Source organism: Onychomys torridus, chromosome X (genome assembly GCF_903995425.1).
Source record: "Onychomys torridus chromosome X, mOncTor1.1, whole genome shotgun sequence".
NCBI classification, from domain to species: Eukaryota; Metazoa; Chordata; class Mammalia; order Rodentia; family Cricetidae; genus Onychomys; species Onychomys torridus.
This window is the reverse complement of record NC_050466.1, coordinates 62,700,949-62,989,306: the sequence shown is the minus strand read 5'-3', so window position 1 is coordinate 62,989,306 and position 288,358 is coordinate 62,700,949. Positions and strand designations below refer to the sequence as shown.

General features: G+C 39.7%; 3 protein-coding genes, 1 long non-coding RNA gene and 1 other non-coding gene across 6 annotated transcripts; 3 read left to right on the top strand and 2 right to left on the bottom strand.

Moving 5' to 3' along the window:
* Window positions 1-50,541: 50,541 nt before the first annotated feature.
* Window positions 50,542-50,614, top strand: Trnav-uac. The gene has a single exon. It is a non-coding gene; the product is annotated as a tRNA-Val (tRNA).
* Window positions 50,615-64,657: 14,043 nt separating this feature from the next.
* On the top strand, window positions 64,658-77,466 carry Rs1 (retinoschisin 1; the record flags this gene model as incomplete). Its single annotated transcript, XM_036173943.1, has 5 exons — window positions 64,658-64,705; window positions 66,924-67,029; window positions 74,174-74,315; window positions 74,771-74,966; window positions 77,314-77,466. Coding segments are annotated over 5 exons (645 nt in total), but the record flags the coding sequence as incomplete, so codon positions are not given.
* A 13,057-nt stretch (window positions 77,467-90,523) lies between these two features.
* Cdkl5 (cyclin dependent kinase like 5) lies at window positions 90,524-265,463 on the bottom strand. Of its 2 annotated transcripts, XM_036173941.1 has the most exons (18): window positions 265,362-265,463; window positions 200,728-200,939; window positions 198,782-198,816; window positions 156,081-156,126; window positions 145,291-145,427; window positions 140,079-140,199; window positions 136,967-137,026; window positions 134,511-134,601; window positions 130,531-130,720; window positions 124,220-124,300; window positions 120,596-120,747; window positions 113,877-114,843; window positions 110,412-110,513; window positions 110,066-110,171; window positions 106,015-106,138; window positions 99,586-99,685; window positions 93,916-94,035; window positions 90,524-90,926 (listed from the first exon to the last, which is right to left on the bottom strand). In XM_036173941.1, the coding sequence occupies exons 2-18, from the start codon at window positions 200,789-200,791 to the stop codon at window positions 90,540-90,542; spliced, it is 2,883 nt and encodes a 960-aa protein (XP_036029834.1). In that variant the 5' UTR covers window positions 200,792-200,939; window positions 265,362-265,463; the 3' UTR covers window positions 90,524-90,539. The 2 variants fall into 2 exon arrangements, with proteins under 2 accessions (XP_036029834.1, XP_036029833.1); XM_036173940.1 differs by lacking the exons at window positions 198,782-198,816; window positions 200,728-200,939; window positions 265,362-265,463 and adding exons at window positions 95,246-95,368; window positions 185,567-185,622.
* On the bottom strand, window positions 180,960-185,625 carry LOC118573656 (gap junction alpha-6 protein-like). The gene is made up of 2 exons (XM_036173942.1): window positions 185,567-185,625; window positions 180,960-182,580 (listed from the first exon to the last, which is right to left on the bottom strand). Exon 2 carries the CDS (start codon window positions 182,518-182,520, stop codon window positions 181,666-181,668), a length of 855 nt encoding a protein of 284 aa, XP_036029835.1. The 5' UTR covers window positions 182,521-182,580; window positions 185,567-185,625; the 3' UTR covers window positions 180,960-181,665.
* Window positions 265,464-266,349: 886 nt separating the features above from the next.
* Window positions 266,350-270,896, top strand: LOC118573582. The gene is made up of 3 exons (XR_004943665.1): window positions 266,350-267,114; window positions 268,558-268,721; window positions 270,873-270,896. It is a non-coding gene; the product is annotated as an uncharacterized LOC118573582 (long non-coding RNA).
* The last annotated feature ends 17,462 nt before the right edge of the window (window positions 270,897-288,358 follow it).

Below are 288,358 nucleotides of genomic sequence, written 5' to 3'. Positions count from 1 at the left end.
CCCAGAGGTACAGGCACCACTTCCACCAATTGAAGGAAGAATCAATACCTGTACCTATAACTACCTCAAACCAGATGGGTAGATGGCAATGTAAGAATATATTCAACAACATAAATAGCAATATGGCATCACCAGAACCTAGTGCCCCTCCAACAGCAAGACCTGAACATACCAGATGAAGCAAAAGAAAATGACCTTAAAATTACTTTATGAAGAATTGTGTTGGTAATTTGATGGGGATTGTGTTGAATCTGTAGATTGCTTTTGGTAAGATCGCCATTTTTACTATGTTAATCCTGCCTATCCATGAGCATGGGAGATCTTTCCATTTTCTGACATCTTCTTCAATTTCTTTTTTCAGGGACTTAAAGTTCTTGTCATATAGGTCCTTCACATGCTTAGTTAGAGTAACCCCAAGGTATTTTATATCATTTGTGGCTATTGTAAAGGCTGATGTATCTCTGATTTCTTTCTCAGCCTGGATGCTGTGGATATCGCTCTGTGTAAATAAAATTCTGATTGGCCAGTGGCCAGGCAGGAAGTATAGGTGGGACAAGAGAGAAGAGAATTCTGGGAATAGGAAGGCTGAGGGGACAGACAACGCCAGCAGCCGCCATGAGAAGCAACATGTAAAGACACTGGTAAGCCACAAGCCATGTAGCAAAGTATAGACTAACAGAAATGGGTTAATTTAGGATAGAAGAAGTAGATAACAAGAAGCCTGCCACAGCCATACAGTTTGTAAGCAATATAAGTTTCTGTGTGTTTACTTGCTTGGTTCTGAGCATCTATGGGCCTGGCGGGTGAGAAAGATTTGTCCTGACTGTGGGCCAGGAAGGAAAACTCTAGCTGCAAATGGCGCCCAACTTGGGTCAAGAGTTTCCACCTAAAACCTGAGAAAAAAGATTCTAAAACAGAGCTAAAAACAGTTTCTTAGTTGTCTCTCTCAAGTTAGTGGCAGCCTGCCAGTTTGAGCTACTATGGCGGATTCCTGAAGTGTACGTCTGACCTGCAGTGTGGCAGGAGTGAGGAGTTTACAAGTGGCACTTTACTCTGCTGCGTGGTAGATTTAGCCTTTGCTAGTTAAAAAAAAAGTTTCTGGGCTATGAACTGCTTTGATAGAACTGCTTCTGATAGTTGATGGTACACATGGCTCCAGACCCAGAGCTGGCAGTAAACTGTACCACTACCATGTTGCGAAGCTGAGGTGGGCGAAGCCAGCAGCCACAGTGGCATTTCAGTCTTACAAAGATGGATATTACACAGAGAATCTGGTTTATGTTGTCTTTGGGATTTTTAACTGCAGAAAAAGATTTGATCATAAAAGCTGTTGAGTTAAACAAATATGTAAATTTTAAAGGTACCTTGACTTCAAAATTTGGATATAAGGATATGTTGCTTTGGAAAAGAGTCTCTGCTTTTGTTTCCACAGAAAGCCAGAGGCTGTGGATTTGTTCCAGATTAAGATACGTCAGGTTTGATCAGCCAAGACCACCTGAAAGGTCTCCAATGACACCATGGCCCAGATGATCCAACATCCAGAATGGTTTCAAGGCAACTGGCTCAGGGGTTTACCCTCACAGACTACTCCATAATCCTAAAATTTTCTTTGTGTCCCCATAAGATACAGCGCCCCCTCCAGCAGGAAGTAGTAAGAGAAACTACACCCAATTTCCCAAAATTATCAAGCTGGCTTTGGAGATGGAATTAGCTCACTCCTTCTCTAAACCAAGACATATTGCTTAAAAAAAAAAAAAAAAGGTTAAGAGATTCTTGTGTCCCAAATCGGAAGAGCCCTCTGGTGTGGGACAGAGAAAAACCAATATTTTTATTTAAAGCAGGTTGATTATAAATGCAACCGCTTTCTAAAAAAGAAAAGGGGATATGATATAGATATAATAGGATGAAAGGGTAGATTAAGGAACTTACTTCTAAAGAGCAACAACTTGTTTAAAATGTTTTACATTGGCATAGATTTTAGTCTATTGATACAAACTTAAAGTTAATTTTGTTATACTGTGTGTATATTTCTACTCGTGTTTAGGTATTATGTTTGTATAGCTCATTTAAAATTGTAATGGATAATTAAAAATAGATTAATAATTAATCATCTATGATAATCATACTCATAGCCATGTTAGTTAAGTCTTCTAGGTATACATACAGATATTTCAGATAAGTAATCTTCAAATACTTCAAAGAATGGCATTTAAAATATTTTTAAAATTTAGACTTTCTGGACAGTGAGACATGTCTGCTCCTGGCAAAACCGATTTACTTCAGAGAGGAGGATGGGCATTAAAGACACTTCATATGGAGCTTATCTTCACCTTGACAAAAAGAGCCATTTGGGCAAGAAACTGTTCTTGCCTGGACTGCTTGATCAACTGGACATGCAGGACCCATAGAAAGGTGACCACTAAACTTTGCTTGACAAAATGGTCCTTCAGGTTTCTGCTTCACAGAGGAAACTGCCAGACATTCTACAGGACACTGAGAGAAGTGACCAAGAGACTCTAGCCCTGTGGGCTGAAGACAAATGCCCCAACTTTACAAAGGAACATTAGGTGACTGTCCAGGCTGCCAGCTGTCTCTGTCTACTCTTGCAAGACTCCCGAAAAATGCTTACATCCTTCTCCCAGTTCTCAGATAATATTATATCCTTCTGAGGCCTTTGATATGGTCAAAGACTAGATAGTTATAATTTCCTCAGTTATGATAAAAGATAAGTTAGATATAAAACCTTATACTCACAAATATAAGATAGATAGGATATCTTCTTTAATATTGTAGCTGTAATTCTTGCTTGATGATTGTTTTATTATCTAAAATTTTACTATATAAAAGTTAAAACCTTGCTTTTTAAAAAAAAAAGAAAAGGGGAAGTGCTGTGGGATGTTCTGTATGTCAAATGTGTTGCTCTGATTGATTAAAATAAATAAAGTTCTGATTGGCCAGTAGCCAGGCAGGAAGGATAGGGTTGGCGGGACAAGGAAGAGGAGAAGGCTGGGAACAGGAAGGCTGGGAGGAGACACTGCCAGCCACTGCCATGAGAAGCAACATGTAAAGACACTGGTAAGCCACAAGCCATGTGGCAAAGTATAGACTAACAGAAATGGGTTAATTTAAGATAGAAGAAGTAGATAACAAGAAGCCTGCCATGGCCATACAGTTTATAAGCAATATAAGTTTCTGTGTGCTTTCTTGGTTGGGTCTGAGTGACTGTGGGACTGGTGGGAAAGAGAGATTTGTCCTGACTGTGGGCCAGGCAGGAAAAATCTATCTACACCTGGACAACAGTGGGAGTAATGAAGGGCAAGGTTTGAGGGAAAGAAAGCTTGGGGGAGCAGGAGATTCCAGTTGGATCAAGAACAGAAAGGGAGAATAAGGAATAACAGACCATGATAAATGAAGACCACATGAGAACAGGAATAGGCAGAGTGCTGGAGAGGTCCCCAGAAATCCACAATGATATATCCTCTGTAGACTGCTGGCAGTGGTCGAGAGAAAGCCTGATCTGACTAGGGTCTGGTGATCAGATGGCCAAACACCCTAACAGTCTTGCTGGAACTCTCATCCAATAACTGATGGAAGTGGATACAGAGATCCTCAGCCAGGCCCCAGGTGGAGCTCCAGGTGTCCAATTGTCAAGAAAGAGGAGGGACTATGGGAGTGTGAATTGTTGAGACCAAGATTGGAAGAGCACAGGGACAAGTAGCCAAATGAATGGAAACACATGAATTATGAAACAAAAGCTGTGGAGCCCCCCTCTCCCCAAACTAGATCAGGCCCTCTGGATAAGTGAGACAATTGAAGAGCTTGATCTGTTTGGGAGGCACCCAGGCAGCGGACCAGGACCTGTCCTTGGTGCATGAGCTGGCTGTTTGGAACCTTGGGCTTACACAGGGACACTTTGCTCAGCCTGGAAGGAGGTGACAGGACCTGCCTGTACTGAATCCACCAGGTTTTAATGAATCTCCAGGGGAGTCTTGGCCCTGGGAGGAGATGGGAATGGAGGGGAGGGCATGGGGGGAAGGTGGGATTGGGGGCAGGATGGGGGAGGACAAGGGAACCCATGGCTGATGTGTAAAATTAAAACACAAATATAATAATAATAAAAATATATAAAAATGAGTTTATGAAGATGATAGAGGTCTTTAAAGAGGAAATGAAAAATTCCCTTAAAGAAATGGAGGAAAATGCAAGCAAAAAATTGGAAGAAATCAAAAATCCCTTCAAGAAAGCCAAGAAAAAACAATCAAATAGGTGAAGAAAGCAGCTCAAAACCTGAAAACTGAAATATAAGCAATAAAGAAAACACAAACTGAGGGAATTCTGGAATAGAAAATCTTGGTAAACAAACAGGAACTACAGAAGCAAGCATAACCAACAGAATACAAGAGATGGAAGAGAGAATCTCAGGCATTGAAGATACAATAGAGGAAATAGATTCATTGGTCAAAGAAAATGTTAAATCCAAAAACATCTTAACATAAAACATCCAGGAAATCTGAGATACCATGAAAAGACCAAACTTAAGAATAATAGGGATAGAAGAATTCCAGCTCAAAGGCACAGAAAATATATTCAACAAAATTAAAAAAAAAAAAAAAAAAAACCACAACCGACTTTCCCAATCTAAAGAAGGGCATGCCTATGAAGGTACAAGAAGCTTACAGAACACCAAACAGACTGGACCACAAAAAAGTCCCCACCCCACATAATAATCAAAACCCAAACATACAGAATAAAGAAATAATATTAAGAGAAGCAAGGGAAAAAAGCCAAGTAACATGTAAGGGCAGACCTATCAGAATCAAACCTGACTTCTCAATGAAACTCTGAAAGCCAGAAGGTCCTGGACAGACGTTTTGCAGATGCAGACACTAAGAGGCCACAGATACCAGCCCAGACTACTATACCCAGCAAAACTTTCAATCACCACAGATGGAGAAAACAAGATATTCCATGACAAAACCAGATTTAAACAATATGTATCCACAAAGCCCTACAGAAAGTACTGGAAGGAAAACTCCAACCCAAGGAAGTTAGCTGCAACCACCAAAACAGGGCAAGAGATAATCTCACACCATCAAATCCCAAGGAAGGGAAACACCACACACACACACACACACACACACACACACACACACCACCACCACCACCACCACCAACAACAACAACAACAACAACAACAAAACCAAAAAATAACAGGAATTAACAATCACTGGTCATTAATATTTCTTAATATTGATGGACTCAATTTGCCGATAAAAAGACACAGGCTAATAGAATGGGTACAAAAACAGGATCAATCCCTCTACTGCATAAAAGAAATACACCTCAACTTCAAAGACAGACATTACCTCAGAGTAAAGGGTTGGAAAAAGATTTTCCAATCAAATGGACCTAAGAAACAAGCTAGTATAGCTATCTTAATAACTAACAAAAAGACTTCAAACTAAAATTAATCAAAAGAGATGAAGAAGGACATTTCTTCACAGGTAAAATCCATCAAGTTGAAGTCTCAATTCTAAATATTTATGCCCCAAATACAGGGGCACCCACATTTATAAAAGAGACATTAATAAAGTTCAAATCAAACCCCACACACTAATAGCAGAAGACTTGAACACCCCAGTCTCACCAATGGACAGGTCTGCCAGACAGAAACTTAACAGGGAAATAAGGGAACTAACAGATGTTATGACTCAAATGGACATAACAGACATCTATAGAACATTTCACCCAAACACAAAAGAACCTCTCAGCACCTCATGGAACCTTTTTCTAAAGTAGACCACATACTCAGGCATAAAGCAAATCTCAACAGATACAAAAAATTGGAGTAATTCCCTGTATCTTATTGGATCACTATGGGTTAAAGTTAGAATTCAGCAACAATGCAAATTACAGAAATCCTACAAACACATAGAAACTGAAAAACACCCAACTGAATCTCCATTGGGTTAAGGAAGAAATAAAGAAATTAAAGACTGCCTAGAATTCAATGAAAATGAACACACAACATACCCAAACTTATAGGATACTATGAAAGCAGTGCTAAGAGTAAAGTTCATAGCACTAAGTGACCATATACAGAATTTGGAGAAATCTTACAGTAGCAACTTAATAGCACACTTCAAACCTCTAGAACAAAAAGAAGCAAACTCACCCAGGAGGAGTAGACAACAGGAAAAAAATTGAGGGCTGAAATCAATAAAATAGAAACAAAGAGAACAATACAAAGCATCAATGAAACAAAGAGTTGGTTCTTTGAGAAAATCAGCAAGATAGACAAACCCTTATCCAAACTAACCAAAAGGCAGAGAGAGCATCCAAATTAACAAAATCAGAAATGAAAATTGGGACAAAATAAGACATTGAGGAAATCCAGAGAATCATTAGGTCATTTCAAAAACCTGTACTCCACAAAATTGGACAATCTAAAAGAAATAGACAATTTTCTGGACAGGTATCACATACCAAAATTAAATCAAGACCAGATAAACAATTTAAATAGACCTATAATCCATAAGGAAATATAAGCAGTCATTAAAAGTTTCCCAACCAAAAAAATCTCAGGACCAGATGGTTTCAGCACAGAATTCAACCAGAATTTCAAAGAAAAGCTAATAACAATACTCCACACAATAGAAACAGAGGAACACTACCAAACACCTTTTATAAACCACAGTTACCCTGATACCTAAACCACACAAAGATGCAACAAAGAAAGAGGATTACAGACCAATCTCCCTCATGAACATTGATACAAACGTACTCAATAAAATACTGGCAAACTGAATCCAAGAACACATCAAAAAAAAAAAGCATCCACCATGACCAAGGAGCCTTCATCCCAGAGATGCAGGGATAGTTCAATATAAGAAAATATGTCAATGTAATACACCATATAAACAAACTGAAAGAAAAAACCCACATAATCATCTCATTGGATGCTGAAAAAGCCTTTGACAAAATCCAACACCCCTTCATGATAAAGGTCTTGGAAAGATCAGGAATACAAGGAACATACCTAAAGATAATAAAAGCAATACACAGCAAGCCAACGGCCAACATCAAACTAAATGGAGAGAAACTCAAAGCAATACCACTAAAATCAGGAACAAGACAAGGCTGTCCACTCTCTCCATATCTATTCAATATAGTACTCAAAGTTCTAGCTAGAACAACAAGAAAACAAAAGGAGATCAGGGGATATAAATTAGAAAGGAAGAAGTTAAACTTACACTATTTGCAGATAATATGATAGTATACATAAGTGACCCCAAAAATTCTACCAGGGAACTCCTACAACTGATAAACACCTTCAGTAATATGGTGGGAAACAAGATTAACAACAAAAAAAGTAGCCCTCTTATATACATATGACAAACAGGCTGAGAAAGAAATCAGAGAAATATCACCCTTTATAATAGCCACAAAACATAAAATATCTTTGGATAGCTCTAACCAAACAAGTGAAAAACCTGTATGACAAGAACTTTAAGTCTTTGAAGAAAGAAATTAAGAAGATATCAGAAAATGGAAAGATCTCCAACGCTCTTGGATAGGTAGGATCAACATAGTAAAAATGGCAATCTTACCAAAAGCAATCTACAGGTTCAATGCAATCCTCATCAAAATCCCAATACAATTCTTCACAGACCTCAAAAAAAATACTCAACTTCATATGGAAAAACAAACAACCTAGGATAGCCAAAGCAACCCTGTACAATAAAGCAACTTCTGGAGGCATCATGATCCCTGACCTCAAGCTCTACTATAGAGCTATGGTAATAAAAACAGTTTGGTATTGGCATAAAAACCAACAAATGCATCAGTGGAATCAAATTGAAGACTCTGACATTAGTACATATATCTATGAACACCTGATTTTTGACAAAGAAGCCAAACCTGTACAATGGAGAAAAGAAAGCATTTTCAGCAAATGGTGCTGGCATAACTGGATGTCCACATGTAGAAGAATGCAAATAGATCCATATCTGTCACTGTGCACAAAACTCAAACCAAGTAGGTCAAAGACCTCAACATAAATCCAGTTACACTGAACCTAAGTGCAAAGTAGCTTTGAATGCATTGGCACAGGAGACCACTTCCTAAATATAACACCAGTAGCACAGACACTGAGATCAACAATTAATAAATGGGACCTCCTAAAACTGAAAAGCTTCTGTAAGGCAAAGGACATGGTCAATAAGACAAAATGGCAGCCTATAGAAAGGGAAAAGATCTTCATCAAACCCACATCTGACAGAGGGCTTATCTCCAAAATATAAAAAGAACTCAAGAAACTAAGATATCAACAAACCAAATAATCCAATTAAAAATAGGGTATGAATCTAAACAGAGAATTCTCAACAGAAGAATCTCAAATGTCCAAAAGATATTTAAGGAACTGTTCAACATCCTTAGCCATCAGGGAAATGCAAATCAAAACAACTTAGAGATACCATCTTACACCTGTCAGAATGGCTAAGATCAAAACCACTGATAACAGCTTATGTTGGAGAGGATGCAGGGCAAGGGAAACCTTCCTTCATTGCTGATGGGAGTGCAAACTTGTACAGCCACTTTGGAAATCAATATGGCAGTTTATCAGAAAATTGGGACTCAATCTACCTTAACACCTAGCATATACCCAAAGGGTGTTTAATCATACCACAAGGATATTTGCTCAACTATGCTCATAGCAGCATTATTCATAATAGCCAGAACCTTGAAACAACCTAGTTGCCTATCAACCAATGAACTGATAAAGAAAATGAGATACATTTTCACAATGGAGTATTACTCAGTGTTTAAAAAAACACAAAAACAAAACAAAAAACAATGAAATCATGAAATTAGCAGGCAAATGGATAGAATTAGAAAAAAAATCATCCCAAATGAGGTAACCCAGACCCAGAAAGACAAACATGGCATGTACTTACTCATAAGTAGATATTAGATGCAAAGCAAAGGATAACCAGGTTACAATCTAGAACCCCAGAGAAATTAGGTAACAAGGAGAACCCTAAGAGAGACATGTATGAGTCACCCTGGGGGGATAGATAAGATCTCTTGGGTAAACTGGGAGGGGGAGGGGATGGGATGAGGGATGAGAACATGAGGGATTGAGATGGCTGAATTGGGGGAGGAACAGAGAGGGAGAGTAATGAAAGAGATACCTTGATAGAGGGAGCCATTGTAGAGCCTTCATCCAATGGAAGCAGAAGCAGAGATCCACAGCCAAGCATTGGACTAAGCACCTGGAGTCCAGTTGAAGAGATGAAGGAGCGATTGTATGAGCAGGGGTGGGGGTCAAGATCATAATGGGGAAACTAAGAGGGACAGATGACCTGAGTTAGTGGGAGTTCGTGGACTCTGGACTGATGGCTGGGTGACAGTTGTGTGGCTAGATCTGTTTGAGGGGCCCCTGGCAGTGGGACCAGGATTTATCCTAGTACATGAGCTGGCTTTTTAGAGCCCATTCCCTATGGTGGCACTCCTTGCTCAGCCTTGATGCAGGGGGGAGGGGCTTGGGCCTCCCTCAACTTGATGTGCCAACCTTTGCTGACTCCCCATGGGAGAGGCCTTACCCTCTCTAATGAGTTGGGAGTGTGTGGTGGGGAGGACAGAGGGGGGAAAGCAGGAGGGAAGAGAGGAGGAACTGTGGTTGGTATGTAAAATGAAAGAACTTTAAATAAAAAAGGAGATGCCTATAAAAGGTACAAAAAGTTTATAGAACACCAAATAGACTGCATCAGAAATGAAATTCTCCACAGCACATAATAATCAAAAGACTAAATGTACAGAAGAAAGAAAGAATATGAAAAGCTGCAAGTGTAAAAGACCAAGTAACATATAAAGGTGGACCTATTAGAATAACGAGAGAGAGAAAGAGAGAGAGAGAGAGAGAGAGAGAGAGAGAGAGAGAGAGAGAGAGAATGCAAAAGGAGGATCTGGGAAGAGTTGGGGGAGGGGAAACATGATCAAAATGTATTGCATGAAAAATTAATTAAAGTAAAATAATGTATTCTATCAAATCTTCAACCCATGGGTTTATGCTGCCCACATTCAAAGTGGGTCTTCTCCCATCAGTTAATCCATCTTGAAATGCCCTCAAAGATAAACCCAGAAGTATGCTCAATCTACTGAGTGATTCTAAATCCAGTCGGGTTGACAATGAAGACTGGACAATACAAGGAAATTTACCCTCTTGTTTCTGTTCAGTATTTAAACAAAGTATCTGTCTAGAATAATTAAGCAATAATGTAATATGAAAAGCATTGGAAGAAAGTAAAACTAACCCTATTTTCACATGAAAGGACATAAATAAAAATCCCTAAATAACTAGCTCTTCATGCTAATAACTCAAGTTAGAAAAACTTTGGGGGATACAAAATTTAGTTATTATTCAGGTGGTGGTGGCATACACCTTTAATCCCAGCACTCAGGAGGCAGAGACAGGCAGATCTCTGTAAGTTTGAGGCCAGCCTGGTCTATATAGCTAGTTCCAGGACAGCCATGGCCACACAGTGAAACCCTGTCTTGAAAAAGTAATCAGTTATTTTACACACGGTTGGCATGAATATTTTTATAAAGAAAATATTTTTTTTGTTTTGGTGACAGGGTTTCTCTGTGTAGTTTTGGTGCCTGTCCTGGATCTCGCTCTGTAGACTAGGCTGGCCTCGAACTCACAGAGCTCAGACTAGCTCTGCCTCCTGAGTGCTGGGATTAAAGGCGTGCACCATTGCTCTTATTTATAGTAGCACCCAAAACTAAATAAATGGGAAGACATACTATGTTCATAGAACTTTTGCTTCAGTTGTTATGCTGGCAATATTCCCCAGACACATTCAGTATAATCCCCCCAAAACATTTCATATAGATATTTAAAATATATTGACAAATTAACTATAAATTCCTTATAAAAATGTGAAAGTCCCAAAATACCTACAGTAAAAGAGAAAGTCTAAGCAACAGCTTTCATATAAAACAAGCTGGCCTCAAAAATGCAAGGTAGCCAAGGATGACCTTGATCCTCCAGTATCTTTCTCCTAAGTGCTGGGATTATGGGTGTGTGCTTTTTGACTGGCTTTATGGCGTATGCTATAAATAAAAACAAGACTTTGTGCATGTTACATAGGTACTCTACCAACTGAGCTACATCTGAAGTCCCATACTTTTTTTTATAGTGCTGAATACACAACCAGGACTTTCACACACACTAGGCAAACAGTCTACCACTGGAGCATGTATGCCCCAGTCCTCCAGTTAATTCATTTTATGAGAGTGTCAAGACAATTTTAAAAAGTAGTCTTTTCAACAAATGGTATTGGGAGAACCAGATATCCAAGGAATGTATTTATACCCATACCTCATATATGTGAAAATAACTCAAAATGGATCAAAAAATCTAAATGTAAGAACTAAAACTACAAAGACCTTATTGGTTAAACATGAGCATAAATCTTATATTTGGCAACAATTATTATTATAAGTGACATCAAAAGCAAAAGAAAATGAAAATTAGAAATAAGCTAGACTTTGTCAAAATTGAAAACTTTCTCACTGCAAAGAACACTATAAAGAAAGTTAAAAATCCCCTCTGCTTTCTCTCTGTGTGCTTGCTGCAGGCACGCATGCCTCTCCCCTAATAAAGGCCTTTCTTTAGCAGACTGCTGTGTTTGAGAATTCCCCCCATTGTTACCCATCAAGCTTGAGATTTTTCCTGCCTTTTAATTTCTTAATTGGCAGAGAAGATGAACTTGATCAAGACCCCTACATGGTAACAGAACTGACCTCAGGATTCAGATGTAGAGTGTCTGCAGCCCCAGCCCATCATATGCCCTATAGGATGAGGTGGGTTCACCAACCATCAAGTGTGAGGCTTTGGAAATTGAGCCTTTACTCTATCTTATTTCTTTAATTCATAACATTCATTTTGGAATTCATTTGGAATTACTTTCTGATATTGAACTTATATTGAAATCCAAAAGATTTCAAAGATTCCCTTCAGGAAGAAAATGGATTCTTTCTCTGTCTCTGTCTGTCTGTCTCTGTGTGTCTGTGTGTCTCTCTCTGTGTCTCTCTGTCTCTGTCTCTATCTCACACACAGACACACACACAGACACACACACACAGACAGACACACACACACACACACACACACACACACACACACACACACACACACCCCTACCTTCCCTCCAGGGAATATAAACCTGGGTCTCCAGGATGACACACTAAACTCACAAGGGAGACAGTTAAGTTAGATGGCAGCTAGAAACCATGTGCTACTCTTTGATGTTAATTTTTAACTGCACAGAAAAGAATTTAAAGAGGAAGAGTTCATGAGTTCCAGCCCTCCCTGAGATCTATAGGCAGTTAACAGTTGCAGAAGGAGAGATATTCTTCAGCAGTATAGCCACTGATAAGTGGTCCATGCTTCTGTAAATATCCCTCACCTGTGCTCCAGTAAGTAATCCTAATTAAGCATGTTGGTTCACAAACTAAATGAAGCAAAATACTGTTATTTCGCAATTCAAAAGACGAGGAGGAAGAGTAGGGGGAAGAGGAGAAGGGTGAGGAAGAGGAAGAAGTAGAAGCAGAAGAGGAGGAGGAGAAGGAAGAAGAAGAAAGAAATCGAAAAAGGTATCATGCTAGTAGGCAAGTGGAAAAAAATACAAGGCATAAAGATTAGTATTTCAAGACCAGCCTGGACCATGTCTTAAACCAGACATGGTGGTGCACACTTGGGAAGTAGAAGCAGGCAGATCAGGAGTTCAAGGTTATCCTCAGCTACATAGTGAGTTCAAGGCCAGCCTGAACTACAGGAGACCACCTCAAAAACAATAACAAAAAAATATTTGAAGACAAGTCATTGAGTGAGAAAAAATATTTACAAATTATATATTTGAGTGATAAGTGGGTAAACACTGATAAGCATAGCTGCTTTCCAAATTATATATTTGATAATAACTTTGTATATAGTATTCATAAATAACTATTACAATAAAATAGTATAAAAAATAAACATTCTTAAAGTGGGTGTTTGGACATGGCAGCACATGCTTATAATTCCAGTACTCAGGAGGCAGTAACAAAGGGCATCTATGTTCTATAGAAAGTTACAGCCCCATGGGCTCCCTAGTGACATCCTGTCTCAAAAAATTGGGAGTGTGAATGATCTTAATAGACACTTATCTAAAGGGACTGGTACAAATGATCAATAAACACATGAAAAGAAGCCCAAAATCATTAGTCATTAGGCAAGTACAAATAAAAATCACAATGAGATGCCCCCTGATACCCACTAATATGGTTATTTTTTTAAAAAAATACAATAAAAATGGAGCCAAGTATGTGGAAAAATTGTAGCACTAATATAGTGCTGGTAGGAACACAGAATGATGTAATCACTTGAGGAAATAGTTTGGAAGTTTCTCAAAATGTTAAGCATTTTGACCCAGCAATTTTACTCATTGGTATATGCCTAAGAAAACTGAAATCCTGTGTTTACACAATAACTTACACATGAATGTTCATAGAAGCATTGTTCATAATAGCAAAAAGGGGGAAAAGCACAAACAACTTATAACCTAGTATCTACTAATTAATAAATGGGGTAAACACAACATGGCCTATTCTCACAGTGAAGTATTAATCAACAATAAAAAGCAATGAAATACTGATAGATGCTACAAGAATGGAGCTAAACACAAAAGGCCACATAGTATATGGTTCCATTGCAAGAAAACATCTGGAACAGATAAATCCATAGAGACAGATCACAAATTGACTGTTGTTATACATTGGAAAGAGAGGGAAATAGACAAAAACTATTGGGGTTTTACCTTGGAGTCATGGAAACATTTTGGAATGAGACAAGAGTGGTGGTTATACAATATTATAAATGCACTAAATGCCACTGAGTTGTTTACTTTATGACGGTTAATTTCATGTTATATATAAATTTTTACCTCAATAAATTACTTAAAAGAAAATGCAATTCAAAACGTAAGCCAGTATTTCCATTTATAAGTAACATTTTAAAAGTTGAAAAGCAATTCAAAAAGCTAGAAGTTACTTAGGTCCCCCGGAACTGGAGTTACGGATGTCGAAGACACTATGTCGGTGCTGGGAAACAGGCCTGGATCCTCTGGAAGAGCAACAAGTGCTCTTAACCACTAAGCCATCTTTTCAGCCCTTAAATACATGATCTTTTTAAAAGATTTATTAATTTTTATTTTATGTATATAAATGTTTGCCTGCATGTATATATGTGCACCATGAGTGTATAGTGCCTGTGGAAGCCAGAAGAGACCATCATTTTCCCTGGAACTGGAGTTTCAGGTGATTGTGAGCCACAATATGGCTTCTGGGAACCAAATCCAGGTCCTCTGCTGGAGTAGCATTTCCTCTTAACCATTGAGCCCGCTCTCCAGCCTGAGCTTAGTGTTATAAAACCTAAGAAATCAAACAAAATGTGAAGGAGTGGACAGGAAAAGGTGATATGAAGGGGAATATGAGCAAAATACATATGAGTATGGCAAAGTACATGATGTACATAGAATGGTATCATAATAAAACTATTTTTTCACTCATTTTGTAAAAACAAATAAGGTAATAGTCTCCTCTGTTTGTGTTAATAAACTACTACCATGGAATTAGTTTGTGGTATACTAATACATCTGTCATATTCCTTCCTAATTTCAGAAATTAGCCTGCAAACCTAGCACAATTCAGCTGATGAGAACAACAATTGACTCCCCAAAGAAAATACCCTAGACTAACTAGTATAGAACACTCTGCATCCTAAACTCTCTACCATAAACCTGGGTAAACTTTGAACCAAGATACAGACTAAAAACCAATGAAAGAATCCATAACTTAGATAACAAAAGAATAGAACTTAATAGCAAAGTGTTCATATAATTGTCGAAGCTTGTTATTTTAGTTTGCTTGCAGAAGCTAGGTGTCTTAAACATGCAAATGAGTTTCAGCTGTATTCCAGTAGCTATAGAAAAGTATCTCTACACAAAATAAACAAAGGAAACATTTAAGTCTCTCACTACATAGAGGTAGAAGTGGGTATGTCATCTATGCAGAAGCAACACACTTCTTTTGGAAACAATTATCTGGCATTGTCACTAAAATATTTTTTAAAACATAAGGCAAATCTCATGAAGTTCTATGTTGAATGGATATTTTAAAAATGTGATCATTGAGCTATAAAATCCAATTAAATTCAATGTCAGCACTAAATGTCATATAGGTATAGTATGCCTATACATGAGTGTAGAAGAAGTAGATATATAAATTCCATTGTCTTTCTGGTTCCCTGTCACTGAGTTATAAATTGATACTTTATACTGGAACATTTTAACTGAAATGAAATCAAGCACATCTCTTAAATAATATTTTATGGTACATCATAATCTCAAAGCTTCATCTTTCTACAGATGGTTTCCCATGTTCCCCTAATATTTCACCTTCAGTCCACATAATGATGTTTTAGTTCAGAAACACATAGGGCAGCTTAAGAACCATGGGAATAGTAAACAAGACACAGGAAGGAGTGTGAGTCCAGCTTGATCTCTCTTTTTCATTCATAAAATCAGGCTTGTATCCAGCACTCACCTTTCTCAGGGTTGTTAATTTTTATTGAAGAACTGCCACAGCCCATGACTCTAAATCGTATTGTGCTTACAAATTCAACTTCTGGTTCCAAGATTGAGTGTGAAGTCCCTCCCTTTATGCTTCAAGAAGCCGCTCAACTGATTCCCATCGGTACATAGATGCTAATGAGGAAGACAGAGGAGGGAGGGAGAGAAAGACCAGTTAACAACATGGTAGCTAAGGGCCTGCTCAGCAGGATTCACTTTATGCTTCTGAATTGCTGTTCATCACTTGATGTGAAAAGAGATTACATATAATCTGATCCTTGTTTATTTTTCAAACCACAGGAACAGCCACAAAGTAGCTATAGACAGTTTTTGCTGCTACACCAAAATGATAGTTTCCCATGTTCAGGTCACTTCAAGCTTTGTATAAAATTGGGCACTAAAAATGAAAAGAAACACTGAAATGTAAGAGTGTATAATTTTCTAATTAAAATACAGGGGATAGAATATGGAGGAGCTAACATAATTCAGTTGTTTTGGCTTTAAAACTGAAAGTAATTAAATCTATCTAGGCTTTTACGTTCAAATTGGAGGCTATGAGACAAAAAACACATTTATGCCAAAAATCAGATCAAAGTGAGTTTTTGGCAATATTCCTTAGAATCAGTTAAGAAGGGCCTTCCTTACAAAACAGGAGGCTCAAGGCCTCCCCTAAAACTTATAAAGCATCATTTGAGTGTGTCCTTAAACAAGCTTCCAGATGTGGCAGAGGCAGCTCCAAAGCCTTGCCATCTCCCTTCATACTTACTACATCCTTCAGATAAAGCCACCCAATTAGTACTTTTGGAATCACCGATGAAGGCTTTCAACAGGGTTCCTCTGTACAGCATAGCATCTCCTCATCTCACCCCACTGTTTGCTGGGGGGTATTTCTTCTATTTTGTGATACCTTCAGATGGCCTATTTACATTTATTGATAAGAACCACAGAGAACAACTATATTTTTTCTTTTACTTCTACACTAAAAGCTTTAAAAATTTTTTTCAACTCAGCTAAAGAAAGGAAACATTAAAATGACCAAACTAGAAATATAGCTCAATGGTACAGCATGTTGGTGGCATTCTTGATGCTCTAAGTTCAAGTCCAGGCACCAAAATTAAATAAATAAAATTTAACTATAAAATTATTTGCAATCAATGATAACCTTAATAACCAGATTTTCTAATCAGAACTGATTTCATTATGTATTGAGTTAATCAACCCTTCTAAACATTGAGTTATTTCAAGTTGGATGGGAATTTCTTTTGTGGATTGTTTTGTTGTTGGTGATTTTGTTTCTGCATTTTGGGGATTGTCTTGTTTCATTTTGAGATTGAATATTATGTGGCCCAGAGTTGCCTCAAATTCCCTATGCAACCAAGGATGATCTTGACTCTGAATCCTCTTCCTCCCCTTCACAAGTACTAGGATAACAGATATGTACCACTCAGTTTGTGCAGTGCTGGAGGCTTCGTGCATGTTAGGGAAGAACTCTACCAATTTAGCTAACATAATTCAGTTGCTTTGGCTTTAAGCTGAAAGTAATTAAATCTATCTAGGCCTTTAACCACAAATTGGAGGCTGACTAAGAGACAAAAAACATTTAACTATGCCAAAAACCAAGTTAAAGTGAAATTTTTGGCCATTCCTTAGAGTCACTAAGGAGGAGACTCCTTACAAACAACAACAACAAAAAAAACCAAACAAAGAAACAACAACAAAAAAACAACCAAGACCCAAGACCTCCCCCAAATTTATTAATTATAATGTGAGCTCCTCAGATTCTCCTTTTTCATATTTTTTTCTGCATCATGGTGTTATATAACAGTTTCCTCCAAGACTGAAACATTCTATCCTGCAGGGAAGCTCTTTAAGCAGAAAGGTAAACAACTCAAACTAGCTTCAGGAAGTTCCTGAAACTGACTGGATTCACTAGGCTCCTCTTTGCTAGAGTAAGCAATAAAGACTACCAAGAGTCACTCTCCAAGAAGCTGCTCACTCTCAGAGGAGCCAAACAATAAAGAAAGCTTCCTGAAAGAATCAGAAATCAGCCAAGCTGCCTGAAAGAGGTTTAGACCGGCTGAGACACCTGGAAAGGACACCCTCCAACTTTGTTGAGCTGCCTGTAGACTATGCAGTACACTCCAGGTTCCCAACTTCTGTAAGTTGTTACCTATGCTGGGTTGGGCTTTGGTGATGCAGCTGTCTTTGAGTCATTTCCTGCTCTTTTAAGTAACCCCTCACCCATACTTGTAAGGAACCTCAGTTAAATTCATTGGTTCACCAAGCTGGACTTCAGTGGTATCCTTGCATTGGTCTGCCATGGGCTTGTATGTTGCCTCTCCCCAAGAAAAGTTTTGTCACACAACACATGGATAAAAATGTTAACAAGCTCAAGTTCAAAGACTGAAACAAGCCTTGTGACACTCCACATCATTCTTCAGCATCACCACAGATCCACTACATTCATAATCCATCAGCCTAAGCCTATTTGTTTAGGAGGTGTGGAGGAGGAAGAAGAGGAGATGAAGGAGGAGGTGGTCTAGCGAGGGAGGAAGAAAAACAGTCAGTTTGGAGAGATTTTAATAAAGGAATCACAGACATTTAAAGATGTGAAAGATCTTTACAATTAATATGAATACACAGTGCAAGAAAGTTAAGCAACTTGCTTAGTGTCATACAGACCTATAGTTGCCAAACTTGGTTAGCAATTAGAATTATTGAAGGAGCTTTTTAAAACTCCAAATCTCAGCCTGAACCATTAAATCAGAATCTCTAGGAGTTTAAAAATGACTGATGCCCAGGACCTACCAATTAAGATTCTCATATAACTGTTACTGGATGGTTATTGAGCATCAGATGAGGGGGTTAGGGAGATGGCTCAGTTGGTAATGTTCTTGCCGTGCAAGTATAAGAACCTGGAATTTCATCTCCAGTACCCTGGTTAAAAAACAAAACAACAACAAAACCAGGTATGGTAGTATACATTTGTAGAGCAAGCAATGAGGAAGCAAAAAATGAACAGACTCCTATGTCTCAGTGACCAGCCAGCCTAGCCTAACCAAGGATTTCTAGGCCCGTGAGAGACCCTGTCTCAAGAAAACAATGTGGACAGCTTCTGAGAAATAATACATAAAGTTGTCCTTTGGCCTCCACAGCACATACAGTATACCTACACATAGATGAACACACACACACACACACACACACACACACACACATACACACACACACACATAACTAGAATAAAAATGCTATTAAAGTTTTCCAAATACTTAATTTTGGAGAGGTATGGGTGAGGGGTTACTTACAAGAGCTGTTTCCAAATGCAACAAAATTTGACAGTCAGTCTCTACTAGAGGGTATGTGTTAGCAAACCTGTGATTCTACCTAGCAATCATTTTCCTAGAAGTGCTTTCAATCCATCTATTTGAAGCTGAATTTTGCAGTCATAATAATTACAAGCCTGTAGTTTGGGGCATCTATTCTTTTCTCACTTTTTAAATTAGTGTACCATTTCCACTCTCAGGAATTTGCCAAGGTCATTTGTGGTTACCTATGAGAAAGCAAGTTCTTTCATCCCCCTTTTAAGTTATTATTCCAGACCTAGCAGCTTTCTCCAAGTCAGTGCTTTCTAGTGAAGGAGGGGGTTTAAGATGCAGATTCCCAGGCCTTACCAATAAAGCTAGACATCTTTTTAAAACCTGGGGTTTGGAATCTGCCTTGAAACAGCCATGGGCTAGAGGTGTAGCTGAGTGGTAGAATTCTTTTGTAGCATGCCCAAGAACCTCAAGTTCAATCCCCAGAAGTATCAAAATAAACAATTAAAGTCTACCCTTCAGGGAACTTTGATGTTGACAGTCTACATATCTCAAGTCAAAACCCACTATCTTCCCATACTGTCCATATTTCCACTGGGTTTTGCTCTATCCTACTTCTTCTATCCCTTTTTATGAATGATCAGAGCAGGACTTTGAGGGGTTGGAGAGATGGCTTAATGGCTATTCCTCCAGTGTATTCCGGCTCTATTCTCAGCATCCATATGTCAGCTTACAATCATCTTTAACTCAAGTACCAGGATTCAATGCTCTCCTTCTGGCTTCCATGGGCACCAGGCATGCACATGGTATATGTCTATGGACATACATGCAGGCACAACACTCAGACACATAAAATAAAATAATTTTAAAAAAATTTTAAAGAGTTTAAAGAATTGGGCCCTGAGCAGGCAACAAACACTAATTGGATAACAGGAAGTGATATAGTTTAATCCTGGTGTTTTTCTTGGCCAGAAAAAAAGCAGTGCATCTCCAAAGATATTTGTATCGAGGCCCCCTCAAAATTAATTCATCACATAACAAAATTACACAAGATTCATTAGGAAGCTGGGCACAGTAACATGCCTATAATCTCAGCACTCAGGAGAGGGAAACAGAAGACTCCAGCGTTTGAGGCTCTGGAAAGAACTAAACCTGTCAGTACCCAGTCACAGGTGGAGGATGGACATGTGGGGCCCATTTCCTCACTGCTGAACCATTGGCTACTGAAGGATTCTGGATGAGGTCAATCATTATCTTCACCAGTAAACCCATCAGGCTTCATCAGATAGCTCCAGACCCAAGGATACACCAATGACCCTGGTTAACCTCAGTGGGTCACTAAACAAAATAAAAAGACATGAACATGGTAAAGGGACCAATAGGGAGAAAGGAGTTTGACCGGGGGGGGGGGGGGGGCAGTAAGAGACAGTGAAGGTGAGAGTAATCAGAATGGATTACTCACATGTCTGAAACTGTCAAAAAGGGCTGGCAAGATGGCACAGTGGGGAAAGGCACTTGCCACAAAGCCTGAGGACCTGAGTTCAATCCCTGGAACCCACACAGTGGGAGAAAAGAACTAATCTCACAATCTTGTCTTCTGACCTCCACATACATGTTGTAACAGGTACCACACATTCATACAAAATAAATATATGCAATAGAAAAATTGGAAAGAACTTGTGAAAGAAGAAATTTCATTAATTTGTAAAAAATAAGAGCTGGAGGCCATCCTAAGATACAGAGGAAGAGCTTGTCTCAAAAATAAAAACAAAGCAAACGAGTCACTAGGAACTTCAAAAGCATGAAACTTGAGTTCATTTCTGCACACTGTGAGCTCCATACTGATAACTTTCTTCCTGAATACCCTCTGTATCTCCAGCACCTGTATAGTGCATTCCCATAGAATGTGTTTGATAAACACTGAAAAGATAAGTAAAGAAATGAATATTTCTAAGCTAGAGTTCCTTAAAAATTAATTACTAAAATCATTATTATTGCATCATTACATACACAGATATGTGCTATTTTGATGGTATAAAAGCCTTTTATTAAAGTAGAAATGGGTAGTGCTTATCGAGCCTTTATTAAAGCATATTTTAAAGTCAGGATGGAAAGAAATGGTAATTGTTCTAGAATCATTTGGTTGTCTGTTAGAAACAGTAATTGACTGCTAGAATTGTATGTTATTAATTATTAAATAATTTAAAACCTATTATTCTCTCTCCATTAATGGACAGAGGGAAAAGGGAAGGGAGGAAGACAAAGAAACAGTTCTGTTTAGCTATCACCAAAACATGAGCCAGTTCAGGATTGGAAACGCTGTTTCAGGCTGCCCAACCTAGACTTTAAAGCAGAGGGGGAAACAATTTGTGAGCCGTGCCCATGTGCCTCTGAGGACACCTCCAACTATGTAGCTGATAAAGATGGTGGAGAGATTTCCCACTCCTCAGTGCAGCCTAAGCTGTTTCTAGCCCCACCCTCTGTCAGCATTAGCAGAGCACTTAACGCACTAACAAAGCCTGAGGAAGCAATTCCCTGAGGAGCTCTCAGGCTGTGGGGAGGGGGTGGGCAATGGGTTTCTCAGGGGTTCCTAAAGCCCTGCTCAAGTTGACACATTGTACCATGAAAATTTCTTTAAAACCATACCATGGATGGTTTTAAAAACAAACATGAAATAGTGAGTCATCGGCCACTGGCGGACAATCTGTACAAGGAAAGGGATCTATTAGAAGGCTTGTACAGTGTATTCAGAGGAGGTCTGGAGGGGGAATTGCTGGATGGTATTCATTCTTCTCACCTTTACCACTGTAATTGCAGAGCTGAAACTGTGCAAAGAACAAAAGATGGCCCCTGGAGGCAGCTTCACCTCCAGCTCTAGGAGCTTTCCAAGTGTCAGCCAGCCTCCTCAACTTGCTCTTATTCAGTATTAGCATTCTTTTTATTACAAAGTGCATCTCTATCCAACTCCCACACCGTGGCTCAGCCACCCTGACCAAAGTCCACTTCCAACAATGCCTTGGATGTCAGCTCTGCAGCTCCCCACATCAAAAGTTCAGCTTTTCCCAAGGTGTTGGTCTTGTGAAAATTTGCTACACAAGCTCTGGCCCTACAGAAGTAAAATCTGGAACCCGACTCTGTCATCTAGTCCTGCCTCACCAGCATAATGAGAATTCGGCAGGAAGGTGTAATTCATCCTCCATGAAATGAGTAGACATTCGCTGGGAAGAAAGAGGGACAGGTATCTCATCAGGCTGTGCATTTTTATTGACACTTGCTGCAGTGGCGGTTCTGAGCCTGCTGCCTATGGCCTAAATATACTTAACAGAGATAGGGTGGGTTAGGGGAATGGCTGTCAGGCCACTAAGTACGGCCTTTGCACAGCTTTCTTCTACCGAGAATGTTACACCATTTGCCTGTGTCCAGGACCTTAAATGAACAAGGAAAGACATGCAAGGCTGATGTGTAATTCTTCCTAGATCCCATCAGATGAAAGGATAGAAAAAAAAAAATAAAGAAACTCTATCAACTCCTGGAAAATGCCTGAAAGTACCTATCGGTGCATCTGAAATTATTATAGCCAGGCAGCAGCTTGTACTGGCAGCAGGTTTTCCAGAGTTTGACCATCTCTGTAGTTTATTATTTTAGAGATGCAAGTGAGGCAAAGGTCCACCATCTGAGAAGTTCAGGAAAGGGCAGTTTGAACAGGTTTCCTTACTATAGGACTTCTTACAACAATAGGCATTGTGAATCTCTAAGCAACCCACTGTTTTCCAAAGAGCTTAGCAAAGAAGTCTTGAGGGAAAGCATCTCACAAAACAAAAAAACAAAAGTTGTTCCTAACTGCTTAATGCTGGCCCAGGGAGCCTTGGTTTTAAAGTCTGATAAACTAGAATTTGAATTCAGCTTGTCCTTAAAACCCCTATAACTCAGATTGTACATAAGAAAACTGGGTAAGAGCACTTCACCTGATGGGACTTGTACTTGGTACTTAGTGAAGAGCTTCCGGAAGGAAAACAGAACCAGCTGGAAGGAAGAGCAGCCCTTCTTAGTGGGAGTAAAGTTAGGAGGGGCTGGGCGTGGCAGGTACCCAGTGTTTGCTCACCTCACTTCCTTTAGAGTGACTTGTTTGTGGCCTCTCAGAGACTAAACCCCCAGGAGTAGCTAGAGAATCTGGGATGACTGAAGATTCACAAAGAAATGGGCTCTCCTAGTCCCCACCAGGGTGCTAAGATCTGAAACAATGCTATTCTAACAGTAATGATAATAGCTAAAATCACTATTATTTACTCACCCAGTAGGTGCTTTATGGTTAGAATATTCTAGTGAATTTTCAGAGCACATCTTCAAGGTAGTATCATCATCATTCCATCTTATGAAGAAAATAAGGCTCAAAACTAAATACCATATTCCTTGGCACAGGTCATTTCTTAGCAGCAACACGAAAACCTCGTAGCAGTCGTTAAAGGGTGATGGTGGCCCATACCTATGATCCCGGCACTGGGAAGGTGGAGGCAGGAGGATCAGGAGTTTGAAAACAGCTCCAGTAACACAGAAAGTTTTAAGCCATGGCAAAGAGGCAGGCAGGGAGCATGGTGATGTGGGGAGAGTAGACCTAAACTGGACATGGTGGTTCACATTAGAATCCCTGAATTTCAGAGAATCACCTAAGTTCCAGGCTAGCCCAGGCTACAGTGGAATGTCCAGGCCAATCTGAGTTATAAAGTGAGACTATGTCTGGAAAACAAACTAAAAAATGAAAATATGTGCCAACTAAAGGTCTTGGTTTCAGGATCTGGTCTATCATTCGTTATAAAAACTAAATCAGTAAACAGAATTCTAGACTACTGCAAGGTACTAGTACCAATTCTTAACACACAGAAATGTGGTGGTCTACTAAAATTATATGAGGACAAAAGAGAGAAAAGGAAAATTCTACACATGAAATTGTATAGAGGAATGTGGAAAATACTCCATGAAGGACCTGCCTTGAAGGTTCTTTCCTCATTTATCTCTTCCCTCATTTCTTAGCCTTCACCCAAGGAAACCATAGAGTTTTTCCAAAAATCAAATTCATTTGGAATAGAACACAACTCCTCAGAGTGCAAAGTCATCTGCACATTCTTTTTAAATGATGCTACTTGCTTTACAAACAGCAATGCTGAAAAAAATCACTCTGAGAAATTACTAAAACATACTGTAGGGAGTACATATTCCCTCTTTCCATATGAGATATGTTTATAGTATATGATTTTGCTGACCCATAATGCCTAAATACAAAAAAAAATATTACCTGTATCTTCTTCTTGACCAGTGTAGAAGTTTTCCTCACTCCAGGTGTTTTGGGAGAAGCAAAGATGAGAAAAGCCTTGTGTGTGAAATGATTCAGAGGTCTGAAAAGAAAGAGGTACAGTTTCAGAACTCTATGGAGCGCCTCTCACACGTGTACACATAAAACCACACTTCACATCTTTGGAGGGAAAGTTCTTGCTTAAATAACCACATAAACACACACACACACACACACACACACACACACACACACACACACACACACAGAGAGAGAGAGAGAGAGAGAGAGAGAGAGAGAGAGAGAGAGAGAGAGCGAGCAATAGTTAGAGCAGGGCCAAACTACTGTGCCTTTTAGTGTGGAAGAAAAGGAAGAAAAGCCAGGATATACACACCCTGGGAAAGCTGATCAAGTCTCTAAGGCGTGGCTGTCTGCCACAACCCTGCTGTTACTGGCCTTGACATAATAGGGCGTGCCCAAGTAATGGTCTGCAATCTGCAGTCACAGGACTACTTCCAAGGGGACCATATTCCATCCAGGCAGGACCAGACTGCTGTTTGCAAAGGCAAGCCACATCAACATAAAAGAGAAAAAAGAACTTCAGTAAATAAGGGCAGAAAAATTGTTCTTTGTGTCCAATGAAGGTGAATTTTAGAAAGCATTGATATAATTTGTATATAATTAGGAGAAAGAAGTAGGAAAATATTCCTTAAGACAAGAAAGACATGAGTTTAAAGGAAATGTATTTGAGAACACTCAAACACTATATCATATGATGTTTATATTGCTTCAGCTGTTCAATTAACTCCTTTTTAGAGAAACTACCTATGAAAGAGACACAGTCTCCTTATTATCAAAAAGGAAACAAAAAAATGATCTGTAGTTCTGCAGGGTTTTAGAAGGAAGAGGAAGAAGGCACACATGAAAACTCAAGCAACAATATCATTAAGAGATGCCAATGGCAGCGGCTCATCTACCTTCTGGAACAATGCAAGACCCTTGTTCCCAGAGACTCTATTCTCAAGACTCATGCTGGCTTCAGGCTATTTCACTAGCAATTTTTCTCTCAAACTCTCATGAGGTGGTTACATCCATATATGTTTTCACACTTAACTGTCTTTAGGTTTGGCAACCAAGATTGACAGGACTCTAGATATAACCATTTCATAACCCTACCCAAACTGCTCTTTAGTCCAATATCTTTCTACAATTGAGAGCCACAGGAGAGCTAGCAAATAGTGACTAGTTTGCTATTTACTCTAATGGAGTCACTTCAAAAATAACTGGGAAGGCAGTTTGAAATTTCTGTATTTTATTAGCATATTTAATATTACAGAGAGTCTCATTATGAGGCACTACAACCATACAGGTTTTCATGGTAGGAATGCCAAAGCCGAGATCTGATGAGGCTGCCACACACATTGTAAATGATAGCATAATTACTCAGGCTCCCCCCCAAAATTGTGGACCATGTAGCTCCATGGGCAGCTTTCTAGCCAAATGCCTGTTGGATCCACAGAGATTAAATGATGGCTGTGTCTAGATGTAGTTGTTCAGATGTCACCTCCTCTGTGTGAAGCCTTCTCTGAATCACCAAAGGGGAATTAGTCATTCTGTCTCCTGTCTTGCAAAGCTATGGGCGTGTCCATCACAGAGCTTCCCAAAATGTGCTCTAATTTGTCCTTTTACAAATTAAACTCTAAAGAGAAAGAATTCATGCTAGTCCTCTTGGCATCCATAGCCTTGGATACACAAGAGGTGCTCAATAATTATTTGTTTAATCACAGAAAGAAGGAAAAGAACTAGGATGGTTATTTTAACAGCCAGCCTCTGCACCATGAATTAGATTAGTTATATCTTGAATATAATTTAAAAAAAGACATAGGGTGACTTCTAAGGTAGGATAGCAGATTGGAAGCTATCTCTATGGGACAAGTAAATAAGCACAATCAGTGTGACAGAGAATAGATATGAGAAATCACAAATAGGATAATTAGGGCAGCTGAAGAGTGCAGAAAAACAGAAAGGGAAAATGAGTGATCACTACATGGCTCCCAGAATAACTCTCAAGAGAGGGGAGGGGACAGAAACCTCATATAGAAGCAGTTTGCCTTCACCCCAAGTGGTCTTTTATGCACATATACATATATTTGTGTATACACACACATATGTAACAAAATAAAGAAAAAGAGGCAGTAGATTTGAGAGGAACAGAGGAGAGGGTTAGAGGGAGGAAATGGAAGGGAGAAAATTATGTAATTATATTTTGATTGGAAAGATTTTTAAAATAGAGTAGATTGCTAGCCAGGCCTGATAGCACAAACCAGTATTCCCAGCAGGTTTTGAAGGCTGAGTTAAGAAAATTGTCAAAGTCTGCCTGGCCTACAGAGTAAGCTAAAGGCTAACCTGGGCAACTTACTGAGGTACTCTGTCTCAAGACAGCTGAGGATACAGTTCAGAGGTAGAATGCTTACCTGGCATGCATGAGTATCTAGGTTGAATCTCACTACTGGGAGGGAAAAAAAGAAATTTCTAGGTTTCTCATTAGTACTATTTCCAAAACCAAAAACTGGATAAAGCACTCAAGCCAACATATGCACAAATCACAACACAGAAACACAATAAGAAAAAATATACAACCTGATACTTCCAAAAATCATTATTGAATCCAAAGAAATGGTTGACATATTGAACAAAACATTCAAAAGTCTGTTTTATATAATCAGTCAATGATGCTGAGTGTGGGAACATGCACTTTTTAGTCCCAGAGCTTTGGCAGCGGAGGCAGGAGGATCTTTGTGAGTTTGAGGCCACCCTGGTCTACATAATGAGTTCCAGGACAGCCAAAGTTATATGGTAAGACTCTGTTTAAAAAAAAATAGATCAATTATTTCAAAGAGGAAACTAGATGAACTAGGTAAAGAAGTCAGTTCAAGACATGGATAGGTAATTCCGCAATTGTGGTGGTTTGAATTAAAATGGCCCCCACAGACTCATAAGTTTGAAATATTGGTCTCTAGTAGGTGGAACAGCTTGGGAAGAAATAAGTGGATTTGTTGAGGAGGTATGACCCTTGGGGTGGACTCTGAGGTTTAAAAAGACTGGCACTGTTCCCAGTTTTCTCTTTCTGCTTCCTGTTTGTGGATGAAGATGTGAGCTTTCGGCTGTTCCTGCTGCCCTGCCTTTGCTCGGTCATCATGGGCACTAATCCTCTGAAATTATAAACCCAATTAAGTGTTTACTTTTATAAGTTTCCTTAGGTATGGTGAGACACAAGAAAAAGAAACTAGAAGTAACTAAAAGAAACATGGATGAAAATTTCATCAAGGAAAAATGAGATTGGAGGTAGGTAATATTGAAAATTGAAACTCAATTTATCAAGCAAAATTACAATGGGAAGCATCACCAATAGGCTAGATAAACATGTTAAAAAGAATATTAGAGATAGAAGACAGTGGCAAGGAAATATTACATTAACACACTGACAGAGAAAAATAAACAAATGTGACTACAATGGTCAAGAACTCTGGGACATGAGAAAGACCCAGACATAAGAATCCCTGACGTAGAAAAAGGAAGTAAGGCAAAAGCTAAAGAAACAGACAATTTATTCAATGAAATTGTCATATAAAATTTCCTAAGTATGTGGATATTTAAAACCCTAAATAGGCATGGCCAGAGAAGAATGTCTGTCTTAGTTAGGATTTCTATTGTTGTGATAAAACAGCATGACTAAAAGCAACTTGAAGAGGAAAGGATACACTTCCACTTACAGTTTGAGATTACAGTCCATCATTGAAGGAGGTCAGGACAGGAACTCAAACAGGGCAGGATCCTGGAGGCAACAGTGGATGCAGAGGCCATGGAGGGGTGTTGCTTATGGCTTGCTCAGTCTGCTGCTTTGTATAACTCAGTACCACTTTCTGGGGGTGGTACCACCCAAGGTGGGCTGGGCCCTCCAATATCAACCATCAATCTAGAAAATACACAAGCCAGTCTTATGGGGGCATTACTCAATTAAGATTCCCTCTCCCCAAATATTTATAGGGATATATCCAACCAGCACATTATCCATGATGCTAAAGTGACACAAGAAATAAACTGTTAAAAGCCACAAAAGAAAAGCACAAATTCATAAAAGCAGACCTATCAGAGAAACGTCTGGCCTTTCACCACAAACCCCCAAATCCAGAAAGCATGAAATGATGTCTTTCGAACTCTGAATTAAATAACTAGTAACAAAGATTATTCCATCAAGCAATGGTATTATTTTAACGTGATAGCAAGTCAGGCATGATGGTGCGTGCTCATAATCCCAGAGTTTGGAAGGCACAAGTAGGCAGATATCTGTGGTTTTGAGGCTAGCCTGTTCTAAATAGTGAGTCCCAAACTAGCCAAGGTTATAAGTGACATAAGTGAGAACTTGTCTCAAACAAGAACAAGTGATAGTCTCCAAGTAATCAGTGCTGGGGAGATTGAATATACATACGCACAAGAATCAGAGTGGATCTCTGTCTTATACTATACATAAAAAGACAACTCAAAGAGGATTGAAATCTCAAATGAAAGTCTTTTCATAGATGTGATGCCAAAAGCACAGGCAAGAAAAACATCCGAATGAGATGGAGAGCTGGACATGGTGGTACACACCATGTGTTTGGGAGGTGAAGGCAGGGAGTCGGGAGTTTAAGAGCATCCTGTATACATAGTCCCCAGGCAAGCCTAGACAACATGAGACTCCCTCTCAAAAGACAGACAGACATACAAACAGACACAGAGGGAGCTAGTTCACTCAATTATGCTAAAGTAAAGGACACAGATGGTAACTAAAATATAGTATTTGGTGGAGCAAACATATCAGTAGATGAGAAATGGCATAATTTTACAAACGAAAACCTTCCTTATTGTTTTATAAATTTCAGGTACCTCTAATAGTGAGGGGCACAAAAGCAATATTACATCAATAAATAAAGTGATATGGTAAGATAGAATACCTAATAGGACAAATACAGGACACTTCAGGGCCACAAAAAGCCCATAGAGGGGGATGTGAGAAGGCTTTCTAAAAGAAGGGACACATGACCTGAAGACTGAGAAGAACTTACAAGAAGTGAGAATAAGAGAGCCATCCCCGAAAATGTGACCATGGGAGAACTGTCCCTACTACCTATCTGGTGGTGGGGACATGGGCAGGGAGAAGTGCCCCCCACCCCCATCAACACCTGGGGCAGGTAGAAGAGCTGGCCTTCTGGTCATAAGTGCAAGAGAACTGTCCCTGACCCCCACCAGCTGCAACAGTTGGGAGAGCAGGCCCTGCACCTCACCAGGGCAACACAATAGTGTCAACCCTGTTAGTGCAGGTGTGAGTGAGCCAGCCCTGAAGTTGTGAGCATGGGAGAGCTGTCCCCATTTCCCATCTGGTGGACCAACCCTACAGCTGCCCAAGCCCAGACTTAGGGTTATGACTTGGCCTGCCCCAACATCCATGCCATCTATAATCTGCTGAAGCACATGACAGGACCTGACCCACAGACCCAAAGCTGCAGGATCTCCACAACACAGGGCGACAGTGGGATGTCTAGGAAGAGTCCTAGTGGGGGCCCAGCATCGACTGTGTAGTGGAGACCAGGGGCCTTGAACCAGACCAATGACTCTTTGCAATGAACACTTGCATGTAGAGATGTATGGACAAAGGGGTATGTAACGTGACTTGTTGGGTGACACTGCAGCTTCCATGATGAGATTTTTAATTCCTTCCTTTTTTTTGTATTTTTCTCATTTTATTTACCTCCTTTTTTCTCTTGAATTTTATCTGGGGGTGGGGCGGGGTGCAGGAATGGAGGGCACATACAAAAGGATGGGAATAAATGGGATCAATATACATGATATGAAAAACACATGGAATTTTTAAAAAGGTTGACTGTTCTCACAAACATGCACATTCTACAATATTTAGCAATGGGTTTCTCTGTGTAGCTTTAGAGCCTTTCCTAGAACTTAGTCTGTAGCCCAGGCTGGCCTCAAACTCACAGAAATCTACCTGTCTCTGCCTCCCAAGTGCTGGGATTAAAGGCGTGTGCCACCACCGCCCGGCATGAACTGCATTCTTAATAATAATAATAGAAAAATGTCATGTCCATCTCTACAGGAGGAACTGGCTCTTCACTGTCTCCCTCTTCTCACTTCCCCACTCCCCTACTGGCTTTGCTTTCATCTTACAAATAAACTTCTTAGACAGGCATAGTGGCTTGCACACACACAAAACTTTAACCCCAGAATTTGGGAGGCAAAGAAGCAGATCTCTGTGAGTTCACGGCCAGCCTGCTCTACACAGTGAGTTCTAGAACAGCCAGAGCTACATAGTGGGACTGCACCCTAAAAAAGCCCACAAAAAACAAATTTATTATCCTAAAATGTTGGTTTCAGGCTCTGCTACTGAGGGCCCCCAGGCTAGGATATTTGGTTAGTTGGATGGTAGTAACAAACTCCAAAAATACAGAAGGGCATAGAAAATGTTGGCTAACAGCAGAGGCAAGAGGGGGCATTGCAGGAAAAGCTCTCTTATTTCACATACTTCTTGGAACTGGCCACAGCTCCAATTTCTGCCAAGGCAAAGTACTTCTCATAGGTATCTGCCTTTATGAATCATGACACACCCTGAGGAATATGGTAGCATTTAGGCACAGCAGCAGGTTTGAGTAGACTGAGAAATAACAACATTCACATATCTGCTTGGCTGGGAATGTTGAAGGAGTCTATCTACTCATGGTCCCTGTTGCTTTCAAGTGCAATAGCACCAAAGTGATGAGAAATCAGGACAGGCTTCCCAACTCTAGTAACTAGGAATTATCCTTCTAATGCTGGGGCCACAGTAGTATGCAATCACATCCAATTAATACATCCTGATTCCTAGTAGTTTCCTAAATTGGGGTGCTTTTCCCAACAAATTCACAGAGATCTGCTGGTAGAAAACAAGGTATTAAAACATGTCTTTATCTGTTTTTCTCTATCACCAACTTTCTATTTCCATGTGCATTTAATCATGTATACAAAATATTGACTTTAGTAGTCTAGCTGTAAATAAACATAAATGTCTATATCATGGGTCCATCCTCAGAAAAAATTTACTGCAACAGTGTTAATTTATCCAAAAACACAAATAATTTTGATATAAAGGGCCTGCTCTTTTTTGAAGAGACTTAAAGGAATACCAAGTAATTGTATTTAAATAAATAAAATGGCTCAAGCATATCTCCAAGGATGAATTCTACGTATTGAAAAAATAAGGAGATTGCAAAAGATGAGAGGTCATATTTGATTAGTCACAGGAAGTAATTAAAAGAGTTCTTGCCACTTACAGGTAAGGGCCCTCCTGAGACCCAACCATTCACTTTACATTCCTGGTCTACTGAGCCACAACCCCACAGTAGGTAATGGCCCCTGGTACCAACAACTCAGCCCACACTACTCAGGCAACCCAGTTTCCAATGTCAACATGTAAGTGACCCCCAGACCCAAACCACTGGACTCAAACTTTCCCTATCTGCCCAGCTCCTGGTACTGACTTATAAGCAGTCCTCTACCTCAAACCAATTGTTCACACCTCTGCAGTTTCCCTAGTTACTAACACTGAAAGGTAATGGTTCCAAGCCCCACACTCCCATTCAACCAACTAACTCCAAATGTACAAATCTCAGTCCAAAACTAGAAACATGAAAATCCAAGAAAACATGTCTCCTCCAAAAATTATTAATCCCACAATATGGACCCAAATGAGAATGACTTCAAAGAACTCCCAGAGAAAGAATTCAAAAGAATGATTATAACTTTGTTCAAACATCTCAAAGAAGACAAAAGCAAAGTGCTGAATGAAATAAAGAAGTCAATACAAGATATTAAAATAGAATTCAATAAAGAGAATTACTAAGAAAAGTGAAACTGGAATGAAGCTAGAAATGAGAAACTCAATAATCCAAATAAAAACTTGAGTGGAAAGCTTTATCAATAGAATGGACCTTGAGGAAAAGAGAGTATCAAGGTTGGAAGACAAGGTAAAGGAATTGTATCAGTCAGTAAAAGACTGACAAATTTATAAAAATCTGTGAGCTGAACATGGGAGAGCTTTTGGACACCACAATAATCTATTACCATCAGATCATAGAAATAGAGAAGAATATTCCCATGCAGAAAGGTAGGGAATATATTTTCAGTAAAATCATAGAAGAAAAATTTCCATACCTAGAAAAAGAAATGCCAATCTAAGTATGAGAGGCCTAGAGAACTCCAAATGGCAGGGCCAGAAAAGAAATTCCTCATGTGTCTTCTTTATAGTGCTGTGAAGAAACATCATGGCCAAGGCAACTTGTAGAAGAGTTTACTGAGTCGCTGTGCACTTTCAGGCTGTTCCTCATCCAGTTCTGAAGCTTTGTCTTTTTTCTGGGAACATTGTCAAAAGCACTGATTTGCTACAAAAGTTCTCGAACCTTAGGGCTGACATTGGGTTTCTTTATTAATTCATTAATTTTCTGAATCCATGCCTGCTGCTTTGCGTCACTTTTGTGTGTCTTGGCTTCACAGTCTCTGCCTCCATACTTCTGACCTTCACTAATGCATTTCATGTGGCTTTTATAGTCATCACCCCAGCAATCTTTCCCACAGTCAATGCAGGAAAGACATTCATAGTTTCTGCAGACAGCTACGTGCTTTTCCACCTGTACTTTCTTCACTGATTCACCGCATGCATTGCATGTAAAAAAATGTAAAAATACCATTTTTGGTTAAATGGTTAAATATTCTTAGACAGGTTTGAACTCTTGCCCATCTCAGCAGACTTCGCCAACGGTCTTAACCAGCTGCTGGGAGCACATGGAGCGGCAGCAGCCCAGCACAGCGTTGCCACTGACTCTCCCAGCTCACTCGCGTAGAACTTTTTTTTTTTTTTAAGTTTTTTTAAATTTATTTACTTAGTATACAAAAGAGGGCTCCAGATCTCATTACAAATGGTTGTGAGCTACCATGTGGTTGCTAGGAATTGAACTCAGGACCTCTAGAAGAGCAGCCGGAGCTCTTAACCTCTGAGCTATCTCTCCAGCAGAGGCTTATTCTTAATTATAAATGCCTGGCTTTATTTTGGCTTGTTGCTTGCCAGCTTTTCTTAACTTAAATTAACTTAAATGTTCTCTTACTTCTGTAAATCTTACTCTTACTCTGTGGCTTGCTGTGTAGTTAGGTGGCTGGCCCCTGGAGTCCTCCTCCTCCTTTGGCTACTTCTTCCTCTTTCCCAGATTTCTCCTCCTAGTTATTCTCTCTGCCTGCTAGCTCTGTCTGTTTCTTTCTCCTGCTTCACTATTGGCTGTTCAGCTCTTTATTAGACCATCAGGTGTTTTAGACAGGCACAGTAACACAGCTTCACAGAGTTAAACAAATACAACATAAATGAAGATAACACACCTTAAAATAATATTCTACAACACTGGTGGGACCTGGACCACCACCCTAAATATGACCATCAGCACTGTCATTTAGGGAGCCCTGTCTTGACGGCCTAATAAAAACAAGATCTAGCTTTCTGTTGCCTCTAAGAAACACACTTTACCATCAATGACAGATACCAGTACCACCTTAGGGTGGGAGAAGGATGTAAAATCAAACAGGTCCTGAGAAACTTAATCTTGACAACTACTAAATGATCTTGAAAGTGAGTCCTTCCTCAATCAAGCCTTCAAATGACTGCAGCTCAGCCAACTCCTTGATTACAATAGCTCACTTTCTGAAGTAGAGGGCTGGATAAGCCGTGCCTGAGTGCTAACTCACAGAAATAGTGCAACCACCAATGTATGTTACTTTCACTCACTGTCTTAGTTAGGTCTCTACTGCTGTGATACCCTGACAAAAAGCAAATTGTGGGGCAAAAGGTTTATTGGTTGATCACCAGGGGAAGGTAAGGCAGAAACTCAAGCAGGAACCTGTAGGCAAAAACTGAAGCGGAGGCTGTTGGAGGAGTGCTGCTCATTGTCTTGATCCCCATGGCTTGCTCAGCCTGCTTTTCATACTACCCAGGACCATCAGCCCAAGATGACACCACCCATAGTGGGCCCACATCAACCACCAGTCAAAAAAGAGAAAATGTTCTACAGACATGCCTCCAGACCAATCTAATGGAGGCATTTTCTCAATTAAGATTCCCTCTTCCCAGATATGTGTAGTTTTGTGTTAAGTTGATAAAAGCTAACCAACAAGTTACCAAAATGTTAGTCTGTTACATAGAAAACTATACGGATTCCTCTGGAAATGAAGTAGTAAAAGGTAGATTAAGTCAACAGATCAGTTTGAAGTGCCTCTGAGTTTGCCTTGTTTTCTCTTTCAGTTCTTTCAGACTGGATTCAAGGTATCAAAACTTAAAATTTAGACCCCAATGAGATACACCATTCATCCATTAGTATGGTTCATTTTTTAAAAATACAAACAATGCCCAGAACTGACTTGAAATAACTGAAACTTTAGTACCTTGCTGGCAGAAAAGCAAAGTGGCATTACCCCTGTGAAAAGGAGTTGGGTAGTGTCCCTGTTAGCTTTTCTATTACTGTGATCAACACTATTACCAAAAGCAGCTTGAGGATTCTCATGGTGTGAATGCCAGGATGACAGTAGGTCAGTTACTAAAGCAGGTCAGAACTCGGAGGTGAAACTGAAACACAGACAATGAAGGAACACAGCTTTCCATGGCCTGCTCAGCCTGCTTGCTTAGATAACTCAGGACTACCTTCCCAGGAATAACACTGGTATCAGTGGACTGGGCCCTCCTACATCAATCATTAATCAAGAAAATGCCCCACAGATCTGCAATTTGCAGGCTAAACAATTTGCAGGGATTTTCTCAGTTGAGGTTCCCTGTTCTTTGACGACCTAAGCTTGCATCAAGTTGACAAAAAACCCAACGAGCACAGATAGTTATAAAGCTGAACATATACCTACCATATGACAACAGTTTTACTCCAGAGCAGTTCCTCTAGAGAAATAAAATGACTCACACAAAAACCTGTCTACAGGTTCAGATAGCAAATACTGAAAACAACCAAAGTAGGCAGCCAGAGTAACGCACAACAGTCATTCAAGCAATTAGAGAGTGTGGACAGCAAGACCAGGAGTTTAAGGCTAACCTCAACTATACAATGAATTTTAAAAAGTCAAAACAAAACAGGCTTGAGAGACAGCTCAATGGTTTAGAACACTGGCTGTTCAATTTCCAGCACCTACATAGTGACCCACAACTGCATGTAACTCCAGTTCCAGGGAATCCTATGCTTTCTTCTTACCTCCAAGGACACTAGGCATGTGTATGTGGTACACATACATACATGCAGGCAAAACACCCATACACATAAAACAAAATGAATAAATCTTTAAAAATTTCAAAGCAAAAGAAGAACAAAAGGAAAAACACAAGGGATGCAGCCCATCTTTTTCTTATCTAACAGATACTTACTGGATCTGTTCCAGCTATGAAACAGCAAAACAATGATGAATCAATTTATGGTACTCTCCATTACATATTCACAGCAGGATGAAGGGCATGGGCAGGCACACATTTTTTTTTAAATGAGCATAGAAATATGTCCACATACTACTGGAGTCCACAAAGAAATTAGTTTTGCCTGGGAAAGCCAGGAAATGTTCATGGAACATAAAAGGTAGGAAAGCCATCCCAAGGGTCATGAAAGCATCTAAATATTTAAATAATTCTTCTTAAAGAAGAAAAAGTGTATAGAAGGTGGGGACATTAACCTGAGGAGATAGGTTAGTGACAACTGTGAGCATTCTTATAAATCACAGCCAAAAAAAAATTAACCTACTGGTTGGGAAAGGTAATTTCAGGATGTTTAATGGGGCTGAAGTAGCTAACAGCCTGGGTAGAAACGACAGACGCTGCAGAGAATTTTTTATCTAAATAAGGCAGCTGCTACTTGCCAACAGCTCCATCTCAGGCTACCATCCAGAGATTTTGGCCTAGTCTTGCCTAATGCATTTTTTTTTTCAAGAAGAGCTAAGCATACTTCTATATGCATGATCTTCTATTTTTAAATGTCCACACAAGTATATTTCAGCACAATCAGGATGCCATAGATTACAGGGTACATCACTATTTTATGTACTAGTAAGAAAGAAAACTATCAGCAATCAAACTGTGACACTGTCAATTTAAAGGCATTCCCAAATCAGAGATGCTAAAATGTGAAAAAATATGCATCTTAGAATCAACAAAATATAGTAATTTTCATTTCCTCAAAACCATGAATAAACTGTTTGGATTCATTTTGAAGCTGCCAGATTGCACTCTGTTTAAGTCCAGGGGATCCTGAGGGTAATCTGATTAAATTCAAGCTTTAGGACAGTCACTCTGGGGGTCAGCTGGTGATGAACCAGGAAAAAGCTGGCAGCAAGAAGACCAATGAGGAGGCTCCTGCAATAATCCAGGAGGCTAAATTAAAACCCCAGTTGTGGGCATGAAGAGGAGGGAGGGCTCAAATGTAAGAGTTTTGTGTAATAAGTCCCACAAGTCTACAAGTGAGGATGGGAAGTGAGGAAGACAGAAACATTACGGAGGAGTTCAAGGTTCCTAGTTTAAAATATACAGATTCATTATTTGTCCAACAGTATTTACTAAGTGTCTACTATGTGCCAGGTGCTGTGGGTGTAATGGTGGGTGGACAAACATGTATGACTTACAGTCTAAGAGATAATAATTAGATTTGAGTGCTGGTGAGACTTCACTGTTCCATGTCCCATAAGCAGTAGAGGCCTAGGTTTCAAGGCCAAGAAATTAATTAGGTCTGAATAAGGAGCTCAATGGGTTATGGATAACAGCTGAAATACTTAGGGAAAATAAGATGACTATAAAGCACATGGATATAATAGGGCAAAAACAGAACACTAGGGAACCAAGACAAGAGAGAGAGAGAGAGAGAGAGAGAGAGAGAGAGAGAGAGAGAGAGGGGAAGAAGAAGAGAGAGGAAGAGGAAGAGGAGGAGGAAGGAGCAGACAGGGAGGTGAACAAAGAATAATCTGCAAATAGGCTGAGGCCAGTGGTATCTGTCAACCAAGGGAGACTCACAGCACCTTGTAAGTGACACCTACCTTTATCTACAATTCAGCAGAGAAGTCATTACTTGGTAACGTACAATTCCAATTTTCAGAGTCCATGGGTGTTTTGCCTGAACTCCAAGTAAGCTTATCAGAACTGCTTCTTATTTAAAGAGCTATGATATTTTAAGTATTGCTACAATCTGTTCCTTTATCCTGTAAGTGCTTACATTTTGCACGTATCTCAGTTTGACATCTAGAATATGAGTCAAGAGCAGAGTGATGGTAATTCCCTATTTCTTCTTATTTTCCTTCTGTGGGAGTTCAAACCTGCCATTCCAAGACAAAATAGAAGCAGAGCTTATGTGGGAATGCATGTCCCTTTCATGTGAACACAATAGGCAGAAGTGACTTAGGCATAGACATCAAGGTAGCATTGCAAGACCATCATGACAACATTATTGCACCTGAGATATGTGACAAGACTCTGGTCCTTCAGACTCGTTCAGGAAAGCCCTCAGACATCTCCAGTTCAGAAGAGGGAAGAAACAGGCCTAGAGCTCTGTGGGTAAAGGCATATGTTGCCAAACCTGATGACCTAAGTTCAATTACCAAGATCTAGATGGTAAAAGGAGACAGCCAACTCCCACAAATTGTCCTCTGACCCACATGCACTTGGGCTCATGCACAAGCATGCACACGCACACACACATGTAATTTAAAATATTAAAAAAGAAGCAGGCCTAGAGAAGTTACAGACTCCCCAAAGTCAAAGTCTTGTAATTTCGTAGCTAGTTGGTACTTTTTCCAACCCATCAAGATGATGCAATTTCTACCCTGTACGTATACATTAAAGCATATACTTAAAACATGAAGTTCACAAGAGTTGGGCCCCGTTAACCAGAGAGGAAGCAGATTAAAAGCTCAAATGGTCCCTTGCCTAGTCAGTGCTCACTCACTGCATCTGTCTACTAAGGGCTCTTACCATTCCCTCTGGGTTTTATGCTCCACATAGGTCCAAGGAAGCTAGACTCCTAGATCTTTATTTTAGTGGTGGCTGAATCGTTCAACCTGGAGGTTCAGGACACAATCCATCATCACGTTTACAGGTCTTACTTAGGTTTCCCCGGCCTTGTCTGGAATCTTTCAGAGAAGAATTCTAGAATGACTCTTTAATAGGTTGCCTTGGCAACCCCACAATGTAGGATAGAGATATGACAATATCTGCCAATGAAATGTGGGCAACATAACCCAGATGAGAGAACAACTTTTGGCTTACGAAAAGGTTCCTTAAGCTTTCTTTGGTCATCATTACCACCCTGTCAAGTGTGTGTGTGTGTGTGTGTGTGTGTGTGTGTTCATGAACATGGGAAAATAAAGAACAGTTTGTTTCTTAGGAAAATGTCAAAACCATTAGTTAAAACATGCCCTATGGAAGAGCCATAGCTTTGTTTTAAAAATTCTTTCTACTTCTTCAGATGACTAAGAGTTTATGACAAGGCCTTTAAGAAAGTTTTTAAAGCATTTTCCTTTAAAGCACTTATTCTTGTCTTGGTGTCATTTATATATTCATTCAACAAGTATTAGTTGCGCATTTTTTGTATGCTACATACTGTTGTACCCCCTAAGGTAGTTAATAAAAATTAACAAGGTCTCTTCCCTCTTAAAGTTTAAAGCCTTGTGGGGGGTAATATATATTAAATAATTAAAATTTGAAGTTGCAACAAAATAGAACAAACACATCAGGGATGCATATTGCAAGACTAAATTAAAAGCTAAGGGAAAGCTGTGCATAATGGCACACACCTTTAATCTCAACACTGGGGAGGCAGAGGCAGGCAAATCTTTGTGAGTTCAAGGACAGCCTGATCTACAGGGCAAGTTCCAGGACAGCCAAAATTACATAATGAGACCCTGTCTCAAAAATTAAAAGAAGAAGAGGAGGAGGAGGAGGAGGAGGAGGAGGAGGAGGAGGAGGAGGAGGAAAGAGGTAAGGGACTGCTCCTCTGAAGGATGAATAGGGTTTAATTAAGTGAAAGGGATGGGGTAGAATGCACACACTGTAGGGAAAGGGGGCCAGCTAAAGAAACCCACCCTGACTCTGGAGCCCAGACCAAGGAAAGAAACACACCCTGGATTTGGGACCTGATCCAGAGAAGGAAACACTTTATCCCTGAACCCAGAACCAAAGAAACATGCCCTGACTCTGAGACCAGTGCTAAAGAAACACACTTTGTCCTTAGAATCAGAGCTAGTGAAAGAAATATGCTCTGCCCTTCAAATTAGAGCCAAAAAGCTAAGAAAGGTCAGTGAAAGAAACACAGTTTGGCTCTGAGTTCAGAGCCATCTCTGCCTCTTACCAACGAAAGTAACCAATCTCTGAGCAGGAAAAACTAACCAATCCCTGAACAGAAAATCTCCTGCCCCCAAGAAATCCTATATAATCACCCTGCCCGTTCCGGGCTGTTCTTTCTCACCCTGGTCGAGGCAGCCACTCTCCTGGACTCCTCCTTCCCAAATAAATCTGCCTCAAAAGAGTCTTGGGTGTGAAGGTCTTCATTTGCTGGTGCAGAGAAGGAAAACCTTGCTAAGATGTCCCTTAGTGGACTGAGCAGGAAAAAAAAAAAAAAAAAAAAAACTTGTAGAGACCTTCCCTTAGCCAGGGCTGAGCAAGGCAGACCTGAACAAGAGAACCTTGCTGAGAGGTCCCTTAGGGGACTGAGTAAGGTGGAGCAAAAAAGTAACAACTTTTCTGAGCCGGAGGAGATAGCTACATTTCTGCAGGGGTTTCCCCTTTAGCAGAGTGAAGCAAAAGAAGCAACATCTTGGTCCAGAGAAGAAGCAGAGCTCTGCTGGGAAGCCCCCTCAAGGGGGGCTGAGCAAAGCTCAGCTATAGCGGCTCTCCAGGAGAGGAACAGGATTGCTATATCCTGCGGGGAGACCATCCCCCACCACACCCCAACTCCAGGTATAGCCTGACAGTCAGGATACCTTTCCCTCCAGAGCTGAGCTATACTAGCAGTTCAAGCTATTGCCTGATTCCCCTGAATAGTCATGATACCTTTCCCCCAGAGTTGCAACGCTCGCCTACACACACACACACACACACACACACACACACACACACACACACACACACACACACACAGGTAATGCTAGCTCTTATAACAGATTAACCCATTTATATTAATCTGTGTTCTATCACATGATGTTACCTCTCTTCCACCTTGCACCTCCTGTTTCCTCTCTGTGTTTCCTGGGGTCTCCTACTTCCTCTCTCTCTGCAGGGCAGTCCCACCTATACCTCCTGCCTAGCTATTGGCTGTTCAGCTCTTTATTAAACCAAATCACAGCAATATAGCTTCACAGAGTATACAAATATCCTACAACACAAAAGTCAAGGCCTCTAACCTGGAGGAGGTAAATGGAGTCTCTAATTTGAGGTCTTTCAAGGAGGATGTTTTCTAAGGCTGAGTTGTTTGTTTTCCAGTAGGGGAGGGTTGAACCTAGGACTTATAGGTGCTAGGTTAGCACTCTACCACTACCATGACTCCACCACCTCAACCACCACCAGTGCTTGCTTGCACTCTCCCCTCCCTGTGGATCTCTGAGACAGGATCTCAGTTGTTTTCAGAGTGTTGAACACTGAATGTTCCCTGAGTTCATTCAGGCCGTTCATTCTCAGACTTACTAAGTAGCACAGGCTTGCCTTGAACTCACAGTGATTCTCCTGTACCAGTCTCCCTAGCTGGGACTGCATTTCAGTAGTACACAACCATGTCCACCTTTTTCATGACTTTTGAAGTCAAAGTATATTACACAATTGTCTTGAGAAATGTTACATTGTATAGTTAAGAATATCACCAAAATCGGGTATTACTAATGTTGTGAAACTTCATTAATTTGTCCCAGTGAGATGGGCTGTCATTCTTATTCAGTGAAAAGCCCAATTTACAAAATAGTTCTAAGGAAATGGAATATAAAATAATCTGATGTCATTAACTGCTACAAAGTTCCTTATATTTAATGACCTGTTCCCCTTAACAGTTCCAGAAGGGCTACTGATAACTAGAACTTTCATTTTCTGAATGAAGCTCTGATTTTATGAAGCTAAAAAAAATGGCCCTTTAAATTGTTTTCTTTACTAAGGGTCTTGCTGTGTAGGCCTGGCTAGCCTGGAATACACAGTGTAGCCTGGAGCTGGCTGAGACTCATTGCAACCTTCCTGCTTCAGCCCATCTAGGATTAGAGTGTGATCCACAATGCCTGGCTCCCTCTAAACATTGTTACACTTATTTAGTGGGGCTGGGGAGGGGGAGACATGTGCCACAGCATGAGTGTGGCAGTCAGAAGACAACTTGCCAGAGTCTGTTCTCTCCTTCTACGATGTGGCCCCTTATAGTGAGGAGCCTTAACTTGCTGAGCCATCTCTTGGGTCCCTGACCTCCCTTGGAAATCTCTGTTGCTTACTACTGAACACAACTCCTGCTAATGCGCCATGTTCTTGCTAGTGTGGCAACATGAAAAGAACACTGTGAAATCAAATTGATAAGAGATTCAAGAGTTTTTTCTTAATTGTTTTTCTTTCTAAGAAGATCATGAAGTTAATAAAGGGCCTAGAACAAAATACTGTCATTTTTTTAAAATTAAGATGAAGTTCTTAGTACATGAACAAGTAGGAAGATTAAGAAAGAGAACTAGAGCCAGGTGGTGGCGGCGCACGCCTTTAATCCCAGCACTTGGGAGGCAGAGCCAGGCAGATGTCTGTGAGTTCGAGGCCAGCCTGGTCTACAAAGCAAGATCCAGGACAGACACCAAAACTACACAGAGAAACCCTGTCTCGCAAAAACAAACAAACAAAAATTGCCACTTGCAACCTTTAACAACTTATATAATCCTCCTCTGAGCCTCAGCTTCCTCATTTTAAAAATGAGCACTGGCTGTCCATGCAGAGGACCTGGGTTCTATTCCCAGCACCCACATGGCAGACAGTTCACAACCATCTGTAACTCCAGTTCTAGGGGGTGCAACACCATTGTCTGGCCTCTGAAGGCACTGCATGCACATGGTGCACAGACAGACATGCATAAAATAAAAATATATTTAAATGAAGATAATATTTAAAGAGAAAATTTTCAGTAGAAATTTGTTATAAATGACAAAGTGCTACATATGCCTCAGATATTTCTTGGCTTCATATCACATAGGATTAAAAAAACAACAACCCTTTGGTGTTTAACTTCTGCCATTTTATTATTTGAAGCCATATAATTCCTCTAACCAATATACTTGTACCTTGTTTATATTAGTCCATAAATACAATTATTGTTAAGACCAGCAAGTATTTCCTTGACCTCCTTGCACTAGAACCTCAATTTTCCTTTTTGAAGTCAACCTCCAGATTCTCAGGTGTGTGTTTTTGAATTAGATTAATACCACTCCACACTAACTGTGGGTTCTGATGACTTATGCCAATTAATATAGTCCATTTCCCAAGCAATGTCTATTTTTCAGGGCTGGGCATATATCTCAGACCTAAGGCAGTTAAGCACATCCTCTTCTCCTACTAGAAGATTTAGACAAAACACATAACTAGAGAGGGAACATAAGTGAATCTTAGGGCTTCTGAAAAGAGAATTGGGACCAAGATTCAATGTACTCACCAAACTATGGTGCTCTGAACAATGCTGTCACAATAAGGACAGTCTACTGAGAGGGTAAACTTGATACTTGGTGAAGGAAAAACAAGGTCAGAGAAATGGACTGGGTTCATAAATCCCTGCATCAAATCTTACCTTGGGAATTTCAAATCAGATTTGTTTGAAACTTGTTTTGCAAAGTCAGTTGGGATGGGATGTCCTTTTGTTTGGAATTACAGAAATTGCTGTACTTGTGTGTGTAAGATCATAAACATCAGGTGTCTTAATCATTTCTCCATCTTACTATTTTCTAAAATGTCTTCTTTAGTGTGTGTGTGTGTGTGTGTGTGTGTGTGTGTGTGTGTGTGTGTGTGTTGATTGTAAGTGTGTGTGGTGAGTGTGTGGGGGCTTCCATGTTCCTTCCATGTTGCATGTGTAGAGATCAGAGGACAACTGTGTGGAGTTATTCTCCTTCCACCTTTATATGGGTTCCGGGGTCAAACTCAAGTTGTCAAGCTTAGATGGCAAGTGTCTTTACCTGTTAAGCCATCTCACTAGCCCTCTGAGATCTTATCTTTGGAGAGTGTCTCTCTCTGTCTCATCAGCACTGAGATTACAAGTGCACACCACTACACTATTACAAGAAATCCACAGAGTCTGTTTAAAGGGTAAAGGAATTTATTAGGAAGGAAGACTCACAAGGCCAGGGTACAGTCCCATGCTGTTCTTCTGCCTGAGTCTGTTCCAGCATCCAAACCCACAAGATTGAGAAGAGAGCAGCATTCATGCATCTCAGGTCTTAAGGGTAGCCCTGAGGCCACACCCCAGGGGCAGGTACTTCAAGGTATAGGTAGGTAGGCCAGTTACCTGCTACATCTGTATCGGCAGTGCTTCAAGTGCTTCAAGGTTATAGCTAGAACAGATATGAGCTACACGATATCAGGCTGTTTACATACATGCTAGGAATCCAAACTCAGGTCCTCATACTTGCATAGCAGCACATACTTTACCAACTGAGCCATCTCTTTATCCTCAAAACCTATTATTTTAAACACATGGACTGCTTGTCTAAAAGGAAACTTAACTTCCTTAACTCTGATCGAGTGCATCTATTTAATGAAAGCTACAGTTGATCTCAATATAAATTTATGTCCAAATCACCTTTTCCAGGAGAAAAGTAAAAATCAGCAATGAAAATCCATAATCAATTTGCAATTGTATATATTCATTCAAATCTCTCTTTGAAAGGAGAGCGCCAGCCAGTTGAAAGTGTGGTTTTGTTTTTTGTAAACATGTCCAGGAGAACTCCATTAAGAATGGATGTGCATCTGGGTTTTAGAATGAACATTGGACCCAGAGGCAGCTACTGGAAACTAATGACGAATAGTAAAATAATATTCGCAGACAGTTGTCATGGCAGCTGGCTCATTTTGCACAAAATAGAACCCATTACATTTTCACAGGCTTTAGCAGAGGAAAACTGCTAGCCTGAAGACAGCCTTTAACTGAGGTTTGTGTGTGTGTGTGTGTGTGTGTGTGTGTGTGTGTGTGTGTGTGTTTTGTTTTTAATCCATTCATTGATCTTGGTTTTATTATTGCACATAGCCTTCAGACTATATTCTAATTGTATTTTTAAATCCCAAATATTTTAAATCACTAATAAAAATACACATATGATTCAGTTTAAGAACACCTGCACCACTCTTGAAATCTTTCCATCAGGCTGTGGAGATCAGCTTAAAAGTAGGTTTGACTGTGTGCACAGTTGAATTCATGTGGACACTTGAACAAGGCAGTAAGCGCTAAGGAAGTAGAGGGACCAGCATATTTCACTGGTTGCTTTCAGATGTTGCCCTTTAAGTCATGTACTATGGAAGTGGGGAGTAGCCAATTTTTCTTGTGTCTACTTACATGGTCCCAGGGAGTGACCTTAGGAATTAGAGGTAGCTCAAGACAAGTGAGAAAGGGGACGATGAAGTATTTGGAGATGATCTATTTCTAGAATGTCTGTTTATATATAATCTCATCTCATTGGATGGGATTGTAGATAATTTTAAAGATTATAAATAGCTAGTCTGGAGAGGAATATGATACAGAGTACTTCACTATTAAGACAGGCTCTTGCCTATCAATCACACTGTCTCCTATCCCATCTGCCTTTTTCTCTTTGCATTTCTTCTTTCAGATAAAGGACACATGGCCCTAATTATTATAAAATTCAATTTATCATCCTAAATTAGGAAACCCATACAAGCCATTGTCTTCCATTAACATCTTAAAACAAATTAGTCCTTTGAATTAACTAATGTTCTTTAAACTTCTTGAAATGGGCCATGTCCGAGGCTTTAAAAAAAAATCCTCCCATACCATCCAACACTGTGATCCAAGACATATTCCTCACATAATCAGGGACACAAAACAGTCCATCAGCACTTGATGAGCAGATTAAAGACAGGGTCAAAGTGATACAGGAAACAGCTACCAGTCGGAAATGTGGGACTCATCAATCAGTAGGGTTTGGCTTTTCCCTCATGTAACTGAAACTCCCACTGAACGGTGAAATTGCAAATTAGGGGGTTTTATTTTTCACCATATAACAAGGAGTCTGCTAGTAGGAAATGCAGCTGCTTTTCTTCTTTCATGTCCACACATGATCACAACGGACCATCCACTGCCAGCATGACATGCACATTCTAGTTCACAGCGGTTCTCATACAGCAAGGTCAATGTGCAGAACTAATGCAAAAATGGCACATGCCAATAGTTTACTTCCTTTTAAAGAAAATGTTTTGGATGCCCATAGTCCTCTGATTGGTCAGAATTATGTCATATCATCTCTCCCAGCTGTGAGGGACATAGGAAATCAATCTGTTTTAGTGAAACATTGCAAAATCAAAATTAAGCTGTGTAATGCTGAAATGAAACACAGCTTAGGGAATTTCAACATGGCCTGGTTTTCAAACCCTGCTCCTTTATTTACCAGCTGTGTGACTGAGTTGAGTTGCCCAGTTATTCTGTGCTTTAGAAATAATAGTTTTTTTTTCTGGGGCTGTTGTGAGAATTAAAGGAGTTAATTCATTCTCTGACCTCTGCTCCCTTCTCTCTCTCTCACTCTCTCTCTCTCTCTCACTCTCTCTCAATAAATTTTTTTAAATGAACACAATTTATCTACAGCAGGGTTTTTCAACTGTGACATTTCTGTCATTGAGGTCAGGTAACTCTTTCTAGTGAGGAAATCTTCTGGACTTTGGAGGATGTTGAACAGCATCCTTGCCCTTTATCCACTAGATGTTAACAGCATTCTTCTCCCAGTCATGACAAACAGAAGGATCCCAGGCATTATCAAAGAGGCCTCATAAGACATCCCCTTCCCCAGGGCATTTAAATTGTCACAATGAGGTGCTGAGGGTGGGTGCTGTAGACATTCAGTGAATAGAGGCCAGGGATGCTACAAAACACATTAATGCTTATTACACAGTTCAGTCCACAGGGCTGTGATGAGAAAACACTAAAGAAAGAAGTATATGAGACAGGGGCAGGTGGTCCTTGTAGTTCTCTTCATATTGCTTTCATTTTTTTTTCTCTCTCCAGATTTGAGGAGGAGATACAGGTGGCACAGGGAGAGGAGACTGAAACTGTCTTGTAGGGGAGTGTCTTAGTCACTGTTCTATTGCTGTGAAGAGACACCATGATCAAGGCAGCTCTTACAAAAGAAAGCATTTGATTGGGGACTTGCTTACAATTTTGGAGGGTTAGTCCATGATCATCATGGTGGGGAACAGACAGGCATGGCACTGGAGCAGTAGCTGAGAGCTTTACACCCTGATCCACAGGCAGAAGAGAGACAGACAGACAGACAGACAGACAGAGATAACAGACACAGACACAAACAAGGCCACACCTCCTAATCCTCCTCAAACAGGTCCACTAACTAAAGCCCAAGCATTCAAACATATGAGCCTATGGGGGCTGTTCTCATTCAAACCACCATAGGGAGGTAGAGAACAAATGCCAAAAGTAGCCACCATGCTGGACTACAGGGCTTACTTGAGGTATGTAGCAACGAGTTTAATATAAAACCACTCAGCCTGGAGTTATGTTTTTCTTGGGCCAGAGGCAGTGTATCGAGTTGAACTGAAGAGATTCTACTTTTGTCAACAGTTTAAGGAAGCTGCCCAGTGTACACACTTGTAATCTCAACATGCTGGAGGCAGAGGTAGGTATATCAAAGCAAGTTCAAGGCCAGCTGGTCTTCATGTTAAGTTCTAGGCCAGCCATAGCTTCACAGTGAGACCCTGTCTCAAAAAATAAATAAATAAATAAATAAATAAATAAAATAATAATAAACAGCCAGGCATGGTGGCACATGACTTTAATCCCAGCAAGCACTCAGTAGGCAGAGTCAGGTGGTCTCTGAGTTTGAGGCCAGCCTGGTCTACACAGCAAGTTTCAGGCTAGGCCATGTTTACATAGAGAGACCCAGTCTCAAAACACTAGTAAAATGAAAACACACACACACACACACACACACACACACACACACACACACACACACTGTATATATATGCATATATATCTGGAAGCAATGAAGCAGACAAGAAGTGATAAAAATGGCCAGAGAACCTAATCTGAATAAGAAGATAGATATAAAGGTCTGTGGGAAAAGGAGACCCAAAAGCAACAAGAGTGTGTTATAGAAGGTAGTTCCAAAGTGTTTTGAACATGGTGAGTTAGAAGAAGTAAGGTAAGCTCTGCTGTGCTGTAGCAGTGATTTGCTTTCCTGACTAAATTCTCAGTTCTCACTAAGGATGGAGTGAGACAGTCTGCAAAGGCAATCGGATAAACTAGGCTTCCTAACTGGGGCTAGGGTTTCTTAAATGAAATTGCTTCCCATCAATAAAGCCAAACACTAGGGAAGTAACACAAACCATCTGAAATCAGGGAACTCCAAACCTCTGAGATGACTTCTAGTCTTCATTATAATTTATTTACATATTTTTCCTATATTTGTTCAGATACTTGTAAGTATACATGGGGGTGTCAGGCCTCACATATTTAACTTACAAAACTGGAACTCCAGGCAAAACTATCACCATTGGAGACCTCACCAAGTTAAAAGTCGTCATCAATTGTTTTAGCATGCTCATAGTTCCTACTTCTGAGAATCTTGTTTAAAAATTGCAAAAGAATCAAATACGCATCTCCACTTCCCTACTTGCACACAGAGAAATATACAAGAGGTCAAACCCCTGTCAGGAGAGCATGTAGCCTTTATGGACTTGGTCCTTACACAGCCTCTTAAGCATCCACCAGCAGTGAGTACCAACCCAGTACCAACCCAGCCCTACTACTCACCAGCTGCAAGGTCGTGGACAAGGTGCTTCAACTCCTCCAACTTCAAAATGGAGATGATAATGCATGGCTACCTCACAGGGCCATCACCCAAGAAAAATGTGAGAGTACTTTGTAAGCTATCTTGTACTTGGCTAATAATAATCATTGTGACTATACTTTGAGAGGGACAGGGAGAGTCTTCCCTTCCAGTTAGAATGGAGAAAAGGGAGAGAAAACAGTTTCTGCAAAGGCACAAATCTCTGTTGCATGCATTAGTGGAGCTCCGGCTTCATTTGTTCACGAAGTATAAGTGTAGGGACTTGGCTAAAACTTGTACCTGGAAAATGACACTTATAGACAAGGGCAGAGTTGGAAATCTGGGGACAAAGCAAAGCATTCCCTAGAGATACAAACTAAAACACAACTGGTAGGTATAATTTTATGGCCAATCCTTGGCCATCTTATTTTGAATTAAGAGAGGGTTTGGAAATAGGTGGGTCATAGCCACTGAGGAGTAGGAAGAACGGCTTTTGTAAATTCATTCTTCAGCTGATGGCTGGCCACTCATGACTATTTCATAACTAACAACTAGGCATCAAGTACTCAAAAGGCCTCACAAAAATGTGTCAAAGAAAAGGCAGGCTGGAGTGGAGGACATAGCTCAGTTGGTACAGTGCTTGCCTAGTATACATAAAGACCTCATAAAACTGGCCATGGTGGCATGGGCCTATAATCATAGACCTTGGGAGGTAGAGGCAGGAGGATTTGAAATCATCTTTGGCTACACAGCCACTTTGAGGACAATCTAGACTACATGAGATCCAGCCTTAAAAAAAAACAACAAACTCAGAGAATATCACTAACTGTAAGCTTGCCCTTAACTAGGTCTGTAAAGAAGCAAAAGATAACGACTGTCTTCATTTTTCTGTCTGGAAAATGAAGCTGATAATTAGATCCACTGTGAAAGTAGAGATGTCTCGTCCAACCCTTGTATTTCACAAAGGAGATGAGAATTAGCATGTTGAACTGCCCATTGTGCGTGTACAGCTGGTGAATAGCAACAAGGGGACTAAAACTCCACTCATCTCCACATTTCTGTTCGTTCCACCCTCATCCCCACCCTACCTCGTTTTTCCCTCCTCAGCGTTATCAGAAAAACAAGGGTTGGTGGAAGATAATCCGTATCATACCTCCATTATCCTGCCAGCCTCAGAGGAAGATGCCGAGAGGAAAAACAACTGCCACCTCACACCAGGATGGTTAAAGACATCCTCAAATGGTTTGTAGTAGGTTTTCAAGTTTGAGGGTGGTGAGCAATCCTAGGAGGGTGACAAAGATCCACTCAGAATCCCTAAAGAAGGCAAAATGACACAAATAAGCAAACAACCCACCGGAGAGCCTTTGGTGATGGGGAGTCCCCAGATCTTAGATTCCTTGAAGCAGGGTCAGAGTGCTGAGTGTAAGGCTGTGTGGTCACCATTTGAATTCTTCATAACCTAACAAACAGAAACAGTCATTTTCATTTTGCACCAGGCCTCTCAAGTTATGTGATGTGGCTGGTGCTATTTTCCTCTGTGACAACCACAAAGAGCTGGCTTGCATACAACCACTGCTTTTAGCCCTAGACGAACGGGACTGAAGGAAAGCCCTGAGAATTTGATCCCCTCGGTGACTTAAGGAAGGGAATAATGTTGGGAAAGGTAAGGGGACTGCAGCCTTTGACCATTTCCAATCCTGGCAAGTCAGATGCTATCATAAACATGCCCCCAATCACACTCTGCAGTGCCTGATTCTTCAGCACTTGGGCAGCCGCGTTCTAGTCTCATGCCTAGAGCTAAGAGCCTAGACGCTGCTGCGAGCGGCGACTTTTAGACTTCTGACAGGGCAAGTCAGTCCGGTCGCTCTAAGTGGGAAAGGAAGGCACAGGTGAGGATAGGTAAAACCCCACCCTTCGGAGGACCTCGCCACCGCTGAGGGAAAGTTTAGAGTCTAGAAGTTAGAGGGACCCAGGTTTCAGGTAGCCGCGACGCTGGGGGCACAAGGTGGGCTATCTACTAGAACTCCTGAGCCTAAGGATCAAAATCTGGCTTTGAACTCCGCGCCTCTGAGGAGGGGCGGGGCCACGGCGGAGGGCAGGGTTTCCTGTGGAACCTCTGCGTTTGGCTGCACCCTCTGAAAAGGCTTGTAATCAAGGATACAGGAACGGAGGTTCCATAGTGTAGCGGTTATCACGTCTGCTTTACACGCAGAAGGTCCTGGGTTTGAGCCCCAGTGGAACCATGGTGTTGAGTTGAACGTTTTTCATAAGTACCGTTGTACAAATCAAAAAAATTGTATGAAATAAAACACCGGAGACTGTTTTTCTCTTTCTTCTCCCTAGATTATTCCTAACAGCTTTATATCGCAGAAGCGAAATGACAGACACCTCTACTCCACCAAGATCGCAGCCTCTATCGCCAGATCCGAGAAATAACCCCTAGTGGAGGTAGGGCAGCCTCAGCTGCTGTTTATCTCACCTCCGAGGTGTTCTGGGATACATCACCAGGAGCGCCCCGCAGCAGCCCTTCCTCCCGAGCCAGAACAAGTTGACCCCCAAAACTTCCCACGAAAATATGTCAACACAGCCACGCTTTGATTGCAGCTGACGTTTTTTAAAGGTTGATTATGATTAAGTATTTAATATCTTATTCAACTCTTTAATACTTTATTCAGCTCTAAAATACAGAGCAAGAACAATGTAGCTGGAGGGTTAGTGGAATGACTATTCCTCTTTTTAAATAAGAATTCATATACAGTTTAGAATAAGTGTCATGCTTTTAAGTTTATTAATTAAATGTAGTTTTGACAATTTCATGCATGTATATAATGCATCCTGATTACTCTCACTCCCCACCCATGTGTTGATTGATGATTAAATATTTCTCCAGTTCGTTCTGTTGCAGGGAGAGCTTCTTTCGAGGGGCTGAAGGAACATTTTTATTTTTGACAAAGTATGAGTGAAAGGTTTCTGGGGTCCTGGGGGTCAAGGGTGAGATGATGGCAGCAGAGAACTAAATGGGGAAAGAGAAACTTTTAGTTTTTTCGTTTGTTTGTTTTTGTTTTTTTCTTGGCTTCTCCTACCCCCAGTTTTGATTATACAATATATGAATTTACATCTTTTTCTAACTCAAAAAAAAGGTAATGTGATTTTCTGGTTAACAGTCAATTTACTCTTTTTAAAACCTCAACCATTAAAATGCACAGTTAGTTACTGTTAAGTATTCTGGTTGCTGTGAACTGATTTCCAGAAATTTTTCTTGCAAAACTGAATCTCTACATCATTCACCTTGTTCCTCCCATCAGCTTTATTTGTAATGGCCATGTAAAATGGTAGCTGAGTAAGCCAGACATTGCCCTAAGTGCTTTTGTGTGTGTGTGTGATGCTGACAATCAAATGCGTGCTCGTCCCCCATGTTCCAAACTAGGCTCTCCATCCTAAACTAAGATACACCTACAGCCTTACTACATGTTTTGTGACATCATCCCCTTTCAACCTCAACAGAATTCTGTGAAGTAGCTATTATCATCATCCTTTTACAGACAGAAAATTTGCCTCGAGGTCACAGCTTTACAAATGGGTGCTATGGGATTGCCTCTCGGCTCTACTTGGGAATCTGTGCACTTAGTCATCTTCCTAACCTTGGACATTCTGATGATTTCCATGTTATCATTCTCATAACTAACTCAACACTGCACATCCTTTTGTAGAACTGAGCCAGCACCACAAAAACAGTGTTTTCCTGACTGAGCAAGTGTCAACATAGCACCATGTTCTCTTGGCAGAAAACACTGTGAGACTTCCCTGTGAAACTGTTCAAGGTCACTCCCTAGAAAATGATGTTGGAGACAGAATTAGGGACCCAGGTCTGACTATTTCCTGCCATTACTCGCTTTACACTTAAAGGGACTAACACCAGTCTCTTCTTTGCTAAACCAACCTTCAGGCCAACAGCATCTTCTGAGACTTCCTGTTGAGGCAGGGAACTATGCGGGTTAACTAGAGGGGGGCTGAGTGGAATAAGATGCTTAGTGGGGCCAGTGGCTCAAGTTAATCGCCTGCTCTTAGGCCAGCTCCCCACTTCAGTTAGGCAGAGCTGTGAAGGACAAAGAGAAAATGCAACGCAAGATCGAAGGCTTCTTCTTATTACTTCTCTTTGGCTATGAAGGTATGTGCTATTCTGCCATTGACATTTATTAAATATTTAATAGTGTGATTTAATTAAGAAAGTAGTGGACAAATAGAAATCCAACCTGAATAATAAAAATTATTGGATAACAACATGTAATTAGCTAACAAGTCATTAATTTTAAAAGTCATTTTTGTGTGGCTCTGTTTGTCACTGTCTTGCTTTCCTGGTTCTGTGAGGAGCCTTCTAAAGTTCAAATGATTTTATAATCCAATAGAAAGAAAGAAAGAAAGGCCTCAAAATCTGTATATATAAAACAAGTGTAAATTGGGACAATTGATGAGAAATCATGTATTCTTGCAAAGTTTAGGAGGCAAAGTTAGAGCAATTGTAGAATTGAATATTCTAAACCTGTCTATTACTGAGGGTTAAGGATGAAGCTATTAATAGCTCTGCTGGGGCAAGGGTAAACGAGGACAAAGGGTCACCCTAGTTTAAATATGGATTAGCGTAAGGCCAAGTACCAATGGAGTCTAATAGAAGTCTAATAAAATAATCCAAAGAGAGTCAATAAAGTCTAAATACTCAATATACTCTGTCACTTTTAATTTCTAAATTAGGCCCTGGCAGCCATGGTATACTTAAATAAGAACAGATTAAAGCCAAATCTCTAACATGTCAATCAAATAAACTTTAAATTCTCTCTCAATCTTAGAAATAATACTCTTTCATGCCTCTCTCAATTCTCAAGCACCCATCAATTCAGAATTCTTTTTAAAGTTCATACTTTCAAATACTAAAAATTAGTTGAAGGAGATCAGTGGTACAGCCCTGCCCAGTCTTCATGAGTCCCTGGGTTCAATCCCCCAGAAATACTATAAAGCAATCAAACAAAAGCTCTATTTCATCCTTTTTCTGGGGTAGCTACACATACTTGCAAATCCTAGTACTGGGCAAACTAAAGCAGGAAGTTCATGAGTTCAATGCCAACCTCAGCGACTTAAGTTTGAGGCCAGCCTGGGTAACCAGAGACCCTGTCTCAAAACAGGGAGGGAATCTAGACTATATAGGAAGGTCCTGTCTAGGAGGGAGGGGGGAAGGAAGGGAGAAAGCAAGGAAGGAAGTTGGCTGAATTACTTTTTGTGGACATTGTGTGTTTATGAGTGTTAGAGGGAAGAGAAGACCTCACTCCCCGGCAAATGACTTGTCAGTCAGACAAGATGAATACACATAAGGGTCAGAATTTCTGGCTTATACCATTCTCCTCTGTTTTCTCCAAATATAAATACACAAATATATAATCTATAAATATATAACTATAATTATATATATATATATATATATATATATATATATATATATATATATATATATATATATATACAGAGAGAGAGAGAGAGAGAGAGAGAGAGAGAGTACCCATTTTCATGAACTATCAATCTTGTGACTTTCATTATCTAGTTGTATTTCTAGTTTTTGGAAAGACTTATGAAAACAAAATCTCAAGGTCACCCTGCAAACCCTAAGATATAGGGCTTTTTTTTTTTTCTTTAATTCTTGTTGTTGTTATTTGGGGGCAGGATCCCATACAGAAGCCCAAGTTAGCCTTCAACTCACTTTGTAGTCCAGGCTGGGTGTGATCAGCCTGCTTCTATCTCCTGAGTGCTGAGATTATAGGCATGAGCCACCACACCCAATTTCTAAGATATGTTTTTAAGGAGGGTTCATACAACCAGTTGTCAGAATTCCATCCTTGCCCTTTGCAATTAAGAGTCATAAATTTGTGCCTTTTATTTGTTTACTTATGTATTTATTCATGTATTTGGTTGGGCATGAAGATGGAGACCCGGGGTCCCGGGCATGCTAAACAATGCCTCTATCCTTGAAATATATAGCCCACTTTCCCCAATAACTTCCCAGGCTTTTTGATATTTTCTGTTTTTGTTGCTTCTCTTTTGTTCCTTGTCCTTTTCTCACACACAAAAAAAGCTCTAAGCAAAGTCTTTGATCCAGACACCCCTGTTTCTCAGACAGGAATTCACAGTGCTCACACTTAATTTCTCTTACAGACAGCTGGCTTTGAGATTCATTTGTTCACTACTTTGTTCTTTCAAGAGCCTTTTGTCTGGGATTGGAGAGACAGCTTAGTCTGTGAAGTGCTTACAGCTCATGCACCAAGGGTTCGAGCCCCAGAACCCTTGTTTTAAAAAAAATCCAGGCATGGGAACTAAAAAAATGGCTTAGCAGTTAAGAGCACTTGTTGGAGAGGACCTACGCTTGGTTCCCAGTGCTTTATAACTCTAGTTCCAGGGGCTCAGACAGCCTCTTCTAACCTAATCTGTCACCAGGCATGATGCATTTGTATGGAGGTGAAACACTAATACACACAAAATGAAAAATAAATAAGTAAAAAAAAACCCAAACCGAACATAATGATACATGCTTCTAATCCCAATGCCTGAGCCTTGCTGGCCTGCCAGCCTAGCAGCCTACTGGGTGAGCTCCAGGCCACCCTGGAGAGCCCCTGTCTCAAAAAATGGGGTGGAAAGTAAAAGATGGCCCCTGAGGAATGCCATCCACAATTGTCCTCTGGCCTCCACAGGTATAACACAAACCCATGTCTGAATATCTGTACCAGGGTAAACAGAACTTGGCACTCAGAATCAGAATAGGTCCCCTCCTCAAACAACGCTGCTCATTGGCACCCCCTGCCTATCTGTGTCACTTTTCTATTGCTGTGTTAATGCATCATGACCAAGGCAAATTATAGAAGAAACATGTTATTGGGGGCTTACAGTTATAGAGGGTGAGTCAATGACCACCATGGCAAGGACTTGGCTGCAGGCAGGCAGAGTAATGGAACAGTAGCTGAGAGCTTATATCTTGAGACAGTCACAAAGCTGAGAGACACCTAACTGGGCCTGGTGTAAGCTTTTGAAACCTCAAAGCCTGTGGCATACCTCTTCCAACAAGACCTCACCTCCTAATCCTTCCCAAACAGTTCCATCAACTGGGAACCAAGTATTCAAATATATAAGTCTGTGAGGGCATTCTCATTCAAATCAGTACACTGCCCCATGGGTAGAAGTCTTCTAAATGTTTACGTGTGTGTGTGTGTGTGTGTGTGTGTGTCCCAGTGGTCTGATCCTCCTGTGTATGTGTGAATCATAGTGAGCTGACCCTCCTGTGTGTGTGTGAGTCCCAGTGATCTGATCCTCCTGTGTGTGTGTGTGTGTGTGTGTGTGTGTGTGTGTGTGTGTGTGTCTCCCAGTGATCTGACCCTCCTAACTCCATTTATCCCTACAGCACTGGTGTTTCAGGCCCAGCTTTTTACATAGGTACAAGGATCCAAATTGCAGTCCTTATAGCTGCACAGCAAATGCTCTTAACCAGTAGCCATTTCTTTAGCCCCTAATGTGTCTTTTAAACCCTCTCTTGATCAGTAACAAAAGACAAACAGTTGAAAGCAAAAAAGGACAGGGCTTTGTCCTGTTCTACAATTTACTAATCCTGGTGCATGGCTGAGGAGCTCCAGATATGTCTGCAAAGACTATAGATAGCATCTGTCCAAGTAGAAGGGCTGAGTGGGAAATGTTGGGAAGTATACATTTTCTTGCCCACCTAACCCAGGCCCTCCACCCCTTACCCCACTTAGAAGAAAATAAGCCAGCCCCAAATGGACAGTGTGACCTGGTGACCTTCTGTGCACTCTACCCAGAGCCAACATGGATATTGTGGGAAACAGGGAAAATACAGAACACAATGACTGCACTTACTCAGTTTATAGTCCAGATGGAGACATAAGCCAACACACATGGGAAAGACATGTTCCATTGGACAGTGGGAACCCAAGCACAAAGGTTATTTGCTCATTTATTTTTTGCTGTTTCTATTCTTTGGTGACAACATCTTCTTATTATTGTGAAATAAGAAGTGGATGGGTTTCGTTTCTGCACTGGAAGAAGGTTCATTCGGGAACACACATGTGATTACATTAAGACAACCACTGATGTCATAGAATTAAGTTGGGGTCCTATTTATCTTCTACTGTCATTGTGGATCCTATGCTCTTTGTGATTATTAAAATATCCATCCTATTAAAAGGTGTTAGTCCATTCTTTGGTTATATTTATTGTACAAAGGCAGAGGGAGCTATCTAGCTCCATCTCACAGGTAACTGTCCCTTTTGCAGGTGTAACAGCCACCAGGCATTGCAGATCTTTGTAAAAAACAACTTTTTTAAAGACTTATTTTTAATTATGTGTATGGGGAGTAGTATGTGCATCTGCAGATGCCTGTGGAGGCCAGAGGCATCAGATCACCTGGAGCAGGAGTTACAGGCAGCTATGAGCCACCAGACATAGGTGCTAAGAATAGAGTGTGGTTCCTGCAAAAACAACCTCTTAACCTCTGAGTCATCTCTCCAGCCAAAAGCAACTTCTTTTTGAGATGTGGTTTATGTGCCATTTAATTCATCCATTTAAAGGGTACAACTCAATAGTTTTTAATATACTTACAGGTTTATGGCACATGAGATCTAATTTTAGAACCTTTTTATCATTACAGACATTAAATAAATACTCACTCCCTATTCTCCCCATCCTCCAGCCCCAGCCCCAGCCCCTGGCATCCACAAATTCCCTTTCTGTCTATAGATTTGCCTCTTCTAGACTTTACACTGAAATGGTATTGCACGGCATGTGGTCTTTTGTCTTTTTGCTTGCTGTGTGCCTGTGAGGTTCATCTGTGTTGAAGCATGAAAGGATAACAGATTTACCCATGAATATGCCTGTCGCCTAAAATAGCAACACTTTCACACCAGAAGCAATTTCCTTCTTTCTTCTTCCCAAGAGGGACATTATTGCAGCCTGCTGCTTTTCTCCTGTGTCTTTATTCGTGTTTCTAAAGTAGATTAAGGGGCTGGTTGCTTTTTTTTTTTTAATCATTCATAGTTTTATGCCTTTCTCCACTGCATTGTCTGTTTCTATGGGAGTGAATACTGTATTTGGTGATACCCAATCAAAAAGAGCAAAATGATTTCTCCGTGTCTCTAATGTACACCTTTTCTCTTAGGCTTGCACGGTCCAGAGGTGTGCAGAGAAATAAGCATGCCTTGATTTTCTTTTTTGTTGTTGTGGTGGTAACAAGGGTCTCCACTTTGGATAAAAAGGGCACACTAGCCCATATTGCACACATCTAGGATGAACAAGTGGCAGACATCACCTTTAATCATGCGCTGGGGGCATGAGAACAACCTGAGTGGGCTGAAAAAGAGGCAGCTACATGATGGAAATCGTTGATGCGTTTTCTTCTAAAGACTGCCTTCCTCCCTTTCTCTCTTTCCAAACAATGTTATATTCTGCTCTACAATGTAGGCAAAAAGAAAAAAAGCCTTGTGCTGTGACTCCCCAGTTGTTTTGGTGATTAAATCATTTTGGGGGAACTGCACAGCCACTTTCGTTCCTTGCTCCCTTGGTGACAGCGTTTTCTGTAAAATGCCTGCTGTTCCTTCTTTCTCTGCTCATTTTCATAGGAATCTGGCACCTTAGAATCCCAGGCTGCCTGCAGACAAACGCTTGCTAAGAAGGGGAGCCAGTGGGTGGAGGAACCTGCAAGGAATCAGCCCCAAATTCAATAAACCATGGGAATAAGCTCCAACACCATGCCTGCCTAGTGGCTAGGTCTCACCCCTACCCCTCCAGGAATAAGAAAGGATGCAGAAGTCCCTGAAGACCATTTGCTGAACCTCTTGTGAACTGTGGGTTGGCTCACCTGAAATTTAGTAGCTGTTCTTCAGTGACAGATTTGGGCTTTGATCCTCTCTTTTATCTCTCCACAAAAGTCTTGGCAAACTGACATTTGTGCAACCAGCAGGACTTCTGGAAAGCTGCCTTTTAGCTATCCCAGCTTCATTTGAGGGTGGGAGGTAGAGCACAGTGCCTCCTGGTTGACAACCCCTAAGTCAGACAGGTGCTAATCGCTCATTCTCTGGTGCTAGGGATATAGCTCAGTGGTCTCATATAGCTCAAGCTGGCTGCAGGCTGGTTTTGAATTCACTATGATGCAGGGATGGCCCTGAGCTTCTTGACCCTCCTACTTCCATCTTTCAAGTGCTGGGATTATAGGTAGGAGTGAGTACCACCATGTCCTGTTTATGTGGTGCTGGGGATCAAATCCAAGAGGTCTCTAGCTTTCTGGGATCTCTATTCAAGCACTCATTCCACTGATGAAGGCAGACAGCCTAACCACAGCCCCGGAGTGATGTGATCACCTCCCAAATCCTCCATCTCCTGATGCTATCACTTTGGTGAACAGATTTCAACATAGGAATTGAGCAGGGGGGAGGCAAATCCAAACAATTAGAATACAATGAGCACTATGGTAAACTCCTACAAAAATGGCCTTCACAACCTCAGCTGCATGTCTGTAATCTCAGCGCCCAGGAGGTAGATGCTGAGTAATTAAGACTTCAAGGCCAGCCTTGGTTACATAGTAAGTTTGATACTAGCCGGGGCTATATGAGATCCCACATCAAAAAACCCAACACAGAAACAGCAAAAAGAAGGGCATTCCTCCACCTCTACTGCTACCCTAGAGGGTCAATTCTGTCTGTACCAGGTGACTAACAGTGGAAGACTTGAAGACCTGGAAGGAGATACACCACAGGGTATGTGCTTTGATGCTGAGGTTGTAATGCAAGTCAAGGAAGCCTATGTCTTGAATCCAGTAAGATTCAGAGTCAGCAACTTCACTGGCAGCCACCACATCACTAGCTCTTCTAGGACCTTGTTCCACTGTAGCAAACTTAGGATGCTCCAATGCCAGGCCACAGTGAATGCACCAATATGGACATAGAACAAGAAACTCTATTTGTTAACTGGTACCTTTTATAATCATGATGAAAAAGATGAGTGTATACTTTTTTTTTTTTTCTTTTTTTTTTTTTTTTGCCAGAGCTGAGGACCTTGCGTTTGCTAGGCAAGCGCTCTACCACTGAGCTAAATCCCCAACCCCGAGTGTCTACTCTCAAGCTCTAAGTTTTCCATGGACATTAGATTCTCTTGTTAAATAGCAAAGAGATTAAAGAAGGGGCTTCTAGTGCCCATTGTCTACTCTCAGGGCTTTTTTTTTTTAATTTTACAGTAGGTATGTATTGTTTTCTAGTCAGAACAGAAATAAAGGGGTTTGTTTTGTTGAAAAGAAGTGGGGCTTTGGCACCAACGAGGAGAAAATGAACATATTTTACTTATTCTTTCTAAGGTTCATGACTGAGACTTCTTACGGCAGATGACAGATTAATAAAAGCATGCAAATTTAGTCTGATGAGAGAACTCAGCCAACAAAGTTCCTGATATGCAAGTATGAAGACCTCTGTTCAGTCCCCAGAAGTCAAATAAGAAATCTGGGCACAGTGTGGAAGAGGAGACAGGAGGCTCCATGGGGCTTACTGAACAGCTAACCTAGCCTATATGTCCATTTCCAGACCACCAAGGGAATGTGTCCTAAAAAATATAAAAAGTAGATGGCTTCTGAGGAACATCTGAAGCTGTCCTTACGTCCACAGGCACACATACAGTACATACAGAAACATACACAAGCATGCAAATTTACTTACTAAGTTGAGTGGAGGAAGAAGAACACTTATTCACTGTTGGTGGCTGTGTAAACTGATGTGGCTACTATAGAAATCAGTGTAGAGTTTCCCCCCCAACAAAAAACCCCTTAAACTAGAACTACAATATGATCCAGGTCTACCACTCCTTTTACCCAAAGGATTCTAAGTCAACCTGTGACAGAGAAACCATATACAAGTAGGTGGCACACACCTTTCATCCCAGCACTTTGGAGGCAGAGGCAGTTGGATCTCTGTGAGTGTGAGGCCAGCCTGGTCTACAGAGCAAGTTCCAGGACAGTCATGGCTATAGTAAGACCCTGTCTCAAAGTGAAACCATGACATTTACAAGAAAATGAATGGAACTGGAAATCATTATGTTAGCAAAGTAAGTCAGACTCAGAAAGACATGCATGTCTTCTTTCATAGGAAAGGCTGAGAATAAAAGGAGAGATATTGAATGAGGATAATGTAGAGGCCCACAAAGGTTTCCTAGTGAGAGCTGAGCTTGCCTTACCCACTAGAGCTGCATTATAGGATTGCTTGACTATGCGCATGGTTTCTAGGTGATTGGAAGGGTCTACACTTGGTTGAGCTAGGGGAGTTCTTTTGCTCCACCCCTTGGCATTCCTATAAATAGCCCTTTAGAAGAGACAGGAAAGGCTGGCGGATAAGGACCCAGACCCTCCCGAGGCTGTCCTGTGTTTCTATCTGCTTCTCTCCCCTCTGTCCTTCTATCTAAATCTCTTATCCCTTTCTCCTCAAGAGTACCCTGAGGTAAAATGTGGGAGCCAGTCTCCCAGCTGGGCTTCCACCAGATAACAGCAGGAAAGCAGAAGAGAAGTTAGTTATTGGAGAGTAGAAAGGGGAGCAGGGGGATGAGGGGAGCAGAAAGTATGGGAAGGGAGTGAAGGAGGAGGGCCAAAAAATGTATGGGGCTAGCTACTTCGGAGACAGAGATGGGAGAGCTCTGTGAGTTCAAGGGCAGCTTGATCTACACAGTGAGTTCCAAGATTGCCATGTTACATAGTGAGACCCTGTCTCAGAGAGGGTACTAGGGAGGGATGCTATGCTTACAGTTTACTTTAGCTCCCATAGCTGAAGGGCTCAAACCCGTTCTTGTTAAATTTGCACTTTCAATGTCCCCAGATTGCTTTTATGGAATTCATATTTTATTTTTAAATTTTTTAATATATATTTATTTATTAAAATTTTTTTCCATTTTACATACCAACCTCAGTTCTCCCTCCCTCCCCTTCTCCTGCCTCCTCACCTCCCTCCCACTCTGCCCCCATCCACTCCTCAGAGTGGGTAAGGCCTCCCATGGTAGTCAACAAAGTCTGGCATACCAAGTTGAAGGAGAGCCTAGCCCCTCCCTATTGTATCAAGGCTGAGCAAGGTATCCCACCACAGGGAATGTGCTTCAAAAAGTCAGTTCATGCACCTGTGATAAGTCCTGGTCCTACTGCCAGGGACCCCACAAACAGATCAAGTTACACAACTGTCACCCACATTCAGATGCAAGATTGTAAAACATCAGAAGTGGGGTTGGGGACTTAGCTCAGTGGTAGGCAAGCGCAAGGCCCAGGGTTCAATCCTCAGCTCAAAAAAATAAACAAAAACAAAAACAAAAATACAAAAAACAAACAAAAAACAAAAAAAAAACGAAAACAAAACATCAGAAGCGAACTTCTGCCATCCGAGGTTCTCCCATTATGCTGCTGTAAGCCTGTATTTAGGACCTCCTCCCTCCTTCCATAAACAGCATTCAGCATTCAAAAAAAAAGAAGAAGAAGAAGAGGAGGAAGAAGAAGGAGGAGGAGGAGGAGAAGAAGAAGAGGTCAAGATCATGATGGGGAAACCTACAGAGACAGCTGACCGGTGCTAGTTGAAACTCACTGACTCTGGACTGACAGCTTGGGAACTTGCATGGAATTCATATTTTATTTGGTTTAGTATCTCTTGTATACTATAGACAAACCTCAAGAAGACCTTCCAACCAATAGCCCAACCCAAAACCCAAAATAACTGTTTGGTTGTTGTTTTAATTATTGTTTTTATGTATGGGTGTTTTGTCTGTCTGTATATCTGTGTGCCACTTGTATGCCTGGTACATTCAGAGGCCAGAAGAGGGCATAGGGTCTCCTGGGACAAGAGTTATAGATGGCTGTAAGCCACCATGTGGGTGCTGGGAATTGAACCGGGGTCCTCTGGAAGAGTACCCAGTGTTCTTAATTCTGCTCCCAGTTGTTTGTTTATGACAGGATTTTGCTAGATAGAGCAGGCTGGTTTTCACATTTCTTTTTCAATGAGACAGGGTCTCCTGTGTCCCAGGCTTGCCTCAGACTTACCTACCATGCAGCTGAAGATGACTTTAGACCCCAGATCCTCCTGTCTCTTCCTCTTGGAGTGCTGAGATTACAGTCATGTGCCACCATGCCAGACTTTTCTCTTAACATGAATGTGGCACAGTGAGGGAACTGAGAATCAATCCCTGGGTAGTATGTTTAGGCAGACACTGGAAGGAGGAGGAAAAGGAAGAGGTGGAGGGGAGGAAAGGCAGCAGGAGGAAGAGGAAGAGGAGGAGGAGGAGGAAACAAAGGTGGAGGAGGAAGACTTAATCAGTAAAAGAAAAAGGTAAAAAGAAAAGGGAAATAGAGTACACCACTGTTTAGAGAAGAGGTTCTCAACCTGTGGATCATGATTCCTTTGGGAGTTGAACAACCCTTTCACAGCAGTCGCCTAAGGCCATCAGAAAACAGATATTTCCATCATGACTCATAACGGCAGAAAAATTACAGTTATGAAGTAGCAACGAAAATAATTTCATGGTTGGGGGTCACCACAACATGAGGAACTGTATCAAAGGGTCACGGCATTAGGAAGGTTGAGAACCACTGGTTTAGAGAGTAAACTCCTCAATGTATTTTTTAATGATGTAACTTCATTATTTATTGTGCATACATGCCACATTTTTTTCTCCATTTCTTTGTTGATGCCATTTAGACTGGTTCCAATCATGGCTACTGTAACTAGTGCTCAATAAACGTGGGTATGCAAGTGTCTGTAGTATGTGGGGTGACCAGCTGCCTCAGGATCCTGCTACCACAGCTCTGCTGCTCTTACCACCCCTAAGCCTTGCATGCCATGATAGACTGCACCCTCGAACTATTAGCCCAAAGAAAGCTTTCCTTAAGGCGCTTTCTACAGATGTTTTGTCACAACAGTGAGAAAGGAGCAAATGCAGATCATTTTGTTCTATGACAAGTCTATACCACTAAAGAAGAAGAATCAAAATTTCCTCCTGTCCCATATGTCTCCTGAGACCGTGTTGATTCTGATTCACCATTTAATTCCCAACACCAAATGTATGTTTTAAAATGCACACAGAAAACTGTCTGAGGGCTGGGGATGTAGTTCAGTTGGTAGAATGCTTGCCTAGCTTGAATGAATTAAATCTCCAGGACCACATAAACCAGGTCTGGTGGTGCATGCCTTTAATCCTAGCAAAGGGAGGGTGGAGGCAAGAAGATTAAGATAGCAATGTTATTCTTGGCTAAAGAACAAATTTGAGGCAAGCCATGACACGTGATACATAAGACTCTGTCTTTAAAAAAAATGAATGATGGAAGAGAGGGAGAAGGAGAAGGAGGAAGAGGAGGAGGAGGGTGACTGAAGGGGATGGGGATGTAATTCAGTGGTAGATTGGAGGCTTAGCATGTTCCAGGCTCTGAGTTCCACAAAACAAACCAAGCAAATAAAACTGACTGGAGGCAGCTAAGGAGTGAGCAGTGTGTCCTGCCCCAGGGAAGTGCAGTCCAGTGTCAAACAGTCGGCCCTGAAAGCATACATACAAATAACATCATACAGACCAAACACGTTATATTTAGGAATGTATATGAATATATACACATCTATGCATGCAATAATAGTGAAAAAGAGACCATGAATTTGAAGGAGAGTGGGGGGGATATATGAGAGGGTTTGGAGAAAGGAAAGGGGGAAATGATATAATTATATTATTATCTTAAAAATAAAAACAAATTTAAAAAGGCTTTTCTGACAAAAAGGGGGGGTACTGGAGAGATGTATGTTGGGATGCTAATGACGTTGACAATGGCCGTGAGAAATAAGGTGTGCTGGGGCTGTTAGATGGCTGTGCAGGTAAAGCCAAGGTTGATGAGCAGAATGCAGTCCTTGGAATCCACACCGCGTTAGGAGAGAACCAGATTTCTGCAAGTTGTTTTCTCATCTTCACACTGGTGCATAGATCTCCTTACTCCCCCACTTTGCTCACCCCTACAAATAAACAAACAAACAAACAAACAAGTGTAGTATACAAAAGAAAGTCTACTGTGTCCTGCTTTATTGATGTATTTTCCATAATTGCCATCCTTTTCTTACCTCATTTCCCAGCATCTGTGGAATGAGTGCCCTCAGCCAGAATGAGCTTCTAACCTTTCATGGTGTTATTTTCATTTTGCTTTTCCATGCAATTAATGATTCTGTGGAATTTATCTCTTTCTTTCCTTAATTTCCTTTTTTCTTCTCTTGTTCTTTTGCTCAGCCACATTGGGATTATCATCAACAGAGGTATGTTACAGTAAGCAGGCTGTATTTTCCATCATCATTATTGCCTTTGAAGTAAAACTAATGTATGCACTATTTGGGGGAGACTGCGGGGGTTGGGTGGGTGAAACCTAGGGCCTTGTGCATGCTAAGCAAGTGATTTGCATTGAGCTACATACACCTGAAGCCTGGGAGGTTTTTTCAAATGTATATTATTTTGTGTGGGGGGTGTGAGGGGTGTGTACATGAGTGTGAAGGTGTGCACACCTATGCATGTGCATTGGAAGGTGAGGGGAAGACTTTGGATGTCGTCCTCTATTGTTCTATCCCTCATTACCTTGAGACAGGTGCTCTCACTAAATTGGAAGCTTTCTTTTTGGGCTGGGTGGGCTGGCCATGAGCTCCCTAAATCACCTGTCTCTATCCCCTAAATGGAGCTACAGGCAAATGCAGCCACACCCAGCTTTCTACCTGGGTGCTTCATATTTGAACTCAGGTCGTCCTCATATTTGCACAGCTGAATCCTCTTACCCACAGAGGTAGCCTGGCTACACAGTGGGTTCCAGACCAGCCTGGGCTACAAAGTGAGACCCTGACTCAAAAAAAAAGAAAAAAAGAAAGAAAGAAGAGAAAAGAATGAAATGAAGGAAGGGTGAGGGTGGGGGAACAGCTAAGAGCGTAACTCAGGTGTCAGAGTGCTTATCTAGCATCCATGGTCCAGCATTACATTAAACTGGATGTGGTGGTACATGTCTGTAATCCCAGAACTCTAGAGGGAGAAGTGGGGTGTCAAAGTCTTCTTTGACTACATAGAGAGTTCAAGGCCAGCCTGGAATATGTGAGAACCTGTTTCAAGGAAATAAGAAAAACAAACCCTAGGAAGATTGGTGGGGCTTCTTGTTCTTGGGATAGGATTATTTTTTTTTCTGTGTAGCTTTGGGCCTTTCCTGGAACTTACTCTGTAGACCAGGCTGGCCTCGAACTCACAGAGATCCACCTGCCTCTGCCTCCCGAGTGCTGGGATTAAAGGCGTGTGCCAACGCCCGGCATATTGTTCCTCTTTTTTTTTTAAAGACAGATTCTCATGTAGTCCAGGCTGGCCTGGAACTTGATATGTAGCTGATGATAACCTTGAACTCTTGATCCTCCTATCTCTGTCTCCAAAGTGCTGGGATTACAGTCATGTAGGTAGTTTTTAAAATTGGATGCCTAAATAGGACCCTCCAGGGAGCATGATTCCAGCCTTGTACTGGAACTCCATCCCCAAGGTGAACATTACCCTTGTGTACAGAGGTAGTCGTGGGAGATAATTTGCCTATAGTGACAGGCATTTACATATTTAGAGTCAAAGATGAGAAGGGCATGGTGGAACATGCCTTTAATCTCAGCATTTCGGATGTAGAGGCAGGAGGATCAGGAGGTCCAAGGCTATTTGTGGCTACACAGAAAGTTGGTCAGTCAGCTTGTGCTGAATGAGACCCTGGCTTGAAACAATACAAAAGGGGGATAGGAGAATGGCTCATTTGGTAAAGTGCTTGCCTTTCTCGCACCAGGACTTGTGTTCAATCAATAGAACTCATAAAAAAAATTCTGGGGCATGTTGGCAGGAACTTGTAATCCCAGTGCTGGGGAGGTGGAGACAGGAGAATCCCAGGCCAAGCTGGCCAACCAGTCCAGCCTAATCGTTGAGCTCTAGGCAGATAAGAGACCCTGCCTCAAAGGAAGTAGATGGAATTCCTGAGAAAGAGACCCAAAGTTGTTCTCTAGCCACCACACGTATGAATATCCAAACATACATGCACCTGAACATGTGCACATGCACAAACATTAAAATAAAAGGTAATATAGACCTGGGGTGTACCTTAGTTGGTAGAATGTTTGCTTAGCATGCATGAAGAAGCTCTTAACTTGATCCTAAGCACCATATAAACTGGGCAAGGGATCCATCTATAAACTCAACACTCACAGGTAGAGAAAGGAGGATTGGGAGTTCAAGGTCATCTTCTGCTATGTAGTGAGTTTAAAGTCAGCCTTCGATACATGAGAGAGACCCTGTCTAAAAACAGCCGTAGCAGCCACAACCCAAGTAACATGGAATCAAAGTTGAGTGGCCACTGTGTGTGTTCAGAGGCACACACTGTAAGGAGTGAGTCTGACCTTTGCAAACAAACTTCTTGTGGTGCACTGGCCACTTGTCTTTGACTATGACTTTTGTGACTTGTGCCACTCTGGCTACCTGCAGGATGAGGTTGAGGACCCCTGGTACCACAAAGCATGCAAGTGTGATTGCCAGGGAGGAGCCAATGCTCTGTGGTCTTCGGGAGCTGCCTCTCTAGACTGTATTCCAGGTGAGTGGCTCACCACCTGAGCATCCCCTCCCCAAACCCAGTCCCTCTGCTCTGCCTGTGTTTTCTCTCACGCTCACCCCCCAGCCTCGCATCTCACACTGGCCACTGCTTCAACATGCTCCTTCCCTTCCTGGCTTGCCTGAGGTGGTCAGGTGAGACCCAACTGTCAATGCAATCTGAAAATAACTCAGAGTCGGGGGAGTCCTCTTCTTATGGGTATTAGAGGAAGGGGCGGGTTCTATATCCTGTGACTGATGAATAGTCCATAGTATGCACTTGGAATGAGGCTGTCTCCAAATTAGCTTTGAGAGTAGGGAGGGTAAGAATCTGGAAAAACAAGTTGCTTCAGTTCTAGAAACCAGGGGGAAACCCATGTTTTCTTCCTAGGGAATGCTTTTTGGAGTTTGGATAGAAACTAGGACCTGTATATCCTCATCTGTGCTATCCCTCTCCTGTTGTGGGAGAATCTTTTTGTCCACTGTGAAGATGTGAAGACACCTTCTGACTTGTTTAATAAAGAGCTGAATGGAAAAAAAAAAGACGCCAAATTACTATTGTTTCACAGATTGTCAGAGTTCAGCTAAAATAGAGGAGCTCTACAAATGGTATGGTCCTGGCTGACACTTAATTCTGCCATTGTGGGTTTGGAAGTAGCCACAGACATTATGTAAACACATAAGCATGGCTGTGTCCCAATAACATTTTATAATAAAGCAGACAGTGGTGAACCCAGGCATGGTGATACAAGCCTGTGAACCCAGCACTTGGGAGGCAGAGGCAGGAGGATCATGAAGCCTGGGCTTCAATAGTGAGACACTGTCACTAACAAACAAACAAAACAAATGGGTGATGAGTCAAAGTTGGGTTAGAGGTTACAGTTTGGTGACTCTGCTCTGTGGAGCTCTTAGGAGGAATAAATAGGACAAGGTATCATTGTGTTGAACTTGGCCGACTGCAGCCTTTAATAGACATTGGTTCTTTTGTTTTGTTGCCTCCTAGGAGTTCACACTGAGAAATTAGGGCAGACTTGCAGAGGCTTGCACTGTCCCTGCAAATATTTGCAAGGCTTAATCCTTTCCATGGCCCAGGGCCAATTGTGCATGAAACTGGCCTGGCCATCCCTCTCCTGGTTGTGACAGTGCCTTTCCATCTGCTTTTCTCAACAGAAACTTGGTCTCTACAGAGAACTGTGAGGTCAGGAAGAGGGACTGGGGGACAGGAAGGCTGTTCAGTGAAATTGGGATTTTCCTCAGGGATGTTGTCCCAATATGTTTGGTGGCAGGGACTCCTGCAGCTATTAAGTGTTGTTGTGATCTGCCCAGTCTTAAAGGACCTTCTCTATCTGTTCAATGACTTTAACCACACACCTAGTGTGTGGCACTGATAGGAAGTCAGGGACCAAGGCTTGGGCTCCACCATGGTAAGATTTACCATTTGGTGGAAATGGATATTTTTTTTCTGCTGTGAATGGGGAGATATGCCTCCTCCTGATGGATGATCCTCTAAGCCAGTGGTTCTCAACCCTCCTAATGCTGTGACCCTTTAATGCAGTTCCTCACGTCATGGTGATCCCCCCCCACCAACCATAACATTATTTTCATTGCTACTTCCTAACTATAATTTTGCTACTGCTCTGAATCAGAATGTAAACATCTGATATGCAACCCCCATGAAAGGGTTGTTTGATCCCCCCAAAGGGGTTGAGACCTACAGGTTGAGAAGTACTTGACTAACCCCACCTGCCGCAGCACTCTCCATTCTTGTGCCCGAAGGGGAAGAATCACACTGGGGCACAGATAAAGGTGCCAGTGGTCACTAGCAAGCCAAAGGATGTTGGAGGGTAAGGAAGCAAAGCAGAAAGTGAGTCCACCCTCCAGAACCTCCTGTGGTGACAATGAGCTGTCTCTATTGTCTAGCCTTCTAAGTCTGGGTCTACCATTTCTTGCCCTTGCCAACCCTTGGGGGCAGCCTGAGGTAGTCCTTTTCCTGTAATAAAGAGTTCACTTAAATGCAGTAATGTATATAAAAGTATAACCACACATAACATGAGAAGCTGACTAGGGAAAGGGCTTTTGCTGGAGCCTGTTGTCCCTTCCTTCTCTTACCTGTTGTCAGCACTCCTACTTTCTGCCTGGCTCTGACCTCTCCATTGTGAGCCTACCATGTGTTTTAACCAAAACATTTCCAGCAGAGACATGAGATCTAATGGAATTTCACTCTTAAGAAGCTTCTTGGGAAGTAGACAGAAGGCTGGGGATGTAGCTCTGTTGTCAGAGTGCCTGCCTAGCACATGCAAAGCCCCAGGTTCCATCTTTGGGCTCATGATCCCAGCACTCTGGAGGTGGAATCAGGAGGACTGTTACTTCAAGACCACACTCAGTTCTACAGAGGGAGTTTGAAGCCAGCCTGGATTACATAAGACTCTGTCAGAAATAAATGAAGAGGACCAGGCTGAGGTGCCTGCTGACTGGACTCGCATGATGGAAGAAGAGGGAGACTGCTTCCAGTTGTCCTCTGACCCCCACATATGCACTGATTTCCACATGTGGCCCCCCAAATAAATAAATATATTAAAAATACAGAAGAAAAAAAACAGAAAAGAAATTGGACAGCCAATTTATGGGAATTGGCTTTATTAAGTCAATCAACTGAGGAGCTGAGAAGGTCCTACTTTGGCTGTTTGGTCCCTTATGGAGTTGCCATGAACTTGAGGTTCTAACATGATACTGTATCTTAGTGTAAGTGTTCTTTTTGTAGTGTTTATTTGTTAACAACAAAGATACCTTCAGGGAGGAAGACAACAACCATGTCAGTGTGAAAGAGTTGTTCACTGTGTTAACTGGCTGTTCTGTGACTGAAAAGATTCAAGGCAGCAGGACTAGTCTTAAGCTTCCAGAAGTCATTTGTTGGTCACTGTTTCAGTTTCTTGTGGAATGCCAAGAACACGACTTTGTCTGGATCTTGATATTGAGTGCTTCCATCATGCCTTAGGAGGGAAGATCCTAGAAAGCACAGAAGTATGGGTGCTGTCACTCAGAGATTCCCAGAGATCCCACAGGGGTACTTCAGTTAAAGTCTAGGGGCTTCACCCACAGACCAGAAGGCCAGGGACCTGTAGCTTCAGCTGAAACTATTACAAATACCAATTCTTCCTTTTCCACAGGTTGGCTTGGCCTCCTGAGGATGGGATATAGCGGGGTGGGGGCACGCAAAAACCTAAGCAATCCAGGGGTTCGGGCTGGGGATCTGCCCTGTGAAGGCTGCAACAACTGCCTGGTGATGGGGTACACAGGAAGTGCACAGCTGATTATGGTGGAGCCTCTCTCTAGGCCACACTTCTTTAGAATCTCTAGATGGTTTCCTGGTGGTGTCCAGAGGGCTAGCTCATCCTTGGTCCCATTTCTCAGTGGAACCATGTCTCCAGTGAGCTCTGGCCTCCCTAAGGTCCCTTTGGCCTTAGCTGAGGCTATCACCTCATCATTCAACTCCCTAATTTGGAAAGATGCTGCCAGTTGGGTAGGTGGAGGAGAGGACGGATAAGCACAGGGGTGTTGAATTTCTGTCATGGTAAGTCCAAAGAAAAACATGCAAAGCCAAGGAAGAACCCATCTAGCTTCATGAATTTACCCCACACCACCAACCAGTATTACAGCTTGCTTCTTTTTCGCTAGACACTGTACTCTTCAAAGTCTACAGTTGCCAAACATGATTTCACTTTATCTTTTGCCAAGTGTCTTGAGGCAATATTACTATGATGCTTATTCCCAGGAGAGGAAACAGGCTCAGAGGGCGTTAAGAACTAAGTGCTGGCACTGGGCAGGCCTCCTTATTGTTCACTGCTCACTATAATCACCTGTGACTTTGGGGCCCTACTCCACTCCAATCCCAGCCAACAATGTGTTGGGGCATTGAAGCTCCATGGGTAACGAGAAGGTGTGGCCCAGCCTGAGCCCTCTTGGTCTGTTGTCTTTGCTTTGTGGATTAAAGATGTCAAGGCCTGAGACCCAGAGCACAGGACAGGAAGTAGGATGACACAGAGCCACTTTGGATTATAAAGGACACCAAGCTTCTTTGGGCTATCCAAGTGGCATTATTCAAGGGATAGCAAGACAAGTCTTGGAACCTAGCAGTTGGGCATAGGATCCTGGAGGTCACATGAAGCCGAGTTACTTGCCCTGGAGAGTGAGTGCAGCCTAGATAAATGTGTCTGTATTTGCTTGTTCTTCTCTCTCTCTCTCTCTCTCTCTCTCTCTCTCTCTCTCTCTCTTAAATTTTTTTTGAGACAGGGTCTCAGGTATTCCAGGCTGGCCTTGAACTCACTGTGTAGCCAAGGATGCCTTTGAACTCCTCTGTCTCCCCGTTTCTAACTCCCATACAGGCATGTCCAACTATGCCCAGGCTCTGAGGCTAGAACCTAGGACTAGGTAAGCTAACAACTGAGCTGTATCCCAGGCCTCCAAAACATGTCTTTGGAGCACAAGTGAACCATGCAATCTTGGCAGCTGGAGCAGCCCTTCCAGGTCCCTGAGGACACTGCCTCTGTAGGTCTTTAGCTTACACCTGTCACATGGGTGACGTGGGAAACAAAGCAAGAGAGTCAATGAAAATGGAAATAGCAAATGGAAGGCACAAACTGCCACAAACAGGTGACTGAAAAGTGCTACCAAGTTTCTTTCTTTTCTGTCCCCCGGCCCCAGCCCTTGGCCCTGAAGAGAAAGGGTGAAAAAGCAAAGGCGTTTTGTCATTAGATGTTCAAAGCAGAACTGACTTAGAGATAACTGGTGAGAATTTGACAGAGTAAGGCTGCAAATGTAGCTCATTTGGTAAAGTGCTTGGCACATTTGCCTTCATGGCAAACAGACAAACAAAAAAGTCCTGACAAGTGAAAGAACCTGAGGAGGCGGGTGGACGTATATCTATAATCTTTTTGGAAGTGAAGGCAGGAAGATCAAAGCCAGACTTAACTACATAGCAAGTGTTCCTAGTGAGTTTGAGGCCAGCCTGGGCTACACAAGACCTTGTCCCTTCAAACTAAACCAAACAGGTTAAGTGACAGGTGAAGAAGGCCCATTAAAACCCTGTTTTCTGCCATTGGGATCTTTTCCCACCTTCTGGTAGCTTGACCCTGTCTTGCAGGCTGGAAGGGTGTTAGGGGCTGGGTGTTTGGCTCTCTCAATCCACCAGCCCACAAAATGCCTTCCTTGGCAGGTGAAAGCTTTTAAAATGCACTTTGAAAGTATGCTTGTTAAAAATACTCCACTCTGGGAGTGGAGTCCTAGACACTGCATTCCTAATCAGCTCCCCTAATGATTCGGCCACACCAGGTGTGATTGAGTGCCTCATAAAAGCACGGAGCCTCTCTCCCAAAAACTGGCATGATTTTAATAGGCTCCACGGCCTTGAGTAGTTGATAAACTACAAATGCTGTCCCCTCAGCCCTGGCCCCGCTGAGATGTACATACAGGTAGAAAGGATGCTGAGCCATCCTGGCCTGAAGCCTGCAGCTATTCTACTATGGCATTCCTAGGACAGGGCATGGCCATTTCTGAAGGCGGGGTGTGTGTGTGTGTGTGTGTGTGTGTGTGTGTGTGTGTGTGTGTGTGTGTATGTGTGTGTGTGTTGGAGATGGAACCTTGTGCATGCTACAAAAACACACTACCACCGATCTACTGGCCCAGCCTGTTATACTGAATTTGGGAAGCCCATCCCCAAAGACGACTCAACATTTCCTGTTAGTTAAGGTTGCAGGTGATGATGCCACAGCCAATACACATCTTTTGCTTGAACTTAGATTTACATATGGAGAACATAATTTCATTTGCCTTATTTGTAATTTATCATTCTCAAGTAGAAGACTAGATGAATGGATGTATATAAAGTTATCTTTTGTTTCCTATAGGATTTCAGTTAGGAACTGGATTAGGATTCCAGTGAGAGGTTGCCTACATAGTAGCTTATGCAGTAAAAGGACTAGGGGTTAGAGATTTACCTAAGGCTAGCAGGCCTAAGGATCCTGCAGGCTCCCCCAGAGTGAAAGTGACCTGCAGTGGCACCAACTATCGTGACTTCCTTCTGTCTAGGCAACAGGAACAAAAAGGGGACAAAGAGAAAACTTGATCAGACAGCTTTTACAGACATTCTCTTATATCAGACATTACATCATGTAGTCACTCCTAATTTCAAAAAACTCTGGGAAAGACTTCAAAACTTGTGTATGTGTTTCATCTATTTATTTATTTATTATTTATTTGATTTATTAAACAAGTGATATTGCTGCCCTTAATAACACTGTTTTGTTTTTGTCAAGACAAAAGGTTGTCAAATGGTAAGGTAACCCAATGCCAGTTGTAATGTGAGGACTTACTTACAAGAGAAGGGAGTAGCAGGCAACTAGCTTATAAGGACCACTTTGGCTGTCCCTGTTTGGAAGAAAGTAGTCCCCTTCAGCCGTTGCCTGTTCATAGTTGACTGTTATTTTCCTTCAGACAGTGAGAAAATGACAATTTACAAGTAGGAAGTCAGTCTCAGTATATAATTGCCATTTTTGTCCCTCACCATTGTTTTCTTCCTATAATTGGCTTCATCTGCTGCTCAAGAACAATTAGAGACCCTAATGTTCTTATGCAGCACAGTTCAACCTGTGATAATGAGGGAACTAAAGCTGGACGCCTGGCATTTCAATATGCTATTTCGCTGAGCACCTCTTGGCATTTAGGTCTCTAAGTTGATGAGGGAGGCGATGCTTTTCTCATACACCCCCATGAGGTTGCCATAGAACCAGCTCCCCTCCCCACACCTGCTTTTATGGATGTTGAGTGAATGTCTCTATGGCAAATCATCTACTTCAGTTCACTATCATTCCATGTGAGCACTTAATAGAAGCAGGTCCAGCTCTCTGCATCCAGAACCATGCTGAGAAATGAAATGTCCTCCACTTGCAAAGTGCCAACATTTCTGCTTTGTTCTTTAAGCCATTTCCTGTTGGAGTTCTGGGATAAGGGGTTCATACCTTCCTTTGGATTTTGAGATGGGATTTCCATACTTTCTCAGGGCAGACCAGAGGACCTGGGACTCCACACATACCCATGCCACTATGCTGGCTAAGGATTTGGGTGTTTGAGTGTGTGTTGTTTTTCCTCCTCAGAATGCCCATATCACAAGCCCCTGGGTTTCGAGTCAGGGGAGGTCACACCAGATCAGATCACCTGCTCCAATCCAGAGCAGTATGTGGGGTGGTATTCCTCATGGACAGCAAACAAGGCCCGGCTCAACAGTCAAGGCTTCGGGTAAGTAGGGCAGGCAGCCCAGGTGGAGTGATTCTTTCCTTTTATTTTTTAAAGATGTGCTTTAAATGTGTGAGAAATTAGGTCTGTCTCATAAGCGGGTGGCACAAAAAGAACTTATTCAATAAACCATGACTGAGTGCCTTGTTGTGCCAAGGACTGTGAACACAGTGGTGGCAGGATGAGTGAGTTCCTTGACATTGGAGGCACACAGTGAAGAGGGGAGACAGACTGTAAGCACATCTCTGCACACCCACTGAGCTTTAGGGATGAACACTGTTGGGAAAGACCTCATCAATTAAACATGCCAGGGAAGTCTTTCCTAAAGAAAAGACCTCAGGATTCCCAGAGTTGGCATGACCTCTTGGTGCTAGTAACCCCTCAAAATCCGGTACCTGTGAGCTTTTTGCAGACATTTATAGAGGATGTCTCCTGGTAATTTGGTGTGTTCCCGGCAGGTGCGCTTGGCTTTCCAAGTATCAGGATAGTAGCCAATGGCTACAGATAGACTTGAAGGAGATCAAGGTGATTTCGGGGATCCTTACCCAAGGACGCTGTGACATAGATGAGTGGATGACCAAGTACAGCGTGCAGTATAGGACTGATGAACGCCTGAACTGGATTTACTATAAGGATCAGACTGGAAATAATCGGGTAAGTGGGAATCACTCCAAGTCTTCACAGCTTCTCCAGCTCACATCAGTTGGGACTTGCCCCAGACCTAGGCTACTATTATCCATGTTTGTGTCAGAGCACTGATCTCTCTGCATGTTGGGTCATTCATGTTCCACCTCTACTGTATGATCTGTTCTCTTTCCCAGATATAGCCTGGGCAACTAGTAGTTTGTAAATGAATGCTGCTCTTTTGTGCAAAAGGTATTTTTCTAGTTCTCAGTGTTAGCCTGGAGTCATTTGAAAACACTACCCTGGCTATTTAGACTGTTCCAAACTGACTAGATCATTGACTGTGGGGCTCCATGGGCCTGACTTACCTGTTATCACTCATTTGTATAGTTATGGCCTCTTCTTACTATTAACTGAGACTGACAGCTACAAAGGAAGCCCAGCAAGTTAGCCACTTTGATGCCAGAGAGATGGCTAAGTGGTTAAGAACACATGCTACTCTTGCAGAGAAAGAGTCCAGTTCCCAGCACCCAGATCATAATGTTCTGTAATCCTAGTTCCAGAAGAACAGATGCTTCTGGCTTCCAAGGATATCCATACTCCCTTGCACATAGCCACACAGAGACACACATGAATACACATAATAATAAAATCAATACTAAAAACAAGTTTGAAAATGTTAATAATGGCTAATATTAAGATGAACTAATATTAATAGCCTAAATGGCTATTTAAAAGATGGTGTCAGTCCAGACACACTTAATCTATTAATCCTTGCAGACTGAGTTCTAGATCTTCATTAGGAACTAAGCATATTAAGTGTCTGGCTGTCTTTGCAGTCAATAAAAATGAATAAAACCTCACTAGCTGTTTGGAAATGCTAACCCATTTTTTTCACCCAACAGCAAGGAATTCTTCAAGCTATTTCCTTATCTTTCTCCTTCCCTCTCAAGTGCAGCCCAGGCTGGTCCTGATTCTCTTGCCTCACTCTCTTGAATGCTGGGATTACAGGCACATGCCACCACTTCCATTCTTCTCAGATTATTTTGGACATTTAATCAGATTAGGTAGATATGTGTGACTGATAATCCAAAGGCCAACAATTTGTTCAGTAAGACAGTCATAGGTTGAAGTTTGAGGAGTTTGACACAATGGCAAAAACCATTTTGATGCTTATTTTTTTGAGACGGGGTATCCACGCTGGTCTCCAATTTACTATGTGGTCGAGGCTAAGCCTGTACTTCTGCTCCTCCTGCCTCTATCCATCTCTAGAGTGCTGGGAGTATAGGTTTATGTACCATGGACAGTTTATGTGGTGCTGGGGTCGGAACCCAACACTTTGTGCTTATTAGTCAAGCACACTACCAATTGGGCCACACCTCCTAATTTCAGTTTCTGGTCTTCCCAGTCAGTTATGTTCTCCAAAAGACATTAGAATTCTTTGTTAAGCCTTGTGCTTGTGAAGACCCCGATGGTGCTCTGAAGGAGGCATTCCACTCCATTCATGAAGTTTTAGGTTGTGTTCCATCAACTCACTCTTCACCTCCTTCTGACTTGAATATGATCAAGGACAAAAAGCTTAAAGAGAAGACAGCTCAGGCCTTGTTGCTAGGAAGAAAGGCAAGATCACTGCAGACAAGGCCCTCCTGTTTTGTGGCTGGATAAAGCTAAGTGCAGCAGTTAAATACTTTCAGGAGAAAGTTTCAGGAGGAAATGAAATGCTCTTATGTCATGGAGCAGAACACCATGACCCTGGAGAGAGTATGAAGAATTCAGAAATAGTGTCAAGTACCTGCAACATTTTACGTTGCTTCCTGAAAAACATTAAGTGAACCTTTTATCTCTTTATGTCAATACCACCTTCTCCTTGCCAGAATTTCCCCTCTAGTTTTTGTCTGTTTGTAAAAAATATTTCTCCAAGCCTAAAAGGCACTTGTCACTTGGAACAAAGTAGAAACACACATTTAAGCTTTGCCTTCAGAGCACAGGTTTGACTTGAGTGCATCTTCAGAACATGCGAACACCTCTCTTGTGTGGGATGGACCCTTTCAAATTTTTCTGTCAAAGTGTAAAGGATTAAAATGGAAAAGTGGTAAAGAGTCAAGAGGCATATTCTAGCAACCATCCAATAGGACTATCTGTGATGACAGAAATATTCATATCTGAACTGGCCACCATGGTGACTACTGATCATGTAGAGCTACTGACCACATTAAATGTAGCTAATATGGGCTGGGCATGTGGTACTGTGGTAGAGTGCTTGCTTTGTTGGTACATATAAGGCCATGAACACACACACACACACACACACACACACACACACACACACACACACGTTTGTGGATATTATATGACCAGACTTCCTCCCTCTGTTTAGGTCTTCTATGGAAACTCGGACCGGAGTTCTACAGTCCAGAATTTACTGAGGCCCCCCATCATTTCCCGCTTCATCCGACTGATCCCTCTAGGCTGGCATGTCCGAATTGCCATCCGGATGGAGCTGCTTGAGTGTGCTAGCAAGTGTGCCTGATGCCTATTTCAGCTCAGTCAGTCCTGCCACAATGGGGAGAGCTTGGTGGGGATGGGGGGCACCTGACATGCCATTGTGATGAACAGGGCTGGAGCTTATAAGCACTCTCAAATTCAGATCTGGGTAGAGAATATTTCACTTTTCAAAAGATATAGTTTCCAATTTCAATGGAAGAAAGAAAAAAAATGAGCATTTCCTCAATTCAGCCAAAGAAAATAAGAACAAAGAAAATATCCCTCAAACCAATTTTCTTCCATAAACCTAAATAGCAAGGGTAATTTGCTGCTCTCGCTCCCTCTCTTTTTCTTTTTGTCTCAGTGACACTGTCAAAGGTGCAGACCCAGGGGAACACAAAGCAGCTCTGATAATTTGAAAATTCTTTTTGGCTCTTAGCACATTCAGAACAGGAGCATACGATTTTGCAAAGCCTCACATGAATGCTGAAGGCTTGCCCTTCAAACTTTCATTAAATCCCGACTAGAGAGGACTGGAGACAAGCAGACAGGCACGAATAAAGCAGAGGGGAGCCTGTAGCATACCCCAAGAGTCTGTAAACAGCAACCAACCAACCAACCAACCAACCGACCGACCAGTTGAGGCTTCCCCGTCTTGTTTTTGCCAGGAAGGGGCCTGGGCTTTTAGCCACAGACCTGAGGGAATTACATATAGTTCCAGTCTCCAACCCATTCAGCAAGCTGTCCATCTGTGGTTACCAGGAAATGAATACAAGTAGCAGGCTGCATGTGTGTGGGTAGTGAGGCTTCCCTTACATAGAGGAAGCCAAATGACTAGACTATATCACACCTTCTTTATCTATGGCTACAGTTTTCCAGAAATTGAACACACTTTGAAAACAGCTGAGGCAAGACTTATCTCTGACGACCGGGAGGAGACCAAGCATGCTTTGTGGGAAGGGGTCAGAGCTCATGTCACAGAGGGCTGTGTGGGGATGGCTCAGTCAGTAAAGTGCTGACTGTACAAGCATATGGAGGTGAGTTTATATTCCTAGAATCCATGTGAAAAGCTAGACATGGACAGGTATGGTGGAGCACACCTTTAATCTCAGCATTTGGGAGGCAGAGGCAAGTGGATCTCTGAGTTGGAGCCAGCCTGGTCTACATATCAGTTCCAAGCCAGTCAAGGTTACACAGTGAGACTGTCTCAAGAAAAAAAAAGCCAGGCATGGAGGGCCATCCCTGTAAATCCTACAACTAGGAGGCAGGTAGAGACAGGAGGATTCCTAGAGCTTGCTGGTCAGCCTAGTTTAATCAGTAAGCTCCAGGTTCACTGACAGACGCTATCTCAGAAGTAAAGTGAAGAGCAATTGAGGAAGAGACCCAATGTGGACTATACACACTAGACACACACACACACACACACACACACACACACACACACACATGGGAAAAGAAGAGCCTATAGCTTCTCTCTGAGATGCTTCTTTCCTTCAACCTCTGCCTTGCCCACTCAAACATGCTTGCCTGACAAGGCATTTGAAACCTCTTTGGGTAGAAATGGGCTGGCTGGAGGAGCTCGTTTAGTGGGGAGCTTCGGAGCCCGAGAGAATGACTACTGGTGTTGGTCTCATTTACCACCTACAGCTCATGCTGTGTTTGAGGCCCATCTCTGGGAGAGGCACGTAGGGAGACACTGACAATCCACAGGACGAGGACCCTCCAAAGACAAGGGCCTGACCTCACATACACAGTGTAGCCTTGGTTAGCAGCTCTTTTCTCTGAGATAATTTTCCACTTCCAGATATTAAAGGGATTGCATGGACCCACACTAAAATAGCCTTGGATGGCTGGACTTGGTGGCTTACATCTTTAATCCCAGCACTTGAGAGACATGGACAGGTATATCTCTGTGAGTTCAAGGCCAGATCTACAGAGCAAGCTCTAGGCCAGCCAAGGCTACACAGTGAGACTGCCTCTCAAAAATCAGTCAATAAAATGACCTTGGATGTCACATTCTTCTCAGTGAATGGAACAACTTCTCAAAAGCCTCCAATTTCCTACCTAGTGTTTCGGAGTTCCACAGTGTGTGTGTGTGTGTGGGGGGGGGTGGCATTGCACAATGACATTCCTAGTATTACAACATATGTACAAATCCCCTTTGGATGAAATTCCTGAAAGCAGACTCTTATTTGGAAAAGTTAATTACTTTGTTCACCACAGTGAGTAATTGTCAGAGAAAACGGCAATAACTTAAGAGTACTGATCAGGGTGTGAGACATGGATAAAGACTTGTCAAATAACAGTTCACATCATAAATTTAATAATAGTTTTATTAAGTTCACATAAACAGCCCTTATCCATTTGAGGTGTATAATTCAATGACAGTATGTTCAGACTTGTGTAATCATTACCACAAGTAACTTTAGACTATTCTTATCACCCAAGAGAGAATCCTCAACCATGAGCCATCAGCCACACCAGGCCTGTCTGTATGTAGCTTTTTCTTGTTCTGGGCAATTTCCCACATACATGGAATTCTAGGATATATAGTAGTTTGTGGTTTCTTGTACTTATCTTTTTTTGTTTGTTTTGTTTTGTTTTTCGAGACAGGGTTTCTCTGTGTAGTTTTGGAGCCTGTCCTGGATCTCACTCTGTAGACCAGGCTGGCCTCGAACTCACACAGATCTACCTGCCTCTGCCTCCCGAGTGTGCCACCACTGCCCAGCAGTTATCATGTTTTTAAAGTCCATGTGTTGGAGAAGTACTTCTTCCCTTTTTGTTAATATCACTCCATGTAGGGATATTCAATTATTATCTAGCCATTCATCTGGCTATTTCCACTTTGGGGGCTGTTAAAAATAATGCTGCTATATGAATATTTGTGTGTAAATTTTTTCATGGACATGTTTTATCTTGAGCATTATTGGGTCACCTGGTGACTCCATGCTTATCCTTATGAAGAACTACTTTACCAGGTGGCCGCACACACCATTTTCTGTTCTCACTAACAATATATGAAGGTCCCAATCTCTCCACATCTTCAGCAATGCTTCTTGTCTTCCATTAGATCCATCCTAGCATATGGGAAGTGGCATTCTATGATTTTGATTTGCATTTTCATAATAACCAATGGTGTTGAGTATCTTTTCAAGTAACCATTTGCATACCTTTGGAGAAAGGTCTGTTCAGATCCTTTGCCCATTTTAAAACTTCAATTCATTGATCCATTAAGAGTTCTTTGTATATTCTACATACAATTCTCTTATGCATACATTTCTTCCATCCTGTTTTTGTTGTTTTGAGACAGGATCTCATTATGTAGCCCTGGCTAGTCTGGAACTCACTATGTAGACCAGGCTGACCTGAAACTCACAGAGATCCTTTGCCTCTGCCTCCCAGGTTCTGGGATTATGGGTCACCACATCTGGCCTTTCTTTTTGAAAACTCTCTTGGTCAAGTCCTTTGAAGTACAACAAATCCCAAATTTTAAGGAAGTCCAACTTCCCTGTTACTTCTTTTGGTGTATTATCTGAGAAACTGCTGCCAAGTCTAGGGTCAAGAAGGTTTACTCCTGTGTTTTCTTCACAAAGTTTTGAATTCTTTTTTTTTTTTTAGAGGGAGAGAGAGAGCTTTAAAGCACAAGCCGAATTCCATTCTTTGCATGTCAATATGCATTTGTCCTGGTACATTCTGTGGCAATCCTTCCCCTAATGAATGGTCTTTGTACCCTTGCCAAAACCAACTGGCCCAGAATATGAGGGTTTTCTTCAGGTCTCCTAATTCTATTACTTCATAGTCTTCATTACTGTAGAGCACTGTAGGAAGTTATTCTGGTCTTTTTCAAGGTTGTCCTGGCTATTCTGAGTTCCTTAAATTTCTAAATAAATATATCTGAAGCCAGCCAGGGGTTTCACAATGGAAAATGCTTACAATTTTAGAACTGAATAGAGTGAGACACTACGATCTGCAAAATATGTATCTGTAGTTAATTTACTCTCAACAGCACACAGATTATTTACTTCATTAAATCTGTGACAGGATATATTAAAAACTAAACTATTATTGAAGGAAACCTGAAGCCTAACAATCTTGCTATTAGACAAAAAATATGCTTGTAATATCATTTCTTTTAGGGTGTAATTCAATAAAATTATATAATGGAGCAAAATCACTCCCATCTTAGAATATTTTGTTTATTTTTAATACCAGACTTTGGGCTATATGTGGGGGATTGTTTTTTATGATTTTGAGGACCTAATCCAGGGTCTTCATACATGCTAGGCAAATGCTCTACCACTAAGTTACATCTGCAGCCTGCAGATTAAAACAAAACAAAACAAAATAGTGAAACACTCAATACTTTACATAGTTTTAATTAATTATGAAGCATTAAATAATTCTATTAAGAAAACAAATTTGAAGTGATCCTCGTACTTGATGGGGGAGGTTATATGGACAAAGCAAAGGTATTTCAAAGTAGAAGAGCTGCTATGAATCCGGTTTCTGAGCCAAGAAGACTACATCCCATAAGGAAGCTTTCGAATGACTACTGACAGCCTCCACCTCTCTAACCACATGAAGTGCAGCAGGAGAGGACAGCTGAAGAACACTTATAAGGGCTTCTGCTTCCCCTGCAAGTACAAGACTGGCACTAAGTTGAATCTATTTTTTTATATGAAGAGCAAATAGAATACATATACTTAATATACTAACCACAGAGATGTCTATAGCCAGCTTTCCACAGTCAGTGAAATTTCTTCCCAGTTTAAGATTGATGAATGATTGGAGAGAGAGAGAGAGAGAGAGAGAGAGAGAGAGAGAGAGAGAGAGAGAAAGCAAAAGCAAATGTGTGTGTGTGTGTGTGTGTGTGTGTGTGTGTGTGTGTGTGCGCGCGCACATGCATGCATGTATGCATCCATGGAAGCCAGAAGAGGATATCCAGATCTGGATCTTAAGTTATAGGTAGTTGTGTTGTGAGCCACACAATGTGGGTACCAGGAACTGAACTCAGGCCTTCTGGAGGAGCAGCAGCAAGACCTCTTAATTAATAACCATCTCTCCAGCCTCCCTTCCCAACTTGGGAACTAGCAACTGAGGCACAAATACAAACCATGATGTTATACTAGCCAAAATTCTGTTAAATGTTTGGTAGCATCTCGTTAAATGTTCACAACAACCCTATGTTATAGATACCAGCAGTGTTTCCATTTAAAGGCAAAGAAACTGAGGCACAGAGAAGCTAAGTAAGTATGTTGCCTCAAGTCATGTCAGAGTGAAGTGATAAATCCACTAAGGCCATCTGTCTATTTAACCACTTCATCAGCATCCCTAGATGTCCAATAAGTTGTTTCATTGAATAATTGTTTTATTCTTAAATCAAATCAGTCACTACCTACCAGCTGGGAGGTAGAGTGGAAGATGACACATGAATTGGTGTGAGGTTTAGAAAAAAATTGTTATGCTGGGCATCATAAACATAGGAGGAGGAGAAGGAGGAGGAGGATGTGGCAGGATGATGGGGAGTTCAAGACTATTCTCAGATAATTGTGAATTGAAAGCTAGCTTGAGCTACACAAGATCTTTCCAAGATGAAACAAAACAAACAAACAACCCCATACATTTGTTTTAGTATTCATTTCTTTTGAAACAGGGCCCTCCAACTTCCACACACTTGCTGTGGCACATACATGTCTACAGTCAGTGACAAACAGTCACAAAGAAGATGAAAGTTCTGAGTTTCAGCTCTTAACCTCTTTTAAAGACAGATATATAAAACTGGAGAATAACTGGCATATAAAGTACCATGGATTTGAAGTTTCTGTGAGAAATACACAGTTATGCCTCCATCTGGACTATAAACTGAAGAGGTACAGCCATTGTGACTATATTTATCCTGTCTCCACTAGCATCCCTTTGGCTCAGAGTAGTCCAGTAACATCTCCTTTGGCTCAGGATAGTATGCACGGTTGGCCTAAACCAGACATCAGTCAACTCTGCCTGTGCATATTATCTAGCTGTTTCTGTGCTGTATGAACAGAGTTCTGTGGAGTCAACAAAGTTCTTATGGCCCACAGAGCCCATTTACTATTTGACCTTTCTGAAAGAGTGCCAACTCCTGCTCTAGAATAAGAAGCAATCTTTCAGAGCTGACCATCTTTTCTTTGTAGCACTAAGCACACCAAGTTAGCATCTCTCTTCATCTTCAAATTAGCAAGTGAGCACTAAATCATACAGATGACAACACTCAAATGTGAAAGAAACCAAGGTTTTCACAATGCCATAAGGGGAAAAGAACTTTATAAATAGAAACAACAACAACATAAAAACCATTTAAGTAACAGGATTTGCTTTGCTTTACATTAATTTCTCTCCTTTAAACTGATTACAACTTCAAAGGCCCATTGCCCCTCATTTGAATTCAAACACATTCATGTTTACAAAGAAAGAATTAAAATGGAGCTGCTTTCGTGTTCAAAGGCAAGAAGGACCACAGTGCTCAAGATTGGGAAAGCCTGGCAGTCACATCAGTCAGTGCAAAATCTGCATTTTATTAAAGACATGTGGGAAGATCCATTCAAAAATACATTGTGCTCAGTAAAAATTAACCATTTCATGCTGTTAATGAAGGTTACCACGGAGTAGATATTTGTAGAATATGTACAGCAACAATAGAAATTTTACAGAAGTTTAGAATGGAATACATGCCAGAAAAAACTTGATAAGATGTACCAACACATGATACAAAGAGTTATAGAAACACTTTACAAATGGTTCATAATTAGCTTGTGAGGAATTTTAAGTATTCAACACTTTAAATTCAGTTTGGATTCAAAAATTAAAAAGATTAACAACCACATCACACTCTTGCCACAGTAAAAAGTATGGAATACATTTTATATAGTGAATTATAAAGTCTGTGCAATTAAGAATGTCCACTGATTCTTTATCTACCACACATCAGATGGCATATCCCTCTGGCTTATCCCTATTTTTGATTTTAAGAATGAACAGGGGTCTCAATGTTACCCTGTCCTGTGCCTTCCCAGATTACTCCCTTCAAACTTATTAAAGATTGAAGAAGTTCTGATAATTGTCTAAGTATATACAGAATAACTACCTGAATTCAGAATGGCACAAAGCAATTCTTGGAGACTGAACTCTGGGGTGACTATTTTGTTTGGCTTAATTGTCTCTGTTCATCAATGCAAGTTTACAGTAAGAATTTACTTCTTTCTACCACCAGATCGCCACTCCTTCCCCAACACAACTCCATCACTGACCAGAGAGTAAACAAGGAGAGGGAGAGAGACTGGTGACTAGAACCCACTGATCATCCCTAGGGAAAATGAATTTTCTGCGAGCTTTACTTTCCACTTTTGGAAAATCGAAGCCAGTGTGGAGAATATACATTCTCCAGAAGGAAAAGCATCGTCTTTCTCATGAAACTCTACTGAGTTTAACCAGAGCTTTTGATGATTCTGGCAAGAAACACTTTAATCCCCGAAAAGGGACAAAAGTCAAGGCATCTACCTTTTCGATTCCTGGGTTTCTTCGGGTTAGACCTGAAGCACAGCACTAGGACAAGCTTGTCTATGCCTGAAATGACTCACAGCAGCCTTCCGGGAAGGGAAATCCCCAACCAAAGGAAGTCCTGAGGGATTCTCAGTGGCTCTGCCAAACAGGAGGGGACACGGAGGGACAGATAAGGCCTCTTTCTCCCTGATACTCTGCCTGGGAAGAGCAGCAAACAAGGCAACTTCTAATCTGCATACAACACGGAGACTGATTTCAGATTCCCAAGGAGGACCAATTGGACCGAGGATCAAAGGGGGTGGAGAGAGCTTACCCTTGTAAGAATTGAAGGGCCTTAGAAGTGAAACCAGTTCCACTCCTGGCAGTTCTGCTGGCCCTACAAATCCAGCGTACAGACTAGGACAACTTTATTTTTTTCTGGCAAAACAAGAGACAACCCTCCCTTAAATGTGGGAGTAAACAATTGAATGAAAATACAAGGCAGGTCAAGATCATATTTAACAGCCTACAGCAAATAGAAAGAAAGATGGGGCATGCCCAGAGAGGAGAAAGGTGGAGTAGGGACCAGGGCAAATGCTGATGAATTAACAAAGCACTGTGGGCAACGGTGATTTATGTAAGTAACTGGTTTGCACAAAGTCTACCATCTTGTATAGCTACATTCAATTTAAAAAAAAAAAAAGGATCGCATGGGCAATAGGCCCAGAGGTTCCTAGCCACCTGGCATTTCCCTTTGGGTGTATACAAATAGATAAGGGGCTTCATTTTCTTGCATGTCTCCTCATTCATTGTTTCCAAGATTGAACTTTTTAATCAGTTGAACCAGAACTCAAGATAGTCTAGATTTCAGCTGGTCAGGAAGCAAAAGAGGAAACCACAACCACTTACAAGTTTGGATCCCCCCCCCACCCCCGCCCCGGCTTGCTTTTTATTTTCTGGTAATCTGTCCTTTTATAATTTGGTAGGGACCTTCTCCTAAAAGTCTGGTCCTGGGGAATAGTGACATTTGTACTGTCTTTCCTGCAGTCGCTTTTAAAGAAACCAGAACTGTTATTTCTTAAACCATAAATGAGCTTCAATGAACTTTTATTAGTGGCAAACTGAAGAAGGCAAAGAAATATCCCACTTGGATTAGTTAAACATACCACAGTCCCAGTTCACAAAAGTAGGCATCTATAGATCTTTACACCTACATAGTGGAGTTCAATGGCCCACTCTAATGCAGTAGGTAATGAACTTCCAGATGCAAAAGCAATGGCACCCAAAACATAGGTTCTGAGCATAAGAGAGATGAAGTTTTGCTGAGTCTCAGCTGAACCCTAGCAGTGACTTCCAATGAGCTACTTATTGTCCTTGCCAAAAGTTCTGTTACCACCAAGAGCTAGGTGAACAGAATGGACAAAGCCTTCTACACACTGGAAAAGTAATCCTCTGGCCTTTGAAAAAAAATTATACACATATGAGTTATTCTCAATACATGGCTAGAAGAAAATAAATGGCTTTTTTTTCCTTATTTACTCTAAAGACTAGTTTAAGTGAGGATACTATGATATCAACTAAGAGGTACTGGGAAGGGAAAATGGGATAGCATTTCCTAGTGGAGTCCACTAATTTTCTGATTAGGAACATGCTAAACTGGCTAAATCTACAACCACAACATACTTTTATAAATACACAGCATGACTAGAGACTGACCAGCATAGGTCTGCTTAGAATTAAAGTATACAACTGCATATGGTGAGTCTTAAAGCATGTTTTTAAAACAGATTTAACCAAAGCATACAGCACAATACTTCTAGAATAGCCACATCACAACCACCAATAAAGAGTTTTGCTTCTAATCGGTCTGCCATATGCTAATATTTGTAAAGAGCTATTAATGACTTGAATAAGAAAACAAAGACATTTTCTTTCGGTAGACACAGCTGAAAGCCATGATGCCTTTGAGCAGTTGGTAAAAATCATGCCAATCTGCCAGGCTGTTGCTTGCTTCTAAATATAAGCCTCATGGCTAAGAAAGATTTCCTAAGGCTGCTAACCTAGAATTTAAGTTCTCAAACATATGTAAAGTAACTCTGGTTTCCTCCCAAAGTATGCACCTTTTAGCAGGTCCAAGACAATGGAAACGAACAATAGGGTTGTAAAGATTTGAGAACAGTGGTAGAGGATTCTTAAAGAGAATATGATGTTGAGGAATTCACTCCTGCAGTTATGTAGCCTGGAAAGCTCAGGGCCAGAGGCAAGTTCTGCAGAGTGCTTTGCCTGGACTGGTCTTGGGTAAGACTTCAAAATGTTGGTACTATTTATGGGCCAGAACACTCTGGAGGATGTCTAGCAACATCCTTGGCCTCTACCCACTAGATGCTGGTAGCAGCCCAAGACACAACCAAATGCCTCCAGACATTGTCAATTGTGCCCTGGGGGACAAAATTGCCCTTGGCTGAGAAGTGCTGCTGTAGAGACAGCTCACTTGAGCCTCTTGGCATGGGGCACTCTCTTCTGGTCTGGGGCTCTGGAGAAAGTCCTAAACTTCAGTCAAGACCGGACAAAGATTAGTTAAAGTTTACTTAGAACTTCAGAGAAGAAAAAGAGGATGATAGAGAAGAGAAAATAGAAAAATAGCGGAGCCAAGTTTCTTTTCAAAAGATCAGCAGTAATTTCCTCATGCTAAGTACTCCATAAGCCTTCAATTCAATCTGTGTGTCCTTTGTGATGTCAGGGCAGATAACAGAACATGGATGTCATCAATTCCCCCTCCAAAAGAAAATGTGGGGGTTTTGTGACTTTCAGTCAACTCCTTCCTGCCACAGATGGCATCTTTTTGAGGTCAATGAATGACCTACCAGAGGGGAAAGTGACAGTTAAAAGCTAAGAGAGGGCCTATTCGATCTGAGAGGAAATGTTACTGTCCCCATCTGTGAGCAGGAAGAGAATAAATGGGATTGTAGATTCACTTACAGCTTATTGAGGATCAAGGAAAAGTCAGAACAGACAAGAGCTAAGAAGAGGCTAAAAGAGCTAGCTCAGAAACACTAGTTGAAAACATTGTAGTTATTTTCTGGCTCAAATCTGGGAATGTAGGAAAAGTAAGTATTGACTTCATCAGTTAGGATTAGTTTGTTCTAGGTAGAAGGCAATTATTCTAGCCCTTCTTTGAAGAACCACCATGAATAAAAATGTTCTGCAAACATCTGAGATCCCAGTGTTAGCAAAGATGACAACATGGGAAACCAGCCCCTTGGTGATGACGAGCCACTAATGCCACAGCATGGCAATGGGTCCTCACAGTTCCTAAGCACACAGCACAGTGAGAAGTCTTTCCAGAGGAAACAAAATGTAGTTTCTGGTTTGCAGGGGGAAGGGGGGGAAGGGGATACAAGGTACAGATCTAGTATGAAAAAGAAGAGTTAAATATACACATTTTTAGTGTCACTAAATCCAGGCAAAAACTGCTGAGGGTCTACCTCACTTGGATAATCAAAGAGTTGCCTGGGAAAAGCCAGAATTCAGAGCTACCCAGAAAGTACTGAACTGGTAACAGAAACGAGATAGGAAAAGAACTCAAGAGCATGCAAAATGAATCAAATTGTTTCCATGATAGTACCCGGTTGAGTTTCATTTTAGTGCCTATTATACTTATTAAAATTAAATAAAAGCACCTTAAAATGACCTCTATATATAATCAATACACATCATTATAGTATTTATATAAATATGCAATATGCACACAATTTAAGCTTCAAAGAATCTAAGACCTTTATAATCTTCATAATCATCAGTGCTATGATTCTCAAAATCTCAGGGAAGGGTTAACAGTAACTCAGCATATTTCAGTGACAGCTGACTTTATTTGGGGACTGACACTCTCAGAATTCTGGAACAAGTAGCAAATACTGAAAAGTTACCTCTTTGAGGGATGGGAGTGATCTCTAAAAGTCTTATTGCTAAGAGACTACTTTCAAAACTATGAATGACTATTGATAGATGATGGTGTTGAGGTGTTTATTTTTGTCAAAGATGGTCCAGAGACAGGTGGGTATAATGCTTGCTGGCCAGAGGCCTTGATGATACTTGATACTAACTCGGGAGTCAAAAGTGATCAAATGAGGGAAGGATAGGTCCTGTTCTGATGGATGAGGTGTATGTATATACAGGTGTGCATGATGACCTTTTATAAATGGACAGTCCCAAGAAGGAAAAAAGGATATAGCAATTTTCTCTACATCTGGAATTGCTTCAGGAGCCTTTTAAATATATTAGGAGAACAACAACAACAACAAAGCATTTAGAAGAAGAAATGCCATACACGTAGCTCATATCCCACCTGGAAGCAAGAATCTCCAGGAGGGCAGACAGCATTCAGGAGCACAGAGCTGGTTTGCAAGATCCGCAGACAGGTGCCTCTTACAACCTCACAACAAGGAATGTCCACTGGCAAATCTTTGGTCTACACTCTAAGACTAATGCTAAGTGGAAGAGCACATTCTCTGTAAAGACCCATGAGCACCACTTCCGTCTATCCTCTTGTGTGCAAGTTAATGTCCCTGGACACAAATGAGAACCAAGTGTCTGAGGACAGAAGTGAGGCCTGCTGGGATCCTTACTGGCTTATCTAACGTTCTTCTCCTGTGGGCCTGGAAAGAGATGCTGCATTTGTCTGCTACCAAGGATCATGTCTAGAGGCTACTGCTGGGGCCAAAAAGTTGAGCAAAGTTCATACTGTTACAGTCACATGTAGCCACAATTCAACTCCCTTTATTATAAGTCTAATACTCACTTCATATCACAAATGTATAAAAATATGGCAGATAGTGTCATAATGATACTTTCTTTAAATGAATATATTTATAAAACAGACAGTTATTTACCATATATATTTATATATATATAGAATAAAATACTCCTGATGCAATATATAAATGTTACTGTTTAGTTTTTATAGAAACTACTGTAGCTGTCCCACTGCTTCACAATGTTCCAAACAGCTCAAAATAACTTTACATTATAACATAAAAGGTATGATTATAACAGTACGATATTAATTATAAATAAATGTTACAAATCCTATCAAATATGGAAGCTTAGAAAACAATTTAAGACATACAATTCATCTGCTAACCCTTCAAAGGGATACTCCTAGATTACAATAAACCCCACATTTAGTCTAGTCAGAAAAAAATATGTGGGAAGGGCATCGGTCAACATGAATTTTCTATCCCTCACAGCCAGGACATACCCTGGCTACCCCAAGTTCAACAGAGATTGCACTAAAGCTGGAACGTAACGGGGAGAAACTGGCAAGAAGTTCTTCTTCCTCAATGGCACACTCTATCCATTCTCACACAAGACCTGTGGGGAGTGGTGATCCCTAAGGAACTCCCGTGGCTCTAAGATCCCTGACTAGCATTTGTGGCTGTGAGGAGCCAAATGGCACCCTCCACACACAATATTGCACACACCTTCATAAAGCTGAAAATACTGGCTTACTACCCTGGCCCAGCCCATTTCCCAGCCCACCCTGAAACCCCCCCCCCCACTGTCTTCTCTCCCCCCCTCCCGACCCTCCCCCCATGCCAGCATAAATTACAAGGCTGTCTCTTTTAAATCATTCAGATTTGGCATTCGTGAGCGATTTGTTCTGTTATAAGGGTGCCCGTTTGGCCCACTCTTGGCACCCAGCTGTTCAGAATAGGAAGGCCCCTCTGTGGCACTCCTGGTCACAGAGGACACGTGCCATCCAGGATCCATCTGACCTGGCAGCTGAAGGGCTGGCCTGCCCTTTGGTGTAGGCTCCTGCCGGATGTTGCTGCTCCCACCAGAGGCCTGGCTCAGGGGGTGAATCCGAATTTCTGAGAAGGAATTTTTGGTTTGTTGAGCTGTTAAGGGCTGGAAACGAGGATCTGAAGAAGCCGGGTGATTGGTCGATGAAGAGAGATGCAACAGCTTGCGAAGGGATTTTAGTGGTTGGCTCTGAAAAAAAGATTAAGGTGCACACAAGATTTCATTTAGAGTAGGCGAGGGAGCTGTGAGGATATGGAGATCAAGTGCAAGATAAGATAACTAAACAGAGCTGGGAAGGAAGAACATGTGGCTGGAGGGGGAGTCCAGCTCTACCTGGTCTCTGGGTTTCCTCAAACAAGATTTTAGTCACTGCTTTTGAAATGAAGGTCTAGAAATCTAAAGAAAATAACCAGAGCTACTCAAAGGTAGCACCTCAGGGCTCCTTTGATCTGGCTGCATCCTGTCTTTACCCAGAAAGGAGAAGCAACAAGAGATATGCCTCTCCTTTTTCAGAAGACTTCCCAAATAAGTCTTCCATTTATAGTTCACTGGTGTTAGGATTAATCTTAATTGTCAACTGACTGGATTTAGAATCCCTATGGAAATACACATCTCGGTGTGTCTATGAAGGTGTTTCCAAAGAGATTTAACTGAGGTGAGAAGATCCACCCTGAATGTGGGTGGCACCATCCCATGGGTTGGTGGACTTAATTGAATAAAAGGAGAAAGTAGGCGGAACACTGGTATTCATGATTCTTTTTTCTGACTATGGATACAATGTGACCTGTTATCATACCTTCCCCACTGTGATGGACTGTACCCTAAACCTATGAAGGTATTTTGTCACAGCAATGGGAACAGTAACTGGTGCCAAGGCCAAAATATGAGGACACTAACTCCCTACAAACTTGGTAGAACTTGGGCATATAACCATATTTAGCTGTAAGAGAAGATGGGAAAATGCAGTGTTTCAGGAAGCTTGAAATGAGTTAAAAATAGCACTTCTTTCTTATTTGTTTAATGTTCCCTTTATCTTGATACTACATCTTTACATTCTATACTATACTTTTACTTTTTCATTTTCATCTTTTTGAGGTGGGAATGGGTACAGTTTGGACACTAAAAATACAAAGCATTTATTTCAACTGCTCATAGAAAAACTGGCTAATGGACTTCATGCTTGCAGAATGGCTGCTGGTCAAAGGCTCCACAGGGCCTTTGGATGAGACCAGCCCGTCACTGGCCAACTATTTTCAGGTAAGTCCTGAGTCTTAAGTTTCTCAATTGTGAAAGGCAACACTTTCTCCTTTTCCTCTACCTTTAGCACGAGGTGCAGGAGAGTCACTACCAGAAGAGGCATAGAAAGCCAGGTATGGTAGCATATGATTGCAATCCCAGATAGATACTTGGGAGTGTGAGAGAAGAAAATCACAAGTTTGAGGATAGTAACTTCTCAAGATTCTCTAAAAAACAAAACAAAACAAAAAAAACACCACACACACACACACACACACACACACACACACACACACACACCCATAAACAAACCAACCAACTTGTTGTTGAAGCACCTCTAGCTAGAAAACCTCAGAGTACTTTTATCCTGAGTACCATGGTTACTACATGCATTTTAGCTATCAGTCAACTTTGAATAACACTGATAATCTCTAGGAAAACTGTATGATTTGAAGAAACAGGGTGCTAACAACCAAGGTAAATGAATTGATAATCAACTCAAGGAGAAAGAGCTTCTAGAGATGAATCCTCCAAGAACCCTCCAATGTTTTTCCAAGAAAGCTGTGGGGTCCCCACAGGAAGTGGCAGAATATTCTACACGCCAGAGATACTCAAAAGGGCTCTTTCTCTACAATCATCTCTTTTATGTTGCCCAGGGTAGCCTCCAACTCTTGATACTCTTTGCACTATGTCTTTATGTAGCACAGGCTGGCCTGGATCTCTATACATAGCCTAGGATACAAACTGTTCATACTCCTGTCTCCAACTCCCAAGTGCTGAGACTACGGTGTGTGGCACCATTCCTGACTACTTTTTCTTTTTTATTAAAATGATGAAATGAGTCTTTCCTAGTGAATTTTGTAAACTTATCAAACAATAATAATCCAGAATCAGATTATTCTGGAGATGTTACTAGAAAAGGGTTCCTTAGCATCAGGCCCTCAGACTTTTGTGTTCTTAGTTTGAATAATCCAAAAAATTAGGATATCTCTATGCCCTCTTAACCCTCAGAATAGATCATGCTCTAAGTAAAAGATATAAATGGCCAGGCAAAGAGAATGGCAATTTTGGGGAACTCCTGTTATAGCTCCAAGTGACAGATTATAGTGAAACAAGTCAGATCTATAATTCTGCAGGTGGGATTGTTAGTTCCAGGACAGTCTGGGTTACACAGCAAACTGCAGGCCAACCTGGATTACCTGCTGAAATGTTTTCTTAAGAATGAAAGAATAGAAAACAAAGCTTATAAAAAGTAGAGCCTCTACTTCTAAACCCCTCAAATTTGGCTAAAATAAACATAGTAGATTATATCACTATGTTTATTACAGAATACTGAAGGGATCCAATACTGAAACATTTCCAATTTAGAATAACTGTTTAAAACTGATACATTAGTTATTTGAAAAAAAAAATTAAAGTTCCCCATTATGGCAAGGAACTATAACCCTATGTTACTATGTAATATGTAATTCCTAATATAAGAGTTTGGGTATCTTTATAGGAAAACAGTTTGGATTTCAGAAGTTAAAATATTCTTTCAAGAATGCTTCTAGTATCTGGTTTTCAAGGCCCAATTTATATGCTATTGTAACTTTAATCCTCTCATGACCTCAGTTTATCATCCCCAATATTTCATAACATACCTTACTTTTTACTAAGATCTTCATGAAGCTTTGTCTCCTGAGCTGCAGCCTATTTGTGGGCTAGGACTATTTCTTCTTCATCTCTCCACATTGCCCCACTACCCTCCACAGCTAGATGAAGGATAGTAGGGGCTAGCTGTTCCCAGTGGTAAAGGAATCACTGACAGGATTCATCCTGACTTCTAAAATGCATCAAGGCTACTCATTAGGGGCTATTTGAGGGAGGCTATAATTTTTTTCTTCTTTGCCCTCCCATTCCAGGACACACCATAGCATGAAAATCGGTGAGCAGAACACACCTGGGTCTGTAGATCTGAGAGCTTCTCAGGTCGCCACTCCTTTGGTCTGCTGCTTGCAGTGCCAGAAGAATGAATGGCTTTCTGTAAAGTCAGAAGATCGGGACCATCAGTATTGGGTACCTAGAGGGAAAGATGGAGAAGGACTCAACAAGCATACCAATAACCCTAATTAAGATATACAACAACACCCAAGAGGAGACCCAAACTGAAAAGTAAATCGAACTAAACCAAAATCAAAAAGAGGGAGGAAGAAACCAAAAACACCCAGTAAGTAAACCAAAATTCTCCAAATGTCCATGATGCAAGTGGTGCTAGTTAAGTTCTGCTGCCTTCTTAATAATTTTCCCTGCGTTAGGAAAAATTGGCAGATGTCATGCAGCTTGGTTAAAACCTTAACTCTTAAAGCATTCCCATGCTGTTAGTTTCAGTAAGCTGTAAGAGAGAGCAGTTAAAGTGGACTGGACCAGGAACTGCTATTGTATCCTCATTCCATACTGTAGTTAGGTTATGAACCAGTTCAATAAAAAAATGTTCATGCTGGGAATATGATGCAAACTCTGTATTTGATGTTGTCAAAGAAGTCTATGGGGCTTTCAGGGAGAGAGAAGTGGAGAGGTATGGTTTGAATCATAGCCCCAAACTGCCCAGTAAATCTGGGTCTGGCACTGTACACTTAGAAACTGCTGGAAATTTATGCCACAAATTCCGAATGAATGCAATTGGTCCTTTCAATGACTTCGGTGGACAAAGGAGAGTTGTGCCAAATGGCAAGCAAAAGCCATGGCTTTACACCTAGTGACCAGCAAAAGCTAGAGGCAGGTAAGGAAAGAGCAAGTTATCAACTAGTACAAACTGCTTTTTTCATAGAGCCTGCTAGCTCAAATAATTTGGTCAGTTCAAACTGGTTTCAAAGAAACAAACTGCCAACCAAATGGTAACAAAGTTCATGTGGTGAGCCAAGTGCAAAGGCATTTGTTGACTGTAAATGTTAATCAGATTCTTTACAGGAATTAAAGGATTTCATGAATGTTGTCTGCCAACAATTGGCTAATCAGTCCGTTCAAATCAGCCTTACTAGTTTGTTTAGTAGGCTTAAATGTTTTAACATCTTTAACTGATGCAGAAAACCCAGACTAGATATAGATATATAATATATATAAAATATATGTATTATATATATCCATATATCCCAGTGAATTTATGGAACTGGCTCAGGCACTTAACTAGCACAAAGAGAATATGACCCCATGAAAATAAGACATGCTGATGTCATCAGTAAAACAAGTTTACTGGAGCAGTTTTCAGGGCTACTATATGTAAAAATGGGTACCATGGGTGGAGTGACTACAGGAAGCTTTTTCAAAGAAGAACTATGCTTTAAATGATTCTTTGAATTAAAAAGAGGAAAGAGGGATTTCTTGATGCTTGGATTCTCCCCGTTGGTGGAGTCTGTCTGTAATATAAGATACAAATGAGCTAATTGCCAAAAGAAAAAAAGTAAGTAAATAAATAGGTGCTTTAGTTGAAACTACTAGCCCTTGGTAGTCCTCAAATGATTAAATATTAACACCCATGGATAGAATCTCTGTGCTATGCATCTATTGAGATTACTTGTTCTTTTTCAACTGGAAACAATAATGTAAGTTTAGGCAAGTACAAAATTTTCAGGGCCTATACCATGGTTATGAGGAATGCTTGGAGACCTTTGGGCATCTGCTTATATTATGCTTACTTAAATGTATTTATTATAAAAATAGGACTATTAGGAAGAATTGTGTTTAATGAGTTAGTGATGAACTTCAGTCATTTCCTAATTGTTAGGACTTCAGTAACTAAGAGATTCTACCATATGGCTTGGTTATTATACAAGAAAATATACTTGAAATCATAAGTCTTTGTCACTTATTTTGAGCCAGTAAATATCACATGGAAGGGGATTACCACTGTTGTGGGATACTAAGGTAATTAAGTAGCCCTATTCTACACTGTTAGAAATATATCTCATTAAAACATCTGCCACAATTCAAAATTCTGGTTTTCAAGCAAAGAAGAGACAAAAGTTTAATCTTCAGGACTGGTAAGATGGATCAGTTGGGGCACTTGGCAACCTGAGTTTGATTCCCAGAACCCACATAAAAGTCAAAAGAGAGAACCAACTCTACAAAATTGTCCTCTGACCTTTATATAATGTGGCTCCTTTGCACCCTCCTCCCCAACATCATGCATACACACACAATAAATCCTTTTAAAAGTTCAATCTTTAAACTGAAGTATCATTTCAAGTTTGATACTAAATAAGATACAATTACCAAGTTGGCAAAGTCACCATATGCTCTGAGGGCTTATGTAACTCCCTGGATATACAACTGAAGCCAGACTTCCTTGAGTCAAAGCAGGCACCTTTACAACACAGAATTAGTTTTGGCACCTCTTTTCTCTCTTTCAGCTGCCTCGACTGTCAGAGAAGAAAAGTGTATAGCAATGCAGTAGGATCATCTTCTCACTGGTGTGTGTAAGAAGGACTCTGTGTCAATATCTGCGTTTCCCCGCTTTGATGACAGTAACCCTGTATAGGACTTTAACCTGGACTGCCAAGAAGGCCAGCAGGGAGCTTTCAGAGACCTTTCACAGGGGAACCCAGTTTTAGTCCTTACCTTGCATTGTGTGACTTTGGACAGGTCACCTCTTGCCTGGCACAGCTCCTATACTAGTAAACTAGATTTAGGATACACCTAATTTTAGGATGAACAGCATCAGATTTCAATTTCTTGGAATCTTATGTAAAAGTTTCAATGCCTTCAATTTTTTTGGTTTGCTCGACTTAGTTTTCTTGTTACTAACCTTTGGAAAGTAAAAGCTAGTTCCCCTTAGTTACATTTGAATGTTCATTCAAAGGAAGCAGAGTTAATTTAATGCCAGGCCTCAGTGCCTGAGGTCTGGCATGCTGTATATAGTACTCTTTGAAAATCTGACTCTAGACTCCAAAGTCCTTACAGTGTTTCTTAATTTAAAAATGGAGAGGTTTAGAAAATTCAAGGTATTATGATCTGTGGACAGCTATTCTGCAGTTAATGTAAATATTTAATAAATAGTTTAAGTGGAGAGGATGCCAGAGAATAGGAATTTTTCTATGACCCTAATTTATTTAACCATTTAAATATCTAAAATTTGAACCAAATCCTAAATAATCAAGTTAGGCAAGACGTATATACTTTGCTTAGCCACAGTCAGGCAAGGGCTTTAGGTTTAATGTTGGTCTAAGGCAGACAACCATTAAAATCTAAATATATATATACAAGACAGCCTCAATTCTTCTATCTATTTTCTACAACTTAATCATATCACAGGTCTGTAGGCATGTAGTTAACAAAAATTCACAAAATTTACAGCAGCGACCAAGAAAAAAAATATCTTGAAGGGTAATGATTAGGATAGATAATATGTTCTATAGACAATGGGCAGAGTTTAAATGTTTTAGTACTTAAAACATTTTAAGCATCTTGAAGCAAATTCAAGCCTATTTCTTCATTTCCTTACCCAGTTTCAGCAACAAATGTAGTTGAGTGGCATTTTGATTTGACATTTCAATCTAGGCAAGTTTCAATAAGAGATGTAAGTACCCTTTTCTACCCCCATGAACATTTCAGAAATACCATGTAACCATTAAAACAAAGAGGTAACACACACACACACACACACACACACACACACACAGAGAGAGAGAGAGAGAGAGAGAGAGAGAGAGAGAGAGAGAGAGAGAGTGTTAAAAGCCAGAAGACAAAATTGCACTAAGATGGGTACTATTATTTAAGACAAATCACACACATGAACACACACACACACACACACACACACACACACACACACAAGCACAAGCACAAGCACATACCTTTCCTTGCTTTAGTAAAATATTGTATTGTTTAGTTGTTACATCTCATTGTGTGACTTTGGACAGGTTACCACTTGCCTGGCTCAGCTCCTATACTAGTAAGCTAGATTTAGGATATGTATCCATACATATCCTAAATGTATACAAAGACTAAAAAGCTATAGGAAAATACTAAAATCCTAATATTATTTGTGGTTGATTTGTGCAAGATTTAGAATGATGTTTTCTTTTTTTCACATTTTTTTTCTATAATGAAATCTTCTGTTGCTGCTGCTGGTGGTGGTTTGAGACATGGTTTTTACTATGTAGCTCTGGCTACCCTGAAACTCACTATGCAGACCAGGCTGGTCATGAGCTCTCAAGAGATCTGCCTCCTTATGCTTCCTGGATGCTGGGATTAAAGGCTTGAAATACCATGCCCCAAGCTCACTCCTGGCTTGAAGTCATTTATTTTGAATGAAATACTTACATTTAATAAGCAAGTGAAAGAATGTTTTTTACCAAGGTCTAGATGTAAAGGGGCCTTAAAAATACTATTAGGGGATGGAGAGATAGCTCAGTTTTTAAGAGGTCTTGGCTGCTCTTCCAGAGGACCTAGCTTTGAGGTCTAGAACCCATTTGGTAGTTCACAAAGGTCTCTAACTTTAATTACAGAGAACCCAATGCTTTCTTCTGGTTTTCATGGGCACCAAGCACACAAGTAGTGAACAAACACATAAATGCAGGCAAAACAGCCAACCACTTGTAATAAAAAACAAACAAACAAAAAACAACTTTTAACATCTTTTAAACATCTCTGAGACAAATCTCCTTATTATGAGTTACATACTTTCCCACTATTAACTAAAGAAGACATCTTTAGTCACCACTAAGCTGTAACTTCTAATTTTCATGCTGGCTTGAAGGGCCTCAGAAGCTGCTACTAATCTTATAGACAAAAATCAATGAAGCTTATGTTAACAGGCCATTCTGGTTAGGCAATTTTCTTCTTTAAATGAATGAGAGTAGATCTTGTGTGAAGTAAAGCTAAGACTCAAACCCAAACTGTTGAAAATGGCTAACTCAATGTCACTTAGTTGTGAGGGTACCATAACATGAAGGGAAGCAGGTTTCTTTTGCTTGAACTGCCCCTACTGCTCTCCTGGAGGCCTGTTCCTCCTCCCCACTTTCTCTTGTTACTAGCTAGCTGAGAATTTTTGCTTATGTGATTCCACACACTGGTGAGTAGTCAAGCGGAGCTGGCCCATTGTGTAGATGCAGAGCTCCTCGGATTTCAGGTGCAGACTGTCTCCAATGCCCTCATAAGTGAAACCCATTTTCATACTAAAGCAAGCGCTGAAATGTAAGATGAAACTGTATTTCTGTGACTAGACAGTCCAGAAGTCAGGGAAGGATAAGGGATGATGGTTACTTATGAATTTCATGATTTAGATGTAAACTAAAATCATTTCCTAAGTTTTTGCATATCTTTATGCTCCCAGAGAGAAACAAATCCCATGTCTCCATTGTTTTTACAGGAATCTAAAGTCACATGGATAAGTAGTTTATTGAGAGAGGCTTGAAACATTTTCTATCCAAATTAAATTTCTTCTACTCCTTGAGAGTCTGCTGAATTGAGAAAAGGCTTTCTGAAAGTATAGTAGTGTAAGACTTCAGAAAGAGGTAACTACAACATAGTCACATCAAGAAATTAAGTCTTATTGTTCCATGCAAAGTATACAATGTATCCACAGAATAATACAGAAATTGATGTCATACATAGAAATTAGTCATGTACTTACTGTTTGAGATTTCTTCTTTTTCTTTTTCATTGACCTGAAAAACCCTTGCTTCTCCTTTTCTTTGAGTTGATCAGAATGACTAATATTTTCAGGGCTTTTCCTAAATGAGAAGACATTTTTATCATATGGATCTTTGAATCATTCTCTTGCCACTGTGTGACAAACATAATGAAGGCTGAAAATGTGTGATATCAGATTCAATCAGCCATGAAAATCGAGCCCACAGGTAAAGGTCCTCTAAAAGGCACAGGAGGAACCAAGTCTAATCAGCATGGGGAATGGCTGTTCTTTGGCACAGGCTTGATCACACGAGCAATTTGAGCACTATTACAAATGGTCTGTAACTGCACTATGGGACCATTTTCCTGCTGTTGTTAGTCTCTGAATTAGAGATTCGGTAAAATGCATAGCTTAGAGAATGCCTCTCTGTAACCCTCCAAAGGAAAGAACAGGAACATTTTCAAAACCTTCAGTTTTTTATTTACCTTTTAAAAACAAGCTCAACAAGTTTATTATTAGTAGCTTGCCAAGTGACTAAACACACACACACACAAATCAATGCTGCTATAGAAACATTATAAACAGAAGCAAAATTTGCCCCAAACTGAAAAATTCCCATTTATTTATTAAACCTTTAATCTATTACACCTAAATAAAAAAAAAAAAAAGTACTCAAGGAAAAAAATGTAGACACAATGAATGCTCTAACACAGTATGTTAGGGGTGGGGAAGAACCCTTCTACCTGAAAATACTGATGTTAATACTGATACCACAGATAACACTAGGTATTTTAATAAAAACAGAAGATACTCAAAATAGGAAGCAAGGCAGGCGTGGTGGCATATGCCTGCAATCCCAGCACTCAGGAGGCTGACACGGAGAGAGTGAGTTGAAGGCCAGTCAAGCTATCTGCCAGGACTGAGCCTGCAACAAAAACCCACTTTTCAAAAAAAAATCCTAAAAGAGAAGAAAAAGGAAAAAGGACAAAAAGAGGGGCAGTGGTAGAGTGGTGTGTGTTTGTGTGCGTGCGTGCGTGCGTGTGTGTGTGTGTGTGTGTGTGTGTGTGTAGGCAGAGACCAACCTGGCTTTTGGCTTACACTCTTTAAAAAGCAACTCAACTGGTATTATTATTGAAAAAAAAAAAACACCTCACATATTTACATATTTCCTAAAAGTAAAAGTGGTAGAATTGTTAAAAGTGACAGTTAATTTATATTCATGGTTTCAGAATAACTAACAGTGATGAAGTGATTATAACATCTAAGGAAATATGAGCAAAGCAGCACCCAGCTTATTTTATTAAAATATATAAACCAGAAAATTTCTAAATAAACCATTACTGGTTGCATGGCAGAAAATACAATGAAGCTATTAAAAATAAATCACATCTTCAAAGAATATCCACTGACATGAAAGAATACTTAAAATACAATATTCAGCAAAAATAATGATTTCAAGCTTTCTACATCAGGTAAGTCCAACTACATGATTATATATAGGTTATACACATTCACTTTCAATGTTATTTATTTATTTAATTTTTAAAGATGTATTGTTTGAGTGTTTATTCTGTCTGTCTGTCTGTGTACTACTTGTGTGCCTGGAGCCCACAGAGGTCAGAAAAGGGTAGGAGATTCCTTGGAACTGGGGTTATGGATGGTTGTGAGTCACCATTTGTACTGGGAACCAAACCTGGATCCTTTGCAGCAACAATAAGTGCTCTTAACTCCCGAGCCATCCCTCTAGTCCTTAAATGCACTTTTTAAAATGTAGGAAGAAATTACAATGAACATCTTGGCTGGAGATGTGGCTCAATGGAAGGGCATTTGCACAACATTCACGAGACCCTGGGTTCCAGTGCAAGCACTGGGGGACAAAAATAGGTTTGGCCTTATGGCATATACTTGTATTCCTAACTATGACTAAGGTGGGAGCCCTTTAGTGCATGTGTTTGAGAACAGTGGGTAACAAGGCGAGATTCCCCTTTCTCAAAAAAGACCCCCCAAAACCCTTCAAAGCTCTATCTATGTAATACAATTATTGATATTCTTTTTAATTTCTGAGAACAAATATATCAACAAAGTGTTATATAGCACAGACTATTTCAGGGTTGGGAATATAGCTCAATCGGTGCTGATGTAGCTCAGTTAGTGGAATGTGCACCTAGCATGCACAAAGCCCTGTGTTTGATCCCAGAACCACAAAAACCTGACATGATGGCACATACCTGTAATCCTGGCACCCAGGAGCACCCCATGTGTTCTGGAAATCCATTAGAACTTGTGAATGTAAGCACCACTTAATAAGTTCCAAGTTCTGAAGCACAAGTTCTGTGATTCAATCCGGCCCAACTATAACAAATTTGGGGACTCAGAGCAGTGCATTTATCACTTGGAAAGCTTCTAGGCTTTAGATGTGGTTGCTTGGGTGCGAATGGGATGATGGGAAGTTACACAAGTTCTCTGGATGCAGTTGGTGTGTGGTTGGGGAAAACCCTCTCTTCATGAATGCAATCTCAGGAGGTGAACTGGCATCAGGGCGGAATTTTAGTGCTAGCAGGAACAGAAAGAAGGCTGGAGGTGCCACTCCTAGGAGGAAGTAGAATTCTCCCTGGTAAGATAAAAGTCTATCCAGGATGAAGTAGAGAATAATATGCAAGTGACAGGCTGGAGAAGTCGAGGGTAGGAAGAGGAAGGGGCAGGAAAGCCGTTCAGAACTTGCACTTTGGCACTGCAGAGTTGGTTCTGGGTAAGAGAAGATGGATCAAAGACCATCCCCAGGGGCTTTAAGGCACTGAATAAACTACAGTCCAGGTGGGTCAGGAGAACTGAGTTAGTCATTTTCAAGCTGAAGCAGAGCAGGTGGTAGGGCTGAGATGTAGGCAGGGAAAGATTCTAGGGGCCAAAAGTAAAAGGGAAATACATTACCCTTGAACAAGATGAAAGCTACGACTGGAGCCGGAGTATGTCTGTATCACAAGAGGCAGAAGAAATTAAGCTTGAGCAAAGAAGGAGACACAAAGAACAAAGCAAAACTGCACAGAAACATACACAGAAAACCCAAAGCAAAAAGCGTGAGCGAGGAAGAGAAAGGGAGAGCAGCTATGAGGAACACAGGCACTTGGAAGGCTGTGTGGCACACAAAGGAAGAAAGAGCCTTGCATAAGCAGCACTGAGCTAACCAGGCAAGAGTGTGGCAACTATTGTCCTATCTGGATTTGGGGCCTCTCTAATTTCACCCAGTACAGTGGGCAGCTTTGGGTGTCACATGAATTTCAGAGATGGAAGCTTTGAGAAGAGTTATGTATCCAGTCACCTAGTTCATCCCCTTGGGTAGTAGCTCTGATCAAAATAGTACGGCTATGGGGTGGAGGGAGGACACATGACAAAGGATGAGCTAAGTCATCTAGTCCAAGAACTATTCCCATTAAAGGAGTCAAGACAAATGAGGGAAGTTCAAAGACTCACTGCAATCAAGGAAAGGAGGAATTAAAACAGAAATGACTTAAAGTTGATCACCATTTACTGAGTATTGTATTAGGTAATAGAGACAGAGAGAAAGCAATCAAGGAGCTGACCTCTCACTCAGACCGCTCCCAGACTCATGGTGCAGAGCAGAGGGGATGAGACAGCAGGGCCTTTGGGTTTCTGTATAATCCTTCTGGGAGCAGCATAGACAGTGAGCAGAAGAGGTGGGGAGCATTGCCCTGTCACTTCCCCTGCCTCAGTGGTCAGTTCTTGTGTGACCCAGGAAAGTCAGACAGACTGCCAAACTATAACGGACATAATATATTCAGAACCCTGTAAAAACCCTGTTGTTATTCAAGTGAGCTTCACAGCTCTTTACTTCACCAGCTGCATTTTGAATGAACTCAAAGTACCAATTTTTCACCCAATTTTGACGGCAGTTTTTCTAAGCCATTTGCATACTTTGTATTTATTTATTTGTTTGCTTGTTTGTTTACAGTAAAGTAGACGTTATTCATTTTATGATCATGCACTCTAAATAGACACCTATGATGCAGAGGATTTTCCCAGGTCTGTGAAGTGATGAAACGCATGTGCTTTTACCCCAGAGCTACTGCTCGTGATCCTCCTCCCCTCTGCACACTGTGCTCTTAGTTGCAACCACAAGTCATTCTAACGACGTCGGTTCAAACGCTAAAACTGGGCAGAAAGAGGAATAAATAGCTTCCAAGTGAGGACTGAAGTGTCATCCTATTAGTAGAGATGATGCATCTGGCTGTATTAAGTCTATTTTTCTTGTTCTGAGATATTTTGGCTTATCTCCCATTTCTTAAGTGAGTTCAAGACAACCGAGATGGCCAGAATAACAGCTCTGGGTGTTAAACTACAATATCTATTGTTTTTAAGTATGACATAGTACCTTGATCATTCCATTGCAGAAAATATATACACTGTACAAATACTCTCTTCCCAGAAGAAATTTAAAGTGGTACTATCACAGCAAAAGACTGGCCTGAGGTTATGGGATATTTTAAGAACAGGATTTTACCATGTTTCTCTAATAAGACTTTTATGTTTGTGTTATCAAATGCATAGTTCTCTCAGATATAAAGAATATGGCAAACCAAAGAGATCTTAGTGAAGAAAAAAATCAAGATGAGTCAAGCTTAATTAAAGATTAGATCATGTTAGATGTGATGCATAAAGGAGACATGCCATAGAAACATTATCAGAAGGAGTACAGATCCAGTTCACAGCTGGGAATTCTGGAACCTTTTTGAACCACATAATAGCAATATTAGAGTAAGGATGACTTGACAACATCTTAACTAAATATTAACATCCCATCTGTACTTCTGCTTCTTTTCAAAACAATCAATTATATGTATATGCACACACATACACATCTAAAGTTCTATTCAGACATATTAGAATACATGGTTATCATACACTAGGCCATATATTCAAGTCCCCACAACCAAACCAAATCAAACCCCTAAAATACACACACACACACACACACACACACACACACACACACACACACACACACACACTCAAACCAAGAAACACATTGCTAACAATGCCTACACTACTTTTGGATTTCCTTTTTTGGAGGGGAATAGCATCGAGATAGAGTCTCACTATATAGCTTGGGCCAGCTTTAAACTGGTAATCCTCCTAGTCAGGGTCTCTGTGTTCAAGGATACAGCCAAACATGGTGACTCACACCTTTAATCCCAGAAAGTGAGCCTTTAATCCCAGGAAGTGATGGCAGAAAGAAAGGTATATAAGGCATGAGGGCCAGAAACTAGAAGCTTTTGGCTGGTTAAGCTTTTGGGCTTTTGAGCAGCACAGTTCAGCTGAGATTCATTCTGGATGAGGACACAGAGGCTTCCAGTCTGAGGAAACAGGCTCAGCTGAGGAACTGGTGAGGTGAGGTAGCTGTGGCTTGTTCTGCTTCTCTGATCTTCCAGCATTCACTCCAATAACTGGCCTCAGGTTTGATTTTATTAAGACCTCCTAACAATTCATGCTACAATGAAGCAAAAACAGTTCCCTCTGTGCATCTCTATTCTGACACTTCAGATATTATTCTCGGGGCTTGTCCAAGCCACACCTAAAAATGTCAACACTGAAAACTAACAAAAGCTCTACCTGTTTGCTTATATTTTCTACACACTAGGGAGAAAACAACAGTCACAAAGAGGCATGGAAGTTTATGAGCAAAGTTAGAAGCCAAACGGTCAACAAACCATGGAAAGATTAAATGACATTAAGCATAATAATCACAGCTACTAACATAATGAGCCTTAATACTATTTTAGGTGCCTTTTATATACACTTAAACTTTTATTTTTATTTTTGAGACAGGGTTTCTCTGTGTAGTTTTGGTGCCTGTCCTGGATCTCACTCTGTATACCAGGCTGGCCTCGAACTCACAGAGATCTGCCTGGCTCTGCCTCCCAAGTGCTGAGATTAAAGGTGTGCCACCACCGCCCGGCTACACTTAAATTTTTACATAACAATTCTATGTGGGAAGTGCTAGTGTCCTTTGTCCCTGATCCATGTTACAGGTGTTTAGCACCAGGTATGTTCTCTAACTTTCAAGCTTCAGTGTGTATGGAATGGGAATAGCCCCTACCTCCAAAAGGGCAACTATGAGAACTGAGACAATGCACACAGAGCTATCTGTGACAGTATCAAGTTCACTGTCAATAAAAGAATGAGTATGATAAAAGACTTATCTGATAATTAGTTTTTCTTTTACATGCTATTTAATAGAAATTTTGAACTTGAAAAACAATTATAACTCCCCCCCGCAACATATCATGTTTTCCTTATTCTTAAGAAGAAAGGCCTAGTGGGAAAAAGAACACTAAAAAGTTTATCCTGCATGTCTTTGAATTCCCAAATCTACAACTAGTAAAAGGAAGAGTAAGAACAAAGCAACACACTCACCATGGATCGAATCCTGTTTGTCTTTTTGAATGATTGGTACCAGAACTGCTGTCAGATGGCAGAGAAGAAACCCGGGTAGATACATTATTTTCATGGAAAGAATTGTCTGGTCGTGGAGACGGCACTGAAGGAAGAAGAGAAAAGTTACTGAAGTACTTTGCTGCCTGAAATAGCTCTAATGTTATTTCACTGCATGTTCTTTCACATAAACAACGTCGAAGTCCTCAACTGCCTTTCCAGAACTTTTTTTTCCCCTGAGGGTGGAGGTGGTCCAGATAAGTTTCTTTCCTCGCCTCCTTACATATTAACCTGCAGGGGTCAGTTATAAAGATTTCCAAACAGAACCCTGGGCTGTCAGCTGATACACAGCAGAGCCCAGTTTTAAATGGGACATCATTTGAAGTATGATTATTGTAGCCACCCCACCCCCATACCATGGTTTTTTACATTCTTTGAAGTTGAGTCTTTCTTATTACAGATCCAACTATGCAAAATCTATTCTTAGCCCAATACCATCCTTAACAATATGTGTACTGGGGCACACAAATTACACTTTAAGCCCTGACAATGCAATGGTGTGCTGCTTAGATCTTTAAATTATAAGGAAATTTGGCCATTTGCACAAAAATACTATGCATTTTCTATACATTCTCATGCAAAAGTGAGCAGAAATAGAAACTATAATGTACTGAGTGATTTTTGCTTTGGGGAAAAGGGTAACCATTTTTTTAAATCAATTTCTAAAGTTAGCTGTTCTGTAAATTTCATTACAAAGTAATATGCACATTGTATATCAAGATCAGTGACACCAAGTAAGGAAGTGCTGTATGTAATTGCAGTGCTCAAGAGGCTGAGGCAGGAGGACTGACATGAGTTCAAGGCTAGACTAGGTTAAAGTAAGTTCTAGGTCATCCTGACTGGGTTACAGTATGGGATGTTGTCTCAAAACAACAACAATATATATGTGTATTTATACAGTGAATTACATACATGCATTATAGTTTTTTAGGTAAATAGTTAATTCCTTGTTACTTTTTCAGACATTATTACTGCTATTTTACCCACCTTCTTCTGTATTTACTTCAACTCTCCCTCCTCAAAGAGGCCCCCTCTACATTTCCCTGATCAGATCACTTATACCCTACTGTTCCCTTCTCTACTGCTCCCTAACTCCCCTATCTTGGCAATGGTTCCATTTTAATTTCCTGGTTGCTGACCAGAGCACAGAGATCTGTGAGCTGGAACTGACCTAAATGCCCCTCTTTGAGGACAAGCTTTCTAAGTTTCCAAAGGAGCACCAACAGTCCAGCTGTAGTGGTTTGAATAAGAATGGCTCATAGATTTGAATGTTTGGTTACAAGGGAGTGGCACTATTAGAAGGTGTGGCCTTGGAGTAGGTATGACTTTGTTGGAGGAAGTGTGTCAATGGAGGATAGACTTTGAAGTTTTCATATGCTCAAACCTATTCCATTTCTCTCTGCTCCTGCTGCCTACAGATTCAGATGTAGAACTCTCAGCTATCTTTCTAGCACCACGGCTGTCTGCATGCCACCATGCTTCCCACCATGATGACAATGGACTAAACCTCTGAAACTGTAAGCGAGTCCCAATTAAATGTTTTCTTTATAAGAGTTGCCGTGGTCACAGTGTCTCTTCACAGCAATAAAATCCTAACTACTTTAACTAACTATCCTAAAAATCCTAACTAACCTAACTGCTACCCAGCTATAATGCCTATGAACCACATCAAGGACCAGCATTGCACAATAATCCCAAGGATGCAATAGTGGTTGGTATGCACACCTTGCCAGTAACCAATAGCTCTCTAATTACACTGAAGACTGGCTCAACAAGAGGAAAACCATGCTTGGTACTAGAAACCTAGCTAACTACTCAGTGTTAGTGAAGTCATGGTTATTGGAGGAGAATCTACAATCACTAATTTACTAAATCATCATAACCCCTAATCTATAAACATTTGTTCTTATACCCACAGAGTAGTGTAGTCTTTACCCCTCATCAAGGAAAATTCTCTTTGCAATAGATGGAGACCACTACAGAAAGCCACAACCAATCAAAATACAGAGTTGTGGAGCCTAGTCTTAATGGATACATCTATAATACACTCCTGAACCTGATGCTTTGGAAATATTGTGAAAGAGAGGGTGAAAAGATTTTAAGAGGCAGAGAATTAGGAAATTTGCTGTGAGATTATGTTTCCTAGGAACATAAGAAGCTATACCCATAAAGTCTCACCAATGTGCCCAAACATGAGTTGAACAATGACATCAGCAAAGGACATGCTAAAGTTGATGAGGAAAAGCCCAGGACCCTACACCAAGAACTATAGGCAACTGAGGAATGCTGGGAGCAGGAGAGGTGCCAAAAGGTCAGCCCTGAAAATATACATACAAGTAACATTATATGGACTGAGCAGGTTTTATTTAAGAGTATATATGTATATACACATACATATATACATACAATAACAATTAGTGAAACAAGAGACCATGATTTTGAAAGACAGCAAGGTGAAGCATATGGGAGGGTTTGGATTGAGGAAAGAAAAGGGAGAAATGTTGTAATTATAATCTCAAAAATAAAATAAAAACAACAAAAAGTGATACCATTTCATTTGCCTCTGGATAAGAAAGAATGAACCTATTTTAGAAACATTGGTCTAGATATATCTGGAAATATTTGTCATTTTTTTAAACCATTATTTTTCTCTAGGACTTCCCAGTATCATTGAAATAACAGATGTTTCCAGGTGTTTCATTTAATTGAAATTTTCCTCTCTATTTCTGAACTTTTAAAAATTGAAATGTTCTACTTGCCAAATCTCCAAGTAGATTATGAGATAGATAAAGTAGGTATTTTTCCCATATTAACCAATATAATCCATTTGTAACCAAAATAGTATTTCCAAAAGTCAAAGACTAAGTCATTGATTTAAAACTCTACTTCCACTTCATTTTAAAGTATTTCCTCTATGGGGCCTATAATTCCAGCACTTGAAACATAGAGACAGGAGGGTAGAAGTCAGCTGGAGCCCAACCTGGTCTACATTGTTAGACCCTCCCACAAAAGGATATTTTCTCCAATCATCTGTAGAAACAACAAAGTATAGGATATTTTTGAAGAAAAACTTACTTGAAGATGTTCTTACTCCTGTATAAGACAAAATTTTTTAATTAACTTTAATCTGAATTAAAAGTTTATTCTTCTAAGATTCTAAAGTCATCATGGAACAGAGACAGTCATTAAGACACATATTTGATACCAAAGGTAGAGTAGGGAGGGACCATATTAGCCTAATCATTCAATACACATATATTCGTGAATAACACTTCTTTGTATTCATTCAGCTCAGATCCCAAATTTTAACAACCAAACAATTATCTGTGTCCCCTCTGACCCCAATTTCTGACCTTTTCCAGTTGTCTCTCTAAGACACCAGAAGGATCAGGAAGTCAGGGAATGTGGACTTAAAAGTCAAGGCTGTGCTGAGTCTTACAGGCTTTGTACAGCTGAGCCTCCTGTCCATTTCTCCACCAAGGCACTGTGATTCTCAAATATTTGCTACTTTATTATTGCACAGTTACAAGCCAAAGGGGTTGCCTTTCTTTACTAAGTCTTTCCTAAATTCACAGAACCTCAAAAACATCTGTCTTAGTCATCTGTTCAACCATTTGTGAATTTCTTCTTTAACTCAATTAATGAATTTTTTGAAGCATCCGTGCCTCCCTCTGTCAAATGAATGAATTGGCATGGTGACTATCTACCTTCAGAAGGGTCGTTCTGAGGACTGTTTGGATGGGTACATGGAGACAGAGACCAATCAAGGGCTCAGACAGAAGAGACAAGGTACTGAACGAAGATGATGAGACCAGTGAGTGGCAAAGAGAACCATTAGATGGTGGCAATGCGGGCAAGCATGCTGTTGGTCCAAAGTCCACTGGGGCAGTGAAAACATAGTGGTGGACGAGAAAAGGAGATGTTCTCAGCAGAAACTAGAGGAGGACTCTAAGAAATATGGGGGGTGGCTTACCTCTATAAAAGCTACCAACTCTCCGTGGGACAGGATCATTGTACAGATGCCGATTTTCTTTGGGAGCCGTGCCATCGTCAGAGTGTGGGTCATGGTATACTCCAGCCTGAGGCAGGAAACAAGGTTATCAAAATTAAACCATGGATTGATGATGGTGCTACTTAGAACAAAGTCTAACCAGTGTCTCCTATGGGCTTATGTCATGAAGAAAACTACTTACTTTCTAAGTCAGTTCAATTTATTTATGGGAAATTGGGCATGGATAAAGTTTAAGTTAGGCTGTAATGCTGCTGAGTGAACAGTCCTTACAGATCACTATAAGATGTAGCAACTCTAAAGCTCAGACCTCAGACTTCTGACGGGTGTGGAATGAAGAGGTGCCTTCTCTGGAGGACTCTTTAACAGAGGGTCTTGCCACAGTCATCTCTGGAGGGAGCTGTTCTCCAGGCTGCAAGTCAAATACAAAAAGATTTATAGAAACTTCCTACCCCTAGGGAAGACTCATCATGGTCTTCATTTAATACAGTTAGGACCTTAAGCAGCTAAAATAAAGATCATGGGGTGGCTTCAACCTAACCCATTTCATAAAAAAGTAAAGTATCTGATGGATATAAAATAAAGCCAACAAATTTTAACAGATAGAAAGTGAGATTCTCATTAAAGTTAAGGCAAGTAAAGAATACATTAGTCTGAAAATAGTTCAATTAATTATTTAAAACAACAAAAGAAATCACCTTTCTATCTAGACAGTTACAGCTCCAAGCAGCAGTATGCTTAGAGAGTCTATCCATCAATCTAAAAGGGCTCTTACAGATTTGAGGCTGAGTTCTCTAAAAGGAAAGATGCAGAGGCAAGAGTATTTTCCTAGGAGACTAACGCAGTAGATGCAAATGAAAATAAATGTTTTGTGAATGGAAAAAAGAAAAGGAATAATCCCTCTTGATGATTACTGTCTTAAGAGTCCCCAACTATGGTGCTTCCTGCTCCTTCATCTGCGCCAGGGCAGCAGCTTACCTGTTCAATGTGTGGTTTAGGAATGGTCATGATGGTGCCTGTCTCTAGACATGCTTCTACTACCTAGCTCCCTGTCAAGTAGGAGAGTCACAACCCCAGCACAGCATCGGGTCCTCAACAATACTGGAGGGAAAGAAAACAAATCCCATTTTCTACCCTGGGTGGGGATTAGAAGGAGTTAGATGGCGTTAGATGCAGTTAGCATCTATATATTATGCACAAAAATTATCTCAAGCCTAGATGACATACATAAAATGTTTTACTTTAAAAACTGAAGTAAGATTTGGTATTTCTCCCCCTTCCTTCCAACCACCGTATTTAGAGAATTCTGGAAAGAATTTCAGTTGGTATAGCCTTTCTTCTTTCTACTTTGCCACCTGTACTATTGACAAAGGGCCAGAGAAAGATTTTTTTTTTAAAAAAAAGAAATGAGTTATTTACAATCAAATTAAACTCAGTAAGGGTCCCCATGCTTTTGAAAGTGGCTATAATACTTTACATGAGAATGAATGCCATGATTTACTCACCACTCTTGTTACCTTTCAAGCATTCCGACCACCTTCTAGTCTTTAACTGTGGCCTTTCTTAAGGCTTGGCACTGCACCTCCTGAACTGGACGTAAGTAACAGCTGGGTCTGTGCTAAGCCCTAGCAATTGTTTATAATTAGTTTATGACTACTATATTCAGAAATTCTGTTTTCTGAATCTCCAGAGAGCTGGTCATTTCTCCATTTTCCAAGGGAGACTGCCTTTTGTTTTTCTTTTCTGTTTGACACTTGCCTAGATGCCAACACAATCTGCTTGGTTTTGACCTCCAAGGTTTTTCTAGGGGCAGTGGTCAGATCCTAGAGATCTTTCTAGATATTCCAGGTTCTCTTATCTCTGTAGTGAGTTCTCACAGCCTCTTTGTCCATTCCCATAACTCCATTTAAAGCCCCTGCAAATACTCATCTCCTGCCCCACCCTTAACCAGGCACCAGGCCATCCTGCCAACATTTTATACTTGGGGACCTGAAGACTACCTCAGGATCCCAGTTCCACTTTGAACTACTAGTTAGGGAAAGTTGGGCAGCTCACCCACCTTCTATGAGCCTCATCTGAGAGGAAAAATGATGGGTTAAAGAGATCATAAATCCCGGTTCCAACTCTGAGAAGGAGCTCCTAGGAAAGAAACCCTGAAGGCTTCCTTCAACACTGCAGTGGCCAAGTCCTGTTGTGTCTGTCTACTTTTGCATAGTCCTTGCGATGCATTCCGCTTTCACACTGGCCCCCAATCCTGGATACCCTCTGTACTTCATGAGAGAATTGTTCACCTCCTACATTTTCATTCCACTGATGTGAAACCCGTTGGGGTCCATGTAGCAGCCAGTCTCCTGGGGACATTTTCTCTCCCTTCGGCCTTTTTCCTGCTACTATCACTTTCCTCCCTAAGTGAAATCACAACCTTCCCAGAAGTGTCTGCTCAGATTCGACCTCCTGTGTGAGCCTCCAACAGGGCCCAGGCTGGACAGGCAAAATTGCTTCCACCTTTCTTTTGACCCACAAGCACACTTCTGCATGGCTACTGGAACGAAGTTTTACAGTATTCGAATAAATCATTTGTTGTCAAATGTCCCCTGCCATTTAACATACTTCAAAATGACAGGACACTTTAATTTCATCTTTCCAATTAGGGCTTCCTGAGGTGCTTAGCTCTGCTTCACTCTGCAGCCACTCATTTGTCTGAAGCCCTTTCCGACTGTTGCTGCTCACAGTGCTTTCTCCCTGTTTTCCATGCCTATTTGTAGCCAGTGCTCTATTAATGTAGGCTTTAATGATTTCATAATTTAGCAGGTAAAGTGCTTGTCATGCACATCCAATGGACTGAGTTAGATCCCTAGAACCCACCTAAAAATGGTCGGGGAAAACCAACTCCACAAAGTTATCCTAGGGCTTTCACATGCATGTCATATATACATTCCTTGCCCCATGTCATAGACATGTTCACAATAATGAAGAAATACACCAGAGAGATGGCTCAGCAATTAAGAGCATGAACTGCCCTTGTAGATGACCTGAGTTTGGTTCCTAGGACCTATGATGGGCAGCTCACAACCACCTATAACTCCAGTTCCAAAGGTATGAGGTATCTCTGGCTTCTACAGGTACCTGCACTTATGTGACATACCTATACACATAAATACATAATTAAAAAATCTTTTAAAAATATAAAATACTGGAGAATTATCATTTGCCATGGCCTGATGTTAAACTTATCTAGTTTAAGATAAATTTAAAATTCAATTAAGATATTTGGTATTAACAAAAAGGTTTAAATAAATGTGGTCTAGAAAGATTAGAGAAAAACAATGCAAAATTTTGAAATAACTAAAAGCTAACCCATATTTCTAATTTTAATAAAAAATGTTCTGTCAGCAAAATATGTCAGCAAGGAACATTTAAAAAGTAGATTACTAAAACCAAACTTGAGATGTCTTGAGCACTCAACAACTGATTTAAACATTTAAATAATAACAATTATTATTATTGAGACAGGGTTTCATTGGGTAGCTCTGGCTGGCTTGGGACTCACAAAGATCTGCCTGCCTATGTCTCCCAAGTTCCCAAGTGCTGTGCTACTATAAGCAGCTACAATTTATTACTTTTATTTTTTTAACAGAAATAATCCAAAGATTGCTTTCATTCACTGTCTCAATGAAAGCAAGGCTGATTGCAGTAGGAAAACTGCATAGCAACCTTATAAATATTCCCTGTAACACTTCCCCAAGATAAGCCACCAGACAGATCAAAGCGGTACCTGGGGTGATAAGAGCTGCAAGCTGTTTGCTCTGGCCGCCATCCCTTGCCCTATGCTCAAGCTTCCATCAAGGCCTTTAGCTCTCACTTTGTCCCGGGTCACATACATGGAATGCCTGTGAGGACGTTGCTGAGAGGAGAAGGGGCTGGTGTAGCCGAGCCCATAAGAAAATGATTCATGAGGTGCAGAGAGTGAATGTGAATGGCTGCTGTCCATGTGTTCAGGCAGCTTCAACTCTTCCATGGTTTTTGAGTGTCTGGTGGTAGTTCGGCGTGAGTCCAGTGTGCCCTCGTTTCGGTTATTTCTACCTGAAGGGCTGAGTAAAGTTCTTGTGTCACTGTGCCTGGTGGGGGTTGGGCTGGTGGGAGAGTTCAAGTCCAAGCAACTGGATGGGAAGTATCTACTGGTATTGGTCTCTGTGATTTGGGCTCTGGCTTCTGAAAGGTTGCTCACAGACTTGGAGTCACTCAATGCCCCATGGCTTTTGGCCTTCGTCCTGTAGGATGGACTCCTGGAGGACTGGGGAATGGTGTCAATATAGCTGTGCCGACTCTGCTTCTCACTAGGCTGCAGCGTCCCAGCTTTGCTCTGGGAGCTTTCCATGAACGAGTGCCTATTCTGCTGAGATCTGCTGCTAGACTTGAGGTACTTGGTGCCTGGACCTTCTGAAGGCTTTGGGTCAATATTGAAGTCAAACTCTGTTTTGGACTTGGCTTCTTTTGGGCTGAGAAGGTGCGGTATGTTGTTGTTTGTGAGATCTTTGCTGGAAGACCCAGACTGGGTGCTTGCTTGGTAGGTTTTGGTGTGCATCGGACTGAGAGTAGCTCCAGCAAGGTTTCCATTCAGGAAGCTTTCATTTGCAGGAAGGCCTTCATCAGCACGGGGCAGACCCACACTTAGGTTCTGAATGTCCTTGCTGTTGGATCTGTGGTGAGTCTGTAGAGCAGCACCCTTGCTGGATTGGCTTCTATGTTTAAAACAAAAGAGGCACATCAGTTTCCTTCGACAGGGGGCAAACAGAGCATGATGCTGAAAACAAATAAGCAAGCCAATAGTAAAGCAAAAGAAAACATACTAAAATGACTAGAAAGGCTTAGGAACACTGCGAAGGAGGGAGTGGAAAGAATTTAAGAGCTGGAGGATGTGAAGGGGTGCTGCTTTCTAGATCGGACATGGCTGTTCCACTATAATCTTCACCCAGAGAGGGCAAAGAGAGAGGGGGAGTCATAGTCTTTGATGGGGTAGCCGCTGGAGCATTGCTCCCACTCAAGCTAACAAGCCCATACCATGTTCATGAAGGCAACCCCAATTAGCTGCAGTAGGCTGGGCCCACATGGCATCAAAGTCAGACAGGGACTTGGGAAGAAGGGGATTGTTGGAAAGAGTAAGAGGGTGAGGCGATAATAGGAATATTTTGATCAAAGAATGCTATATGTGTGTGTGAGAGAGAGAGAGAAGTAGGAGAGTGGGAGAGAGAGACTGTAAAAAATAATTTTCTGGGGTTGGGGATTTAGCTCAGTGGTAGAATGCTTGCCTAGCAAGGGCAAGGCCCTGGGTTCGATCCTCAGCTCAAAAAAAAAAAAAAACAAACACAAAAAACTAATTTTCTAAGGTGAAAAATGACTAAAATCACTAACCCTCGAATATGTCTCTATCAATAACAAGCAAGTTTCTCAGACTAAGTCACTCAACAATAAAGCACTTCCTATGAAGTTGTTTTGGCATCTTTAAACGCTTGTCTGCCTTGCTGGTTGCCAACACCATCACTGAGAGAGTCAGGTAAAACATGCTTTGGCTGTGTGTCTAGTCCAGCACAGCTAGTAAGATTAATAAGACAGTTAGCTAGCTGCTGGAAAGGCATCTGCTCGAATGGCAGAAGGCAACACTCAGACTTGAACTTCACTTCGTTTGTAGAACCTGGAGGCTGCCTCAGATACTCACTCACAGTACCTACAACACACATGCCAACATCTCCATCTTCGGCCTGTATAGTCAATGAGTGAGAAGTCTAAATGATGTAGAAGAAAATGACACTCCAAGAGAAATGTGAACTGAGTAGTGAGGGTTGTTGGAAAACATGATGATCTGTGGTTATGTTTTAGAGAAGTGGCAATTACTTGGGGCTCTTGAGATAGCTCCTTGTACATTAAATAGAAATGCATCACTAACTGTCCAGATATTTCTGTGTAAACTAAACAGGAATCCTATACTGAAACACAAGGTCTTAAGTGCTAATTGCTTGGTAAAAGACACAATTTAGTCTCTTCTTCATTTCACACTTCATTATTCCAAAGTGACTGAGCCCTTCTTTAGGACTTGACGCTTCATTTCCTACCTAGTGTAATATACAAATAGTCACCCAGAGAGAACCCTAGTCTTCTGTTTGAAAGCCGAAATTGACATTCTAGAAGTCAGCTTGTTCTATTATAACTAACCAAAGGATGAGATTGTGGGCTTGAGATAGGTTCCAAAGTTAGTAATGATTTACAAAATTCCATTTTTTTTTACTATGAATTCAGAAAATGTTGCAAGTATTACTACTGGTGAAGATGGATGGATTTGGAAGAATTTTTTCCCATCAAACACTAATTGGAAGAAAAGTCCTTTTGGGCTGTTGTTACAATTTTATAAGAATGGCAACCCACAAAACTCTGCCTTCTCATTTCCCCAGATTTAGAAAAGAATTACAAAGCCAAGTTAAGTTTTGTTTTCTGTTAAATGATGTACAGAACGATTCTCTAGATCAATAAAGTACAGTACCATACATGATAGTGTCTGCAATACTGACTACAGGTTTAGTAAAAGAATTCATCACACATATACACACACAGTATGGGGGGTAGAAAGAAAGAAATGAGGGGGTTATTGAGGTACATTACAAAAAGTACCTTGGGCAAGCTCTGGGACAGACAGGATCTAGTGTTGGAATGAAAGATAAGTTTTATTTGTAGCAGTCAAAAGGAAAGTGGCTAGGTCTTAGTAGATGGTGCATCTGTGTCATATCCACATGACTAGTGCACATTTCATAAATTTTCTAAGAAATAATTGTGTTTTTATTTAATGTTGAACCTAGCCCTTAACAGCTGAGCCATCTCTAGCCCAGCTGTTCCTTCTCCTTCATATTGGTTACCTATGTAGTAAGGACATTGGGAATTACTAGGAGCCAGGCTCTAGATAGTTTGCTCTAAGACAGAGTGGAACTAGGGCTTATTATGTTTATTATGGTGAACTCTGACAGACAACAGTCTTTTTGTGAGCTCCACCTGCTCTGATGTTACAATAGCTCAGCAGTGCACTCCATCCAACAGCATCCAGCCAGGCTATGTATCTTAAAGGCATCAGGTTTTGTTTTGTTTTGTTTTGTTTTTTGAGACAGGGCTTCTCTGTCTAGCTTTGCACCTTTCCTGGATCTCACTCTGTAGCCCAGGCTGGCCTCGAACTCACAAAGATCCACCCGGCTCTGCCTCCCAAGTGCTGGGATTAAAGGCGTGCGCCACCACCGCCCGGCTAGGCATCAGGTTTTAAACCACCAGAGTTGCCTGATTACTTACCTCTTGGTAACCCAAATATCTCAGCAACTTCTCAAAAACTCAATTATGACATTCAGTCTTATCCACAGAGAGAGCTGGGTAAGTATGTTGGCTATTCTCCACTCCTCTATCCAGTCCTAGGCCTCAAGAGCACAACAGCACTGAGACTAGGTCCCTCAGGCTCCTATCTTCTGGAAGGGCTGAGCAGAAGAAGGAAGTATCACAGGAAAAGGGAATGGAGGCTGGGGATGGAGGCAGACTTCCCTCTGTCTTCCTGCCCAGGCACCCTTACTCAGGTCCTAGTTCAATCCTTCCACAGGGCTCCTTGTGCCAAACTCTAGCTCCCCTGGAAGCCATATTTTCTCCCTTTTCCCTGCACGTGAAGACACAGCAATGGCAGAAGTGCATTAACTTCAAAAGAGGCCCAGGAAGGAGTGAAGAACAGTGAAGAGTCTCTTAGAGCTGCAAGAACCCTTAGAAGTACCAGCACATGAGACCATGTGTGTGATCTTACACACACTCACAGCAATAGAACAGAAGGGAAGCTATAAAGTAAGGCGGAAACAGTTGCTGAAAATCTAAACTTATCATAAATAAACAGCTACTCTTCATGTTTCCATCTCGGGATTAATTGGAAGCTACTGAGCTTTAGACATACAATAATTTCTATGTAGAAAGGGCATCACATTCTCTTCACATTGGAGCTCTGCCAAAGCATAACAACAAAAAGCAGCATTGAAAATTGCATAGATCTCATCAACACACAACTGCGAAGAATCTGTATTAAACTGTCAGCCACTTTAAAAGATTTCATGTGTAAATCACTCAATCACTTGTTTGTTTTAGAGACGGGTACTTGGGTTGTCTACATTAGCCTCAAACTGCTCAAGGCTGGCCTTGAATTCACAATTCTCCTGCCTCCACTTCCTAAGTGCTGGAATTGCATGTGTGCACTACTGTCTGGCTATAAAGCACTCTCAAATGGTTGGTAGGGTAGATAAATGGATAGACAGTTAATGTGTTTATTTAAAATAAGCTTAAAAGCAAAAATAGCCAGGCATGGTGATATAAACCTATAAATTCAGCACTTAGACTAAGGCTGAAGGATAGCTGCAAGTTCAAGGCCAAATTGGTACATCCCATAAATGAACAAGCAAGCAGGGACAGAACTATATTAGTAGGGAGCAGGTGGTAAAGCAGGACCACTGAGAGGACCAGCACAGTCAAAATGATATCACACCATGCACAGGGTAAAAGGAACCTTAGAAGAGCCTGCAGGTGACATGCAGTGACCAAATAAATGACTGAATCTACTGCCTCCTAGAGAGAAAATGACTTGGGATGTGGGGTGACATTGCATCTCCAGGGACAGAGTAGAGGAGTATGTGAGCAACAACCAACAGATAGAGTGTTATGAACGCATCTAAAATGGTCTTAGAAGGCCTATGCTGAGACACACCAGCTAGAATTCATATCCCTGGTAAGACAGGCTTTTGTGGAGTAAGTATGAACCACAGACAAGAGTGGGGAGAAAGGCATCAGATGATGTAAGATTACTAAAAGAGAAACCACTCAGGACTTTTCCTTTTGATATATTCGATATATCACCAAGACCTGAAAATGAACTCTTCTAGAAATCTTTCTTTCCTTACAATTCCTACTGTCAAGTTAAGTCTTTGCAATACAGGTCTCCTTTCAGACTACAGATTATACCACGGATGACTACAGTACAACTCACAAATTTATCACTGCTCTACCAAATTTTACATCATTGTAAATTTCCTTTGTAAATGTAAATTTGAGATATGCAATTCAAGTAGAAGGGAGACTAAAAGCCACAAACCAAGCCAGGCATGATCCCAGAGAAAATACAAGAATAATGGTAACCAGCCAAGTGCAAAGGAGCAACCAAATGAAGACAGTTACTTCAAGGCTTAGTATATTACAATCTTGAAGATGGGAACAGTGAACAAACCAGGTAAGAACGGCTGAAAGCTGTGCCAGAATAAGTAGCTGTCTTGAAGAATAAACAGCTCTGCACCAGTTGGGTTTTCACAGCTAAGTAGAACAAATTGGGGACCAATGCTTCTCCTAATTTATGGATGCCCTCCCAGGCCTCAAAGTGCTAGGTCTTGGCCTTTCAAAATTCCAGTCTATTAAGGATAATTTTCCACATACAGAAGGAAAATTTGTGTGTGTGTAGGGGGGGTGGGTGGTAGTATTCAAATTTTAAAAGCTTCATTATTTTTTATTTCTTATGTGAAAAAATATTACTTCTACATCCCTTATATAAAAATCCTCAGATACCCAAATTGGATTCTAGAGGATGAAAGAAGACAGGGAGGTTGTACAGAAGGCCATTCTCCTGGAACTGCAGTGACAGGATTGGGGATGTCAATATAGGACAGGCAATCTAACTGATCCAACGGAGGGGAGGAGGAGGAAGAGGGAGGGAGGAAGGGAGGGGGAAGGGGAGAGGGAGAGAGAAGGGGGGACAAGTTTTCAGCCAGATGTGGTGACAAGCCTGCAATCCTGGCACTCAGGAGGAACCAGCCAGCCTAAAGCCTGTTTGATTACCTAATGAGTTTCTCAGGGCCAGGATTACAGGTATGCCCAGGCAAGAAATAAATATTTTAAAATACTATGCTCAAAAAGAGATTTTTAAAACATACTACTTTTAATTATTGACTTCACTCTTTTCATATACTTATTTTTGTAAAAAACAAAACAAAACAAAAAACACCTCATTTCTCAACTCAATGATTGAAAGGCAAGAACAGTAAAATCACAAAACCCTTCTAAAGAAGCTTCCTATTTCATTCAGTTGCACCGTCCCCCACATATGTGTTCAATATATTCCTTTCCTTCCAGGAAACCCCTTCCCCTGTTATTTACACAACATCTGCTAGGTCTTAATGCTGGAAACCTCCTGAATTGCTAACTCACTGCTACCTTTCCAAGGGAACACATAGGTTTTCATCATATACTTGTTAAATACAATAAAGTCTTTAAGAGTCCCACACAACTCTTTAATTATAGTTCTGAATCATGTAATAAGCATGCAGAAGCTATTTTTGAATAAAGAGGGCTTTCCTTCTTTTCTCTAATTGCATAATTTTAGCAGCCACCTCCTCCACCTACTTATAAGACCATGACTGCATTTATATTTCCTTAGAAGGGAATATTTACCTATTAGACAGTGTGCTGCTTTCCACATGGTAAGGTTTCCTTTTCGTTGACCTTGAAGGAGACCGATCCAAAAGTCTCTGGCTTTGAAATGTAGGGTGATTCAAACACTGTTCTGTCAAGTATCTGTCAGCTGGGTCCAACTTCAGCAAATTCTTAAAAGAAAAGTTTAAGAACGGAAAGAACAAAGTTGTATTTAAACTATACCAAATACCTTTTCCTCCTAGGAAAGAAATATGTGGTCATTGCAAAATACCTAGCAACAATAGCTCAAGGAAAGAAAAAAATCATCCAAATCACCCACAATCTCACAATTATAATCCTCTTGGTAGAAATCTTTCTAGCCCTGCTTGTGAATACCATATAGAGTCTTTCTGCTATAATACCAGGATCATGATATACACTTTTTTTTATATCCCATTCTTTTCACTTACTTATAAAAACATTTGTGCAATATAACTTCAATATTTAAAAATCTTTTTAATAAGTATATATTTATATTCTTCATCTTTCTTCTGTCTTCAAGATACTCAGTTATTCTCTCTGGAGACAGCTCATATCACTAGTTCCCTGTGCATTATACGAGAGAATAATATATATTATTCTATATATATGGTATATTCTGCACATACTTTCATCTGATTCTTTTCATTTTACCACAGTAGTTGTAAGCACATAACTGTATGTATTTAGTTTCCCTTCCACTTGGCACACAATGTTGAGTTCATTCCATAAACTGCAGAGTGTGTATACTTTATACTTTGTTTCCAGAATTCCCAAAAGATAAATAGTCAGGTTGTTTCCTTTTTCTGAACCACCTGGCAACACACTATCTTACAATATGCTTTTTGGGAAGGGTGGAGTGCATTACAACTAAGCTACATCCTCAGACCTTTCAAGGCTTTCAATGATTGTGTAGAAGCTTGTGTTATGGGTCTATCATGATCTACTTAGGAAACATCCTACTATTAGACATTTGACTGATAGCCACTTTTCACTATTATGATTAATGCTATGACAAAAAACACTTGAAACCTAATGGATTCTTTTTTTTTTTTTTTTTTTTTTTTTGGTTTTTTTGAGACAGGGTTTCTCTGTAGCTTTGGAGGCTGTCCTGGAACTCTCTTTGTAGACCAGGCTGGCCTCGAACTCAGAGATCCACCTGCCTCTGCCTCCCAAGTGCTGGGATTACAGGCATGTGCCACCACCACCTGGCCCTAATGGATTCTTAAAGGTGGCACTGGTAGGTATGCAAAGCTTTAAAGAATCTTTCCTCCATCCTGCTAAATTACCACTTAGGAAGGTTGTCTCAAATTATGCTCCTCTCACGAAAGGAGCCTATCAATTTCTAGATACCCTCACCAACAATGGGCATTCTCATTCTTCTTAGTATTTTTAAATCAGATCAGATATTTTAAAAGATACTATCTCGAGGGCCTGATCCGGCTGGGGGCTCCACAGCCTTTGGTTAATAATTCATGTGCTTCCATTCGTTTGGCTATTTGTCCCTGTGCTTTTTGTAATCTTGGATTCAACAATTCACGTTCTTATAGTCCCTCTTCTTTCTCGACAATTGGACACCTGGAGCTCCACCTGGGGTCTGGCTGAGGATCTCTGCATCCACTTCCATCAATTATTGGATGAGAGTTCCAGCATGACTGTTAGGGTGTTTAGTCATCTGATCACCAGACTAGGTCAGATCAGGCTTTCTCTCGACCATTGCCAGCAGTCTACAGAGGATATATCACTGTGGATTTCTGGGGACCTCTCCAGCACTCTGCCTATTCCTGTTCTCATGTGGTCTTCATTTATCATGGTCTGTTATTCCTCATTCTCCCTTTCTGTTCTTGATCCAGCTGGGATCTCCTGCTCCCCTAAGCTTTCTTTCCCTCAAACCTTGCCCTGGATAAGTGAGACAATTGAATAGCTTGAACTGTATGGGAGGCACCCAGGCTGTGGGACCGGAACCTGTCCTTGGTGCATGGAACCTTGCTTGGCTTACACAGGGACACTTTGCTCAGCCTGGAAGGAGGGGACTGGACCTGCCTGTACTGAATCCACCAGGTTTAAATGAATGCCCAGGGGAGTCTTGGCCCTGGAGGAGATGGGAATGGAGGGGAAGGTGGGGGTGGAGGCAGGAGGGGGGAGGACAGGGGAACCCATGGCTGATGTGTAAAATTAAAACACAAATATAATAAATAACAAAAAAGATACTATCTCACAGATGTTTGTTTAAAATTATTTTATGCTTATGTGTGTGTGTGCATGCGCGCACACTTATTGGTACAGTGCCTGCAGTGGTCAGAAGAGGGCATCTGATGCCCCAGAACTGGAGTTAAAAATGGTGTGAGCTGCCATGTGGATGTTGGAAATTAAACCTGGGTCCTGGGACAGATGTGAACACACCATAAAACACAACAAAGTTCTAAGAACACAGCCCAGTAACTTGCAACCATGCTAAACATGCCTTTTTTACAGTTTCTGCACACAGTGTAGCTGCCACATTTTGACAGCTGAATGAATGAGCATAAACCAAAACTGATTCGGCATCAAGCATTGCAGCTCTGCTCTGAGACAATCGACGTTTGCCTCTACATTCACTACCTGCAATGAAAAATGGGAAACTGCGAAAAGCAGTTTTCACTCAAGGGACTACCATCTACTGAGGTGGAAAAATCTTCATTTGCTTGCTTATTTTTGAGACAAGGTCTTTGTAGCTCAAGCCAACCGCAAACTTAGAGAGGTCCTCCTGTCTCAGCCTCCCAAATTCTGAAACTACAAGCATGTGCTACTATATCCAGCAAGAAAATCTTTAATAAATAATTTCGGGGCTGAAGAGGTGGCTCAGTGGTTAAGAGCACTGCCTCCTCTTCCAAAGGACCTGGGTCTGATTCCTAGCACACACATGGCAGCTCATAACAGCCTTTAACTCTAGTCCTAGGAGATCTGATGCTTTCTTTTAGCCTCTGTAGGCACGGCATGCCATGGTGTAAAGACAGATATATAGAACACACACACACACACACACACACACACACACACACACACACACACACATCTTAAAAAAAGAATTTTGAGGATTTTTTTAGTAGTTTGGAGTAGGATGTCTTGACAGGAGGAATCAACACTCAGGTCATGATGTTAGTAGTGATCCTGATACATCTAAAGAAAAGTCAGAAAGAGCAATCTGCCTAGGGGAGAAGAGGCCCAGTCAGAGAAAAAAAAAAGAATTAGGTTCATTGATTAAATCTGCATAAACCATGAGTAGCCTTCAACGTTGTATAAAAATAATTGTAGAATCTTTTTGTCTTACAACATTCACTTTAAGATTTGTTTTAAAATGTAAACGTGAGTAGTTCTTGAGTGCCAACAGATTTTCATCATTCTGTCCATTTTAGGAAAGTAATTTAGGGATTACATGCTCTTCTCTAGATGGACTGAGACAACACCAGATTCCTGTTGCAATTACAAACAAATTACATGCCTTTTAACATGACATACTCCCCATTAATCATCTACTAACAAAACATTTAATTCATAAAAGCAGGCTATGATCCCAAGTAGGCAGAGGAGAATCCACAAACCAAAGGGCTTTTTTTTTTTTGTAGAAACATATACTTTTCTTACCTTCATAAGGTCAAGTAAAACACTATTTAAAATTCCAAGGTATCTTCTCTCCAATGACTGAGGATGGTTAACAGCTGGAAACTGTAAGGACAACACAGCATGGATATTAGCATTTGGGTAAGTATATATGTACATACATTTGTGGGGCGTACACAAGGCAGCATTTGGACAGAAATCATTGCCCTTGTGTCAATCCAAGTCAAATTACTATTTGTACATTACTTTTTGTGTCTATGTATTTTAGATATGAATTAATAGGACCAAATATTAAATATTGGGAAAACTTATAGGTAAAGATGATACCTAAAGCTAGATAGACAATATTAAAACTCACAAAATGAATAAAAGTCTGAGCCTATATATTTAATAGAATCTTGTCTGCTTATACAACTTGCTTCTAAAACAACTTATAGACAAACTGTTTCAACAGACAATTCTCAATACTGACAGACTGGAGAACTAACAGAAGGGCCATGATATGATATCATATAAAGATGTCTTGGCTTTTCCACAAGAATGTGTAATTCACTCCTGAAAATGGAGACATAAGAAAGGAAAAAAGGCAGCAAGAGGCTAGAACCTGAAAGGCTCCATTTGAAACGGTGAATTTAGGCACATGTCCTATTATTGTTTTTAATATACTGTTCTAATGATCTACATTAAAAACCTTATGTTAAAGTTGTAACAGAGGGCAAACATAGGCACCTATATCAACAAATGCATTTCTAAATGAAGTAAAGGGGTTGATGCTTATTTTGATGCTGTTTCCTTTCTTCTACCAATTCCCACTTGGCAGTCTCTTGAGTGGTACTGAAGCAGTGAGTAAGATACTGGCAGAAGCCAAGCATCTATACACCTTCCAAATGTTGAATGCTAGTTAGCTTGTAATACATATTTCCTTTATACCAACATAGGAACAGATCAATATACAGAAACCTTTAAACATGCAGAATAAAAGGACAGAGGAACTAATTCTATGGTAACATCAAACAAAATATTAAGAAATATTTATGCTACCATTCCCACATTATATTCTGTAGGGCAAGAGACACACTTGAGAAATTTGTTGACTGGTTCAAAAGGAATTAACTGTGCATCTGCAAAAGAGAGGCTAAAGCCAGGCATGGTAGTATACACCTGTAGTCTTAGCACTCAAGAGGTTTAGGCAGAAAGATCTTGGGTTTGAAGTCAGCTTGAGATACATAGTAAGAACCTGTGGTTGTAGAAGAACCTGTGGATATATTGAACTCGTGTACCACATACCCTTCTTTTCTTTCCCCAGGAATGACATTTCATTGATAAGAAAATTAATTATGAAAGCTAAAAGGTCTTAGAAAGATCAGAATAAACAAAATTGACCAAGACAGGGAGTTTTCTGTGAGAGTGTGTCTCCTGGGAATGTCAGAAGCTACATGCATAAAATCTCACCAACATGACTGTCCAAACATGAGTTGAACAAGGAGGATATCAACAGACATGCTAATGTGGTCAAGGAAAGCTCACATGGCTTCAACCCTGTACAAGGAACTACAAGGAACTAAGGAATGATGAGAGCAGAAGAAAGAGTTTTTCCTAGCGAAGAGCAGAAAAATTAGTTATGCCATACCAAACTTTGGTCAGCCCTGAAAACATACATACAAATAACAATTTATAGATAGAGCAGGTAATAAATAAGAATACAGACACACACAGACACACATATACACACACGTGTGTGTGCATGTCCCAACAATTAATGGAAAAAGAGGCCATGAATTAGAAAGAGAGCAAGGATCTCATGGGGAAGGGAGAAATGATACAATAGTTTGGAGGGAGGAAGGGGAAGGGAAACTGATGCAATCACATTATAATCTTAAAATATATAAAAAATTAAATTTTAAAAAATGACCAGGCAAACTCCCAACTTAAAAAAAAATATAATGTATATGCTGCTGAATGAAATCTGAATATGAGAGAATTCAACAAAGAGCCAAAGCTGGAGCATACAGTTTAAAACTATACCCTAGGTTTTTTACTTTCCTAATCATTTGGCTAGTAAAATACAATGTGAGTAAGTACCTCTTTACTGAGCACTATCTATACACTGCATGCGTGTCTGGGAATTTTGTTCATTTTCAATGCTAGGGATGGAACTCAGGGCTGCAGGCATGCTAGGCAAGCATTCTACTATGTAGGTATACCCTGGCCCTTAGGGGATTTCTCATAGATCATTTCCTCTTCATCACAACCTATCACTATTTCACATGTGAAGAGAGACAAGAGAATGAATAGCCTCTGGAAGTTATTGAAGGTAGTAAATATGGGGACTCTAATGTTCTACTTCCATTATGGTATATCAATAATTACTTTTCCAAATAATGAATATAAGTAGAATGGCATGTTGTGGATTTTCCAGTCTCTATACAAGTAGATCCAAATCCACATCACGCTGGGTTTGTTCCTGATTTGCAACAAATGCAGTTCATAGACCCTATGTGCTTTGCTATCTATCACAGACAATCTCAAAATATATCATAAAGAAAAACTTTTCCCTCAAAAGATATTTAACCCTCTAAAGAGACTGCACTAAGTTTGTTAAGCCACCATGAACACTTCAGACTGAAATGCAAACCTAGTAAAGTCTATAAAAATCTGTCTCTGAACCAGCAACCTCCCCAAAGGCTATTTACAAACGGAGCTGTCACATGCTATCTAGCCTTCTACAGACGCTGTTGTTTAGGAGGAGGTCTGTGAACAGACAAGACAACAGACAAATGAGAAAAAGATGATTTTTGTGGGTCCTCTAAATTTGAATGTGGCCTCTACTTCAAATGTGATTTACTCTTCAAAGATCCACCTTAAATTTCAAATCTGCCATAAAGCTGTTCTAATGAAACGCCAGATATGATTTCTAACTTTCCAGAATGTGAGACATGCTCATAGTCCAAATCACAATGAAATATGTTAGAAGCAGAGTAATTAAGTGGAATGTAGTGTATTATGCTTTCCTATAAATTTCTAGTTTACTAATTTATTCAGTATGAAATTCTTTTTGTGCTCTATACTAGTAGTTTGGGTTTTCTTTTCCTCTGTGAAATTCTCATATCTGTGTGGCCTATAATACCTGCACTGGAGATGTTGAAATCATGAGGACAAAGCAGTCTGAGCCTCATAGAGTTTCAGGCCAGCCCTGGATATTTAGTAAGACCCTGTCTCCAAAAACCAAAAAGAAAAATCTAGCATCTATTAAGAACTAAAAAAACAAAAAACAAACAAAAAACCACTAGACACCCAAACCCCAGAAAATTCAATCAACAAATGGGTAAATGAACTGAACACATTTCTCAAAAGAATATATACAAAAATCCAATAAATATTTTTAAAAAACGCTCAACAACCTTAGCTATGAGGGAAATGCCAATTAAAAGTGCCTTGAGATTCTATCTTATCCCAGTCAAAATTAAATGCTGGTGAGGATGTGGCGAAAGAGGAATTGATAGTCACTGCAAATAGGAATGCCAACTTCTGCAGCTATTATAGAAATTAGTATGCAGGGTCCTCAAAAAAGCTGAAAACTACCATCTGACCTATCAGCTATATCACTCTTGGGTATCTGCCCAAAAGGCATTGGCAATGGCATACCACAGAGCTACCAAAATATCCATATTTAATGCAGCACTATTCACAATAGCTAAGATACAGATCCAGCCTAGATGCCTACCAAAGATGAATAGAAAAAACATGACATATATGCACAATGGAATCTTATTTAGTCATTTTGAAAATGAAACCATGTCAGCTGTAGAGAAAGGGATGAACAGAAGATAATCATGTGGAAAAAAATAAGCCACATCTGAGAAAGCAAATACAACCTTTCTTTTCACACGTGGAATGCAGATTTCACTATGAGGCAGAAGGAAGCAGTCTGGACAGAGCAGGAGATGAGACAAGCCAGGATAGTGGGGAAAGAAAGAATATATCACATATTTTTTCTCGTATGCAGAATCTAGATGTGCGTGCATGCATGTGTGCGTGCGTGCGTGTAAAAAGCAAGAAGAGGACTGTTGGGGGGGTAGGTCTGCTGTGGATATCACTGTGTATGCTGTAAATGTGTTGCTCTGAATGTTTAATAAATAAAGTGCTGATTGGCCAGTAGCCAGGAAGGAAGTATAGTATAGGTGGGACAAAGAGAGAGGAGAATTCTGGGAAGAGGAAGGCTGAGTCAGGAGTTGCCAGCCAGACACAGAGGAAGCAAATTGTGAAGGCAGAACTGGGAAAAGGTACCAAGCCACGTAGCTAAACATAAATAAGAATTATGGGCCAATTTAGGTGTAGGAGCTAGTTAGTAATAAGCCTTAGCTAATGGCCAAACAGTTTTAATTAATGTAAGCCTCTGTGTTTTTACTTGGGACAGTGGGGCCACAGGAGCCTGGCAGAACCAGAAAAACTACAGCTACATAGGTCAAAGGGGCCAGCAAGAGAGGGGATGGGGAAGGTCAATGAGGGTGGTAAATAAGAGCAAGATACAATGATACACATGCACGAATACAAAGAGGACTGTCAGAGAGAGGAGAGACTCTTTGGGTTGAAATTACAGAATGAGAAGAGGCCATGCAAGGCAAGAGTGCTCCCAGGAGAAGAAAGCACTAGTCTCAAGTTCATAAAGTACCAAAACCTTGGGATGCCTATAGATGTCAAAGAACAGGCAAGTGTGGTGAGAATTTGAAGGGAGGCGAATGGAGATAGGTATGAGACAAGGTCAGGGAACCAAAGGGCCCCATCATGCAAATCCTCACAGGCTATGATAGAGAGTATGGAATGCTTCTCAGTGAAAAAAATTCAGTAACCATGACTACCTTTATGTTATTTGTGAATATAATACTTGCCTTTCAGTTAGACCAAGAACAGGTCCTATTTATTGACACCTTTTCAGCATTTTCTAGTATGAGAAATGTTCCATGACTGTTAAATTAATTTGTTGAAATACATACTATTTGTAAACTAATCAATGGTCACAATTTGGCTAACACAAGCAAAAATAAAAGGAGAAGAACTAGTCTTAAGTAACTTAGGCACATTTAGAAGAGGATGTGAAAGGAGAAAGGAGAGAGAGGAATGAAAAACTATTATATATACACCTCACTTTGTTCACTTCCTCCAAGTGTGCTGATCTCAGTAGGAGCTGGGGCTGTGTTGTACATTCACATGTGAGCAGTAGTGTTCTCAAACAGAAACTAACTGAGGTCCAGAAAGTCAAAGACAAAAAACAAAGTCCTTTACAAATGGCAAGTGACATCATGAACTTGTCATACTATGATAGTTGATGGTTGCTGAGGGAAGAAGAGTCATTTTCCTTTGGGGACATAGTTGCTAGTAAGTCACTCATACACACATGGGAAGTACTAACTGGACTCAGAGGGTTATCAATAACAAGGACAAAAATAATACAGGACATGAAGTTTAGGGAGGTGAGGTAGGGAGACCCTAGGGCAAGTTGGAGGGAAGTAATGGTGGTTGGACATGATTGGAATATATTGTATGAATATACAACGTTTTCAAAGAATAAAAATATTTTAAAAAACATAATAGCATGGTTTGAAAATTATACATTTGCACTGGAAAAGAAAATAAAAGACTAGGTATGATGAAATTGTTTAATAGTTTCTACAATGACTACAAATTGACACATTGGCTTTTGGAGTAGATGGGAATAAGGAGTAGTCTGTAAATCACTCGTCATTCTGATGAGGTACCTCATTTCGGCAAAGTTCATGGTTTTGACAATGGTTTCCATTATATTCTCAGCAAACAAGTCATGCACAAAGGTAGCAAGTCTAAGAAAATCTGCCCAAGACAGACGTCTACAGAGACTGAATGTTCCACTGTCGATGTACAAGAAATATCTGTGGAGCAGACCCTCTAAATGTGTAGGATGCAAATATTCCTGGCCATCTTCAAGTCACCACAAATACATTCACCTAAGTAAACAGCAGCACATTTCTATCTTTTGGAGATGCTTAATATTTTGAATAAAGAGACAGTATGAGATAAAGGTTTGGAATATAATAATGTACATACTAAAAAGATTTTGAAAAAACAAACTTTACAGATTAGAAAAAATGACATTAGCTCCTGCTTTCCAATTGTGGCTATTTTTAAAGTTCACAATTACTATTTAAGACTCAGAAATAAAATATTACAGTGAGAATTAAAAACACTGTGATGGGAAGGGAAGAGTATGCAATGTATAGCTTAGAAATCCATTATGCAATGAACAGCATGTTAAATACTGCCAGACTGATTGCATTTTGGACTTTAGCAAAGCCTCTTACCCGGAGCCCATGGAAACGAGGATTACTATAGAAGAGCTTCATCTGCTCAGATGGAAGTGGTCCTAGCACCTTCTGAATAGTAAAGAGTTGGTCAATTTCACTTTCTCCAGGAAATAAGGGCTGTCCATCACTAAGCTCCCCAAGAATACAGCCCACTGACCACATGTCCACAGATTTTCCATAGGGAGCTCTGAAAAGCAAAAGAGGAGACGAGCTTAGCAACCAAAGATACAAAATGGTTTAGTAATTCTCAACTTATTTTGGAACAATTTATGATTTAAAATATGCATGTATTTAAGGAATTTAAAAGGGCCACTAGCAAAAATGAGACTAGAAATAAGGAATTAGAGCTATCTACATAAAAACTCTGAATACAAGTCTGTAACCTACCATCAAAAAGAAATCAATTTAAACACAATTGAGTTAGTATATACTGATTTGAAATCTAGGTCTATCTTTACACAAATGGCTTTAATAAACCCTAATGTAGTGTACACAGTGGGTGAGAACACCTCACTTAGGGAATGAAATGTTCCCAAGAAATATTTTCAAATAATGATACTTTAAGCTTTAATTTGGTAGAATGTGCCCCATAAGGTGCCTTATGTACCTTAAACAAATATTAAATGTCATTTCACTTCTGATTGCTTAGTATCACAATTTCCAACAGCTAAGATGAGTTCTGTGAATATAACTATTTTATATAAGACATTCTGATAGTTACTTCCTGAATCTTGCTCTGTTGACCAGGCTGGCCTCAAACTCACAGAGATCTGCCTGGCTCTGCTTCCCAAGTGCTGGGATTAAAGGCGTGTGCCACCACCACCGCCTGGATTCAAATAATGTTTTCATGTACTTAAGGCTTTGTACCTCTCTTTTAGGAGCTAAATCAATACAGAGAGAGCTTTACAAAGAGAGTTTGCTACAAATGGAGTCCATAAATGAAAATCTAAGGCTTTATAGCTTGGTACCTAAAGCCTAAAATAAATTATTTATGACCGATTAAACAAAAACTATATATACAGTTTCAAACATAAATAATCCAAGCCTTAAAAAGGGAAAGCCAAAATAAGAAATATGAAAAGTAATTTCAAATAAAATTCTAGAATGCCATAATAATAATATAAAAATTTAAACTAAAGAACTATTGGCATATAGAATATATTTATGTTAATGTAAGTTACTGCAACAATAACTCAGTATTTCATTTATCTCATTTCCTTCTCACTCACACACAAAAAATTTAAAACTATGATAAAGCTCATTTAGACATTTTTGGTAGCTTTCTGGGCAATTAGGCATATTGATTTTAAAAATACTATTTGAGATAAAGAAAATCTGTTATATGGTACTAGATTGAGAAACCTATGGAAAAATCTCATGCTCATGACAAGCTATTTTAATCCTATCATCCAATTTGAATACTTTATGCAGCTGAAACTATTTTGGATATCAAGGACAAAGTCCTTGGAATGTATAAACATGTAGACTCAATATAAAACCAAATACCAACTGATTTCAATGAAATTTTTACAGAAATAGTATGGTACTTAAACTAGAACATGACAATCAATTCAACTGAGCTCAAGTTGGCTGTGCTGTGCTCATCTAATTTTAGCAACTATCAAACATATCTAAAGATAACGTCAGTTTTCCAATGGGTACCATTAAAGAACAAACGTTCTCTAAAGATTCACAATAAAGCTATCCTCACGATACACTCTGCAGGTCTAGTTTATAGATGAAAATCACATTTTAAAGACTTCCTCTGCCATACTTGGACTCTTGCTTGCAGTTCCAAGAATGATCTACTTCCTACTCTTCATTGGCAAATAGTGTCCTGTAAATTCAAATTACAAAGCCCTCAAAAGAGTATAATACAGTCCAGTGATCCACAAAGGCACTCAGGAGAAATACAGATGGAAACAAAGAAAAACAATCCTAAGTCCAAGATCAAAAATTAGCACAAAAAGCTGGGACAATGGCTCAGTGGGTAAAGTGCTTGCTAAGTAAGCATGAGAACATGAGTTTGGATCTCTAGCACCCACATAAACAACCAAAATGGGTGCAGCAGGGGATATCTGAATTCCAGCACTGTGAAGCAGAGACAAAAGGATCCTAGGGGCTCACTGGACAGCCAACCAAATGAACCAAAAGACCCTGTCTCAAAGAAACAAGGAGAACAATACAGGAAGACACCCAATGTCAACCCCTGACCTTTCCACTCAGGGTAGCATGCACACGCGTTGCACACATACACAGACACACGCACAAATAAACACAGAAGTCTAAAACTTGTCCATTCAAATGATGGGACAATATGGGGACTAACCATAATTTGCTTTGCAGGATAAAGCAAGCTCTTGATTTAAGAGAATAATAAAGATTTTTTAAAACATCAGTAATTTTTATTGACCCTAGATCAGCAATAAATCAAGAATTGCATCAGATGGTGGCTGGTAAACATTAGAAAATAAATAGTTAACATCCAATAAACTCTCCATGAGTAATACATACAGTCACTAGTGCTATCCAGAAGAACTACAGAAATTTACATTGCTATTACATAAAAGGTTATCTTTTAGGAATTAAATTTCTCATATTCGCTCAGACACATATATGTGACATGAAAGAAATGTGGTAAAACCTACAGTTTGTGTAGTTTTCATTATTTACCTACATGGCTAATTTTATTTGTTAGTATGTTTTCTTTCTCTGATACTGGGTTCCAAAGAAGGAACTCTGGCTAAGAAAAATGAAAGAACACTACAGCTAGGGTAGGCAGAAAATTATTAATGAGACTATGTAATGGAGAAGCAGACTTCAGGCTCCTTCTTGGCTGTAAAGTTAAAATGCATAAAACAGAAACTTTTTAGAAGATTTTCTGGTATTCACAGATGAATGACAGGACTCTAAAAGTGGAAAGGTGGGCAAAGTGGATGAATGTGGAAATGCGGCTGAAGAGAATCAGCAATGCAGGTCTAATATGAATAACCATTTATCATCAAACAAGATTTACATTGGTCAGAAGAAAACTGAAAATTGGTTCAGTATTTACCCCATGTCTAGCCAAGTGGCTGAATGTAAACTCAAGTATGTGTCTAATGTGTCAACAGATAAATGAGAATGTCAAACTATCCCCTTGTAAGTCATCTTTAATATCATTATCTTTTATCAAGAGGTAGGACTTATTTCTCCATACTTTGAATTAGGGTTTGGTCAATAAGGCAAATGCTGTACAAACAGGGCCTTGGAAAGCACCTTTGCTTTCCGGCTCGACTTCATGCTGCACGTAATTGTCCTATCACATTAGAAACTTGGACTAGCTTACTGAAAGATAAGTCCTGATGCTCTGCCAGGGGCTAAGAGAATAGCTCAGCTGGTAAAGTTCCTGCCTTGCAAAAACTAAGGACCTGAGTTCAGTTGCTAGAATACACATAAAAATACCAGGTATGGTGGTGCACATTTGTAATTCAAGCACTGGAAAGGCAGAGACAGCAGGATCCCTGGAGTTCACTGTCCAGGCAACTGAGCCTAACTGATGAATTAGAGACCAGTGAAAGACCTTGCCTCACAAAAGTGACCTGATGCCTGAAGAATGACATTCTGGCTTCTACATGCACATACATCCCCTCCCCCAACACACACAAGGAGAAAAACAAAAGGTCTATCAGACACCAGCCAAAGCCCTCTATATCAACTAGTTCCTAGTCTATCTGCCAGCTAACTAGTTACCATCAGGATGACTCCAAGAGAGGTCACTCCACTGAACTCTCAAGGTATAGGTACCTAGAACTGTGATAAATAAAATGAAGCTTGTTTCTTAGCATCAAGTTCTTAGGTGTCTTTTTTTTTTACAGTGAATATGCAACTAATATATTTAAGTAACCCAAGTTTTTATTGTCCATAAGTGATCCCAATACAAATGATAAAGAAAGAACAAATGTGTATGAGCCACTCTATTTAGAAAAGTAACTCACCCAAGTAATAGCTCTGGTGACCGGTACCACCTTGTAGCCACGTACTCTGTGTAATTTGCATTATTGCCTTCGGAGAGATTCCGAGCAAAACCTGAAAGAATAGCAATTTCCTGTTGGAAATAGTTCACCTCTAGTAATACTTTCAAAGAATACCAAAAGAGCGTAATGACTAACATTAAATGGACTGTTTATTAAGAACATCTTTATTTGAAATAGTTAATAGTGCTCATATGTTTAAGTACATGATGAATTTGCTATCCATTCAGTCTTTTTTCTGTGCTAAAGAGATCCATGTTTTTAAATGCACCCTGTGTTTCCATAAGCATTTGGAGCCATATTTTCAAATAGACTCTCCTAAGATTTTCAATTTAAAATTGAATGCTCACTAGGGCCAGAAGTCAAAGTCACACGAGCATTAATTCTGTTATGTGAGACCTACATAGTGTTGTGTATTTGCTGTTGCTGAGCAGTTCCAGTCATTAAGTAAACAATTAAGAGTTGGCACGGGTAGAAACAAGTAGGCTGAAAATTACTCTTAGCCCTTAATGGTGTAGAAGCGACTTAGGGGTATCTTAATTACTTTATAGATGCTAGCATTGCTTTTGTCCCTCACTTTTTCCAAAAGGTTAGGACCAAACAATGAAGCAGTAGGCTAAATTAATTACCCATCTAATTCACCAAATGCAATAGAGGTTCACCACCAGGGTTATAGAGAACTAAACCATTAAAACTGGAGTAAAAATTAAGGTTTGTGTAGTCTGAAAAGTAAAAATTAGTGTATCTTAAAGTGAAACAGTTAGAAAAAAAAAAGAAGGAAACAACAGCAAAGACAAAGCTCCTAACTTCACCTAATCAATTCTTCTTACTGAAGCAGTTGCTGGATACCTATGTGCAATTCAAGTCAGACAAAGGAGTTGCTCTCTGCTAGGGAAGGCAATTAATTAGGAAGTCCTTGAATGGGACCCACAGGACACAGGATGCCACATGGAATGCTGACCACTTTTTAAAGCAAGAATGCTATAGAAACAATCCTCTTTTCCTATTATTAACCATTCTGCAGGCATTTCTTTTGTATTTAAACCTGTTTTATAATCTTCAGTCACCCTGGACCTTAATGTAGAATCACGGAGGCATAGTAAACAGAATCTGAGGGACAGAGAATCTGCTGACACTTTGGGAGGTAATCATAATTACAGATGGGAACTCATAGACAATATTCCTGGAAACCAGATGAGGCCAGAAGAGGGAAGTCAGATCCCTTGAAACTGGAGTTATAGGCAGTCCTGAGCTGCTTTGTGGGGACTGGGGACTGAACCTAGGTCTTTTTCAAGAGCAATAAGTGCTTTTAATCACTGAGCTAGCTCTCCAGCTCCCAATAATATTTAAAGAGTTGCCATGTTCTATAATGTAGATCAGGTAAAAGGATAATTTCAAAGGTGACCTCCTGGGACTGGGAATACATTCAGTTGGTAGTCTGCCTAGCATGACTACAATCCCTGGGTTGTACCCCTAACACTGCATAAACTGGGTATGGTGGCACATGATTATAATCCCAACACTTAAGAGGTGGAGGCAGGTAGGTCAGAAGTTTAGGGCCATCCTTAGCTACATAGTGAGTTGGAGGTCAGCCTGGGATACATGAGAACCTATTTCAGAATAAAACAATAATTTAAGTATTTAAATCAACTGTTGAGTACTAAAGATAACTAAAAAATTTTTCCCTGTCTGCTTCTTTTTGTAAATGTTCCTTTCTGACATTTTATCAAGCCATGCCCTAAGCACTATTAACTCAGAATTTTAAAACTTTTGTATATTATTTAAAATATTTAACAGAATTATCCACATGAGAAACAAAACAGATTTTCACTAGGAGAATAATTTTTAGAAGCTTTCCTATATATTTGAGAAATAAGAGTATTGTATACCAGATACTCATTTCATTCATTAAACATTTAACAGGAACAAATGGATGTGTTCTAAAAATGCATACAACCACTGGATACATACCATACGTAAATGTGAATAATATGAGTATTTATCTATCTAGTGGTTATGACTAACTGAAGAACACTTTCTATCAATATACAAAATACTTTACCCAACTTTCACCAGGAATCTCTACTGATGGTTTAAAGAACACTCTAATTGTGGGGTCATTTGGTACTGGATCACTCAGTAGTACATTACTCTTAGGTGACAAGCAAGGATTTGCTTCAAACTAATTGCCATTAAACAAATAACTGCATTATTTGTTAAAATTGTAGATAATTTAACATAAAACAAAGAGAAAGCAAAGCTATCCCAGCTGTCAACTGTTAGCACATGACCCAACTGAATGCTCTTCTAATAATTTAAATCAAAATATAAGATTACTTATAATATACCTTCCAAAGATACCCATTTAGTATATGAAATTAACCCTCTCAATATTGGGGCTCAATTTCTTTTTAACTCACCAAAGTCGCATAGTTTCAGGACATCATTGTGGCTGATTAAGAGATTTTCAGGCTTTATATCTAGAATATCAAGATTAAAAAACAGGAAGTGAAAATGATCTCTTTTCTGCTGATCCACACTTACAGTGCTGCAATGGCATCCATTTGAAATCATCTAAGCAGGATTCGACTAGAAAACTGTGCAGTGTAAAGAAGACATTTTATGCTGTTACAAAAAAACTTTCAATTAATTTTTTTTAATTTTATTTAAAAGATTTTTTTCCATTTTACATACCAACCACAGTTCCCCCTCCCTCCCCTCCTCTCGCTCACCTCTCACCTTCCACCCACCCCAATGCCCCCTCTACTCCTCAGAGAGGGTAAGGCCTCCCATGGGGAGTCAACAAAGCCTGGCATATCAAGTTGAGGTAGGACAAGCCCCTCCCCGCTTCATTAAGGCCTAGCAAGGCATCCCACCATAGGGAATAGGCTCCAAAAAGCCAGTTTATGCACCAGGGATAAATCCTAGTCAGGGCCCCACATACTGCCCAAGTCACACAACTGTCACCCATATGCAGAGGGCCTAGTTTGGTCCCATGCAGGCTCCCCAGTTCTAAGCCCAGAGTCAGTGAGTGAGCTCCCACTAGCTTGGGTCAGCAGTCTCTGTAGATTTCCCCATCAAGATCTTGACCCCCTTGCTCATGTAATCCCTTCTTCCTCTCTTCAACTGGACTCCAGGAGCTCCACCCAGTACTTAGCTGTGGGTCTCTGCATCTGCTTCCATCAGTTACTGGATGAAGGCTCTATGATGACAATTAGGGTATTCACCAATCTGATTACAGGGGAAGGCCAATTCAGGCACCCTCTCCACTATTGCTTGGAGTCTTAGCTGGGGTCATCCTTGTGGGTTCCTGGGAATTTCCCTAGTACCAGGTTTCTCCCTAACTCCATAAGGAGGAAATTGATAAGATCTCCTGAGTAAATTGGGAGTTGGGGGTGGTGGTGGTAAGGGGAGGTGGCAAGAGAACATGAGGGAAAGGAACAGTTGAGTTGGGAGAGGAACAGAGGGAGAGCAAGGAAAGAGCTATCTTGATAGAGGGAACAGTTAATTTCTTTTTGAGACATACAGACTACAATTACCATGAAGATTCCTAAAAAACCAAAAACATATCTCTCTCCCTTTCTCTGGTAAGGATTGAACCTAGAGCCTAAAGCATGTTGAGGACACACCTTAATTAAGGCCAATATACTTCAAGAAACTATTTTTGCTTCATAAAGAGTTAATACAAATTTTTGGAGAATGAATCTAAAATGTCTACATCTACATGCTATCTTTAAAAATGTACACACCAAGGCCAGGTGGTGGTGGCGTACACCTTTAATCCCAGCACTTGGGAGGCAGAGCCAGGCGGATCTCTGTGAGTCCAGACTGGTCTACAAAGTGAGTTCTAGGAAAGGCACAAAACTACACAGAGAAACCCTGTCTCAAAAAACCAAAAAAAAAAAAAAAATGTACACACCAGTAAACAGTATATTTACTGGAGGAAAACCTTTTTATAAAAGATGTTCTCTGTATAATTCCCATATTCACATACCTATTTAGCTTTCCCATGTGGTTCACAACTAACAGACAAGTTAAGATTTCCATTTTTTTCCCCAATAGGTCATGTAAAGATGTTATAGGAGTTGAGAAGCAGAAATTTTCAGAAAATGAAGTGGAACTATTCTACCGAGAGGCATCTCACAATTTTATTTGTTGACATAGGGTCACATATATCTCAGACTGGCCTCCAACTCTTATATAGTCAAAGATGACATTGAATTCCCAATCCTCCCATCTCCACTGAGAACACAGGTATATACCAACATGCCCAGCTACAACGTTATTTTTAAGAGTACAGTAGTTACCATCTATATTACATAGTAGAGGTAAAAATGAGGTGAGTACAGAGGTAGTGGGATCTAAAGATTTCCCAGTCATGGGACTGTGTTTTCAAATCCTGGAATCAGAACCAAAGTATGCATGCTAGTCAAGCACTCTATCATTTACAGCCCCAGCTCAGAATCTTATTTCCTACCATTTAATCAAATCACAGTTAATGGAAATACACTTAACTCAGCTCCTCATTAACATCCTAAAGTGTAACACAGGCTGTTTTTAGAACCATTATCTAAGATACTAGATGGTCAGTTGCCCTGGGGATTTATCCTTGACATATACAATCTTGATAATAGGGTGACTACTATGAGAGTCAAATAGTAGAAGTTGGAAATCTTCATAATACCTTTCAGCTACTCTTAAAAGGAAGACTACTTTAGAGGTGATTATCCTTGCACATTTGTACAGATAAATTTAGTATAATAATGATGGTGATGATGATGATAACACAAAGACAAGTAATAGGTATGTCAGCATTTTCTGATAAGCATTTTAGCGTCATTATTATATCAAATTGTATCCCACTGCTATAAACTTTCCAGTGTAAGTGAGATTATTAGAAAAATTAGTCAAAATGACAACAAGCAAATCATTTTTCTTATTACTGAAACCACTGACTTTGTGGTGCTAAAGAAAAGTGATATAGTTTAGAGAAGTATAATCATGGCCCATACAAGACCATTTATACCTTCAACCTAGAGACAAGGGACACTTTCCACCAACAGGGGGCAGAAATCAGGAGGTGAAGCTATAGATTAGAGATTACTGATCTAAAACAGAATGAAAGGAAAGCTCTACTGAAGGGTCAGTGACATAAGACCACTTATAAAGCCTGCTTTTGAGTTGATTCACATTACTTGGTCTAACCATAAGACACAAACGCTATAGAAATTGTCTATCTGCCTCTTGATTCCACCCAGAATAAGTTCAAATTTTGCATCTGCTGACTCACTGGTATTAATTACTACAGTCACAGCAGACTTGGTTATACAAATAGAGATGTCACCACAATATCCAAATAAACCTGTGTGCTGCCCTTTGGTAGGTAGAGAGGGAGACTTGAAGAGCAAAGGACTTCTCATATCTTTACTTTCAAAATATGTTTAGCTTAAATAGAAATATTCTTAAGACTGTAAATCTTGAACTTTAGTTGCTTTATTTAGTATTTTGTCATTTCAAAAGTCCTATACTCACCTCTATGGACAATGTCATTCTTGTGGCACCAGTGAATAGCTTTGATTAGTTGGTAGATATAGCTTTTCACTTTTTCAGGTGGAACTCCATTTGGCATTTCTTCCAGCAATTCAAGCATATTCTAAAAGTAAATACAGAGCCATTCATCTTCAAGATTAGTCAAGCCTATCAATAATGTACTAATAATCTATAGCATCTTATATAAGGATTCATCCAACATACATTTTTTGATTTGCATTTAATATATAGCTTAGTTTGTGGTGGATCAGGATAAAGCATTAAATATAAGTTTTCCTTTAAGAGAAATTAATTTTTTTACTCCTTTCTGCTGCCTCTAATACTGAGAGGGGAGAGGGAGAGGGAGAGAGAAAGTGGAAGGGAGGTGGTGTAGACTATTATTTTAAGGTGTGTTAATTTGTTTCTGTTGCATTTGTTTAACTCTGTGAAGCTGTGTTACTTTGTCTGTCTAAAATACCTGATGGGCTAATAAAGAGCTGAATGGCCAATAGTGAGGCAGGAGGAAGAAAGGATAGGTGGGGCTGGTAGAGAGAATATACAGAAGGAGGAGGACTCGAACAGTCACCCAGCTATGCAGCTAGACACGGAGTAAGAAATAATGCAAAGGTATACAGAAATAGAGAAAGGTAAAAGCCCAAAGGCAAAAGATAGATGGGATAAGTTAATAAAAGCTGGCTAGAAACAAGTCAAGCTATGGCCGGGCATTCATAATTAAGTATAAGCCTCTGTGTATGATTTATTTGGGAGCTGGGTAGTGGGTCCCCCTAAAGAGTAAAAAAACCAACAACAGTGGGGAGAGTGAGAGAGAAGAATGATTAGATTTATACATTTGTTATAAAAATTGAAATAGGCTAGAAAATACCATTGAGGGTCAGTGGGGATAACTCAGCAGGTAAAGACACTTGCTGCCTAATTGATGCAAATCTGACAACCTAAATTTGATCCCGAAACTCACATAAAGGTGGAAGATGACAACTAACTCCACAAAAATTGTCCTTTGGCCTTGATATGTGCACTGTGGCACACACCCCCCCCAACGTGAAATATTTTAAAGGAGAAAATATTGTTAAAAAACACACAATCTCCAAACAATTCAAAACCGTCAATCTGGAGTGGAGTCAGGGACTAGTTTGCATAAGGTTCATGCAAAATTTTCTGGTAAGTCAGGTATTGTGGTACATATCTGTCACCCCAGCATTTAGAAGACATTACATAGTGATACCCTGTCTCCCAAAACACCAGAAATACTAAGCCAAAACTTCACTTAGCCAGTCTCCAGTCTCCATTGTATTACCACATTAACCAAAGTTGTATTACCACATTAACCAAAGATTGTCCATCTGTTCTGCAAAACACATCAACAGGGCTCACAGTATAACCTTAGCCTATGTGAGAAGGTACTCAAATAGAGAAGCAGCTTACAGGGGGTAACCTGGGGATACACAGAAGCACAGATGCTGCTCATAGGCTCATGAAGTCACATCATCTTCATCACAATCCTCAGATGGTTGTCTTTTTCACTATTGGCATGTACACTGATGGTACACAGCAATAATGGGTAAATTGCTGGAACATTAACAGGAATCAAGACAATGGAATTCTGAATCCAAATGACCCTTGCCATTACATTAAATAAAGAACAAAAGAGCAATTAGCTAAAGATGCCCTTGATGAAGCAGTAGAAAAGCATTGCTTTTATGAAATCTTATTGTACATGTTATAAAAATTAAGTTTTGATTGTTAAGTTGACACAATGGGAAAGGAGTCTCAATGAAGAATTGCCTAGTCTGGATGGCCTGTGAGCAGGTCTGTGGGGGGATTGTCATAATGCCTTCATTGATGTGGAAAGACCCAGCTTGAAAGTATGTGGCACTATTCCTGGGTTTGGGGCTCTGAACCGTAGAAAGAGTACAGGAAACTGGCTGAGCACTTAGCTAGGCATTAAAATGCATGCCTTCCTTTTTCGCTGCTCCTGATTGCGGGTATGATATGACTAGTTGCTTCAAGCTCTTGTGTAGCTGCTTCTGTGACTTCCCTTACTGACAGACTATAACCTGGACCTGTAAGCAAAAAGAAACTCCTTTCTCCTCTAAGTTGCTTTTTGCCAGGATATGTTGTCATAGCAACATAAATGAAACCAGGACACATGTCTTTTTAAGAATCTATATGTCAACTGAAGAATCTACACAGAGCACTTCTGCTGCACACATGCCATCTGAACCATGGCCACACTGGGTACTGAGATGCATCTGAACCATTGTTGTCCTCACTGGGTGCTGAGATGCAGGCTACACCAGCCACTTTTTGCACTGTACTATTTTCTATCTTAAAGAACAACTGAGATGCAAGCCACTTGTGTTAACATTATTGGGTTTGTTGTTAATTGTTGTTTTATTTTTGCATTGCTAGCTAAACACTCTTAACACTGAGCTACAACTCTAGCCCCAAATAAATACTTTTACATTGCTCAGCTTTGTCTAATATGAGAAACACTACTAGATAAACCCACATGAAATTTGTGAAAGCTCTCAAGAATCTTAACATAATTAAATATCATTATCAGCCACTGAAATAATGTTTCTTTAAAAAGAGAGTTGCTGCGCATATAAAAATCATGTTTAATAGTTCGGAAATACCTAACAAAAGAAAGCCGCAAAATGCATTACTGTCTAGTCAATGGTGACAGACATGCATAAAGCACGGGTAAGGAACAGGTGCTGGCAACTGATAATCATAAATACTGACAGGTTCTGCACGGAGATTGCTTTCTAGTTGTGTGAGCCTTTGCTTCCATTTAAAGATGCCTTTATGAGCATGCTGTATGTAACAAAGACTAATAAGAACTTTAATCAGAAGATCAATATGCAAAACTCCTCAACCTACCTCTATAGAGGATTCAATATATATTTATGGTTTCAGTTAAAATGTTGAAAGAATGTTTGTAGCTTTTAAAAAATCTTTATGCAAATTGCCTTTTTCTAATTAAGAAATACATATAGGAGATGCCAAGAACAAGGAGTCATAGGAGGGCTGAATAATACAGAAATAATGGTTATCTCTCAGTTCGTGTTTTACTCAAGGTTCCTAAGCAGCAGAAGATACTATCACTCTCCACAGCCATTTTTCCTTACTCTGTAGGGAATACAGTTTTCAACCACAGACTTAGATACTCCGAATGATGAGTACATTTCCTCTCTGCCTTGCAGCAAGTGTGACCATGTAACTATACACTAGCTAACAGGATGTGACAGCTGGAGTTGACACTAAAGATAAGAAAGTAGAGCTGCCCTTCAGTCCTGTGTATCTCCCGTTGTATGTTTGTGAGGAAGAAAGAGATTTCCCATTTTGTTTAAGGCATTGTAATTGTGAGTCTCAGCTAACAACTCCCTATCCTGTTTCAACATCTTTCTCTTTATGCTCCCGAGACTCACGGTAGATTGCCAGGCACTGTCACTGGTGGGCAGGTGGAATGGTTAACTTTCATCCAAGAATCACAGGGGCAGGGAAAGAAGCCCAGGCCTCAGTGTCAGAAGACTGCAATACTGGTCACAGCATTGTCACTTGGGAGCAGAGAGATCTCAGGCATGTCAAATCGCTTCTCCCGGAGAGAAAACAGATATGCAGAAGAGATATCTCTGTTTGATATACTAAATTGTAATTTACCATAAACCACCACCATGAATACAACAGAAATGTAAAAAGAGACTGAAATACTAGATGTGGCAGTGAAAACTGAAAACTGCCCAAGTATTTATGAGAACTAGAAAATAAACATAATGTTTTCTCTATAATCCTAGTACAGCAATATTTTCCTTAAAACAAAAAATTTTTAGTTTTATTTTGATAGAGAAATACCAAAGCTAACACAGAAAAAAAGATGTTGGAAAAGTAACGAACAGTTGATTTAAAATGACAGAGCCTTCACTGGGTATAGTAAGCACACCTAAGGGTAGGCCCTGTGCCCAGCAGTAGATGGCCAATACAAAACACACTCAAGGCTGTTTCTTTAGACTTTTTCTTTGGCCATTCTTTGTCTTACTACTCATGTGCTTGTCTAGTGTGGTTTCCGATTGTGTGTTTTTATGTGTCTTGTTTTTGTGTATGTGTATGTGCATTTCTTCTCTTTTAAATTCTATTTTTGTTGTTATTGTTTGCCTGTTTGTTTGAGAGAGGGGCGGGGAAGAGAAGGGGCATGGAGTTCAGTGGACTGGGAGGTGAGGAGCTGGGAGGAGTCGAGGGAAGGGAAACTCATGATCAGAACATATGTGAAAAAATATTTTCAATAAAATATATATTAAAATGAGTCTTGTATATTTTAAATTGTGCTAATAATTACTATTTTTATATGGTTTATTTAAAAAAAACACTTTGCAAATGCTGAATGAACTTAAAGTTCCATTCCCAGGTCAGGTCTTCTTGAAAGCATTGCTTTCTTTGTCACTTACATCGTAAGACCCATCAGGGAACTGACCTGTTTTAGTCTGTGTTAGGTAACAGCCCATGTAATCCTCAGAAGCCACCTAGTCACACAGCAACACCACCTTCACCAGGCTCCTCTTACTGCAATCAGTTGAAGGCAACTGCTCAGTCAGTTGCTCTGTAAGAAATTCTGAGACAGCTAACCTTTTGCCCTTAGGTCACAATATTAAACCGTTCGTTAATGAGTTAACCTTCTTTACAAAGTGTTACTAGTGATCTTAACAGCAGCTTCAGGCCTTACCTTACAATTCCCTCAAGAAAGCCAGAAGACTGGCAGCTCCCAAAAGCCTGCTTCTGCTTTGGTCATTCATCATCGTGGGTCTGAGTGAAGGAGCCAGCTCCTGCTTGCATGGATCGGATGTGTGCCTCTATCATCCATTATCATACTGTCCATTCACCTGTTTCTCCTGCAGAGCTTTTGTTCATGTTTAATTGAAATAAAACTAATCTGAAAACTACTTGTTGTACATAGATTCTATGGCTTCAGACACCATCCCACTACGATCTTTAAACCTAAGATCATCTGAATGCTTCTACATTGTACAAAATCCCCAAATCTATTTCAGGGCATCTAGTGACTGTGGGAGATATTTTCCTTTTAAGACCCTCAGATTATGAACACTCTGATAAGTCATACTAAGTAATACTACTTTCTTCAATAGTGTCAAAACCAAAACAATAATGTGAATCTGCACACTGGCAATTCATGACTTACTTTCTCAACATACTCAAACACCAGGTATAGTTTCCCTCTCCTGCGAAAGGCTTCCTTCAGCTCCACAATGTTTTCCTGCTTGAGAGTGCGAAGCATTTTAAGCTCTCGTAAAGTCGTTTCCTTGACTTCTTCATTTTCTAGAATACAGGCAATGGTAAAGAGAAAATACATTAAAGCTTGCAAAGCTACCATTCAAAGGATTTTAAGAGCACTGACAATATCTTCTCCTTAAGAAGTCCACAGATAGAATATTAATACATTTTCTTGGTGAGAGAAAGAAAATCAGAAACTTTGTTGGGTCTGGTGATACATACTAATAGTCCCAACACTTAGGAGGTTGAGACTGGAGGATGTTAAGTTCCAGGCCACAGCCTGGGACATGAGGTACCCAAAAAGCCCAAAACAAAATAAACAGCAAAGAAAAGGCTTCCTCAAACAGCTCAAACCCATTTTTTGCTTGTCTTTTCATTTTGTTATAACAAACCATAGATTTATAGACAGAGCATATGAATTCATCATCATTTTAGCCCATTCTGTTTTGGGGAAGAAAATATTTGAAAGGGCTGAGAGTCAACCCCATCAATGCATAGAGGCGGCTCTGTGTCCAGAACGTGTAGCAGTTGATGTCTTATGGTTGGTTTCAAGTTTTAGCTTAAAAGAGCATTTTCTTCTTCAGGCTGCTTGTGAATCACCTCAGTGAGCGCAGATTGTGCATCAGACATTCATGACGCAGTTCATGGCCAAATCACAGGGAATTCTTAAGAGTATCTTATTTCTCTGAACAGCAGCTGCTGTGGGTTCCTGCTGCCTTCCCATGGCATGTCCATCTGTCCATCCCAGATGGTCTAGCTGCTCTGGGATGAAGAACTTAGGCTGTACCAGGATTTGCCCTTCCATACCATCAACTTCACTTGTGATAACTTCTACAGACATGGAGGAAGGACAGAAGTCACGTTGATGATAATGGATTAATGGGCAGGCAAACAAGAAGCTAATATTTCACTTTAAATATATGCTTATGATAGCTTTAGAGGTGACTGGAAAATTCTATGTATTGTGTTTTTCAATATGTATGTTCAAGAACATAGGTTCATAATTCTCAAATCCCTAGTTGGAAAACTGAACCTGTTCTAAGTTTATAACAAATTCATTCAGAGGCAAAATGGAATTGATATGAGACTCTTTATGCTCTTTGTTTAATCCATTTAATATGAATATTCATAGTCTAGGCTATAGAGATACGCCTTGATTACAGGGTGCTATGTAGCAAGCCATATTTCCAGTCTAAAACTTTGAAATTGTGAATGCAAAAATCATATTTGGCCTCAAGGCTTTGGTTAGGGGCCAAAATCCAGACTTGTGAGATTATGTTGTGGGGACCTCCATTTCTGGCATGTCTTAAGTCTAAAGAGAAAGAAACTGAAATTCTGGGACAGCGAAAAGAAAACCTATTGCTTTCAGGAAGACATGCTGTGTACACAAAGCACCCGAGAGGGAAAAAGCTAGCTGGGGGCTGTGATGCAGAAAAGGAAAGATTCTAAACCAGAGTTAAGAATGCTTATCAGCTGATTTTCTGTCCAGCCCCTCATCTAGCCCTTCTCCAAAATGAGTTTAAAGAAGAGGCTGGTAGAAACACAGCTCTGTGGAACCAGTGAATCTGTGACCATCAGGAAACATAGTCAATACTTCTTTGTGACTGGGTTATATAGGTTAGGCACTCCAGCTAGGAAACTGTTGGAGATTGCTGGAACACAGGTTAGTAAAGGACATGGATGCTGCCTGTGTGGAAATAAGCTGCAGCAGTAGAGAAGGCCAACAGTAGGAGAAGCAGTGGCCCTTCTGAGTGAGGGAGAAGAACTGCACAGTGAATCCCACATGACAGGAAGAATGGGAGAGATGCAATTGGGGACCTGCTGAATTTGTGAAGGGGCAAAGGGTAGCTGTTGTATAAGTCAGCGGTCTTCATTACCATTGAACACTACAGTGGCCCTAGCCGCTAAGGCCTGGGGACAACCACCAGCCTCCATGAGAAGCTTTATCAGGCTCTCCAATTTCATGTCCCCTTCACCTTAGTCTTTGAGTTGCCCAAACAACCCTAACCTTTGTCAGCACAGAGCCCAGAATGTTCAGTCTTCTACCCAGACTCTTGACAGTACTGGTTCTTTCGGCTTCTTTAGTAAAATTTCATTCCTTATGGGGATTTCCCAGATCCTAAAGTAAGAGGACTCCTCAGGCTACCATTCTATATCACTATATGTAGGGCTTTCTTCTCACAAGCAGCTCATCATTTTTCTTGATACAAGAGGAGTGACCCTGATCTGGGATGCTTAGTACTAAGAAGTATTTAAAATTTTACATATTTTCAATTCATGTGTATGTGTGTGTGTGTGTGTGGTGTCTGTGTGTGTATGTGTGTGTGTGTGGTGTCTGTGTGTGTATGTGTGTGTGTGTGGTGTCTGTGTGTGTCTTGTGTGTGTGTGTGTGTGTGTGTGTGTGTGTGTGTAATGAGATCTCTTGGGATTTGAACTCAAATTCAAACACAAAATTCATTTATGTTTCATATGTCTGTATCCTGGAGGCAACTTTATACCATGTTTTCAGTGTGCTTATGTTTTGACTCCAACATATCACATGAGGTCAAGTATGAAATTTCCCCACTTATAGTATCAGACAAGTGTGGTGGTATTGTGTTCCCCGAAATATTGTGCATGCTAATAAACTTATCTGGGGTCAGAGAACAGAACAGCCACAATATTAAACATAGAGGATAGGCAGTGGTAACACACGCCTTTAATCCTAGAAAGTGAGCCTTTTAATCCCAGGGAGTGATGTCAGAAAGCGGAAAGGTATGTAACGCATGAAGACCAGAAACTAGAAGCCTTAGGCTGGTTAAGCTTTCAGGCTTTTGAGCAGCAGTTCAGCTGAGATCCATTTGGATGAGGACACAGAGGCTTCCAGTCTGAGGAAACAGGATCAGCTGAGGAAGTGGCGAGGTGAGAAAGCTGTGGCTTGTTCTGCTTCTCTGATCTTCCAGCATTCACCCCAATACCTGGATCCAGGTTCATTTTTATTAATAAGTACCTTTAAGATTCATGCTACAGACAAGTACTCAATGAGTTATAAACTTGAATACATTTCACATTTTGGAGTTTGGGACTGAGGCTGCTCAACTTCCTACCTATTGCTTACTAATTCAGCTCTTTTGTTCAATATACATTCAACTTTGCAGAGCTGTGAACAGTGAGAACTTCCTACTACAAATGCTTGAGCTGGGCCAGTGAGGAGATCTTTGTGCATATATGTCTAGCTCTCCCCAACTTCAGATGTGGGAAGTAGGAAAGGGAGGGGTGGCCAACAATATAGGCACTTTGTCCCCTCCATTTTGAGTAGAATGCTTTCAGTTTTCCTTTGAGGACTTTGAAAGGGCTGCTTGTGAGATAATGTAGAAGACAAAACTCATTTTCCCTGATTTTTTCTAGAATATGAAAAATCAGGAATCCAGAAAACTAATAGTACTTAGGGTCAACAGTGTGTATGTCTATACACAAAATCCTTAAAAGGATCAACAAGCTATACTGGAGCTGAGTACAAAGTTGCTAAGTAAATACAGCTGGTGTTTCTTCCCTGATCAAATGCTTGGGAACTCTTGGCATTTAAAAAGCAAGCAAAAAGAGAGTGTTGTGCATTATTATCAAGTTGTGGCAGTTTCATTGTGCTAATAGATAAAATGACTCTGAAATGTCCAAATTAAAGTATCGATGATATGAACTTTAGAGCAACAGCTGTGGAGACTCCACGGGACTGGACTAGGCCCTCTGCATACGGGAGACAGTTGTGTAGCTTGGTCTCCTTAAGAGGCCCCTGGCAGTGGGATCAGGATCTATCCCTGGTGCATGAACTGGCTTTTTGGAGCCCATTAAGTATGATGGGATGCCTTGCTCAGCCTTGATGCAGGGGGAGGGGCTTTGGACCTCCCTCAACTGAATGTACTGGGCCTTGCCTACTCCCCATGGGAGGCCTTGACTTTTCAGAGGAGAGACTTGAGGGGTGGGTTTGGGGAAAGGGCTTGTGGGGGGGGAGTGGGAGGAGAGAAGGGAGAGGGTTCTGTGATTGGTATGTAAAATGAATAAAAAATGTCTTAATAAAGAAAAATAAAGTAGTGATGATAGAAGGAACACTGGAATAGAATTATGGAGATCTAGATTTATATTCTGCCTTTTAAGCAATTTATGCAGTAACATGCAACTATGGGCAAGTTACTTACATTTTCATCAGTAAAAAAATCTAATACTTGTGATTTTTTCATTGAATTATTTCTGATTATAAACTTTATCAATAAATAAATTTAATACATGATTTTTTTCTTTAAAGTCTTTCTGATTATTTTTGGTTGTGAGCCTAGCCTTTAACAGCGGAGCCATCTCTCTAGCCAAAGTCTTTATGATAAACCTAAACCTCAGTGAATTTTGGTAATTGATAAATATATAATTCATTTATACTTGTTCCACCTAAGTGGAGTTATTTTAAATAAAAGGCTATATTCTGAATGTCTATAAAGAGAGAAATAAGTTAAATAATTTTTCAAAAAGAAGCATACACTAAACTAGGCCTGGTGACATCAGCTTGTATTCCTGGCTACTTGGAAGGCTAAAACAGGAGAATCTCAAGTCCAAAGCCAGCCTGGGCAGCTTCCTGTCTCTAAACAAAAAGTAAACAAAGAATTAAAAAGAGAGCCTGGGATATAGCTTAGTGGTAGAGTGCTTTCTGAACAAGTGTAAGCCCTTAGTTCTATTTCCAGTCTGTGTCTGTCTGTCTCTCTCTGTCTCTCTGTCTCTCTGTCTCTCTCTCTCACACACACACAAACACACACACACACACACACACACACACACACACACACACACACACACAAACAGAGAGAGAGTTTGGGGGTAGGGAGGGACATGAGAACATCACTTAGGACATAGTGTGCAAAAAAACCTCATTTGAGCTGCCTTTTAAGGAAATGAGGCTCCTTTATGCCAGCCATAAGTAAGCACCTGAGCATTAAGACTGTAATGACTGGAAATGGAGGCAGAAATGGAATTATTAATTCCCAAAGTGCAAGCAAACTATGCACTTGTTATTACTTGGAATATCCTATAATTTTGTTTCTGTGCGTACTTTTAAGGTTTCTAGCCCGCCCTACACTTAATAGTGAAAATTGTGGTACTAAATGATGGGATGATGGAGGAAGGTAATGCACTGACATGTGCCCTTCTTCTAAAACAAGCAGAAAGCAGCAAAGCATTAAAAATCATAGGGCAATCCATAAAAATCAGCATCCTTGACCCTCTCATCCCCAAGTCACCACTAGCTAAGATAATCCTTATGTGCTATGTACGCTATTTTCTCCAGTTCATAAAGAATTGAGTGCTAAACAAGGATAGCTAACTTTCTCAGGGTGCATGGACTCAGAGTCACAATCAACCTCATGTCCTGAGTTGAACATCGGGACTTAGGTGGCATGGTATATCACAGTGAACTTTGGAGAATGAGTCAAAACACCTAGGTTGACACCTAGACTTTGTTATCAGACCCAGCTATTTGGCTGCTAAAGCTACATAGCCAACGAACATAGTATGACCAGGAGAAATAGTCAGTGAAGCTCCCGGGTCTTCAGAAACACATACCGGCTCTTCACCTATAACTTGGGACTGTGGTTATATTGGTTTATTCTAAAGGTCTCTCCTAGTTCTAAAAGTCAATGTTTCTCCACCTGTCTTTAAGAATGATAACCAATCTCATCACTAGGTACCACCAAAGAAGGCCAAGCACAGTGCTTCACATCGGTAATCCTAGCACTCAGAAAGCTGAGGCAGGAGGACTACTACAAGTTCAAAGGCACCCTTGGCTAAACAGTGAGTTCTAAGTCAACCCTGACTACAGAGCAACCTCCTTTTTCAAAATATAGAGAAGAGGGAAGAGTCAGGGATAGGAAAGAGAGAGGGAGGAGAGGGGGAGAGAGCGAGATTGATTGATTGAATGAATAGATGGATGGATGGATGGATGGATGGATGGATGGATGGATGGATGGATGAAAATTAAATTTCAGGCTATCCTGGACGACATAGCAATATCCTGCCTCAAACAAAATAAAAACAGTTATCATTGGAGGGGGTTGTCAATGTCAAGAGCAACTATGGAAAAGTTATGAGCAGTAAGTATAAAATCCAACCTAGTAAGGACAGAGTGACATGAACAAAAGAGATGCCAACTAAGAACAACCAAAAGCGGACCTACTTCTGCAGGCTTGCCATTGAGTCAAGTTAACACACCTCAAAATCAAGGGAGTCACTAAAATAAAAGAGAGCAGGTTTGAAGAAGAAAGCTCACAGGAGCAAGAGAAATTCAAAGATAAGTCGGCGATGAAAAGAAAAATCTAAAGATCAGCAGAAACTCTATTGTAACCCTATTTTTAAAGAACCGTGGGTTTGGAAAAGAAATCCAGGAATAGCTGTAACCTACTTTATGAAATCACAAACCTGACATCTTTGTATAGCCAAAGAGGCCCCCAAAACAGACCTTTAAACAGATATAATGAAAAAGAAAAGTCAGTCCATCCTTGAACAAAACCATAGGGGTACCATGTTTGATTCTGGTTGCTCTGATTGAAGACAGGACAGCAGCGGGACAATCAATGTGGCCAGGGAGGGTTGAATGGTGATGTTACTGTTTTATGTACCAAAAAAGATAAAGACTCTTCAATCTTTAGAGATGAAGGACAAGGTAAAGAACAGAGAAAATTTATGAAATCACAAAAGGTGCAGAAATGTCGCCAAATCTTACAAGAATCCCTGAGGTTTGAAAGAGATCTGGTTTGGGCATAAAAAGGAAGTGTGATAGTACCAGGAGTAGCCAGGGTGTACAGCTCATTTCATCAAATTCTTTCTGTAATAAATGTTGGAAATTTTAAAACCTGACCATAGCCTTGAGACAGTGTATTGGGAAATTTTGTTTTAAGGCCACTCTTACACAAAATTCAGGTTCTTGGACTTTAGATATCACGAATTCTTGTTTTATAGCATCATACAAGATGAGAGAGCAGAGTAAAGTCATCTAGTCTCTAGGTAAAAATAAGAATAAAATCAACTGAAGGGAAGACTAGATGATTAACTAAACATTCCATAAAAATTAAAGAAATAAACTCATTTCAAGAGAAAACTATTTATAGAAAACAAGCAAATTCCAGCAATTTTATTTGCTATAAAAGCAGAGAAAAGACCTAGCACCACTCCACCCTGCTCTGCAATTAAACATGGATGGTTGCACAGCTCATTGGAGTTAGCCACGTACTGATACCATGTGATAAGTAAGGAGAATTGTTCATTCATCAAAGAAAGGTAACAGTCCAAAGAACTAAAAGGAGAGTTGAAATACAAATTAAAAAATAAATTCTGACTACATTTTCTCCTAAAGCTTTAATAGACAGTACTTTGTAATTATTGCTATTTCAAAACCATCTAGTTTAAATCGGCACTCCTGGATTGTTCAATAAATTTGGTGTATGTCTTTATATGAGAATGATGACCCAAGGCCAGTAAGAGGGTTCAGGGTGAAGGTGCTTGCCACCAAGATTTGGCCAAGTGTGTGTGTGTGTGTGTGTGTGTGTGTGTGTGTGTGTGTGTGTTTAAGAGTATTTGCTGTTCCTGGGCTGGGCAGTGGTGGCGCACGCCTTTAATCCCAGCACTCGGGAGGCCTTTGCCTCAAGCGGATCTCTGAGTTCGAGGCCAGCCTGGTCTCCAAAGTGAGTTCCAGGAATGGCGCAAAGCTACACAGAGAAACCTTGTCTCGAAAAACAAAAACAAAAACAAAACAAAAACAAAAACAAAAACAAAAACAGAGTATTTGCTGTTCTTGAAGGACCCTAGTTTGATTCCCAGCACTCACATGGTGGTTCACAACTACCCATAACTCCAGTTCTAGGGGATCCAATGCCCTGTTCTTACCTCCATGGGCACCAGACATATACATGGTATACATAAATACATATATACATACATACATACTTCAGACAAAACACTCATAGATACAAAGTAAAAATAATTCTAAAACACTCTTAAAAACTTGAACATGAAGATAAAATACTAAAAGAGAAAACTGACAAAGCCTTTTGCCATATTTTGAGCTAGTATACAATTTTACTGTAAAAATTGACTTTGCTGCTTAAAAGATAATCCTCAATTCTCTTAAGAACTAAAATAGCACAGAGTTTCTGTTATGATCAAAATTGTACTGACTATAAATCAAACTTATTTTCATAATTTCAACCTTTTATTTACTATGAAAATATGGGTGTTTTTTTAAACAGCAATCTGGTATTCTGGGATAATAAATATCTTTTGCACTTAAAACTTGTCCACTTGGAAATATATTTTAAAATAAAATAATATATTTTATTTAAGTTAAATAAAATGTTTATTTAAATTAAGTTAAAAAAATAAAGTATTTCAAAAAAGTTTTACACAAATTTTTTTGGGTTCATATAATCTTAACAGGACAGTAGGACATTATTATAATCTTTTAAAGCTACTAGAAGGTGGTATATATTCTCAAAAACACTTCCTGCATATCATCAGTTAGAGACTATTTAGAAACATTCATGTGAATGGCAGTCAGACCAACCACAGGCCCCATTTCAATTTAAGTTTAATATTACTTTTATAGAATTGTTTCACTTATGTTCTCAAAGATTTGGAAATGTTTGATTTAGAATAATATGAATTTTCATAGTAACTAATAAAAAGAATGGTTGAGGTCTACTAGATAATGAGAACAATATTATCAGAGCACTCATTTTTTATTATAACAGACCTGGTTGAAATTTAGATAATGAAAGAAATTTTGAATTATAATAGTTTACAAAGGAGATCAATAGACAACTTCATCTATATGAAAGTATTTATATATAACTCACACTCCAAAAGAGTTGGTCACCAGACATGTATCATTTCTTTCTATTAAGTAAGATAGTCTTCTTGCTAGAGGAACAGGGTAAAGAGACAGAAGACAGTACTATACCTCTCAAGGTTTTAAGCAAGCTTAGGTTACATGAGACCTTATGCCAAATTTTGTTTGAAGATCTCATGAAAATTATTACTTTTCAGCTTGCCAATGTGACCTTAAAGGTAAACACAGTCAGAAGTCTGCATACACATGCAAGGGTGGTGCTTTGACCTTCTGTTGCAATCACTTTTTTTTTAAGATTTATTTATTTATTATGTATACAGCATGTATGACTGCAGGCCAGAAGAGGGCACCAGATCTCATTACAGATGGTTGTGAGCCACCATGTGGTTGCTGGGAATTGAACTCAGGACCCCTGGGAGAGCAGTCAGTGCTCTTAACCTCTGAGCCATCTCTCTAGTCCACAATCACTTTTGGTATATCACTGGTCATCATTTGTCTGTGCCTCACTTGTCATTAGTCTAAAGACTGCTCAATGAGCCTATTTCCAATGGTCTCACAGTGGGTTAGCCAGGGCAACTGCTTACATTAGATCATAGGCACATAGGCACATAGTTCCAAGCAGACTGTATCCCAGAATAAGCTAAAAAGCATTTCCCAGTGCCTTCCTTTAAGATTGTCCTCACAAATGGCTGCACAGGGCCCTGGGTAATATGCATGTGCTCTACATAAGTAGCACATCGTAGTTCAGTTACATCAAATTCTGTGGAAGCTATTCTAGACAGGTTTATGTTAGCAAGCTCTCTTTGTTATTTCCTGCTTTCTCAGTATCTGAGGTGAGGGTGATATAGAAGCTGGTGTGTTAAAGTGTTTGGTTAATGTGCACCAATGAAGCCAGGCTATGCTGTCTATCTTCAGGCTTCACATTAGATACAGAGGCTGATGCTGATGCCTTTTACTGCTTTTTCATATGGTGGGTTGCAACTTGATGTCACAATGCACTACTTTTTAAGATTTTTACACAAACCAGGGAAAGCAGAACACAGTACCCCATTAACACAAGACTTTGTGAGACTTTTGCTTCATTATAGTATAGTATGTGTATGGGAACTAGCCTAGGATTTAGAAAGTATTTTGACTGGGGTCTCTGTACTAAGAACCATGAAAACCTGCTGCCTAAAGCTCCTCAAAAGCCATGTAGACTTTCACTTACCAGTCTGTCTGGGTAAGAGTTAACGGCTAAGGTTTCAAAACTAATGCACTAGTAAAATATTAATAAAGTTTTATTTGAAACTTTCTTGCCCAGCAGAGAATTTTAATACTCCATTTGAAGCAGTCTAGAAGTGTGTTCAAGACCACCAAATATGGTATTTCTTATTGAAAATCTTTCATTCTCTCAACAAATGGCTCTAAATATAAAAACCTCCCATCTCTGTCCCGCCTCTCACTTATCCCTGTATCTCTTGCAGTGACTAGGAGTTGGAGAACACAGTGACCAAATGCCCAATCTTTCACAGCACTCACTACTCGTGGGAACTACAGATGCATTTGCTTTTCATCATCTTTTCTATTGTAAGCTACATAGATTACATGGAAACATAAAGTCAAATAGAAGTCTATCTAGCCTTTGGAGCAAAAATTCCACCCTTGATTATAAATTCAAATAGATATTCTAATATCATGAGGCATGGTGTATCTCAAAGTAAAGCATGATAATAAATAAGTTATGCTCCCTCCCTGGGGTTATGATTTTAAAATCACAGGGCTAGGGTCAAACCAACTAAACCCCACCTGTCTCACATTTTATTTACAAAAAAATTACAGAAGTAAAAATGCATATATACCTTCGCTGTCCTTGAATTTCTTGATTGCCACAATTTCATGTGTTTCCTGAAAAGGAAAAAGAAGCAGAGGGAAAATTATTCTCCAATCCCAACTGGGGATCCCAATTATCTGGGGATAGCAGAGAAACAACACAGACCACCATCTCTATCTACCATTTCTTTGTTTCAAAATCCTCTCTTATCACCCTGGAGACATTGCCAAGGATGGAGAAGAAAGGGAGTGAAAAAGAACAGACACTGCCATGATATGCATGAAACATAAATCTGAACCGCCAATGTCTTCAAAAGTACAGGCTGTAAACGAAATAAAACAAAGACAACATCCAGAACTATTCATATAACAGTTTGGTATATCTTCTTCAGTATGTTTTCTCAACTTGGAATATTATGCTTGGAATTGTATGCTTTGTTACATATTGTTGTGTACGTCACTTCGTATTGTATAAGTAACATTTATACCTGTTGGTAAATAACTGTTTAAAGCTCCATTTGTAATAGACTTAAATAATTTTAATAATTTAAATAATATTTAAACAGTGTATCAATGAACATCCACCAACAGGAGCATCTTCATTTCCAGAGCAAATGCTGTAGTGATATAGATGGTTCAAAGGTCATGAATGCTAAAGGTGCCTAAAACATACTGCCATGCTGACATACCCAAACACACGACTTTCACAGTTCCCCTGAGCAGTAGGTAATATCCAGTTCATGACCAGTGCCAAAACATCATATCATTACTTAAAAGAATATTTTTTAATTCAATGATGATATCAGATAAGGTTTTTTAGAATTTTAATTTCATTTGGTTATTTATTGGGGGTTGGCTATGCATGCCACAGTGCAAGTGCAGAGGTCAGAGAACAATTGATGAGGGCTAGTTCTCTATTTCCATCATGGAAGCCCCAAGGATCAAACTCAGGTTGTTCAGTTTGGCAACAAGTATCTTTACCCACTAGGCCATCTTTCTGGCTCTGACTAGAGAAGTTTTCTATTACCCAGTAAAGAAAATGAAGTCTAACAGGGTTGCTATTATTTATTTATTTATTTGTTTGTTTATTTATACAGATTCATAGATGAAAACTTGTTGCCAAACTGAACTACTTAAGGTTATTATTGTAGAGTATAATACAAGATCAAATTTGAAATAACTGGCCTTTGTAATTTATGTGCATCATTTTTGTGCTCCAAGTCCTTGCTTGAACATGGTTATCTATTCATATTTATGCATTTTGATATTTTAATGATTTCATTCCTTAAATCTTTATCCAATTATAATTTATTTTAGCAAATGAGAAAGTGAACAGTTTCAGATTTAATATAATTTCTAAATGTTGAATCAATTTTCCCAATCCCCTTTAGTGATGATTTGTAACTATTATATCTTAGCATCCTTATAAACACATTCTAGAGTTACTTTCAGAACTTTCTTGCTTCTGACCTATGTATTATTATGCCATAACCACTTTAAATTACTGGTACCTTAAACTTTACACTAATCTGGAGTTCTAGATCCTGGTTTTCTTGTCACTTGGCTGAATCAAACTAAGAACAGGTTTTGGCTGTTAAACATAACATAACTATATGCATACAGGCTATTCTGTCAACTTTACTTATACATTCAGGGGCTTCACCATTTACTAAAAGTCCTTTATTCCAATTGTTTTCATATATTAAAATGCTTGATTTGAATCAGTTTTTGTTCCATCATAAATGTATCTCTGAATAGTTTTCTAAGGCACTACCCTGTTTTCCTAGCATGTGAACACCCTCACGCATGCAGCAAGTGGGCAGGTACAGAATTTATGGAAAGGCTTGAGATGCAGCTTAGTGGTAGAAGGCATGCTTAGCATGTATGAGAATAAAAAGAAAAATGTGAGAAAGGAAGGAAGGAAGGAAGGGAGGATTAATTAATTTGGGGGAAGGGAATCTTGTATTCTTACAGATTTTCTGTATGCTTGTAGCAAAACCCTGGAACACTCCCATCACAAATCTATATGCTTATTAAGAATGAAATGTCTTACAAGAAATCCATATAGTAGCTATTTTTTTCAAGAGGAAAAAAATTAAAGGGTTTAAAAGAAGGCTTGCTCATCTGGGGAGATAGCCTAGTTGGTAAAGGGCATTGCCACTGATATTAAAAAGTAAGGTGTGGGGCTGGAGAGATGGCTCAGAGGTTAAGAGCACATCTTGCTCTTCCAGAGGTCCTGAGTTCAATTCCCAGCAACTACATGGTGGCTCACAACCATCTGTAATGAGATCTGGCGCCCTCTTCTGTCCTGCAGGGATATGTGCAGACAGAACACTGTATACATAATAATAAATAAATAAATCTTTTTAAAAAAAAAAAAAAAAGAGTTGGGCATTTAGCTCAGTGGTAGAGTGCTTGCCTAGCAAGTGCAAGGCCTTGGGTTCGATCCTCAGCTCAAAAAAAAAAGAAAGAAAGAAAAGAAAAAGGAAGGTGTGGTCGCATGAACTTGTAAACTCAGCAGCAGGGAGGTGGAGACAGGCATATCCCGGAGGCCAGCCTAGCCTACTTGATGAGCTCCATGCCAAGGAGAGACCCTCTCTAACATAAACAAGGTGGATGACACCTGATGTTATCACCTGGCCTCCTTCCATATGTGAGCATCTCCCCGTCCCACAGAGGTCTGCTGGTTTCTAACATAGATTAAACTGACAGCACAGGGGAAAGAATGCCATGATGGTCTCTGGTTTTTAGAAAAGAAGTCTCTGTCCAATGTGGGTTTTGTTCTAAAGTAGATAACTTATTTTTTTATACCCAGATTCTCTTAGGTCATTTCTTTTCCTTGAAATAAAAGAAAAATTTGAAATCATCTGCCTATATTCTAGAAGAAATCCATGTGTTTGTGTTCTGAACTAATATCTGAAAAGTACTGATGTTCGGAAGATTTCCTTCTAATAACCTTAAATATTGTTTCTATTCCAATTTTTGTAGTAATTTCCACTATAAACCTTATATCTTTGGGTGTACCTTTCATAACTGCTTCATGTGTTTTGTTCAGTATTATATCACGGATACCTACTGTATCAGGCCCATAGTAAGATATTTGATATTTAGTGACCACTCAATGAGTGAATTATTCAAATGCAATCAGTGTTGTTCTTCATATGTTCCATTTGAGGTCTCTGCACCTTCCCCTATGTCAGTCAAGTCCTGAATTTGTTGCCAAGGTTCAGTTTGTTCTCCACTAGATAGGGCAAATCTCCACTGTTCCCTTTCAGGTGACCAAGGAGATGTCTTGACTTCATCTGCTTGTTATACAGAAATCCTTTTCAAGACTAGGTGTTGCTTTTAAATCTCAACATTTTATCTTGACTCCCTTTTTCATAGTCCTCCTCTACCCACATACCATTTTTAACCTCATATTTATTACTGAGATGAAAAGAAATTCAACACAACTGGCACCTGGCAGCAAACTGGGTAGATGGACTTTACAGTCACCTGAACTTCAAATAAAGATGGATGTACTCAGAGCCTGATTTCAAAACTGATGCCCAACAAACTCCCTCCTCACTGGGCTTGGCTAGTTTGAACTTATACTGTCTTGGAAGAGTTCTCTGAACAAGAAGCCAAATGAACACATGCCATGTGCTCTTTCCTGTATAGGCTCTAGAGCACATTACCTTGGTATTAGTGGCTCCCACACTTCTCTGTGGATGTTACATGTCTTTCTCAAGCCATCTCTATTTCTTGCCTTACTTTATGTATTTGGGGCACATTAGTCTCTGAAATGATCTGAGAATATAGATGTTAAATGGGCTACTGGGAAACTGAGAACTCCAGTTGCTTGGTGAGATGGCTGCCTGCTGGCCAGCCATTTTTAAACATAGATGCAGGTCTTTTCCTGCTCCCTTTGGCTATTTTTTGCCTCAGCTGTTTTCAGAGAGCGTAATAAATAACATGACATTCAAGACTGCTTTTCAATCTACTCTTGCTAATGAAATTCTCCCTAGAGTTTGTCACCAATCTTTGAATTTTTTTAATTTACAGGACTATTAAAAGTTTCTGTTTTTCTTTTAAAATATCTTCATGGGTTCTTAATGGAGAGGCAGAGGTGACATGCCAATCATTATTACTACTTGTTCCACTATCCTGGGATGGTATACATGATAGAGGTGTGGGCAAGGAAGGAAATACATGAAAATGACCAAAGAACTTATGTTTTAAATTCAGTTTATTCCCTCCAGCATGCCATTGCCCCCACAACGTCTGCAACAGAATGTCACCAGCTGTAGTTAGCAAGATAGACATAATCTGTTTCTTATTTCAGTGTCCTGCTTTATTTTTAAAATGAGGCACTTCAAAGCAGACATTTTAAGCAGTAAACTGAGAATGAGATAAAATATATCCACAATTCATTAATGTAATTCCATATCCCATCCTTTATTCTACCTCAAAATTGAACTTAAGATTACTTTGGAATGCAAAAAAACGAAAGACAAGCTAATTTTTAGATAAAGGTTTCTAGATTATACTATCTCTATATTGAGGCATTTAATGTTTCTTAGAATAAGTTTTCTTCAGTGAAAGGGAAAAAGTCAAGCAGAGTGTGGTGCCACAGGCTTGTAATTTCAGAATCAAGGACTTCAGAGGCAGGAGTCTGCAGACCAATCTGGCTTACATGAGACTGTCTCAAAAGAGAAAAAAGGCAGGGAAGGGGGAGGGGGTGAGAAAATGAAAAACGTATGTAATGAGTAGTGACTAGCAGAAAAATATCTGGGAGGCCTACAGTTATTCTTGCATCGAGATCTCAACTCCATTCAAAAAACAAACAAGCCTCCAGTCATATTGGACAGAGAGACTAGTGACTAGAATTCACTGCTGTCGCTGAGTGTCTAAAGCTTTCTAGGTTAAAATATGCAGTATGCAGCATGATACAACAGGAGAAAGAAACCACTGATCATGTCTTAGTCCACTAGTCAGGGATTAAGCTACTTCAAAGGTTATACTCAATAATTAATTTTCCAATTATTCTCTGCAGAAGCCCTTTCTTAGGAGAAATGCTTTTCTTCATCCAAATATGAGGAATATAATTTGATAACCAAGGTATTTTAAGTCATTCTACATTTCATATACAAAGATCTCCAACAGTCTGTGTTCACACATTCACATACCCATTCACTAGAAACAAAACCTTACAGTCATAGACATACTTACTTTATTGACCAGTATGGGAATTGAAAAGGCAAATTTACTTAATATTTTAAAGGCAGGATCTCATGTAGCCAAGGCTAGCCTTGAACTCCTGATCATCCTGCCTTTACCTCTCAAATTATGGAATTGATTATAAATGTGTACCATAACACAAGGCCAAGATAAGCATTATTTTTGATTACCATTTTTAATAATTTTTTGTGTCAGGTCCCATGCTAAATATGTCCCACAAATTATTTCATGCAATCCTCAAATCACTACTCTGAGGATCTTGTCCTGCCCACTTTATAGATGAGGATGCTGAACAAATGAGAAAACAAATAATGACACATAAGCATGAAGAGGCCATTCTGAAACCCGTAACTATATATGCTAACCTAAAGCAGAGACATAAGAATGAGTCTCATGGTATAAAAGTATAAGCTAAGAGTGCCAAGAACACAGCTAAGAGATAGAAGAAATGAGAGTTCAAATCCAACTGATTCTGGATGTCATTTCACAAGCATGGTAGTGCTACAATGCTTTTTCAAACAATAAATGAACATGTGTTGTAAGAAAGAGTAAGTTTTAACACACACACACACACACACACACACACACACACACACACACACACAGTGCACCTACCATTTACCAAGGAGGATCATTATTTCAATCCCATGTTTTTGTGAAATGCATCTTAGCACTAACAAATATTTCCAGATAGTTTTTCAATCATAGCTGTTATTATCTATATTAAAGTAGTTCTATTAAAATATATTTCTATTAAACTAATTATACAAATACTTCATTATTTCCATCATTATTCTTTCATCATTATTATTTGTGATAACCTCAAAAAACAACTTAGACTGAAATTGTGTTTTATATAATGAGTAAAATTATAAAATGGAAGTAACTGAAGCATGAGACAAATTCCACAGCAGGTAGACTACATGTGTAATGTCTCTTCCACAGAGATACAAAATATTATCCATGATATACAATTATAAAAGCTAGAGTATGTAACACGAATCTTAAATGGTCTTTTAAATTAAAAAAAAAAAAAACAGAGCCAGGTATTGGGGTGAACGCTAAAAGATTGGGGTGATCAGAGAAGCAGAACAAGCCACAGTCAACCTCACCTCGCCAACTCCTCAGCTGATCCTGTTTCCACAAATCCTCAGACTGAAAGCCCCTGAGTCCTCACCTGGAAGGAATCTCAGCTGAACTCTTAAAAGCCTCAAGTTCCTGGTCCTCACACTTTATATACCTTTCTACTTCCTGCCATCAGTTCCTGGGATTAAAGGTGTGTGCCACCATGCCTGGCTGTTTCCAGTGTGGCCTTGAACTCACAGAGGTCCAGAAAGCTCTCTGCCACCTGAGTGATAGGATTAAAGGTGTGTGTGCCCCCACTGTCTGGCCTCTGTGTCTAATCTCATGGCTGTTCTGTTCTCTGACCCCAGAGAAGTTTATTAGGGTGCACAATATATCAACAACAAGAGTATGTGACCTGTATTAAATTACTATCATAGTTTGTTTAAATGAAAAGCTGGATTTACCACCAAGTTTAAGAACTTGAGACTAACTCAGGAAGGGAACAGTTGAGCACAGGCAGGAGGGAAGACATCTGAATGTATCAGTTAACAAATGCCTGCTGGGTCTCTCATACCCGTGTTTGACATGATGGAGTAAATGAAGCTGGCTCGTGTACACAGAAGCTTCTAACATGCTGTTCAACAGTGCATGAGACTTAGTTGAAATTGCATAAAAGAAGTTGAAAAATGCAACAGATGTTGTATGACATAGACCACAGGAGCTGAAACAGGTTAATCATGCAAATGTACAGAAAGAAATGTATACTCCTTTCAGATTTGGCAGGTGATCACATCTTGGGCTTTTTTGTTTTTCATTTCACCCTTGCTTTTTGAAATTTGAAACATCACGAATTTAACTTCATTCATTCCCAATTACCTATTTTCAGAGGTAGTTTTTTAAGCAAAACAAAACGTTTTGTTATTCATTTATTTATTGTGGTGGTGGTGGTGGAGGTGGTAGTGGTGGAGGTGGAGGTTTAGGTGGAGGTGGTAGTGGTGGAGGTGGAGGTTTAGGTGGAGGTGGTAGTGGTGGAGGTGGTAGTGGTGGAGGTGGAGGTTTAGGTGGAGGTGGTGGAGGTTTAGGTGGAGGTGGTAGTGGTGGAGGTGGAGGTTTAGGTGGAGGTGGTGGAGGTTTAGGTGGAGGTAGAGGTAGTGGTGGTGATGTGGTGTAGGTGTAGGTGTAGGTGGTGGTGGTGGTGGTGGTGGTGGTGGTGGTGGTGGTGGTGGTGGAGGTTTAGGTGTAGATGGTGGAGGAGGTGGAGGAGCTGGTTTTGGTGGAGGTGGAGGTAGGTGGTGGAGGCGGTGGTGGAGGTGGTAGTGGTGGAGGTGGAGGTTTAGGTGTAGGTGGTGGTAGAGGTAGTGGTGGTAGTGGTGGTATGGTTTAGGTGTAGGTGGTGATGATGGTAGAGGTAGTGGAGGAGGTGGTGGAGGTGATGGTGGTGGTGGAGGAGGTGGTGGTGGAGGTGGAGGTGTAAGTGTCCAAATCAATTTAACTAACAACTACCATTTACACCAAAAGCCAGCAAAATTGCTAGTAAGGCTCACGTTGTTTAGACATTACCATAAGAATCATTGGTATAAACTTGGAACTACTCTCAATTCAAATTTATTAATATGCCAAGAGTAATTTCAGAAAAACTTTAATATTTAGTAAGGAATATAAGAAAAAAATCAATGTATTTATTAGTTAGTGCTCATACTCTAAAATGAGCATAGTCTTATGAAAATATTAATACTTTTTAACAACATATAACCAAAATAGATATGAATAATAGTGTCCATGTTTTTCTTGGGTTGTTTAGTTTTTCTTTTCTTTTTGACCCCTGCACAAAAGTTCTCATGTAGCCCAAGAAGGCCTCAAACATGCTGTGTAGCTGAAAATAACTTTGAACTTCTGACCCTCCTGCCTCTACCTCCAAAGTGCAAGCATCATCAATCGATATGTACCACTACACTGCATTTTGTGTACACCACATGTGTGCAGTGCCTATGGATGCCCCAAGAAGGCATCAGATCACCTGAAACTGGAGTTATATACAGTTGTGAGCCACCATGTGGATACTGGTAACTGAACCTAGGTCCTCTGCAAGAGCAAGTGCTCTTAACTATTAAGCTATTTCTCTAGCCCCCACTTTTTTTTTAAAAGACAGGATCTGTTCCAGAATTGAAACTCATCAATTTGGCTGGGTTGACTGGCCAATGAGCTTCAGGGATAAAACTGTCTATGCGCCCTAAGCCTACCCCCAGTGCTGAGGTTACAGGCACAGTCACTAAGCCCTTCATTTTTATGTACATTCTGAGGACCCAAACTCAGATCTTCATGACTGCACATCAGGTACCATATCAACTGATCAACTAAGCCATCTCCACATCCCCACACCCATGCTCTTTTTTAATGAGATGAAACCCAGAGCTCTGTGCATGCTAAACAAGTACTCTACCAAACGAATCACTTCTCAAACTGAGAAATGGCATCTTAAAGTGACACTTTCTCCAGAGAAAAACTCTTCAAACCAAGTCAGTGATACAATTCCTATGTAACAAATTCTATTTTTTCTTTTAGTTCCATAAAACTTAGAATACCTTCCCCCCCTCAATAAGCCATATAGGCCCTCCATGAATATTTAGTTGAGACATAAAATGGGAGTACAAAAGTATAATTTATTCAGACAGAATGCCTAATCATTCTCAATGTTCCTCTACTAAACTTGGGCCTGTTTCCAATTCCAAATCTCAGTGAATACTAGCCAGAAACTTAGGATCCCTCTTTCCATCTCCTACATCTGCACCTCCAAATACATCTAGTTTATCATCAAGTGACAGTGGCTTATATCATTCCAATCTTTAAACAGCATTCTCACTCTCCCGTGTTTACCCCCAGCAACCAGAACCTTGTCTGAAAAAAGAAATCCAATTTAATGATGTCTCCCTTAAAATGCTCCCCAACCTCCACTAACTTAAAAACTTTACTGTGCTGAAATGTGGTGATATTTTATTTGTATGTTAATAAATAAAGTTTGCCTGGAGATCAGAGGAAATAGCAAGCCGTTTTAAGTTAACACAAAAGTCAGGCAGTGGTAGCACACGCCCTAAATCCTATCACTCAGCAGGCAGGGTCTCTGTGTGTTCAAGGCCACACTAGGGAACAGAGGCAACTGTGATGACACACACCTTTAATCCCAGTACCAACCAGAGACTTGGAGGTCTGGACAGATGGACAGTGACAAGGAAGTGAGGTAGCTGGGCTAAGAGCCAATGAGAACAGCAAGGCAATAAAGGCCTGAGTAGACAGGAAGTAGTACACTTTGGAAGCTGCAGTGTGGTGAGGTAAGGTTGGCTGGTGGCTATTCCTATTTCCCTGATCTCTAAGGCTTTCCCCTCTATATTTGGCACCGTGTTTTTTATTTAATAAGACCGCTTAGAAATTCATCAACACTTTATCAACCGCTGCCCCCTCCCCCGGGTGGGCAAGACCATTCAGTGATCAGAACATGAGACAACCCTTGATTCTCCTTTCTCTGGTCTCATGTGCTTGCCAAGGTGTAGCCATTTTTGACCCACTTTCCCACTACCTGGCTGTTCTTGCTCAACCCCATTCAAGTTCTCATGCATGTTTCACAGCCTTTAGAAAGTCTAAAACCCAGGTGTTCTCTTGGAACACACCTTTTATTCATCGCCCATATGAAATGTTCACTTTTACAGGTTTCTAGTACACCATCAAGGCCTGATTCTTCATTAGCGCAATTTTCTAAGTGATAAATGACTACATGACTCTTCTTAACAGACATTCAGTAACAGGCAAATATTGAAGGACTGCAAACATTTAACTGTACTGAGTGTATTGAAAACACAGATCCTAAGGACCCAGGTCATTCTTCTTACTGGGTCTCATTTTCTAGTTTAATGAAGAAATTCTTTTTCCTGCAATAATTAGAAAAGAAAAAGAAAAGAGCTATGTCTAGGCATGCAAGGAAAGGCAAACTAAGAACACTAAAGAAATATACATAGTTCTGGATTGGTTTTCTCTTTTCTTTTCTTTTCTTTCTCTCTCTCTCCCTCCCTTCCTCCCTTCCTTCCTTCCTTCTTTCTTCCTTTTCTTGTTAGTGCTGATGATCAAACCCAGGGCCTTGAACACACTAAATAATTTCCCTACCACTGAGTCATTTCTGCCTTTGTTTGTATTGGTTTTTAAGACACAGTACTGCCTAGGAAACACAGGAGGACAGATCTGTTCTTCTGGCCTTTAGAAGGTTTCAAAAAAATGAAGATAATTCAAAGAGACATACTGTAGGATCCTTGGCCCTCACCAGAAGTCCTTTAGAGGGCAGGAATTTAAATTAGCTCTGGAAGTGAAGAACAAAGTGATACTGGCTCGGTAAATGCCTCCTTTGCTACTTGACTGCCCTGAGCTCCTGAAGGTCTTTCAGTGCACTTCAAAACTGCCATTGCTTTCCTCTGTCAATACTGCTTCCACATCAGGGCTCTGAAATGGCTGAATGTGCTATGTTGCCAATATATCAGGTTTACTATTTAAAAATTATCACTCAAAGCCTGGCGGTGGTGGCACACGCCTTTAATCCCAGCACTCAGGAGGCAGAGGCAGGCCTGGTCTACAGAGCGAGTTCCAAACAGCTAGAGCAACACAATGAGACTGCTTTAAAATAAAAAAGAAAATCATAAATTAAGACTTTTGGCTGGGCATGGTGGCTTATGCCTTTAATCCCAGCACCCAGGAGACAACGACAGGCAGATCTCCGAGTCTGAGGCCAGCCGAGTCTACAGAGTGAGTTTCAGGACAGTCAGGGCTATGCAGAGAAACCCTGTCTCCATACAACCCCTCCAAAATTTATTATTCAATGATGTACAATTAAGCAATAATAAAAACGGTTCTTTTTTTGGGCCAGTGAGCTGCCTTCGTGGGTAAAGGTGCTTGCTACACAAGCCTAGGGTGGGAGTTCAATCCTCATGTAAAAGTGAAGTGAGACAACTAATTCCACAAAGTGGCTCTTTCACCTTCACACAAGCACCATAGCACACAAGCACCATAGCACACAAGCACCATAGCACACAAGCACCCCTCCATATAGTCCCACACAAATAAAAAAAGTTTAAATATTGTTTTAAAGACAGGGTCTCTCCCACAGCCAAGCATTTGGCCAAGATCCTGGAGTTCAGTTGAAGAGAGGGAGGAAGGATTCTAAGATCAAGGGGGTCAGAATCATAATGGAATAAACCACAGAGACAGCTGATCCGAGCTAGTGGGAACTCATGGACTCTGGACTGACAGCTTGAGAGCCTGCATTGGACCAAACTAGGCCCTCTGAATGTGGGTAAAAGTTGCATGGCTTGATGTGTTTGTGGGTCCCCTGGCAATGGGACCAGGACTTATCCTTGGTACATGAACTGGCTTTTTAGAGCCCATTCTCTATGGTGTGATGCCTTACTCAGCCTTGATGCAAGGAGGAAGGGCTAGGTCTGGCCCCAACCTGGTATGCCAGCCTGTGTTGACTACCCAAGGAAGAGGGGATGGGGTTGAGATGGAAGTAGGTGGGGGGGAGCATAAGAAGGGGATGGAGGAGGAACAGGGGTCAGTATGTAAAAAGAAAGAAAAAAAATTTTAAATAAAAGAGCCTGCAAAATAAATGAATGAATGAATGAATGAATGAATGATTAAATAAATAAATAAATAAATAAATAAATAAATGAATAAATAAATAAATAAATAAATAGGCAGGGTCTCTCTATATATCCCTGACTGTCCTGGAACTTGCTATATAGATCAGGCTGTCCTGGGACTCATGGATCTACCTGCCTCTGCCTCTAAAGTTCTGGGATTAAAGGCATACACCACCATATCAGAATTCATTTTTTTAAAAGATTTTTACTCCTGGAGCTCTGCCTGGTGCTTGGCTGTGGATCTCTGCATCTGCTTCCATCAGTTACTGAATGAAGGCTCTAGGGTATTCACTGATCTGATTACTGGGGTGAGCAAGGGGCATCAAAATCATGATGAGGAAACCTACAGAGACAACCAAACCAAACTAGTGGGAACTCATGCAATTTAGACAAACACCTTTGGAGCCTCAATGGGACTGGACTAGGCCCTCTGCACAAGTGAGACAGTTATGTAGCTTGATCTGCTTAAGGGGTCCCCTGGCAGTAGGATCAGAATCCATCCCTGGTACATGAGCTGGCTTTTGGAGCCCATTACCTATGGTGGGACACCTTGAACAGCCTTGAAGCAGGGGGAGGGGCTTGGACCTGCCTCAGCTGAATGTACCAGGCTCTGCTGGCTCCTCATGGGAGGCCTTACCTTCTTCTAGGAGGGAATGGGGGGTAGGTTGTTGAGGGGGAGGCTGAAGGGATGGGAAGAGAGAAGAGGAGGATCTGTGATTGGCATGTAAAATGAATAAAAATATTTCTTAATAAAAAAAGGTTTTCTTCCACAGTCACCTGTATTCTAGTGTGTGGCAGAGTTGTGCAATTTGCTTTAGTCTGGCAAAATGAAAAGCACAGAACTACTGATATCACTACTGAGACATTACCAATATTAGAACAGTCTTAAGATTGCTAGCTGGCCAATAGTTACAGGGCTTATGTAGTATGGCATCTCTAAGTCCTTGGAATATTGGGCATCTTGTAGTACTTAGAATGAAGTTGAACTATTTTTACTTCTACAATAAATATCAAAGTTTCTGAAAAAAAAGGTTGATATTTAAGTGCCAAAAATATCAGAATGAAACACATAAAACATAAAAAAAGTCTTAGACTGCTTAATTGAAAGATGCACACAAACTCACACACAAAGGAAGCTGCTGTGAGCACTTCTGCCTTGACCTAGTGGACCAGACACTGCCTGGTAATGTCGAAGGATGATGTAAGGAGACATGTTTACAGGGAAACAATGCACTACAAACAGACTCACCTTGTCCTGTATAAAATAAGTAGACATGTCTTTTTTGTTGTTTTCATTGGCTGGGAATGAAACTTGGAACTTTTTGCAAGCTAGGCAAGTGCACTACCACTGAGCTACACCCACAGCCCTAATGGGTATGCTTTTGTATGTAGATTGCTACTCAAAAAAGTAGGTGTAAGATGGATGACTTAGGATTGGAGAGAGATGCAGCTCATTGGTAGAGTGCTTCCCCAGCATGTACAAGGCTCTAGGTTCAATTTCTAGCACTATGAAAACAAACAAACAAACAAACAAACAAAAATTAAAGTTTAAAAAGAATTCATCAAATAGCTACAGATTAGGGTAAACTTACTAATTTATGGTTATATAGAGAAAGTAAATAATAAAATGTTCAAAAACTGCAAATCTAGCTATCAAGATGAAAAATAAGATACATAAACAATTTTCACTAACCACCCCTCCTCCCCACACACACACATAGAAAAGAGCATCTCTTTAAATAGAAAGGGAGAGAGACAAGGTAGGTATACTCCCAGCCGGTCAGGAGGCTGAGGAGGAAGGATTGACAGTTTGAAGTCAGCCTGAGAACCATAGCAAGATCCCATCTGAGAAGAATAGTGATGAAGAGAAACAAAGAATCTAGCTCTATATTAAAAGATTGTGTAAAATGAAATACAGTTGATCTCCATACAATCCACACCTTTATACACTATATACAGATGTCTTCAAACAATCTTCTATATAGAAAATAGAGACTTTGGTAGTGGCAAATGAATAAAACTTTCAGAGACTACGAGGTAGTGATGCCTGTCAGGCTGCCTTTAGTTAAGTGGTATTAACCACCTCTGCTTGTACAGCAGTTATCACACAATTGTGCGATATTTCATTGCACCCTTATTTTATAATAATGAGGAGGTAATGGCACAGCCATATCTGAATGGAATGGCAGAAGTCATAAAGCCAGCATAGCTGCTTGACAAGGATCCAGCAGAGCTGACTGAGCTGCATGATGGCTGCCATGTCACCTTTGGTTTTCATCTCCACCTGTTACATACTTGGGACATTTTTAATATTTGTACAATTTGAGGATGTTGGATTGATGGAAAATGCCTTATGAATCATTTATGCCTTCTTCCAGGAATGCTGCTTCTAAGCTTACCCAGGAAAGTCCTGAACATACTATCCCCCCCACACACATACTTTGAGGGAGATATCCTTATCTACTTGAAGGCCTTCCTTACACCTTGGAGGTTGTGACACATAAAGAAGAAGCCAGAGGTCTCTTCATGAGGCTTTGAGACATTCTTGAAACATCTATCCCTGTACTTATATAGGAACAAGATATTCAAAACAAAGTAAAATTAAAAAGATCAACAAGATTCAGTGGACTAGCAGAATTGTCACAGTTCAGATTACAAGCCTCTTCCCACTGTACACTCAGACAATTACATGGCATATAACTCTGCCCTACATAGAGACATATTGATAAATAAAGTATGGAATGGAAAGATGATAAAAACATAAGGCCTCCCCCTCTCTTAGAAGTTAGCTCATGCAGAGCCATTATGAAATATGACCAAGGAACAACAGAATGTTAGGATTAGACGTATAGACAAATTCTATAAAGATATAAATGTGAACATTGATTGTATTATGCCAGAATTTGAGTAATTACTGCATCAGCTTTAGCCTGAGGATTTTTCCTGGGCACTCTAAGCACTAAGAGTTAAAATACATTGCGTGAGACATGGCAAAATGCCCAGGGTGGTTAAAGATTTTGTTTTGGTCTAATGTCCTTGAAGCAACCAAAGCAACCAGCCTGAGCACAGGCTGTCATATGTCTCTAGATTCTCAAAAATTGGATTTGGGGGTTAATGAGTAAGAATGATAATTCAGTTTATTAATGATGTCAAAACTTGAGAAAAAATGATTGGAAATGATAACTGTTCTGTCATAGTTTATTAATGATGACTAAAAGATGAACAAAAGAAAGTGAAACACATGTCCAAAACCAAAAATGATATGATCTATGTTTTGGAACAACATGAATGTATCCCTGCTAACTAAATTCTGTATAAATAAACACTCTATCTGCTAGTCAGTCAGGCTGCAAGATTCTCCCAACCACCATGGCCTGGCTCACTTCCTTTTCCCGCCAAGTCCTTACACCCTCAGCAGGACCCATCCACCACCAGGGAATGGCTCCTAGCAAGGTAATGAGAAAATGAAAGTCCCATTTCTAGTGATCAAATAATTGAAACCAAGTTGGCATTAATTAGGCAATCCCAACACAGGCAGTCTACAACCTCAATCAAACAATCACCAGACTTAAACAACATTCAATTGTGATGGGTGAATACAAGATTTAAATTTAAATGCAGAATATATTTATTTCATCAAAGATTTCCTTGTTGTGGCAGCAACAGTAGCTTATAACACACTAAATCCAAGTTGTACCAAGAAAATGTATTTTTTTTCAATTTTCTGTAAGTAATTTAAGTTGACTTTTTAAAGTACATGCCTTACCTTGAACTTGCATGGCTTATACTTTATAGAGACCTTCAGGTAAATGCTCAGATTTTTCAGATCTTTCTCCCTGCTTCTACCAAGACAGGAGCTTGGTTATATGGAGAGTGTGAGGTAGAAGAAACTCACTGTAGTAAGGCAGGGGCTCTCTGCTCTCTAAGAAGGTTCTTTTTGGGAATTGAATCCCTGAACCTTCTGTTGAGCCCCAAGGGATACGTATCAACTCTGGAGAGCTCTCTTAGCTCAGGGCATGGGAGTTTGGCCAGTTGATTAAGCTCCTTCTTAGCTTTGTTGGTGCTAAAGACATCTAGACTGTAGTCTCATTTACATCTACCCTTGGTCACCAAATGCTATGCTGTTATCAGCCTGTGCCTCAAACACAACTTCCCCACTGATGGTGCCACTGGCTTTCAACCCAGTTACGTGAGATGGTGGTTTTTTGAGATCCTTAGAAACTGCTCTCAGCTAAAGGAAGCCTCTCTCCACTTAACTACACTAGACATTTTTTTTTTCTGCTGTTGCTGCCCCAGCTGTGATGAGGTAACCTTGGAGAGAGCACTTTCCAAGAGGGGGATGAGAGATAAACTTCCTTTGCTTTTGGCAATAACTTCAAAACATCCATTTTTCTGAAGTTGGGAATGTTGGAAACGTCAGCTAGCATATACTGACCTACTCTAACTTGCCCTCTTCTTTCTACATCATTTCATCATTTGAAAGGACAATTTTTCACTCCTCCTTTAATTTTCGAAGGAAATTCTCCTAGAAAGTAGCATCCATGCTTCTCTCCCCTCCCTACTCCCTCTCTCTCCTAGGGCTATGATAAAAAGCAAAGTTCAGGAGAGAAATTCCAATATATTGACTGTCTTAGTTAGGGTTTCTATTGTTGTGAAGAGACACCATGACCATGACAACTCTTATAATGGAAAACATTATTGGGGCTGGCTTACAGTTCAGAGGTTTAGTCCATTATCATGGTGAGAAGCAAAGCAGCAGGCAGGCAGACATGGTGCTAGAGAAGGAGCTGCCACATGTTGATCCGCAGGCAACAAGAAATAGACTAACACACTGGAGCAAAAGAGACCTCAAAGCCTGCCCCCACAGTGACACACTCCTCCAACAAGGCCATACCCACTCCAACAAAGCCACACCTCCTAAAAGTGCCATTCCCTTTAGGGGTCATTTTCTTTCAAACCACCACATTGACCATGGATATAATAGGGGGTATTTGAAAATTACTATACTTAATTCCTTTGAAATCTTAAAATTATGGACAGATGACCAACATGAAAAATACATGATACTTGGGCCTGGAGAGATGACTCAGTGGTTAAGAGCTCATGCTGTTCTTGCAAAGGACCCAAGGTTGCTTCACAATTTCCTGTAACTCCAGCTCCAGGGTATTTGGATGCTCTCTCCTGACCTCTGTGGGCACTGTACTTATATGCATATTTTACATAGACAGGTACACATACATACACACAATTTAAAATAATGAAAATATAAAAATGGTCAAAATAAAGAGAAAACGTTATTTCTCTGTTAAACTAGTAAGAATAGCTTTCTTCAGATTCCTTTAAAAGGGGCACTGACTGTCTGACTTCCTTGGGATGCTTCTCCTGTGCATTGTGTAGGTAACACTGAAGTCTTAATATTTGCAGCTATGTAGATAAACAATGTATAGAACACTAGCAATAGCAAAGGTAGCTAGTATGCAGCAAGTGGCTGACTATTTCTGAGGGAATACAACAACAACAAAAAATATACAGGGGTACCCACACATTCACACCTTCTGCTGAAGTTAGAGATATTAGAGCAAAACAGCAAAATAGCTACAAATTTACAAATTAACGTCTGTTTTGCAATTGTTCCTCAACACTTGGATAAATCTCTCTCTCTCTCTCTCTCTCTCTCTCTCTCTCTCTCTCTCTCTCTCTCTCTCTCTCTGTGTGTGTGTGTGTGTGTGTGTGTGTGTGTGTGTGTGTGTGTGTGTGATCTATTCAGTTTGGATTTGGGAAAATATCAAACTACCTTAGGTTTATATTCTCCTATAAAAATGACATTATGAATACTAAACTCTCTCTCTCTTTTTTTTTTTTTTTTTTTTGGACCTGAGGATCGAACCCAGGGCCTTGCGCTTGCTAGGCAAGCACTCTTCCACTGAGCTAAATCCCCAACCCTGAATACTAAACTCTCTTAAATAAGGCTAACATGTCATTGGTTATTTTTTTCCAATTCATTGGAAATATGGGTGGCTTTGGAGGTCATAGACCTTAGGTGGGAAGCTATTGCTATTGTTCCACAAAATAAACAGAATGTGGCAATGAAATTGTCCTCTAAGCATTATATTTATACCCATAGGTTAGTGCTACCATGAACTCTGGTCAGAGAAGCCCCATCTGCAATGGGCAGTGATAATTGCAGAGACTCGTAAGTGGTCAAAGTAATAAGAACAAAAGACTTAGCCATAAGTGACATCTACAACATCCCCTTCAAGGCTCAAGGAACACAGCAAAAAGAGGGTGGAAATATAAGAGCCAAGTGAAGGAGTAGAATGAGGTGAAAGCTGTCTTTGGGGCACAACAATGCAGTTGAACTCTTGACCTCACAATGAGCTAACTCCTCTAACTCCTAAAACTTCAGGGGGGTAGAGTGATTGCTCAGTAGTTAAGAACACTTGCTGCTCTTACAGAGGACCCAGGTCCGATTTCCAGCACTCACATGGTGGCTCACTTCCATTTCCAGGCCCCATGTTCTCTTCTGATCCCCTCAGGTCCCTTCTGATCTCCTCAGGTACCAGCACTCATGTGGACATAAAAACATGCAGGCAAAACACTCAAACACATAAAATGCATGCATGCATGCATGCATGCATGCATACATAACATATACATATATACATATACACACACACTTTTCAAAGTGTCTAATTTAGTGAGAACTCTTCATGCCTTATAGTGCATTGTGGAAAATAACTAGAAAATCCCAGCCTTGTGCTCTCTTACCAGAAAAAGTGTACCAAATATAAAGCAATAGACTTGGTATTTTTTAAAAAGTATTTGGTCTTCATATTCAACTCCCCATTATTTTACCTTACATATGAACTACATCATATTAAAGACCTGGAAGATGAACTATTTATCATAATCACACATGGAAGCTTAATGACCTAGTCATGTCATTGTAAGCACTAAAGATAAAAAGAGAAAGACAAATTCCCCGATGTGCCAATACTAACGGAACAACAGTCATCTGTAACTCTTTAGTAGTTCAACAATGTTAGAGAAATAGCCAAATGACACTAAAAATTTGAATCAAATTTTTGTGTCTGGTTATCTAATGCCAAGAATATCACTGAATATAAAGCACTCAACCCAACAGCAAAACAAACAATAATAACACACCCAAACAAATAACTGAATTTTTAAACATGGGCAATAGACTTTGACAGGCATCTCTCAAAAGAAGACACATAAATGGCAAAAGGGAATATGAAAAAATGCTCAACAGCACCACTCCCCAGGGAAATGCCAATCAAAATTACACTGAAAGAGCGGGAGAGATGGCTCAGTGGTTAAGAGTGCTGTAGCCACTTTTCTAGAGAAACCAGGTTTGATTCCCAGGACCCACATGGTGGTTCATAACTGTCCAAAACTCCAGTCCCAGTGGAATCCACTGCCCTCTTCTGGCCTCTAAAGGCACCAGGAATGCACATGGTACATAGATATACATACATACGATCACCAATACACATAAAATAATTTTATAAAATGTAAAAACTACAACGAAATTTTCTCCTTACTCAAGTAAGAATGGTTATCATCAAAAAGCCAAGACATGAAGTGCTAGGGGCGACATGGAGAAAAAGGAAAATATACACAATATTGGTAGAAATGTAAATTAGTATAGAGGCACCATAGAGAACAGAATGAAGATTCCTCAAAAAAATGAAAAACAGACCTTCCACATGGTCTAGCAGCCCCACTACTGGCTACATGTATAAAAGAAATGAAATATAGACATCTGCCCTCTCGTATTTAGTGCAATACTATTCCCAATAGTGAAAAAGAAACTAAAAATGTACATATACATAATAAAATACTATGTAGCCATAAAGAGAAGGAATCTTACCATTTGAGACAACATATAAGGAATTAAAAGTCATTGTGCTAAGTGAAATAAGAGAGGCATAGAAAGTACCATATAATCTCATTCACATTTGGATATAAAACTGTGGACCTTATAGGAAAAAATAATACCAATGAGTAAAATATTAAAAATCCTCTTCAAATATCATTATTAAAAGCCTCAATGAGATTACAAGTTTTTATCTTTTAATGTGCTTCTTCTGCCACATCTAATTACTTGCAGTTTCTCAACTTAGTCTTTATATATACTTGTTTCCATCTGTTCAAGTATTCATTCATTCTTCATTCATTCATTTCATCGCCAAACATGTTTTCAAGTTTCTACTGTGTGATAGGCAGTATGCTAACAGAGCAAGGGGGCTCTTTTCTCATGGAGGCTACATTCTGGAAGGAAAAGATAAAGACAAAAGAAGAAGACCGGGGCCCGGGGATGTGGCTCAGTAGTAGGATGCTTTATCTAGAATGCATGATTTGATCCTAAAACCACAACAGAGTAGATGACGGTAACAGCTTATATGAGAAAACAGAGATGGGACAATTCCGGAGTATCTGTGCAGGCAGGGCATTTCAAGGAAGTAACACATTTTAGCTTTACTTACATGATGGTAAGTTCATTCCTCTTCCACTTTCAAATCATTTCTCTGGGAAGCATTTGCAGGGCCTTCTATCTTGTTCTCTCACTTCTCTTTTCATGATCGCTAGCATTCTATCTATACCTCCATCAAAGAACTTCCCTATGACTGACCATGTGGCCTTACTTCCCAAGCTGGGCAGCAATTAACATTTGTGAGAACAGGGGCCTTGTTTTAACTCTGTACCACAATGAGTAGCAGAAAGGACCTCCAAAAGGATGAGAAGATGGGCCAGCTGGACATGCCAGTTTTGTTGTTATTGTGTGTGTGTGTGTGTGTGTGTGTGTGTGTGTGTGTGTGTGTGTGTGAGAGAGAGAGAGAGAGAGAGAGAGAGAGAGAGAGAGAGAGAGAGAGAGAGAGAGAAGCCTACTTTGTAGTCCACTTTGTTGCAATCATCTTGCCTCAGCCTCCCACATGTTGGGCTTGCAGGTATGAGCCACTGTGATTGGCTAGTACACAACTTTTAAGTAACTTTGATGAAATTTTCAGTAATCATAAAGAAATGAAAAAATGAAACAAAGGACATCCTGGACAAGGAAATGAGACAAGAAATTTTAACTAAAAACACTGAAAAAGTAAAGAATGAAATATTACTTTGTTAAAAGGATGAACTAAATCTAAGCTTAAAACTATTTTCTTTTTGTACGTTGTTCATTCTCTGACAGACTACATTCCTCAAGGACACAGAGCACAACCCATTACTGTATTGTTGCTAGCCTTTTCCTTCCATATAGTAAACTTTCTATAGATGCTGATCATGCCCTTTATGTCCTTTGTCCTAAATCCACAGCAAAATGCCTGCTAATGAATTAATTTCAAGTTTTAAAGTTCATCCTTGCAGTTTGTCTTTAACTAGGACAAAGACTATCCTTACATCAATAAATTATATTCAAATTGCATGGTCAATGAAGCTGTATGAATTTTAAAATATCTGCTTCAGATATCACAATGGGCTAAGTGCTTCAAGATATTTAAGAGAAAAAATGAGAAATTTTGGATAAAAATATATATATATTGTTTCTTAACAAACAGCAGAAATTTTATATTCAGTACTCTGTATTTACATGGAATAGAACAAACTGTTAAGACACAGTACCACAGCAAGGAGTATGTATGTAAATGGGGGAAAATGAAATATTTTTGCTGAAAAGGTAAAGAGAAGCAAGGATGTTTTCTAGTAGAGGAACATATCTGACTTACAACTGCTTCACTGAAGTCCTTGAGTTAAGAGTCTAAATTAAGCATGGATAACAGTAGCATACTGGCTTTGAATTATGTCCTTCTAGTTATTCTATATTTGGACAAAAATGAAGCTAAAGTAGTAGAATTGATCAGAAGATATAAAGAAATATGATACAGAGTAACTATACATATCAGAAACCACATGTTAAATTTTCTATCAAGCACTATGAGCTATTTCAAAGCAAGAACTATCGATCATCAAGAGTCCATTGCAGGTGCCTGACAAAAGTAAGTTTGAAGAATGAACTAATATTATATATAAAATATTACTTATAGCCAGATATGCCAGTGTATAACCTGTAATTCCTGCACTTGGGATGCTGGGGCAAAGGATTATGAGTTTGAAGCCACTCTGGGCTACACAGTACATTCAAGGCAAGCTTGAGTCATTCAGATACATAGCAAGACCCTATTTCAAAAACAATTTTTAAAGTGTTGCTTATAAACTTTATTTGGGGATCTTTATTATAACACACAGAGGGAGACAGAGACAAGAGAGAGAGGGAGAGGGAGAGAGAGAGAGAGAGAGGGAGGGAGGAAGAAGGAGAGAGAGAGAGAGAGAGAGAGAGAGAGAGAGAGAGAGAGAGTGAGTTCTAGCTCCGGCCCAGAAGGATAGCCTCTTTCCTCCCAGGTTCCCCAGGTGGTATCATCAACCTCTGACCTCTGACCTCCACATGTGCTTGCACTGGCAGGCACATCTATATACGTACATACCACGATAGTACACTCAAACAACAACAAACGCCAAAAGAACCAACTTAAAAAGTGTTATGGCCTACATAATTTGTTTAAATAGCATCCTTGAAATGACAAAACTATATAGGTTAAGTAAAGATTAGGAGTTACCAAGGGCCAGGGATAAGGAAAAGATGTGGCTATGACTATAAAAAGGTACTATTGCTAATACTACTGTGTATTTTGACTATTGTGGGCACACAACTCTGCACAAATTATAAACAACTCTACACAAGTTATACATAACTAAACATAATGAGTGTATATAAAATTGGTGAAATCTGAAGGTTAATGGATTATGTCAATGTCAGTTGTCTACCTATGAAATTATGCTGAAAGTTAACAAGTATAATGGTGCACTCTTCTATTTCTAGTAAATGGCAGGTAGAAGCAGAAAAAACGTCAGACATTCAAAGTCACCCTTGGCTACATATTCAGTTCAAGACCAGCATGAGTTACAAGAGATCCTGTTTTAAAAACACAAATAAACAAACAAACAAAATACAGTAAAAGTTGGAGGTGTAGCTCAGTGGCAGAGTGCTTGCTTGGCATACAAAGTCATGGGCCCAATCTGCAGCACTGTATAAACCAGGCATAGTGACACACACTTATAATCCCAGCACTAAGGCAAAGGCAAGAGGATCTGAAGAAGTTCAAGGTCACCTTCAGCTTCACAGTAAAGCACCACAGCTACAAGACGAGATTGGGGTACATGATACCTGGTTCTATAACTTTCTTAAAAACATTTATTCGGCCAGATGTGGAAGGTACACACTTTTAATCCCAACACTATGGAGGCAAAGTCAGGTGGATCTCTGTAAATTCAAGGCCAGTCTTTATCTACATAAGGAGTTCCTTACAGGCAAATTCCAAGCCAAACAGGGCTACAGAGAAATGCCCTGTCTCAAAAAAGTTGCTATTGAATATAATGATACAGTCTATTCTTTCTTACAATTACATTTGAATCTGCAATGACCTCATGGTAAAAAGTGTAAAGAAAACAAGCAAACTACATGTGAAAATGAAACAGGGACAGGAGTGACAGCAGAGTGCCCAATCCGATTCCACGGTTCCAGAACTTTTGCAGTGTCCAAAAGGCACAAGCTCCCAATTCCTAAATAACCGCTTAGTCTTCACAAAGCACTTCTAAAAAGAAAAACTGAAACTCATCATTTAACTAAGAGACTAAGTTTTCCAAATAAGACTGTGTCAACTGTCAGAACCAGACGTTATAAACTACAGGTTTGATGATCTATTCCTATGTTCTCCATTTCCCCCAGTTCCCTGGAATGGGAAGATGCTTAATGATGAGAGTACATCCCTTGAAAGGGAAGGGAAAAAACCCAACTACATTCTTTTTGCATATCTGGAAGTCATGGATATAGCCATGATTTTATTACACGAAATGAAGGAGGATGATCCTAGAATCATGTCACAGAGTCACTCTACCTGAATTTTAAAAACTGTGATTACAGTGTATTTTGCTTCATGGGCAGGAGGTAGGGGAGTGTCTCACACTGTAGCCCAAGCTAGCCTAGAACACTCTGCAATTGCGTGGCCTCCATGAGCCACCACCACACCCAGCTTAGTTTGCTTAAATTAAGATGCACCAATGAAGAGTTCAAAAGACCAGTAAGAAGCTATCAGAGGAGGAATACACATGGACCACTCTCTTACAACTTTATTGAATAAAGAATTCTCTAGAATAAGATGTGATAGTCTGCATTGCATGAAACAAAGCTGAGCATGATAGTAGATTAACATCAAATGGTAACCAAATTAATATTTCTTGAATAAAAGCAGCTTAACATTTTTCAATCATCTGTGGAATGTTTCAAAAGGCATTAGAAGAAATGAGGATTATTTCTTTTATTTGTTTCAAATCAGTTACACAGGTATTTCACAAACCTTCCTCACCCTCTCCTACTTTCCAAATAAAATCTTAATCTGAACATGAAAAATGCCAGTCATCCCAAGAACTCACACCAGAAGGTAATATCTGAATTAATATGCATTATGCAGAAGAAAGTCAAGAATGTCCACTATTGCCAAATTCATGTCGGCACATTTCATAGTTCACCTCTAAGCATTTCTTTAAGTTTGTAGTGTTTACAAGTGCTGTTTTCAGTACAATTGTTTCATTCAGGGCTCTGACTCTATCTTGGAAAAGAAAAAAAAATTGTTTGTGTCAGCAATAGGATTGCTGCTATAATATACAAGAGAAAAAGAAAACTCATCACAATTAACAGAACTATTACACATTATTCAATAAATTGGGGGATGCATTTTAAGGGAAAAGATAATTTACTTTTACATCAGGAATTAAAAATTATAAACACAGTATGGACCCAAACACTAAAATCCAAGAGAAAGGCTCAACTTTCAATGGTATGTTTGTATTATTTTAAAATGTATATTTGTGAATTTACACCATATCTACTTCTATGGATAAATAATAAATCACTCTTCCCCATACACAGAACCATTCTAAGGTAATAAGGGAGAAGAAAGGCCCTTATGCATTGCCTAATACAAGTTATATTTGGACTAGAAGTTCTTTGAGTCAATCATTTTATTTATTTAGTTCATTTGTTTAAGTTACTATCTTTTTATTCTTGTGCTACTTGAGTTCTTACACATGCTAGACAAATCATCTACCAATGAGCTGGATGCCTAAGCCTCCAGAATCAAGCCCTTTAAATAGTAACACATGTCTTGGTTACTTGTCTCTTCCACTTCCTATCCCAGATCCCGTGGTCTAATGTCTTTGTATTTGCTAGTTTTTACAATTGAGGCCATTGGACATCATCTGTACTGAAGCATGGGTACGCTTTCTACTACACTTTGATTCCCTTTAGCAACCAAGCAAAATCACAATGTTTTCAAGCCCAAATTGCAATATCTAGGATATCAGGCTGCTATTGTCATGACCACTACTACTGCTGTATATCTGCTACTCTAACACTAGTGTTCAGTATCTTTGTTTTGCTTTTCTCTCCACCCAAACCCTTTGAAAATTCTGCTTATCATCAGAGTGAAGACAAGGCCGAGTGCAAGCCAGAAAGGATACTTCCTGCCTGTCCTTCCCCACTTTGACTCTGTTATGCACTGTAACTGACATAGTTTTGCTCACTTTAAACATAGACTGAAGAATGTTTCACAGAAACCACCTGATCCTTAGGAACCATGGTAGTGAGAACACTTGGTGAGGAGTCATGGGAAAGGCTCTGTAGATCAGCTGTACCATAGTAAAACTCATCCTCATCTCTCACACAATTCTTAATGGTGTTAAATAAGACTTGGATCAGGTCGATTATATTCAAGACTAAAGATACCAGAGATACCACCATCATGAAGAGCATGAAGATGCTTTTTTCTGTGGGGCGAGAGAGGAAGCAGTCCACCTGATGCAGGCAAGGAGAGTGTTCACAAATGTAAACTGCCTTCAGGGTAAATCCATAAATGTACCACTGGATCAGCACAAAGACCACCTCAAAGACAGACTTGAAGAAGATACTGAGTATGTAGGTTAGCAGCAACCTGCCCTGAACTTTCACCTTACTATGTTCTTCACTGCCACACTTGGGCTTCTTTACTTCAATTTTCTGCCAGTGCATTTCCACATTGGCACCATCAAAGCGAGCAACTCCAAGTTCCTTCTCTTGCTTCTTCGACTTCTCTTTCTGCCGAATGACATAGAACACGTATGCCAGGTATAAGAGTGTAGGCAAGGACACGAATATGATCTGTAGGACCCAGAGGCGCACGTGAGAGATCGGGAAAGCTTGGTCATAGCAGACATTTTCACAACCAGGCTGCAGAGTGTTGCAATGGAAATTGAGCTGGTCGTCACTCCAGGCTGACTCGATGGCAGTCTCCAGGAGCAGAATCCGGAAAATGAAAAGGATCTGCAGCCATATCTTTCCTCCAGCTCCAGAGTAGGGTTGAGCCTTTTCTAGGAGCTGGTCTAAGGTGCTCCACTTACTCATGCTGCCCTTCTGTTGTTCTTGCACTTTAAAGGGAAGTGGGCACACCAAGTGATTGCACGCCTTGGAGGATGAAGTAAATGAAAAAGTAAGTTCAAGAGTCACACCTGCCTGAAGGTCAAAAGCTTGCTGCTGCTGTTTGGCACCTTCCTTGTGACTTCTCCTAATAAAAGACTATTGCTGACACCAGGTAAAAGCTAGCTTATGTGAATTCATTTTTTATAAATGGTAAGTGTTCCTACACCAGAACATACGTGTATCTAGAATGGAACAAGTTACATAAATGGGAAAACAGATAAATTTAAAGGTCTTCTTCATTTAAGTAGAAGACAATCTCCAAAAATAATGAGTCAACTCTTTGGCATATTAACAATTCATCCTCATACACTGATTGATGCAGCTTCAGAAGTTGGCCCAACATTTCCCAAAGAGAGACAATGATATTCATTCATCCATTATTTATTCAGTGTCTACAAGGTGAAATGTACTATAATAGGCATGAGCTCTTACTGGTGAGTAAAACAGAATATGCTTGTGGAGCGTAAAATCAACTGGGAAAATATATATCATTTCAAATATGGTGTTTTGCTGGTACATGCTAGTCTCAGAAGACTGAAGCTGAAGGATCATGCAGAGTTCTAGGCCTACCTCTGCTACCTAGTGAATTCCAGACCAGCCTGGGATACCTATTGAGTTATCCTGAGATACAGAGAGCTTATCTCAAAAAGCATAACATTGTATTAAATACATGATATAATTTATAAATACATAATATAATTTATTATAAGATAAGTCATTTCATGTTGGAATTATGAAATGACATAATAAATTATGTCTTGTATATATGTGTAAGACATATCTTACATCTTAATTTCAGAAACAGGTGTGTGTGTGTGTGTGTGTGAGAGAGAGAGAGAGAGAGAGAGAGAGAGAGAGAGAGAGATCTTATAATCAAAGCAAGTCTCAGTGAGCAAGTGAATATACAAAAGCTGCAAATTTAAATAGATGCTGAGAAGATTACAACCAGGAGGCACTGACAAAGAATAAGGTAAGAAGGCTCCAGCCAGATTGACTAGAGACAATCAGTCAAAAATCTTACAAAAAGTAAGAAAATGATTGCTGGATGTGAAAGAAACAGCAGAGATTAGAAAGGCAAAGAACTTGTTATATTCAAAGAATTAAAAGGCAGTAGGTTCAAGCAGCTGCTGAGGAAGTGGGCAGTGTAAGGGATGAAGGTCCCAGAAGAGCTGTGTCAGGTGCCACTTAGCAGCAGAAAGCCTGGATGCTCAAACAAAGGTAACACTGTGAAACTAGGACAAGACCAAGGCCATGGAAGAAGTTACAAAAGGTTTGTTGAGGCTTGCAGGGCGAGTGGGAGGGCTAGCAGGACAGGCAGGACAGGATTAGAGCAAGGGACATGGAGATCAGAAAAGGATGGGAACTCTATGCTAACAGATAGCAAGTGAGTTCTGGTGGACACAAAATGTGATGAGGATATCAAGAACAATGGGGACCAGGACTTCAGAGGACATAATTATGTGAAGATCTTGAGATGAAAACATTTTCAGGAGGAGCATTGACACAATCCCCTAGCCTACTGAGTGTGGGTGGAAGCAGGTATGATGCAAACTATGAGTCAAGCAGTTCTGAAGACTGACTAGTCTTCATCCATTTCCTCCCTAGAGCCCCTAGTTCTTTGCAAAAAAGCCCTCAAAGCAAAAGCAGAGTGAAGAGCTTTCTATCTCCAATTCAGAGAATAATAAATGAGTTTCATCAGGAATGGGCCACAGATATTTTTACATAACAAACAACTAATATTTTTAATTAAATACTTTCAATGCAGCCAATCATTTATAAAGTAATTTTTTATCAGCTGAGTTAAAATTACATTCATCATACTTAACATTTTCATTCACCTCCTTCAAAAAACATTTTCCCAAATAGAGATAGTCATTGTAAACAACTGGGTATAATAAAACAGGAAAAAAAAATTCTTAACACAAACACAGTAAGATTTTGTCAATTAATAACCAATTTTAGACACCATACAACTAATCTGCTTTTGGTTTAATGGCCATTCCTCACAGTACTTTCTGTGAGGAAAACCAAAATTTAAAATGAATCCTAGAAAAAGTGCAAGGTTAATGAAATTCACAGCATGTCAATCACCTGAGACTGATTGCAACTGTTATCCACCAACAAGAACTGAAGCATCCCCAAATTAAAATTGTTAGCAAGTTATCAAAGTATAAGGCTTCAAAGTACACAAAGTACTTTCTCAGCTGGATAAATAACACATTTTAGATGAACTGTCCTCTGTCGCCCAGATTATAAAAGTAGTCCTATTAAACCAAAGTCACCAAGATCTGGAGTTCATAACTAGTTCATTCCTCCAGGCTAATGGAGAACAAGGCCTGGCAGTCTAAGACTTTCACTCTCATTCATTTGTCCAGTTGAAACAGGGCCGAGTCTCCAGAGGTTGGAAGAAAGTGCCTTAGAAATTGAGTTACTTTTGCAAAAACAAATAGGGTAACATAGTAAAGAAAACCCCCTAGAACTACCTTGGCATATTCTCTAAAAGGTAGCTGGTAAATCAAAAAACAATGCTGGGGGGGGGAGGGGAATCAAGAGTCGTATTTTTTTTTTTATGAATTCAGGGCACAGTTCTTAGCAATTTTCAAGAACTATATCAAGTTCTTAAGCTTTTCAAATATTTTGGTCTGAAAAGTTCTTACTAAACATATGAAAATGGAAATCTAAGATTCAAAAAGATGAAAATAACTGAGAATGAGTCACCTTAGCTAAGCAAATGGTTCACAGGAAAGTTTAAAACCCTCTTGTAGAGCATTATTTTTAAACTGGACAAGATCTTTCTAATTTTAAAATATAAACATAGGACTTCCAGTTTCAGCTCCGACACATGCAATGCTTACAGCAAGAAAAACCTAACAATTTGAAAACTGGCAAGTTTGCTCCAGCCCACCGGAGAACATAATAGCTCCTTATCTCTAGATAGGAAAATCCATGCAATCCCACCCAAGACTCTTACCTGAGGCCGAAGGTGCTAGGGAAAAGATTAGTAAAGAAAGGAAACCTGAGTGAGACAAGCTTGTAGAGTCAGGGGTCCAAGGGGAAGAGACTCGCCCACTCCGCGGCTTTGCCGCCTCGAATCTCACCAGGTTCTGGCTCTGAAATCTCCTCCCCTTTGAAGGAGAGGAAAAGTAACCATTCTGAAACATCCCCAGAAGTAAGAGCCAATAAGAATCTTTTCTTACTTTACTCTGTATGGTGGCGCCTGCCTTTAATGCCAGCACTTGAGAGACAGGCAGTTTGAGGCCAGCTTGGGAGTTCCAGGACAGCCAGAGCCACACAGAGACCCTGTCTCAAAAAAACAAAAATAAAATAACAACAACAACAAACAAACAAAAAACCTCTTCTTCTTTGGGGGAGGAGAATGTAAGCATTTTTGAAATGAACACTGGAGAAGGTCAACAGTTTTCAAGTCAATTCGCTCTTATCGCCTGCCCAGGCCCACCCTGTACTTGGCATCTCCTGCCTCAGCCTCGCCTACAGCGAGGACTCTAAGTCTGTACCCAGTTCAAATAAATTCAGAATGTTCTTCATAACAAAGGCCAACAACACTCCCAACAAAATATATCACAAGCTTCTCTATCCTGGAAGAAGGGGAATTCATTAGCTCTAGTCCAAGTGCTCCTTTGGTTTCACAAGGAAAAAAGCAGCAGTAGCCCTACAATATTTGTAAAGAATACAGCCACGGACTTGTGCCCGACTGAAGCCCTAGATTACAAAGCACTCTCCCCACCTTATCCTTTGCCACCACTTCAAGGAGGATCCAGTACACAACAGTGGATCACCACCAAACGTGGTGCGAGCCCCACTCTCTACGGAAAGGTCTCAGGGAACGGAAAAGACCGAAGGCACAAAGGCACTAGAGCAGCAGCGCTTCTCAACCTGTGGGTCACAGCCGCTTTGGATGGCACATATCACATATCCTGCGCATCAGTTCTTCAGATTACGATTCATAACAGTAACAAATTATAGTTCTGAAGTAGCAACGAAACTCATGTTATGGTTGGGGGTCAGCACAACATGAGGAACTGTATTAAAGGGTCGCAGCTAGGAAGGTTGAGAAGTGCTACTCTAGAGAAAACTGAAGGCAGTAGCGACTAGACTTCTACCATTCGAAATGGGCCGGTGAAGTAACATAGCTCAGCAGCTAAGGGGGGTTGTTGCCAACCCTGAGAACCCAAGTTACATTCCCAGAACTCACGTTTGAGGGAAACTTCAATCCCTGGGAATTGTCCTATGACCTCCACATATACAGCCACACGCATGCATGCATGCATGCACACATACAAACCAAATGAATGAATGAATGAAAAAATAAATGGCTCAGTTCCTTGCTAAGAAACATAAACCATTTACTAAAGGCCTACTTATTTGTTTGTATCACCCAATATACCATATCCAGTGTGTACATAAACAATATAAGGCATGCAAAAGGGTAAGAAAAACTATCTTAGCCGGGTGGTGGTGGCGCACGCCTTTAATCCCAGCACTCAGGAGGCAGAGGCAGGTGGATCCCTGTGAGTTCGAGGCCAGCCTGGTCTACAGAGTGAGATCCAGGAAAGGCGTCAAAACTACACAGAGAAACCCTGTCTCGAAAAACCAAAAAAAGAAAAAAGAAAAAAAGAAAAACTATCTTAATAGACAAAGAAGTATCAGAACAAGATGAAGATAAGGCTTGAGAATTATCACATAATTATCACATAAGGAATATAAAATAACTATGAATAAACCAGGCATTATGATATATGCTTATAATCCTGGCACTCAGAAGGACCACCAGTATAAGGCCAACTAAAGCTACATAGTGAGACACTATGTCGAACAAAAACAAAACTATGATTAATGTATTAAGAACTCAAAAGTAGGCCTTTAATCCCAGCACTTGAGAGGGAAAGGTAGGCAGATGGATCTCTGAGTTTGAGGCAAGCTGGGAATATACAGTAAGACCTTATACCTCAAAAAGAAATCAGAATGTTAAGAAAGAAAGGAAGGGGAGAAATCAACTTTCCTAACCCTCTACAACTACTCAAACACTTACAGCAATAGGAAAAGCTTGTTGAAAGAGCTGGCTGTGATAAGAAAGCACCGTTCTTCCACCTCCCCCACCTCCCATTATAGCTCACAAAGAGAACTAGAACACAACTTCCTCAGCATTCACCACCATGCCTGCACAGTTTATTTTTGAACATTGTAGCTAACATCATGCATGGAAAAGTCATGGTAACTGAAAGCCTTTCTCTAAACATCAGGAACAAGACAAGACCACCTGTTTTGGTCATTTTCACAACTTTGTATTTGAAGTTCTAGCTAGATCAATTAGGCTAGACAAAGGAAGACATCCAACTTGGAAATGAATAAGGAAAACTATCAATTTTCACAGATGAAAATTCTAAAGAATCTACAAAAACAAAACAAAAAAATCTATTAGAGCTAATAAGGTTAGCAAAGTAGATCAAATAAGATCAAACACAAAACCCAGCAAGCCTCAATGTTAAATGTGTAGTTACCATATGACCCAGGAATTATGCTACTAGGTATACATCCCAAAGAACTGAGAACAAGTACTTGGATCCTTGTATGTAAAGCAGTGTTCATAATAGCCAAAGATGGAAACAACTTAAGTGTCCATCAGCAAATGAATGGATTGGAAAATTGAAGGCACATATGATACATACACAACATATCATATATACAACACAATACAATAATACATATTACATATATCATATATTATGCATATGATCATATGATATATATGATCATATATAAGATACATACACAATATGCACACACACTAATACAATGGAACACTATAAGAATGAAGTTCTTATTTGTACAACATGGATGAACCCCCACAATATGATTTAATGGAAGAAGCCAGATAAAAAGGACAAATATTGTACTATTCGAGCAACACAAAACATCTACAAAAGGCAAAAGTCACAGGAAAACAAAGAAGCTTGAAGTTACTAAGTGCTTAGGTGGAGCAGGGAAAATATAATGCTTAATTAGCTCCAAGTATCTATTTAGGCTGATGAAAAAAGATTGAAAACAGACATCACTGAGAATACAATTAATATCACTCAACTGTACACTCAACTTAAAACGGACAATTTTGTTATACAATTTTCATCACAGTTAAAAATAAACAGGGGTATTGCTATATACAACCAGCAAACAATCTTAAACAGAAATTAACACATCAATTTCAGTTACAAAAGCATGAAAACAAATAAATGAACAAATACAATATTTGGGGATAAATTTCAGATTCTGTGTCACCCCTAGTAAAGTTCCAATGGCTTTCCCGCCTCCAGGAATGAAAAAGCTTATCATACAATCAATATGGCAGCACAAGGTTCCTCAACATACAAAAGAGCATTGAAATGAAAAGAGCCGGAAGACTCAGACTTTCTGATTTCAAATTTTATTACACAGTTGTAATAATCAAGACAATTTGGTATTGGCATGAATTCAGGCACAAAGCCCAATGGACAAAAATTAATGAAATGTACCCCCCCACACACACACATACATCTATGGCTAAATGATTTTCAACAAAGGTCCCAATACAAGTAAATGGAAGAAAGAATCGTTTAACAAAAGGTGCTAGTACAACTGAATATTTTTATGTAAAACAATGAAACCAAGATGTGGTGGCTCATGACTGCAATTCCAGCACTTAGTATGTGGAAGCAGGGAGAGTAGATGTTCAAGGTCATCCTTAGTCAAAGTTGAGTTGGAAGGCAGCCTGGACTATTTGAGACCCAGTCTAAAAGCAAACAAAAGCAGGGGCTGGGGACTTTGCACTGTGAGTAAAGTGCCTGCCATGGAAGTGTAAGGACACTCCTAGTTCAGATCTTCAACACCCACAGAAAAAGCCAAGCACAGCTGCACAAATGTATAACACTAGTATGTGCAAATATGTCCATGGGGTATAGGGGTATCACTGAAGCTTGCTGGCTGGCCAAGTTCAGTAAGAGACAATGTCTCAAGAAGTCAGGTGGAGCAGGGCATGTTGGTGCACACCTTTAATCTCAGCACTAGGGAGGCAGCAGCAGGCAGATCTCTGTAAGGATAGCCTGGTTTACATAGTGAGTTCTAGGGCAGCCAGAAATGCATAGTGAGACTCTGTCTCAAAAAAAGGGTAGATATTGATAAAAGAAAATACCTGAAATGTACACACACAAAAAACACATACATTACACACAAACGTGTGCACACACACACACCCCAAAACCAAACCACCACCACCCCAAAAAAAAAACCAGGGGCTAGAGGGATGGCTCAATAGTTAAGAGCACTACCAGCTTTTGCAGAAGTTCAGAGTTGGATTCCCAACACCCACAGAATGACTCACAATCATCTATAGCTCTCATTCCAGAGGATCTACTGCCCCCTGTTGGCCCCCGTGTGGACTGCATGCATGTGGTGCATAGACACATGCACATTAAATTAATTAACTAGTTAATTTAAAATGAAAATAAGGTTGGACCTCCATTCACATTATAGGAAAATCATACAAATATTAACTCAAAACAGAACAAGGACCCAGTAAATATAAAAGCTAAATTATACTAGTATTCTAAACTTTCACATCCTTAGATTTCAGGATGCAACCAATAAAGGGAAAGCAATTAGTATACCATCAAAATTAAAAGCTTTTATGCATCAAAGACATTAACAAGAATATTAAAAGGCCACCTACAGAATGAGAGAAATTTAAACAACAAAAAAGACAAATCAATTTAAAAATGGGCTTTTACGGGCAGATCTCTGTAAGTTCTAGGGCAGCCTGGGCTACATAGTGATCTTACAGAGATCTTGTCTTTAAAAAGAGTTGAATAGACAATTCCCTAAATAAAATATACAAATGTTTGGATAGATGTCTCAGTGGTTAAGACTACTGAGCAATCATAGGGACCAAAGTTCAGATTCCTACAACCATGTAAAAACAGGCATCCTTGAGAAAGTCTGTAACACTCCAGGTCTAGGGAGACAGAAACATGAAGATTACTGGGGCTTTCTGGTTCCTAGCCTAGCTAAGACAGAAGCCCCCAAGTTCAGGAAGGGATCCTTCCTTAAAGAAACAGGTAGAGAACGATTAAGGAGGATGCCTAATACCTTCTCCAGGCATGTGTCTATAGGCAGGAACACGTGCACATGTACACATTTATATGCATACATTCACAAACACAAATAAATCAACATAAATCTTTCTTTAAAAGAAGACAGTATGCAAATGGCCAATAAGTTCATGAAAAGATGTTCAACATAATCACAGAGAAGTGTAAATCAAAACAACAATGAAGTACTACTTTACATCCACTTGTAAGGCTACAATGTTTAAAAAGGGAAATAAAGTGAAGATGTGGAAAAACTGGAGCCTGCCTACATTGCTGGTGGGAATATAGAGTGGTGCTGCTGCTGCTGCTATGGAAACCAGTTTAGGCAGTTCCTCAGAAAAGTTAAACATAGAATTTCCATATGATAATCTTTCCACTCCTAGGTATACACCCTACAGAACTGAAAACAGGATCTCTAATACTGGCACATGACTGTTCATAACAGCACTATTCACAATAGCCAACAGGAAGAATGATCAAACATCCATCACTAAAAATACATAAACAAAGTATGATAGATGCAAACAATATAGCAAAATGTTATTCAGGCATGGTAAAAAAAAATGGAGCATTGATACTTCAAAACACTTTGTTAAGCAAAGAAAACCAAATTCAAAAGGCACATGTCATACAATTTCACATATGTTAAATATCTAGAATATCTAAACCCATAAACAAAAAAAGCAAATCCAACTACTAGGAGGAGAGTTGAAATGGGGAGTTTGCACTTAATAAATATGGAGATTAAAAATACTTTGAAACTTGAATGACTGAGTGTACTAAATGTCATGGAAATGTGCATTTGAAAATGGCTAATTTATGTAATGTGAATTGTAAATTAATTGAGGCGGTTAAAACTGTGTCTTAACTACAAGTTCTACCAAGAATCAATTTGTATGGGTCTTAGGAAATTAAACTACATAAGAATCAGTTTCCGCTATATAAAAGATAATTCCTTTTTTCTAACTTAGTTAGGAGGTAAGGTAGCTAACACACTGCATGGATGAGAAACTTTAAACAAGAGTTATTGTTGTCTTATTAAAGTATTTATTTCTAGTTGATTTATATAAGAAAGACATTCAATTGTTTTTCTCAAAAGAATTGTATTCTTCATATTGTGAATGAGACAAAATCTTCAGCATAGACAGAACTAGTACTGGGTAATTCTGATATGGGTATTTCTTTACTCTGTTAACTAAGAAATAATCATAAAACCAAATCCAGATGAGGCTGATGAAGATTAAAGCAACCAGGAAGCAAGAAAAGGTCCAAATTCTTCTAGTTCCCTAAAGAAGTCAGATCTGCCTGGAAACTAACACACAACTGCTTATTCCTTTTGTTGACGAACAGTGGAAATAGGAGTAGTTTTCCCTATCACTAGATTAGTGGAAGGACTGGGTGGCTGTGGTGGTGGGAAAGATGAAGGCCCCCAAAGGGAGTGGCAGTTGGCACTAGTAGGAGGTGTGGCCTTGTCAGAGGAAGTGTGTCACTGTGGGAGTGGGCTTTGAGCTTTTCTCAAGCTTCAGTCACTGTGACAGTCAGTCGACTTCCTGTTGCTTGCAAGATGTGGCACACAGCTCCAGCACCACATCTGCCTGCACGTTGCCATGCTCCCAACATGATGATAATGGACTAAACCTCTGAAACTGTAAGCTAGTCATCCCAATTAAATGTTTTCCTTATAAGTGTTGTCTTGGTCATGGTGTCTCTTCACAGAAATAAAAACCCTAACTCAGACAGTGGCTCAAGTCTGTTATCCTCATACATCAGCAACTGGAGCAGAAAGAATGCCACAAGTTCAAAGCCATTCTGTGCTACATCGTGAGTTCCAGTACAATACATTGTCTCAAAAAGAAATAAGTAAATAAATAATGAAGACTAGCAGATTCTGAAATATAAAACATAACTACAAAGAAGAGTTTAATGAAAGTCTTACAGTATTTCAGAAAATTAATTAGCTCAAAAACAAAGAAAAACAGGTCAAGAGCAGAAACCAAATGAACTAATGGTTCCATATGAGAGCTTCCGTAAAAGAAGACAAATGGTATTTTTTCTTTATCAATGATTCCTATTATCTTTGCCTTGAACCTGAAGTTCAGTGATGTTCCATTAATCTCCAGAACTCGCAGTAAATTAATGCCATTTAAGAGAATGAATCCTTTAAAATTAATTATGATGAAAAATAAAGTTATTTCCAGCTTTTCATAATCTTTATTACAACCCTAAGTTTCTTTGTGATTTTAATTAATAAAAATTTTACATACAAGAACTAGGAACTTTGATATTATTTAAATAAAGAGGAAAGCAGTGATGAAGAAAATAATATAACAAACTTCTACTCAGCCTGACTTCTCTCTTTGATCTTTGTTTTAAAATTGTAATTCACATATGAAGCCTAAAACTAAATAATAATGAGAAAGATTTTCTCTTTTAACGTGGTTTTAAAAAAGCAAGTTTAATTTTGTTTTAGTAGAAAATACTGCATGGTTTCAGGTGACAGCCATTTGCCCAAAGTAAATATATCCCCCCAAACTATAAAGAAACTGTTAAAGTGGAGATTGGTCATTGGCTTTTCCTCAATATTGCCTTAATACAATATGATGTTTAAAAAGGCCAGAAACTCTTGTTTCATTTCAGAGAAAAGCAAAAGGAATCACTATATATGCCCCTGTAAGGTGTGATAGCTCATCCCTGAATCCTAGCTCTTGGACAAAGTAGAAGGATTGCTATATCTTTGAGGCCTACTTAAGCCACACAATGAATTCCAGGGCATGCTAGGCTACAGTGGGAGACACTATCTCAAAAGAAAAAGAAAAAGAAATAGTATGCTGTTAACAATGAAGTCTGGTCAGGCAAGATGGCTCAAGCCTATATCCCCAGCACTCAGGTAGCTAAGGCAGGAGAACCAAGGCTAGCCTAAGGTTCATAGTGAGTTTCAGGAAAGCCTGGATTACATTATGAGGACACTTTCTATCCCAAAAAAAGCAAATTTTAAAAACTAACAATAAAGCCTTATAACAAAAGATAAACTAACAACTGAGTAATAAGCAACCAAGACTGTCTCCCCAGTACAGAGAAATAAAGGTATTTGTTACTAGTGACTTAATGAGGGTTACCATGTCTTTCATGGCCAAAAGCAACTTAAGGAAGGAAAAGGTTTATTTCACTCACAGTTCCATGTAACAGTTGATCATCAAAAGTAGTGAGGGTGGAAACTCAGAGGCAGGAGCTGATAAAAAAAGCTGTGGAGGGGAGCTGCTTACTGGCTTGCTCCCCAAGGCTTGCCCAGCCTGCTTTCTTGTAGAACCCAGGACCACCAGCCCAGGGATGGCACCACATACAGTGAGCTGGGCCCTCACACATTAATCATCAATCCAGAAAATGCCTTACAAACTTGTCTTCAGCCCGATGTTATGGAGAAAATTTATTTGAGGCTCCCTCCTCTCCAATGACTCCAGCTTGTGTCAAGTTGACACTAGCCAGCACAACGAGTGAATATTTAATCAATTCTATACTGCCTACCACAACTTTAATTTTTCAATACTCAAAGAAGAAAAATGGTACATTCTAGATTGTCTATCTGCTAAAAAAAATAAAAAAGAAAGAAAAGAAAAACAGAAAAAAATCTGTGACCATTTCACTTAGAGGTTATGTTAATAAGCAATACATGGATTTGGTCACCTCTCAATGCTCATCGCCATAGGTCCTCCTATAAATTTTAGACTACTGATTTGAATACTGTCTTTCAAGCCCTTTCTTCCTTCCTAGTTTCCTTTAGACTTGCCAATTTCAACAGCCCATTCATTCAGCTCAGCACTCCCTCATGTGAGCATCCTATCATTTCTAATCTCCATTTCCCTCTCAAGTTAGCTACTTCTAGAGGCAGAACAAAGCCTGGGTTCATTACTTCACAGATCAGTGATCATGGCCTTCCTATAGTCCGTTTACTACTGGTTCCTAACCTATAAAATGGGGATAAGAACAGAATTGTTGTGGAGATTGAAGCATCTGTAGAGTGTCTAATATATGACAGTGCTTAATATGTGGGATCTATTACTGGGGTTTTTTTGTTTTTTTGTTTGTTCTGTTTGTTTGTTTTGGTTTTTCAAGACAGGGTTTCTCTGTGTAGTTTTGCACCTTTCCTGGATCTCGCTCTGTAGACCATGCTGGCCTTGAACTCACAGAGATCTGCCTGCTCTGCCTCCCAAGTGCTGGGATTAAAGGTGTGCGCCACCACCGCCCGGCTATACTGGGTTTATTTTTAACATTTTTCAATTTATTTTAAATAGTGTGTGTGTACATGAATGCAGGTGCCCACAGAGTCTAGAAGGGTCTGATGCCCTTGGAGCTGGAATTACAGGTTTGTAAGCTATCTGATGTGGGTGCTGGGAACCTAACTCAGGTCCTCAGGAAAAGAAGAAGTATGGGAGGGATCACACACATATGAATAAAAAGAAAAATCACCAAGGTATCTGTGTAGGGTAAAGGTTAAAAACAGTGTATTTTACAATTATGAGTAGTCATAAGGCATTATAAACAGAAGCTTGGTCATTGCTAAGACCTTTACAGATACATGCCAATGTGTATACATAACAATAAACAGAAGCTATCAAAAAAGCACAAGCTATATATTTTTAATTGAACAGAATCTTCAGAGTATGAGATAGCACAGCATGTAAAAGTACTTGCCACCAAACCTGAGTTTAATCCCCAGAACCCATGTGGTGGAAATAGAAAACCCACTCCTGAAAATTGTCCTCTGACCTCCACATGTATACACTGTTGTACCACACTACAATCAATCAAGCAAGCAAGCAAGTACAGTCTCCTATAAGTCACCTATAAGAGCCTTAGGTGCTGGAGTCTAGAGAAGAGCACACCAATGCTTATTCGGTACTAAATGGTTAGCCCTGAAAACAAACATACAATAAATATTATACAGACTATGGAGGTTGCACTTATATGTATATTTATATATGCATATATATGCATGCACACATATAAAAACAATTAAGAAAAAAAGAGACCATAAATTTGGAAGAGAAGTAGGAGGGGTATATGGGAGGACTTGAAGAGAAGAAAGAGAAGGTGAGAAATGATGTAATTATAATCTCAAAAAGAAATAGTTGAAGAAAAAACAACAAGTATAGCCTTTGGCCTAGCATAGCCCATTATATTATGTTCAGAAAGACAAGCAATATTTGACCTCTAAACCTCTTATCAGTAGACAGATCTAAAATGATTTTCATACTTGCTTAGATGTACAATGCATTATTAATTATTTAATTATATATAACATTATTATGATGGTTATTATAATAATTATATCTACATACATATCTCCATACCTAACAATAGCTGATCTATGGTTAAGAAACAGGCCTACTGTATAAAAAAATCATATAGATGTAATGCATAAATTTTCAAGCATCTCACCAAAATGTTAGATATGCAAATATATTAATACAATTATTTTTCACATAATGAACACAATAAGGAAGATTTAACTATAATTTAACTATAACATGAACTCCATAGTAATCTGTTCATTTGATTCTAAAGCATAACTCCTATGAGGCGCATCAGATTCTCTATTTTTATATAATGGAGCATAGATTTGAAGGTCTGATTTTAGCTGGGAAAAGGATATACTCTAACAAGTCAAGAGACTAAACAGCTGCTGATGCTAAAAAGAGTTTCATATTATTCTGAGTTAGGCACTAATTTATGCTTTAAATTTTCCATCCTGTGATAATCTTTTTAGATGCATGAAAGGGAAAAACAACAATACTTTGAATGCTGATCTGAGTCTCTCATTTAGTGAAAAGCAGGAAAAGATAAGTTTCAGATCCAAGTGCAGGCTGTCTGGTTTGAACCTGGAATCCCTTATCTTCCTACCTCCATCTCCCAAGTGCCAGGACTACAGGTGTGTGCCACCATGCCTGTTTTATGTTATACTGTGGATTGAACCTAGGTTTTCCTGTGTGCCAGGTAAGCACTCTATCATGAGCTACACCTCCAGCTGCAGTATTTTGTTTTCAGCTTTCCATTTACTTGTTTGTTAGAATATTGTCTTTACATATACTTGTATTTTGGGTAGTTTTTGTTTATTTGTTTGTTTTGTTTTTTGAGACAGGGTTTCTCTGTGTAGCTTTAGAGCCTGTCCTGGAACTACTCTGTAGCCCAGGCTGGCCTTGAAATCACAGATATCCGCCTGGCTCTGCCTCCCAAGTGCTGGGATTAAAGGCGTGTGCCACCACCACCACCACCACCACCACCACCACCACACAGGCTCATATACTTGGTTTTGATAATATATAGTACCAACAAAATGGGCCTGAAGAAAAGTGGATGGGAGAGGGCATCCTATGCTCTTGGGAAACCCGATTTTGAATGTGAACTCTGATTCCTAGTAACTATTATGTACAGCATTTTTAATTACAAGGATGAACATACCATAGTTTTCTTGCCCTTACGGTCTATATGAAAATAGCTACTTTAAAAACTATCTATTTTTAATCTTCTGCAAATGAAATTGCATCTTTCTGGGAGGGATGGTGCAAGAGTTCAATGTCATCTATTCCAGCCTACACAGTGAGTTTGAGGACAGTCTCAAAATACAATAATAAAAAAGTAAAACCCACAAATAAGAACTGAAACTTCATTTACAATGCTGCACAAAATAGAGCCATAGCAGAAAAGTATTACGTTCACAAGAGTCAAATTTAACTTGGAATCTAACACCCTGTTTCTCACAAGTAATAACACCCCCACACACACACCAGGAATTCTGTTTTTGTAAGCTTTAGAAATGTATTATAACTCAAGGATACTCATTAAAAGAAGAGCATTTCATTAGGGAACTTTCCATTTATTTAATTTCAAACTACAGTAATACTTCTTAACGAGGCATTCAAGGTACTAAATTTATTTTGATTGCATTTATTTTCAATTCTTAATCATCCTTAATCAAGAGCCAGTAGCATTCCACTTTTGAGGATTAGCTACTGACAAAGAGCTACAGATAACTGTTCAACATAAAAGTAATACAAATGTCCAAATTCAAGAATTGAGAAGTCATTGTATCAAAATAGATCCATGATGCAAACCAAAAAAACCATACTGTCATGGATTCTAAAATCAAAAGGTTGCAAATAATTTATAAGAAAAAGCCAACATAAAAGCTTTCATTATTTACAGAAATATATTATTATTTATGGATGATAGATTCAAATGATTAAATGTTTGAGTCCAATAGTTGAACTCATTTCACAACCAAACTATATCACTAAAAAATAAATCACAAAATATTAAAGCCTTGATCTTAAAATTAAAACAACATGAGGCCAAATGCCAATACTTTGAGTAGATACATTCAAATGGAAAAATATTTAAATACATCTTTAAAACTGTTACAATTTCAACACTTGCCATCTTAAATTTAGTCTCTGAGCGAGATGCATTCACTAAGCAACATCTATAAAACTTCAAGTGACTTTATGAATAATTTATGGTTGCTGCAGTAAAAAAACCCATAATAAGATTGATTTTGAGAGTGATCAACTATAGCCAGTACTCATAACCATATACTATTATCCCAAATTCCAATACATAGCCAAACATCTACCCACTCACTGCCTTTCAAATCCCAGATGGGAATCCATCAAGTAGTCAACTGGGTCTACATGAAAATCTCACAAGACTCCTCCTCCTCGCTCCTGAGTAACTGAATATAAATTTAATATAGCACTATCTTGCTTCCTTCTTTCCATCAAACCTCTTTCTTCCCATTATATAACTTTTCACACATATATTGGCTTAGAAAAATAGCATGTAGCTGAAAAAAGCTAATGATCATTAACCATGACCATATTTATCCCAAAAGTTGCCTTTTCTCTAGGTTCACATATCAATTCTATTTCATTAAGAGTCACCATTGAACAAGACAATTTTAATTACATGCTCACATATAAATAACATTGCATTAGTTTCAAAACAGCTGAAATAATACATATACATATTTTTCCTTGTAAAAATCATGTACTTGCCTTGTGTCTGCATTTAAGTACAACTCCATAGGCTCCTATAATTGAAAAGAAGTAAGCAATCAGAGACATGCATACAAAGTATAGTTCTATATTTATATTGCTTATGAGCATATGTTAGAATAACAACACCTATGACAATATTCTAGAATGATAAAATCATGAGACACATACAAATAGAGCATGGATCTGTTAGTATTTTTTATATACACCAAGAATATAGACTAGTCATTGCTTCCAATAAGTATTTTGAAATGTTTCTTTTTAAAAAGAAATCTTCACTATACACATTTGTTATTTTAGGTAAGAAGGGGCAAAATAAATAAATAAATAGATTGTAGGTCTGTGAGGCTGTGTGAACTGCACATAGTGGTGTACATTGCAGTCACCACACTTGGGAGGATGAGGCAAGATGGTGGCTGTCATCCGTGTGAGGCCAACCTGGACTACACAGTGAGTACCAAGCCAACCAGGGGTACACAACAAACAGCCTTGTGATTTTGGCTAATCTGAACCAATACCTAAGAAGATTACCATTGACACACACTTAGGAAAAAAAGTTATAATCTAGACAGTCAGACCCAAACTTTGGAACATTCCAACCTTGTTACACATTACATGCCCTTCTCCCTTTATTGCATAGGTCTTTAACTGCAATAGTTTGGAAAACTAAACTGAAAAAAGCATCTGTTTACATAGAGGGGAGCACACGAATGCCACAGTGCATGTCGAGCTGAGATGACAACTCTATGGGGTCGGTTTTCTCCTTTCCCCTGTGGGTACTGGGATAGAACATGAGTTCTCAGGATTGGTGGCAAGCACCTTTATTGGCTGAGCCATCTTGCTGGCCCAAAAAGGCAAATTTTATAAAACAGGTAAGCAATTAAGAAAGAATTTTCATTACATAATATCAATGAAGAGAAGAAAAGGGTTGAGTAGTGAAGGAAGAAGAACCATTTTTTTTGGTGTGGTTTGAACTTTAGACCTTGAAACAAGTACCTTATTATTAATAATCAGACTCTCCTTGTTTCTATTATTTGAGAGGGATTTGGCAACCTAGTATTAAAATGTTGAAGAGCTCTGTAAATTTTAGAAATTCACATTCTATTTTAAAAATGTAAAATACAAAAATTTTTAATATTTGTTAAGAAACCACATTTTCACTGATATTCTATTAAAATAATTTTTATAAATTTCTGTAAAGTTATCTCTAAGAGTCAAAATGACAAAGCAAGAAAATCAGGGTAATTATCTTTTGCTAGGATTCTATTTTTGAAAAATGAATTATACTTTATCAAATCAATAGTATCTTTGGTCATAAAAGCATATTATGCACTACAAGGAAGAAAAATTAATAGCATTATAACTATAACATGCATACTTGATGTTAAAAAATTATAACCAAACTATATCTGAAAGCTTGTAAACTATGGCCTGTCATTCTCAAAGAAATGGAAGTAATTTATCTGTTTGTTTATCATATAGTGAATCAAAGTTAGCATATACAAATAAAATATAAGTTACTGAAAATGATTTAAATGATCTAAAATGTAAAAATAACAAAAACACATAGACTAAGGAAACTATGAATGAAATCAGGACAATTTTAAATATCCCTGATTGCCAGGTCGTGGTGGCACACACCTTTAATCCCAGCACTCGGGAGGCAGAGACAGGTGGATCTCTGTGAGTTGAAGCCAGCCTGGTCTACAGGACACCAGAGCTGCAGAGAGACTTGGTCTCAAAAAAGTATCTATTAAACTTTAACGGGTTTGTAAGTGTTATTGGCTTTTACTTGGAGAATAGTAAAGAGCAGTTCTATTTTTACTACTGTACACGTAGGTGCACATCTGACTTGATATGCTAAATTAAGAGGATCCAAATAAAGTTTTTGGTGATGGATAAAATGAGATAATGCCCGCAAGTTCAAAGGTGGAATTCTAACTTACCTTCACCTACAACCCCAAGGATCTCAAATTTATTCATCACATTACCAATATTAGGAATCTTCATGAAGACAAACTCCTCTTTTGATGTAAGCCACAGAACATGGCACCAAAAAAGGAACTTTTGAAAAAGTTATTCAGTAAGCAGGAAAAAAAATGTCCCAATGAAGAACGCTTGGCAAGGAACTTTTATACATTTGTTCAATGGTGTGTTCCTGAAAGAACAAACACAATGAAAAACTGTTAGTATTATGTTACAATACTCAACCTATTATATCCTTTTAAAAATATTTTTAAATCCATGTTAATGTTCCATATGTTGTAAAAAAAAAAAAAAAGTGGGGAGAAAGAACCTCAAATGAAATGAACATCTTATAATTTAATACCATGACCACAATTAAGGGGGGACAACTTAACTTTTGAAAATGGTACTTTACCTAGAATCCTCAACCTAAGCCAGGTGGTGGTGGCACACGCCTTTAATCCCAGCACTCGGGAGGCAGAGACAGGCGGATCTCTGTGAGTTCGAGCCAGCCTGGGCTACAGAGTGAGTTCCAGGACAGGCGCAAAGCTACACAGAGAAATCCTATCTCAAAAAAGAAAAAAAAAATCCTCAACCTAAAAACGAAAACACTCAACCACGTAGTGTACTCAACCACTTAGATCTTAGATGTTTTCTTTAACAGTGATAGAACATTTTTTTAAAAATAACAGTGTCTCACTATGTAGCCCTGGCTGGAACTCAGAGATCCATGTGCCTCTGACACCTGTTTGCTGGAGTGCTCAGACTAAAGATGTGTGCCATCACACCTAGCTGACAAGAAACTGCTCTATCTATATTCTAGAACTGAACAGGTAAGTATATAAAGACTAATGCTACCTTTGTTTCTGTTTTTAATTATTCTTATTCCTTGGTAATTTCATATATTAATACATCACACACACACACACACACACACACACACACACACACACACACACACACAAAACCTTGCTTCCCTAGACCTGAACCTTGAACTCCTTCTGGACACCCACCACCACTTCCCAACCTCATTTCTTTTTTTTTTTTAATAACATGCAGAGTCCAGTTAGTGTAGCCAGTACATGCACGGGTGTAGGGCGCCATCCACTGGAACATAGACACCCTACCCGGTGCCACATCCCTGAAGAAAACTGACAGTGTCTATCAACTGCCAATAGCTCCTCTGCTAAGGGTGGGGGCCTTATGAGGCCTACCTTCCCCATGCTGGGCTGAGACTTTCATTTCACAAAAGGGAAATGCAATTGTGAAAGGGTAAAAAAAATGATGTATGTGTTTACATCCTCACATACACATGTTCCCTAGCTCTGTGCCCTGAGGGAGCCTACAAATCATGGTACACCAACAACTCTGAGCACAGTGCATACTCTACTGAAAGGACTTTTGGTTCTTTGGAGAAGTGACTAATTTAAGACCAGCGCAGAAGAAGTACAGAGCCAGAAATTAAGGAAATGCTCAAAGGACAATGGGGGCATAGCAAATGGACTAGGAGCCAAGCTAAACTGACTCATACTGGCCATAAGGGTAATATCTCAACAGTAAAATAGAAATAATGAAGACATTCATAAATTATAATCTATAGACTAAAATAAAAATATTTGTCTATAAGTAAATGCAGGAAAGCTTTTTATGAAATTTTATAACAAATTATAAAGATAGTAATGGAATTACAAAATCTCCATTTGGCAATCACTTTGGTAATAATTACTTTAAGCAAGTGTCATCAATATGTGCTAAAACTTACAGTTGAAAGTTACAAGAAAGGCAATATATCTTGTCTCAGACTATCTACCCACAAGGAACCTATTACTTACAGAAAGACAAAGTGTAATAGCAGAATAGTGAAGAAGCCTGCCAGGTACAACCATAAGAAGTAATCAAAGTCAGTATGGTAAGTAATGGAAGAAACCAACATCATATATCTCCCAAGAGAACACATAACATCACATCACAACTTCTGTGGCAATTCTACCAGAAATGTAAAGCCTAAATCTATCCAGATGTGGTGATATATGACCGTCATTTTGGCACTTAGGATGCCGAAGCAGGAGGACTAGGAGTTCATACCTAACCTCGGTCAAATTGTGAGTTCAAGATCAAAACAAAACAGACAAAATTGACATGCTTACAGATTAGACAGTACTGAGTTTGACAATACTGAGGTTATAGAAAACAATGCTCTAGTCTTTTTCTTTGTTTTTTCTAGTTCTTTTATTTAAAAAATTACTTGCCCTGCTTCTACAAACGGAGGTTTTTTTTAATGCTATAAAAGAAAGAAATCTAAACTAAACAAAAACTCCATAAAAGAAAGAAAGAAATCTAAACAAAAAAAATTGTTTCCTGTAGAATCTCAAACTTTAAAAAATTAAGAGTACCCCATATAATATGTAGACAGGAAGTATTCTCTCAAACATGATGGTGAAAAGATAAACTATATTTATAAAAATATAAAGGACTTCCAAAGAATTAGAATGTCCATAATTAAACGATTTTTAAATGTTCTTATCCAGATAGAGATATGTGACCATACAGAACCTGCACCAGATAGGCATATTGAAATATTCCTTTAATCCCAACACTCGGGAGGCAAAGGCAGAGGGAGGAAGATCTCTATGTGTTCAAGGCTAGTCAGGTCTACACAGTGAAATGTTGTCTCAAAAAAGACAGAGAGAGAAACAAACACAAACAAACAACCCTGTAACTAATGGTCTTAAATGTGAATTATCAGGCATAGTTTTCGTTTTGTGTTAATTAAATACACTGGGGCTGGAGAGATGGCTCAGTGGTTCAGAGAACTGAGAACTTTGTTCTTGGCAAAGGATCCAAGTTTGGTTCCCAGCACCTACATAGGCTGCCCACAAGTGCCTCCAACTCCAGCTGCAAGGGATCCACTACCCCCTTCTGGCCTTCTGGGGTACTGCACTCACATGCACAATTAAAACAATTTAAAAAAATCTTTAAAAATAAATATGAAAAATATAACAATGAACTCTACCTTTTCATACTTATTCTTTAAACATTAAAACATCTTGTTAGGTTCTAGGCCTCCCAGCAAAGTAGAGGGTACATGCACACACATCAATTGATAAATGTAGAGGATTGAAAAGAGAGAACTACAGATATTATCTATCAATTGAAAGGAAGTCAGAAACGGTGATGCACATCTATGATCCCAGCATTCAGAAAGAAGGTAGTAGCAGGAGGCCAGCCTGGACAACAAACAAGAGGGGCTGAGGATAGGTTAGATAAGAAAAAGGACTTTTAACTTTGCAACTTGAGGTCAACCCCTCAGATTTCATGATAAAAAAAAAAAAGAATCAACTACCAAGGGATGTCCTCTGACCACACATGTATGCATACACAGAAATAATAAAAAGTGAAAAAAGAGAAATGGGGAAATGGAAAGGGAGAGGAAGAGAGAGAGGAAGAGGGGAGGGGAGAGGAGGGAGGAGAGGTAAGGGGAGAGGGGGTAGTTAGTTTACATTGCCCCAGTTTACATTCTCACCATCATCTCTAAAAGAATGAGTCCTGTCTACTTATCTACCCTACATGGAACACGTATTTTTCAAAAGTTTACAGATTCCTAGGCGTCAAAGGCAATTTCTTCCTTTTGAAACAGTTATTGTTTGTAGTAGGATAGGAAGGAATGGGAGGGGGGGAAGGAAGGAAAAGAAAATGGATATGATAATAACTGGCAAACTGTTAGAAGTTTAAGTGCCTAATAAGGTAGCTGAATTGAACATAGGCTTCACATACAAATACCAATTATAGTAGTAAACATTCATAAAAGAGCCTCTTCTATAGTAGACCACATTTACAAGAACAAAGAGAAAAATTTGGGAGTTTACATGACAAAAGATATTTAAGATCTCTAATGCAAAGATATAAAACTTTATTCAAAGGCATTAAAGAAAACCTAAATAAATAAAAAGTATTCAAATTTTAAGGCTCACAGGGTTCAATGCTACAAAAATGCCAATTCATTTCATGTTAATCCATAAAGTCAAGCAAGCTGATTTCAAAGTCTCCATACAAGAGCAGAGTGATGAGGAGAAGCGATACTTTCTTTTCATAAGGAGAATGGAAGTCAGGCCTAGAGCTGACTGAATCCTCTGCACAATAGACTGAGAGTTCTAACAGAGCTATAGACATGAAGAAGGTGCTCTTGGAACCACACTGTCCAATTAAGACAGTGGAACAGATGTGAACACAAAGAATAAGTACTATCAATAATAATACAATATCCCTGCAACTTCTTCTAATCCTGATAGGACTTGGTAACTTTTTACAGTTAAGTCACATCATGTTACTTCTTACACCAAACTTTAGAATGACTTCCCACATCATTAAAAGGAAGAGCTGAAGCCCACACACCTTGACCACCTGTACTCTGAGAACATCCACTAGTTCCCAAATGGGGTTGTTAGGCTCCAACCACACTGACCACCTTTCGCTATACTTCCTTCAGAAAACTAAAAGATGTTTTTTCCATCTAAACACAACTCTTTAAGTTGGTGGTTCTCAACCTTTCTATGGCTGCGGCCCTTTGATACAGTTTTTTTGTGTTGTGGTGACCCCACAACCATAAAATTATTTTCATTGTTACAACAATTTTGCTACTGTTGTGAATTATAATGTATTTTTGGAGATAGAGGTTTGCCAAAGGGGTTGCAACCCACAGGTCAAAAACCACTGCTTTAAGGGTTAGCTATAATATTCAGTAAAAAATTGTGTTACAATCATTTGTTGCTGGTGTTTTTGAAATGGGGGACACAAAATCTATAGCCTAGGCTGGACTCAAACTCATGGCAATCCTCCTTCCTCAGTCTCTCAAGTGCTGGGATTACAGGCATGTGCTGAGGTATCTGTCTTACAGTGTTACAGTTTGAAAAAAAATCTATTAGTTCATTTAACGATGCATTTCCAGACTGTCTCCCATGTTCCAGAGAATGGGTAAATAAGACCCACAAGGGAGGGTGAGAGGGAAAGTACTAGCCACACAAGCTTGACAACCTGAGCTCAGATCCCTGGAGCCTATGGTGAAAGAAAGACCAGACCTCTGACCTCTACTTTCAAGTCAGCATAGGAAACACACACATACACACATCATACAGACAGACACAATAGTAATTAACTGATTGATTGCAAAGACACGCAAGGATGTAGTGAATAAAATAAGCTAGGCCCTTTCCCCACCCCATAGAACTTTTCATTGTAGAAAGGGAGGAAAACTCCAGATTATCATCAGCTAATGACAGAAGTAGCAAAGGAAGAAAATTGAACTGACTGCTCAAACAGGGAGAGCTTTTCTAGAAATGTGATGTTTGAGATTACAATGATAAGAAACCAGACACATGGAAATGCACAACAATCGTGTCCAGATAAAAGATGCTCAGAGTGTTTCTGAGAGTTAGTTTTCACTTTCCAAGGCTGGTTTGAAGGAATCAGGAAACATCTAAACATCTTTTGGATAATTATGGTGTAATTCATTTCAAAGGCACTGAGGGAAAATGAAATGATCTCCACTAGGAAGACTCAACACCAAAGCAGGTAGGATGGCAGCAGTGAACACAGGAAAGGTTTCTTAGCACCTAGTCCCTGCGGCAATCCAAAGGACAGAAACGGACAATCCCAATTTAAATATGCCAATTCATACATAACATAGGTGTCAAAACCTGTGTTTTAAGCCTGGCAGTGGTGGCACATGCCTTTGATCCCAGCAATTGGGGAGGCAGAGACAGGCGGATCTCTGTGAGTTCAAGGCCAGCCTGGTCTACAGAGTGAGTTCCAAGAAAGGCACCAAAGCTACACAGAGAAACCCTGTCTCAAAAAAACAAAAAAAAATCTTTGTTTTAACTAACAGTACTTGTATAGAGACAAAAAAAAGAAAGAAAGAAAAAGAAAAAAAAACATGCCAAATTTAACTGAGTAACACTAATCTTGAAAGAGAAAAAATGAAGACACTTTATCTTCTGTTAACAGCAAATTATATAACTTGGATGAAATGTGTCTTTGAGGACAAATACAAATGCTGGGGAGAATACTTTTTAAAAAAGAACTTGAAAGCTCCAATAGGTAACAAGATTATACAGAAATATCTGGCTCGACTCAAGGCAAACGAATAGAACCTGGAGAGGTAGCCCAAACCACTCAACTGTTTTGATCCCTTTTGGAATTTGAAGATACAGAAAAAAAAAATGAAAGAAAAACAGGCTGCTTATGAAATTCTTACAGATAGACAGGCATGAAAATCAAAGACAAGGTTGTTTCAAAAGGACAAAGCTTGGCACATCACCATTCATTTGAAACTGAAGCCCAAAAGAGTCTCAGGACAAAGGAAACTAGCAATACGTCAGCCCTTCGACAGACCAGAACTGTGGCCTTACACCATCCCAGTGATCTGTACAAAGCCTCTAAATGTACCCTGCACATTCAGACTGATGGTGTCACTACTTGTCTTAGGTAAAGTAAAAGGGAGAATTTTTTTTCTGGGGGAAGACAGCCCCAAGGTAGACCTCATAATAGTGTCACAGATCACTTCTCATTTACAGTGTACAGAATAGAAACCAAGATAGCCAGAAATCCAAGGTGAAGCCCACAAAAAAATAATGAAAACAGAAAGTAACTCACAAGGATCTCTATTATTCATTTTCAAATGATTAAGAATAGCCATGAAATAACTGCAGGATTAAAGTAGAAAAACAAAAGAAAAAAAGGGCAAGCATTTTGCATTTTGAGAACTAGATGGTCCAAAGGGTGAGAGAAAACTGGAACAACAAATTAGAATAGTAAAACAGAATAACACAAAAAGAACTCAATAAAAAAGAAGTGTCATCATTCAGAAGATCGTGAATGGTTTCTAAAAATACCAAATTTAACTACACAAAACTTTTTTTCACACATTATTCTACACATTCCAGCACGTACACATTTATAAAACTGATGGCATGCTAGGCCACAATGTAATTCAAAACAAATTATGAGGGCTGAAATCAGAGGATGTTCTCCCTTGAGAGCTAAAATAAATAAGAAATAATTAGGAAATACTAATATGTTTAGAAATTAATACGTTCCTCAAAAATCCCACTAGTGAGTCAAACAAGAAGTCATAACACTTAAAAATTTCAAAACCAAAATTATGGGAAGAAGCTAAATCGATACTTAGAAAAAGTGCCAGAACCCAGAGAATGAGATGGTTTAGTAGGTAAAGACACTTGGCACCAAGCCTGACAACCTGAGTTCAATCCCCAGGACCCACATTGTGGAGGAGAGAACCAGTTTTTGCAGGTTCCTGTGTTCTCTGACCTCCACCAGTGACCCACATCTATACCTACACAAGACAAGTGTTTGGTTTCTTTAAAAGAGGAAACCGAGAATCTGATACACATACAGCAGAAAATGCAAAAACTTACAATAAATGAACTAAGCACCAATCTCAGGTTATAAATGAATATGTATGAAAAATATAGACAAGACAGTCGTACCAGAAATTCCTGAAATAGGAAACACATTTAAAAGGGTTTTTAAAAAGGCAAAGTTGGACTTTCGAAATCAAAGTTACAATTTACTTTGGAAAAAAAAAAAACATGGTAGAATATGAACACACCTGGAACCCCAGCATTTGGGGAGGGTGAGGCAGGAGAATTGAGCCTGAGTCCAGTCTGGGACTACATAGAGAGAACTTATTTACAAAAAGATAAATATACAAGAGGAGTAGTATCAGCCTCAGAATGTCCTGAACAGAAAGCTCAAACAAGCCAGGGTACACTTTTGCCCCACAGAACTGTGAGCTAATATGGGTCATTTCTAAAGGTAAGCTTGAGGCAACTTGTTATACAACAGAAAACTAATAAAAAACAACACATCATTTGTTCTTTTATGTACAATTTTAAAACAGAAAAACTAAACTATAAACCACATTAAGTAGGTGTGTATATACGTGGTTGTGTTTGTTACAAAAATCAGGATACTAATTACCTCTGAGGAACAGTAAAATAGAGAAGAGACACATACCAAGATGGTCTTTTGGAGATGTCATTTCTGTTTCTTAATTGCTGGCTTAATTAACAATTCACTGATAATTATTCACTATTGTATATTTGTGTTTTAGGAATTTCTATGCAGTGATATTCAATAATAAAACATGTCTTTAAGAATTCACAATGACTAATTAAGACACCATATACTTTTAGTTTCTTAGCTATTTATATGGTGGTTAAAGATAAGCCATTGAGCACCGCCGTAATAACTTAAACAAAAGCTCATGTCCTTCCTCTCACTGAAGCTTAGGTTCCACATACTGTACTATGTCTAGTGCCAGATACAGAAACAAAGCCAAAATATCCTCAAGGATATATAAATCAGAGTGACCACTCCTAAAATCACACCAGATGAGGAGCAAGTGAAGAAACCAAGCTTGTCTTCCATGAAAACTGACTGACCTCCCGTCTGAACTTGTCGAGAAAGGAAGAGTTGATCTGCAGATTTCAGGGAGTAGAATTAAGATTATTGGTAGAAGTGAAAAAGAAACAGATTTCAGCTCAGACACAATTAGGCAAGGATCAGTCGTAAATATTCATCTGTTTACATTGGTCATATTTGTGAGATGCCTGCAGTAGGCCAGCTGATGCTTCGGGATACACTGGTGAACATTTGCCTGCCTCTTGCTTTCATGCAGCTAGGGGGATGCAGGGAACAAACAAACATGATAGTTTAGAATAACAATTATAAAAAATTAGAGTTAAGGCAGATGTCAGGGAAAGGTCCTTTAGACAGGTGGTCTGAGAATGATCTGCAAAAGAACTCTCATTCTGTTCCATGGAAAGCAGCAAGCCATGGGCGCGGGGCTGTAAGAAGAGCATTCAAGGCAATACAAAGAAGAATTTCATAAGCTGGAGAACAGAGAAGGCCTGTCTATCTAAAGCAGAACCAGCACAGAGGAGACCAGCAGGTGGCAGGAAGGGGTGGCTGTAAACAGTTTGTTCCGATAGAAAGGAGTCTTGCACTGAACTAGATGTCCTCTACAGTACGTTCCAAAGCAAAGACCTTAGATTTCTAGCCATTCACTTTATAAACAAATAACCAAATGGCTCACAGTAATAAATAACACTTAGAATAATGAGAATTCTTTAAAAATTACATTTATTTATTCAGTGAAAGAGAAAGAGAGAGAAAGAATTCACGTGCATGTCATGGCAGATGTGTGGAGATCAGACAGCAACTTACAGAATTCCATTCTCTGCCTCTACCATGGGAGTTCTAGGGATCAAGCTCAGGAGTCAGGCTTATGTGACAAGTGCCTTTACCGATGAGCTATTTCATCAGCCCTAGAATTAAACAATCTTCTCTCTGCATTTGCAGGGAAGCAACAAGAACTGACAGAAAGATAAGGCTTAGAGTTTATTTCATAAATTACAAGCACTGAATTTAAAAGCTGCCTGGGCCTTGAATGTTCCCTTCATTGCTGAAATTATAATCTTCATCTCAACAGATCTTTTCTTCTTTTCAAAGAGAATGCAAAATCAGTTGAATCATGAGTTTTGTTTTTGTTCCTGACATTGTTTTTATACATACAAATGAGGAAACCATTTTGTCACTGAAGATTGCACAGGAATAAATTTGGTACATGACTAAATTTGTTATAATAGAAGACTTCAAATGATTTGAAAGCATCCTAAAACTCAGGATCCACGGATAGAAGGAAACCATTTCTACAAAAAACACAACCCAGTGAAAAAACCATTCTAATTACCTGCTTGTGGGGACTTTTCACATCTAAATGGGAAAAGGATAATGCACTCTATTTAGTTTTCTTCCTAGATAGGACTATCTGACCCTCAACTAATAGGGTTTCCAGTCTGCTTTACTCTCTCAATAACAGGAAGTAATTTGATTTATTAATCTACACTCTAAAATTCAGTTCCAATTATTAAATCAAGTAGATACTTGGTAAGCATGAGTTACACATAACTTGCTGGAATAAAATTTTCAAACTAATAAACATGTATCTTGCTTTGTCCTTTACAATCTTTCTACAAGGAAGGAAATGCAATAATCCATTACCAATTTGATCCTCATTTTTCTCAGCAATGCCAATCCTGCTAAACTCCAAGCCCTTCCAAAGAAGGTGGATCAGATGAAAAGAAGGAGCTAAGATAGGGCAGGAGAGACTCAGAGACCATACTAATACTATATAATACTATACCGACCAATTAAGATCTTACAAGTCACAATTATTTTTGAAGGTACCTATATAAAAATGTAAAGATCAATTTTAGCATCAAAGTTAGCATGAAGTAATAGATTCTGAATTCCAAATCCTAAATAACCAAATTTGAAAAAAAAAAAAAACTTACAAAGCTGGAAATTCCCTAGATTGGTACATTAGTATGCATCAGAAAATGTGATACAAGTTACTGTGCTACCTACTCCAAGAAAACAAAACAAAACAGAACAAAAAAAACCACAAACAACCAACCTAAGGAAGCTTGGTGGTGGTGGTGGTGGTGGTGGTGGTGGTGGTGGTGGTGGTGCACACCTTTAATCCCAGCGTTCAAAAGGCTGATCTCTGTGAGGCCAGCCTGGTCTATAGGGCTAGTTCCAGGACAGTCAGGGCTGTTACACAGAGAAACCCTGTCTCAAAAAAAAAAAAAAACACAACAAAAGATTTAATTGTTGTTACACACACACACACACACACACACACACACACACACACACACACTCCTAAATACATAAATACAACCTGTTTAGTCTGTATAATGTTACTTGTATGTATGTTTTCAGGGCTGAGCATTTAGTATTGGCTAGCCAATTAGTGTGCAACCAGCGCTGAGCCTGTGAGATGGCTCTGCAGGTAATGGCACTAGCTGCTAGGCTGATGACCTAAACTCAACTTCCATTTGAATTTCACCTCTAGAACCCACATAGTAGGACAGAGCCAACTACGGAAAGTTTGCCTCTGATTTTTACATGCACATGCATGAACACACACACACACACACACACACACACACACACACACTAAATAAAAGTTTAAGATCAATTAAAAATAATAAAGAAATGAATTGTCATAGAAAAGAAAACTGGCTCTTCAATATATAAAATGTTATGTGGCTATAAATACATTAAAAAATGAAAATTAGAACCATGAAATAGTTAGTGGGCAAAGGTGCTTGCTGCTAAGGTTGACAAACTGAGTGGGTCCTGGGAGTCAAACCCAATAGCTGTCTGCTACCCTCTCTGTATATGTGTATGTACACACACACAATAAATACATAAATAAATAAATGTAAGAATAATCATACTGAGATATGATTTTTCAGATTGGCAACAACTAAGAATAAGCATACCATATTGTTGGGAACCTGAGGAAATTAAGCATGTTTATGCAATACTAGTAGAAAACTATATTGACACAGTTTTTGACAAAATCTTTCAAATTAAAGACAAACATTTTGACATAGCAGTAACATTTCTGGGAGTCTGTCCTCAGAAATGTCCACAAACACACACATATTATGCACGCATACATTAATCACTGCAGCACTGTTGGTGAAAACAAGAGAATAAGGTTGGGGACATAGCTCAGTAGAGGTACTTGCTTAACATGTGTGGAGGCCCAGGTTCAATCAATCAGCAACACACACACACACACACACACACACACACACACACACACACACGTTGCAGAATATTTACATTGTGAAGATATGTCTCTGCCTAAGGCACCTTCTAATTGATTTAATAAAGAGCTGAATGGCCATTAGCTAGGCAGGAGAGGATAGGCGGGATTTCCGGGTAGAGAGAGAGAAAGAGGAGGAGGAGGAATCTAGGCACACAGATTTGGCCAGCAGACTTGAAACAAGTTGAACAAGCTGTACTGAGGAGAAGTAACCCAGCCACATGGCAGAATGTAGATTAATAAAAGCAGGTTAACTTAACTTATAAGAGCTAGTGGGACAAGACTAAGCTAATGGCCTAGCTTTCATAATTAATAAGAAGTCTCTGTATTATTTGCAGGCTGGCAGTTCCAAAAATAAAGTAAAACTACACACACACACACACACACACACACACACACACACACACATACACATACACACACATCTTTTCAAACTACACAGCAGAAGTTACTAGTCCTGAAGATACCATACAATTTCAAAATCAATAACGTGGGAAACTCTGAAAGCTTCCAGTTTACAGTGTTAATACATTGACAAACTGACATTCTCATCTAATCTTCACACTCCTGGTCCTTGTAATCATACACTGGAAATTACATAATACATTCTGGAACCTAGATTTCTCTCACTAAGACAAATGATCAGATTTATGCTTGACCTTGACTAATTTTAAGCCCCTAGTTGAAATCTAAGGCCTCTCTATTAGTCTGAGGTTCCTTCTTGTTTTCATGTTCATAAATTCATTTCCCAGCTCTTGGAGCCTTACAAACTGAGAATGACTACTAAAATTCTCAAATAGTAAATATCAGTTCATATGGGACCAATATGAAATCTATAAAGCCTACCCACCCACCCCTACCTCTTTTCATTACGATCCTAAATCACTTACAAGGTAAATCTGTGGAGCTATTGAGTACAATTCACTTTAAAACAAGGAAAAGAAAGAGGTGATTACCTTTCAGAATGCCTCAGAAAAACAGCAAAGCCAGAATATATAGAATACTACCAGGCAAATAGCTGGTGATTAAGCTAGCCCTGTGAGGGGCTAAAGATGAAAAACAGTAACAACTTTGCGAGACATCGAGAGGAAGCCTGGGATATTTTCCAAATCGACTGAAAGTTATTTTTTCTTAAAGATACTTGTGTCCTATTTTTTAAAAATTGAAGAAAATCAAGCAAAAAAAAAAAATCTTGTACTTCCTCAGCTGTCTGTGCTGCTAACTTTAGAAGGGTAAGTAAAATTACTTTGAACAAATAATAGTAAAAAGGACAAGCAATTTCTTTCAGACTAATAAATGATGTAAGAAATCAAATTCCAAAGATAAAACCTAAGGAAAAGAAAAGATTGGTTCTTTCCTTCAGGCAGATTACAATTTCAAGAAAGGCCAAAACAAGACTAAGAGCAGTCTGGAGTTTCCATCCTCCCACACACACTGGCTTGATGTGGAGCTGAGCCATCTCCAGGAGCTTGAGTTTATTTTCATTTGTGAACCGGAGATACCTGTGCTGGCTGACCTGTGGGGTTTTCCCAGCTGTGTATATCTGCAGGGCATCTTTTCCTGTAACATCTGATACCAGTTCTCTGATTCTAACACCAACCAGCTACCATACAATTCAATCCACAGGATGAAGGGCTTAGTCCAACAAGACTGCCCCATTTCAAATACCAGCCACAAGTCTCTGGCCCCAGACTGGTTATATGACATGAGTACAAATTCAGGGGTTTCCACACCTTCTCCTTGGGTTCAAACTTTGCTCAAGAACTCAAGAAGATGTTACTTATAACGGCCTGAAGGAAGATCTTCACAGGGAGGATTGTGAGACAGGGGACTGCAGAGCTTCCATGACTTCTCAGAGCATGCCTCCTTAGAACTTCTGTGTTCTTAGAACCTCTTCACCAAGCTACAAACTCCCAAACATGTCATTTAAGAAGTTAGAGCACTGGCTGCTCTTGCAGAGGACCTGAGTTCAATTCCCAGCACTAACATGGTGGTTCAAAACCATCCATAATTCCAATTACAGGCAAGTCAACATCCTCTTCTGGCCTCCATAAGCACTGCACACTTGTGCATAGATATAAAAGTGGGCAAAACACCTTTACACATAAAGTAGTGTTTGTTTTACTTTGGTGAGGCTTAGTCAGTAAACTGATTGCCTTGGAAATGCAAGATCTACAAGATCTGAAAAATTTGACAGATTCAAGGTCAATGAGACATTCTGTCTCAATCAAAAAAATGTGGAAGGCACTAATGACACTGGAGGCTGTCCTCTGGCCTCCATACATACACACATGTGCACATCTGTATACACACATGCATGCAGTGGGGGATGATGATACAGAAATGAAGAACGAAACAATTATTGTAACCAACTGTGAAATACTATGTGGGTGCTGGGAATCCACAAATCCAGGTCCTCTGGAAGAGTAGTAAGTGTTCTTAACCACTGAGCCATCTCCAGGTGTACATTTTTCAGTGTTGTTCAATTTAATAACAGTGCCTTATAAATAATTTAATGAGTAACAGAAGTGGCAAGACTAAACTACTGCTTGGGTTTAAAATTTTGTTTTTGTCTTGTAAAGTCCTCCCCCTCCTCCAAACACACACTTAAATGTTAATGAGATTGACATATCTATAATCTCAACATTTAGCACAAAGTTCAAGGCCAGCCTAGGGCTATATATCAAGACTGAGTCCTTCCCCCACCTCCCCAAAGTGCCAATGATATTTTTATGAATTTATTATCTCTTTGGGGTCTTGAAATAAATTATTTGTGTCATTTGGGAAACTCCTTTAAGTGCAAACTTCTAATTAAGAGATACATCCAGCCAGGAAGTAGTGGTGCAAGCCTTTAATCCTAGCACTCCAGAGGCAGAGGCAGGTGGATCTCTGTGAGTTCAAGATCAGCCTGGTCTACAGCGTGAGCTCCAGGACAGTCATAGCTACACAGAGAAACCCTGTTCCCAAAAACCAAAAGATGATAAATCCCACTTTATGGAAATGTTTGCTTTATTTCTGTCATTTACTGTGTTATACTGCTGTCATTAGTCAATTAATGCTAACAACTGTGCTTTTTTAAATGGCTACCATGCATCAGAGGTTTTATGTATATAACCTCAATCTTCCTTACTAGTCTATGTACAGATATTATTATTTCCTCTTAGTGAATGAAAAAATGGGCTGAACGAAGTTTAAAAAAAAAGATTTGGTTTTGGTCACATAATTGGTGAAGGATGACACTCAGATTTGTCAGTACTCTCTGAAGAATAGAAAGAGGAGTCCTGTTAGGAAGAGTTTGAGCCAACAAGCAATGCGTGGGGACTGTTCATCATCTTAATACCTCTTCAATTGTTGAAATAATGATGTCTCATCTTCCATGGGAGACATATCAACGTGAGGAAACTAAAGAGTCACTTGTGGTATTTAAAATTATTAGGCTATGCTAACCTGACTAACTGAATAGGAGGTAAGATAGTATTTACATTTGGAATGTGTGTGGGTCTTTTAAGGGACAGAATCTTGCATCTATGGTTAAGTAAAGTAGGAGTTATTTTGAGAAAAATGATGATGCCATGATGAGACACAGGCTCCACGGTCACTGGGAAGCTGTGCTGTGCTTCACCTACTCTGCTATGAAGTACCCTCTCAAAAGCTGACTATAAGACCGGCATGTGAACTCTCTTTCCTCGTTGTTGGAAAGAATATATAGGATTTGTTCCAGCTTTCAGATTCTGTGAGTCCCTGAACAGGAAAGGGATGGTTGGTATTTCGAAGAGCTTCACAATATTTTCTGCATGGAATTAAAATCACAAATAATTAAATTTGTGCAACTGTAAAATGTATTATGGATGATCTACATAGAGAGTAATATTATTTACAACTTTATTCCCCGCCAGTTACTGTTGTTATAAACATGCATGGCCAATTCTTATTTACAAATTATTAAAGTAGCTTATTCCAAGCCTGTTACTTTTCTTTGATTTTATCATTCTTTCATAAATATGGGCTGTTATTAATGTCTTCAGTTAGCAGACCAAAAAGAGCTGGAATTTTTTGAGCACTTCAGAGAGTTTTGGTAAGAAAGACAATGAAACTAAGATCTATCTACCCTATGACATGTAGCAGGAATCTTAAAAGTCTTATTAATGGAATCAAACCCGAGGTCAGTTATTGGGGTAAATGCTGGAAGGTCAGAGAAGCAGAACAAGCCACAGCTACCTCACCTCGCCAGTTCCTCAGCTGGTCTTGTTTCCTCAGACTGGAAGCTTCTGTGTCCTCATCCCAATGGCTCTCAGCTGAACTGTGCTGCTCCAAAGCCTATGCTTAACCAGCCAAATGCTTAACTAACTTAGTTTCTGGTCTTCACGCCTTATATATCTTTCTCTTTCTGCTGTCACTCCCTGGGAATAAGGGCTCGCTTTCTGGGATTAAAGGCGTGTGTCTCCATGCTGGCTGTATCCTTGAACACACAGAGATCCTGCCTAGCTCTGCCTCCCAAGTGCTGGGATTAAAGGTGTGCACCACCACTGCCCAACTTCTGCTATGGCTTGCTCTGACCCATTTTCTAGCCACCATTTCTGGCTCTGTTCTAGTGGCTGTCTGTTCTCTGACCCCAGATAAATTTATTAGAGTGCACAATATTGTGGGGAACATAATACCACCACAATGACAAAACCTTGGAAATTCTTAATATATTTTTTAATATTTTGTACTATATTTCTTTTAATTTAGTGCCTATTTTTTATGTATGGACTAGGCTCTAGGGTATGATATCTACCTCTTAGGAAATTATAATTTGCCTAAGGGAAATATATATGTAGATGAAAAATAAACATTTAAATAAGTATATGAGGAAAACCCTGTAAGAGCCAAGGGAAAGAATTTATAGCCTTTTGCCTTTTTTTGTAACCACTGGAATTAACAAAATTTAAGAAACTTAATAAAGAAAGAAATCAGATTTTGAGAGAACAATTTCTAATTGTACAGAGCAGAGAAGTTATAATTTACTCTTATTACTTCATTGTCACTTAATTATTAGTTATTTATGAAACAAGAAGGATGGTGAGATGACTCAGCAGGTAAAGGCACTTATTTCTTATGGACAAATGGAGTTCAATCTCTAGAATCTACATGCTGAAAGAGGAGAATCAATTTCCAGAAGTTGTCCTCTGACTTCCATATATACACATGTCCACACATACACAAAATAAATATATAAGTGTAAATTAAAAAATCAGAAAGGAATTCCAATGTGTTCCTTTAATACACAGAGGGGTTGAGTTTTATACAAATGTTAACAATTTATTTTCTTAATGGGATTTGACTATCACCTATCCTGAATTCTCAGGTCACATTACAAATGAGGAGGTCTGAATGAAGTCTGGAAACTTTATTAGCAACATCAATAATCACTGCCAATAATGGTTTATAAATTGTAATTAATATATACTACTAATGTAAAATGGTAATGGCTGAGAAATATATGGGAACTCCACTACTTTGCTAGATTTCTTTAAACTGAAAACTATCCTAAATTTTGGACTTAACTATTTTAAAAACTCACTAAAGATAATGCTCCACATATTTTAGCTGGCAGAAGAATCAGTGAACTTGGAAACCGTACTGACAAAGATTATGCAATCTGAAGAAGAAAACAGAATGAAGAAAAATGAGCAGACCTCAGAAAAACATTGGCTATCTTGGAGTCCACTGCATTAGACAATTGTATGTGACAACTTCACTGGACCACAAAATCCCAGATATTTGTTTAAATATTATTCTGGCTATATCAGTGAAGATTTTCTGGAGGAGATTAATATATATACACACATATATGTATAAATGTGTATATACATACACACACACACACACATACACACACACACACACTTATTTAGAAAGCAGACTGCATTCCCAAACATGGGCACATCTTATTCAGTCTATTGAAGGCCTAAATAGAATAAAAGGCTAATTAGGTAAGAAAGAATTCTGACAGTTGGATCATCAAGTATCAAGGAATATGGGTCTTCTAATTTTAGACTAAAATGAACTTTAATATCATTAGCTAGCCTTGTTTTTGGTCTTTCATACTATAGATCTTGAGACTGCTAGGCTTCCAAAATCACATGGTTAATTCCTTCTTTTAAAAGGTATGCTACCACCCATACACACTCTACTGGCTCTTTTTCTCTATAAAGACTAAATTGATACATATAACATATATATGTATGTGATGCCAGAAGAAATAAACAGAAAAAAATATATTGAAGAAAGGAGATTGAGAATTTCACAAATTTAACAAAATTTAATATTTGCCTGCACACCTTTGGTGGTTTGGATAAGAATGGTCCCCATAGGCTCATATATTTGAATGCTTAGTCACCAGGGAGTGGCACTATTTGAGAAGGATTAGAAGGTGTGGCCTTGTTGGAATAGTGTCACTGGGGGTTGGCTTTGAGTTTTCAAAAGCCCATGCCAGGCCCAGTTTTCTCTCCTCTCTCTCCTTCTTCCTTCTTTCCTCTCTCTCCCTCCTTCCTTCCCTCTCTCCCTCCTTTCTGCCTCTCTGCCAATGGATAAGGATGAAATAAGGACAAAAAATAAGCAAACCTCAGAAAATATGGGCTATCTTTGAGTGTACTCTGTTAGTTAATTGTATGTGTCAACTTCACTGGACCACAAAAACCCCTGATATTTGTTTTAAGCATTATTCTGGCCATGTTACAAAAATCTTAGATATTTGTTTAAACACTCTAGCCATGCCAGCTACTGCGCCAGAGCATGGGTGCCGTGGTGTCTCTTCACAGCAATAGAACAGTGACTAAGACACCATCCAAGAACCTCAACAAGCTTCAAATGGGATATAAGATCCACACCAAAGCACATACTCGAAGTACTGAAAAACAGAAAATGGTAAAAGGAAAAGCAACTAGTCACATGCAAGGTACCCTCAGCAAGGTTAAGAGCTGATTTCTGGTTAGAAACATTAGAAATCAAGACTAGGTAGCACATGTCAAGTCCTAGCACTCCAGGATTCGGAAAGCAGGGGAATTACCCCATGTTTAAGGCCAACCTGGTCTATATAATAAGTTCCAAATCATCTGGGGCCACACAGCAAGACCATGTCAAAGAAGGGAGGGAGGAAGTGAAGGAGGGAGGAAAGAAAAGGAGGTAGCAGGGTGACAGCAAGGTGACACAGTCAACATTCAAAATACTGACAGAAAGAGAAACCTGTCAACTGTTCCAAGCATAAAGGCAAAATAAATGTACTTTCCTGAGTAAAAACTTGAGATAATTCATATCTAGAAGACATAACATACAAGAAATATGAAAGGAAATTTTGTGCTGGAAGCAAATGTCACAAGACAATAATGTTGAGTCCCCATACTTCTTTAAAGGTACTAAAGCACAAAGGAGGCACAGAGGAGCAAAGCTGTACTGTAATAAGGAAATGACAACAGATAGCAACTCAAAGGAAGGAAGAGAAGCAAAACAATAAGTACTCAGTGGGTAAAGTGTTTACAGCATAAGCCTGCTGACCTAAGTTCAGATTCCCTGAATCCACATAAAAAGCCAGACACAATGGAACAAGCTATCTGGAATCCCAGCTACCTTACTAAAAGATGGAAGACTAGAACAGGAGATACACTGAAGCTTGGGGGCCAGCTAGCCTGGCATATACAGTAATAACCAACAGGCCCTCCTCTCAAATAAGGTGGAAAGTAAGGATGAACATGAAGTTGTCCTCTAACCTCTCTATATAGAGCACATGCATACACATATATCATATACACACAAAAGGGGGGCTATATATACTATGTACTATATATTTTTTATTTTATCATGAAAACATCTAAAACCACCAATCATATGATTTCCATTTTGAGTTGCACTTAAAAGGAAAATTTTTTAGCAAAATGAATAATGTTCATTTTCATAATAACTATACTTCCAAATAAACAACCTTAATCCTAGACAATATGTACTATATAGCCACAGGCCAAATAATATTCCAAAATTCAGACAACAAATTTGATATAAAAGCATATTTTATTGCAACTCTGTCCAAATTATTTCATATTAAGGTATCAAATAGAACAAAACTATATTATATAATGAGATAAGTACTATGAAAGAAAGAAACTACTAATCCAGTTTGGATCATTGTCTTTTCTGTCTTAGCAAAAAATATAACTTATATTTTTCAAATTGTATAGTATATACTATGATTTATAGATTTATATGATACTCTTTTATGCTATGAATAATATTAGATTTTACTTTAGGGCTTACAACCTAAAACACACTAAGAGGCCTCCTGAAATACTTCAAGTATTTACCTTTTCTTAACTGACTTTTTTTGGAGACAGGATGTAGGTCAGCCTAGATTTGCTATGTTGTAGCTAATGATGTGAATCCCTGACCCCCTTGTCCCTGTGGGTCACGACCTCTTTGGGGGTTGCATATCAGATATTTACATTATGATTCATAACAGCAGCAAAATTAAAGTTATGAAGCAGTAATGAAATAATGTTATGGTTGGAGGTCATCACAAAATGAGAATCACTGGCCTAAACCAAGACAGTAATTACCTTGAGAGTTCATTAGAAGGTCCAGCAGATATGGGGCTTTAAGTGGCTATTTTGAGGCAGTAATAACCAAATACCTGCAACTAGTTGAGTTAGAAATTTGAAAACTACTTGGAGAGGGGGCAAACCTTAAAAGTAGGAAAAGAGGTACCGATCTGTTTTCTGAATTGGTTTCAGATGATAAACTGAGTTAGTACAAAAATTTCATTGTCCTTAAGTTATCTGAGCAAATTTCTATTCTTTCATCCAATGTCTAATCATATTATGAAGTATATGATATTTGAGAGGGGTTGCTTTGTTTTGTTTTGGGGAGTGAGTCTTAAGCTGTAGATCATTATACAGCTGTGATGGTTAGTGTTAACTACCAACCTTGACAGATCTAGAATGACCTGAGGGATGGGCCTGTAAACCTGTCCACGAGGGATTATCTTGATTGATCTGGGAAGACCCATCTTAACTGTGGGCAAGACTATTCCTATGTAGGGGGATCCTAGATGGTACAAAACAGAGAAAGGTAGCTGAACACTAGCATGCATTCATCTATTTCTTCATGCAGTGTGGCAAGCTGATTCATGTTCCTGATGCCTTTCTTCAACATATGGACTATATCTCTCTGGAACTGTAGGCTAAAACAAATCCTTTCTTCCATAAGTTGCTTTTTTATGGAGTATTTGTCACAATAACAGGAAAGAAACTAAGACAGTAGTGGTCCAGGCTGGCCTCAAATTGGCAGCAGTCCTCCTGCATAAGCATACTGGGTGCTGGGATTACAGGCATGTGCCACCACACCTTGCTAAATATGTTAGACTATCAGTATCTCTTTCATGTAAATAGTTCCTGGGTAAGTAGTTCCTGAGTTTTCCATCTAACAGTCCAAAAAACGGCTTTCACCATTTTGTCTGCATGCCAGTCATAGAAAAAAAAAAAAGAGGTGGTATGCAGGGAGAGCTAAACTCCTTTCCTGTTAGGGGGAAACACAGAAGATGCCCCCCACATTTCTATTCATGTCCTACTAGCCAAGACTTACTCCTGTACCTGCACCTGCCTGCAAAGTAGACCAGGAAATGCAATTTTTTTTACCTGGATGTCTGCTTGCCAATTACTATACTAAAAGCAAACAGATTCTGGAAGAAACTTTAAATACACTAAATAATCTAAAACCATGTCTAAGATGTAACCCTAAAATATTTCAGTCAGTATCAACAAACATTCTTTAACAAAACTAGAAAGGATTCTCTGTGTAGGTTTGGGGTAAGGGATTAAATGAAAAGGAAATAAATTTACCCATTATGGACTGCAGGAAGGGAATCCATGCCAATTATTTCAGAACTTTCTCTTTATCATACTCTTATCCCACTCCTCTATAAGCCATACATTTATTAGTAGGGCCGGGCGGCAGTGGCGCACGCCTTTAATCCCGACACTCGGGAGGCAAAGCCAGGTGGATCTCTGTGAGTTCAAGGCCAGCCTGGGCTACAGAGCGAGATCCAGGAAAGGCGCAAAGCTACACAGAGAAACCCTGTCTCAAAAAAAAAAAAAATAGTAGGAATGGATATTACATTCATGCTTGAGAAGACAGAAGGCCAACCCAGAACATGAGCCATCTTGTGAGCGTCCAAGAACAGGCAACTACTTAATTTTGCTGGCTGAATCTATAAACACAGCTGAAAAAAATTATGAGGTTCTGTAATTCAAAGAGCCTCAATGTCCTCAAATTAAAATCTTTTGCAAAAGGCCATTTCCTTTTATTCACAACTTATAATGTTTAGCATTCCAAAAGGATTGCTTTGTTATTTTTAACCCCAAATCCACCAAAGACTATTCAAAGTTAATCATATTTAATTTTCTATCTGAATTCTTTCCAAAATTAGAATGTTATTACCTATGTGGAAATTGCTTGGTGGCACTGTAAAGCTTCAACGACAATGAGGGGAAAAATCAGTACATAAAATGGAGTTAAATTACATAGTGAAGTGCATTAGGAAAAAACTGGTATTGATTCAAAAAAGAAAAGAAAAGCCATCCAAAATACAGCATTTTCAATTCTCCAGTGATGATGACAGCTTATGAAAATTTTCCCAATAAGTACCCTAAGAACATAAGAAAATAAGTTGATGTTTTGTTTTTTTGGTTTTAAGGTTTTTTTTTTGGCTTGTTGCTGAGGATATAACTCAGGGCCTAGTCTATGCTTGTCAAGTGTTCCAATTGCCACTGAGGTATATACCCTGGAGTAAGAAATGGAAACCATTTCCATCCACTGATGAGAGGAAACTAAAATAAGAAGCTCAATATACTGGATCATTTTATGGAGAGGCTTGTCAAACTGGCAACTATTTCCTCAAATTGCCTTCCCTATATGATGTACATGGAGATACAGATAACCAGTCTTAGAAAGCCTTCATCATTACCCAGACAAATCAAATATAGAGAGATACATGGCATCTTCCCTATCCTCCTGATTCCCCCCTTGTCCTCTCTGTACCCAGCCCTTCCTCTGAGCCAACCAACAGGAGCCAAGGTCCTACCAACATATGCTTGGCTGTGGGCTGTGGACTCAGAGAGGCAATACCTCCCACAGACATCTCTGTAAAAAGACACATTGCAATAGCACTTTCGTGGCTGTACGTATTTAGTTTCTAAAAATGTTCTGAGTAAACTATCATTTATCAACCTTCACCCATGCTATTAGAGGATCTATTAGTGACTACTGTTTGTTTCTCATATATTTCCAATCTTACCCTACCTATAATAGTAATAATAATAATAATAAAGGCAGATTACAGTAATAAATAGCCTTCTCCCAGTGCTCGCAGTGGTTCCATTTATCTGATTAAATCCCCACACACTCAATATTAAGCAATTAATCTGTAATCCAGCCATACTGACATAGTGAATTTACACACTGAATGTCCCCCTTCTATTACTGCTAATCTGACTTTTTCCAGAAATAACTAGTTTCACTTCATCCATTTTCTTCTTGTTTAACATTTATTTACTTGTGTGAGTGAGTGTATGTAAGAGGGGTACACATGCGGAAATCAGAGAACACTTGCAGGGGTCAGTTCACTCCTTCCATTATGTGGGTTCTAGGGTTTAAACTTAGGTCACCAGGCTTGGTGGCAAGAACCTTTACCCACTGAGCCATCTGGCCAGCCCTGCTCCATTATATTTATCTTTAATCACTTCCCCACATTAAAAATACCAATTATATAATCTAACCATATTTATTTTAAGTGGTTTTAACAAGAATAATGAGTTAACATTTCAGTTTTTAGGTGTTATTTGAACCAATTTTTTTCTTTTCAAGACTTGATAAAAGAAATGGATTAAAATTTAATAGTTTTAAATAAATGTTCTCTAAAGTGAGTTTAAGAATTCTAACTATAGCCAGGAGGTAGTGGCGCACGCCTTTAATCCCAGCACTCAGGAGGCAGAGCCAGAGCGAATCTCTGTGAGTTCGAGGCCAGCCTAGGATACAGAGTGAGTTCCAGGAAAGGCGCAAAACAACACAGAGAAACCCTATCTTGAAAAAGAAAGAAAGAAAGAAAGAAAGAAAGAAAGAAAGAAAGAAAGAAAGAAAGAAAGAAAGAAAGAAAGAAAGAAAGAAAGAAAAGTTTAAAAAATAATAATTCTAGGAGATGGAGAGATGGCTCAGAGGTTCGGAGCACTGGCTGCTCTTCCAGAGGACCCAGGTTCAATTCCTGGCACCCACATGATAGTTCACAACTGTCTGTAACTCCAGTTCCAGGGGACCCGACACCCTCACACAGACACTAATGCACATAAAATAAAATTAAATGAATTATTTTAAAAAAGAATTCTAACTATAAAATTATAAAAATGCAGTTGAGCTTGGTGGCACATGCCTATAATCCCAAAAGTACTCAGAAAACTGAAGCAGAAAGATCATGCATGAGTCCAAGGCCAGCAAAACATGAATCCATGAGAAATACTTTCTCCAAAAGAAATGAGTCTCTACTAACTAACTAAATACTGAACCAGACACTGAAATATCTGGATCACTAAAAGTACATGTCTCTAGAGGCCTAAAGCTGACCTTAAGTGTCTTGTTTAATAATTATTAAGGCAGGGTTTCTCAACTGAACTCAGAGCTGGCCAATAAGAGTCGTTTAGCCAGCCAGTTTGCTCCAGGGATCCTGTGCTGGAATTGCAGGTGGCTGCCACACCTGCTTTACTTTTTAGACAGGTTCTTGGCATTCAAACTCCAATCCTCATGTTTCTGTGGCAATTGCTTTATGCACTGAGCCACCTCCACAGCCTTAACTTTAAGTCAACTTTTCTAAAGCTCCTTCATGGTCTATTTGGATTCTTTTAGATTTACTTATTTTATTTTATAAATGTTTTGCCTGTGTGTATATATCCTCATATGTACGCTAGTGCCCAAGTCAGAAGAAAATGGATGGCTGTGAGCCACCATTTGGGGACTAGTAAGTGAACCCTGGTCCTCAACAAGAACAGCAATGCTCTTTCCAGTCCCCTCTATTTGGATCTTAACAATCGTAACTGCCTAATACATTTTCACAAACATATTAAATTAAAATTATCAACTGTTTCTTCCACAACTATAACACTAGGCATTCTATAGTTAGCCAACCACATTCAAGAACATAAAAAATATCAAAATTAAAAGACATTCTGCCATGACTAAGAACAACTAGTAAATACCAGATTTAGGCACTGATCTCTGACATACTACTTGTAATTGAGAAAATGTATTGTATATTATAATCCCTCCCTATAAAATGTGTATTCAGGGTAGAGGAGAGGGTGATTGGGAGATATTCATGCTAGCAAATAAGCAGAGGAATTTTTCATTCTTTATTTAAAAGAAATCATCCTAAGATCTATTTGAAATTGCTCTATATAGAGAAGCTGAGAAGAAATAATTTAGGAAGATGGTGTTAGTCTATAGAAACATGTATAAACTGTATAAGCAGCTGTGCTTTCTGAAGTCTCATTTCCAGATCCCTTCCTCTAAGACAGTAGAAAATGAATGTTTGGGGCCAAGAGGATTCCTTTAGCTCACTGCATAAATTCACAACTCAAGAAAGGCACACACAACTAATAAAATGATCCAGTAAGACACTCCTGGGAAAATACAAAGGAGTTTACTCCATGTGGCTTCCTTTAGAATCCCTCAGTTTATATTTTATATTTCCTGTGAAGGAAATTTCTAGATAAAACATCAGCACAGTCTGAAGAACATTCAGAACATTCTGAATTAATTGATGTAAGGTCATATTTTATTTTTTTACTTAGATGGGTCTCACATCCCATTCATCTGCTGATTATAATTACAGCCATCACTATTTTCTTCAAACTTGAAATCTGCAAATTGAATTCAAATACATCATGCTCTAAAATTAGAATAAGATTTTACTCTAAACTTGTTATTAAAATATTTTAATTTAGAGGAATAAAATTACTTAAGTAGCTAGTTTGGTCAAAGATAAACTTTTTTTGAAAACTGAGCTCATCTGAATAACATTTAAGAGTCTCTAGAAGTCTTAATAATGAGTCACACATACCACTGACATTCATCAAACACATATCATTTGGAAAGGGCTGCAAAAGAAAAAAGGAAAGGGGAAGAAATATTATTGTCCTTACGCAAAACTACAGTTAGTTTTTGCTTGCCCACTCTTATAACCCCCAAAAAGTCAATGGAGGCCTTACTCATCAAAAGCGTCATATGATCAAAAAATAAAACTATCACACAAGCACTTTTTTAGTGCGATACGTAGCTCATCAGTCTCATGAGTTGTCATTTGCTACCCCATCTATATACTGCCATTATATTTTTGTTGAAAGGCCACAATCATGATGGCCAGGAACTCTTCCTGTGAAGATGACCCTACAGCAATAATCTGCCTTCAGTTCCCATCTGGTTCTTGATTTTTCTCTACTGTGGCATTTTTAGATAGGGTCTCACTCTGTCATCCCTGGCTGGCCTGTAACTCACTATGTAGCCCAGGCTTGTGTGGAACTCATAGCAATTCTCCTGCATCCTTCCAAGTACAGGTTGACAGTTATGAGGCACCGTAGCCTATGGCAGGCCACAATGGCCACTGACTTTCTTTGCTCACCAGGATGACATTGCCAGAGGACAACCTATAGTAATACTTGATCCCTCAGATGTAACTAAACAAATTACTAGCCAACTTGGAATTTTCCTATGCAAACACTACCTGACATTGCCCACACTGACACACATATGCTACTTCTCTCCCCACGTAGTTTTTAGAGTTCCTGCATTTCCTATCTCTATTGGCACCATGAAGCATTGCAAGATCAAAGCAATGTCTCCTGCAAATATGGAAACCTCCCTGGGATACCTCCTGTGGGAGACTATTAAGAATAATGACTAAGAAAGAATTCACTCGAGATGCCCTCTGGCTTTACTAGTGACTCCATTATTTGGAAGAAGTTTTGTAACTACTAGCAACCCTTTTATCTATAACTCCTTTACCTTCATAGTGCTCTCAAAATGAAATTTTAAACATTAAAAATATTTTACGTGATTTGTTTAAACAGCCTTTAGGAATATCTGTGGCATTATTGGTAACATTTGTGGCATCATGAGCTTTAAGTGAGTCTCATGGCTGTTGAGGTCCCTAAAGACTTGGGTTTATAGTCAATGATAATTCAGAAATTAAAATATTAAAATAGAGAACAGTTTTCATTTTTCATTCAGAAAGAATTTTCATTTCAAATAATGCTAACTAGGTAATTTAGACAAGCAAAAGGCTGGGCAAAACGTGAGGGCAGGGAATGAAGAACAAAGCTACATAGCTGAGCATGGTGACATGGGCCTAGAATCCCTGCACTCAGGAGGTTGAATTCAGCAGAAGAATCACATGTGAAATGCCAGCTGGGGCCACAAAGGAAGTTTCAGGCCAGTATAGGTTATGTAGACATAGCCAAGATCTTCACTCAAAAAACAAAACAAAACAAAACCAATACCCATAATCTCAAGAGATGACAATGTCCTCTGGTTGTGCAGCTCACTATGGGACTACAGAGCAAGGTCAAGGGTGGCTTAGCCCAGGCTGGCACTGGCTTCCTCAGAGTCTACTCCATTGCCTGATGCTTAGATCTGTTAAAATAGCTGAAGAGTCCTAAGAAAGTGACAGCCACAGCATGATGCCTTTTGGGGTTGGTACTGGCATAATATTACTGACATTTTTCTTACTTTATTTGATTTCTGCATTTTGCAAAGGAAAAGGATATGAAGTGGGTACATTTTTATTATAAGAAAAAAATTTCCCTTCCTCTATAATAATACCTTGAAGGAAAATAAAAGATACAAACTATGGAGAAAAACAAACTATCATTACTCACAAATTACACAGATAAAAAATAACAACTAGCTTACAAATTAGGGAGAAAATGAATGTTATCAACATAAGGGACACATAAATTAGTATTAATATCTATATGCCAGTAATAACATTAAAAAATAGATTTTAAGTGGACAAGGTGGTACACATTTGTAATCCAAGGACTCAGGAGGTGAAGGCAGGCTAATTAGAAGTTCAATGTCATTCTTAGCCACATAGAAAGTTCGAGGCCAGACTGGGCTACCTGTGAAAAAGATTAAAATTCATCATATATAAGCATAAAACTGTCAAAAAAATCAACTGATTTTTTAAAAGACTAAAATGCACCATGCATGGTGGCACATGCCTGTAATCCAAGCTGAAGCATAAGGAGAGTTTCATAGTGCCAGGCCAGCCAGGAATACATAGCAAGGCTCTGACTTAAAATAAATAAAATATGGGGGGCAAAGAGATAGTTCATCGGGTAAAGACATTGCCTCCAGGCCAGAAAATCTGAGTTTGATCCCTAGGATCTGCATGGTAGAAGGAGAGGATTCCTACAAGTTGTCCTCTGACCACAGGCATACCATCACACATACACATAAAATAAACAAGAGGCTAGAGAGATGATGAAGTGATTAAGGACACTGACTGCTCTTCCAGAGGACCCAGGTTCGATTCCCAAAACCCACATGGCAGCTCACAACTTTCTGTAACTCCTGGCATCCATGGAATACACAGGATATACATACAGGTAAAATACTCATACATTTTTAAATGTAAAATAAATAAAATTTTTAAATTAAGTAAATAAAGTTAAATAACAAAATAAATACAATACTTTTAAAAATTAAAGGAGACTTAAAAAAAAATGAAAGGATTTTCTATGCTAAAGTTTACCATTGTTAAGAATGTCAATTAGCCAGGCAGTGGTGGCGCACACCTTTAGTCCCAACACTCGGGAGGCAGAGCCAGGTGGATCTCTGTGAGTTCGAGGCCAGCCTGGGCTACAGAGTGAGTTCCAGGACAGGCACCAAAACTACACAGAAAAACTCTGTCTCAAAAAAAAAAAAAAATGCCAACTATATTCAAGTTGACCTACACACCCAATACAATTCCAATCAATACTAGCAATTTGTTAGGGAGATTTACAGGCTAATTTGAAAATGTATACAGGAAGCAAGCTGCCGTGGCAAACAGGGCACCCTTGTAGAAGAACAAAAGGACTTTTTTCTCTAGATTATCAAGATGTATTATAAAGCTCGGTCATAGAGGCAGTATACTGAGACAAGCAGATGAAAGAACAGAAAGGGAAGGCCAGAAATAGCACATGCATGAAATGGATGCTGGCACTGCAGAGCAGATCTTTCCAATAAACCATGTCCATAAGGGAAAACAAAACGAAACCACCTTCAAGTCATACAAAGCCTAAATATTTCATTTTCTAAATCTAAAAGAAAAAACTGTTTTTTGGGGTTTTTTTGGGGGGGTGTTTTTGTTTGTTTGTTTGGGTTTTTTTTGGGGGGGGGTTCAAGACAGGGTTTTTCTGTGTAGCCCTGGCTGTCCTGGAACTCAGAGCTACACCTGCCTCTGCCTCCAGGTGCTGGAATTAAAGGTGTGAGCCATCATGCCTGGCTGAAATCATTTTTTAAAAATTGTCCATCCAGAGATTTATCCTCAGGAAACTATCTGACAAATAGCCAAAGATTGATAGTATAGTGCTATTCATAAAAATCAACAACCTATTATCAGTTGATATATGGTTGGATAAATGTCATATAAATACATGTATCATCATGACTTAGCCAGACATGGTGGCTTATACCTGTAATCTCAGGACTTGACAGGCAGAGGCAGGAGGATCAGTGAGATCAATGCCAGGGCCAGCCTGGGCTACATAGTGAGATCTTGTCTCGAAAAACAAACACATAAGTGTTAATCTATATTTACTGATACAGAAGAATGGCCACAAACTAGTACAGGCCTGCAATCAATCCCAGCACCTGGGAGGCTGAGATAGGAAGATGGTTTCAGGAAGGAGAAGTAAAACAGGCAGAGGAATAGCCATATATCTTAAGTGGGGTGCTTGTTACAGAAGATGGTACATTTTATCAAAGAACAAAAATCTTGTAAAATTAAGAAATGTGCAAACTATTCCACATTTTGCTTTTTTTTTAAATCCTCACTAGCAACTGCCTATTTAAATGTAGAATTTTAAAACTTGGTTGACAGTATACGTTGTGGGGTTTTTTGTTTTGTTTTGTTTTTCCATCTTTATTTTAAGAAAGAATTTCTCAGCCAGGCACAGTGGCACACACTGTTAATTCTAGCACTAGGGAGGTTGAGACAAGTGATCTCTGAGTTTGAGGCCAGCCTGGTCTACAGAGTGAGTTCCAGAACCTTGTCTTGAAAAATAAAAACAGAGAGAGAGAGAGAGAGAGAGAGAGAGAGAGAGAGAGAGAGAAGGGGGGAAGAAAGAAAGGGATTCTCTATGAAACCCTGGCTGGTCTGGCACTCACTATACAGACCAGGCTGGCCTCAAACCTGTGGACACTCCTCCCACCTCTGTCTCCCTCATGCTGGGATTCTAAGTGTTTGTACCACACCTGCTTTCACTGGTTCTAAGACGGTTTAGCTTTTCTTTCTTTAGAGTTGGGAGTCCTTCCCAGCCAAGCAGCTAGCACACCATGCATCTCAGAGTGTGTTGCTCCAGATTTCGTGTAAAATGGATGCAGACAGGACGTTTTGTAATCACGCCAAATGAAATTGCAATCTTTACCAATTAGCTGCTTGTATAAACATTCTGTCTCTCAAATATAAAATCCACCAATTTCTAAACACACACTGACCTGGGTATACTCTCACGTGTGGAACACTGACATGTGTTTAAGATCACTTATCTAAGAAATTTTGGTTGCAGAACTGTATAATTCCATGTACACCAAACTGAATTTAAATAAACAAATGTGAACTCATAAATATTTAAACAGAAGCATGTTTTGCTTATCTCAGTAAAGTAGGATTTAAGGCAACTCTGCTTCCCTTTTCACCTTCTCTCAAGTCCCTACATTTCCTACAGAGAGGTTGTATCATGGAGGTAGGTAGGTATCTTTACTTGTAGAAAACATTCTTTCCCTCCATAGTCCACTTTCTAGACCATGTGACATCTTGACCTCTGCCTGTGTGGCTTCTGCAAGTCCCACAGTCCTGTCTCAACATCCAGATTCAAGGCCTGAGCTTCGAAGGTTCAAAGTTGCCTGTTTTCTGACACTGAGCTTCCAGGCTATGCTGCTCCTTTGCAGTGGTCTCCTGTCAAGTCCCATGGATCCTGTGCCCCTAACTTACCTTCACTACTTCTAGTATCCCTCAGGGGATCTGGTTCGTTGGTTTGGTTTGGTTTGGCTTGGGAGATAGTCTCATTTTGTAGCTCAGTCAGCCCTCACCTCATGATCCCCCTGCCTCAGCTCCCTCATTGCTGGATTATAGGCATGTACCACTACCATGCCCAGTTTAATAACCCTCAGTTATGACTCTACAAGTCTCAGTTACTGTTTCTAAAATATCTCCCGAGCTGTCCTTTCCTTTGCTAACATCTATATACTTATACCCTGACACTCCAGATCCCCATTAAAGCTTTTCCCTTTTTTGTTCATCTCTCTCTTATCAATCCTTATTCTCCTCCAAAGGGCAGTTTACTATTCTCTGTCCAGGTAAGTACAGACCAGTGGGTATGGTTCTTAAATTTCAGTCTATCACAATTAATTAAAGGAGTTGTTAAAACACAGATTTTGTAGATCAGGAGGTTTGCAATGGGTACCAAGAATCTGCACTTCTTTTTTTTTTTTTTTTCCTGAGCTGAGGATTGAACCCAGGGCCTTGCGCTTGCTAGGCAAGCACTCTACCACTGAGCTAAATCCCCAACCCCAATCTGCACTTCTAACAAGTTTGCAGGAGACTGCTGATACTCCTGAGCTGGGACCACACACTCTAGAAGGATTTGATATAGATCATCCTTTCTGTTTCATGAGTCCATCAAACAGCTCCCTTCGCCTAGCATGTAACACAACCTTACCTAAAATCCTCTCCAAATTGACCTCATTTACTGTCCCTCTCACATGAAGCCTTGCATCTCCTCTCAGCAACTCAAATCAGATATGATACAGAAGACACAGGGCACCTTACTTGTAATTCCAATGACAATGATTGCAGCTCTTCTGAGCATTATGTATCTCCTATCCCAACTAGACTAGATTATGAGGTTAGGAGATTTGTTCTTATCAATCATTAGATATGAAAATGCATAAGACATAATCTTGTAAATACCAAACCTAGCATAGGTAAGGCTGAATTTGGTCCCAGCACCACAAAATTATTTAATAAAGAAACATTCAGAATACCTTTATTCTTCTCTTTCTTATATACTTCACATCTAAGTCCCCAAACACTTACCACTGATATCAATGAAAAGCAAAGTACACTATTATCACTCCCATAGCAAAGAGCAATAAGAACCAACGTTCAATGCAACTGAATTACCAAGAGAGAAAGGAGTTTCACCAGAGCACATGGTTCAGAGATTAATCAAGATTGTCCATGGAAGAAAAGAATTCCCTTGGTGTTTGTAATGCTTAAAGGCAATTTAAACAACAGAATAGGTCTGCATTTATTTTTAGGTTTATTTGTGATTCCACAGGTCTGGGACATGTGGGGAAATAGATATAAAAATCCATACATGACTAAACCTTAATCTCTTGGAATCAAAAAGAAAGCAATATGAATCAGTCTGGCTACCTTGAAAACTATTTGGCATTAAGTCCTTGTGCTATAGCTTAGCAACTTCTCTCTTGGGTATGTAACATAGATAAAGAAAGCATCTGCTCACCTTTTGCTAGCAAAATGAGAGTAGCTACCTAGATAATCGCTAGCAGAAGAATGGATAGACTGTTTTATGCAATAGAAACAAGAAAAAGATTTAGGAACACTGCCTCAAATTATTGCAAACCACAGTCACCAAATGAGAAACAAATCCATGGTAATTAATGGGTCATATAATTATTTCCATCTATCAATCCTAGCTATATCTTCTCTGAGAAAATGCATGTAGTACTATAAATAACTAATTTGAAATTTTTCACTGTGGTATACATCCTATCAAGCCATAACCTTCTAACATAATAGGCTCCCTTGAATCTCACTCCATAAATGGTAAAGGCCTATGCGAAAATTCTTAAACATTTAATGCAATGAAATTTGTTGCAAAAACAAAGAAATTAAACCCTGTTAAAAAGGATACTAGGACAGTCACCGTGGCACACACCTGCAATCTCAACACTCAGGAAGCTTGGACAAAAGGATTGGAAATCCCATGCTACACAGAGACCTGTCTCCAAAATAAATTGGAAAGAAGCACAAGTAACACTATACAGACAGAGCAAGGTGTGTGTGTGTGTGTGTGTGTGTGTGTGTGTGTGTGTGTGTGTGTGTATGTGTGTGTGTGTGTGTACAATTAAAGAAAAAAAAGTCCATGAATTTGAACAAAGGAGGGTACATGTGAGGGGACAGAGGAAGAGAAGGGAAGGGAAGGATGCCTTAATATATTGTAATTTCAAAAAGTGAAAAAAAACCTACTATAAAAAAAGAAATAACAGAAAAGAAGACACCAATTTGGCTAGATATGAAATGCAAAGCTTTCCACACTTCCAGCTGAACTCACTGCTGCTCCATCTTTTTCCCTCCCCTGGTACCTAATGTGTTACATTGTTCTGTGCAATGGTAAAGCCAAAGATGCCTACAAGCTTAAAGGAAGAAATACACGTAGGGAGCAAGGGACTGATGCATTTTCCATCCCTACAGGTACAAGTATAGAACCACATTCTAGGCCAGCACTATCCAAAGCAATGGTTCTCAACCTGGGGTCACATATCAGATATTTACATTACAATTTGTAACAGTAGCAAAATTACAGATATGAGGTAGCAGTGAAATAATTTTATGGTTGAGGATCACCACAACATGAGGAACTGTATTAAAGGGTCACAGCATTAGGAAGGTTGAGTACCACTGCTCTGAAAGGACATTCTGTAATAGTGGCAATGCTTTACTATCTAAATTGACCAATAAATGTGGTAACAACTAGTCAAATGTTGCTATTGGCAACATGAATTGTGCCTAGTGAAGCTGAGCAACTAAATCTTTTAATTTTAAGTAATTTAAGCTGAAATTTAAAGTCTAATTAAGTTATATGTAAATAGCCATATGTGGTGGCTACAGCTACCACATTTGCCAGCACACTAGTATACATTCTTTTACTATAATGCTTGTCATGGATATATAGTACAGCTCCCCAGTTATAAGCTTCCACTAGTTATAAGCACCATCAATTTAACAGCTCTTGAAGGGAGAACTGAAAACTATATTAAACATACATGCCAGGATTTGCTAAAACACATTGAAGAAAATACTCCTTCAGACAAAAGAAACCCAGTAACTGTTTTCTAAGCTGCTTCTTAAAGCTAAGCATCCTGTGCGAAAACAACCGACTATAGCTTGGCCATGACAGAGCATAGAGAAATCAGTCAATAAAATGCAAAAATAAGTCACTCTCAGTGGCTTTCACTCTCCTTCCCATCTTCCCACACCTTGGATCTGACTAGTTGTATTTCTAGTACCTATTAAATGGTTAGAATACACTATGCACTAAATCCTTTCTTTTTTTTTTTTTTTTTTGATGAGGGTGGGAAGAATGGTAAGGCTAAAATTCATCATGAAGACAAAGCAAAACTTGCCAACCAAATGTGGACTTGAAGAGAAAAACTCTAGTACCATGAACATGAACACAAAAAGAAAGTCTGGATAGTTTGGGGTATAAAGCTAAATATCAGAAAAATAATATGTAGCCCCTACTCTTAAAAAATTATACACTGGCTATTTTAAGGCCTATAAGAATGTAACTTGCCTCCAGAAGTTGAAGTCCAGCAGAGATATGTTATGGGTTTAACCAGAGTGCTGTTAAGAGATCTATGGATGAAGAGTTGTGATGTGCAAAAAAGACAAAAGCATATTCCAGAAGCATAAGGTTAGGGTTAGACAAGTGGTTCTCAACCTTCCTACTGCTGTGACCCTTTACTACAGTTCTTCATAGCACGGTGACCCCCAACCATAAAGTTATTTTTGTTGCTACTTCATAACTAATTTTGCTACTACTGAGCAGTGTCTTAGTTCCTAAGACCACCAGAAATACATTTTCTGATGGTCATGATCCACAAATTGAGAATCACTGGGTTAGAACAATAAAGTATTCTACCAACAGCAAAAGGAATAATATCATTTTTAAAAAATCAAGACTGTGGAAGGAAGCTAGGAAGGGAAGGAGCAGCACTAAGAGTGTGTGTGTGATGGAAAGGAAAAACAGTCGAAAGAGACAGCAACTCTGAAATGTCACAAAGCAAAAAGGATCTGAGTAGCTAGCCCCCAAAGTAAACTATCACTATTCTTCTCAGCCCAGTTCGGGTCCTATCTGGATTAAGTCCTCTTGGAAGCCTCCAGGCTCTAATTAACCTCTCCTCTTCATACAGTCCCACTGAACTAGTAATAAATGTGCTCACAGACAAGAACCAACTCAGGACTTTATAGACAGCAGAGTAGCTAGACATATTGAATAGAACATATTCAATTAAGCATAATTACATCAAAATATGCCCTGGCCTGCATGTATTCATAACAACTTAGTTTTCTATGGCCCATCAATGAAAGCTCTATCTCAGCAAGATTAGATGGTGACACATACCAAAAAAAAAGTATCTTTTGTTCAGTTTTTTGGGGGGCTAGACCAATCACATATGAAACATTAGGTACAAAAACTACATGCAGGAAGAACTCACAGAAAGAGCGAAAGATTTAGTGAACTCTCCCTGAAAAGTGCTAAAAAATAAAGGAATCTGCAAGATGTTTCCCATGCTCAAATGAGGAAGAAAGCATGGAGGGTTGAAGGGGAAAAGGCTTCACAGGGAAATTTCAAGTGAACACAGTGATTCTCTCCAGGCATTCTGAACACTAGTTACCTTCTTTTAATCAGGTTATTCATGGTTAATGGGCCTTTTGAAAAGAATAAAGTGCATTGCAAACACCAATTTACACTGTGCACTCAAGCCATACTGGTCTTCAGCAGGTCTAACAGACCTGATCTAAGTTAACTCACCTTCACAGTTTTTAACCCTCCTTTGTTTTTTGATTCAGAGTCTCACTCTGTAGCCCAGATGTCCCTGGATCTCACTTTGTAGCATAAGCTAGCCTGTAATTTCCAGTGATCCTCCTTCCTCAGCCTCTCCAGTGCTGGGATTACAAACTTGAGCCATACTCCAAGCTTCACCTCACACTACTGCTCCCTTAAATTGTTTAACATCCAAGACAGTTGCATTTCTTCCCCAAAATGTCAAGTCTTCTTATAACAATCATTGCATGTTTTCAATTAAGTAGTATGAAAACCAACTGAAAGAGAGTTGCCTTTTCAGTAAAAATTACGTTGGATGCTTTGGCAAGATTCAACAAAGGTGATGAATCACTTTTAAAATGTGGCTGTCAAATTAGATATGGGTTAGATAATATTAAAAAACAGAGAACTGTGAAAACATCAACCTGTACTAAATGGTTTCTTCAATTGTCTAAATTATTGTTTCATGTTCACAAAGTAAAACCAGATCTACTGCTGCAACAGGATAGATTGTGAATATAGTTCATACAATAAGATGACATGGAGATTTGGTCAACTGAAAATAGGCTTGGATCTGCATCAATACATTGGCGAAGAAACATGCTTCCGAAGGCTGGAGAGATGGCCCAGCAGTTAAGAACACATATCACTCTTTTTTTTTTTTTTGGTTTTTTTGGGAGAGGGTTTCTCTGTGTAGTTTTGGTGCCTGTCCTGGATCTCGCTCTGTAGACCAGCCTGGCTCTGCCTCCCGGGTGCTGGAATTAAAGGCATGTGCCACCACCACCCCATATATCACTCTTAAAGAAGACCTGAGTTCAGTTCCCAGCACCCAAGTCAGGCAGTTCATAACCACCTATAATTCTGGTTCCAGGGGATGTAACACCTTCTTCTGGCCTACAAAGGCACCTGCAATTGCACACGAACACACACACACACACACACACACACACACACACACACAAACACACACATACCAAAAGCAAACAAACAAAACAAAAACACATTCTCTCTCTCCTGCCCTTTCACACACAGTCACATAAGTAAAAGTAAAAAAAAAACATTCTTTATAGCAAAATAATTATATATGCATTCTTAGTTACATAAATCATAAGCAACTTTAAAGATTAATTTAGCCAGGTACGGAAGTAAGTGTACATCTGGAACCTCGGCACTCAAGACTTGATTTTGTGGGTTACAAGGCAAGACTCTCTCATTCTTTCTTAAAAAAAAATTAATTTTTGACTACAATCCATCAAATGAACAGGATTCTCACAAGACATGTTTGCTGTGGGATATCGTTCAGTATGCTGTGAATATGTGTTGCTCTGATTGGTTGATGAATAAAATGATGATTGGCCAGTGGTGAGACAGGAAGTATAGGCGGGGTGAGCAGATGAGGAGAATTCTGGGAAGAGGAAGGGCTGAGTCAGGAGTCACCAGCCAGACACAGAGGAAGCAAGATGAGAAGGCAGAAATGAGAAAAGGTACCAAGCCACGTGCTAAACATAGATAAGAATTATGGGTTAATTTAAGTGTAAGAGCTAGTCGGTAATAAGACTGAGCTAATGGCCAAGCAGATATAATTAATATAAATTTCTAAGTGATTATTTTATAAGCGGGCCACGGGACCGTGGGGGCCTGGCAGGACTGGAGAAACCTTTCTACTATACATGTTCTACATCCTTAGTGTTCATTCCTTCAAGGGTACACATGAAGGGTCATCCTTCTTAAACAAAGGACCTCAACTGATGTTAGACCATGACTGCTTTGAAGCTCAAGCCGAATTCATTGTAGAAAAAAAATATTATTATTATTATTTTCTTCTTTTGATATCAAGTCTCAAAACAAAATGGAGCTGGAGATCATACCTCAGGGGTATGTACTCATCTAAATGTACAGGTCCCTGTGTTGGATTCCCACCATGCAGGTAAAGTAGTACAACAATAGGTTCTCAATAAGTTCCTACAAATACACAACTTACAATTACAACAAGCATTTCAAATGTAGCTTCTCCTAAAAGATCTGTGAAGAGGCTAAGCAGTTTAAGGAAAGATAAATATTAAAGGTAAAATAATGTGTAAACTTGATTTTCACATTATGACACATCAACAAATCACCACTGTCACAGTACATTACATATAGAATAATCACTTGTGAAACTCAGATATCCACAGAAGTCTTCATTAAACTATCACATGGCCCAAATGCAAGAATTGGAAATAATGAAAACTTTACTCAGCCATTAGGACAATATAAGTGCTCAATAAATGTTTGCTGGTTTCAACAAACCCTAGAGCAGTGGTTCTCAACCTTCCTAATGCTGTGATCCTTTAATACAGTTCCTCATGTTGTGGTGACCCCCAGCCATACAATTATTTTCATTGCTACTTCATTACTGTAATTTTGCTACTGTTATGAATCACAATATAAATATTTTTGGAGACAAAGGTTTGCCAAAAGGGTCACAACCCAGACATTGAGAACCACTGCACAAAACCATATCAGAATCCTAAGATAATGAAAGAAAGACAGCAAGTAAAATGAGACAATTCAGACTCATAATTACAAAATGAGCTATACAAATAAAATGGCTACCAAAATTTCAACAGAGAGTGTTTATTTCAAACTAGGAAGGCCATGATTTATACTAGAGACAGGGTTTGAACTAGGTCTGAAAAAAGTGGGTATGGCCAAAAATAAGAGGTAACAAAATTTGATTTAAAAGATTGAGGATGAGGATTAGAGATAAATCAGTGGTTAGAGTATTTGTGCAGTAGTATGAGGCCCTAGGTTCAATTTCTAGCACTGCAAACAAAACAAAACAAAACCTAAAGATTACTATAGTGATAAGAATAGTATTACAGCTGGCGGTGGTGGCACACGCCTTTAATTCCAGCACTTGGGAGGCAGAGCCAGGCGGATCTCTGTGAGTTCGAGGCCAGCCTGGGCTACCAAGTGAGTGCCAGGAAAGGCACAAAGCTACACAGAGAAACCCTGTCTCAAACAAACAAACAACAAAGAAAACAGTATTACATCATTTCTATAGTGCTTTTAGGTTTATTATTTCAGATCCCTTGGAACTGGAATTATGGATGGTTGTAAGCCATCATGTGAGTACTTCAAATCGCTCATGATCTCTGTGAAAGTAGCCAGTGTTCTTAACCACTAAGCTCTCTCTCCAGCTCCCCATCCCCCCACTAAAAAAACACATTAAAAAGAGAAGAGACCCAGGTACACAAAGAATCCATAGGTCTTAAAAAACAGAACTAAGAATCCTGGATTTGAGAACGTAAACTTTAGGATAGTGATATAATTTGTACACATACACAAGCAAAAAGTAAATTCATGACAATTTGTCCACATACAACTAAAAATTAGGATACTAGCAACAATTCAAACAAATGGAACATTCATTTTCATTTATTTGTTCCACAAACATTTACTGTACAAATACTCTATTCTAGTCACTATACCAGATGTAAGAAACACTACAGTGAACCAAAACAGTCAGACACTGAGCCATTTCTCCAGCCTCCATTTTTGTTAGGGTTTTTTGTATTTTTAATGTTATTAGATTTATCTCTGTGTGTCTCACATGTGCACGCCATGACACACATCTGGTGGTCAAGGGACAACCTTCAAGAATTAGTTGGTGGCAAACAACTTTACTGAGTCATCTCAGGATTCCCCCTAACACACTCTTTTTTTTAAAGTACAACAAATTGGTCATTGACCCCGGTCCCTCTCTTGGGAAGTCCCTTACAATATATAGCCAAGCCTGGCCTGGAATGTCTAATCCTCCTGACTCAGCTTCCCGAGTACAAGTGTGTACAACTATGACTGACTCTAATCATTGAATTTTAATGTTCCTAGTAAGCAGATAATATATGCAGGGACAAGAGTGAAACAGGAAGAAGTGGACATACAAGGAGAACACAAAAAAAGTATATGGGAGTGTTTGAAGGGATTAAAGAGACAAAGGGGAAATGTTGTAATTAAATTATCTCAAAGATAAATTAAAATAATAAAAGTAATAAATTGTGTTTGATTTGGGAGTAGGTGAATGGGTTGGCTATCTATGTATCAAGATAAATCTATAAGTTCTGATCCTCCTGCCTCCACCTCCCAAACACTTGGATTATTAATACAAGCATGTGCCACCTCAACCAGCTTTTAATGTACCATTTAATAACATATTATCCACTCATTTAACAAATATTTATTCAACATCTACTGCGTTTGGAAATACAATGGTTAGCATTCTTCTACATCCCCCGGTATTCTGGGCAGATCACTCTTCAAGGACTCCATACATAAAATGGAGCTAACAGCCTACTCTTACAGAAATGTGATAGAGTAAATGTGGCAAACCAACCTTTAAAGTATTCTGTGCTCAAATAAAATGACATAGCTGAAAGACTGAAACAGTTTCCGAACAGCATGCTAAAAAGGCAGGAAGGATGAGGAAGAAATAGAAAATATATATACTAACCTAATGTTTATCCTCGGATAGGAAACAGCCTTAAATATCTCTGGATCCCTTCATGTAGCAAGGCTTCAGTAAACACATGTGATTTTTTTTCTCTTTATCTAAGGTATGGAGTTCTAGAGATATTTTAATAACCCGCCAATGAAGAAATAATGAACTAGAAAATATTATGTAGTCAATACTGTGCTGAGCATTTCACTATTAGTTTTCAAAATTACCTTGAGAGGTACTTTTTGTTACTATTGGGGTTTTTTTGAGACAAGGTCTTATTGTATGGGCTGGCTAATATTGGCAGTGTACTATCTAATCACAGAAGCAGGTTGGATTCTGTGCTAGTTGGTTTTTGTTAACTTGACCCAGACCTAGACATACCTAGGAAGAGGGGAATCTCAACTGAAAAAGAATGCCTATCAGACTGGCTATGGGCATGTCTGTGAGGCATTTTCTTGATTGCTCAATGACGTAGGGTAGCCCAGCCTACTGTGGGCTGAGCCATCCCTAGGCATGTGACTACATAAGAAAGGTAGCTGAGCAAGCCAGTAGCATTTCTCCATGGTTTCTGCTTCAAGCTTCTGCCTTGAGTCCCTGTCTTGACTTCCCTCAATGAACTATAACCTAGGAACTAAAATAAACCCTTTCTTCACCAAGTTGCTTTTGCTCAGAATAATAGAATAAATAGCTGGACAAACACAGATTTACCTTTCACCCTACATTAAAACCCAATGAGATAAGCAAAAAGAAATCCAGAGTAGAGCTGAAAATCTAACTGTACCAAACAGATCAGTGAAGAATTACAAAAAGCTGTAAAAGGGGGGGGGGTGAGATGGAATAGATTAAAAAACATCAATTTTATGTAAAGAAAAGAGGCATGCTCTCAAAAGATCCATTTTCCCCAAAGAACCTATGAAAGATAATACAATTAGAGGCAGCAGGGACTGAGAAAAGGAAAGAAGCAAGCAAGCTACATGATTGCAGAGCTGGGAATACCGCTACCAGTGTCCTTCCCTGTTCTCTTTCAGTAGAACTAATGCATTAGCATTTACCCAGTCCCGCTTCTGGAAAATGACATCCGAGACTGAGACTATTCCTCAGTAGTGGTGATGCCTTAGAACTGGAACAAGACACTAATTAACTGTACCTTCCCTGAAGAATGGGAGTCCTACAACTCTACCAACTGAAGAAAGCAACCCACATGCTCTATAAAAACAAGCAACGGAAAGCACTAGCAAAAACAGTTTTGCTCAAGGCATGGTGTGCTTATCTATCTAGCACTCAATAGGCATAAACAGGAGGATCGTGACTTCAAGACTAGCCTTATCCACAAAGTCTACATGAGACCCTGTCTCAAACTAACATCAGGAGAGGGAGACAAGGAGATCTCTGTGACTTTGGGGCCAGCTTGTACTACACTATGAGTTCCAGACTAGCCAGGGTTACACAGTGAAACCCTGTTTCAAAAAGGCACAAAAAAGTGGGGTCAAATAAGAGTCCATGAGGGAGTCAGAAAAATAAATATAAAGAAGGACATGGAGAACATAGATGCCAGTCTTGGAGTATACAGTGATTATCAAATACAACTGAAATGCCAAGTAACATTAGGATGAAATGGGTCTACTAGATGGAACATACAAGTGACTAGTGAGCACAGAAAAAAATTGTGTAAGTGGTAATGGAGGTAGGAAGTTAGGAAGTAACAGCTCAAGTTTGAGAAGTGAGTAAAAGAATGGATAGACTGTGTACTGACTACTCTTTCGGCCATTTAAATGAGAAGGTTAGGAAGCAGGAAGAGAAGTGGATGTGTGGTTTTTCTTTTCTTTTATAAAAAGTAGAGTCTTTTTTAAAAAAAATTAGGGGTGTATGTGTATTCTGTATATGCATATGAGTATAGTTGATACAAAGGCATCAGGTCCCCTGGAGCTGGAACAACTATAGTCAATCATGTGGACCCTGGGAACCTACCTGGGATCCTCTGCAAGAGCAGTAGGTGCTTATAACTACTGAGCCTTCTCGCCAGTTCTCAGGAAAGGTATTCTAGGATGAGATCCTTAGGAATAAAAATATGGGCAGAGAAAACAGAAGAGACAAAAGTAAAACCAAGGATTCAACAAGGTTACTCAACCTCAGCACTACTGACATTTAAGACAAGGTAATTCTGTTATGGGCAGTTAGCTTGTATATCCTAGGATGTTTGCCAGCATCCTTGGCCTTTACCCTCAAGATGTCCTAAGAGCAAAACTTGCTCCTCCCCATTGAGAACAAGATAAGGAGAAAGAGAGGAAATGGGAAATTGAAAAAGACCATTGAAATAGCTGCAGTGGCGCTGAGGCTCCATAGCAAGGGCCTAGTCTCAAGCAGCAGTCAAGCATCAAGCAGTATGTCATCTGGGAAAGAGAAGGAAAGGGCAGGTCTAAGTAGAGAAGCTGATTTATTTGAGATGGTCCCAGGAGCTGAAGAAAATCAGACAGAACAGTGAAGTCTCTCAGTGGAGAGAAGGCAAAGTTTCCACTAAGTCATCATGAACAGTGATGAGTTAGTAGCAGGTATAAAACTAGTGGGATCTATAATAATCAATGGGAAAATCAACCGTTGTGGTTTAAATGTCCACTCCAAAACTTAGGTCGAGATGTAGTTCGAATTGTAACAGTGTTAATAGGTGGCACCTTGCTGAGTGTGGTAGTCTGCGCTTTTAATCCTAACATTATGGAGACAGAGACCAGTAGATCTAGATGAATTCAAGTCTAGCCTGATTTACATAGTGAGTTCTAGGACAGCCAGCCCTACACAGAGTCCCTGTCTCAAAAGAGAAGAGGAGAGGAGAGGAGAGGAGAGGAGAGGAGAGGAGAGGAGAGGAGAGGAGAGGAGAGGAGAGGAGAAGAGAAGAGAAGAGAAGAGAAGAGGGAGGAGGAGGAAGAGGAGGAGGACGGGAGGGGAGAGAGAAGGGAGGAGGAGGAAAAGGAGGAGAGGAGGAGGAAGAGGAGGACGGGAGGGGAGAGAGAAGGGAGGAGGAGGAAAAGGAGGAGAGGAGGAGGAAGAGGAGGACGGGAGGGGAGAGAGAAGGGAGGAGGAGGAAAAGGAGGAGAGGAGGAGGAGAGGGGAGGGGAGGGGAGGGAAGAAGGGGAGGGGAGGGAAGAAGGGAAGGGAGGGGAGGGGAGGGGAGGGAGGGGAGGGGAGGGGAGGAGAGGGAAGGGAAGGAGAAGAGAAGAGAAGAGAAGAGAAGAAAAGAGAAGAGAAGAGAAGAGAAGAGATGTGAGGACTGGAGAGATGGCTCAGAGGTTAAGAGCACTGACTGCCCTTCCAGAGGTCCTGAGTTCAATTCTCAGCAACCGCATGGTGGCTCACAACCATCTATAATGAGAACTGGTACCCTATTCTGGCCTGCAGTTATACATGCTGTATACATAATAAATAAATCTTTTTTAAAAAATTCTAAATAAAAGAGATGTGAGGCCTTAAGAATTGATTAGGTCACAAGGAGTCTCCTACAAGAATGAATTGATGTTATTATTAAGAGAGTGGTTACTGATTAAAAAGGATGACTTTGGACTAACTTCCTCTCTCAATATTGTGTTTACTTACCCTTCTGCCATGGATTCACATAATATGAATGATCAACACACAATGGCACCATGTTTTTGGATTTCCTAGTCTCCAAAACCATGAGTCAAATAATATAGCAGTTTTATAGCAGCAGAAGATGGGCCCAGTGGTGTTGGGCACCATTACATTCTGAGAATCTTAAAATTAGTTTTCCAACAGAAGCCATCTTTTATATACCAATTTAGTCCAGAAAAAAATCAAAAATCTATATGAATCTAAGCCATATAGTAGAATGAACAGACCCTTAAAAAGCAAACAAAAGTTCCTATTGGAGACTATGAACTATGTTCCACACAATCATGTAACCTACGAGAGATAGAAGATGTCTGTGGTTGTAACTTCTTCCTAATTTTTAACTGGCTAGACTAGTTGGTAACATGGTCAGGAAGAAATAACATTAGGAACAAGTGATACAAACACGTACAGTATATTACATACAATTTTCCACAGGACAAAGACCTGCTTCTTTCTGCCCCTAAACCAAGAACAGCAAAGTCAAATGTCTACAAAGTTGAGAAGCCAAAGAACCTGTCTCAAGTCTGTTTGAAGGAAAGGAGCTAGGTGTGCGCCACCAGTAAGGACACACATATCTTTCAGTGAAAAAAAGAAAAGCTCCACACATAGTCCAAGACTGTGCCGAGCGAGTGATCAAAGTAAGAAGCCATGACAAAAGAGTCCTTTCCTCCTGAAAATATGATTTACTGGCTAAGAGGAACAAATCTCAACAGTGACAAAAGCGCTGCAAGATGCTCTTCAGCAACAGCATTTATACTCCCTCTTTTGAGTAATACCTAGAAGAATATGAAAAAACAGTTCAAGGAATAATCACACTTCACAACCTAGGCATAGGCAGACATTTTTGAAGTTAACAAAAATATTGCAAACTACATACAGAAGCAAGCAAAAGGATTGAAGGAAAAGGAGGAGATAAATGAGAGACCTCCTTCTTCAAGAACTCCATAAGAAAATAATCCGAGGGAGATAAGAAAATAATCCAAGGGAGAGTTCAATGTAACTATATTTTTAAGCGGTCAAAGAAAAGAAATTGGTGAGTTGTAAGATAGATGACAAGAAATTTGCCCATCCTGCTGCCCCTCACAGTATACCCAATAAACTTATACTTCCTTTATTAAAAAAAAAAAAAAAGGTGCCAAGAAGTCACCGGGAAGAGGAAAACTTTGAATATCTAAGTAGTAAAGAGCATTTGGGCTAGAGCGACGGCTCAGCTGGTAGAGCATTACTCCTAAGCATGAGGACCTGAGTTCAATCCCCAGAACCCAAGTACCCTAGTTAAAAAATATGGGCATAATGGTGTACTCTGAAAAGGGGAAATAGATGGATCCTTAGGACTTGCCAGTCAGCCTAGCTAAGCTCCATGCCAATGAGAGATCCATCAAAGGGGAAAAAAGCTGTGTCAGGAGATGGGGGAGCTAAAAAGGTAAAAAACACTTACCACAAAGCCTGACAACCTGAGTTCAACACCCAAAACACAAATAAAGGTGACAGAGAGAACCAACATTATAAAGTTGTCCTCAAACCTCCACGTGTGTGCAGTGTGGCATGTGCTTACACACACACACACACACACACACACACACACACACACACACACCCCATATACCTATAATAAAAACAAATAAATAGAATTTGTTTTAAAAGTCAAGATGAGAAAAGAAAAAAGAGGAAAAAAAGTCAAGGTGAATAGTTAATGAGGAAATGATAGTCATTGTTGTCCTCTGCCCTCCACAAACATCACCAGGCATCACATGTACCTGTAGCTAAATACACACATACACACACACACACACACACACACACACACACACACACACACACACACAGGTTGGGAGAGGGAGAAAGAGGGAGGGAGGGAGGGAGTATAAAATGAAGTTCTAACATCTAAATAATAGCTCCAGAAAGGGAATATGGAAGAGAAACAATATTTTAAAGATCAAAAACACAACTGAGAATATTAAGAGTCCTCAGACTGATGGAATACACCAAGTAAGCACGAAATAAATATGAACAAAATCCATGGCTAAAGATAGTGCACAGAAACTGCAGACACCTCCCCCCCCAAAAAAAGGGGGAAAAAGGCTTCAAAGGAGGCCCAAGAGGAAAGATAATGATCTGCCTACTAGGAAACTACAAATGAACTAACTACAGACTTCTCATTAGCAAGACTTGTCAAAACACAAGAGGCTCCCATAATCGATGTGCCGAGGGAAAACAATTGTCAACCTGAAATGTATGCCCTGTTTAGCAATCATTTGAGAGAAAACATGAAGCAGGGACATTTTTAGAAACATTAAGAACAGATTTACTACTAATGGACAGTGACTGAAAGATCTACTTAAGAACATTACTACTGAGACAGAATGCCGAGTTCTCTGAAGGAGCTGCAGACAGCTTGACCTTGACTGTGTAGAACACTGGGATTCTGGAAAGATGGCATGTTTCAGGTCAAGAAGCAAATTATTTTGGGTTACTATTTGTCCTTTTTTAATAGCCTGCTTGTGACCTAAAACTTCTGGACTTTTAGATAAAACTATTATAATACATCACTAAGCTTACCATGCCTGGCCCCCTCAACACTAAAGCAGATACTGTAAGAAATACATCTAAGGCTTCCAATTTCCCCCACCTACCTGGGGACCCCATCCATGCGCTTTACAAGCAAATCAATTCATAAGCTTCTTTTCCACGGCTCCAAAAGTTCATGTTCTCTTTTCAATGGCAGAACAGGACATTCAGAGTAACATGAATATGTTACTCATATTTGGTTCCTTTCATTAAAGCTTGTATGTTGACAGAAGGAAACAGAGCAAACAAGGAAGAAATGGGGTGAATGAAACAAAGAAATATGAAGAACATACTGGTGAATAACTATTCACTACTTTTAAAAGCTTAAGGTACTTTAATTGAAGTAAAATTACCATATAAAAACACTATCATGGAAGATGCCACCAGAGTTAGGAATAACCATTCTAAAATCTCAGTCTTACTTAGGATTGGAATAAAAATTAAATTCAGGTTTAACTAAATCTGTTAAAATCTTAAGAGTAACCACATTTCTGACCCAAGGCAGAGCAAACAGTTGGCTCAAAAAGTAAAGGGATAGGGAGATGGGAGATAATATGGTGTTTACCTGGACTAGACCGCAAGGGAACAGCAGAGGAGGAGTTTGAAATGAGTGGTATAGTTGGTAAAGGCTGACGCGGTTAGCTGAAAGGCCAGTGTGAAATTACTGGGGGCTGCAGAGTTTGGGGAGCCCCAATCTTCTGCAGGATCTTGAGCCTCTAGCAACCAACCCCCTCCCATACCCCACAGGCACTGAGGCAAAGGAAGAGCCTTAAAGTTCCCCATTGTGATGCATAGCAGCAGTGCCTGAGGAGCAAGGCACTCCCCACCCGCCCCCCCCCCCAACATCATCCCCATGTTCAACAGAGAAAGCAAAGACAGTTATCACCTTTATCCACTTCCATCCTGAAGACCTGAATGAAAGCTCCTAGCAAGGGGGGCTGTCTCAGGGCCATATCCTACTTCTGGGAGTGGGACAGGAGTCCACAGAGGCCAACAGAACAGTCAGAGGGGTAAGACCCCAGGACTTCAACATAAATCCAAGGTTTAATCAGAAAAACAGAGACCACATTCCACCACTCCACCAAGCTAAAGAACAAACTTCCAGGAACAATAAGGCAAAGTTCAAGGGAAAAGAGAAAACAAGAGCCTATAAAAAAAGGAACTTGCCAAGGCACAAATCAAAGAGGAGACTCAAAATTTTGAATGGAGCAGATACTAACTCCCACTCTAACGCAAAGTATCACTAAGAGAATTTGAAGCCTGAGGTACTCTGAGGGAAACCACAATGATGGGGGGTGGGAACAGCCCAACTCTTAACTGGATTAATTCAAATTCCAGCATTAAAGGCCTAGCAGAAAGAAAGACATGCCCATGCCAAACATAAAAATTATGTACCTCCATCTCTAGCACTGTACACAGTAAGTCAGGCTTGCAACAGTTTATAAGAAAATTAAACCGCAAGGCATAAGAGAACACAAAGAAACAAATGCTCAGAAAGCATAAAGAGCCAGACACAAAGAGATACTGGAAATAGTTTAAATACTGTTAAACAGTGTTTGGGGGCTCTGACCCCCAAAAAGAACAACATGAAAAATCAGATGTAATTCCAGCAGAGAAACGATAAAGAGGAAGCAAACTGAAACTGCTGCCATCAATGGAATGCTACCATTGAAGAGGGATGAAGGGTCACTTCAAGGGGCTCACCAGCAGACTCAACTCAGCCAAGGAAAGCAATTAGTGAAGCTGAAGGTGGGAGAGTGCCACGGGCTGGGGGAGAGTAGTAACAGGAAAGACCTACTGGACAGTATCAAAGGTCCTGACATAACAGAATAGGACAGAAGTGCTTGAAGAAATAATGGTTAAAAAATATCCCCGAAATGATCCTAAGACATCTAACCACAAATGCTAGATAATCCCAGAAAAGGAAGATAAACAACAAAAAATGTAATAAGTCACATACACTCCTCCATTATCACCATTATTTAGTGACACTAAAGACTCAATCTCCAAAGCCCTGCCATTGCCACTCCTTCAAAGCCTGGGGCTGGAGAGCCGGCTCAGGGGTTCCAAGAGCACTTACTGCTCTTGCAGACCACTTGGGCTGCATTCCCAGGACCCACGTGACAGTTTGCAACTGCCTGTCATTCCAGTTCCAACAGATCTGACACTCTCTCCTGGCCTCCATGGGCTCCTGCATGCACACGATACAAATAAACTACACAGGCATACACATAAAAAATAAATATTTTTAAAAGAAAATCCCCTCTATCAACATGATTTACAGGCTATTAATTCAGTATGATCAGCATTATACAATGCTCACTCTGCATCTAAGTCTCCATTGTATAACTTAGTAGGCATGCCTATGTCACAAGCCTGTACCCAATAAGAGAGGCTGGGGGTGCACATTTTCTGATAAAGTAGGGCCTATAAATTAATTCAAAGCTACAGAGGATGTTTAAAACTACTGGACAATCCAAATATGGCAGAAGTCTATCTAACTAATTTATATCATGGCAAATTAATTCTTTGGTGAAGTTACTACATTCCCAGAGTGGTTTCATGTGACAGTATTTTACCTCAGTATGGTAACACATTTAAAACTAGTTTGCCAGTCTATAAGACCTAAGTACTAGCCTAGGGGTGTGTGAAGACACATGATAAACAAGCAATGTGTTCAACAACAAAGGACAGTTTTGTTTGATGGTAAAGAAGGAGAAAGGGGGAAGAGAGAGGAAGAAGGTGGGAGAGGGAGAGGGAGGGAGGGAGAGAGAGAGAGAGACCAGAGACAGAGATGGGATCAAAGAGAAAATGAATGAGGACTCTGCAACTGCATGAACTTCAATAATAAATCATGAAAAAAAATTCTTAAATGTTACTCTTAACAGCTTTGGCAGAAAAGTTTGTAGCACCCCATAGGGAGCCATCAGCACCAATGTGGGGACAAAGATAGCACAATCATGTCCATAGGCAGGTGACTAAACAGGCATTTCCACAGGGGGAGCAGGCAGGGAGATTCACTAGATAGGTACCTAATAGAGAGGAGAAGCCACCAACAAGAAGGTCCAGGAGAGTGGGGGAGGTCCGAAAAGGAGCATCTTTCACAGGAGAAATGTCTACTGAGCAATTCCTGTGTGCCACATGCAGAGACTACATCATGCCACCAGAGTTTACAGCTCAAACACACACCATGGCTTGTCCATTTCCTAAGACCCACCACTATTTAAACTACTAGTTTTAATATTCATACACTCTCGAGTCGTAATGAAAGAAAACCAAAATCCCAGGACAATGTGGAGCATGCAATACATGAATTCACATCTTTGTTGTTTTGTCTCCTAGGTTTATATGCCTATTTGTAGATCCATGTCATGAATACACCCTCTTGAGGCCCATTCCTTTTACCTGACATTTCTGGGCCTTTCTTAAGATTCTTTGCACCCACTCTCAAACCACTTCGTCCCTTTATTTATTTTGCCTTGAGTCTGCCTAGGCCACTTGTACCCTGCTTATCCATTTGAACATGTTATTACCCAGTGCTTAAGTCACTGTATTTGGCCTCTCCTGCTGGCTTACAGAGAACATCACCATTGCTTATACTGATGTTAACATTCTCTTAGTTGCTTAGACAATAACAATGACATTCAAATACTGTTACCCTAGCACAAGGTCACCCAAGAAAGTCTCCATTTCTTTTACCAACCCTGCACATAAAAGAGACAGACTTCAAAACACACCTCTAAATCAAGGATATTAACTCTGGAGACTAGAGAAACATCTGGGACAAAAACATTGGTTTCACGACCTTAATTTGGCAAAAAAAAGGACAATTATTTTCAAGAACATGCCATGAAAAAAATGCATAAACCATTTTTCCAACTCTTCAACTCAACACCACCAAGAAAGGGAGCAAGGGAGAGCCACCAATCAAGGGAGGGAGAGGAGGCAGGCAGGCAGCCTGAACAGGTATAAGACAGTTCAATAAAGCCTAAGAACTCATGCCAAAAGTAAGCTACATTTAAGGCTACGTAAAAATGTAGGCTGCAAAGGAAACCCTGGAAGAAGGAGGTGATGCTGCCGTCGTTATTCTTTGCATATGTGGGGGGGGGGCAATAGCAGCATTCAATTCATATAGGAGCTAACAATTCTAAACCAAGGAGGGCCTGAACTTCATGTAGTCAGCAAGACAAACAAGCTTTTTTCATGGCTGAAGATATCATTAAAAAGAAAAAACAACTAAATGTCTGTCATGGCAGTAGACATCTGTAATTCAAAGTCATCCTGTGCTAAAATCAAGGCTACTTGAGACTTTGTCTCAAAAGACAGCTCCTAAACATGTTAGGATGCTTACTGTAGGAGAATGGAATATCAGGATATTCAAAATAGCACCTCTACAGAGCTTGCACATCCCTAAGTTAACCTGAACACAGACAGTCTGACACATGGACTTAGGAGATGACTTGGTGGGTTAAGAGCATCCGGCTGAAGTTTAGATCCCCAGCACCCCTATCACTACGCCACATGTGGCCCTTCTTGCCCTTAACTACACTGCTGCTGGAGATCTGGGATCCTAGACAAGAGGATTGGCTCAGGGGTGCTAGCCAGCTACACAAGGTTAAGGTAGAGAGTGACAGAGCAGGATACCACAAATTCTCCTCTGGCTTACATCATACACTTACACATGTGTATACACACAGAAAGTAGAGAAGAATAAAAGTCTGACAAAGGACAGTTTAATATAAAAGACAAGGTCACAAAGGAATCAGATCTGAAATGGTACTCTTCCTGAAGTTGGATGCCCCTAAACAATATTAATAAAATTACATAAAGACACTGAAAGTGCATTAAAAAATCACAAACTAGGAAAAAAAAAACAGCATTCATGTCGAGAAATATTGAGTCAGGTCCAGGATGCTGTATTTGGAAAGAGAAAAGAATTCAAATTTCATGTTGCTATTTAATAAAAATGTTTCATTAAGATGTTAAATATCTTCAGCAGATAAATGGGATGAGGGAGAACCGAGAGAGTTTTAAGTTTAAACAACGGAGAGAGATGAAAATGTGAGAAACAATATTTTAATGCAGTTATAAATAGAAATGACATTCCTATATAAGGTTACCAGGATGGGGAAGAAGAAAAGGAATCTTTTGAAAAGTAGAGGTAGTTTCTAAAAAAACAATGAAATGAGTACCACAGATGACAATCGATCAAGGAAGCCGTGGCAAAACTTTTAATGAGATGAGAAGAATATCTTACCTTGCACATTATGACCTTTTTGACAAACTGTTAAGATTCCAGTGAGCTGAAATTCTTGGCTTTTTGCAGCCCTGCATTTCACATCACACCCCTGCTTAAAATCTTCAATAGTTTCCCAGGAGACGGGTCGGGGGAGGGGATATAGGACTACTAAAATCTTCAAAATCTGGTCTCTGCCTACTTGGGCTCTGTCTGGCTTTTCTCCTTTCTAGCCATTTTAGAATTCTTCCTTTTTAAAATTACTTTTAATTAGCATATAAATAGGCTGGAGAGATGGCTCAACAGTTAAGGCCATTTGTTGATCTTGCAAAGGATCTAGATTCCGTTCCTAGAACCGACATGGTGGCTCCCAACCATCTGTAACTCCAGCTTCAGGAAAATCTAAAGCTCTCTTCTGGCACCAGGCATGGATGTGGTGCACATACACACATATAGGCAAAAACAAGCACACACATTAGGTGACTGTCCAGGCTGCCAGCTGTCTCTGTCTACCCTGCAAGACTCCCAAAAGTTGCTTGCATCCTTCTCCCATTTCTCAGGTAATATTATATCCTTCTGAGGTTTTTGATGTGGTTGAAGACTAGATAGTTATAATTTCCTCAGTTATGATAAAAAATAAGTTAGATATAAAAACCTTAGACTCACAAATATAGGATAGATAAAATATTTTGTTTAATTTTGCCAAAACAAATAGACTAGATATTCTATAATTCTTGCTTGATAATTGTTTTGTTATATGTAATTTTATTATGTAAAAGTTAAACCTTCACGACCTCAATTTGGAAAAAAAAGGGCAATTATTTTCAAGAACATGCCATGAAAAAAAAATGCATAAACCATTTTTCCAACTCTTCAACTCAACACCACCAAGAAAGGGAGCAAGGGAGAGCCACCAATCAAGGGAGGGAGAGGAGGCAGGCAGGCAGGCTGGAGAGAGACACTGCCAGCCACTGCCATGAGAAGCAACATGTAAAGACACCGGTAAGCCACAAGCCATGTGGCAAAGTATAGACTAACAGAAATGGGTTAATTTAAGATAGAAAAGGAAGATAACAAACAGCCTGCCACGGCCATACAGTTTGTAAGCAATGTAAGTTTCTGTGTGCTTTCTTGGTTAGGTCTGAGCGACTGTGGGACTGGCGGGTAAGAGAGATTTGTCCTGACTCTGGGCCAGGCAGGAAAACTCTAGCTACACACATCAAATAAATCAAACAAAAATAGGTATGCCCTTAAGGGCATTAGATAGCACTGTAGCATTTTTTTTCAGGATTTTTTAATTTTATTTTTTAATCACATATATGGGGGGGGGAGGGTATCTGCACATGAGTGCCTAGGATTCCAGAGGAAGGGATGGGATCCCCTGGAACTAGAGTTTCAGACTATTGTGAGCTATCCGACATGGGTGCTAGGAACTGAACTTGAGCAGTATGTACTCTTAACCACTGAGCCAACTCTCCAGCCCCTCATTTTATGGCATTTTCAAGCAATGAAATTCTTTTAGTATATCTCTTCCCCCTCTGTCTCCCCTCCTCCTCACCCTCTTTCTACATTTCCCTAGTCTCCTTTCAGCTCTCAGGTCACATGTGTCTGTTTGCCCTCCACTACCCCCTCATCAACACCTTTTCACCTTTTCCAGGTCTCCTTTCTAGTTTTACCCACTTATACACACACACACACACACACACACACACACACACACACACACACACACACAAATACACATAACAAGCTATTGCCTCTGGGCATTTGCACCTACTCTTTTGGAAAACTATCCTCCCGGTTAATAATCTTTCTTATCCTTAAAACTCACTTAAAAGTTTCCTCAAGATGGCCTTCCCATCAACTCTCAGAATAGATTAACCACCTTAACCATGTCACTTGTTTCCACAGGTTACTTCCTCTTCCCTCCTCTGTCTCCATCTCAAGCCTAAATTAATAATTAGAGGGCAGGGCTACTGTAGGGAATCATTAAGTCTTTGTTAAATGAAGTGAAGACAGACCTCAGGATGTAAAGTAGGTTATTCTACAAGGAACTGATGCAGTATGAAATACCAATTTGCACAAAATTAACTTTTGTTTACCTCAATCAATTTCAATAAGCACAATTAAGATCAGTCTTTTCAGTGATGATCCCTGGAGAAGCTGAGACCCTTACTTGTGCATATCTTATTTTTTCCATGAGTGCCTTTCTATTACCCACTCCCCTAAACATCTGCCGCCACCATCACCACCACCTCCACCACCACCTCCACCACCACCTCCACCACCACCACCACCACCACCACCTCCACCACCACCTCCACCACCACCACCACCACCACCACCACCACCACCACCACCACCACCACCTCCACCACCTCCACCACCACACCACCACCTCCACCACCACCACCTCCACCACCACCACCACCACCACCACCACCACCACCACCACCACCACCTCCACCACCTCCACCACCACACCACCACCTCCACCACCTCCACCACCACACCACCACCTCCACCACCACCACCTCCACCACCACCACCACCACCACCACCACCACCACCACCACCACCTCCACCACCACCACCACCACCACCACCTCACTTAAATCTAAGTTTAAAAATATCCCTGGGGGCTGGAGAGAAAGGTCAGTGGTTAAGAGCGCTGGCTGCTCTTTCAGAGGACCTGGGTGCAAATCCTAGGACCCACATAGCAGCTCACAACCATCTGTAACTCCAGTTGCAGGGGATCTGACACCCTTTTCTGGTCTCTACCAGCATGCATGTGGTGCACAGACAAACCAGTAAACAAAACACCCATACACATAAAAATAAATCTTCTTTTAAATCCCTTTTTATAAACTCTAATTCTGCTTCTGAAGAAAACCTTTTTCATGTATGTATTGTGCAACTGTAATTTTGAATTTGGTTGTGATATTACTACTAATAATTACTAGCAATTAAAGTCTGTATGTCCCACAAGAAGCTGACAAAGCAGAGTAAAGTGTCTGGGAATGTGGATAAATTCTCGGGTACATCTCATCTGAACCAACTCTGAAAATCTCTGAAAAGACTCTACTTCTCAGGAAACTAGTTTCTACAACTGGCCAATGTTAGGGTTATTCAGCAAATCAAATCCAACCAGTTTTCTTCAGCTATCATTTGTCACCATTTTGTAGGGATAGGAGTATATGCATATGTACATCTTTCTGTGTGCACATGTGTATACTTAAGTGTTCACATATGTATAGAAGCCAGAGGTCAACATCTGGTGACAAAGTCCCTCACTGAATTTGGAGATCATTGATTCAACTAGACCAGCTGGCCCACAAACATCTGGGATCGACCCGTCTACACCCCAACAGCACACCAAGTTCTTCATTAAGTTTATTTTTTAATTGAAAATAGATTTTTTTCATACAGTATATTCTGATTGAAGTCTCCTCTCCTCAAGCTCCTCCCTACCACTCAACTCCATACTTGCTTTCTCTCTCTCAATAGAAAACAAACATCTAAAAAAAAATAATAAAACAAAATAAAAACCAGAATAGGGCAAAACAAACAGAAAAGGAGCCAAAGAAAAATCACAAGTAACACATAGAAACACAGAGACACACACATGTGAACACAAAGAAAACCCATAAAAACAAAATTGGAAATCAAAAGACCTGTACCGTAAAATTAAACACAACAACAAAACAAAGGCCCAGACAGCATTATTAGACACACACAAAAAAACCCTACAAAAATACAACTGAGTGCCTTTTTTTTTTTTAACCTGAGTGCTAGGGACAGATCTCATATCATCATGCTTGTTTGGCAAGTATTTTACGAACTGACCATCTCCCTAGCCCCATTTATTACCATTGTTTATCTGCCATATCTTCCTGTATGTTAATCTGATTATTGTAACTTATTTTATTTTGCCAAGAATATAAAGATCTGTAACTGCAACTTACCTAAAATAATTTAAGGCAAACACTTTTTTAGAAAAATGGGTCAGTGAGATGATTCAGCAGCTAAAGGTGCTTTCAGCCAAGCCTGACAACCTGAGTTCAATCCCAAGAATCCACACAATGGAGTAAAGAATGAACCCCTGAAAACTGCTCTTTGACCTCTACACATTCACTGCACATATGCATGCACACACACAGGCACACAGAATATTTATAAATATTTATCTATTTATAAACAAATAAGAACTGGAGAGATGGCTTAATGGTTAAGACAGAGTGCTGCTCTTGCACAGAACATAGGTTCAATTCCCAGCACCCACATTCTAGCTCTAGGGAACCAACTCCTCTGGCTTTCTCAGGCACACATAAAGACACACACATACACAACTGAAAACTAAAATATATATTTTAAAAATGATTTAAAAATTTATTCATCCATGTTTTATTAGCTCCCAAAAACCTGTTTTATTGCTATCAAAAATGACTGCCTATCTAGAGCTATTGCAGGGCTAGAGAAATGGCTCAGCAATTAAGAACACTTGATGCTCCTGCAGAGGACCAAGGTTCCTTTTCCAGCACCCATATTAGGCGACTCACAGCTGCTTGCAACTCCAGTTCTAGAAGATCTGATGCCCTCTCCTGGATTCTGCAGCCACTGTATATACAGGGTACACCCAGGAACCCACACATACATATACAAAACATAAAGCAAGTTTTTTTCAGAAATCACTTCACATGTTACTATTTGATATTAGGCCTCTGTCTTAGAAAGGATATGAAAATATCAAAAGAAACATTCATTACTGTTAAAAATAAAAATCAATACTATTTCAAGCCAGTTATGACTGATTCGACAGTAGTCTATTAATATCAGACTAGCATTGTTTGTCTAATATGTTATTACAAATCCAGACACAACCTACCATACAGAGTTACTTATTTACCTGCCTACCACTTCTGAGGGTCACTTTCGCACAAGAATTGTTTATCTAAAAGTTAGACACTGTTCTCCAAACACTTCTAACCAAACCATTCCCCTTTATTCTGTATGCCCCAAAGATAACAAGTAAACTGTCCTATGAGCAGTCCCCACCTACACCATCAACACACTAGGCAAAGACCAATACCTCACAATGTGGCAGAAGTTAGCTGTGCTGTACAAGTTTACCATAATCTATACTCCAAGCTGACTTTACTCTCCAATCCACATAAATGAAACTGAGAAGAAAAGGATGCAAGTAGGACAGCCACGTCTAAAGCCCATCACAATGCAGTGTGCAGCAACCCAGGAAGGAGAAAATGTTGGGGTATGTGAATACAACGAAGGCTGCTCTCCAGCAAGTACAGCAGAGATGATCTGTCAAGGACAATCAGAGCTCAAATAGTAAACTGAACAATGTCACTGGCTCAGTATCAAGAAAACCAATTATTCTGCCCATAGTCTTAGAGCTGAAAATGATTTTCCTTATGCAATAATTGCATGATTTTTCCCTCAATTTATTTTCTATGAATCTCTTATATATCACTAAGAACAATGCTATTTTATTCACTAGCAGGTAGAATGCTTGCCAAGCTTGAGGCCCTAGATTTGATCCCTAGTACCACATAAATAGGATGGTGCACATCTGTAATCCCAGTACCCAAAGAAAAGGAATTGAAGGGCGAGCTTTGGCTACATAGAGATTTAATGATCAGCCTGGGCCACATGATACCCTATCCCCAAAAAAATAATTAATAAAATAAACCACAAACAGGCAACTTGTGCCATTTACAGTATGATCCTTCATATTCTACTAAAGATCATGCTGAGGCAAAAACTTGAAACAGGTCTGAAAGGTGGCTCAGTAGGTAAAGGCATTTGCCACTAAGCCTAATAAATTCAATCCCCAAGACCCACAAAGTAGAGGAGAGAACTGATTCCAGAAAGTTGTCTTCTGACCTTCACATGCATGTTCACATACTCACATATACACATACACACACACACACACACACACACACACACACACACACATACACACATACACACACTAAATAAATAAGTGTAATAAAAAATTTTAAGACTGAAACACAAAAATCATGATGTATAAAATTTATGTTTTAAAGGCAGGTAAACAGGGTTACAAAAACCATGTTTGAAGGGAAAAAAATTTTAGGATGATGTAAAATTGAAAATAGTGGCTAGAAAACTTCATAAATTTATTTAAAATGTTTATTAGTATACTATTACAGAAGATAAACTTGCTGGGTGTGGTGGCACACACCTTTAATCTCAGCACTCAGGAGGCAGAGGCAGGAAGATCTCTGTGAGTTCAAGGCCAGCCTGGTCTACAGAGCTAGTTCCAAGATAACCAGGGCTACACAGAGAAACCCTGTCTTTCAAAAACAAAAGTGTTAAACTACATGTTGGAAAGCTGTACTTTGCAGAGAAATCATCTATCCCTCTGATTTGGCCAGGAAGTCTTCTGGTCCTGAGACTCTACAATGTTCATCACTAATGATAAAGGTGATTTGTATCAACTAAAAAACAAAGATGGCAGGTTGGGGATTTAGCTCAGTGGTAGATCGCTCACCTAGCAATCGCAAAGCCCTGGATTAGATCCTCAGCTCAAAAAAAAAAAAAAAAAAAACCACACACACACAAAGATGCCATGTTCTTTTCTTCTTTCACATGAACCTCTTAAGTGTTCTTTGAAACTAAGCTTCAACTGTTTGACTCTCTTAATGACTGATGGGTCTTGCTTTAAAAATAATAAAGCTGGTGAGATGGCTCAGCCCATGAAGTTACTGGCCACCAAGCCTAACCACCTGAGTTCAATTCCTGAGGCCCACATGGTGCAAGGAGAGAACAGACTCCTGCCAAGTTATCCTTTGACCTACATACAAATGCCATGGAATGTGTATGATCACCCACTCCCCTCACACACAAAGTAAATAAACATAATAAAAATGATAAGAAATATCAGTAAAATCAATAATCTTCTTCCTCATCATCATCACCACTATCGCCACCACCATAAAGTTTTAAATAGAAAACTACCTTTAAAAAAAGGTCATTGGGTGGCTTTAAACTCACCATGTAGCCAAGGACCTTAATGATCAAATGTTATTGTATTCCAAGTCCTAGGAACATAGGCGTGTACCACCATGCAGAGTTTCTAGAGGGCTAGAACTTGGGGTTCCCTGAAAGCTAGACATTACAGATCTATGCCATCACCTCCAGTTTATGAGGTGCCGGGATCCAACCCAGATCTTTGTGAAAGTTTGGCAAGCACTCTACCAAAAGTGCTACATCTCAGGCCCAAATTTCAACAGAAAATAGTTCATTATAGTTCACGCCCTTAATCTTAGCACTTGGGAGGCAGAGGTAGGCGGATCTCTGTGACTTCTGAGGCCAACCTGCTCTAAAAAGTGAGTTCCAGGACAGCCAGGACTGTTACACAAAGAAACCCTGTCTCAAAAAAAAAAAAAGGAAAATGAAAAAAAGAAACAAGAATAAGGGCCCAGAGAGATGGCTCAATGGTTGGAAGGGCTTGCTGCTCTGCTCTACCAGAGGACCAGTGTTCAGTTCCCAGCATCCTATCAGGCAGTTCAGGCAGTTCAAAATTTCCTATAAATCTAACTACAGGGATCTGGAAACTCTGTTCTTGCTTCTTGAATAGCCACACACATATACATAAATTAGAATAAAATAACGAAGCAAGAACAATGTACCTCTTTAAACTTTGCCTCTCAATTTTATTCTACTATATGTCATTATAATTACTGAAAAGATGTCCATTTGCAAATTTTAACAGCTGCCACTTCAAAAATCCATCTAGCCAGGCCTGGTAGTTCAATCCTGTAATTGCAGTTATGGGAAGAATTCTGCATCAAGGCAGGAAAAGGCTGTTCAAGTCCTGCCTGGGATACAAAGGGTGAGTTCAATGCCCACCTGGGTAACTTACTGGGAGCCTGTATTGGGGGGATTGGGAGGATACTATTAGGATTATAGCTAGTAGTAGAGTACTTACCTAGAATGTGCAATACCCAGGATTCGATCTCTAGCAACACATACACATAAAGACAAAACTGAATTCAACAGGTATCCTCATAGCCTTTATTAGTATAGTAAATTTAATCAGCCAGTGAAAAGCTATAATGAATATGCAATGAAGCACCCAGTGTTTAACTAGAAACAATTATCTCATTTTGGACATACATAATTATATGTACAACTTTCATTTACAAAGGAATCACACCAATGAGGCTGTGTTGCAAAAAGTCTGTACTTCTGGTTGTCCTAACCAGAAGTCTTGATAGATCCAGTCCCCTATGTTACAAAAGGCCAGGCCGTCTTGGAAATGAGGCCCATCAAACCCAGGCAGCAAATTTATACCTCCAGGACTCCCCAGGCACAATGTACAGAATGAACTCAAAACAGGCTTTAGGAACCACACTCTTACAGAGAAGCAGAATGCCGGGCTTGGAAAAGCACAATTTCAAGTCAGACCGGTTTGGATGGCAATTTTGCCTCTTCTGCTGACTAGCTAGCTAATATGTGCAAATTATTTTTGAGCCCGTCTGACGTATATGAGAAATAAGGAAAATATCTACCTTGGAGAAAGGCTATAAGCACACATATGCACGTATGTGAATAAATAATTTGCCACAGCATCTGGTATTCAGTAAGATCAATAGATGTAGCATTATGAGAATTATAGAGCAGACTATACAAAGGGAGACTGCACCCAAAACTTAACTCTGCTGAAAAGTACACCCAAATATCTTCAAGTAAAAAGCTTAATTCAAACTGTTAACAAACTTCCAAGAGCCTGGTCCCTTTTACTCCATAAATAATTTTCTGTTAATCTCCAAATCTGAAATGTTTAACTGTTCAACATCTCTTTAGGTAGAAAGTCCTTGGTCTCAGTTTTCATATTCACTGACAGAACTGCCTCCCAAATTCCTAACCCTGTATGAAGAAATGGATAAACTCAATGAAAAAATGAGACCCAGTCTTTGAGTAATTCACTAATGCATTCACTGCCCCCATATAAATGAAAAAATTCTCAAAAATATATAAGATTGAATTTAGATCAGGCATAGGCAGTAGCTCAAGCCAGTAATCCCAGAACCTGGAAAGCTGAGGCAGGAGGATTGCTACAAGTTCCAGGCCAGCCTGAGATACATAGTGAGTTAGTTCCAAGCCAACCTGGACTAAAGATGAAATCCCATCTAAAAATAAAAAATAAAAATCCAAATACCAAAATTGTGAATTATCAAAAAAAATTTTTTTTCAATGTTGAGTTTAAGGTTGAAAGCAGAGTGGATACTCTACAGAGAGCTTAAATGCAGACTACTATCCCACTCCACTTTGCTGCTAGAGAGCCAATGCAAGGCCATGTACTCTACCTCTGAGTTCCATCTCCAGCTCTAAATATTGTCTTTTGATTGCATTATTTTCCTACTTTGAAATATGTGACCTGTAATCCCAGCACTCGGGAGGCAGAGGCAGGTGGATCTCTGTGAGTTCGAGGCCAGCCTGGTCTACAGAGCGAGATCCAGGACAGGCTCCAAAGCTACAGAAAAACCCTATCTTGAAAAACCCAAAAAAGAAAAGAAAAGAAAAGAAAAGAAGAGAGAGAGAGAGAGAGAGAGAGAGAGAGAGAGAGAGAGAGAGAGAACTATGTGGTCCAACTGACACAATTATCAGATGGTAAACAACCTTTGACATTCTATCTTCTCCTCTGTCAAGGAATTTGATGTTGCCAAAAATAAAACCTTAAGATCTAAAATTACCTGATTCTGAATGAAGTCTTTTCTAATCAGGAAGCAACTAAATAGTTCCAATCTTGCTGGGTTTTTGTACTAAAGTTAAGGATTATATTAAAAGATCTCTCTCCTAGCCAGGCGGTGGTGGTGCACACCTTTAATCCCAGCACTCAGGGGGCAGAGGCAGGCGGATCTCTGTGAGTTCAAGGCCAGTCTGGGCTACCAAATGAGTTCCAGGACAGGCTCCAAAGGAAAAAAAAAAAGATCTCCTTCCTGTTTCAGTTGGATCACTTTGTTCATTTGAAATGCCTCATGTCATTATTTGACATCAATTTCTTATAATGAAGTGTTACACTCTCACATTAACTGCCAAAAATAAAATTTTATATTAGCACCCCTTCAAATAGCCAAATACTAAAAATCCTACTAAAATAAAGGAGATAACCACCAAAACCGTCAAATGGAAGAAGGAAAAAGATGAAATTTTAAACAGGTAAGAAAATATTCCCAAGCTTGATTCTTTACAAAATTTCTTTAAGTTTATTTCTCAGCTATAACTCGATTTTCTATTATTAAGTAAACTGAAATGCAAATTATACTGAAAGGCTAACTTTCTGTAAGAGGAGCTGCTGTCATTTCCAACAATTCAGCTGTGGCTGAGAATCTCTCATAGATGCTTAGCCACTGTGGAGAAACGGATTGGGGGGAAATGCATACTTAGAGGAATTTCTCCACCTCTGTATTTAAGGTTTGTAGTGTGAGAATACTGCACCTTCAAAACAGAAAATGCCACGTAAAGTCTGGTTCTTCTCAAATGTAGAATATCTGGAACAGAATACATTGAATTCGCAATCAGTCAACCTTCTATTATTTATGTGAGATGGCTCTGCAATTTCTCTCAATGAAAACCTTTCCTTTACAGAATCCCAGGGAGCAGAGAAGATGCCTCTGATTTAAATAACTCCAAGAACATAGAATGGTAGATGGAGTTAGGGCCCTTGTATAAATAACAACAAAATCAAAACCCTGGGGGGGGTGCTTTAAGAAATCCCTAATCTTTAATAAATTATAAGACTGAGCAATGACAAAACTAATGCACCCAGGGAAAGGGATTTTATTTCTGAATAATTTTTCTAATATATCATGTTATATTCATTCAAAAAAATTAGGCTTAGGAGCTATGCTAAATCGATAAAATAAGAGCAGTACACTATTTCTCTTTCTACCTATCAAATGAACCATTGCACTGATTATGCTTAAAAGGCAAGCCAACTAAAAAGGATTTGATGCCCCCTTTCCAAGAGAGAAGCCCTCATCCCCAGTACTCAGAAATGGCAGATTAAACACTCTTGGAATGGTGACCTTTATTTGGTATGCCTCTTTGGGAGTTCTGTTCTTTAATGCAGCCAAGTGGTAGTTTTCTCCCTACTGAGGTTCCCCTGTACTTGTGCAATGCCAGCGCACACAGTGTTGGCAGCTTTAGTTCTACAGCTTCACTCTCTGGCTCCATCTCCCCTCACCTACCTTCCTTACCCCACCCCATCCCACCCCCCAAAAATGACTGCCTTCCCAAATGTTCTTCTCTCTGCATTTGTCAACAGAAACACCCACTGGTGGTGTCAAACTGGTAATACTGCTGCAGACTTCCTTACTCCCGTTCCAGCAGCAACGCCAAAAATGCTCCAACCTAAAATAGTACTTTTAATAAAGAACTGAAAAGGCTTCCTAGGTACTTAAATACCATATTCTCAGAAAGATGGAGGCCTTTTACGTTTTTATTATTAATGAATCCTACTTGGGTTGTTAAATGTAAGATCATACTCTCCCTTTCAACACCAGATAACAAGGATAAGGAAACAGAACCTCTTTACATTTTAAGAAAATATTTTAAAACATTTAAAAGAATTAAAAACGAATTTACATCTAAATGTTATGCACTTTGTAATTCCAAAGTGTCTCCTGTTAAAATGTCTTTTTTGTAACCCTACAGCAAGAAAGAAACAAGCTGGAAGTGTTCCAGCAGATGTTACCTAAAACCCTAATCCTATATTCTATACATATTTATGCCTCCTGTTTTCAGTCAAATGCTCTCAGACAAATTAATTTGTGTAATCTTTTATACTGCCTACATAACCATTACATTCAAACAAGCCTAAATCAGATGCGCGGAAATTATTCAATACTTTCTAAAATCAGCTTAAATTTCAGCCAATTAAAAATAAATTGTGTTAACAGAATACTGATCTGCAACTATTTAAATATCACAGCATCCTTCTAGTCTGTCTGGAGAGATACTAAGGTCAGGCTTTTCTTATTCAAGCATCTGTGCCATACCACTCAAGTGAAGCGAAAAAACAAAACCCTCAAGAAAGATCTGCTTTTACACTGAAATATGCCCAGGTTATTTTTTACCCCAACGTGGGCACACACACACACACAAAAAAAAAAAGGAACGGTGTCAATTCCAGAAGGACCTGTTCGTTCTGGCAGATGGTTCCAAACCCCAGGATTCAATTTCTATCAAGGTCCAAAGGGTAGGAAGGTCTGAGAAGGGGTCAATTTCTGCTTCTCTGCCAGCACGCCAATCGTGAACTTCACAGCAACGCCTGAAAAACTTGTCCCGTGGAAGGTGGCAGAAACCTTCGGGGCTGCAGGCGGGGCGCTCGCCCACCCTCTCGGGCAGCCAAGGTCAGAAGGACCAGGGCTATGAGTCGCAGCTGCTGGCGGTCCCGGGCTCTTTGAGAACTTGGGCGGGGGGTTCGGGCCCTTCTCAGCGCTAGCGGAAAAGGGCTTCCCTCGCCGCAAGCCCCGGAGAGCCCTGGCCACGGGGGCGGCGGGGTGGGGACACCGCAGACCTGCAGCAGAGGGGAGCTCCGCCGGTTCGGCTTCGACCCCACTGTTCCTCTAGCATAGCCCCTCTGTCTCCTGGCACCAAAAATCCCTACCCAGCCGTACCGAGAAGCCCTCAAGACGCTCAGTGGGTCGCCTAGGGAGACTCCTGCTTGGGACGCCCTCGCCGCGTCGCCCCGTTGTGGAGGGACCGGTGCCGCCGCCCCTTCGGTCACCCTCCGGAGTGGACCGACTGGGTTCTCTCTAGGGACAAACTGGTGGACACATTGCCAACGTGAGACGGCCTGAAGGATGAACGCAACTACTCACCCAGCCGAGTCCCCCCACCTCTAGTGGGGAAGCCTCCACTCCCGCGGCCGCCGTCACCGCTTTACCTTCCCTAGCGGCAGCGACAAGTAATCGAAACCTCCGGCCCCGCCCTCTTGCCGGAGCGAACGCGCAGCCTAATTTGCTGATTGCCACGCCCCCGGCCTGCCCATTCGAACCAATCGGCAAGCTCCTCTCCTCCCGCTAGGTCCCGCCTTGGCCCCGCCTACTTTTGATAGGCGCCAATGAAGAGAAAGCGCTCGTGCTCGGGTTCGGGCTCGCGCGCCCCGCCCACGGCGCTCGTTCTCGAATCCCCGAAATCCTAGAACGCGGGTTTCTTGTACTAGCAATCTGCTACACGAACGCGCTTATGCGCGCTCGCGACGCTCCGCCTGTCTCACCACGTTTGGTTGCCCGGCCAAGCCCTAGCAACCTGGGCTGCAAGGGTGGGAGGGGCAGTGCTCGAACTGAGAGCTTCTGTGGGGAGGGGGAAGTGAGAGGGGAATGGGGGGGGGAGATCGTGACTGAGAGAGGGGTGGATACCAGGGTTGAGGGGAGGGGGGTGAGGATGCCCGGGAATCCACCTGTCACTGCGGTGGAAAAAAAAGGGGGAATCCTGCCTGCAGCGCAGCTATCCTAGCCTCCCTCCCTGGGGACCCGTGCGCGGAGTAGGTGGAGGGCGGGGAGCACATTTCGGGCGGGAGCCTGGGCACTGCTTGAAAATAAAGGACGAAGGTTGGCTGATCTCAGTCGTTGGTTTAGAAAAAAATGATATCGAAGTCTATTGCTGCTGCCTAACTGTTGCAGTTGTGCGTGCACGCGCGCGCAAATACATTCTTATGCACGTTCATCTAGCAGCCTGCGATCCCCTGGGGTGACTTAAGAGCAAAGAACTGGCAGCCAGAGGATTCCTTACCCAGCAGCTGGACGCGTGCAAACCGCGGAGGCAGCGGCTGCGGCATCAACCCACAACTCTACTCCGGTCCGATGCTCTGCCTTACAAGATTCCCCAGCTGGTAAAAAAGCAATGAAGTCATCGTCGGGCCAGTAAAAATATAAAGATCTTAATACCCACCGTGGATCAGGTTTCTAATGAGGATGAATAGGGGATGAGATACAGATACAGTCCCAATGCCCTTTTTAAAAAATAAGAAAAAATAATGATTTTGTTAAAGACGTTGCAGACAATATGAAAAGCTGCATGATGATTTTGAAACATTTTTTAAAAGCAGAGAGGAAGAATAAGGATTTTCTGGGTTTTAGGAAGGGAGAGAAAATAGGTAGTGTATGAGCTCGAAGACACCACCAAATCAGAAATAGCAGTATGTAATAGGAAACAGAGATCTTGGATAAAATCTACTTAATCTACTCTTGTCTTGAATCTAGTAATGACAGGTAGCTATGTAATGGGTTTGTCTACTCGATGCCAAGCTAATAAGATTTTCTTTTTCATAATGTGGTGAATATTTCATAAGCAATTGAAGGCATCTACTTTCTCGGGAAGCATATTAGCCAATTTTCCAGGTAGGAGCAGTAGATTAACAGTGAGGGAAAATGGAGTCAGGCTCTGCAGAGGCTCCTGCCTCCTCCAGTTGCAAAATAACAGTGCTGTGACCTCATGCTTCACCCACGTGGAGCCAGAAATCCTGGGACAATCACTGCATTATTACCCCCTGTCAATGCCTTTGTACTAGAAATTTCAGCAGCATTGCCTTGGAATCAAACGAAGGATGGTTTATCTGAATAAACTGAGAAGGTAAGGAAAAAAACAATAGAATGCCCACAGATTTAAGTTCATTGTCGTTTTAAGTAGCTATATTAGATGTTTTCCAATGTGCCATACCATGGGCAAACACCACCTTTCACTGGGGAATGTTCGCTTTGATCTGGTTTTCAGCACTGGTTTGTTGGAGCCACATCCTGTTCAGTTAATTCCTCTTTTGAGAGAAAACTAGACATTTTAAGTGTTTTTAAGAAATACCATGTTGTCATTTACCTGAAGTCTTTTCTTATGTAAAAAGAGCAGTAATCGTTCCCTGCAAATGCTTGCTGCTGTGTTAAGAATGCTACAGATATTTAAGGCTGACAGAGAAAATACAGGCTACCCCCATAAATTTGAATTTTAGATAAAGAAATAACTTTTAATACATGTATTTTTATCCCAAATACATTCAGGACAAGACTAGAAGACCAAGTAAGCCTTTTAATCACTGTCAGAATGGAATACACATACTGAAAAATGAGTTGCTATTTATCTGAAATTCACGTTTCAATGGGTGTCCTCTGTTTCTATTTGCTACACTGGACAACCCGATAGTGTTACACACATTATCTCTAATCCTCGCATGTCTCAGCAAGAGTCTCACCATTTCCAGATGGAGAACCAGCTTCAGAGCCTGCTCAGCATCTATTTGCTCCCTTTCCCTTGTAATGGAACCCCCACTGTTTTCAGATATCCAGCCCCTCCACACACAGGAGGCTGAGTCCAAATTAGTCTCAGTCAATCCCTATGTGGTTTGATTAGACTAAAAGAAAAAGCTTAGCATCCCATGGTTTGAAAGTGAGAGTTTCCCCCTTATACCTTCTGGGTGAGCAAGGAACTTAAATACCCCAAATGCCACAGGCAGCCATTTTGTAATTGAAAGCCAGCCTTAAGCCAAAGCCTATACACTAATTAAGGTAAAGTTTAAAAAAGACAGAAAAGGAAATTAAAAAGTAGGTTCTTGACAACATGAACATTTATGAAATACCTATCTGGGCCTAAACTTCATGATACAGCCTGAGTCTGCTGCAAGGCAGAAGAATCAACCCGATGGGTGAATTGGTAATGCTTGTAGGCAAAAGGGCGCATCCATAAGTGCCCCGTTCAGAACTCCAATCATCCCAAATCTTACATGACTTTGTTCAAAGTTTATGACACATGAAAAGAAAAAATAAATAAACAAATAGGGTGTGGTAGCATACCTGTGCAAAGCCAGCACTTGAAAGGCAAAAGCAGGAGGATCACAGCAAGTTCAAGGCCACACACTGTATACATAGTGAGTTCCAGGTCAGCCATGGCAACACAATTGAGATCTCCTCTCAACAAAGAGAGCAAAAACTAAATATGAGGTTTATGCTATTTAAGGAAATGTCATTTTAGAAATTCATGTCCAGAACTTTACTTCAACTTTTTGAAGTCTTTATCTTTGTTCTCCAGGCACTAAGTTTAGCCACAAATAGTGTGGAAGGAACATGAATGTTGGCCTCAACACTCTGATGTTCTTCTATACCTTCAACACATCATCTTAAATTGTGGTCACATCTTCAAAAAATTTTTCAAGAAGTGACTTTCCTCTGAGAAGCTGAAGTTCACGATTTTGGGTCTGTCTTATTCTTTCTCTCTTGATATTAACATTGTGTTTAAATCTATCTTCCAGATCTCCTTTGGGGGCTGGGAAGGTAGTTCAATATGTAAACTGCTTACTGCTCAAGCATGAGGGGCTGAGTTCATTCCCAGCACCCACAGAAAAAGCCTGGAGACAAAGGTGTGCTCGAGGGTTTGTAATCCAGGGCGGGGGAGGCAGAGGCAAGGGAATCAATCCCTGGGCTAATTAGTCAGCCAACCTAACTAATCGCAAGTCCCAGGCTCAAAAAAAGTACACATCTCCTGATTAACAATACCCCTGGCCTCAACACATGTGTGCACATATATGCACATACACTTATATTCAAAAACTCCCCTCTAAATAAACTCCAACTCTGCTTCATAAATGAAATGGGCCGTGCATTCTGGCACAGAACTTTAATCCCAGCACTGGGGGAGAGGGGGGGCAGAGGCAGGAGATCTCTGCTTTTCAAGGCCAGCCTGGTTCCAAGACAGCCAGAGTTACTATGATTCTGTCTCAAAAATCCAAAGCCAAAGTTAAACAAGGCAATGTTTTAAGATATAGCTTTTCTGACCACATGAGCTTTGTCTTTATACTCTGCCTTAATAATACCACTACAGGGGCTGGAGAGATGGCTCAGATGTTAAGAGCACCATTCTTCCTGAGGTTCTGAGTTCAATTCCCAGCACCCACATGGTGGCTCACAACTATCAGTAATGAGATCTGGTGCCCTCTTCTGTGTACATAATATATAAATAAACCTTAACAAATAAACAAAAAAGCTTCTTAAAAAATATAATAATACCACCATGGATGGTGAAAGTTGACCAGAGTTAACCTGATGTCAGAGGAAGGAAAAACATTGTCACCTGTTCTACATTAAAAATGAAAAGACCACTTTCTTGACTTGACTATAATCCCTCCACTTATGAGGATTGAGGCAGGACTTAATGGTTTGAGGCCAACCTGGGCTAGAGAGTGAGAGCTTGTAAAAAAAAAAAAGAAAGAAAAACAATAAAAAAAGGGCTGAGGAAATAATGCAGTTGGTAGTGAATTTACCTGGCATATATGAAGCCCTGGGATGGATCCCCCCCCCGCTCCGCACCAAATAAATCAGGACTGGTGGTGCACACCTGTGATTCCACCACTCTGGAGGTAAAGGCCAGCCAATCAGGAGTTTAAGGTCATCCTTGGCTACATAGGTAGTTCGAGGCCTGCCTGGACTACGTGATTAAAAAGCAAAGGAAGGAAGGAGTGAAAGCAAACCACAGACTAGAGTGCCACCTAACACGATGGAAGGGCAGCTTGCCTCAGCTCCAATTCTACCTTCAGTTATGGCCTTTCATAAGTCACTCAGCTTCTGTGTGCCTCAGTTTCCTCTTCTATAAAATGAATACAATATTAGTGCTTAGCTTACATGTAGGTGGGTGACTATGAAATAAATGCCTAGCTTTAGTTGTTACTCAACAGGATCCATTCTGTGAACTATATATAAACTTGAAGCATTTTTTTTTCCTATAATCAATACTTTGAGTCCTATTTTATGGCATATTTGCCTTTCATGTCCCTTTACATTTTGGTCGATTCTTCTGACTTTTGGGTCTTTTTGAGCTATTAAGAAGCAATCCAGTTTAGCCAGGCGGTGGAGTGCACACCTTTAATCCCAGCACTCAGGAGGCAGAGGCAGATAGATCTCTGTGAGTTCGAGGCCAGCCTGGGCTACAGAGTGAGTTCCAGGACAGCCAGGGCTACACAGAGAAACCCTGTCTCGAAAAACAAAATAAAACAACCCCCCCAAAAGAATCCAGTTAATACTAGAAAGCTGCATAGGATTGAAACCCCCAGTTTCAGAGGGCGATGGAAGAAATGTGACATGAGAGTAGAACAAAGATTATCTGGGGGAAGGAATGGAGCCAGCTAGAGGGAGACAGAGCTCACGGTGGCAGATGGAAGTGGTGGGGACAGCTGGAGAAGGGGATAAGCTAGAACAAACTATACATATACTATGAAAATGCCATAATGAATAAAAGAATTACTTTAAAAAGTAATCTTTAGGAGCCAGAGTTACCTGTCACTTGGTGAAGTGCTTGCCTAGTATGCATGAAACCTTGCATTTGATTCCTAACACTGCTTAACTTGATTGTAGCTGGATACATACCTGGAATCCCAACACTCAGGAGTGAAGGCAAGAGGATCAGAAATTTAAGGATATCCTTGACTACACATCAAGTTTGAAGTCAGCTTCATGATACAAGAGAGCTTGTCTCAAAAAAAAAAAAAAATTCAGCCAATTTTGAATTGGCTGAAATTCAAAATTGTGGTGGCACAAGCCTTTGATCCCAGTACTGGGGAGGCAGAGGCAGGTGGATTTCTGTGAGTTCAAGGCCAGCCTGGTCTACAAAGTGAGTTCCAGCAGTCAAGGCTACATAGAGAAACCTTGCCTTGAAAAACGTAAAAGTTTCAAACGTACATAAAAAAAAAAAAAAAAAAAAGAGTCACAGGCCTTTATCTTAAGAACACACAAAATAGACTTGATAAATTGGCTCAGCTGGTAAAGGCATTGGCTGCCAAGCCTGATTACTTGACTTCAATCTCCAGGATCCACCTGGTGGAAGGAAAGACCAGTTCCCACTAGTTGTTCACACACACACACACACACACACACACACACACACACACACATACACACAAACACACTATGTTTCATTAATGTAAAAACAACCCACAAAACCCCCTTTGCTTAGGTTATATACTTGCTCTCACCTAATAAAATATTGATGGTCATAAATGGTGTTCCTTTTCACTCTCTTTGTTCAATTGTTCACTGTGGGGCACTCGAGATGCCCATGGGGTGGTGTTCCAGCCTGTCTAGATTTCTTTTTTGTTTGTTTATTTGTTTGTTTTTTGGTGTTTTGAGACAGGGTTTCTCTGTGTAGCTTGCACCTTTCCTGGCTCTCGCTTTGGAGACCAGGCTGGCTTGGAACTCACAGAGATCCGCCTGGCTCTGCCTCCCAAGTGCTGGGATTAAAGGCGTGTGCCACCACCGACCGGCTTAGATTTCAAGCTCATGAAAGACCCAGGCAGAACCATTCCACTAAGCCATTTATGAATTTATAACCCTCAGAAACTAAAAGATGACACACATTTGTTGTTTGAAGCCACCCATTTTGTGCTAATTTGAAATGCTGCAGTCCAGACTCATGTATATGGTTCCTATCTCCATTTTACAGGTGAGGTTTTAGTAACCTGCCCAATCTTACCCATGCAGTAGGTAGCAGAAACAAGCTCCAGGTGTCTAACCCAAGAAGCTGAACCCCCTAAACCTTGGGCTATACCCTTGTTTCAGTAGGAACCATACAAATGTTGTTATGTCCAGGAACTTTCCTTATGATGTCTCACTCTCACAACAGATGTGCATGGGAGATTCCTTTCTGCCTTTCACAAGTTATCAAATTAAAGCTTCTTGGGGAAGTCAAATGATTACAATGTGCACAAAGGTGGATCAGTGAGCTCTGTATTGTCCTTCCACACCACAAAAGGCCTCCCTGTGCACAGCCCACTCTGCCTCAACCTCCTGGCTGCAAGGATCACAGGCATGTTCCACTATGCCCACACTATTCATTTCATTTCCTCCATTGTTTTCTTGCCTAGCTCAAGTGCACAGTGACTTATTGATCATCTTAATAATATTAGACCCTTACAAGATTTTGACAGTGTGAAATGATTCCAAATAATACCTTTTCCCTGAATATGCACAGGTAAAGTAAGATAGACTATATAACATATTATCATATCCCAAGATTTTAATTAAAAGTGGAAAAACATTTTTAAAGCAGCATTTAATGCTTACAAAAATAAATGAGTCCACAGAATGTAAGTGCTAAAAGTAATAAAATGGTTGTACCTTTTCTTTTCTAGTTTTAATAACAGACCTGACTCAATGCAATTTTACAGGCTCTTTATAAGGCATGTTAGAATTCTAGGACAGTTATATAAAAGCACACACAATGGGGCTGGGAATGTAGCTCAGCTGTTAGAGTGTTTGCTTACCACACACAAAACCCTTAGTTCAATTCCGCAGAAGTACATAAACTGAACATGGTATCATACCCCAGTAATCTTAGCACTCAGGATGGGGAGGGTGGGGGCAGAATTATCAGAAGTTCAAAATCATTCTCAACTACATAGCAAGTTAAAAGCCATCCTGGACTATAGAACAGAAAGAACAACATCAACAAAAAAGTAGCCTTCTGTAGTGATGCACACCTGTATACAAGTTTTCAGGGGAAGAGGTAGGAAGACTGTCTACAAGTTCCAGGTCAGCCAGGGAAATCCTTTCTAACCAACAACAACAAAGAAAAAAAAGAAGAGTATGGATTGAGCTTTATTAGTTTTGAGTTGTTTTCCTGATGCCTAGCATGGGGCATGACAATCAATAAGCATCTGCTGAATTAATCCATTAATTAGTTCATCTGTATTCCCACACATTCACTAATTTCAGGCTCTGTTGACATACCAGAAGGAAATCAGGGATCCAGACAATGGACTGAGAAATGTATGCTAACAGAAAAAAAAGTAAAAGAAAGATGAACACAATTTGGGGTCAACCCATTTGTGGGAGGTAGATTGGAATGAAAAGGTGGAATTGTAGTCAGCTTTCTTGGACTGCCAGACCCCAAATCATGACATGGAGACTGATTATTAATGTATTAATGTAATTCTTGGCCTTAGCTTAGGCTTGTTTCTGGTTAGCCTTTTTAAAAAGAACTTAAATTAACCCATCTCTATAAATCTATGTGCTGCCTCCAGGTCATTTACCTCAATCTATGTACTGTCAATTCTGCTTTCCTGCTTTCTCCATGTTTGGCTGTCTGGCCCCCAGGTGGCTGACTGACTCCCCTTTTCCCTTTGCCCACCAGCCCTGCCTATCCCTTCTCTGTGTAACTATTAGCCATTCAGCTTTTAATTAGACCCATTAGATGTCTTAGGCAGGCAAGATAAAACAGCAACATATCTTTACATAGTTAAGCAATTATTCTGCAACACATCTTTACATAGTTAAGCAAATATTCTATTCAACAACATATATCCCTTTTTGTCTAAATAAAAAGGAAAGGTTTTGTTTTTTTGTTTGTTTGTTTGTTTGTTTTTATGTCCACAGGTCAGAATTTATTTCATAACAATTCATTTATAGCATTTTCAAGTACAAGGTTCTGTCCAACATCTTCACATATGAAAACGGAAAAGCACAAGTTGGTAAGGCACCTGCAGAGCGGCGAGGCTCCCCTTTTGGCTTGAGACTTCTGGGTAGCTGCTCAAATGTCTGTTGAACAGGAAATAAAGTTATCGAAAGTTTGCTTGCACACATGATGAGGTGACAGTCTTGGGGCCTGCCACAGCGTGTTCTTCAGGTGAGTCGGCCTACACTGAGAGACAAGTTGAAGAGGCATCACTACACACACAGCTCACAGAATCCTCCCGAGACACCAAGCTGTACATTCCGCCACTTTTCAGCTTCGAAGAGAACCAACTATACATTTCACCCAGGCACATACTTTTAAAAGTTTCTCAGCCCAAATCTCTATTTTCAAAAAGTAAAAATGCAGGAAACCCTCAAGTATAGTCAGGCTGTGGAGTCAAGTATAGACTCCACAGAAGGCAGTAACATATTGAAAGCTTGCAGGTCAGTGTCAACCCACTAGATTTGTGGCACAAACAGTCCAGGTGTGTCCATCCTAGAAGGAAGTGTCCAGAACTCAGTCACAGAGCATCCTTCATGCCACTCAATTCTCAGTGGCCCAGAGGCACATGTGAGGCCCAACAGTCCTGGCACAAAACTTCAAGTTTTTGTTCTAAATGCTCATTTCCTTGGTCTCTACTACATTTTCTTTTATTATAACATTTAAAATTAAATAATTCACTCTTCCCCACCTATCCTTTGTACACAGGGCAGGCTGAGCCCCAACTTGGAGGCAGCTTTCCAGACAGCCAAAGCACAGTAGGGTAGCAAGATCAGTCACTGGGTCAGTTACAAGCATTTCCATAAGTGAAGCAATGTTACCGCTCAGGCCACAATGAAACACTTTAGGAAAGCATGGGTGATGTCACAGGCACTGTGTTGAAGGCTCAGTCACAGTTTGTGTGTTGTAGTGGTTCAGCAATTAGCCTTTTAACTTTAATAAAGTCTTGGGTCCTATTTACCAGCAGGAAGAAGTCTTTGACCCGAAATATGGCCTGATCTTTTACTTTTTTTTCTATGAAAAAACATAAGGTTGATTTTTTCAATATAAAAAAAATTCACAGACAGAAACATTTGTTACCAGGTAGCCATAAAGAGGTACCTTGCCCACAGCAAAGCAGAAGCTGGGATTCATTGTCTGGCCTCAGTGGCATCTTGGAAATACCTACAGCAGCGTTTTCCTGACACAGGGCTGTCTCAGAACAGGCAGCCTTAAGACCCTCTAAAGGACAAATGCCACAAACATGATGTTCTGACTGACCCCTAACAAGAACCTCCCCCACAATACAGTGCCTCCCTAGTCACAGGACCCTGAAGGCATATCAACAGTATGTCCTTCCCACATTTTAGGGTGGTCTCAAAAATGTGTAAATGAAGATAGATTCTACAAAATGATGTCTGTTCAAAGAAATGTCAAGAGGAAGGCATGCCACCCTGACATCTGCAAACATGCTTTTTGTGTGTCTCAAAGTTCCATCAGCAAACCAGCCATCTCTGTGTGCACACACACAAGCACATGTATGTGAAAAGGAAAGGTTTTAACTTTAACATAGTAAAGCTATATACAATGAGAACACTTACCAAGCAAGAATTATATTTGCATTATCCAGTCCATTTGTATTTGGCAAACTCAGAGAAAATACTCCATTATCCTATTCCAGTGAGTCCAAAGTTTTGCATCTAATTTACATTCTATCATAACTAAGGAAAACTGTAACTATGATTATATAGTCTTTGACTCCATCAAAGACCCCAGAAGGATATACTACCTGAGTAAAAAGAGATTACAGTGCAAGCCACTTCCAAAACCATAGAAACAGCAGAGACATATGACTGCCTGAACAGTCACCCACAAGGTTCTTTAGCAATGTTAGGGCATCTTTGGCCTATAGGCCTAGAATATCTGGCAGACTTGTCTATGAAGCAAGAATTTTGAAGGACTGTCCTGCCTTGTCTTGGCAAAGTTCAGCAGTTGCATTCCTTTGTGTTTTGCATCTTCAGTTTGGACAAGATATTATCAGCAGTTGAGGCAAGGACAGGTTCTTGCCCAAATGGCTAGCTTTGCCACATGGAAAGAAAATTCCATATAGAGGTTCTTTGATACCCATCATCCTTTTATGAAGTAGATTGGTGCTGCCAGGGGCAGACGTGTCTTGCTGTCATGAAAAACCTCACATTATTAAACATCTTAAATACCATATTCTGTAGATATCTGAAGCATTTGAAGATCACCTATATATCTAAAATATATCTGTGCTTAACCTTGAAAACCTACCTAATATAACTATAGGTTTGATTATTATAGAAGACTATTAACCTGTATTTCTTAATTATACATTACCTTTTTAAATGAGCTGCATAAGCACAATACTCCAAATAAGAGTAGAAACATATACACAGCATAACAAAAATAACTTTAAATTCATATCAATATACCAAAATCCATATAAATATAAAATATTTGAGGTTAATAGCTATCTTTCTATTCTATATTCCTATATCCCCCCCTAAACAATGATAACATGAAAAACCCACCAAATGACCAAAAAACACCCATTTCTCCTCTTGGTAATATGGGTGTTGTGTTCTCTGGACTGCTTAATATTGTCTGGGTATGACAGAAATTTCTGGGAACTCTGAGAAATTTGAGATATTGGTCAAGTCCTGGGAAAATTAGTTGTAATATTTGTTGTCCATTCTCAGAACTGTTCCAATGCAGAGGGATCAGCATATACCTCACCTGTCCTGTAGTTTTTCTCAATTTATTTCTTTATGTCTGTAGCCAAGATTTTCAGGAGGTTCCCCTCCCCACCCCCATCAAACATGATCTCTATTAACTTTAAAGGAATCCACAGCCTTTCATTTCCTGTGGAAACAAAAGCATAACCTCTCCCCCAGCGCAATACATTTTCTGAATTCCATTTTAAAAGTTAAGACATCCTTAAAGTATGTAGGCTGGTTTAATTCAGCAGTCTCTTTTGCAATCCAATGTCTCTCAGCAGCTGTCCTTAGCTCATCAGCATTAAAAAAATTCAAAGTCGACAAAACACCATATAGGATCCAGACTCTCTGTGTATTTTCCATCTTTATGTGGCTTTTTTTCTTTATACTACTTTACTCTCTCTTTAAAGACTTTATTAATTTAAAACTATTTTTCCTATAACTGTCTATACCCATTTTCTTTTCTGTCTTAAATGCCTACACACATTTTAATACACACTGTAACCTGTTTGGACTTTTTTTTCTTCAGTCTGGACCTGCTTTTCTGTATAACTGTAGCATTCTTTGACCATATGAGCCAAACTTTAAACTTGACTCACAGCTTTGCACTGGGAGCTGGCTCTACCCCACTAAAAGAACCAAGCTTTAATCCCACAGGCCTGGCCCAAGAGTTACTTTTAACTGGGAGTTGTGTTTAACCAGGAGCTGCATTTAACCACCTCAGCTCTAAGATATTGGTGCCCACACTACGGCAGGCATTTTCTACTTAGCTTGTTGTTTCTACTTAATATGTCAGCTGCTCAAGTGCTTGCTGCTTGGCAGAGCCATTCCACTGTATGCTAAGAGCACTAGGGTACTGGGAAACCATGTTTTGTTTGTTGTTTTCATTTTTTTAAGCTTCTCAGGCCTTCCATAGAAATATGTGCCCCATGTTGGGTACCAAATCTAGCCAGCTTTTTTGGACCACCAGCCCCCAAATCATGACATGGAGACTTGTTAATTATGACTTCTTAGACTTAGCTTAGGCTTGTTTCTAGCTAGCCTTTTTAAAAACTTAAACCAACCTATTTATATTAATCTATGTGCTGCCCCAAGGCTCATTTACCTCAATATATGTACTGCTCATCCTGCTTTCCTGCTTTTTCTGTGGCTGACTGGGTGGCTCCCCTTTTCTCTCTGCTCACCAGCCCTGCCTATCACTTCTTTGCCTAGCTATTGGCTATTCAGCTTTTTATTAGAACAATCAGCTGCCTTAAGTAGGCAAGGTAAAATAGCAACACATCTTTACATAATTAAACCATTATTTTGCAATACAAACAAATGTAACACATCTTTATATAGTTAAATGTTCTATTTCACAACATGCAATGGCTGATCTTGGTTGTCAACTTGACACACCTGGAAGAGGGAACCTCAACTGAAGAATTTTCTGCTCCATATTGGCATGAGGACATGTCTGTGGGACATTTTCTTGATTGTTAATTGATGTAGGAAGGCCCAGATCATTGTGCACAGTTCCATTCCTAGGCAGATGGGCCTGGATTGTATATGAAAAGTGGCTGAACATGAGCCTGAGAGCAAGCCTGTAAGCAGCATTCCTCTTCAGCCTCTGCTTCCGTTCCTGATTCTAGGTTCCTGCCCTGATTTTCCTTCATGATAAACTGTTACCTAGATGTGTAAAATGAAATAAATCCTTTCTTCCCCAAGTTCTTTTTACTTGTGATGTTTATCACAGTGACATAAGGCAAACTATAACAAAAGGCATGAGAGTTATGGAATAAACCTGACCCTTCTGTGCACTTGCCTCAGCTTGAACAGACAAAGGAATGCCAAGACATTTGGTAAAACAATATTTGTGGGTATGCAAGGGTGTTTTCCAGACAAGCATTTGAATCACTAGACTGAAGAAGACCTGCCCTCTCTAATAGGAGTGGGCAACATCTAATCTATTGAGGGTCCAGATAGAACACAGTGAGAGAGGAAGGGAGAACTTGCTGTCTTTGTCCCTGGCTGGAGCATGTAAGTTTTGCCCTTAGACACTTGACCTTGGTCCTGTGGAATCCTAAATTACATTGCCACCATTTCTGTCTCCCCGGCTTACAGAAATTTTCAGCTTCCAATGTTGAATGAGCTGATTTCCATAAGTTTCATTTCATCTACCTGTATCTATAGCTGTCCTTTTAGTTCTCTCAGGACCCCTGACTAGAGGCTTGATTACACTGACACTGAAGAGAAATTCTTGGCCAACTTTACAGATAAAAATCCAATGCATGCTCTAAAATGCTTAAAGGAATGAGAAAGAACAATACTAATTTTTTCACTAGCCAGACTTGTTGCTGTTTTGTCCATAACAGGCTTAGATATAACAAAAGAACTCCACATACCCAGATCTTATTATAAAAATACAACAATTAATAAGATCAAGACACCCAAAATATACCAGTCCTCTAGAAGTATTTGTCAAGGAGAATTACCTACATGAACCCAGGACATTGAATTTAAAAGAACAATCACAAACATCATCAAAAAATTCCAGGAGTTTAAAGAAGACAAAGAAAAAGCTTGATGGAATTAAGGAAAAAGAACTTAGTAAGAATAAATGCCTGATTAATGCCCTAGAAAACACAAGCACAAGGCTCATACATATGATAAAGACAATCCAGGACTTGAAATAAAGATAGGGACATTAAAGATAACTCAAGCAGAAATAAAGATGGAATTGAAAAATCCAAAAACTACACTAGAAAACTCAAAGGAAAGCCTCACAAGTAGAATGAATCCAACAGAAAATCAAGTATCAGGACTCTAAATCAAATAAGTAAAAGGATCTAGGCCAAATAAACAAGGAACATGGAAAAATTAAAAAAAAAAACAGAAAAAACATAAAAGACAAAACCTTTGAATTATAAGCATACAAGCGGGAGAAGAATCCCAAATCAAAAATGGCATAGACCAGATCTTTAACAAGATCATGGAAGACTTCACCAAACTAAAGAAAGATATAGCTATTCAGTTCAAAAAGCACACAGAACACAAAGCAAACAGAAAAGAAAAGAGAAGTCCCTACAGCATATCATAGTTAAAACTCTAAATATACAAAACAAAAAAATTATATCAAAGGCTACAAAAAGAGACAAACAAACACAAGTCACATATAAAGAAAAACTCATAAGAGAGATTTCTCAACATAAACTTTGAAAGCCAGAAAAGCCTGGAGTGATGCATCCCACATTCTAAAAGACCATACTGGCCAACCTAGACTAACATACCAGAAAAACTGTCCACCATAGTTGAAAGAGAAAGAAAAACTTTCCAAGATACAATCAGTTTCAGATTATTTATAGCCAACAAGCAAAACCTAAAGAAAATACAGGAAGCAATATATCAGGATAAAGAAATGAGTATAGCAAGGAGACTGAGAAGAAATATGAAGCCATAACTACTAAAACACAATGTACCACAGAGAACACAAACAACACTACCAAAAATCTACAACATGATGACCATAACTAACACATAACATTTCAACACTAACTTTAAATATTAATTAACCCAATTTTTTATTTTTTATTTATCCTTTTCTCATATATTACATCCCAACCACAGTTTCCCCTCCCTCCTGTCCTCCCAATTCCTGTTCCCCAACCCCTTCTCCCCCAGCTCCACTCCTCCTCCTACCATTCAGAAAAGGTCAGGCCTCCCAGAGATATCAACCAAACATGGCATATCAAGTTATAATAAGACTAGGCACATCTCCTTATATTAAGGCTGAACAAGGCAACCCAGTAAGAGGAAAAGAATCCCAAGAACAAGCAAAAGTGTCAAAGACAGCCTCTGCTCCCACTGTTAGGAGTCCCACAAGAACACCAAGTTACAAAACCATATCATATGCAGGGGACCTAGGTCAGACCCATACAGGCTCCCTGATTGTCAGTTCAGTCTCTGTGAGGCCCTATGAGCCCTGCTTAGTTGATTCTGTGGGTCGTATTCTGTGGCTATATTCAGTAGTGTTCTTGACTCCACTGGCTCCTACAATTCTTCCTCAACTTCTTCTACAAGAAAATTTTTTTCTATGATTTTGTTAAAAATATTTTTGGGCCTTTGATCTGGGATTCTTTTCCTTCTTCTGTTCCTATTATTCTTAGGTTTGGTCTTTTCATGGTGTCCCAGACTTCCTGAATATTTTGTGTCAGGGATTTTTTAGATTAACATTTTCTTTAACTGATATATATATATATATATATATATATTTCTTCTATCATATCTTCAACATCTGAGATTCTCTCTTCCATCTCTTGTATTCTGTTGGTGATGCTTGCATCTGTAGTTTCTGTTTGCTTACTCAGATTTTCCATTTTTAGAATTCCCTCAGTTTGTATTTTCTTTATTGCTTCTTCTATTTCTATTTTCAGGTCTTGAACAGTTTTATCCATTTCCTCCAACTGTTTGCTTTTTCTTGGCTTTCTTTAGGGGATTTATTCATTTCCTCTTTAAGGACCTCTATCGTCTAAGGTTGGCTTTAAGGTCACATTCTTCTGTTTTAGTTGCATTGGAATATTCAGGGCTTACTGTAGTAGGGCTCTGATGGTGACATATTGCCCTGGCTCTTGTTGATTGTGTTCTTACACTGGCATCTAGCCATCTGGATTTGGGGTGATTATAAGACTAGGTGCCAATCTTTTAGTTTGTCTTTGTTGAATGGGTGGTTTTGTTTCTTGATTTCTGTTTCTGCTCTGGTCTTCTGACCATATTAGCCTGTGGTTGAGTAGAGAGTCTCGACCTGAGTTGGAAGCTAGACTTGTGGTGGCCAGGGTGGCCTCTGATCAAGCAGGGAGTTTCCATCTGAGTTGGGTGCTGGAATTCTGTTAGCCAGCATGATCTCTCATCTAACCAGGGGTCCTTTGGGGTGCTGGGTGCTGATGTGCCCTCTGGTGGAGCAGGGGGCTTCCATTGGAGTTATGGGCTGGTATATGGTGATGAGAGGAGGGTCTATTGGGGTTAGGATAGGCGGGTTCTGGAGAAGTGTTGGTAGTTTGTGAGTGGGGTGTGGGAGGGTGGCGGGAGTCTTGGGTATGGCCTCTGGTGGAGCAGAGGGCTTAAAAAACACATCTTAGCATTAAAAATAGGCACCACCTTTGAGTAAAAGGATGGATAGAAGTACTCAATAAAATGGGACCAGAAAGCAAGGAGGCATCACTATTCTAATGTTTGACTAAATAGACTTCTAACTAAAACTAATCAGAAGACATAAAAAAGGGACACTGCATTCTAATCAAGGGAATAGCTAACCAAAAAGACATTACTCTTCTAGACATATATGCACCAAACGTTGGTGTACCAGATTTCATTAAAAATATACTACTGGATTTAAAGACATAGAATAACATGAACCCATTAATACTAGGTGATTTCAACACCCCACTTTCTCCAATAGACAGGTCTTCTGAACAAAAAATAAACAGGGAAGCATCAGAATAGATTGGCATCATACATCAAATGGACTTAACAGTTATCTACAGAATACAAACACCAAAGAATAAACATTCTACTCAGCAGCACACAGAAACTTACCTAAAATATACTATATCCTGGGACACAAAACCAATCTTTACAAATACAAAAACATTGAAATAACTCCTCATACCCTTTTTGACCACAAAGCAATAACATTCAAAATTGACAGCAAACAAACCTCTACTAAATATAAACTCATGAATATTAAACAACTCATTACTGAATGATGAATGAATGAGTTGAAGAAAAATCAAGAAAGAAATAAAAAAATCCTAGAACTAAGCAAAAATAAAAACACAACACAACAAACCCTCTGGAAAACATTGAAAGCAGTCCTATGAGAAAAACTTAGAGTTCTAAGTGCCTGCATTTAAAAATCACAAAAAAAACCACAAATAAATGACTTAATGATGCAACTCCAAAAGTTGGAAAAACAAGAACAAAACAAATCCAAGCCTAATAGATGACAAAAAATAATACAAATAAAGAGCCAAAATTAGTGAAATAAGAAGAAAGAAAATAGTACAACATATCAACAAATCTAAGATTTTATTCTTTGAGATGATAAACAAAATTGACAGACTCTTTGCCCAACTAACGAAAAGAAAGAAAGAACCCAAATTAACTGAATCAGAAATGACCCCAAAGAAACTGAGAATATTATAAGAAGATACTTTAAAAACCTGTACTTCATTACACTGGAAAACTTTTTTTTAAAACACAGATTAATTTCTAGATTTAGCCAAACTATGAAAATTAAACCAAGAAGAAGTCAACAACTTAAACAGACCCATAACAAATGAGGAGATTGAAATAGTAATAAAAAGCCTTCCAACTAAAAAAAGCCCAGTGCCAGATGGGCCAGATGGATTCACAGCAGAATTCTACCAGACATTCAAATAAGATCTACAGCCAATCCTTTTAAAGCTATTTTAAAAAGTAGAATTGGAGGAAGTGTTCCCAAACTCCTCCTATGAAACCAGTATCATGCAAATACCCAAACCAGGAAAATACACAACAACAACCAGAAAAAATTACAGGCCAGTATTTCTGATGGATAGAGACTCAAAAATACTCAATAAAATGCTTGTAAACATAATACAGACATACATAAAAAAGATTATCTACCATGACCAAGTTGGCTTTATCCCTGAAATGCAGGGATGGTTCAACATATGTAAGTCAATAAATGCAATAAACCACATAAATGGACTTAAGGATACAAACCACATGATCATATTAATAATGCAGAAAAAGCTATTGATAAAATCCAATATGCCTTCATAATAAGAGTCCTAGATAATAAAGGAATAGAAGAAACATACTTCAACATCAACATCACAGCCAACATCATCCTAAATAGAGGAAAACATGAAACAATCCCATGGATGTGATGAATGAGACAGGGATGACCACCTTTCCCACTCCTTTTCAATATTGTGCTTCATGTACTAGCTGGAGCAGTAAGAAAAGAGAAGGAAATTAAAAGGATACAAATAGGTAAAGATGAAGTTAAACTATCCTTGTTTGAAGATGACATGATATTATACAATAGAGATCATAGAAAATTCTAGAAATGATCAACAATTTCAGCAAAGTGGCAGGACACAGAATCAATTTGCATGAATCAATAACTTTTCTATACACCAATAACAAACATGCAGAGAAAGAGATCATGGACAAACTCCCATTCACTATAGCCTCAAAGAAAAGAAAATATATAGGTCCTAGATTCCTAGATTCTAGGAATAAGCCTAACCAAGGAAGTGAAGGACCTCTTCAATGAAAACTTTAAACCTCTAAAGAAAGAGATAACTAGAAAATGGAAAGATATCCCATGCTCATGGACGGGTAGAATTAATGTGGAGAAAATGAGCACTCTACAAGAAGCTATTTTCAAATTCAGTGCAATATTCATCAAAATCTCCCTCTTTTTTTGTTTGTTTGTTTGTTTTTTGTTTGTCTTGTTTTTTGGGACAGGGTTTCTCTGTATAGCTTTGCATCTTTCCTGGAACTCACTCCATAGCCCAGGCTGGCCTCAAACTCACAAAGATCCACCTGCCTCTGCCTCCCGAGGGCTGGGATTAAAGGCATGCACCACCACAGCCCAGCCAAAATCTCCCTTTTATTCTTTACAGAAATAGAAAAAAAATTATCCTAAAATTTATATGGAATCAAAAATGACCCCAAACAGCCAAAACGATTCTAACAAAAAGTATAATGCTGGAGGAATTACCATGGATGGACTAGCAGTTTAGATCTTAAGATATATTGCAGAGCCTTGTCAATAAAAACATATGGTACTTGTGCGAAAACCAACGTGTAGACCAATGGAACAAAATCAGAGACCAAAACGTTTGTACATATAACTTCAGTCACTTAATATTTGACAAAGATTCTAAAATATATGCTGGAGAAAAGACAACATTATCAATGAATGGTGCTGAAAAAACTGGATGTCCATCTGCAGAAGAATGAAATATTTATACCTTGCACAAAACGTAACTCTAAATGGCCCCAATACCTAAATATGAAAACCTAAAACAGTGAAACTACTAGAAGAAAACATAGGCAGGACCCTACATGACATAAGTGTAGGAAAGGACTTCCTAAATAAGATTCCATTTGCCTAAGAACTAAAACCAACAACTGACAAGTGGGACTTCATGAAACTAAAAAGCTTCTGCATAGCTGAAAAAACAATCAACAGGGTGGAGAGGAAGTCCACAGAATGGGAGAGGATCTTTGCCAACTATACATCTGACAGAGAATTAATATCCATATTATATAAGGAACTAAAAAAAAAAACCAAACAACTCATTTAAAAAGAAAAATAGCCCTGAGACCTGAACAGAATGCTCTCAAAAAAAAGAAAAAAAATGGCTAAGAAATATCTTTAAAAAATTTCATCATCCATAGCAATTAGGGAAATGAAAATCAAACCATCTTTGAGATTTCATCTTACACCAGTCAGAACAATGAAGATCAACAAAACAACTGACAAAAAATGCCAGATGTGGATGAAGAAAAGGGAAACCTCATTCCCTGTTAGTAGGATTGCAAACTGGTGCAGTCACTATAGTATGAATCATTCTCAAAAAGCTAGAAGTAAATCTACCATATGACCCTGCTATACCAGCCCTAGGCATGTGCTTAAAGGATCCAACATCCTATTCCATAGACACTTGCTCAGCCATGTTCATTGCTGCTGTTTGGACAATTGCTAAGAAATGGAAATAACCTTAAAGTCCTTCAACTGATGCACTGATGATGAAAATCTGGCATATATATATATATACTATTCAGCTGTAAAGAAATATGAAATCATGAACTTTACAGATTAATGGATGAAATGAGAAAAAAAACATGTGAGGTAACCTAGACCTAGAAGACAAATCTTGCATGTTCTCTAGCATCTGAGACAGCTAGCTCCAAATCTTCAGATTTTAGTATATACCCAGTAGTAACTGTAGAGACCAGTATCTTTAAAATGGACCATTGCTAGGGTAGGGGAGTGAGAGGGCAATAGAGAGGGGAATAGTAGGGTATACATAATCTGATGGGGGAAGGGAAGCTGTTTAGGGAGGAGGAGAGTGGTAAAAACAAAATAAGGAGAGAGAAGGCTAAAATAGCAATAAGGATATCTGAAAAATCATAAAGAATCCTATTATTAGGATTGTCTTTTAAAAAAAACCCGATAATTCATGCAGTTCTATGTATAAGCATGCAGACATTGTTTAAATGGAATTTTCTCATCTGGGCTGACAATGCTTCCAACAGTCAAAGACCATCTAACAAAAATCCCCAATACCAGACATAAAAAGCTCTCTTTGAAGTTGTTTGTCAGGGCTGTCCAAGAGACTCCCCAAACATACAGCCTATTACTATTGCCCTTAATTGCCCCCACCCCCAGATTTGGAAGGTGAGTCCCTATTGCTGAAGAAAGCATGCACTTCAGAAGGAGGGCTCAGAGGCACCTGTGCTGGAACTGACCTGAGTGCCTCCTCCCTTAGGACTAGCTCTCATGGTACCAGAAAATTCCATGCAAAATTCCAAAAGAGGGAGGCAATCAACAATCCTAACCAGCTATGATGCCCATGAACCACATCAACAACCAATGTGGCATAATAACCCCAGGGATACAGTAATGACACACATACCTTGGCAGTAACTAACAGCTCCCTAATTGGACTTAAGACCTACTCAACAAGAGGGAAATCATGCCTAGTACTGGAAACCTAGACAATCTAGCCCAGGCCTAGTACAGTCATGGATCTTGGAGATGAACCTACAATCTCCACCTTACTAAACCAGCAGAATCTCTAAGTACATTCTAAATATTTTTCTGTACACCCACAGACAAGTGTAGCCCTCAATTCTAATCAAGGAAACTTCACTTGGCAACAGAGACCACTACAGAAAACTACAACAAATCAAACTGCAGAGTTGTGGAGCCCAGTCCCAACAAATATATCTACAATACAACTTTCATACTTAAGGCTTAGGGATCATTGTGGGAAAGGGGATGGAAAGATTGTAAGAACCCGAGGATCAGGAAGTTTTCTGAGAATGTTTCTCCTAGAAATGTCAGAAGCCACATCCATAAAGTATCATCAACATGACTGTCTAAACATGAGCTGAACAAGGCCAACAATAATAGACATGTCAAAGTGGACAGGGGAAAACCCAGGAGGCCTCAACCCTACTCAAAGAACTACAAGCAACTAAGGAATGCAGAGCACAAGAGAAATAGTCTTCCCCAGGGAAGAGCACATCAGTTGATGTCCAATACCAAATGATCAGCCCTGAAAACTTACACAAGTAATTTTATACAGACTGAACAGGCTATATTTAGGAATATATATGTATTTTCATATACACATATGTATGTAAAAATAATGAAAAAGAGGCTTTGAATTTTAAAGACAAAAAAGAGGGGTATATGGGAAGGACTGGAGGGAGGAACAGGAAGGGGAATGGTATTATATTATAATCTCAATAAATAAAAATGATATAGAAAAATAAAGAAGATGTGATGGAGAGATGGCTCTGAAGTTAAGTGTTTGCAGTGAAATCCTGAGGATCAGAGTTCAGATCCCAGGACCCATGAGACAAGCCAGCCATCTTGCCAAAGCCTGTAACTCCAACTCTGGGGGATCATCAACTTCCTCTGACCTCTCAATAGGTATAGCTAGGAGCGCCTACTCATGCACATACACTCACCCATCAAGAAATCCTTAGAACAATACATTCTGTTTCTCCTTCTTGGGAAATTCTTCCCTTCTCCCTAGTTCCTTACTCTATACTTGTCTCTGTGATTATTTGGATAGATAGTAGCATCTCTATCAAAGGCTTAAAAGCTAGTATCCATATATTTGTCTTTTTGTGTCTTCAGACACAGCAGGACTTAGCCCTTATAAACTCACAGAGACTATGGCAGAATGTACAGGGCCTGCCAGATGGGGTCCCAGCACTGAAAAGGGGACTTGATCTCCCATCCTAAACCAAGAAGGTATCTCATTCATAACTACTCATAAAGGAAAAATTAGTTTTCATAGAGTCTCACTGGGTACAAACCACACTTAAGAGTAGACCCCCATGCCCAGCAGCAGATAGCCAAAAAAATGAACTCAATGGCATTTTGGGAAATTTTATGTCTCATATTGTTTTACCTGGGCATTTTTACCTTACTGGTCTTTTGTTTATATATGATGGTTTCTGATTTTGTATTTTTATGCATTTTCTGTGTGCTCATGTGTCTCTTTGTGTATATGTGCTTATACTACTTTTTCTTTGTTCTTTTTCTTTTCTTTTGCTCATCCTTTTTTTTTACCCTAGTTTGTTACTTTTTATTTGTCTGCTTATTTTCTAAAGGGAGAGAGAAGGCATGAAATTGGATGGGTGGGATGACTCTGAGAGTAGATGGGGAGGGGAGAACTGTGATCAGAATATATTATAAGAAAAAATCCATTTTAATAATAAAAATGAAATTCTTAAAAAGATGTGATCTGAAGCACATTAAGTATTACCACAGAGAATAATATTTACAGAATGGGTTTCTTCAGCAATTTCTCCATTAAATTCTCAAACATTTCAATTTAAGTATAATAAGATGATATTGAGTCCACCTGATACCTGATTTTATAAATTGTTAAATA

Excerpts from the sequence above, each read along its gene's own strand:
- LOC118573656 (XM_036173942.1), bottom strand. The coding sequence starts at position 182,520 with ATGAGTAAGTGGAGCACCTTAGACCAGCTCCTAGAAAAGGCTCAACCC.
- Cdkl5 (XM_036173941.1), bottom strand. The coding sequence starts at position 200,791 with ATGAAGATTCCTAATATTGGTAATGTGATGAATAAATTTGAGATCCTT. Across the intron at positions 120,748-124,219 it reads TTTTACTTGACCTTATGAAG|AATTTGCTGAAGTTGGACCC; the intron begins GTAAGAAAAGTA and ends TTTTCTTTTAAG. Across the intron at positions 110,514-113,876 it reads TGCAGCTCTTATCACCCCAG|CCTGGAGAACAGCTCCCTCC; the intron begins GTACCGCTTTGA and ends TTTGACTTGCAG.